General features: G+C 36.9%; 2 protein-coding genes and 1 long non-coding RNA gene across 8 annotated transcripts; 2 read left to right on the forward strand and 1 right to left on the reverse strand.

The window, feature by feature from the left end:
• The first annotated feature begins 14,415 nt into the window (after positions 1–14,415).
• On the forward strand, positions 14,416–17,373 carry STRIT1 (small transmembrane regulator of ion transport 1). The gene is made up of 3 exons (XM_076009819.1): positions 14,416–14,506; positions 17,049–17,147; positions 17,242–17,373. The coding sequence occupies exons 1-2, from the start codon at positions 14,494–14,496 to the stop codon at positions 17,141–17,143; spliced, it is 108 nt and encodes a 35-aa protein (XP_075865934.1). The 5' UTR covers positions 14,416–14,493; the 3' UTR covers positions 17,144–17,147; positions 17,242–17,373.
• Positions 17,374–83,871: 66,498 nt separating this feature from the next.
• Positions 83,872–213,407, reverse strand: MME (membrane metalloendopeptidase). 6 transcript variants are annotated; one of them, XM_076004497.1, is made up of 24 exons: positions 213,088–213,407; positions 180,335–180,423; positions 174,082–174,251; positions 173,312–173,347; positions 148,431–148,592; positions 147,398–147,478; positions 147,204–147,299; positions 146,971–147,089; positions 144,726–144,791; positions 133,895–134,029; positions 131,575–131,676; positions 129,961–130,097; positions 129,758–129,851; positions 128,485–128,613; positions 127,622–127,720; positions 124,900–124,980; positions 123,035–123,138; positions 111,436–111,494; positions 102,403–102,522; positions 100,699–100,832; positions 100,529–100,594; positions 97,558–97,653; positions 97,154–97,230; positions 83,872–89,556 (listed from the first exon to the last, which is right to left on the reverse strand). In XM_076004497.1, the coding sequence occupies exons 3-24, from the start codon at positions 174,239–174,241 to the stop codon at positions 89,457–89,459; spliced, it is 2,253 nt and encodes a 750-aa protein (XP_075860612.1). In that variant the 5' UTR covers positions 174,242–174,251; positions 180,335–180,423; positions 213,088–213,407; the 3' UTR covers positions 83,872–89,456. The 6 variants fall into 6 exon arrangements, with proteins under 6 accessions (XP_075860612.1, XP_012629832.1, XP_012629826.1 ...); XM_012774378.3 differs by lacking the exon at positions 180,335–180,423; XM_012774372.3 differs by lacking the exons at positions 180,335–180,423; positions 213,088–213,407 and adding an exon at positions 178,769–178,924.
• Positions 213,408–227,803: 14,396 nt separating this feature from the next.
• Positions 227,804–251,421, forward strand: LOC142875484 (uncharacterized). The gene is made up of 4 exons (XR_012922850.1): positions 227,804–227,909; positions 230,921–231,078; positions 235,370–235,492; positions 250,765–251,421. It is a non-coding gene; the product is annotated as an uncharacterized LOC142875484 (long non-coding RNA).
• The last annotated feature ends 36,937 nt before the right edge of the window (positions 251,422–288,358 follow it).

Here is a 288,358-nt window from a genome sequence, read left to right on the forward strand (position 1 = left end):
AAAAAAAAAAGAAACATGGCAATTTTCCCTAAATTTTAATTATCTACAAACTACCCTCACGATTTTGCCATATCTTCATACTTCCTGTATTGTTGTTTGCTTAATACATGTTTTTGAACAGAGTCACTTTAAAAAACCTTATGTGTATTTAGGTAGGGAACCTAATTTATTACAGTAAATAGAAAACCAGAATAATTTGTCATAAATACGAAGTACCTGTAAAAATACATTCAATAAAAAAGCAAAAATTAATGACATGTAAACAGAAAAAGCATAAACTAAAAAATAAATTCAAGAGCTGTTCTTTGTAAAACTAGTTTACACAAAATAAGAAATGAGAATAAGGAAACGACCAAAGATACAGAGGAAACGGAAATAATTGACTCTCATTCAACTCAACTGAGGTGAAATGGAATAATTTTTAGAAAAAGGTAAATTGGCAAAACCATCTCAGAGGAGGAAGGCCATTTAGTACACTCAGAGACCACCAATTATAAAAAAGATAGACATAAGTTGTTAAAAGCACTAATGCCTCCCTAATGAAATCACTTTTTTATCAGTACAAGCTGACACCACCGTAAATACAGAGGGAAAATGAAGTATGGAAATTGGAAAGGAGGAGGTAAAATTATTGTTTGTAGATAATGAGTGCATATGTCAAAACCCAAGAAAATCAGTTGAAAAATTCCTACTGACCAAAAGCAAATTTTGTAGTTGTCTGTATACAAAACTTATATTGAAAAGTATAATGAGAAAAACATATTTATAATAACCACAAAAAATATGCTTAAAAGGGAATAATCTTGACAAGAAATGTACAAGAGTTTTGTGAAGAAAGTTCTAGCACATGACTGAGGGACATGCAGTAAGGCTTGACTAAATGGAAAGGCATCTCTTGTTCTTGGAAGGGTAAACTGAATATTACAACATTTCACTTATCCCTAAATTAATCTCTATACTTAATGTAAGTCAATTAAAAATAACAACAGGCGCCTTCTTCTTTTTTTATTTTGGAATTAAATAAATGATGTGAAAATTCAAGAGGAAAATTAAACATGCCAGAATAGCCAAAATAATTCTGAAAATAAGAGTAATGAAGGGAACAAAGAATGCAGATTTTAAAACATATTATAAAGCTGGGATATTTAAAACACATTGTTACTAGGGTGTGAAAAGACAGATCATTGGTTAAAAGCCAGCAAATCAAAGAAATAGATTCAGTTTTATATCTTCATAGGAGTTTGGGTTAGAAAGGTATATGCATTTGTAAAAACTCAGTGAATGTACAATTAAGATTTGTATATTTCATTGTATGTGAAGTTTCTCCCAAAAGAAAACTCCATGAAAAATTATTGGACTCTAATGATATGTATACTAAAGTATTTGGAAGGAAGTGTGCTGATATCTGTAATCTATTTCGAGCCAAATCAGAAAATCAAAAAATTAAAAAAAAATAAGATTACTAGAGGGTTGCATATATGAAAAATTATGTAATTACATAAAATTATCTTAATATTGCTGTGTGTTTGAAAATTTCATAATAAAATGTTAGAAAAATAGATTCAAATACATCACAGAGAAATTTAGTATACAATAAAGATAAAAGTGCAAATCTTTAAGTTCTAACTCTAGTTATAGAGTGAAAGATTTTGTCACGTATTATAACAGTTGCAGAAGGGTTGGGTATAGAGGACAGAGTTGCCCCTGGAGTGGCTCTTAGATTTTGTGGTGTCTCCTGGTCTTCTGATCTGTGAGGCTGTGTGGTAAGACTTGTGCCCCTTCTCTGGTGAGCCCTATCCTGGGCTACTGCTCTCCTACCAGCTACAAGGAGAGGACAGGTCCTGGGGACTGCACACATGTTCAAAGGGTGGAGAACAATGCAGTCCTTGTACTTAAGCACAGGTTGTGCAAGTGGTTCTGTTCTTCAGGCATGGTGATTATTCACACCTTTGAGGTTTTTGTTAAGTTGGTCTTTTATAGCTAACAACTTTAGGATTTAAACAGTTTATTCAGGAGTTCTGAGTAGTTCATAAAGTACTATTATTTAGCTATTTGTCTTGTGTGTTTTTCTGTTACTCAATCCTATATTTACATTTCTTAAAGATTGCACAGAATGGGCGTTGGATAGGAGTGGCATTCTCCTGTTCTGTATACAGAGTTTCAAAACATTGGGGATCACGGCGGGGGGTGGGGGGGGGCTCAACCTAAGCTCCCAGCAGTAATAGCTTTGTCACCACATGGAGAGAATTAGCCAGGCTTCCTCAGCCTTTCAGATGTACTTAGACTCTAACAGGTAAATTTGGGGCTTCTTTTATTTGGGGTGTGGGGTGGGAAAGGGCATATATATTTTGGTGGCAAAAGAGACATACTAGGAATTCAAATATACAAGGATTCTCTAGTTTTGAGAGCTCTCAAGGAGGGGCACATATTAAAGGAGACAGTTTACAGAATATGTTTACAACTGAATTTATTTCTGCAGCACATTTTTCACTGAACATGTCATCTCTGATGTCATCCTTTTACATCTTGAAAAATTTGCCATTTTAAACATGGAAATGCTAATGAATAGTTTCTGAGAAGAATCTTCCTTGTCTTTTGCTTTAAATTTACTTAATTGACAGTATTGTGAGCTTTTTAAACCTTATGCCTGCCCAAGTCCTGCTGGAAACAAGCAATGGAAAGTTTCCAGTGACGAAGGTCACCTAGCCCTGCCACTTACATGTAGCTGCCACTGAACATTATTTCCATGAGGTATGAGGTATATAATTAGCAGAGGGTCAGCAAATAAGAGTTTAGAGAATGTGATTATAGAAGCAAAGAAGTCATTTCAGTCAAGTTTGTAAAATCCAGTGCATGTGGGCGTTTAGGAAAGGGGCCAAAGATGACCAATGATAAACTGGACCACATCCCTGATTGCAGCTGCCTTCGTATCCTCTTTAGAAACTCACAGCCAAAGCTTACGGCCTCAGGTACACTTATTTAACCACGGGTTCTGTACTAGGTGCCTTACATACCTTGTCTCTTAATTCTCACAACAACCCTATAAAGTAGGTCTTTCTGTTGCCATTTCATGGATAAAGAAACTGAGGCAAAGAGAGTTAAGTCATGTTAAAGTATAATTTTCAAAAGTATGAAATCATAACTCTCAGGCAAATGTAAAATGGACATGTGTCAAATATTTCACTGAACTCATTAATTAATGAGAGAACCAATGAGATGTTATGAACAGCTCAAAGAGTACTTGAGAAGCTGTGATAGTTATCAGCAATTAAGATAAGATTGCTGAACTAGATATAAAACTGGCTAAGTGCAGCAAGCCATCAATATTTAGGATTGTCTATTTCCTTGGATGGAAATTATTTTCATTTCTACTGGACAGAAATCTACAAATTAACAAGTAAATTCTCTAAGTATGGGGCCTTTAATCAATAGTAAAAATGAGGTGAATTAAGTACAGATCTATATAAGCCTTGAGAGCCTTTGTACCCATATGATATTGAAAGAATTTGTCTTATTTTTTGGCCTTGTTTTCAAGTTTGGAGAATTTTTCTGACAGCAATCTAGCCCCAAGTTCCACCAATATTAGCTAGTGGAGCAGAGATTTGAATCCCAGTCACTGCAACTCCACAGTCCTGTATGCAGTCCTTCATTAGAACTCAGCAGTGACTTAGTTTGTCTTTTATTTTTAAAGAATGTTGTAATCTATTAGGTTTATGCAGATAATTCTCTTTCACAGTCAAGACATCTCTGAGGCACAAGGATTCTCTGGATGGAAAAATTATCCAACTCAGTCAATAAATATCTATCTGAAGTAGTAACACTTTTTGTTTCTGCTTTAGAGGAGATTGCTGACACCACAGACTCCAAGAACATGAATTCTGCATTAAAAGTGACACTGAAACAGCACTTCATTTTTACCTCTGTCTTTATCTATATTGAAACCTTAGAGAAATAGAAAGATTTAGGCTGAAAGCATATTCTATTAACTGCTTTGCAAGATAGGAATATTGGCAGCAATGGCTTATGATAATCAAGATATCATGTTAAGTATTATTATATGTTGTACTATATAAAATTATGACATCAAAATATTATTTTTTGCAAGTTGTAATAAGTTTAGGGAATATCTCTTGGAATAAGAAATAGATGCTTGCATTTGGACATCCATCTGTTGAATGTTTTCAACTTTTATGCCTTAAAGTAGGCTAATAAAAGGGGTCTTCAAACTGGGCTCCAGAAAGAGATCTCATACATAACCCCTGAACACATCATGTCACGTATCACATGTAATCATTGAACATGTCATGTCACCATGATGTTATGAATACCAAGGAAGCAGCATGGTGGTGGGAGGTTGGGAATTGGGAGACAGTCTCTGAAGATAGGAAAGTCACCTCACTTTTGTTTGTTTTAGTTTGCTCTTTCCCGTATGTGTGGTTGGATTAAAGGGGAAATTTCCAAACTTTTTGGCACCACGATTACAAAATATGATGAACATAAAAGGAAATGCTATGGTTAAAGAAAATGAGGGAAAAGGGATACGGAAGGCCCAGCTTTCTTTCTATCCCACCTCCTCCTTCCATTGTGAAAGGAATCAAGGCTGACTACAAAATTTGCAGGGCCTAGAGAAAAACAATTTGCAGGGCCCTTTGTTAAAAAAAGAACAGCAAAAAGACATTAAATATACCAAGACACAAAGCTTTTTAATTTTATGTAGTACAATATATAATGATACTTAGTAATATGATATCATCATAAGACTTTTTTCCTGGCTCACTTTTTTGCAAATTCATTCACAGGTATTAGGTCATGAACATTTATATTTTTAGCAACTTCATTTTCAATCTACACAGTTGAAAACAGCATTAATTGCTCTTCACAAATGCAAGATCACAAATAATTTTTATAATTTTAGTTTTAAGAAGATCCTTCTGCTAATGCAACTGTTACTGGAGCTATTAAGAGCACTTTATAAGCTGTGACAATGTTGGAATGCATTGTTGATAAATTATATCAAAATATAAATTTTAGTACATCTAGAGTTGACTGCTCTTGTTTTCTCTAGGAAAAGATTTAGCTGTCCATACAAATCAGTTTTGAGTAAGTCTGAATTTAACTTTAAAAGTAAATTTATACAATGGCATTTCAATATTTCCTCTGACATTTTCCATAACTTGTGAAGGTTGTACAAGAAACTTCCTAATTTGAATATATTTCAAAACAACTGTTATGCATTCTATGCTGATCTTCAATTACAAGGAAAAATTAATTTTAAAATTGTTTGCCTCATTAATATTTAGTTTATCCAATGCTTCATATGATAGCAGTGTTATTTTCCATCAAACATGACAATCTTGAAATTTAATTTCTATTTCTAAGCCTGTGGATATATTTGTCTTGCAAGGTTGAGCAGTTTTTAAAACTGAAGATTCCATAATTTATTGCTGAAATTTGTCACCTATGCATGAGCAGTTCCTGTTCTGGCTTCCCTGCTGCCACTGCTGCTGCTACTGCTGCCATCACTGCCACCATTCTGTGCCCAGGTCCCAGCCCGGCTTTACTCGCCTGCATCCCTTTAGCTCTGGGCTATCTCAGGCACTGGCATTTACGTGGGGCCAAGTGCTTTGTGTATGCTGTTTTCTGAGCCTGAGGCCTGAGCCTACACATGTGTAGGTTGCTGCTGGACCACTATAGCACAAACTCACTGCCTCCCGAGAATATCGCCTCTGTTCATGTGTGTGCTCCATTGTCCTAATAAACTTAACTTACAAAACACAAGTTCAAAGATAAAATTATGATTATTATTATCATTTTTCAGACAGAGTTTCGCCGTGTCACTCCAGGTAGAGTGCAGTGGCATCATTGTAGCTCACTGCAACCTCCAGCTCCTGAGCTCAAGTGATCCTCTTGCCTCAGCCTCCCAAGTAGCTGGGACTATAGGCATGAACCACCAAACGGGGCTAATTAATTTATTTTTTATAGAGACAGAGTCTCGCTCTTGCTCAGGCTGGTATGAACTCCTGAGCTCACCTTGGCCTCCTAGAATGCTAGGATTACAGGGGTGAGCCGCGGCACCCAACCCTCAAAGCTAAAATTAGTAAGAATTTCAAGACACCAACAGCAGAGCTTTAAAACAAGCATGGGACTCTTCCCAGCATGGGTACCTAAATGACTGTACAAATTTCATGCCCATGAAGCTGGCCCTGGAAGGACCTCCCAGGGGTATGTGTTTGCACATGACTTAGTACTTTAACTCATCAGGTCGCTCTCCTCTTCATCTTCCATTGTCAAGAAAGCTTTGTTCTGATGCATTTATTGAGAAACTAATATTTAATGATGGATAGATGAGGATAAACCTGCAAGACCAAGAATGAACAATCAAAAATAGAAAGAAAGAATCAGAAGACTTGGATGCCACGGAAGCCAAGAAAAGAGAGAATTTCAAGGAGAAAGTAACCAAGGAATCAAGCAATGCCAAGAGGTCAAGTAAATTTAGGACTGAAAAATTTCCATCGACTTTAGCAACACAGAAGTCACAGGATCTAAGATCTTAATGATCTTGGAAAAAGGTAGTTTCAATGGAGAAATGCAGGCTGAAATCATCAGAAGCAGGTTAAGAAATGAGTGAGAGTTGAAAAATGGACTCCCAGAGTCCCCCTACACCCTGGCCTGAGGATTAGTAGATATTAATATGGCCCCCTAAGACGACCCTTGGAGTGACCATGGGTACATACACAGGGACGTCTGCCTCTGTATAGATGTTGCTTCTCCTTCCTCGTTATCCCTGCTGATCATGGATGAACAGTTTTAGCTCTTACATTTAGGCATTGCATTTTGAATTAAGTTCTGTATATGATACGAGGTAAAAGTCCACCTTCATTCTTTTGCACATGGATGTCCAATTATCCCAACATCGTTTATTGAAAGAACTATTCTTTTCTAATTATATTGTCTTGACATCCCTGGTGAAAATCAATTGACCATAAGTGTATGAGTTTATTTCTGGAGTCTCAATTTTACCTCATTGGTCTTTGTGTCTGTGCTTTTACCACACATTCTTGATTCCTGTAGCCTTTGTAGTATACGTTTTGAAACCAGGAAATATGAGTTCTCCAACTTTGTTTTTCTTCCTCAAGATTGTTTTGAGTATTCTGGGTCCTTTGCAAGTTTATATAAATTTTTAAATTTGATTTTCCATTTATGATATTCCATTTATTGATATTTTGATAGAAATACATTGAGTCTATAGATTGCTTTTAGTAGTATTTCCACCTTAATAATATTAAGTGTTCCAATCCATGAACATGGAATATCTTTCCATTTATTTAGGTCTTCTTTAATTTCCTTCAGCAATGTTTTATCTTCAGAGTACAAGTCTTAACATTTTTGGTTAAATTTATTTCTAAATATTTTATTCCTTTTGATGTTATTGTAAATGTCATTGTTTTCATAATTTAATTTTCATTTCTAGTGTGTAGAAATAAAACTAAATTTGTGTCTTGATCTTATATCTTGCAACTTTGCTAAATTGATTATTATCTTCAACAGTTTTTTAGTGGATTCTTTAGGATTTTCTACATGTGAGATCATGTTAACTAAAAACAGAGATAATTTTATTTCTTATTTTCCAATTTGGATGGCCTTTACTTGATTTTCTTGCCTAATTCTCCGGCTAGAACCTTCACTTCAATATCAAATAGAATTGCTGGTAGTGAATGTCCTGGTCTTATTCATGATATTAGGAGGGAAGCATCCAGTCTTTCACCATTTGGTGTGACGTTACCTGTGGGTTTTTCAGAGATGCCCCTTATAAGGTTGAGGAAGTTCCCCTCTCTTCCTAATTTGTTTTTATCTTGAAAGTGTGTTGGATTTTGTCAAATATTTTTTCTGCAACTGCTAAGAATGATCATGTTCTTTATTATTCTGTCAATATGGTATATTATATTAATTGGTCTTTGAATATTGTGCCAACTTTACATTCTTGGGATAAACTCCAAAAATTTGGTCATAGTATATAATTTTTTTGTATGTTGCTGGATTTGGATTGTTAATATATTGTTGAAGATTTTTATATATATATTTACAAGAGATTAATCTATTTTCTTTTCTTATATTAGGTTTTGGTATCAGGATTAATAGTGGCATTATAGAATAAGTTGGGAAGTGCTCACACCTTTTCTAGTTTTGGAAAGAGTTTATGAAGTCTTGGGTTAATTCTTTTTAAAATGTATGATAGGATTCACTAGCAAAGCCTTCTGTTCCAGGGCTTTTCTTTGTGGGAACTTTTTTTTATTATGACTTCAATCTCTTTACTTGTTGTAGGTCTATTCAGATTTTCTATTTCTCTTTGAGGCAGTTGTGGTAATTTATGTTCATAAGAATTTTTCCAGTTCAACTAGGGTATTTAATTTGTTAGCATAGAATTTGTTGTAGTATTCTCTTATATTACTTTTTATTTCTGTAAGTCAGTCCCTTCTTTCATTCTAATGAATCATACTAATGATTTTAGTAATTTGATTCTTCTTTTTTTTTTTTCTTGGTCAGTCAAGCTGAAGGTTTGTCAATTTTGCTTATCTTTTCAAAGAACCAACTTTTATTTCCTTGATCTTATCAAATTGTTTTTCTCTTTTCTATTTTATTAATTTACTCTCTATCTTTATTGTTTTCTTTCTTCTGCTTACTTTATGTCTAGTTAGCTCTTCTTTTTCCAGTGTTTTCTGGTGGAAATTTAGGTTATTGATTTGAGATCTTTCTTCTTCTTTAACATAGGCCTTTCCTGCTATAAATTTCCCTCCAAGCATTGCTTTTGATATATCACAGAAGTTTTTGTATGTTGTGTTTTCATTTTCATTTATTTCAAGTAGTTTCTAGTTTCTTGTTAGTTCTTCTTTGATTCATGATTATTTATGCATGTTGCTGTTTAATTTTTACACATTTGTAAACTTTCCAAATTTTCTTCTGGACAATGTATAGTCTGTTATTGTTATGTATAACATACAATAGATGCCTGGTAGGTCTAATTTGTTATAGTGTTGTTGAAGTTCCCTATTGCTGATATTCTATCTAATTGTTCTATCCATTATTGAAAGTGGGATATTATTTCAACTATTGTTGTTGAATTATCTATTTTTGGCTTCAATTCTGTCAGTTTTGCTTTGTGTATTCTGGGCCTAAGTTGTTAAGTGCATATATATTTGTAATTGTTACTTTTATCATTATAAAATGTACTTCTTTGTCTCTAGTAAAAATTTTTGTTTTAAAATCTATTTCATCTGATTATTAGTACAGCTACTCCAGGTCTATTTGGGTTATGATTTACATGATATACCATTTCCCATTCTTTTGCTTTCAACCTATTTGTGTTTTTGAAGCTAAACTGTCTCTTATAGACAGTATATAGTTAGATCACATTTTTATTCATTCTGCCATCTTTGTCTTATATTTGAAATGGTTAGATCATTTAAATTTATTGTAATTACTTATAAGGTAGAATTTACATCTGCTATTTGTTTTATGTTTGCTGTCTTTTTCCCCTCTATTTCTCCATTACTTTCTATTTTTGATGTGAATTGGTATTTTTAGTGTATTATTTTAATTCTCTTGTAATTTCTTTTGCTATATATTTTTCATATTATTTTCTTAGCAGTTTCCCTGGAGATTAGAATGACCATCTTAATTTATAAGCATCTAGTTTAGATTAATACCAACCTAATTTCAGTATTATATGACAGCTTCATTTCCACAGAGCTTCATTCCCTGCCCCCTTTTTTGTTTTGTTATTTTCATATAAATTACATCATTATATATTGTGTGCCACCAACATACATTTATAATAATTTCAGTTGTCTTTTAAATCAGTTAGGAGGAAAAAAAAGAGTTACAAATAAAATATACATTTACACTGTCTTTTTTATCTATGTAGTCACCTGTAGAGGTGCTTTTTATTTTTTCATGTAGATTTGAGTTACTGTCTAGTGTCTCTTTATTTCATTCTGAAGGGACTTTTTAAATATTTCTTATAGGGCAGACTTGGCTATCAACAAATTATCTGAGTTTTTGTTTATCTGGGAATGTTATAATTTTTTCTTGAGTTTTTAAAAATAGTTTTTCTTGTTATAGAATTCTTAGTTGACAATCTTTTCCCTTGAATATTATTCCATTGCCATTTGGGCTTTGTGGTTTCTACTGAGAAATTAGCTGTTAATCTTATTGGAGATCTCTTCCATGCAATGAATCATTTCTCTCTTGCCACTTTCAATGTTCTCTATTTGTCTTGGGTTTTTTGGACAGTTTGACTATGATGTGTCTAGTTGGGAGTTTCTTTGAATGTGTCCTACTTAGAATTACTTGAGTTTCTTGAATATGTACATTAATGTTTTTCACGAATTTGGAACACTTTAGCTGTTACTTCCTTTATATTTTCTTCAAATATCTGTTCTATACCTAGTCTCTCTTCTTCTTATCCTTTTGGGACTCCTATTATGCATGTGTTTATATGCTTAATGATGTTCCACAGGTCTTTAAGGCTCTATTGATTTTTCTTTGTTATTTCTTCTTTCTGTTCCTTGTACTGGATAATTTCAATCAAACTGTCTGCAAATTCACTGGTTCTTTCTTCTGCCTGTGCATATCTGCTATCAAGCTCTTATAGTAAATTTTTTCATTTCTCTCATTGTACCTTTCAACTACAGAATTTGTCTATTTAAAATAATTTTTATCTTTCTACTGATATTTGCTGAGACATCATCTTCATACTTTTTTTTAGTTATTTGAGAATAGTTAAAATAGATTATTTAAAATTTTTGCCAGTCAAATTTATGGACATTTTTAGAAATATTTACTTTTGATAACTTTTTTTAGCTGTGTGTATGGACCATACTTTTTTGTTTCTTTGCATGTCTCATAACTTTTTTTGAAAATTGGGCATTTTAAATAATATAATTGGCAACTGTTAAAGTCATATTTTTCCTTCTTTTAAGACTTTGTTGTTTTACTGTTTGTTGTTGTTATTATTGGTCATTTGTTTACTGACATTCTTAACTGATTGTATACAATCTGCATTTTTTGTTGTATGTGGCCACTAATGTTTCTGCTCAGTTAGCTTAGTTATCAGCTAATAATTGGACAAAGACTTCCTTAAATGCCTGGAACCAATATGTCTTGTAGACTTTGACAATGGGCTCCGTGTGTATGTTGGGGCATACCTTTAACACTCAGCCAGGCAGTTGACAAGCCTACCTTACTCTTTACTTCCTGTTTTGAGCCTCTAGGTTATCCAGAGGTGAAAATTCAGGGCCCTTTTAGGACTTTCCTAAGCATGCCCGTGGTTGTGGGCATGCACACAGCTGAACATATGCACATAGCCTTCTAGATTCTCAGGGATATGTGAAGCTTTTCAAAGTCCCTGCAGACATTCCCTAACTTCTTCTTTTAAAACTTTTTAGTTACCCTATTGTTCACACCAACTGTTATCCAGGCAGACTCTGGATGTTATATAATTGGCTTTGATTGTTTTCAACAAATGCTCTCCAAGCAGGTACTTTTCACGCTGAATAAGCTCTGAGTGTAGTCAAATAAAGACAGTGTTACACGTGGGATATTTGAGAGAACCACCTGAAAAATCAAACAATGATAATTCTCTGAAGATGAGACTTAGAAAGAGAGCTTTACCCTACTTTGACACATCTGGTGGCTGCTCAGCTGTTGGTTTTCACTGGGATTGTGGGATATTGGTTGTCAAGGCTACTGTGGAGAATTTGGAAATGGGGGAGATAGGAAAAATTAAAACATCATAAATCTTGCTATTATTACTGAGATTCAGGTTCTGCCAATTTTTGTAAGCCTTGGATTAGTTTCCAGAATTCTGAAAAATTGATTCAGAAATTTTAGCCAGTTTTCTTGGTGCTCTTATTGAGAAGAAAAATTTTGGAGGTCCTTAATCCTCCAATTTTGCCGATGTCATTCTCTTTTGTTTGATCATTTCCTGATCTACAGTTTATTCCAGTGTTATCAGTAATTGAGTACATTGTAGTGCTGTCCATATAAAGACATGAGGCTAACATATAGTTAAGATCATTTTATTGCTTAATACTTCTTTAAGTATTGCCATAAGTAAACCTTTGTTTAGAATGCAAACTAAGCTATGTTGTATTGCCTTTATTGTTCCACCAGCCCACCCCACCATCCAGGCAGTCATCCAGCTGTCAAAATCTACTGAGCATCTACCATGTTCAGATCTGTAATTCCAGACACTGGTGGTTCAAAAGTATTTGAAAAGTGAGGAATTTTGATTTATCTTGAATTAGGAATCAAATATTTGAATTTTTATCTCCAGTACCCTAGAAAAATTTCATGTCACCTTGAGAGTAAGAAATTTGACAGCTAAACCTTGAAAAGAGTATGCAAAGCAGAGGTAGAAAATGTTTCTAATTAGTATGTCTTATGAGGAAGATTAGAAATTGGTCAAATATAGGCCCTTGCATTTATGAGTTTGAAGTAAAATCCATCTATTAATGAATAAAACATTTTTAAATAAATATTATATATATATATATATATATATATTTAATTTACTGATGGGATACCCAGGATATGGGATTCTAGATTGAACCCTTTACCAAAGTCTGGGCAATTCATGTTCATTAAATTAGTTTTTTCTTTCCTTCCTTTTCTATAGAAAAAGAAAAATAAATGATGGATTATAAAGCAATCCCTCCCATACTCCAAATTGATAGTAATAATGTTAATAATAGTCAATTTTATACCAAGTAAGAAAGCTTAAGATAATTGAAATGGGAATGGGTGTTTAAAATGTAGAAACCTTTTCATATGTTCTATTTTCATACACTTTAGGCAAATTATTTTACTCTAGTATATATGTTAGTTTGTGCTCTTTGTAAGTTCCTCATTGTTTATTTTAAATGTGCTTTTTCTTAAGATAATTATTGTTCATTTGAACCTATTTAATTAAAATTTTTTGTATTTATGTGAGATAAGTGACTGCTTTCTTCTGTCTCTGTCTCTTGCTTGCCCTCAATAACCTTTTAAAATATATTATTATTAATATTAAAGAATATCCAACTTTACCAGACAAGCAAGGGATTTTTGTTACATAGACAATACATAGTTTCTCTGTTTATCTGGTACATTCAGGCATTTTTTCCCCAATATTAAACAGTATATTGAAGTATATTGAGAGAGAGAGAGAAAGACAACAACTTGGCATAAATGACATAAACAAGCCAAATCGTTGGCCACACACCCTAATCTATAAGTGTATTATTTGAGGTAGAAAATCAAATGTTCTCTTTGCTTGTGAGTGTGGAACTGAATTCATATAACAGCAAGAAGTCCAAAATGGCTGAAGCATCACTGCAGATGGGAGAGTAGAGAGATGAGACTTTTTAGGCATCTAAACAAGAAGTTCAGACTTTTACTCTCTAGGAGATGCAGAACCATTGATGGATTCTGAGCAGTAATGAAACATGGTCATTTGCAGGAAAACTTCACTCTTGGACCTCTGTAGAGATGGATTTAATCAGCCAAGACCTATCTTTAGAGGTAGACTCCCTTAATCTTATGTTGGATTTTTTTTTTTTTTTTTTTTGACGCTGGTCACAGGGTCACTTTGCAAAACGTTTCCATCCAGACTCTGAAATTAAAGTTATTCCAATGAGAATCTATTCTAGACAATAGTCTAGGTCATGTTACATAAACCAGGTTGGACTTTGAAAAATGAAATGTCCTATTTTTATACATTGCTAATAACAACAACAAGCTTATGAATCCTCTCTGAAAATTCTAGGCCATGCCACAGAATCTTTATTGTTTTAGTCTCTGGTACATTTATAATAACATTTTCTGTTTTTAGAATAGTTCAAAGGAAGGAGCACCATTTCATTTATTTTATCTTTTGCATCTGTAGTGTAATAAAGAACTGTATTTCATATAACTTTTTCATTTCATCTTTATGCAACTCCCATGGCTAAGAATTATTATCTTCATTTTAAAATTAAAGAGGCTGATATCCAGGTTAAGCAACTTGGCTTTCATTGTGGAATAGTAGAGTTGGAATTTGAACCCAAGTCTCTCCAACACCAAAGTCCTGTCTTTCCAATATATCCCCCTCCCCCCGATAGAATTTGTCTAGTTCCAATATCATTTTTAGTCTATACTAAACTTTACTGAACATTTTCATGTCACCTGAAAGCATTAAATGTATTAAAAATCTGCATATCTCTGCATCAGGGTAACTCAGATTACTTACTTGTTTAGGTCACGTAGCCCCTTGTTTCCTTCATAATAACAGGATAAAGAAGAGCCAGAGGAGTTCTGCTTTCCAATGACTTACATCACTCTGCAGACAATTGGCAGCCAGGGGAGGGGCAGCTGCCACGCTCTTCAGATAGCTCTCTATTTAAAGTTCAAAGAGACTGGGTAACAATAAGGAAGAGGTGAGCGTGGCTGTGACCAAGCCACCCAAGAATAGGAATAATGGCTGAAAAAGGTAAGATTTAAGGCATCAATTCTGTTGGCAAAAATGGCTTCCAGACTTTGGCTTATTTATGTTTCTTGGTGTTTCCAGTCATTCTGAAGATTGTGGTATCTCTGCTAAAGGATCATTAGCCATATATGTTAGTGTGGCTGCAAAAAATATATTATATACGTCATTTATGGACCATGCTTATAGGTTATGAATAATTTTGAAAGGATTAATCAAACAAAAGAGCTTAATTTTGTTCATGCTTAATTTGAAAGGTCAGTTAGAAATCAGTTATTCTCCAGTGTTGTATTAGATTAGAGGTAGGGGGGCGTGCTGGACAAGAAGTAAGGACAGTTGAGTTCTGTGTCAGATCTGCTACTAAATGGCCATATGAGTTTGGAGAAGTCCCTCTACCTCTGTGAGCCTATTGAACAACTGTAAAATGAGAGAATATTGGGATTAGTCATCTTTAGTATGGGTTTTTAGATACTTTTATATTTATATAAAGTAATTGACTTATATGACAGAGCTGGTTGGATATATACTAAGAAACAGTTTTTAAATATCTGCAGGAATTTTTGCTTTTAATCCTGACAACAACCTCATGAGATATGCATATTATCATCATCCTCATTTTTCAGATAAGAAAATTGAGACATACAAGTTTAGCAGCTTGTCCACGATCACTAGGGGATGGTGGCACCAGGTCTTGAACCCAGACAGTCTTGTTACAGAGTGCAGTTTCCTTAAGAACACTTCCAGCTGTAGTTACTTTGGTATGCTCAGAACTAAACGAGAGAGAAGCATTTTGAAATTAGTCTTCATGGTTAAAGAAAGGTTTTGTTCTTACTTGTGCTAGTAATATAAGTGACATATGCAAAGTATGCTATGTGCTTATGTATTCCTATTTCCAAACAATGCCACAGGTTGTGGTAAAATTGAAAATATTAGTGTTAAACAACATTAATGCATGTATACTTCGAGTGGTAAAATGCACAGTAAGTTGTACTGTTTACAAGGAATAATAAATAATGGCATATTACCTTTTAGGGCTTTTTTACATGTACATTTTATTAAAACATGCTTATGTTTTATTAAAATATTCATATATAAAATATTTATAAATGCTCACTTAAAATATCAATATTAATTTTCAAATTCTTTGACATTAGGAAAAATACTAAGTCACATACATGAACAGTTCAAAAAAATTACCATTTTATACTTCCACTGTAATGGCACCTCAATTCATAAAAAGGCTTTTGTCCAAATGAAAGTAAAAGGCATCTCATAATTTTTTAATCCTTAAAGCAATATCACATGACAGGTAAAGAAGAAGCTTTTTCATTTAGTTGTTAATGCCTATTCAAGATCACAAAGAGAGGGAGAAGTAAGGAAAGCCTGTTGAATCTGTCAGTTAAGAGAGACTCCAACACTTTTGGCAAATAGACTTAAAGTATTAAGATTCATTTCAACTTCTGAAAGTTTGATTTATAAGAGTTTCTTCTAATTTTAGAAGTGTCTCGTCTCCTGATGATTTTATTTTAATAGCATTTAAAAAAGTTCACGTGTAAATGTGATGGAAATTGTAATAGGAGTGCAATTGTTAGGAATATGCTTTCTTTTTCTTTGTTAGCTAATAGCATAAGATCTAACTATGCTTTCAATTAAGACTATATCTGAGCCTTTAACACAGGGACATTAATTCTATACAATGTCTCTGTGTTGTTTCTAAATCTTTCTGTGTGATGTGTGTATGTGTGTGCTTGCTTGAAAGAATAAGATTCAGGTGTGGTGAATATTTTAAAAAGGCACTTTTATAAATTGCTTTTTATAAGTAAAGTACAAATAGGAGGCACAGGTGGAATCATGTATGCAACTGTCATTTATATGTGTGTTGAATAATTACTGCTCATAGATTCAGGCCCCAATGCTGGTTGTTATATTGAATAATATTAAAAAATAGAATCTCAAGTCAAGAATCATTATATAAGGTATGATGCTTTCCTTTTCCTGTGATATTTAAGATTAAAGTCAGCTATTGAGGCCAAGAAAAATTCTCAACACCTTTCCCTAAGTTATGATTATTTAGTTTAGTAGGAATTACTCCAGAGTTTTATTAGATTGTTTTCATGTAAACAGCTGTTGTACGTGCTATTGCACAAGTGCATGAATGTTCTGTATACGCTACAGACACATGGTGGTTAGCGATTACAAAGCTTTGCATATATGTTATATCATTTGACCCTCAGAACAACTCCAGGAGGTGGATATCACAAGTTTCGTTATCTATACTTTACAAATGGGGAAGTCCAAGATCAGAATTGCTCAAAGTCACATAACTGTAAAAGGAAGACCTGTGGTTTGAACCCAGGTCTTCTATTCCATCACCTGGGGATCATGACTTAGCCACAAGTATCCTTTGTAAAAAAGAAAAAAAAATGTATGGGTATGACTAGAGAAAAAAAATATATTCAATATTATCAGATTCCTTTTATTCTCTTGACTCAGAAAATCTAATACCAAAATGATCTACCTAGTCTGTTTTCTTTTGTTTATTTTTAAGCAGAGTCTACATTTTCACACCTTCTGGTTCCCATTCTTCTCCTGATTGGCTGGATCGTGGGCTGCATCATAATGGTTTATGTTGTCTTCTCATAGAAAGGTAAGGATTTAATAATTGAATATGCCTGTTCAAAGTATAAATTACTCCAGAAATAATCTTTTCCATTTTACTAATGGAACATTTTGTCATTCAGGAAAGAAGACATCAGATTGACATCATTTAGAAGAATTAAGAAAAACATGAACATGACTGATTATTAAATGTGTCTCATGTTAAATAACTGCAATGTTTAACATCACTTTATAAAATTGGATTATAAACTAGCAACTTGGTGTGCAAAATAATTTCTCCAGGAACTCGTTTGAATTTCTGAGGCACAAAAAAGAAATATAGAAAATATAAGTAAATTTTTCTATAAACTAAGAGTAAGAAAAATGTTCCTAACTATAACAAAAAATACATAAGCCATAAGAAAAATTTTTGTAAATTTAATTACATTAGAAAAAAATTTGCCCCTTCCTAATAAACACTATAGAGAAAATGGGTTAGAGATGAGAATAGACAATTCACAAGAAACAAAATGACAATGTTAACTTGCCCTTAATCTCTCGTTCATAACAGAGAAATATAATTAAAACCACACTGAGGTAACATTGCTCACTTATCAGATGGGAAATAAAGATGTTTGACAACATATGTGTTTGAAAGACTAGGGGGAAACAAACACTCTCATACATTGCCTTTGAGAATTCAAAATGATACATTTTTGCAGGGTTGTTTGGCAGTTACTATCTATCAAAATGACATATATACTTAACTTTTGACTGAGCTATTCCTCTTCTAAGAATATGGCAATCTCCACAGGCACACTGGCAAAAATGCAAAATGGCATATACATATGACTATTCATTCCAGCATAACTTGTTACAGCAAAAACCTGAAAACAAGCCAAATGTCCATTATTAGGGGACTGATTGAAGAGACTGTGGTATGTCTACATAATGTGATACTTATGCAGCTTTTTGACATATTTCTTTTGTCAAAAAGAATAAAGGGTGTTTTTCTATACTGTATAAGGTGATCTCCAGGACAGAGTGTTAAGTGAAAAAGCCAAGTATAGAACAATGTGTGCTAGAGCTACCTTTTTTGTAAGAAAAGGAGGGGCTATTCCATTCTGTACACATATTTACTTATTAAAATATTGAAACTGAAGAGACACAAATGGAGGCTAGAATGTATATATTTCATAAATTAATAAGAAAAAAAGTAAAGCTTCCTAATATAAAACAAACCAAAACAAAGCTAATAGTATATCAGGTTGGTGGCATAACCATAGAAAGAAAAGTTACTTTCAAGTAACTTTCAAACACAGTAGATTTAACTGTCAATCTCCTATGTGATAAAAATTTGAAACACATTCAGTAGTCTTTTTGTTAGCAGAAAAGGTATTGATACTGTTGGTTTGAAATTCATATCATCACATAAAAGTCAAATAAATACCTTGTGATCTTAAATTAGAATTGCAAATATCAGTATAAACTAATTATTTGTTTCCCTTCTTGTAAAAGATGTCCATCCTAGCTCTGCCCACTGAGAAAGCCTAGCGGGGATGCGAATCCTCATGCTGTCACGGTCGTCTCTAAGTACCAGTCTCCATTCAAAGGAGGCAGAGATCCCTGGCCTCGCCCAGCACAGGAAATGTACAGTGTAATTCATAATTTTATACTGAATTAATTAGTTTAAGGACGCCTGCACTCATTGATCCATTTAACATGACAAAGCGTTACAACTGGACATTGAGGGCCTCCTGATAAGGTGCAGTAGAAAGTACACAGTGTCATCCCTACAGTATTCTTGTCAAAACAAGTCAACTTGAAGTGGAACAAGTTTCTGGATCAATCTACCAGGGTACTCTAAACAAAATCATGAGGATACATTCAGCCAAGTCTAGAATGTGGAAAATTATAAAAGACACATGACCTGATTTTTCCAACAAGTAACTAGCAACAAAAAGTGAGGTGGGGAAGGAGAAACTATTATGGAATAAAAAAAGACTTAAAAGAATAGTAAAAAAATACGATGTGTGGCTCTGTGATAAAGATATTAAGGAATTGTTATTAATTTGTTTACATATGTTATGGTTTGATTATGGTTTGTTTGTCTCCACCAAGTCTCATGTTGAAATTTAATCTTCAGTGTGGTGGTGTTGGGAGGTGGGGCCTAGTGGGAGGTGTTTGGGTTATGGGGCGGATCCCTCATGAATGGCATGGTGAGTTCTCACTCTCTCAAAACTGAATTGGTTCTGGGGTAATGGATTAGTTTGCTGTAGAGTAGGTTGTTATACAGCCAGGATTCCCCTTGGGGTTGGTCCCTCTTCACATATGCCCACTTTCCCCTTTGACCTTTTCCTCCCTGTTTTGACTCAGCACAACAGCTCTCACCAGAAGCTGAGCAGATGCTGGCGCCATGGTTCTCGTATATCCAGGAGAACCATGAGCTAAAACAAAAACCTCTTTTCTTTATAAATTACCCAACCTCAGATGTGTCTTTGTAGCAACATAAAATGGACTTAGACATTATAACAATGACAATTGGCAGTGAAAAAGAAAAGGTTCTTATGTATTAGAGATACATATCAAAATATTTGCTTGTCACATGACAGAATGTCCTTGTCTTAAAATATTGCCTTCAAATACTGCCATAGAAAACAAAATAAAAAATGAAGTAGGCAATATTAAATAAGATAGGCAAAATGTTGATATTTATTTAAGCTAAGTGATGATTTCATTAGGATTTATACTCTTTGTTCTACTTTTGTGGATATTTAAACATTTTTATAAGCAATTTGTTTTTTTTTTTCTGCTAATGACTCCATGTTGGGAACTACAACTAATGTAAATAAATAAATTAAATAAATAAAATAACATAAGATAAAACAGTGCTGGTCTTGAACCTCATTCCTAGAGATTCTGATGCAGCAGGTATGTACAGGGGCCAGGACTGCATTTTAACAAATGCCTCCAGGGATTCTTGTGCACACAGAAATTTAAGAACCATTCATTGCTTTACAGAAATCATCCATAGACTTTAGTGCATATCGGGGTCCCCTGGAAGACATGTTAAAACACCGATTTCTGGGCCTCATTCTCAGAGTTTCTGATTCAGAGGATCTGGGGTGGGAGCCTGTGAACTTAATTTTTAATACATTTTAAGGTGATACTGATGCTGTTGCCTGAGGATCCGTATTTTGAGAACCATTGCTCTAGAGGATCTGACTTTTTCCTCACAACTTTAGCACCCTCTTCCATTCAATTAATTTTTCAACAGAAATCAATGCTCTTATCAAAAATTAGAGAAAGCTTTTGCTGTGCTCATTGACTCTTTTTTTTTTATCTTTTAAACTTGGTTAAATGTTTCAAAAAGCCTTCTTAAAAATATTCTATTTAAAGCCATATTTGTAAAATTTAAACAAAAATGTATACAAAATGAGGCTCAACTATTTTCATTGATGACTTGACCTAATTTTAGTTTTCTCCAGACTTGAAACAAAAAACTGAAGTCACCTTGAATCAGAGGTCTGCTGGAGTTGACTCCTACAGCCTTGTGATAACTGATTGTTAACATTTTCAGGAATTTTGTGAGTTAGTCATTGTCTCATTGGTGCTTAAAATTGGCCACGGTGGAGTATGTACAGCACAGAAATCAATAAGTACCTCCTCCCACTGAATAGCCGGGTTCTAAGCATTTACCAGCACATTAGTACCTCGAATCCTTTTGACTTATCTGTTGCTTATATAGCTTTGTCAGGGATTTAAGATCAACTATTTTTTAAAAAAAATCTGCTTGAGGTAAGTAAAAAGATGGTCTCTCCATTCACTTGAACTCTTTTTGTGCTATAGACTTTAATGAGAAATGTGTGAAAGCTATAAACTCTCCCAGAAACCATATATTCACACAGAGTTGTAGGTAGCATTTCAGGGTGTTCATTGACCTGTAATTCATGGAAAAGACACCCTAGGTCAAGCAGCTCCACAAGTGTCTCCTACTTTCTGAAGCCTTCAGGCTTCTTCACAACTTGTCTCTAGTTTCACTTTGAGTTAAAGACATGACCTCATATTTAAGCTTTAAATTTCTAGCTACAGACTATTTTTCTTTTTTACAAGTAACTATTCATTTATTTTAATTGACAAAAATTATATATATATATATGGTATGCAACATCATGTTTTTATATATATATATATATATATATATATATATAAATTGTTAGATGACTAATCATGCTAATTAAGGTATCCATGTTCTCACATACTTACTTACTTTCTTTTTTTTTGTGGTAAGAACACTGAAAGTCTACTCTTTTGCCAGATATGGTGTTGAATGTCTGTAGTCCCAGCTACCCAGGAAGCTGAGGCAGGAGGGTTGCTTCAGCTCAGGAGTCAGGGGCTGTACTGCACTATGATCACACCTGTGAATAACCATGGCACTCTAGCCTGGGCAACATAGCAAGACCCTGTCTCAAAAAAATTCTACTCTCAGCAATTGTCAAGTATGTAATACATTGTTATTAAATATAATCTCTAGGTTGTACAACAGATCTTCTGAACTTATTTCTCCTGTCTAACTGAAATTTTGTATCCTTTGATCAACATCTCCAATTCCCATCTACTCCTCCCAAGGCCCTTGTAACCACCATTCTATCCTCTGCTTCTGTGAGTTCAACTTTTTTAGATTCCACATGTAAGTCAGATGATTTGGTATTTGTCTTCTGTGCCTGGCTTATTTTGCTTAGCATAATGTCTTCCAGGTTCATCCACATTGCCACAAATGACAGGATTTCCTCCTTTTTTAAGGCCGAATAGTATTCCATTGCACATTTATACCACATTTTCTCTCTCTCTTATTTTTTTATGAAGAGCTGATGAAAGCTTTTAATACATGGAAAACCTCAGAATGTAAACCTCTGCAGTGTTATTAATAGGCATATATCATCAGCAACAGTTTTACAGACTTTGTGCCTCAATCTGGAGAAAAACAGGAGTATGACATGTTGAATTTCTTCACTGGTAATTTAAAACCCAGTTACAATTATACCACATTTTCTTTATCCATTCATCCTTTGATGGACACTTAGATTGATTCCATGTTTTGGCTATTGTGAATAATGCTACAATTAACATGAGAGTCCAGATATCTCTTCAACATACTGTTCTTATTTCCTTTGGAAATGTATCCAGTAGTGGGATGGCTGAATCATATGGTAGTTCTATTTTTACTTTTTTGAAGAACCTCTGTACTATTTTCCATAATGGCAGAGTGAATGTTTCTATTCTTTCTGCTGACACCACTTGGCACCATCGGTCAGCTTTCTTACACCTCAGGGTCCCAGTAGTTTGTTTATTATATGGGCAAGGCTAGAAAGCAAAAGATTGTGGCTACCTATATCCTATGTTTGTCAGAATACTTTCCTTTATTTATTCTGAAGTATTATTCTCCACATGCACTGGTCCTTTTCTTTAGCTCTTTGAAACTATAGCATATCTCATTTCTTGTTCAAATGTGTGCTCAACTTTTCTCTGAAACACAAAAAGCTTCAGCTTTCCCATAAATCTTTACATTCTAAATCTGACAAAGACTTTATTTCAAGAGCTCAATATTCTTTTCTCCAGAAACTTTAAAACAGATTGTAACATTGTTTTTAAGCAGCAATAGAAATGAATTTTTCTATAATAAGTATTTTAATTCCGTTTTTCCATAGCCAACCTGATCATTTTCTCAGAGAACAAAGGAAGCTTAGTACAGTGAAAAGAACAAAAGTTTTGGAAGTCAGATAATTTTATCCTAATTTGGGAGTCCCTGGAGTAGCTAATTAATCTCTCTAACCTTAACTTTCTCAACCATGAAACAAGAATAATAATATTTTCATGGGATTGTTGTGAAGACTGCAGTGTTTTCTAAACCTGCCTGATTTGAATCAACTGAGTCATTTGTTAAAAATGCAAATTCTTGAGCTCCTTCTCTGGAGATTTCATTTCAGTAGGTCTGAAGAGGGCCTATTAAACAAAATCAGTTCCCCAGGTGATTTTTTATCATCACAGAAGTTTGGAAAACACATTTATAATGTGTGTGAATGTGTAGGCATTACTCTCATATAAACACTGATCCATGACAGCTTCTATTGGTAAGCTTTTCTGTTTATTGCTGCAAGAAGAAATTAACACATTATGTTGTGTAAGGTTATATTATGTTTTGTAATTATATGACATATGATAATACATAATATTGTTTTGTCACTAATATTTCCATATATGTGACTCATATTTTCCCCATTATAGTTTTTTTTTTTTTTTTTTTTTTTTTTGAGACAGGGTCTTGCTCTGTTCCCCAGGCTGGAGTGCAGTGGCATCATCATAGCTGACTGCAACCTCACACTCCTGATCTCCAGTGATCCTCCTGCCTCAGCGTCCCAAGTAGCTGGAATTACAGGCATGAGCTACCACAACAGCAATAGTTTCCCTATTAAATATTAAGCTCTTCATAGGTGAATTCATTTCTCATCTTCCTGGCTCATACACAGAATATAATTCAAAATCGGCAGCTAATAAATATCTGTCAAATGGGTGATTAAGTCATTTTCTTCTTACAATATTCTTGAATATACAATTGTAATGTTTTAACTCTAAACTTTAAAGATTTTGTTGGGGGCAATTTAATCTGGATTGGAATTTTCAAAGAAATGATTAGTATTCTTTGAGCAATAGGTTTAGGTACGTGATTGCGTAGAGACCTCACAAGGCATAATAGATTATATGTTTTCCAAAATATTTAGCTGACATTCTATCAAAGTGCAGATATGATTATTTGAGAAGATGATTATAATGAGTTAACTTTTCCTTAAAATTTTTGCATTGTATTGATGCCCCTGGTTAAAAACTTCCCACGTTATGCTTCCCCCATTCCAAAACATATACCAGATGTCAGAGCAGAGAAATATTACTTTCTTTATACCCTGTATTAGAACATAAAATATAAAAACCTCTGGAAGAAAGTTTTCTCTTCCTCTCTGTGCCTGGGGAAAGAGATAAATTCCAATGAGTTTTGAAATGTCTAATGAAACTCCTCATGAGCTACCAAGCCTGGTAGAGCTGAGAAAACTCCCTAGAGGACAGACTCCTAGAGCAGAGATCCCTGTGCACAAACAGAAGTAATATTTTCAAGGAAAATCTATTTGTAATTCTTGTAATAAAATAAATCTTAATTTCTCTTTTATTTTGTGAGGATGCACCCAAACCTGTATTTTTGCTTACTACAGTTTTCAAACACCCCCACCCCCTTTTTCTTTCTTTTCTATTTTGGACAGGCAGAGGAGTTAGGCTTAATACATAAATATACATTAGCCTAAGATTCCTTCAGAGGAAAGAAAACACGAAAAACAGAAGAATAATATTTAGATTTGATAATTTCCCAGAGAAAGGGAAGAATGAACATTTTATTTTTATTTCACTCTCTTTTGAAAATGATTCTTGTTTTGCAAAAGTGAGATGGGTATGCAATTTCATATAAAGTTATCTGAATGAATGATCCAAAGAAGATCTGTGGTTTTCTCGGAAGGACAGGACTATTCCAGGGTTTAGGACTTTGCTTATTATCCTAGATTTAAGTCCATTTTAAGTCATTTTCTTGGGCTGGATAGACAGGCCCTTATACATTTAAAATTCCAAATGACACAGATATGTATTCAACAAAGTTATTTTTTGGAACTTATGAATATTAAAGGAAATAGCATATTGGTTGGAATCCTGATGCTGAATGAAACAAGGTCAAGGAGAAACCGCTTTTCATTGTTGTAGGTTACCTGCTTTGTAAAATTGGTCCAGAATTGGAGAGTCAATGGAAATAGCTTTTTTGGTGATTTGCATATTGATATGCTCAAAATCCCTGCACTGTCACCTTATCCATCATATCTCATCCCTAGATTGCGAGGTGTCCTCAAAGGAGGATGCATTTTTACTTAGAAAACACATTTCCTTAGTATAATAAACATAGATATCTCATCAGGATGTTATAGACATTCGGCACACTTTCCATTTATCTTGCTAAATGTACCAACTTGCTTTTGAGCCGGTTGACAATAATGGTGTCAACCTGATGGATAGATTGCTTTGGAGTCAGAATGCTATGACCTCTTCAAGCATGTGGCCAGATTCATTCAATTTTGTTTTTCTCTTGCTCTTTGTTCTTGTCTTTTTAGTTACTATTCGCTCCCCTTTCTCTTTCTGCAAACACTTCACTGGTCTCAGTGGCCTCTGGGGAGTAATGGCATCACCTTAAGAATGATAATTTGAAGTTTCCTGGCTCTGCCTCCTCTCCTGAAGAACCCAGGAGGGTTTTAAGTAGGTTGATCTGTGTGTGTGTGTTGTGTGTATGTGCAAATATATGAGGTCTGTTCGAAAAGTACCAGCCATTGTTAATGTAATGAGAATGGTTTGCTCGACATCTATGTAACCTGGCAGCCAAGGAGAGTGGACTGGAATGAGCACGTGTGAACAATGATTTCACTGCACTAGTCAGTGGGGGGCACTAAGCACAGTTGATGGAGAATGTGTACTGTGTGGCCCTCACATTCAAAATGACTGAGCGAGTAGAGCAATAGAACTACATTAAATTTTGTGTTAAGCCTCAACAATCCTCCAGAGAAACTATTCAGATATTTTAGAAGGCTTTTGGGGATGATGCAATGAGTGCAGCGCAAATAAAATTGTGGCACAAATGCTTCAAAGATGGTCGAGAATCTGTTGAAAGGGATCCACATTCCGGAAGGCCTGTAACAAGCAGAACACCTGAAATGTTGAACATGTACGAGTTGGGTTAAGAGATGCTGTGGGAGGTCCCAAGGTGCCTACTTTGAAGGGGACTGAGGAGTCATTGTCCTATGTACAATGTTTCTTGTATCTTGTATCTTCTTTAGTAAATCATTCTGTTTTTCATATTACATGGCTGGATACTTTCTGGACAGACTTCTTATATACCTATATTCCTTCTAGTCACCACCACTCCTCCTGCAGGATCCAGTAGGTTGTCCCAGGCACCATGGATGGTTCACCATCTCTCCCATTGCAGCCCTCATTGGACCTGTGTGGTAGTCTGTGCTCAAGTTGCTGTTTGTGGGGTTCTAAACCAGTGTTGCCTATGCCACCATGTGCTCAGAGCTCAACTAATAGTTCTTTCAAGTTTTATTCTTGTGCTACTCTCTGCCTAGAATCCAGACATACCTCCAGGGCAGGGCCAGACAGACTCAAGTGGCACCTGCCACACCAAACTCAGAATCACTGCACCAAGCTCGTCAGGCCTGGCTCCTTTTGTGACAGAGATAAGCCTCCCAGGAGGCTCCTCAGGCTTATGCAAGTGTGCTTGAGTTCATTTCCCCATCAGGATCCCAGAAATGCTGAGAACTATTTGGATCACACTTCTACTCAAACAACATGTCTGTATTCTCAGTGTCCTCTGATACAAATAAGTGTGGTCAGTGATCATTTTTTAAAAAGTGCTGGTTTTAACCCACCCAACTAATGAATCTGCTCATGAACTGATGGGCTCTTGGGTTGTTCCCCCATCTTTGCAATTGTTGTGCTGTAATGAACATTCAAGTGCAAGTGTCTTTTTGATAAAATTAGTTCTTTTCCTATGGGTAGATACTCAGTAGTGGGATTGCTGGATTTGAATGGTAGGTCTACTTTTAGTTCTATGAGGAATCTCCATACCATTTTCCATAGAGGTTATACTAATTTGCAGTCCCACAAACAGTGTATAAGTATTCCTTTTTCTCTGCATCCACACCAGCATCTACTGTTTTGGGACTTTTTATAATAATAAATGCAATCCTAACTGGGGTATGGTGATATCTCATTGTGGTTTTAATTCACGTGTCCCAACCTAATGGGTACTAAGAACATTGTTTGGATGATGGGCACCCTATAGCCAGGACTCGAGCATTACAAAAACAAGCCATATAACCTAAAACATTTGTACCCCCTTAATATTTTGAAATAAATAAAAACACCTAAACATTACCTTTAACAAAACAGCCTCATGAGATATATCAAGTGTGTGAAGCTCTTAGCACAGTATCTAGAACTTATTAAATGCTCAATTAATATGAGAGATTATTTTAGTCATTATCATACTTTTCCTTATTATGCCTTATGTACATTCTACCAGTCCATTGATTCAAAGAATCTCTGTATCATCAAACTTAAGGTCTTAGACAGATATGTTTGGGCTGCTTGCTTTCATTTCTGGCTTTAAGCCAGCTTTGCACATTCTGTTCCAGATAAGAGCCCCTTCTTGGCCCTGCCACACCCCACATTCTTTCCCAACACCCAAAGTCATACAACTACCTCCTTCTAACTTTTAAATTTTGGCCCGATGTGAGCTTCCTCCAAAACGCAAAAGGACACAGAACTTTAAATCTTTCCCTCCATCTGCAGATATGGACAGTGAATTGAAGGGTTTTATGTTGTAAGTACTATACAGACATATTCACCCAGGTGCTTGGAAAGAAAACTACAATATCCTTAGATGTCCAGCTTTTAAGACTCTTGCATATTTCTCACCAATAACAACATATGAATACAACTCTACCTTTTTAAGATACATATGTAATAAATAAAACTCGTCTCCCTGAAAATTTCAAACAATACAGAAAGAAGTAAAAAGCCCAAATTCCTTTCACCTATCTTCAACTCTCTCTTTCTCAGAGGTAAGCACTACTAGCAGTTTAACAGTATCAAACCAAAAAGATTTCAGTGTATTCATAAAATAGTTGCCTGTGACAATTACAAAAGTATTTTCTTGCATTATCTCACTTGATTCTCATGAAAGGTAATGAGGAATCTCCATACCATTTTCCATAGAGGTTATACTAATTTGCAGTCCCACAAACAGTGTATAAGTATTCCTTTTTCTCTGCATCCACACCAGCATCTACCGTTTTGGGACTTTTTATAATAATAAATGCAATCCTAACTGGGGTATGGTGATATATCATTGTGGTTTTAATTCACGTGTCCCAACCTAATGGGTACTAAGAACATTGTTTGGATCCGGCTGTGTGAAATGAGACACATGGAGGCTGACTTGCCCAAAGTTGCTCAGCTGGTCCCTGTTCAGCGGAACTTGAATTCTTGATCCAGGGCTCTGAAGCATGTGCCGGTACTGCCTTAAGCATTTTGCATGTGCTATCTCATTTAACCTTTTTGAGGGCCCTTTTAACTAGGTGTGATTATGATGTCCACTGAAAGATGAGGAATCTGAGGTTCAGAGAGGTTAAGTAACAGGCTGTAGTCACACAGGTTTTCAGTGTCAGGACCTGAACCCAGGCAGTCCCTTTTGAGCCTAGAGATCACTAGGCTCTATTAGTCACTATGTTATGTGTATTGCATAGTCTTTTGCTGTCACAAATGCCATCTCATGGTGGTATGCATTCAAGCCTGACAGAAAGGGAGAGAGCATGGCACGCTTACAGGAAGTGATTTAGATCTTATTTATGCTGTTGTACATGTCTATATTGCTTATATTTTTAATCCAATTAGACTATATCTTCACATACTTAAAGCACTGTGAACAGCTCTGTTTGGTGTGAAGTGCTCAGTAGCTTTGTTCTCTTTAAACTAAGACTGATGATGATTTATTTATTTTCCTACCAATCTTGATTAAATATCCACTGAGGGCAGGTGTACAGTGAGGATGATGTGAGAGCTCTGAACATCTGGGGGTTGTCTGGTGCATGTATCTAGGAAGTAATGGTTTTAAAATACTTAGACGTTGCCTTGCAGCTCTAGGTTTGGATACGATACAAAAATACCCTCAAAAGTAATCCTATAGAATACTGTTCTTTTTTACAATTCCCATGTAAATATACTCATATTAGAGAAAAGAGATAAAACAAATCAGTGGGCATTTCAGTGTTGAGTCTCATCCAGGAATCCAGAGAAGTTTAAAAACAACAGCAACAGCAGTAGCAGCAGCTACAGCTCATTAATCTTTGTAACTTTATTGCCACAGATACTGATAAGGAGAACTTCTGAGAAAGGAAAGTGGAGGGGCTTGTGAGTATGTCAGGTGATAGGAGCAAAGGAGAGTCAAGGCAGAACGCAAGGCCCTGGGGCGCATTATCTGGAGAAAAGCAGACCCGGGATCAAGTGTTGCAAAGCTCCATGTTACATTTTCAAACCATATCCATGTTTTCTTTGATGTCACATTAAGAACTTTTAGCTACTCAGAAGCATTTGAAACTCATTGTCTGAAACAATAATTCTTAATTGTTATCAACTGGAATTTCTTTTTTTTTAGGAAGAGATCATATCCCAGCTAGTGAAAGCATTTATGCCCTTCTGATTAATCATCTCAGTGTAAGAAAACACTAAGGGAAAGTCCGACTCAATATTCAGCCCTAGAAAATCTGGCAGAATTCCTTTGCCTTTGGGATAGATGGTATATTGAGTTAGTGACTGCCTGCAGAGGAAGGAGTTGAAGAACAATGAAAACATAAAGGCTCAATCATCATCAATCATGCTGCAGTTAATTGGACTAATTTTTGACAAAGCTATTCTATGCCTTTTTTTTCATGTTTGGCCCATCATTTGATAAAAGATCATAACAGAGGTGGTTTTTTTTTTTTTTTACTAACAAATTTATAAAAATGTTTTTTTCCCCCAACCAGACCAGAGATCTGTGTAGTATAAATCATCTTTGGAATTAAGTGTTCAAAACCACATCATCGTCTGGAGTTGTCTAGGTAGAGGTTGGTTTCTCTAAAGTCAGTGTACTCTGTATTTATAAACCCCTCAGACCACCTTACTAACCCATCTCCTTACATCACTCCAAATCTAGTTTATTACTTCCAATTCACTACTGGTATTTTTGCTTCTACTAAGTTCTCTCTAAAGGACTTTTAGTCATTTAGTAAAAAATAAAGAAAATAAAGTCTGCGTTGGTATGCATGTGTCCTGAAAAATAAATTTGACATAGCTTCTTTTCTAAAAGTAACTTTTTAAAGTCCCTGGGTATTTTTTTACTTCATTAGTTCTCAGAATTTGGTCCCTGGGCAAGTAACAGCAGCCTCACCTGGTAACTTGCTAGAAATCCAGATACTTGGGTTCCAGGTCTATTGAATCAGAAGCTCTGAGGGTGGGGTCCAGCACTATTTCTGGGTATGTCTGTGAGGGTTTTTACAGAGGAGATTGGTACGTGAGCCATGGCACTGAGTGGGGGAAGATCCGCCCTCAATGTGGGCAAACACCATCCACTCGGCTGGGGACAGAGAAAAAAAGGCAGAGAAAAGAATTTTTTTTCCTCTCTCTCTGTCCCGGAGCTGGGACACTCTTCTCTTGCCCAGGGACATCACAACTCCAGGGGCTCTCTGGCCTTTGGACTCCAGAATGTTCAACAGCACTGCCCTCCCCAGTGCCCCCGGGTTCTCAGGTCATCAGCCTTGGACTGAGAATTACACCATCAGCTCCCCTTGCTTCTAAAGCTTTCAGACTTGGACTGAGCTGGGCTACCAGAATCCCAGGGTTTTCAGTTTGCAGATGGCCTGTTGTGGGACTTTTCAGCATCCATAATCATGTGAGCCAATTCCCTAATAAATCCCTCTCATCTGCCTACCTGTATATCCTATTAGTTCTTTCTCTTTGGAGAACCCTGACTAATACATACCATCTGCAAGTCATCTCCCTAACTTTTCCTAAAATATCATCTCAGCTTGGTCATGTATCAATAAAAATCTTGCCATAGGCTATTTCTTGAAATCTATGATTTTCTTTTTAAAATTAAACATTACAGAATAGTTTTTGTTCTTTGTGTATCTCATTCTAATTTAGTTGTAGTGAACCCCAGGTTAGTATGTTCATTGGTAATTCAGGAGTCATAAACTCACATTATGCCTTTGGGGCCAGTGAGGTGGCAGAGGTGAGAGATATAAAATCAACGTAAGAAAATAGAGAACAGTGACAACTGAATGAGCAAATAAAGGGTTCCTTCCTGCTTAAATCCATTGACATATTTAAAAGAATATTGTCTGATAAAACAGAACATCTGTCTATGACCTTCAGCTTATATTATAGTCGATAAGGTTAAAGAAATCTATTTAAAATCTATTCTCAAGAAAATTTGTATTGATATTATTTAATTCTGATGGTTGTTGGAATTACATATTTCTAGGTAAATATGAACCTCAGAGTAGATAAAATAAAATAAAAAATGTATAGTATGGTAAAATTATTGGCTTTGAGTCAGACTTTAAAAAACCAAAGTAAGGTCTTTAAGGTTTAAAGACCTATTCAGCCTTAAGAGATCTTTTTACAATGACGTGATTTTATTTCCTCATCTGATTTCACTTAGCATTAAGTTAAATATATGCAAGAGCAAATCCAAGACAGCTGCCACTTGAAAAGAAATCAAAACATAAAGAGGCAGAGAAACTAACATAAGATATACTTTGATATACTTATATCTAAGATCACCACTATGTAGGACTTGTAGGTTTTTGGATAAAAAGTTAAGGTAAATAAAGCAAGTCTCACTGATTTTCTTTCATCTAATGAAGGTTTAGAAAAGGAAATGACATTTCTAGCTTTTTTGTTTGTTTGTTTTTTACCTTCCAAGAGAAGATAATGACTTTCTGTTTAGTAATTGTTTTAATGTAATGTAATGGTTTTAATATATATATAATATAATATAATGGTTTTAAAGTACATATTTCCTCAAAAATAGATGTCTTGAAAAATAGATATCTATTTTTTCTTTTTAGTTTAATGAACATTATTTTCTTTTGCCTTCTAAAAACTATAACTATAAAATTAAAGTCATCTATATGTTTTAAAATGCATATCTTTATATTTTAATATCAGTGAAATTCTCTATAACCTGGAATTTTTAAATATTAAGTAGATAAAGTTCTAAAAGTTTACATAAGAAATTGAATAATTATAGAGCTGAAACTTGAATCATTCATTTATAAAGCACTTTTTCCTTCCTCTATTCCATCTTTAAGCTAACCTAACACATGGGTTACAAACTCAAATGCCTTTTTTTCAGGTGGAGGAAAGAGTAAAATTAGCCAGGTGACAACTATGATGATTTGGAAACAATGCCCTATCTGGAGCAGGAAACTGCTTTTCAGCTGTAGAATATTTTTGGCAAGCAAGAACTTGAGACCACTGTTACTAGATCTTCCAATTTTTCAAAAGATGCTGAAAATATCTACTCTTCAAATGTGAAATATCTGTATATAAAATAGGGTTTGGGTTAGACACAGTGCTCAATGGTTATATCTTAGCATTTAATTACCCCTTTCCTGATGAATGTTATTCCTATATGTTCACTTAGGTGTTGATTAGTTAATACCAATTTGCTGGTGAGTACATGTGGTGCTTATTTTTCCATTCTTGGGATACTTCACTTAGTAGAATGGGTTCCAGCTCTATCCAGGAAAACACAAGAGGTACTATATAACCATTGTTTTTTATAGCTGAATAGCACTCCATGGTATACATATACCACATTTTACTAATCCACTCATGTATTGATGGGCACTTGGGTTGTTTCCACAACTTTGCAATTGTGAATTGTGCTGCTATAAACATTAGAGTGCAGGTGTCTTTTTTATAGAGTGTCTTTTATTCTTTGGGTAGATGCCCAGTAGTGGGATTGTCAGATCAAATGGCAGATCTACTTGTATCGCTTTAAGGTATCTCCATATTGCTTTCCACAGAGGTTTACCTGGTTTGCAGTCCCACCAGCAGTGTAGGAGTGTTCCTATCTGAGGTGCACCATCTGGGGGATGGTCACACTTAAAGCTCTGACTTGAGGGTGGAGGGGGAGCAACGGCAATATATGTAACCTTAACATTTGCACCCCCATAATATGCTGAAATAAAAAAGAAAAGAAAAGAAAATAATTACCCCTTTCCCTAGTGACTACAGAGATAATGGGTATAGGACCTGGCTGGTGAGGCATCCTTTGTAGAGACTGAACTTCTACAGTCTGACCAACCTGAAAACAACTCATTTTTGGGTAAACCAGGATGATTGGTCACCCTATCTAAATCTGAGGTATTGGGTATATTTATGTTGTCAACAAAAGACCATAAGATCTTCAGATATTATAGAGATAAAGGAAAAAGGAGAGCTTTACTTCCTATAGAGGGTTACAAACTGAGGGTTGGGAAATGGAGCCTCTGGCCAAAACAGTTTCATTGGAAAAGAACCAGAACTCTGCAAAATAATGTAAAGAGCTGAACATGTGTGACCATGACCTGGAGGGCCATGCCCAAGAAGCATGAGCAAGTGGTCTCGCCATGCTTGGGTCACAGTTTGGCTTTACACATACTGGGGAGATAGGAATTGGATGTAAAGTCATAAATCAATACATGGAATTTGTACATGGGTCTGGTCTGAAAAGCAGAACATCTTGAAGCAGGGGATTACAGGTTATAGGTGGGTTTAGATTTGCAATTGGTTAAAGAAATGAAGCTTTGTCTAAAGGGTTGGAAAGTTTTAAGTTAAGGAAGTATGTTAATCAGACACAAGCCACTGGACATATAGCTGACACATACTAAGACTCAAGTGATCTGTTAAGGAAACCGATGACCTGCAGATGTTGCTTAATCTTTGTCATACATGGCCTTAGGCTTGCTAATAATTTTGTATCTTATTGTTACAAAAAATAGCTCCAAAAGGGACAGGGCCTAACTAGGCATGTCTGATCTCCCTTTTCCTCATTGCCTGCAACTCAGCTTTAAGAGTTTTTGTTTATTAGGGAGGGCCCCCTTGGCCAAAGAGGGTCCAGTCAGCTGGGGAATTTAAGATTTTATTTTAGTTCACAACAAAAAGCATATACTTTGAAGATGAAAGGGAGAGGCTGAGATTATGCCTGATGGGGTAGGCTATACATTAATATATAGCAGGTTATAGGAGAACCTATGAATATTTATGAGGGAACCCTAGTACATGCACAGTGAGTAAACATATATGTTACATAGGTCCCATGTTCAGTTTGGGGTAGATTTAACATTAAAATGAGGTGAAACTTGGCTCTCTACACCAGAAAGTGAAACACAGAGCACAGAGACAACTTATGTTCAGGCTCCGTGAACTGGCCAGAACTAGTTAGTAGACAGTGGTCACTTGCCAGGCTGGTCAGCTGTCATGGCGAAGCCACAATAAGGGAGAAGGAGTTTGGCCATGATGTAAGGCAGTCTGTGGAGAAAACTTCCTGACATATTTTTTTTTTTGAGACAAGGTCTCTGTTGCCCAGGCTGGAGTGCAGTGATGTCATCATAGCTCACTGCAGCCTCAAACTTCTGGACTCAAGCAATCCTCCTGCTTCAGCCTCCTGAGTAGCTGGGACCAGAGACTTGCCCAACGCCTGACTAATTTTTCTGTTTTTTTGTAAAGACAGGGGTCTTGATATGTTGCTCAGGCTGGTCTCAAAGTCCTGGCCTCAAGCATTCCTTCTCCCCCGAGGCCTCCCAAAGTGATAGGATTATAGGTGTGAGCCACCTCACCTGGCCCTCTGACATTGTTTCTTAGGAGTTTGTTTCTATTTAACTATATGAAAAAGTCTTGTGGTGGTTCGCAAGGTAGGGGAATGTTGAGATGTGACTGCCTCTTGCCTTGCCAAAGCCACAGAGTCTAGTTTTTAAAGTTTTCTGGGGTTTCTTTTTTTTGCCACAAGGAGTCTGTCTCACTGTACCTAAAGGTTTAGGGGTTTTATTTATTTCGCAAAATATATATAGACTTGAATACAAAGAATTTATGTGAAAGCTTCTAGGGATTCTATCACCATTTGTAGGTCATTCTATACCCTAATGACCTTAATGTGTCACATTAAATTTAACAACAATGTATTATACATTTCTTATGTGCCAGATACTGTTCTAGGTGCTTGGAATGGTACCAGTGGATTAAAAAGACAAAGATTCCTGCTCTCATGGAGGACAATTTAATGGGGAAGAACAGCAAATAACAATTATGAAAGAAAAAATTAAATTACCTAAAACATTAAATGTGCTATGGGAAAAAGAAAAGTTAGCAAAGAGTTGGGGGATTCATATAACAGAGGTTTGGGTCTCACTGCAGCATGAAACCCAGTGGCTGGGAAGGCCTGAGATATAAAGGAGGTTAGGGAGCAGGCCAGGGAGATATCTGGGAGTGTGTTTCAGGTATGGGAGCAAATCCACAACCTGTGTGTCTGTATTCTCCAGGAATGGATTGGTGAATGGAGAGTAGATGGAAGGTGTATGGGTGGGGGCTGGGGTGAAGAGCAGAGAGACCTGCAAGGAAGCTCTTGAAATAACCCAGGAGAAAGATCATTGCACCATAGTGGCAATTGTATTGATGAAAAGTGGTCAAATTCTGAATTTTTAAAAAGCTGTTTCAAAATAATTTTAGAAGAGTTACAAAGATAGTACAGAGAGTTCTCAAAGACCTTTCTTTACCCAGCTTCCTCTGCATTAACATCTTACATAATAATTGTGGATTTTTCAAAACTTAAGAGATTGAAACTGGTACAATACCATTAACTAAATTATAGACCTTATTTGTATTTATTCAGTTTTTCCATTAGTGACCTTTTTCTACTCTAGGATCCAATCCAGGATTTCCCCTTGAATCAACTCAGTTGTCATGTCTGTCTCCTTGGTTTCCTCTAATTTGAGTTTTTCAGTCTTGTCTTGTCTTTCATGACCTTGACACTTTTGAAGAATACTGGTCAGGTATTTTGTAGACCATCTTTTTCAATTTGAGTTTGTCTGATATTTTCTTACAATTGTTCTAAAAGTATATATTTTGGCTAGGTGTGGTGGCTCACACCTGTAATCCCTAAACTTTGGGAGGCTGAGGCAGGAGGATTGCCTGAGGCTAGGAGTTCGAGGCTGCAATGAGCTATGATCATGCCACTACACTTCAGCCCGGGTAACAGAGTAAGATCCTATCTCTTAAAAATTTTTCTTATAGATTTTGAAGATGAATACCATAGAAATGATGAGCCTTTTCATCACATTGTATCTGGGGTCCATGATATCAACATGTGTTATCACTGGTGATGCTGTGATCACTTGGTTAGGGTGGTTTCTTTCAGGTTTCTGCACTATAAAGTTATGATTTTCATCTTTACATACTCTAATTTTTAGAAGCAAGTCACAAAGTCCAGTCCACACTCAAAGGTTTAGGAATTAAGCTTGAACTCCTAGAGGGAAGAATATCAAAGAATTTGTGGACGTATTTTAAAGTTACTATAGAAATTAACAAATAGTTTGGGGGAGGTACTTTGAAGCTATGCAAATATCCCATTTCTCTTTAAGTTTTTCACTAATCGGTGGATCTTGCCTGCAGAAATTATTACTGTGGTATTCTAATGGTTATTTTCTATTTCCCTTAATCCTTCAACATTATGTAATTGGATTTGTCCCTTCTTCTCAATGTATTTATTTTATCATTTATTAATATTAGTCTGGACTCATGGACTTTTTTTCCCTTTGGGTTGTAGTCCAACACTATTGTTATTTTGTTGCTACAGTTGCTCTTTGGCCATCGGAGACATTGGCTCTTGTGTCCTTTTGATGGATCCTCATTTTATGAGCACTTCTTACTTTCTAGTGTTGCAAAATGTGCCAGGCTCCTCTTGCATTTTCCCTGCACAGGCTCTAAAATTAGCTATTTACCAAGGAACCTGGGTACCTTTTGTTGGAGAATGATATTTAGAAGCCAGAATCTGGGCACTAGATTGCTAGTGGGATGCCACTGCTTCTTTACCCTCTTAGCAGATAAAGCTAAAAAATAAATGCATGTTACTAACTCAAGTATTGTAGTTTTCTGGGCTCTAACAAGTTATTACAAACTTAGAGGCTTCAAACCATACCAATTTATGATCTTACAGTTTTGGAGGTCAGAGTCTGCAATGGATTTTAGTGGGCTAAAATCAAGATGTTGGCAGTGTTGTGTTACTTCCAGACATTCTAGGAAAAAAATCTGTTTCCTTGCCTGTTCCATCTTCTAGGAGCTACATTCCTTGACTCATGACACTTTCTTCCATCTTCAAAGCCAGCATCACAGCATCTTTATTTTTTTTTTTTCACCAATATACCTGGAAAGCATACATCTTTAAATGAACATTGCCTCATGCTGACACTCTGTTTTTGTTGTCACATCTCCTTCTTTGACTCTTTTAAGGACCAGTGTGATTATGTTGGAACCACCTAGGTAATCCAGGTTAATCTCTCTATCTCAGAGCTCTTATTTTATCACATCTGCAAAGTTCCTTTTGCCATGCAAGGTAACATATTCATAGGTGCCAAAGTTAGGATGTGGTTATATTTGGGGAGGAGACAATCTTCCACCTACCACTCTATGTATACACACAACTACATTTATTTATGTATACACCTGCATGTATACATAGTAAAACAAACATGAGTTCATACTGATATCTGGATCTATTTTGATGATAGAACCAACTCAATTTGCAATTAAGTTCGATGTAAGGTGTTAGAAAGGGAGGAGTCCAGGATGACTTAACGTTTTGACTTCAGCAATTGGAAGAACAAAGCTTCTTATAAGAAGGTGGTTATGGGCAGAGTAGCTTTTGTAGGAATTTAATTTTAGACATGGTAAGTTTTAGATGTTTATTAGAAATACAAGTGGAGCTGTTAAGTAGGAATTTGGATATGAGAGTTTGGAATTTCAGAGACATCTGGACTGGAGATATAAACTTGGGAGCTATCACGAAATAGATAGCATTTGATGCCTACATGAGATCACCAAGGGGGTGCATATAGACAGAGAAGAGGCCCAAGGACTGAGTTCTGGCATTATCCAATATTAAGAAATTGTAGAGAAGACAGATATGAAGCAAAGAGTAAGTTAAAAAGAGTAGGGAGGGGGGGAAATGGGCATTTATTGAAACCTTAAAATCTGTACCCCCAAAATATGCCAAAAAAAAAAAAAGAGTAGATTTTAGCTGCCTTGTAATAGGGGGAAACAGAATAGCTCTGACTTGAAAATATTATGTTTTAAAATAGATATGTATTTTAAAATGGATAATGAATACTAGTAGCAAGAAGACTGGGTATTTTAAAATGTAGGAACATCACCTTAGAACTATTACATCAAATGAAATATCCCCCCCCAGTCTCAATAGGAATTAGTACTTTTATAGTCACCTTTTATGGAAGAAAATATGAATGAAATATGAAAATATGAATGAAAATATCACCAAACTTGTATTCATCATTTTAAACAGATGGTTAAACTCAATGGTTCTACTGAGATTTATTCTAATCCATTGGTCCCAAAGAATAAGTTATTGTAGAAGAATTTCACTTTCTCCTGGTCTTAGTAGCATTCATCATCATGCTATTTGTTCAGAATTTTTGGATTACAAACAATCTTAGGAAAACTAAGATACAGGGCAACCAGTCCTCCAATTTACCAGACCTAAAAGGCAATGAAGGTTTATTTCGGCTATTATATGAGGCAGATAGTTAGAGGGAAACTATTCCTCAAAGGCAATTGCTTTAAGTTCTATAAATCCTTTGAGACTCAGAACATTGCCTGTGGAACTATAGAGAAATTAGTTCTTATTAGCAAACTTATTATCCTATAATTCTCACAGCATCAATTATGCTTAATACACAAAAGCAGTATTAACGGCAAGATTACAGCAAATAATCCTTTCCACCTCAGTCTAAAAATATCCATCCAAGGGTGGAGATAAGCCAAAGCAAAAGAATTGCTGATTATAAAATAAGTCATAACAGTGATCCATTGATTGGAGATGTAAATGTAATTTCCTCTTAAATTATCCCATGGGTTGTGATTTGGCAGTTTTAGACTGATAATCACATGAGTTTATCCAGGTACTTTTCTATTTAATTTAGCAGCTATCTCAAGTGGACTATGGGGAATCAAAATGAATACGGATTGCTAACAGATGAAGCTTAGACAAAATCTTGCCTAAGCTGGCATTTAAGGCTCCTAAAATTACTAAATGTATTACTTTACTTTCCATAGAACATTTTAATGTACTAATGTACATTTTTAAGCCCAAGAGGCTGTGTATTAGTCAGGGTTCCCCCAGAGAAACAGAATTAATATGATATATAGAGATATATGTAAGGAGATTTATTGTGAGATTTGGCAAGTTGTGGAGGCAAAGTAAGTCCCATGATATGCCATCTGCAGGCTAGAGAACAAGGAAAACAGGTGGTGTAATTCAGTTTGAATCCAAAGGCCTGACACTAGGGTAGCTGTTGATATAACTCCCAGTCTGAGGCCAAAGGCCTGAGAACAGAGGGTGAGGGGTGGAGGGGGGGAGAAGTTCTAAGAGCCAGAAGCTCTGATGACTGAGAAAAGAAGATGAATGTCCTAGACCTTGAAAAGAAACAGAGAAAAGTCACCCTTTTCCCACCTTTTAATTTTATCTAGGCCCTCAATGATTGGATAGTGCCCACACACATTGATGAGGGTGGATCTTCTTTACTCAGTCCACTGACTTAAATGTTAATCTCTTCTGGAGATTCTCTCACAGAAATACCCAGAAATCATATTTTACCAACTGTATGGACATCAAATAGCCCCGTCAAGTTGACACATAAAATTAAGTGTCAATTAACTTGTCAACTTGGCATCCTTAAGCATCTCTTTAAACTGTATTTAATTTTCATATAAAAACAATAACCCGGTTGTAATTCTACCGGATATGATATAACTCTCCTATGTACAACTAAAAATGCACTGATTCCTTCCCCAGATGAGGTGGTAAGGTCTTTGAGTGATGTTTTCTCTTCTCCTGATAGGCTATAACTTAAATACCATGATGTAAAGAGTATTTAAATACTGATGTAAAGTCAATATATCTTATGTTATAGGGTGTAAGAGAGGAAAGAAAACAAATATATTTGCTTAATATATGTATATATACACACAAATGTATGTGAAGCAAAATAAGGAGAAAACACTCATGACAATTACAGTTCTATTTCTGTAATCAGTCATGTGGTCACAGCTGAAACCAAACTGCTTCTGGTGAGTCTTATGGACAGGTATGAAGAAAAAGGCACCAAGGTACTGAGGGATGTGTCGATTTGCTCTAGCAATGAAATCACTTGTGGTACAGCAGGTGCAATTAGAGTCACCACTTGGTTAGGCTGACAATAACTGTCATTCTCATGATCCATCTCATAGCAAAGTTGAAGGGGAACATGGTGGGAGGCACCACCTCCTCTTTCACATTCTTGATGGTGGCACTAATCTTTGCAATATCTCCAGGAATGCAGTACTGCTTTTAATTTGCTATTTTTGTAGGTGGTGACAGTTCTAATGGCTTCCATGTGGCTTTTCCCACCATAATATCCCTCATTCCACAGGTCAGGAAACCATTGTGGAGACTCTACTAGTTGCTAAGTATGTCCATTCTAATTATGCATCTGGAACTGGGGAGATGAACACAGGCTGTGTTCTGATTCCACCGTGACACAGATACGAACTAAAACTAAGTTGATCACCAGCTCCATAAGCCCCTACCTATTGTGACTGGAGCGACATTATGGACTCTTGGAATCAACATATAGTTAACCCTTGAATAATATGAATTTTAACTGCATGTGTCCACTTATATGTGGATTTTTTTCAATAAATATATTGAAAAATGTTTTGGAGATTTGTGACAATTTGAAAAAATTTGCAGATGAACCACTAGCCTGGAAAAAGCAAAAAAAAAAAAAAAAAATCAAGAAAAAGTGAGGTATGTCATGAAGCCATAAAATATATGTAGATACTAGTCTATTTTATCATTTACTACCATAAAATATATACAAATCTATTATAAAATTTAAAATTTATCAAAACATATGTACACAGAGATCATATATGACGCCATTAGCAGCTGAGAGAAATGTAAACAAATGTAAAGATGCAGTATTAAGTCAAGACTGCATAAAATTAACTATAAAACATACTGTATTATCGTAATAATGTTGTAGCCACCTTTTGTTGCTATTGCAACGAGCTTAAGTGTTGCGAATATCCGCTTAACATGCTGTGTGATGCTAATCATCTCCACCTGAGCAGTTCATGTCTCCAGTAAATTGCGTGTGGCAGTAAAAAGTGATCTCTCCCAATTTTCTGGTATTTTCCATCTTGTTTAGACTGTAAATCTTGAATAACATCATAGAACCCATATGAAATTCCACTGGTGATGATAGAAGTACTCCTGGGAAGCATGGGAGTCATGGTATAAAGTCATGACATTATCCAAAAAAAAGTTGAATTGCTTGATGTGTACTGTAGATTTAAGTCAGCAGCTATGGTTGCCCACTATTTCAAGATAAATGAATCCTTGGCTGGGCACAGTGGTTCACACCTGTTATTTCAGTACTTTGGGAGGCCCAGGCAGGAGGTTCACTTGAGGCCAGAAGTTTGAAAGCAGCCTGGGCAACATAGTGAGACCCTGTCCCTACAAAACATAAAAAAGTGACCAAGTGTGATGGCACGTGCCTGCAGTCCCAGTTACTTGGGAGGGTGGGGCAGGAGGATCACTTGAGGCCAGGAATTTGAGGTTATGGTGAGCTATGATCAGGCCACTGCACTCCAGCCTGGGTGACAGAGACCTTTTCTCTAAAAAAAAAAAAAAAAAAGAAAAAAAGAATCTAGTATAAGGACCATCGTAAAAAAAAGAAAACTTATGAAGCCGTTACTCTAGCTATTGCAGCAAGCATGAGGACCTTGCACTTTTTTGTGAAATACTTTTGTTTTTTATTTCATACTGCAAATGTAGGATTTATGTGCGTGCAGGATTGCTATGAGAAAGGTACACCTATAAACTCTAATAAAAGCAAAGTCATTATATGACAACTTAAAGAAAAAGGAAGGTGAATAATCTAAAGCTGAAGAATTTAATGTCAGAAAGGGATGGTTTGAAAATTTTAGAAAGAGGGTTGGCTTAAAAAATGTCAAGATAATCAGAGAAGCAGCTTCTGCTGACCAAGAGACAGCAGATGAGTTTCCAGACACCATTAAGAAAATCACTGAGGAGATAGGATATCTGCCTGAACAGGTTTCTAATGCATACATAAGTGCCCTATTCTGGAAAAAAAAAGGCCACAAAGGACATTTGTTAGTAAGGAAGTGGCATAAGCACCAGGATTTAAGGAAGGAAGGGATAGGCTAACTCTACCGTTTTGTGCAATGAAGTCAGGTTTATGACCAGGACTGCCTTCATCTATAAAGCTGCTAACTCCAGAGCCTTGAAGGGAAAAGATCAACACCAGCTTCCAGTCTTTTGGTTGTATAAAAAGAAAGCCTGGATGATGAGAACCCTTTTTCTGAATTGGTTCCATTGATAACTTTTCCCTGAAGTCAGTAAATACCTTAACCCAGTCAAGTTGACACATAAAATTAACCATCAGAGTCTGTCAGGTACTTTCTAGGCATTTGTGAATTTGGGGTGTGTGTGAAGTAATATGCTCATCTCAAAGGAATTCAGATGACTCTTTATTGTTGGCTGACATCTGCATGATTCTACTAGAAATCATTTTATAATGAGGGATGAGATGAATAGTGTCTGTGGCCTCAAGAGAGGGTTCTGCCATGTTTGGCAAAAACATATGATGCCTTTTCAGGTCTGGTTTTTTTTTTTTAGCCAACAATTTATACAAATACTTAAGAATATAAGAGTTTTCATGCCCGTTTGACAGCCTAATATTCCCATTTTACAGAGGTGAAATGACAATGCTACAGGAACTGATCAATAGGTTTTAAAATAGAATGAAGCTTTTATAAATCTCTATAAGCTGTTGACTTGAATCTCTTCTGTTTAATTTAGTGATAAAAGTTCATGGCTAATGCAAAATATACTCTTAAAGATACACTAACAATCTGCAAACATAACTCTGTTGTATGAGATAATCACTTACTGTTTTATATATTAAAAAAGTCTGTGTCAAAGAAAATTTCCTTCAAATGAGTTGGTATACATCTAATGTGACCATCTGCCTTTGAAAAAAGTGGGCCAATGCTGTATTAGCTTGCAAATATATAAAAATACAGAGATCAGCTGTGTGCAGTGGTATACACCTCTAGTTACAGCTACTCAGGAGGCTTAGGCAGGAGTATCCCTTGAGCCTAGAAGTTGAAGGTGGCAGTGAGCTGTGATCATGCTACTGTACTCCAGCCTGGGTGACAGAGTGAGACTGTCTCTAAAAAAAAGTTAAAAATTAATTATAAAAATAAAAATACAGATATAACCATTGGCTCTGTGCTATGCAGCAGGTCTACATAGATGTTCCCGTGGGATTTGACTGTTACTTTGATGAAGTGGTTGACTGAATGTAACTGTGTGGAATTTTGTTTAAGAATCTACTTTTGTTTGTTGCCATATTTCTAGTCTGAATTAACTAGGTTGAAAAATGAGCCAGTGTACCAAATAGAATAATTATGAATACAAATGAAGTTTTGATGCAGAAGTTTCATGATTTAGTTTCAGGGAATGCTAATAATTATTGTGTGGAAAAAAGGGATTCATGGTCAAATAAATTTGGGAAAAGTTGAGCTTAGTAAAATTAAACATATTTCTTTACTGAAATATTACTCATATTTCAAAATATGATATGCTTTGTGAATTGCTAAGAAAAGGATATATATAAATATATAGATAGATAAGGATGTATGTGTGTTTGCGTGTGTGTATATATATTTTTAATATTACATAGAGAAAATTGTATATCCCAGGACACAATTTTGGAAATACTGGTCTGGAAATAAGTACTAGTATTGAGAAATGAGTGCTTTGGTCTGGCACCTACCTGAGCTATTTACTGGCTGTATGATCTCATGCAAGTTACTTAGCCTCTCTGAACCTTATTTGATTTCTCTGTAAAATTAGGGGACTGAACTAGATGACCTTTCAATACTTTTGCAGCTCTAAGAAACAAGTCTCTGTTTTATGAAAGGATATAATTAACCTTGTTGACATCAACCACAAAATGTATACTAAATATTACCAGGCTTTCTTAATGATACATCATGGACCCACAAACCATGAATTTATCTAAACCCTTCTTTAACCTGTGACTCAGCATTTTTAAATAACAAATGCTTACTGAGTTTACTTCTTCTGTTACTTGGCTCAAAACAATTCATAAACTTTAACTGGTATTTCCTAGTTCTTATTTTTTAAATTTAGGGTAAGTTTGTGTCAAGAAGTCTACTTTGTTTTTGGCTACAACCATAAAGTAGCTCTTTTATGAATTCAAATGCCTGAGGTCCCTTGGACCTTCCCTTAGTCATCTTGAAATCAGTTTTGTTCAGCCCCCTAGACTACTCAATGTCAAACCTAGTGGCTCTGACCAAAGTGGATTAGAATCCTTGGTAGTTCTCTCCAAACAATTTGCCATTTCAGGGATATGGTTCTAGGGCAAAGTCTGAACAATGTCATTCCATCTGAGGTTAAAGGAAAAGATGGCATCTGAATTATGGAGCCAAATGCCGTGGTCCTCTCACTATGGATGAACATCTTAGCGGCCCCTGTGTAGACAAGGTAGCATTACTTTCTAGAGTGATACATGTTTATTTTATTGTCATTTTAGCAGCCTAGCCACAATATAGCATTCTTTTTTTTTATAATTTCCCCCCCCCTTGCTTAAACAGCTCATGAGACATAACTATCTTTTTGATAGACTTCATTCTTTACAGTTTATGAAAATAACCAATCAAGATGAAATAGGTGGATATTTTCATACCAAATACCAACTGAAATGGATGAGACATTTTAATTGAGAGAAAAATTATCCTTAGAACATGATACATTTATTTTATTATAGAAATTACCTCAAAAGTAAAGTTCAGAAGAATTTCACACCATGAATCTAAACTTTTTAAAGAAGAAAGAATAGGCAACAGTTAAAAAGTATTCTCTATGATATTGTATGTTTGGTAAAAACTGAACATTTTTAAGAAAAATAGCACAAAGAAAACAATGGTATTGGTCCTCTTTTTTTGGAAAAACATATTCATATGTATGATTTGGAGAGAACCAGTCTGTGGTAGACCAACAAGCATGGGTGTTTAGCAGATGTCTGTGATATGGCTCCAGACATTCTATTATAATTCCTTCTAAGTGGGAGCCAAGAATATGGCCTGGTTTATGTCTTTTGGTTCCTTCTTTTCAATATTCATCCTCACTCATACCCTTTCTGAAAAAACCAACAATCCATATAATCAAATCAAGTATTTCTTCTTCTGCTTTTTGTTGGGTTAACTCATGATAATTAAAAAAGAATGATCAGTTGTGTTAAAGAATAAGAAAAATTATATTAACAAAATGCTCTTCCTCTACACTGTGCACACATGGATTAAGTTGTCTGGGCCAATCTGTGGGGCAGTCATGACTTTCTAGCCTTCTCAGAATAGCCCATGTATGTTCCCCTTTGTCCCAGAACAGTATCCTAATCTGCCGGCATGCCAGCATGCCATTTCATCAGGAAGGCATACTTGGCTTCTCATAGGATTGAAAACAATAATTCCCTTTCTGGGAGGAATGACTCCCCAGAGCATCCTGGAGTAGGCTACCTGTGGCCTGATCTGAATGGTGTGGCACTTTTTGGAATCAAACCATTATCTTTGTCCCTACATAATGTTCAGCAACTTATAGTTCCCTGTTTACTCTTTTCGATAGCCTTTCCTTGGTTGATGCACAGAGCAGCTAGCTTGAGTGTTCTTCTTAGTTTGTAAGTTGAATAGGATGAAATAAGAAGGGGTAGATAGGTTAGTTGCAAGAGATCTTAGAGGTAGGGCTAACTTTTGGCAAAACTGTAAAGTAGCTGAATGGGGGAAGGAGAGGCAATTCCTTTTTAGAATTGCTTCCTGCCACTTCCTCAAACTTTGAACACACACAAACACACACATACACGATCCATTCCTTGCTCTCTCTGCCTCTCCATGGCTTCTCCGGAATCCCCCTTTAATTCTCTGCTGACTATCAATCAATCCTAAGATTTTATTTTTCTCTGAAATATCCACTGATAATAACAAAAGGTATGATACCTCTCAGAATTATTTTCATCTTAGACAGGACTCAAGACCAAAAGCCTTAAGCACTATATAGAACCAAAGAAAAAAAAATTATAGTAAAAAAAGTATTAGTGTTGGAGTCAGTACTTTGTGATAATAGGTTGACATTTGATGAGTCCAAGAAGCACTATTAAAAGTAGATCATTGTGTGTCAAAATGACCACACAAGTTCCCTGCAATAAACTTTATCTAGAATTTTCTGTCAACACTATTTGAATCTGGAAACAGAAGATAGATAATGACCTAAATAAAATTTTTCACTCCTCTCTCCTCCCATATTACATATCTATAAATGCTTTTTGCCTTGAAACTTCCCTTTGTTACCATCAGAATGCCTTCAAAATAAGCGAGCTATTTTGAGGGCATTTAGACGAAAGCTTTGAAAAGTTCCCATTTAGTGATACTGATAGACTTGTTATGACTTTTCACTTAATTGTCTTCCAGAACTTGATTATGGCTCAGATCTTTGACATGCTAAACCAGTATGTTTGATAAGTTTTTATGTTACAGCTGTTGACAACATTAGCTAGTTTTATTATCCCACACATGTTAATACAGGTTCCCACAGCAAGTGAGCAGTCCCCTGTGGCATCCCTCCGTCATTGCTGTGTGCTGTTTGCAGGGAACAGGCAGTGCCTGTGGTCATCACATAATTAGTCTTTCTCCCATGGCCACAGTCCAAAGGACACTGTGCCTCTCTCCACGGAGAAGCTGGAAAGGGCCCACGGAAAAGCAAATGTAAGATCAAGGGGTTAGGGAGACTTTCATACAAGATGGGCTAAAAATGAGATATGGAAAGACCAGGGCTAAAAGGTGACATGAAGAATCCTGGAACAGTTGCCTGAAAGAGAAAAATTTGAGCATTAAGGAGAGTATTAAAGCCCTGCATAGAGAGCAGGGTGGCTGCTCTCTCAAGCCGTAAGACAGTAATTTTAAAAGAGTCATTTTAAGTTGAAGACAGAGAATGAGCCTTCATCTCCCTATTTGCTGATGATCCTCTCAAGTTATGGTAGCATCTGAAAAGATGTTATAGCTGTGCCCTTTAGGAATCAGTATGCCTTAAATTGGAATTAGAGACTATGAGAGCAATTTAAGACTATGTAGCATAAAATAAGAACTTAGACCCTGGCATTTAAGGCATTTAAGACTCCACACTGGTTCCAGATAGAAATATTATTTTTCTAGCTGAGAAACATGGCCTTTTGGCAGGCAAATCCTGTGCTCATGAGCTGATAAAAATTATCCCATTGCATGCTCAGTGGCCTTCCCAGGTGACATGAACAGCTGTTGCAAAATCCCAGACCTCAATTCCTGCCAGACCACAGGCTACTGAGCCCAGAAAACAAAACCATGACTCATGGTGAACATTCATTGTCCCCAAGGTGGATATGGTGACAGCCATGCACGCAGGGTGCTGTGGAAACTTGGGCTCCATTACCCACCTTGTCCTGGCGAGGAGGCCACCCTTACTCATTCTTGCCAGAATCCAAAGATGTCTGTGTACCCCTCTGTCCCTTTCCCAACTGTGGGAAGGAATCTGTGTCCTGTAAGGAGAGTGCATGCTCTAAAATAACCTGGTTTAACCTCCTTTTATTTTGTGTTTGCCTGATTTTTCTGGGACTCTATATTTGGGGAAGATGTATGCGTCTAGTCTGATTCTTTCCTTGCATATAAGTCAGACAATTGGGGCTTTTTTTCTTATCCCTACAATTATGTGACCACCTTCAGAGTCCTATAACCATGATCAGAAAAGTGGGTCCACTCCAGTTGTATGATTGTCTGACTGGTGACTTGGGCAGATAAGGCCCAACTTCTGGATTTTACTGTTAAAATTAGTATCCTGAAAGTTTTAGAGACATTGAAGTTTAAAAAGATAGTGTTAAATATTGGAAATGACCAAGTGATTGTGTGTCAATCTGGAACAGGGGTACAGATTCCAGTATTTCCTGGGGCCAGGCAGGTAGTGTGGGCAGGAGAAGCAGGACTGGAGTCTGCTTGGTGGTGTGGGCAGGGAGCAGTGAGGACAGTGGAGAGCTACAGGGACCAGGTCTAATCTAATCTGACAGTGGAAGCTGAAGCTCGGCTCCAGCTGGTATTGCCACATGAGCATGTGGACTCAAGGTTGCTAGCCTTTCCAACTTTTTTTTTTCTTTTTACAAGGGAAGCCAGAAATCCAATTTAGTAAATGAAAACCCCAGGTCTTAAATATTAGCCACTGATTCAAGTTGTAAAAAACCAAATCACTGTGGCTCATATCTGCAAATGTGCAGATTAGGCAGATTAGGCTACGGGCTACCAATTTTTGACCTATGGTACAGGAAGACATTATAATCTAAGCATTTTTGTTAATACTTTAAATGAGGTTTTCTTAAACTGTACTCCTAACAGCTGAGAAGAGTGAACACCTGCCTCAGATTCTGAGGTATGATGTCACTGTGAGGATGAATATTCTTTGATGTCTCTTTGTTCCTTAAAAATTCATACTAATTTTGCCTTGTTCTCTGTAATACATTTGTGTTTACTTTACTATAAAATTGTATTTTGGATTGCTTATCTTTGTACCTAACATATAATAGATCATCAGTAAAAATTTGCGAAATGAATAATTAAAGTGCAATTGGTACATCTAGAAGATACATCCTGTTGATTTTGTTGTCTCCTGTGCCCCAGTGTGAGAAATGTGCCCTAGGAATATGAAGTAACGTGGGCATTCCGTTGATAGGTGACGGAGCCGATGACATCGCCAGCACCTCTAGGCGCCATTGCCCTACATGGAGCCATTAGCCAAACTCAACCTATAACAGATTTCAGTGGATTCCTAGGATTGCTGCTCTCATCATTTGGGGTCAGTTCCCAGCCTCTGTCATAAATTCACTGCATACATTTATGCAGAAAGTTTCTCGACCCCATCTTCCAGACAGGGGTGGAGAAATAAGTGGACACATTGTAATCCAACATGGAAAATGAAATCAGAGGTGCTGGGTGGAATCTGGGCCCCAGACACGTGAAGATTATGTTCTCTGAACTACATATTCCATCCTTTTCCCTATCCAGTGGTTAAGTCCTACATATGTTACCCTTGTTTTGAATGTCTGTTACTGCATAAACTTAGTGGTATAAAACAACAACAACAATTTATAATTACCTATCTTGTTTCTGTGAGCTGATTGAACTAAGTTAGGCTTCTCTTGCTCAGGGTTGGCCATCTTGATCCCCTCCTGTTTTATTTTTATAATTAGCACGTAATTGTACATATTTATGGGGTACATAGTTATGTTTCAATACACACAATGTACAGTGATTAGATCAGGGTGGTCAGCATCCATCATCTCAATCATTTATCATTTCTTTGTATTGGCAGCGTTCAACATCCTCCTCCTAGCTATTTGAAACTATAAGATATTATTGTTAACTATAGTTATCCCACAGTGCTATAGAACACTACAACTTATTAATAGGAGGAGTGTCAAAGAATTTGCAGACATATTTTAAAACCACTGAAACTTTAACCCTACTTTTGTGCTGCCCTGAAGTGTCTTCTAAAGAGCATTTAGCAGCAGCCTGTTCATCACCACAGTTAAGTTCTCACTATTGCTGACAGTGCTTCCTCTTAGCCCATGTGTCAGGTGGGTGACAATGGGGACAGCAGAGCTTTGGGAATTGTCTTAGAATTGGAGGTCTAGAAGAGACCTGATCCTGGTCCCACACCTGGGGTCTACATGCCACATAAATCATAGAAATCTTAGAGTATTTGAAGCTAGAGTAAAAATGGTGAACCTTTCCGGAGCATCAATCAACACAAATAATTGAGAAGAGGAAATAAATTGCAGGAATTTTAAAATATTATTTTTCTATTAAAGCAAAAATCTGAATTTTAAATAACAAAAATAATACTCAAGGAAATTTTCACTTGCCAAAGGTCTCCTGTGAGGCTTCCAGAATCTCAGCGTATGCATTCATCCATTTTTCCCTTTTATAACATTAGGGATTCTTTGTGGAAGAGTTTATGAAGTACCAGCCCTCTCACTTTACTGTCAAAAACCAAGATCGAAGTGTCAGCTGTTAGTAGTAGATTTGAGGTTAGATCTTACAGATTCTAAGATGTGCTAATTTTTCATAATTCTCTTTCATGATGTTGGAGCAGGAAAACCTTTGCTGTTGCTACTATGGATTCTTGATTATTTAGGCCTAGCTGTAAACCCTAATGTCCTTGCTTTGCTTACTTCTATTCTTCTGCTTGATTCTTAGCATTTTTTACTTTTGAGTAGTTTTAGACCACAGTAGTTATTGTTTGTGGAGTTAATAAATAATTTTACTTATTAAACCTTCTTTCCTATCCATTTCCTCTTATAACAAAGGAACTTCACTTTGGGGGAATTTTTTTTTTATAGAAAAATTCTTTAATTGAAACAAGTTTACATGTTGACACTTAGGGCTTAACTAGAATAAATCTGTTCAAGTTAAAACTGTTGTAAGGACCAAACAGATAATGACTGGTATATGTCATTATCAGGGGTTAATGGGGGTTCTCTCAGAACAGTGGGTCCTAGTCCCACTGTAGGACCTCTTGAAAGCGAAAATCCAATTATTGAAATAATTCCAATTTTTACTGTATAGATGAAAACAATTATCCTAGAGGTCAAACCATGCAGTGTTACACACAAAGTGTTATTTTCCCATACTCATACAGTTTCAAAACATGAGAAGTATCCTTTTCTATCAAAAAACCACCAAATGACCTACTATTTAAAATATCTTAGAAATATTATACTTTAGCAAATACACCCTTAAATTTTTTGTTAACATTGGTTTCACCCTGATTTAGTCTATATACATCAATCTCTATACAGACTATCTCAAAGTACTAAGCTGGAGCAACTAATGTTGTATGATATAGAAATGAAAATAAAAATTCCCCTCAATATAGCCATGTTTCCAAATAGGTTAGTTTCCTTATATAGCATTTACTTATATTTACTGCATAAGCATCATGGATTGACTTTTTTCCAATTAAAAAAATACTTTGGGGGAATTTTATGTGGCCTGACTTTATGTGGTCTTAGCTATGCTATCCCACTCATTCCCACTTCCACCGTCCCCGGCCAACTCCTACCCCCCTTCCTTAACAACAGATAAAAACTTCTAAACTAAACTGAGCCAAATCAGGGAAACCTCTTGATTAGTTTCTATCCTGCTATAGAAAATCCCCACAAACACAGTGGCTTAACAAGACAAAAACTTATCTTTTACAGTTCTAGATGCCAGAGTCTAAAACCAACTTCACTGGAGTAAAGTCTGTCAGCCGGTTTGGTCCCTTCTGGAGAGTGTGCAGAATCTATTTCCTTGGCTTTTCCATCTTCTTTAAGCCATCTGTATTCCTTGGCTTGGGGCTCCTTCTTTCATCTTCAAAGTGCAGCAACACAATCTCTATCTTCGCTTCCGTCATCACATCACCTCCTCTTCTCTGACTTTTGCGTTCCTCTTATAAGGACCCTTGTGATTGTATTGGGCCCCCTCGAATAATCCAGGATAACCTCCCCACCTCATAGTCCTTAATTTAATCACACCTACAAAGTCCGTTTTGTCATGTAAACTAACAAATTCACAGGTTACAGAGATTAGAATGTGAACATCTTTGGTGGGGTCATTATTCTACCTACTATACCCCCTTTCTGGGAATGTAATTTGTCCAAAGGTGAATTTGGCCAAAGGAAAGTCAAAGACTTCTCTGGGATTGTTATTAGGATGGGAGGAGAAATTAAATGGCTAAGCTTGAAGGAAATGATGTTGGGGCTGCTGGCAACTATCTTTACAGTTACAGAGGAAGCTCTGGAGTCTCAAGCAGGAGGGATTGAAGCCAACTCATTAAGAATTGCAGCTCAGAGAATAGAAAAAGGCTGTGATGACAATATTTGAACACCTATATCCAGCTACATTTGAAATCAAACCTAACCCTGATTTCCCAGGCTTAGGAACCAGTAAGCTTTTCTTTTGCTTGAGCTACTTTGTGCTAAATTTCTGTACTAATGGCTGCTCATATATTTTTCTTAAACAGTAAGAAGAGGAAGGAGGCGAAAGCCAAATCAATGATTTTTCTGCTACTTTTAAGGTGTATGATAGACTGTTTTGAATATCAATGAGGCTGAAACTGTCAAAATAAGACTTTATAAACATCATTAAGTTTTGTTTTCCGATGTCTATACTCTACAAATTATAACAGAGAATTAGAAGCTAACTATATGTAAAAAAGTGAATGTGACCATAACTGGTGAAGTTATTGAAAATAATGGATTTCTTGACTTTTTGCTGCTATATTCTCATTTCCAAAAGAAAAGAAAAGGACATTTCTCTCTCATAAGAGGCCTATATCTAGAATTGCAGGCACCCTTGCCTGGAGGGAGGCAGGTGGATTGTATTAGGCTTTTTTGGCTTTCAGTCCTGGAAACCTTTGTTTCGCAAGCTTGCCCAGCAGGAAATTATCATGGGCTTGTCCTGAGAGGAAGCAGAGTATGGAGGATGGTGTTTAATGGAGGGGAGAGTGGTCCAATCTCAAAGGAAGAGTGGATTATGATTACCACAGAGTCTCTCTAGAGGTGGAAGTTCTTTCTCCTCTGCTTGAATCTGGCTGGCCTCATGGCTTGTTTTAACCAATGAAAAGTGGTAGAAGTGCTGCCTTGCCAGTTCCACTTCCAGCTCTGTAGAGGGCTGTCTTTACCCCTTCTTGGAATACACCCTCTTAGTATCTGGCTACCACAGGCTGGACTCCTGGAGGTAGCCACATGGAGAAAGGCTGTCTTATAGGAGAAAGGCTGTCTTGGGCTTTCTAGCCCTAGTAGCACTCCCAGCAGAAAGCAGTTGCATGAATGTTCCCAGTCAATACCATGTGGAACAAACATAAGCCTTTCCCACTCAGGTCTGCCCAAATTGAAGAATCCTGAGCAAATAACTAGGTGTATTTTAAGCTATTAAGTTTGAGGTTCATTGTTATGCTACAAAAGATAACTGAACGATGTAGACTCTGTGAGATTGGAAATAAGGGATTGGTGATGGGTGACATGATGACTAAAACTTGCGTCATGTTTTATCTCAGTGATACAATTTCCCCCAGTGCCTTCTGGAAGCATCAGAACCTCTTACTGGAGAACGCCACATGGTTGTTAGGAGACTGGGCACCAAGTGTCAGTCAGTGGAAACCATGGAGGTTTCCATGACTACACTTGGCATGGAGTGTGGAGGAATTGGATGGGTTGGGCCTTTGGGAAAGTTTCATAAAAGGACATGTCCCTTCATTCTTCCTCCTTCTTGCCTGTCTGTTATTCAGATGTCATAAATGGAGCTTCAGAAGTCATCTAGGACCATGAGACAAATTTGTGGATGAAAGTCATGCACTAAAAATGGCAAAGCGGAGAGTTGGAAGGATCCTGGAAGTAGATGATTTTCTGGAGCTGCCATATCTGGTCTCCTAATTTCCAGACTTCTTTCACTTATTGGAATCACCCTTATTTCTTCAAGCCACTTTAAGTCTCAGTTACATGGAACTATAGTCTTAGTTAAATGTAACTAGAGTTACATTTCCTAACTCATATATCCCACAGAATGACTGAGGTTATGGTTCTTACAGACCTTTTGGTGAGTTATGGAATGAACCATATTTTACATGATTTAGGATAGTAAAGAAATCTAGTTTCCTCTACTTTTGTACCCTGAAACAGATCATTTAGCAACAGATCTTTGAAAGATAGCAGCATAAGTGCCCATAGAGCCATTATATAATAGCCAAGCAGGTTTATCTTATACACTGAAGATATAGTAGGGAAAGCTTGAGTGTTAAGTGTATATAAATCCACTTTGGAATCTCAGCTCCTTCTTCTTTGACAAATGACAATCTCTCTAAACTTCAGAATTCCTATGTGGAAAAAACAGGAATAATGTCACCTCACTGAGTTTGGGGGATGCTTTAATGGGGTAGCTTATGAAGCACAATTCACACTCTCTGGTACAAAGAGATTTCTCTGAAAATGATAGTGTTCCAGACTGAGTATACACTGATACTGTATACTCTGTATACAGTATAACACTGATAGTGTTCTAGACTGAGTGGGGGGAAAGAAGAATTATACAGAAAAGAAAAAGTAGAAGGAGAGGGACACCAGTTAGGATAGAGAAAAGAAGGCTTAGAAGTTATGATAGTGCTTTTCAAAGTTCTGCTTTCTGCAAACCTTCATCTTCCCAAGGAGCAGAGCAAGGGGATGTTACAGTTGGTGGGTTATTCCAGCACAGGTATTAAGCCAAACACTCAGCTATATGCCTAGGATCTGAAACCAAAACAGGACTTCAAATCCAGATAGTTGTAAAGGAAACAAGCCAGTAAGAATGAAGAATACACTCAGCCAGTGATTCATTCAGCAAATATTGACTAAGTACTTCCAGCATTCCAAGCCCTGGGGATATAGTGGAGCACAAGAAAAACCAAGATCCTGCCCCAGAGAAGCTCTTATTCTAGAGGCAATGTCAGGCCCTGAGGAGTGCTTTGAAGAAATGCCAACCAAGTGAAGAGAGAGACAGAGGTGAGGTAGAGGGGGTGCTTTTTTAGATAGGCTTCTCAGGTATGTCCAAAATAATATTTAACAGAATGCAAATTAAATGTATAAAGGCTAAATGTTGCTTCATTACTTTATCTTCAAAGAATCATAGATTTTGTCTGAGGGGTCATAGAGAGAGATTCTGACCAGTCATATTCTTCTCTATAGAAAGGTTTGACAAAATGGATCCTGAAAACTTGTTCTAGCACTGAGTGCCCTTGGATTAGTTGTAGAATCTCTCCAAGCTTCAATGTGAGAATTCAATATGAGATAATATTCATTTTATGAGGTGTATGGGAAAAGCAAGTTACAAGAGTAAGGTATATAAAATGCCTGGAACACTTTTTGACACATAAGGAATATTTGTTCCTTTTTCTTTTCTTGAGGTAGGATTTATCAAACAGAAAGTGATTCAAACTACAGCCAGACAGATCGGTTGTGGAAAGACAGGAATCTTGATTGTTGGGGTGATGGCTTTGAAATTGAGCTTCTGATGGCATTTGTGGATGGATTACTGAGACTTTGGGAGAGACAGGGCACATCTGTGTCCTTTAATTAGAATGAAGACTATGGGTTCCCCTCATCACGCCTCCACATTCCTTCTAGCTCTGTGGTTCAAAACTTGGCTTCTGACCTTCCATTTTTCAGGCGAGAAGTCAGAGGTTTCTGGATATGAGTTCACTTACTTTTGTGGGCCGCCTATATTACAATCATCTGGGAACTTGTTATAAAAATAGATTTCCTGCTCCCAGCTCCAGATATTTTGATTCATTAGATTGGGGGGGGGGGTTAGAAATGTCATTGAGCTAGAATTTTATCAAATTCCATTTTAGGTTGTTCATTCACTTGTAATGAAAAAGGTTATTTTCCTTCGAGTCTCCTTTGCTGATCACTTGCCTTAAATCTGTAAAAGGAAGATAATAAAAAGTCATGACAATATTTCTCCAACATAATCTAACATTTTACTTAACTGACTTTCTACACTCATCCAATCTATTTACTATTTACTCAAAGACAGACTCTCAAGAGCAAATTAAATTTTTTCATTGTCATCAGTAAGTGGATTGTGCACAAACCAGTAGGTAATTTTCTATCTCCTTTCCTAACTCCTCTTAGTTAAATTATTAAATTTAACTAAGAAAATAATGAACTCCACTGCATTTAGCCAGACATTTAAAGTTCATATTTAAAGACTCTAATAATGTGGATTTCTCACTAATAGGTAGTGGTACAATTGGGTAACTAACTAGAAAAAGATAAGTTCGTTCTCTCACATTGCCCACTGTTATAAATTCTAAATGAATCCAATATTTAAATGTGAAAAAATGAAATGATATAATTACTAAAAGAACATATAAATAAATTATAATATTTGAACAGGAAAGGTGTTTCCATGGCTCAAATTTCAAATACCAGAAAAGATTAACTACTGAAAACCCCAGAATATCTGCATGACAAAAAGTTCCCACCAGAAATATGTTAAAAGACAAAGAATAAATAGAGAAAAAGATCTTCAGTTCATATTAGAAATACCCCTAATATGTATAGAGCTCCTTTAAATTAAAATGTATTTTATATATAATTTTTTAAAAATTGACAGAAGACAGGAACAGATACAGAAAAGATAAATAAAAATGGTCCCTATAACTTATGAAAAGATGTTTATTCCTCACAGTAAAATAATAAAATAAATTCAGCTTAAAACTATATTAAGATACCATTTTTTTCACCTAGCAGATTGATAAAATCTTAAGTTTCCCTTCAGGCATGTTCATATATTGCTAGTGGGAAAATAAATTGATTCAACTCCTATAGAGAGCAGTTTGACACTAACAATCAAAATTACATCTGCATTTACCCTTCGCCTCAGCAAGGCTATTTCTGGGTATTTATCCCACAGACATCCCTTCCCTTGTGTAAGATGATGAGTGTGTGAGGTTATATATTACAGTGTTGTTGGAAGTGGTTCAAGTGCCCAACAAGGGAGGACTGTTGAAACTCATAGCTCATGTTCATTCAAACAAAGGAATGCTCTGCCACTGTAGACATGTGGACACCATACATGGATGTGGAAAGACCCCAGGATATATGATTACACAAAGAAAGCGAGGTTTAAAACAGCATGTGTAGGCTCATTTTTGTGTATAAAAGAGAGAAAAAAGAGTGCACATTCATATTACCTTGTATTTGAAGTAAACATTTCTGAGATAAATAAGAAACAAATGCAATGATTGGGCATAGGGAAGCAAGTTGGATTCAGGGATGAGTGGACCTGAGACTCTTATCGTTTGTTTTGCAATCGACATGTGGCTAATAGTTTTATAGGAAAAAATATCTGATAACAGTTTTTAACACTTGAACATAATGGGGTAGAAGACTTTTTACTGTATTACTTTCTATGAACTAGACAACTATTTTCCTTTTTTTGTTTCTTAAATTTTTTTTTATTTCAGCATATTACAGGGGTACAAATGTTTAGGTTACATATATTGCCTTTGCCCCACCCGAGTCAGAGCTTCAAGGGTGTCCATCCCCCAGACAGTGCGCACTGCACTTATTAGGTGTGTATATACCCATCTCCTCCTCCCCACTCCCATCTGCCCGACACAACAATTTTCTATTTAAGACATAAAAAATATTATAAAGCCTCTGTGAGAAAGCAAGAATGAACAGATCTCAGATGGATAGTGTCTTAAATCAAAATAACATTTTGGTCAGCTGAAAGTGGCAAGAAATATAGACCATCCCACACCAAACACAAGAGGAAAATTCTCGGAGAAGACTGTGTAATATATGGGCTGCAGGGACCTCCAGACACATTTGTCCAGAGTGAGAGTGGACCCGCCATGCTACTTCAAGCAGTGTACTTAAAGATGTGTCTTTTTCCTGGAGAGAGAGAAACCCATCTAGTGAAATGTTATTTCAAATAGGCTAAAAAACACAAAGAAAAGGTGTTACTAGTTCTCGACTATGCATTTTGGCTGCAAGTAACAAAAAAAGCTTTTTCACATAACCAGGAGAAGTGCGGCCTCTCGCATTGCTTTGGAGATTCAAAAACATCACAAAATTGCTTCCAAAGTCCCAGACATCAGCATACATGTTCAAAGAGGATGAAAAGGAAGAGATGAGTTCAGCTGTTGTTTTTATAAGAATAAAAGAAAAAAAAAACAGTGATTTTGCCCAAATCCTCCATAACACTTTGTTGTCTCTTGGTCTAAACTGTGTTAATGGCCATTCCTAAATGCAAGGTGGGTGGGCTGGGAAAGTGAGTTTAGCTTTGCTAGCCTCCATGGTAGAAGTGGAAGGAGAATAGCTTTGGAAAAGTTAGTGGGCTTAACTGATGTCAGCCCCGACTGTAAATGCTAGGCCACCTGGTGATAGATGCACTCTACCCATGCCCTCTTTGAGTGCCAGTGCTCAGTATGGTCCCAGCATGGGCTAATTAGATCCCCAGCTGGATGCTTATTTGAGGCTGATTTCCCCTGTATGAAAGGAGGATGGAATAAGAGATCTCTGAATGTCCAGAGCCTTTACCATTTAAAAATTGCCCAGCTGCTTTCTGCAGTTCTCAAAGTGTAGTGCATTTTAAAACAACACTATTCAAACCTCATGTTCATGCTAATTATTATTATGACATTTTTTCAACCTTAAAATGGCTATCAGTAAGTTCTTTAATATCATTTTGAGAAAGTGTATTCACTGAATATTCTAATGGCCTGAGTGGCACATTCTTTAAGAACTCCCCAGATGATAAATCTGTCTGGTTTTAGTTATTTAGATTATTTTAGCACCTTTGGCAGTTTGGGAGGCATTTCTGATCATGTGACTTTAAAGATTTGCATATGACCTTTTAGCCCAATTAAATAATTAATGTAAGCCAATTCTCACAAAATGGAAGCGAATATTCTTTATCAGGAAGTACAATTTCAAAAAGGTGTTATTTGGTTATAACTCCCAGAGCATGCCTCTCTTCAACAGGTTTATGTTACATTAAAGAATAATTTAAATATTTCTCTTATTAAAATCCAATGTTAACTTTTCAATGACCAACGTTTTCAAGAAACACACTACATTTAACATTGTACATCCATCCAGTAAATTTATATTTATAATAATGTGGTCTAGGTGGCATTTCAACATCATGATCTCCCTGACATGATTGTGTTTGGTGATTTTATGCTGAAATCCTTTCCACCTCCAACCAATGTTCTGTGATTCTGTGGTTGTTCATATTTAAATGTAAGTCATGGTTTATCAAAATTATGAATTCATTTTTTTCTTTGCTTTTAAATTCAGGTCCATAAAACATGATATCAGAATGTCCTGAAAGATTTCAGGCAGGCTGCCCTCCAAATATCGATTATGCCTGCTTTCTGATACTTGGTATCCCTACCAGAGGGGACAGATTTTTCATGTCACCATGAATGTAGATTTTCCTGGAAGAGGAAATACTTAACCTTGATGGAAAATGGCCTTGCTCATCCTAGTGATGGGGTGGGGTTGAGAATGAGGAACAGAGCCTCAGAAACCTCAGTGGGGTATTCAGCACACATTCAATCATACATATCTTAAAGGAAGGACAATCCTCTGCTCCTAGAATTTACATAGTCTAGCTATTCATTTGAAAAATTTTTACTGAGCAACTGCTACCTAAAACACACTGATATAGAAAGAAAAGTCACTCTTGGGGATGGGAATATAGAAAGCTCAGGGGCAAAAAAAAAAAAAAAAAAAAAAGAAAAAGAAAGAAAGAAAAAAAAAAGAAAAAGAAAGCTCGGGGGCAATAGTTTTACAGTGTTCTTAGCACCAAGGAAGCCCATAGTTGAACATTTACACAGATGTTGCACACTCAGAGCAGATGCAGACTGAGTTAAGCATGTGCTGGACACAGGCCCCTGCCAGTCCAGCTGCTCTCCTCACTCCCTGCAGTCTCCAGGGTGCAACTTGAACACTTTTGCTTGAGGGATTGAAATGAGTACCCACACTGAATGGTATCGCTTCTGAAGGGCTACTGCTCACAGCTCAGCGGTTTCACATCAAGACACCTACTGTTCAGTCAGTGGCCTGATCCCAGATGTCGACATCCAGTGTCCCACACCCTTGCAATAGCCATGACGTTCCACAGGAGTGAATGGGCAGGAGTGGGAGGCCACCTACCTGACACCAGGGTTGCAAATTTAAATGTTTACAGAGGCATATGGAGGTAAAGTAGTTAAATAAAGTGACACAGTGGGGCCCGAAGTGACTGTGCTGCCCATGCCCGATCGGAAACAGATGACAGCTCTTCAGCTTCAGTTCATTGCTGCTCAGATCTTCACATTTTTTGAGAGAAACCAAAAATGAATATTTTATGTTCCTAACTAATACAAAGCCTTAATAATTTTGCATCCAAGCAAAACATATCTGTGGGCTAGCTGTCAGTTGAAATTTCTGATGTGGACCTCACCAGAATATCTTACTCATTGACCAAGGTTATGTTTTTTATGTTCATCATTCCATAAAACTGTGGTTGGTCGTACAGATCAATACATGCAATATAGGAGGAATTGAGAGGTAAGTAGTAGACATGTCCAAACACAAACACCATCCTGTGATGCACGCTAGTTATAGTAATAGTACAATTAAATGATTTGCATTCATTAATGACAATACAGTCATTGCATCGCCTCTGGTAAGTTACTTAAACTTTCTTCCTTTCAATTTTTTTCATTGTAAAATGGAGATGTGTTAGTATCTACCTTTAAAGATGGTTGTGAAGATTAAATGAAATAATGCATGTAAAACATCACACAGAATTAATGATACCTGCTATTGAGGGTTTGAGAGAGACCCAAAATAACACCTCTTTTTGCTGTCCAAGTTCCAAACCAGTTGAAATATAATAGAACCATTCCAAGGAGAACTAGAATATCACAGTTGTCAATGATAAGGGCTAGGTTGCAAGACATAATTTAATTTGGCCAACAAAATGGGCTTGCTAAAACTGCCTATTTCCATTCTCAGCCTTGGAACAATTTACCTGAGTAAAATTTTTCTTTGGAGGAGCAGACCCTTAACTCAGGTTACTAACTGTCTCTGGTCCAGATGCAGAAGAAAGAGAAGAAGCGTAGAGTCTTTGGTTGCTTTCCCTTTGGATATATTACTTCCATTTTACTGAGAAACACTAACTAAAGGCTGTCAGTCAATAAAAGCACTCCCCTCAAGGGAGAAATTCTCCCAAGGAAAAGAAGGTAAGGAGTGAGGAAGAAGCATATTTCCTAATATTTACTTAGTGTTCAATAAGTGGCACTTATTATTATTATCATCATTAATATGTAGAATCCTGATGATTTCCAGTCTGATAGCTTTTCAATTAATTGCAAGATGGGCCCTGCTCAAATGTAAACAAGATATCCCCAAATTGGAATTCTACAAATTGTGTTTCCTAAGATGCTAAAAGGCATGCTGGAAAACATAGATTCCAGGTTTAAATAATTTTGGGAAAACTTGGATTAAAGAAAACAAAAGAGATTTCTTCACTACAGGACATCTTAGAAACTTTTTATATGCTAATATGCATTTGGCATACTGATAAATATATAAATATATGTAATGAACACCTCTATCTTAAAATTATTTGTTTCTCCTAACATATTTACTAACATTCCAGGAACAATGTTCTGTGGGTGATATAGGGAAAGACTAATTTAGATTAATTTTAAAACAACCAATTTATCAGAATACTTAGGAAAACAACATTAACTATTGTGTGTTGTACATGTCAACTTACTACTGATTTGACCAAACAAAATCAATACATGGAAAGGAAAGTACATTTTATAAAGTACTCTCACCTTAAAAAGTATTGCTTTTATTTTATTTTATTTTATTTTTTTACCCAGATGAAGGTTTATTGTTTTGTTCAGTTTGGGTTACCAGTGGTCTTTGTCATTTTCAGCTTAGGCCCTCTTTTCTGTAAGTGGGCTGGTTTCTGCATGTGAGCCATCAAATTTAGGTTTCCAATTAAAGAAAAGACTCTTCAAAAATAGGTTTTGAACTGGCAGTTTATTACTTCTGAAGTTGTCTTTATAATAATAAAAAAATTGGAAGCCATATGCTTCTAATTCCTTTATAATTCTTATTCTTAAATGTTGTATTAAAAGTCATTTATACACAAAATTCTGATTATTTCTGTTTAATCAACCAGTTTACTTCAACTTTGTACTTGGCGAGTATAGAGGTCTAACCAGTTTCTAAAACTATGGACAATTGTCCTTTCAGTTAATTTGTATGATACCATGTTTCAGCCTTGTTGCTATTGTTAATAAAAAAGTACAGCAACTAACATTTACAGAGTGTATGCCAAGCACATTATCTCATCTATCTTTTCGAAGATTTTTGAAGTAATTGTGAATTGTGCTGCTATAAACATTCGAGTCCAGATTTTTTTTAATAGAATGTCTTTTGTTCTTTTGGGTAGATGCCCAGTAATGGATTGCTGGATTGAAGTAGATGCAGTTATTTTGCCCATTTCACAGATAGGGACTGGGGCTTATAGAGAGGCTAACTATTAAAATAATTCCCGAGGCCTCCCAATTTGTGCGTAGCAGTGGCTAGATGGGAGCCCCAGGCCATCTGCACCACAGTTTACCCTTAACCACCATATCCAGTTAAGAGTAGTACTTGGAGATACAATCCTTAAAATCCATCTGGTTCTTCAAGGTCTTTCCAGAGTCATAAATTTGTGTGAATCCAAACATGCTTTGTTTACTGTTCACATGAATGAGTCTATATTTGGTAACTCCCAGGACTCTGTCAATAATTTAAAAAACCACAATGTTCAAACCATCCTGGGAAGGAAAGATTAATAGGAACAAAGAGTTAGCTAATCTTGTTTAATTGGGCCAGCATGAGCAACTGAATAAAAAGAAAAAGGTTATTTCAGTCGTGGATAGGATACTGCAGGGGTGAGAATGCAGATTGTGCTCCAGGAGCTTTAAGTGGAAATGGATGCAATGTGTGGCAAAAATCCACGCTTCTCAGGAACACCAAGGGAACTTCACAACCGAGGCCATGGTGAAACAAAAGCAGCAGAGATGCTAAGGTCTCAGGTACTTGAAAACGGCTTTCAAAATATTTACCACAAACTATGATTTATCGTTCTCAGGGAACCTTGGCAGATGTGCCGAGATTTATGCTTTACTTGAGTTCTGAAAGAGCACATGATCACAAATGAGGATAAATTACCTCTTTAAATACAGAACTATCTTCTCTTTCACTTAGATACACTGAGGTTTTTGTTTTTTCCTCTTTCTGTTGTTCCGGCTTGAAGAAATATGCTATCATGTGAAACAGATTATGTTCAGCGTAATCATCTGAGAGTATATTAAAGTCACATTGTGATCTGGCGTGGCATGCTGCTTATATTGAGGGGGAAAGCTATCGTTCACGATTTTAATAATAGAATACTCAAGTATTTGGGTTCTAGGAAGAAGATCAAATTTGCTCTCCTGTTGTCCTTTGTTTTAACTCTTGCCCCATGAAGCAAAAAGGTTTTCAAGAAAGTTTTTCTTGGGCTACTATACGAGATAATACCAAGGCTACTATACGAGATAATAACATGCCTGCATCAGAGCCCTGTCTTCCCAGGAGACAGAGTGTACAGTCTCATGGAGTATCCCACGCACACATCCACTATCTACCACAGTAAGGAAGACTGTGGTGAGGGCTCTAATGGAGATGTGAAACTTGGTGGGACCCAGAGGAGGCACAGTTGAATTCTGCCTGAGAGCATTACAGATAGGGACAGAGAGGAGGAAACAGCTGAGCTTGAGTTAAAGGATAAGGAAGACTTTGGCAGAAAAAAATGTTAGGTAGAAATTTCAAACTTAAAAGTAACTTAAATCAAGAAGGATTTGTGGGGTTCATGGGTAGTTAAAGGGAACATACCCAGTTAAAGGCATGCAACTCCAATTGAAAAACAAAACAAAACACAGACACATTTGTTTCAGACTCAGCCTGTGGGTTTCCAGTTTTCAACCCTGGGGTTAAACATCAAAGGGTGTGAGACCACATTCAACAATCCCCATCTTGCCCTCAGACCTTCAAATCAGTTTTTTTTTTTGGTGTTCTTTCTCTGAAATGTGAGCAATCAGATACCTGAGGAAAACTTTTAACATGAAGATAAAAAATAAAAAAAAGCCACACATACACAAAATAGGCAACAAAGCTATGCAGAAACATGACATCATGGAGATGAAAACTGTCATTAATATCCTCAGTGAGATAAGAGAAGATATCATATCCTTGAAGCATGAGTAAGATGCTATTCTAAATGCAATATTCAGAGAACAAAAAAGAAAACTTAAAAATAAAAACTGAGATAGCAAATATAAGAAAAAAATTAATATTAATACTGAAAATAAAATTAAGAAAAGCTCCTATAAAGCACTGTGTTAGTTTGCTAGAGCTGCCATGACAAAGTACCACAGAATGGGTGGCTTAAGTAACAGACATTTATTTTCTCACATATATGGGGACTAGGAGTCTGAGATCAAGGTGTCAATAGGGTTGGTTCCTTGTGAGGCCTCCCCGCTTGGCTTGCAGATGGCCAAGCCCCTGTGTTCTTATGGCCTTCCCCCTGCATGTGCGTCTGTGTTCAAATTTCCTCTTCTTATAAACTGCTAGTCATATTGGGCTAGGGTCCTAATGACCTCATTTCAACTTTATTACCTCTTTAATGCCCCTATCTCTAAATACAATCACCTTCTGAGGCATTTAGTATTAGGACTTCAACATATGAATTTGGAGGGGAGGGCACAATTCAGCCCATATCACAGATCAATAATACTTAGAAATGGAAAGTAGGGAAAATAAAAGAATGTTATAAAACTGATCAAGAAGATTCACTATCTGAAAAAAATATAAGCTCAAGAATAAAAGAATGAAAAAAGGGGGGAGGGGAAGTCATTAATGAAAAAATTAAAAAAAATTTTTCCCACATTGAAAGATTCAAGCTACACAATTAGAAGGGGTTATGAATATGCAAGAAAGCAGGTGACAGTAGACCCGTTCCAAGGCAATCGTTAAAAAATTTTACAGTACTGGGGAAAAAGGAAGATCCTATAAAGATCTAGAGAGAAAAACACAGATTATACAGGAACGATCAGGAAACAAAATGCTTTCAGACCTCTCAAAAGCAACATTGAAAGCTAGAAGACAGTGTAGCAATGCCATCACAAATTTGGAGGAAAAAATTACTTTTCAGTATGAATTCTCCATGAAGCAAATTATAAGTCAAATGGAAAGTAGAATAAAATCATGTTCAGAAAAGCAAAGTCTCAAAATTTTCTCTTATATACTCTTTCTCAGAGTTTCTGAAGGATGTGCTCCACCAAAATTAGAAAGTAAATAAAGTATAGCTAGACTAGTAGTTCTCATCCTTAGCTACTTATTGGAATCAGCAAGTGCTTTGATGTGCCTCACCTCCAAATGTTCTGAGTTAATTGTTCTGGGATCAAACCAGAACATCAGAGTTTTTAAAGTTTTCCAGGTGATTTTAAGTGTGTTCAAGGTAAATGTGGAGGAAAAAAGAGACAGGAAGAGAATCCCAATGGTGATAGAAGAAGGAATTACAGGACAAAAGTTCTGCACTAAGAATAGGGTGCAACTCACCCAGAATAAAGCAAGTAGAAAAACTCCATAATAAATTTCTTCAAATAGATGAAATTCATATAATATCTACCACTAGGTTTTAGACAGTTGGTAGAGAGTTTGGGGTTTAACTAGTGACAAGTATATACAAAACCAAAAAAAATTTAAAGAAAGAATTCTTAACTCCAGGGAAACAAAAAACATGCAGGAAAGGAAATGCAGGGAAGTCATGGGCCTACTGCATGACTTGATTGTGGAAAGAGTTTATGTAAACTCTAACTACTGGGGAGCAGGGGAAAGAAAGTGTATATGTGCACAATGGTAGGTGTGTATGCGTGAAAGAGTTAATTCTCCTCTTCCATGGTGGGAAAGTCAAGAGATAATGGTCAAAAATAAAATGTTAAAAGTAGCATCTCAAGGGTATTGTTTAGAAAGCTAAAAATTTTTGAAGTGGCTGCTCTGGGGAGTGGGAAATAGGTTGGGAGGCTGGGGAATTGCCGTTTTTTATGACAAGTTTTGTAAAACTATTTGACTTCCTGAGCTGTGCATAAATTCAATTTTTGTGAAAGTAAAATTTAAAAATACAGAAGACAGAAGCACTACAAAAGAAAAAAAGAGATGGGACAAACTGCTGATGGATGACAGGGACAAAAATGAAGACAGAATCTAGATCTTGTGATTTAAACATTGATACCTGGGAGATCAACCGTATCTTTTTACAGAAAATGTTTTGAATTGAGATATGAGTAGGGAAGACATGTTAAAATGAAAAAGCTGTAGGTTCTTTTGGGGGATTATATTTGTCCTAGATTTTCTTAAGGTCAGAGAATTGTTTCAGAGAGTAGAGCTATCTAAAGAGACATAAGAATACAAGTTTTTATTATTGAACCATTTATTCAACAAGTTTTTATTGATCATCTGCAATGTCCCAGATGTTTGATGTAATGGGAAAGGTGATTAATTTCCTTTTGAACATCAATTTAGTGGGGAATAAAGTGATTATAAAGCAGGGTGGTAGGTGCTATGACAGAGGAGGAGGACAGGGTGCTATGGCAAGGCACATGTAAGAAGAACACATAAAGATGTCACTGAAAAAAATTATTCAGAGAGGGTAGATCAAAAATTGCCTAATAAACCCTGCTAAGAATTGTGCACTTTATCCAAAGAGAAACAGAGACACATTAAGAGTTATATACAGGACTGCTATGCATAGAATAGATTAAAAGGAATAAGGATAGATAATGAAAGGCTACTGCAAGCAACCCATGTAATTTTGGCTTTAACTAGGGAAGAGGCAGTGAAATGGTGAAATGCAGACAGATGCAGGACATATTGGAAGGTAAAATCCATAGAATTTAGGGTTTAGTGATCGATTGAATATGAGGATGGAGGGCAAAGGAGGACTCAAAAAGAGACCCAGGTACTGTATGTACCAGCATCAATGATAGCACTGTTATCAAAGATATGAAAAGAGGCAGGTTCCAAGGGAAAAATCTTTAGTTTCATTTTGGACATGTTGAGTTTCATATGAAAGTAGAATGGCCACCTGGACATATATGCCCAGACAGATAAGTAGAGCTCTAGAGAGAGAATTGTACAAGTGACATGAAGTTGAGAGTCCTAGGTGACAGTCAAAGGCAAGAATATAGAAAAGATTATGAAAGAAGAGCATACGGAATAAGAAGATAAGACGTTCTTGTTTAGAAATGTGAGGAACACAGTATTTAAGAAATAGTCCGAGGATTAGGTGGCTGAAGAAGAAATAGAAAGAAGTAGGTGAATTGGGAAGAGGTAAACCAGAAGACAGAAATCCAATTAGGAAGTAAAAACAAAGATATATTAATAGAAGTGTGGGGATAATTAATAGAACACCACACTTGAGGAGATTAGAAATGAGCTTCAGATAAAGGAGGAGGGATGCTACCTTTTCCAATTCAATAGAAGAGAAGGAAAGGATAGATGCAGATACATGTGAGTTTCAACTTAAATGGCAGTCAGTAGACTTGAGTCTAAATCTGTTTGATTCTTTTTTATCTTTGAAGTAGGAACCAAGGTCATCTGCTAAGAGTGGAAGAGGTATTGTGTTTGGAGATCTTAGAAAAGTGAAGAATGCTTGAAATTCCCTTCATGGAAAATGAGAAAGAAAGCTTATTGAGAAAATATAGAAGGATTGCATGTAGCTTTGAGAACCCAGGGGATGCTGGAAACTATGCATTCTGTGTTATATGATTTTCTCTAACAGCTTTGCAGGCTGTTAAACCTACCAGGCCTCACAAGCTGCTGACTTTAATTTCCTCGGTGTCCTCAATCCACACTGTCACTTATAAAGCACTTCTCATTCCTATTTGTTACCTTGCTGCTAAATCCATGTCCCCCTCCACAGCCAGAGGTGGGTAGAGGTGGATGGTTACTCAGGATTTACTTGAGGGATTTCTTGTCTTAGATGTACGTAGAGGCTCTGATAACTCTGGAAATAGTAGCCAAGTTTCATTCTAGTTGGTATGTATACATAACTCTTAACATTTTCCAGAAAGTTGAGAATCATAACTGAGACAATCTATTATGAGACTGTAGACAGCCTAAGTCAACATGATTTTGTTGTTTGTTTCAGAAAAACTTTGTCTTGGGAAAAAATACTGTAAGCCAATAAATTACTATTTGCTTCAGGGAATTCCTACAGATCAATTAATTGGAGACAACAGTCTGCTCACCCAGGGGAAACTTTTGCTTATCAAGCTGTTTACATATCAAGATTTTTTTCAAGACCTTTGCCAAACTGGGCACCAATCCTAAACTATACATCACAAACCTTGCTGAACCCCCAATCTGTCCCTTACCTTAAAAGACTGCCCCCCTGAACTACTTAAGCCCAGACCCAAGAGCCCTATAAATATCTCACTTCTCACTTTACCTTTCAGGACTTTGCTAAGACTTTGTTAAGTTTATATTCTGAGGAGGTTCAACAATGGAAAAGTTTAGAGATACAGCAGAAAACAAATCATTGCAATTCAGAACTTTTTGGCAATTCTTGGCTGTAAAACCTTGGAGAACAAGGTTTAACCATTTTAAATTATTTAAATTTTGCTCCACTCCTCCCTGTAGAAGTTCTTCCGTTCCAAAAGCCTCATGGTGAATACATCGTCCTCTCCTCTATCCTCATTCCCACAAGAACCCACTCAATTACCAACATCTGTTGATTCTACCTCATAAATAGCTCCCAAGTCCATGAGCTCTCTACAATCTCCACAGCTGCACCTGGACCTGTGCAATGGTGTCACGGCCCCCTGCCAGCAGCATCCACGGTACGGCAGCCACGGCATACAATATTTATATCGAACACTGGTGTCAATGACAAAGTGTGCTTGTGGCTGGAGGAAAACAGGCTGAGATTCTTGCCACCCCAGGTTCTTCCTAGTTGTCTCAAAGACTGAAGAGATCAATATCTTGATGCACCTGAAGGTACAGATGGTGTGCCTGTCTTAGCACCCTGGGTAGGAAGGTGTGCACTAGATTTTTCCCAGTATATTGAACATATATTTATCTTGTATCACCAATTTTTAATAGTTGTTTGTCTATTTACATACTGAGTTCTTAATATGTATTATGGAATTGATACAAATTTCTAGAGCTGGTATCTTGAAACAGATTATTCATGTAATGAAGAACAAATACTTTTGGGGATCCATAATCATCCTTATTTCTATGCACTGTGTTCCAAGACTCTGTCTCTCCACAAGGCACCTTTGCAGCCTGACCTAGAAGTCCACTTGGCAGATGCCTGGATTATCATTTAAGGCTCCTGGTCTTTGTGCTGTATTCTTACATTCTTCTGCCCTGTCTCCTCCACTCAGAACACACTTTGTCTCATTTTTGGAATGAGCCTGAGGAAACTTGCTGATCCTTTAAAACCACCTAAATGTTGCCTCCTCACATAAGTCTTCTCAACACAACTGTCTCCTTTTTATATTTTTCCAAAGTACTTGACTAACATTCTGTAGTGGAGGCAAAAAAAATCTCATTAACAGATAACAGAATTCTTCTTAGGGAATAAATTGCCTTTGTTTAGGAAAAGGTCTTGATAATCCCCAAAAGACGTAATAGGTTAGCAATAGATCTGGCAATAAAATAAATAGCTCAATTGCTGTGTATGAGAAATGAATAGGAATTTGTGAGTGCAGTGAATAGAGAGGGTTGTGGGAAAACAGCTGAGCAACACGGCAGAGTGGCCTCAAGACTTACAACAGGGATATTGATATTTAATTTTAGGGTGTTTACATCATTAGAATGTACATTACACTCTAGCTGTATTTCTGAAGCTTTCAGTGAAGTATGCCACACATTTAAGAGCCTCATAAAGTTGTGATTATTTCAATTTATTTATTTTGAAGAGGCATATTTGGTTTAAAAATGATGGAAATAAAAGTACACTAAAAAGGTACAGAGTAAAAAATAAGAAGTTGGCAGAGCAGAAAGTCAAGGCTGAAGGTTCTCATGAGTCACAGGAAAAAAATGGGGATTTATGTCAATCCTCTCTAGATTTCGAGGGACAGCAAAACCTTAGCTGTTACTTCGGTTTCACTTTAATTATAGCAATAATCACAATCCACGTTAGATTATAAATGATTATAGGTGATGTGTGTAGTCTTGGGGGCAGGGTCTCATGGAGACACTGCTGTCCCTGCTGTCATCATGGATATGGAATGAGGACCAGGGCAATTCCTAGGAGAAGGGGGTTCTAAGCAGAAAAGCAACGAGTATCTGTGACAAATGGCAGTCTCCTTTAATTAATTCAGATATATTTGTTAATATCACCATTGGACCCTTAATCCTGTATTGTGTACTAGATTGCCAACTGAGAGATCTGCATAAGTCTGGCCCTTACCTTACACGCTAAAGTTCTTGTGGGGATATTACATTTCTAAGCATTCCCTTCACACTAAACACAACTTTGCACATGAGCTAAAAGACAGAAATTACACCAGTTTTATTTATCACTGAGTCCTAGGCCCACACTAGAAGCAGAATAAGTATTTTTTTAACAAATAAAAATTAACAGTTGCTCAGTAAATTTTTAAATACTTTCTTGAATAACACATTCCAATGAGCTGGAGCCAGGAAAAATGTGGTGGCTGGTGACTGATAAGAAATACACAGAAAAATACAGAATGTGCTGATCTATATAACCTATTATCATGATCTCTTTTTCTTTTCTTGGTGCCAACTAACCTCATTTGATACACAGTGGAAACATGGTTATCTCAGCTCTCTGGTGATTCTGCAACTAATTCACAAACGAATTTCAATATTTGCCAACAAATTGAATTGGGTTGACTGAAACACAATCTTATTTTCCATATTATTTGAATTCCATTCCCTCTGTGCTTTTAAGCAAACTAGAAATGCATAGGAAAATGTGACCTGGGCTGCATTGTTGGAAGCTTCTCCTAAAGGTTTTGGGAAAATACGTCTATGAAGCTGGCCCTTGCCTGTCATTCCCTGGATCTTCAGAATCACAACCTGCCTACACCGAGCTGATTTATGACTGAGTTTTATTAGCTAAATATCTTCCAGTTTCTGGGCAATATCAATTTCCTCTGTGAACTGAAAATACTTTTGTCAATATCACATGCATGGATCTTGAAGAATAGAGTTCTAGGAGGCATTAAAATTACTAACTGGGCTAAAAGATTTTACATTGTGAACAATTAATGTAATTAAAATATTTGGTTACATCTGATGGCCTCATTTTCTGAATACAGTAATGATCAGAGTAGAATAAACACATATTGATCAAATATTGGATTACTTTTGCCTTCTGAATTTTTATCTGAGTTTTCTGAATAATTTCGTGTTATGTAATTTGCAGCTGTCCTCTTTCTGTCCTCTGTCGTATTAATGTTTATTGAATGGTGGTTGTCTTAGTTTCCTGGGGATACTGTAACAAAGTACCACAAACTGGGTGGCTTAAACAATAGAAAAGTATTGTTTCGTGATTTTGGAGGCTAGATCAAGGTGTTAGCAAAGTTGTGAAGGCAGTGAGGGAGAATCTGTTCCATGCCTCTCACCTAACTGACTATTTCTGGTGGTTTGCTGACAGTCTTTGGCATTCTGTGGCTTGTAGAAGCATCATCCCAATCTCCACCTTCATCTTCACAGGGTTTTCTTCACATGTGCATGTCTGTCTTGGTGTCCAAATTTCCCTTTCTTATAAGAATGCCAGTTGTATTGGATTGGGGGCCCCCCTAACGGCCTCATCGTAGCTTGATCAGCTGCAAAGAGCCTTTTTCCAACCAAGACCACATTCACAAGTACTGTGGGTTAGGACTTCAACATGTTTTGGGGGGGACACCATTCAAACTGTAACAGTGATGTATTATTGTCAAGGAATGGTGTAAGGTAAGGTGAATAAGAAATAGAGATTTCTTGGGAATGTTGAGCTGGGCCCTGGAGGAACAGAGTACTTACTACAAGGTCTGGTAGAGAGAAACTGAATGTTTCATGAACTGTGGAAATATAGATGTACCATGAGTCTTTTGATGGCTATGGAAAATCTGAGCCAAAGACAAATGGAAAGGATTTTTTGAAGGAGACAAATAGAAAAAAAAAGAGGTGGATTTCAGTCCTAGCTCTGCTATTTTTCCAGCTAAGTAACCTTGTATAAGCAAACCAACTTCTGCAAGCCTCATTGTCTGTAAAGGGAAGATCTAACAGCTTGAGGCTGTTAGATACACTCTGTGTAAAATACCCAGAACCGTACCTATAATTTAGTAGAGCTTAAAAATAGGACTTCCCTTCTCTTCTGCTCCCTTTTCCATTCTCCTTCCCTCTGTCCCTTAAGCCTTAAAATTGCCCATACTAGTGACTTTAAATAAGTGAAAATTTTATGGCTTCATACTGTAGTTTTTGAAGAAAAGTCTGAAGGATGAGGCTGCATATATATTATAAAAAATGAAGGATTTTGAACTGCTCTTCTTTCTCCCATTCTGAGTCCTGAAATTTAGGGTTAAGGCATTTGGTCACAGTAGTTCCTTTTTAAATGCTTTCTCTGACCTGGGAGATTGTCACATGAATATATCTGCATCCAGTGACTCTTGGAAAATGGGGCTATTTATTGGATGAGTCAGCAGGGTCTTGAGGGAATGTAATGAGGTCAGGTTTGTTGGGTCTAAAATGCTTTGAGTCATTTACCTAGTGTTTATGTGCTAGGCATTTTGATGGGTGTGGGTGTTTGCCTATGAAAAGTTTGCCTTTTCCTCCCATGGGAAGCCTGTGCTTCTGCATGTGGGCAGTTGTTGATAGGCACGTTCCTGGATGTGAGGGCTAGATGATGCCAGAGGGGGGGGTACTGAGGAAAGGATGCTTTTAAAACTATGGGTGAGGAGGGTACGGCTCCAAGAACCCACTTTTTACCTAGTGCCTTAGAACTGCTCCTGGTGGAGAGAAAAAAAGAGACTCTGCTCCTTAAACATTGATTATTGTGGTACAGTAAGCACACATATTTTTGATGAGGCTGTACCATTAAGAATATACCCCACTGGATCAGAACCTGGGCTAAAGGAAAAAAAGAGGAAAAGAAAGAATACATTTCAAAGCAGGGCACAATGAAAAGTGACTGGGGAAGTTTGCACAATATCATGAAGGCAGCCATAATGTCCACTAGCACGAGAAACAATGTCCTATTAAGGAAATTAGGAGAGAACTTTGAATTTATTAAGCATGATGGGCCTAATTCAATGATAAGAAATAAAGCAAGCATGAGCTTCCCTCAGGCTCTAGTTCTTATCGTTCTCAGTAACATACCATTCCCCTTGTTTAGTCATGCTGAGACTTCAAAAGTGTTTCAGTGAAATACATTGTTGGAGCTGGAAAAGATTTTAAACATCGTCTAGCCAAAGTCCTTCAATTGAGAGGAGAAATTGAAGCACATGGGGATGAAGTCACTTGCTCAAGGTCAAAGCCTCTTTCAGGACAGGTCTCCTAAATTCCAGTCCTATTCTTTCCTTTTGGAGTTGTTAATAAGAAACAGCAATAAGATTATTTAAACTTTTTAATTGTCTATTTCTCTCTATATTTATAAACGGGGCATGGATTTTCTGCTATCTTTCCCCAACTTCTACCAAATTTGAGTCAAATGTTGGTGCCAAGAGATCCTCTGTGATTTAAACTTGAATCATTTAAAATATAATTCATTAGCTTGGGAAACTTGAATTCTTTCCTTTTCCTTGGAGGTTCCTTTTTGTTCTGTAAATAGTCATCTTGACATGGTTTATTACTATATTCCTCAACCATTCCTCTAGCTATTCTTACCATTTGATTTTAGTTTTTAATAACTACCAGGTGTTAGGCAGCTGGTCTCCTCATTTTGGGTTTATCCTAATTTTGGGGCCCCTCCTTTATTAGCCTGGACTGTTTTGTATAGACTGTCTTAATGGCTTGGCCTAATTCCAAATTACAAAATAAGTTTGTAATTAGTGAGATGCTTGCCAAATCCAGTTGGTTTCAGAATGAGCCATGGTTTTTAGATATTTTTCAATAATTTTTAATACTGGCCTTACACGACAACTTTATTTGTAATCTTGGATTTAAAAAAAGTTATCTCATAATGTTCAAGGCTGGGAAAGCCAAATACTTCTAGGTTTGTTCTTCATGGTTCATAAAGCACAGGCATTCAAACAAAGGGATTATTATGTTAGTTTTGTATTTCTTAATAAATCTGTTATCTTGAAGTCATTTGTAGCATAAATACTCAGTTTTATTAGTGTCAAGAGACAAGCGGCCTGTATCTTCCTTCTGAAGACACAAGTGATGAAGGAGTTTATTAACCACCAGATCAACCAGTATTGATAGACATTTTGGAAGTCTACATTGCCACAAATGTTGTTTTATTTTGATGATTACATAGCATGTCAGTAAGCTTAGAACGAGGATTTCTTGAGTTGTCAAAGCCTTCATCAGTTTGGATTATCTGCACTGACCCCAAGATGACTTACCAAGGAAGAACTGGAGTCCTAAAAGTGAGGGTGAAGTGGGTACTTGCCTGGCTGGGCTGAGGGCAGGTTTTCAGGCCATGATTTTCCTGCTCTCTGCTCAGGGTCGGAAGATCCCTGGGGTGAAGGTTCTTTTGAAGACACCTTGTTCTTTCCACAAGTCCCTCAGTAGTGGCTCCAGCTGGATTGCCCCTCTGGGTGACACAGGACACCTACACTTCAGCAAAGGTTCCCTTGGAGGAGCTCACAGTGGGCAGTGTCGAATATTGATTGAGCAAGCTGCCTAACCTTTTGTACAAAGGGTTCAACCTGCTGAATTTCAGAGACCATTTATTCTAACAACCCATGTAATTTTTAAGGTGTTTACTTCCCATTTTCTTGCAGCTCAACTACTGTAAATAATGTTTCCACATAAAATCAAATTCCCCTTCAACTTTTTACATCCTTTTCAATATACCCAACTTGCTCCACAACCATGTTCTGAGAGTGCGTAAGAGCTGTCAAGGCTACTGATCCACATTGCTTGGATAGCTCTGGGCCTCCTGGTCACTTTAAGTTGGCCTTTATGTCAATCCTTATCCTAGCTCCTTTGGTTTCCCAAGTGAGTGTAGTGACTTGCATGGTCATTATTTTTTTAAGGATAGAGTGTTTTAATATCTGTCCTATTCCATAGGACTTCTGCATTGTGGAACCCACTGAGCCCTAATGAAATCCATTTTGTAAGAATCTGCAGAATGGCTCTGTGGAGAATCAATGTATTGCTGAGCCCTAGAGGCATAGTGTTAAGATCAATATTTTAGACTTGAAAAAAGTTAGTGGCTCCAAAACATGAAAAATTTTATAGAGTTACACATAAATTATGTGGAATCTGAGTACATTTTAATATGCTTAATATGAAATAGGGTGGAGGTTGTAAAAGTAAAAATACACAAGGTTTAGGAAGGTCTTAAAAAGCCCTGGTTTCTAAGACATAAAATTTAAAATTAGAGATCCATAGAATATTAGATGTGATGGATACCCTAGAACTCATGTAGTTCAACTCTCCTCTCTCCAGATTTTAGTGTTTTGCTTGCTTATTAACTCTGGATGAGAAAATGGAGCCCAAAGAGGGTGATTCTCCCAAATCCACTCAGCCCATTAGGATGCAGCCTGACTGATCATACAAGTCTTCTGTCTCCTGGGCCAGCACACAACAGTTTATGTATCTCTTGAAAAGGCCAACTAAATTCTGGGTTGGAACTAGGTTAGGATATATATTTCAGCATTTTACCAAGGATTTCAAATGAAATGAGAAAATAAACTTTTTTTGGCCATCATGCCCAGCTGTCATTTTTTAACATTTTTTTTATTTTAGCATATTCCAGGGGTACAAATGTTTAGGTTATGTACATTGCCTTTGCCTCACCCAAGTCAGAGCTTCAAGCCTGTCCATCCCCTAGACAGTGGTGCGCACTGCACCCATTAGGTGTGTATATACCCATCCCCTCCTCCTCAACCATCTGCTCAACACCTGATGAATGTTATTACTGTATGTGTGACTCCCACAAAATTAGAGCCAACTTCACAGAATGAAGGATATGCTAAATCCTTCCTAACTCTGATGTGTGTTATAGACCACATTTCAGGGCATACTTCACAGAACTGCAGACGATTAGGAGTTCAAAGGACAATAAACTACAACCTACATGTTTAGGGTGTTTCTTTTTAGAGCAGTCAAAATGGCTGCTGTGGAAGAGACTGTGAATACTCACAAATATGTGACTAGTTCTGATCAATGAAATGTCTGTGGAAATTTTGGCTCTCACTTTTATGCCTAAGTGATGATGTGCTCTGCGCATTTTCAGTGGGCCCTTTCTCTACTGCCCCCAGAATCCAGTGGTGGAAAGCAAAGAATTCCAAGGTGGTGGGTAAAAAGAAAGAGACTAGGTAACAGAGATACTGGTTAGACAACAGCCACCCAAGGAAACATGCCCAGCCTGCATACCATTTTGTGTGAGAGAGAACAAAACTTTTTTTGTGCTTTCAAATTTTGGTAGTGTTTATTCTAGTAGCTAGTATTAATTACCCTGACAAATCCCACTACCTTTAATATCTTACTTGTTTATTCATTTTACTACTATGGGCTGGGAACTCATATGAAAGAAGTGGCTATAGAGGCCATCATGAGGAAATTTCTCTATTTTAATATAATACTCTGTTATCATATTAAATCCTGACTGGGGTTGATTTCCAGACTGTCATGAAGTTTGTAATGAATAAGATCTAAAGGTTAAGCCAACCCTTTTTCTTCCCAATAGATATTATTCCCATGTTGACTACACAGTCCCTGAAGTTTGATCATACATTTCTCTGGTCATTCATATACAAATATTTAAACTTTTGTTTCTTCCTTCCAGAGACTGATAGCTTTATAATGGCTCCTTGTACTTGTTAGCACACAGACTAAGTGGTTGTAACAAAGAGACACCCGACCCCCCCAACACACACACACACAAAACCAATACAAAACTAACAACTCAGACTCAAGATAGGAGTTGATTTCTCTTTCATTTAATGGTTCAAAATAGGTCAAGACTGAGGTTGACCAGAGACCAGGTTTTTTTCTATATTGTTTCTTTACCATTCCAGCTTGAAGCTAGTTCACCAGCACCACATTTGTAAGTTCCAGTCTGCACCATGGAGTGTAAGCAATCTCATTCCTAAATGATGTGACCCAGAGTTGTATATATAGTTTATTTTCACATTCCATTCTAATCACATATCCACTCCTGGCTGGAAAATGTAGTCTCCAGCCAGTTGGCCATGTATTCAGATAAAACTAAGGAATTCTGTTGCAATAAAGAAGAAGCGGAGAATGGACAATTGAGACACAATTAGCAGTTTTTACCTGATGAGCCATATTGGAATCTTTGGGCCATGCTTCGTTATCAGAAGGGATCAGTTTGGTCATATTCTGTGCTATACTATAGTGTATTTACTTGCAAATGAGAAGCACAGATATCTCCTCAAACAATAGATAATACCTTTATTATTATGTAGCAATGTTATATTTTTCCCATTATTAAGGAACTAAGGCATGGAATACATATTTTCTATGATATTTTTAAAAGTGCCATTCTGTCAGCCTCCACTGTGTCTACCCTAGGGTTTAGAGAGGGCTGGAGGCAGGGGACTAGCCAAAATATTTGACATCAATCAATGAGAATGAGTGTCAGCTGTCAACAGATGGCACGCCCACATAGGTGCCTACTTGCTGGTATCAGCCTATGTAGGGGGTGGGAAATGCTTAATAGGAGTTCTAGAATGAACGGAGGAACTTTATAGGAAATAATTTATCCTAAGGGAAGTGAGAGTTGGGATTCAAAAGTTTGGTTTGGGAAAAGAGAGAGTCTGAGCTCACTGCATTGTCTGTCATTCAGAATGTCAGTATGAGTTTAAATTTGAGTCCTGGGTCAAGGGGTCTGCAACAACAAGGCAAATAAATGTGATAGATAGAGATATATTCCCCTCCCCCCATAAAAATCTCTGTGGAATGTGAGACCATAAGATGTTGATAATGTAGTAGTTGATGCAATGGAAAGATTCTATGCTGGAATCTTTGGCAGTAACAAGAGACAGAGTCCTTGGGTCAGATGACAGTGCCCACAATGTCTGGCACCAGCACGTTCAGAACTATATCACTAGGGACAGGTAGCAGTGGCTGTCCCTTTGGTGGGGATTAGCAGCTGTAGCCTCCTTTGTGGGCCTTGGAGCACAGCTGCTGCATTAGGAATTAGCATTAATAGGAGACATCTTTGAAAAAAACTGGGGCTGGAGAGGAGGGAATTCTTCAGTAGGCAAGTGTCGTAGACTTGGTTTGATATGAAACCTCTGTGTGGGCCCTGTAGGACTCTCAGAGATGCTTTGGAGGAGGTTGAGAGGGAATTTATTCCCACAGGAGGATGGGAGTTAAGACAGAGACTGTTTGATGATATTTACTGTGACACCTTCCCTACCATCGCTCCCTACCTCTTCTGTCTTCTGTTGCTTGTTTTATAAGCAGGAACCTCGCAGCTATTGCTCTTGATCTAGTTCATCTGGTGCTTGAGGCTTACCCAGTAGGGATCCAAGCCCGCTGCCCACCTTTGGCCTGTCATGGATTTGCCAGGATTCCCAGCAGAGGGAAAGGCTCCAGGGTAACACCCTTTCTTTTCAGGAACAGGTAATCCTGAGGCTAAAATAAGATGGGCCTCTCCACTAAAATATCTCCCATTTCATTCAACTCTATTTTTTTCTTTTGTTCTGCCTTGGCCTCTCTTTGAGAGCTATCTGCTGCTTCTGATTCCCGGCTCCATGACAGAATGCGAACCATACTATTAAGCAAGTCTATTGTTCCAGCCTTTTGTCAGCAATTTTCAATTCTAATTATGTTCTACTTATCATTAATCTCCTTAAAATTTTAATCTGGCAAAATATTTTTACCAGAGTAAAGGATATAAAAGTTATTTTATAAAGTGACTCAAAAAATGGTTTTGGGGTTGGCCTAGTTGGGATGTGTTGAAAATATTGTAACAGGTGTATTTCCTGGTAAAGGGATTAAGGACAATGGCATGAACTCAGCTCCCAGGCCCAGACCAAAAAAAAAAAAAAAAAAAGAAAAGAAAAAAAAAGATTTGAGTATGAAAATGTAACAACCCCTTAAATTACAACAGAAACAATAGACATGAACTCTGCTCTCATGGTCTCATTTACTAGGTCTCTAGTTTAACTTTACCACAGCCCTCTTTTGTGCAGAAAATCTGGCTTTAAAATTTCAAATGCACTTCCAAAATTAAAACTTCTTCAATTAGGATTTAGACCCCTATAGTTTGGCTCCAAGCTACCTTGAGAAGTAAGTTTTCCTCTGGTTAATTTGAGACAAGCCAATTGGCTCTGTGAAGAACTGTCCCAGCTTCCGATGTTGATTCAGGTTATACTCTTTTCTTAGAATTCTTGTCTTATTGTTTGCCCTTAGAAAAATATGTCCCCATCTTTAAGACCTACCTCAATGACACATCTTCCTAAAGGCGTTGCAAATATTCACAAGTAGATATAATTTCCTCATTTGAATTCCTTCATCACTTCCATTATGATTAATTTCTATATCATATTGTGATTGTCTTAAGTCAGTTCTGGCTACCACTACAGAATACAGTAGACCTAGGAACAACAGAAGTTTCTTATAGTTCTAGAGGCTGGAGAGTCCAAGATTGGCAGAATTGGTGTCTGGTGTGGGCTTCCTTCCTGACTCGTAGATTGCCTTTTCCTCACTGTGTCCTCACATGGCAGAGGGGTGAGGGATCTCTCTGGGGCCTCTTTTATAAGGACACATATCCCAAGCATGGGGGTTCTACCCTCTTGACCTAATCCCCTTACCAAGGCCCTACCTTCTAATACTATCTCATTTGGGATTAGGTTTCAACATATAAATTTGTGGGGCACACGACCATTCAGTCTGTAGCACTGACTTAGGTTAACCCCCTCAAGTTAGCATTAGTTCACATATTGCCATTGTGTGAAGTAGAAAAAGGCACCCTTCCTCAAGATACTTTACTTTCATTTGTTGGAAAATTGTTATACTGATTCTATTAAAATGAGAAAATTATAACTATCTGTGGGAAAAGTTACAAACATGCAAATCTACTGTATCTCAGACACACAAGAAGTCTAGATTGTGCATGACTTTAGGTGATGACCCTGCTTTCACTTCCTAGATTGTAAATTGCCTTTGGTCAGGACTATAGTGTGTTGGGAAATGTTGAACCCCTGGTTCTCTGGGAAAAATAAACCAACCAATTCTGATTTGTAGTGTTGGCTGATTTCAAGCTACCAATATGATATCACTAAGCTCACAAAGTTCCTGAAAATTTAACAATTGGCTCTCATGATCTGTTGAGAGCTGGCTCCAGCACACCATGGGCTGGGCTTTGTTCATTCATTTGCTGCCTACAGAACTCAGTAAATGTTGAAGCAGCCCTGAGCAATGTAAATAGGGAACTTACAGATGTTGTATATTAAAAAACCAGCAATATTCTTTGTGTTGCTACCAAGGACAGCACATACTTGCCAGTGTGACCATCCCTTCTGCATTGTTTAAGCATTTTGGCAATATATCTTTTTTTATGACATACTCCTTAAAGCTGAAGTGCCGAAGTTCCTGAGAACATAGCAATTCATTATTAGCTTGCCTAAGGTAAAAATAATACCTATAAATAACTTTCAGGAAAATGCATTGTGCCAAGTGCAATAAAATCTCAAGGCTGACTTACGATCAGTATTTCCATAGACCTGGGTTTCTATTTTCTCAAAGCTTTGCCTAAACAATTTATATTTTAGGTACTTTAGTGGATAAAGCCATAAATATTTGCCTGACATATTAGTGCTTATACAAGGAAGGTCCTCTGAGTGGTTAATTAGTTTGCATGCTGAGATGAAAGGTGGTGATAGGCAAGGCTTGTTAATTGCCAAATACCTAACCTCAGTATGAGGAATTGTGTTTATTTTATAAAGGCCAATGTTTTAGTTTTGCATGAGTGAATCAATTATAACTGCTAATTTTAGTTTAGAATAATACCAATTCTCATCTAGTTATCTCAAATTGAAGTTGTATCCTTATACTCACCATTTAATAACAGAGAAGAATAATAAATATGTTCGGATGGAGTTTTTATAGTTGCATATATTTCATCATTAGAGGATAATACATAAGCTTAGAATCATTTTCAAAAGGTTTAAATAATTCCGAAGTGTTATCTACTAAATATTTACTTATACTGTGTATTTCCTATAGCTGCTGCAACAAATGACAATTAACTTAGTGACTTTAAACAACACAAATTTATTATCTTATAGTTCTATAGGTCAGAAATCGGACATGGGTCTCTCTGAGCCAAAACAAAGGTGTCAGCAGGACTGTGTTGCTTTCTGGAGGCTCAAGGAGAGCATCTGTTTCCTTCCTTTTCCAGCTTATGGAGGCTGCCCACATTCCCTGGCTTGTGGCCCACTTCCTCCATCTTCAAACTCGGCAAGAGCAGGTCGAGTCCTTCTCACATCGGACCACTCTGCCCTTCTCTCCTGCCTCCCTCTTCCACCTCTAAGAACCCCTGTGATTACTTTGGGTCCACCTGCATAACCCAGGATACTCTTATGTTCTTAAAGTCAGCTTATTAGCAGGCTAATTCCATCCGAAACTTTTGATTCCCCTTTGCCACGCACCCTAACATATTCATAGGTTTTAGGCATTGGCACATGGGCAGCTTTGGTGACCATTGTTCTGCCTATTACATACCTGAATGGTAAAAATGTGTTTACATTTACAAAAGAGTTACATAGCTTTCCCACAATCTGTGGGCCAATGACATTTTCTGAGCAAAGTGAAGATACTTCCATAATGCTCTAAACTATTTTTTCCCAAATTGTCATTTTGCCGAAAATTTCAATTTTGTTTGGAATATATTCTGGCTTTTGCTTTTTTAACATTTGAAGAAATCCCTTACTATTAAAAGGATTGAACTTTTTGTGCCTTTTCTGTTTCAAGGGTATCTGGTGAGAAAAATAATTCAAAAGGGATCAAGCTAGTGACTTGCCTAAGTAAGCAACATGAAAGACAATATGGTAAAAAGAAAAAACAAAATTCTGGTCTTTTAGCCAAAAGCCCTTATATTTTTAAAGACCCACACAGTTTAATTAGAGCCAGGGAAAAGTCAGTCGTAACAATTGAGTTATTAAATTTCAATGCACTTGAAAATATAACTTGTTGGCAACTGGTACAGTATCCTTCCTAGAGAAGGGCATGTGATTATGATTTTGTAAGAGGAGGAAATTGAGGCTTAGAGAAGCCAAATGCTTACCGTATAGCCATTTGGTTGGTCTTTACTTTGATCTTGAAAGTCCCTGAGTCTATCTGGCTCTTTCTGGATTCAGATTTTTCCATGACACTGTGCTTTTAGTTCCTGTGCACTCTAATATCTTTTGCCATTTTCAATGAGTGTGGTTTGCAAAATTCTATCTGCCTGCCTTCTGGTTTTGAGATGGCATCGATCCTAACTGTGATTTTAATTCTGAGATAATGGAAATGCAGATAAATTAGTTATTTGCTCAATGCAATGAATTAGCAACAGGATTGGAATAAGAGTAGAGTTCTAAATTCCCAGGAATAGAATGAAACATTATCCTTATCACACAAATTCTAGGAAATGCCAAGAAACGCACAAGGCATCTTTCGAAGTGGAATGACGATGAATGAACTTTGAGATGCTCAAATAAAGAAGGAAGGCTTTTCTTGGTATGACACAAGATGTATCAAAAGCCAACTGTGAATAACAAATAGCTGTGTCAACAGACTCGAGTGCCTACTCCCCTTTGCTGTGTTCTTCCAGAGTTAGCCCAGCTATGGAGCAATTGTGGAGTTCTTACTCATTTGTTTTTGTATGCAAGGTATCCTTAAGCCAAAATATTTCCTTACCTCCTTAGTTACTTGTCAAAATCCCATCCATATTGGCAAATGCAACTTAAGATGTAGAAGTGAATGGATACAGTGGGCAAGTGCAGTGTCAAGCAAAAAATATTGCTTTATCTTGTTTTTCTTTTCTAACGTTTATTTTTGTTTTTAACATAGTATCTTTTTTAAAAAATTGTTTTAATTTTTTAATTTTCTTTTTTAATTTCAGCATATTATGGGGGTACAAATATTTAGGTTACATATATTGCCTTTGTCCCACTCGAGTCAGAGCTTCAAGCATGTTCATCCCCCAGATGCTGCCCCTTCCTCCTCCCATCTACCCAACACCTGATGAATGTTATTGCTATATGTGTACTAAAGTATCTTGAACACAGTTTATTTTCATAATTGTTTAAAATACTGTTCTTCAAAAAATAACAAAGGCCTATATAAGTAATAAAGAAATTAGAAAACATATGGTTTTTCATTAATTTTTCTTAAAAGATATATGTTTTGGGAATTATTAGCTAAAACTAATAATTTGATTTTGATAGGCTAAAATGCATTTTATAGTGATATAGAGAGATTTAATAGTAAATTTACATAGATATAGTAAATTTACTCTTCGGACTTCAACATAATTTGGTTTGGTCCCTGGTCTTGTCACTTACTAACTCCATGAATTTGGGCAAATCAGTTAACCTCTCAAACTGAAATTCACCATCTGTAAAATGGGGTTACTAACATTAACTTCACAGGTTATTATGTAGTATTGCTGGTGTTTAGGATGTCTCTTTCTTTTCTTTACTCTTCTAGGAATGTTGCTTTTCTGCTTTTGGGAAACTGCCCTCCTTTGGCTCCACAGGAGATCAAAGATCATGATTTCTACAACCTCCCCCTTTCCCCATGCACTATCCACAGGGGTGGGCATATTTCCAAAATGAGCCAATAGGTTTTTTCCTGGGATTTGCCAAATGTGTACTTCAATTAGGAGTCTGCCTTTCCCCTGGGGAGGAAGTGGAGAATCTTTGAGCATGATTGAGGTTGACCATCATGGCTTTATTTTCAGAAAGCCAGTCTGTGATAATACAGTAGATACACGAAAAGAAGGGCTAGTTACTCATACCCGCCCCAAATTTGGTTGCGTGGATCAACAAAATCTCCAGTTTTGGCTGAACTAACATGAGTTTGATTTTCACATTTGCAATTAAAGTCTCAACAAATATAAGCATATATAAACAATGAGTCACTTGGGATTAGCTGTATCCTTCTGTTTCTTCCTTATTCAACCTCTAAATTTTAGCATCTAACCACCAGGTAAATTGTGGTGCCTACCAGGGAAGCATTTAAGTCTGATCACTACATAATCTATTGGCTTCTGTATCCTCAATCTTGGTTAGGGTTTGGCAAATGCTAGGGTTTTGTCTGGAGGGAATACCAGGTTGGAGAGTGTAGCTGGATCATTCAACCCTTTAGCATTTTTAGAAAAAGAAAAAACCCCAAACTCTCTAGACCATATGCTTTGTTCTCACAAGCCACTTTAAACACAGACAGAGGGAGGTCCACCAACTTTTCTGTGTTAAGCAGTATGAGTCAAAGTCACCTCATAAACTGAGATCTGACCAGTCCTCGGGGCTGGAGGCTCCTGACCAAAATCTGCACCAGGATCTTTGGCTCTAAATTGCCTGAGACAACAAATTGAATAGCTCCTTTAGTTAATTAGCAAGCCTTAAATTCAATTTAATTTCTATTATATTTCTCTTTTTGGGTCAGTATTTTTCCCCCCTCATTCTGCTCCCTTCCATATTCTCTTCCTTTTTTATTACAAATAACATTTTGAAAATGAGTTTTTAAGAGTAAAATTTGCCATTACAGAAAAACTTAAAATGTAGAAAACCACCAAAAAAAAAAAAAAAAAAAAAAAAAAAGGAATCACAATACTAACCACCCAGAGATATTCCTGGTTAATTTTTCACATATATTCTCCCACTTCTTTTTCCATGCAACAATATTTTAACATAGTTGAAATTATAATGCATATTCAACATTGTGTCTTTTTTTGTATTTTCATTTAATAAATCTAAACATTTTCTGCCATTTAGCATTTTTATGCCCATTTCTTTGGTATTATAAAGCTGCAATGAAGATCTTAGCATTATATCTTTAACAGCCATATTTCAGAGAACATAGAGCATTCATAGTATATGTTAAGGATTTACACCTAGGTAAACAATAATCCAGGTACTTGACTTCATTTGTGTCTTCCCAGATACAGACTAAATTTATAGAATGTATTATAACTTGAGCTGATCAGATTGAAGATGATATCAAGTATATTTATAAGAACACAATAAGATGTTAATATGCCTGATAATTGCAGAAATTGTTAGTTTCTGGGTAGAAAGGAAATCCAGGAGTATAAAAATTTATCACAAACACTAGACTTTCCAATCTTTCTACACCTGCCAAGCTGGCCCATTATTATTTCTGGCAAGAGCCAATGCTTACTTTTCTGCCAGGAGGCCCTCCTTTGCACAACTGAGAAGATCTGTTTTGTCAAACAAAATGTAAGCACATTTTGGTAATGAGGTTAAAAATGAAAGTAGTATTTTTCACTGTTTTAGAGAAAATGCAAAATAAAAGGAGTTGACATTAAGAAAACATTGTTAGAGAAAATATTAGAATGCAATAAACATGTGCCATTTTGACACCAGTCAGCTATGACTCCTCCTTCACCTGATCAACCCAGTGGCGATGCTCTTCAGCCTAGACACCTAGGGACAGTGCCTGAAGACACTTCTGACTTCACCTAAGTCATCTGATTATGCTAGTGACTCCCTACAACATTTGGCAACCATTTCACTTAACTTTTGAAAACAAATCCAATCAGAAAATGATGGTGCTCTCTGGTAGGAGGGATGCTGAAACAAGAAAATATTGGTTAAATAGTTTATGTCATTGATTTTTAAAAGATTCAATTTGAAGACAGCAAGAAGTGTAAGATTACAGAGATAAAAGCTCCATTTAGTCTTAACATTTTTCATGATATAAATGAAGGCTGGGCATAGTGGCTCACTCCTGTAATCCCAGCACTTTGGGAGGCAGAGGCAGGAGGATTGCTTGAGGCCATGAGTTTGAGACCATCTGGGTAACATAGTGAGACCCTATCTCTACAAAAAATAAAAACAAATTAGCTGGGTGTGGTGGTGCATGCCCATAGTCCTAGCTACTCAGGAGGCTGAGGTGGGAGAATTGCTTGAGCTCTAGAGTTTGAGGTTTTATGAACTGTGATAGCACCACTGCACTCTGGCCTGAGCAACTAAATGGAGTGGAGGTTTACATGGGGGCTGGGGGTTTGGGACAGAGTCAGTTAGTATAAAAAGTGTTTTTCTTTTGTATTTTTGCCACTGGAAACTAAGAAAAATTTCTGATTATCTTTCTCTGACAGAGTGGTATTTTATTTTCTTTCCAAAGATATCTTCTACTTTGAGAATTCCATCTGTGGCAACAGAAGTGATAAATGCTTTTGAGAAAATTAGCAAGCTTTTGCCCCATCTAAATGCTTAACATTAACAGCAGCACAGATTCAAACTCAATGAAACTTTGGTCCTTGTTCTTTGGACTAAAATGTGTTCTAATTGAATTCAGGCATTTAAATGGGAGTTTGGGGATTATTTTGCTCATTGGTTCTTAACTGGGGGATGGATTAAGAGTAAAGAAGCATTGGACACATACTCCTACTCTTGCTGAGAGCTACTGATAGAATCTAATTCCCTTTTGTTTAGGGGCAGAGGCAGAGGCTCAAAAGAATATAGGCAAATGCCCAAGGTTACCTTGTCAGTCATGGCAGAATAGGACTAGAACAAGGACTCTTCTCTCAGGATAGCATCCTTTCCACCTTGCACCTGGAATTCATGTGGGCATTGTGGTATGGAGGTGGACTCCTTACCAACAGGTATCACCAAGAGCTTCTTCCTACCCTCATTCCTGAGTTACATCAGCTCCCAATCCTCCTAAACTTTCTTTAACCAGAATTCGGCCATGGTGAACTTGGATGTACATGTGGGATCAGAGATATGTCTTATCTGATGTGACAACTCTCAAATGAGAGAGATCAGAAGGCTCCCATATAGCTCAACAAAAGTACCATGTACACTTGACGATGTCTGCATGTGTGAGGGATAGGGATGTACTGCTATTCTAACTTTGATCTATCCCTTTGCCCCAGAAAATCTTGTATTTATATAGAGAAGGCATCTAGGCACTGGACAGTTATTCCTCCATCGGGATGGAAGCCTGATGTTTTAAAGAGCTAACAGCTGGAGTCTGGTGGCTTTTTATAATTTGTACTAGTCACTCTTCACTTCTGGCTCTTCACCTGCTCTGACAGGATTGAAATAAAATAGCTTAGAGATAGTTATTTTATTAGAGCTGGAATCTCCTATCACTCCAACTAGAAATATCACTTAGGTATGCTTTAAGGTTATTTTAAGAAAATATAGATATAAAGGTACCTTGAATTATCCATGGTAACGGTGGTAGTGATAAAGGGGGAAAAGGTAAGGATATCCATAGTTAGTCTGAAAATATATTTTCAATATTTATAAAACTTTCCGTAAGGACTGGAGGAAATAAGTTCATGAAAGGCTCAGGTAAGGATGGCAGTATGTAAGCATATCCATAGCTGCACTATTTGCAATAGCGTCAAACTGGAAACTTCTCAAGTGCCCATCAGCAATAGGATGGATGAATTGTAATATAGTCACACAATAGAATATTATTCTGGAATGAGAATGAAACATCCACAATCAATGCAACAATGTAGATGAATCTCACAAATGTAAGTCTGAGAGAAATAAGCCAGGCACAAAAGAATACAGACTGATTGTTTCTATTTATATAAAAGACAAACACAGGCAAAGCTAGTGTATGATATTAGGAGTCAGGATAGTAGTTGTCCTTGGAAGAATGAAGTGAAAAGGGGGGGGGGCTTCTAGGGCACTAGTAATGTTCTATTTCTTATAGGTGCTGGCTACAGGGCTATGTTCAGTTGGATTAAGTTCATTGAGCTGTACACTTATGCTTTATATAATTTTTTGTATATATGTTATAATACTTCTATAACTTTTAAAAAAGGCAAATGGGCATTTTTAAAGAGGGAGGAAAACTAATGTCCATAATTTGGATAGAAGTTCCCTCACTTTCATCTTTTGTTAGGAAAAATAAGGATTTTGGAAGTATCCCTCTTTTGTAACATATTAATTAGGTAATGAAATGAACTAAACAAGCCAACAGAACAGGAAAAGAGAGGAACATAGAAACCTCAAGAGATAAACTCCTATCAGGGACTAGACAGTGCCCTTCCAGAATTCTACATCACTTAGAATTCTAGAAGCAGGTCCATTGGAGGCCTCCCATTTCTATTCAGAAATGCACTTTCTAAAGCTAGATAGCTGGCACAAAGGTTTACTGAGTAATGGGCTCACAATTTTAATTTATTATGAAAATATTTCCAGCAGATGACAAACCTGAAAAGATAGGAGACACAGAGCTACACAGGTGTGGTTTTTCCCTTTATAAGACACCCTCAAGGACAGACTGAATTTTGAAAGTCTTGCTTATAAACCACAAGTATTACAAATCTCTAGACAACTGTCCTATGGCAATTTTTACCCCAAAATTTGTGCTTAAAGCTTTTCATCAATATGATTTGTAAGTTTAAAAAGTCTCAAATTTTCATCTGTATACCACTTAACAGATCTTGGTTCCTAACTGTTTATCTTGGTCTGAAACTTCAATATTTAATGACTACCTCTAATAGTTACTTAGTCATAAATGTAGTTAATAATTAAATATAAAAATTATTATTTGTACATTACTATAAATCTTTTAAAAAGACCAAGTTTTGATAGAGAACAAGAAATTGCTTAGAAAATTATAGTGGGCCTCAAGAATCTCAATATTAGTGAAGGTGGGGACAACAAAAAACAATTTTAGATCTTCATTTTTGCCCTAAGAGTACTTAAAATAAAATAATCACAGAATGAATAACTGATGCATGGTAAACTGAGTTTAAAACTATATAATCCCCAAGGCCCCAATGTGTATAAGAATCCTTTGGAAGGGTTTTGAAGGAGTATAAATGGTTACAAACAAAAGTAAAAACAAGTACTCAGGCAATATGTTTTAAACTAACTTCACCACTGTGCTTCAGGTGCTCAACCGTATTCTTCAACATCTTCTTTCTAATTTGGATTAGAAATCCCAGTGGATTTCACTAATTTTCACTAATCCCATTGTTAACCTCAAGTGGTTAACATTATTTTCTAGGGACAACATCAAACTGGCAGACCATAAAGGAAACAGAAATGAACAGTAATATTATCTTTAGAATTAAGCATTATTTACACAGTGACAAGTGATTAATAGACCTTAGACCCTCTTTCTCCCTCCACAGCCTTTCTAGAATAATCTAACTTCATTTGTATTATAATGCTCACATCTCTATTAATTACCCCAAGTCAATTCCTGACTCCCAGGGCCCATTTTCTCCCTGCTAGAGAGTTCCCCATTTCTGTGGTGTTGGCAAGTCTAGCCAAGGGCTGCAGTGCTTCTTCCAAAGATCACCAGATCCGGCATTTCTTTTCTGGATTCATGTATGAATTCTTGCGACAGTGAAAGGCTTCTGAAAACTCAGCGGAGTTTTGCAAAGTCCCAATAATCCTTTGAAACAAACAAACAAAAAGTCACCATTAGCATTTGATACTCATATCCAAACCACATTGGAGCTGTGTAGAATTTCTCTATGAAGGCCAAGTGAGTGAATTTGGAAATTAAAGTTTAAAAGAAGAAAGAAAGACTGGTTAGTGAGTCAGTGCCTTCTCGTCAACAGAATTTTTCAGTGGAGAGGTAACAAAATACAGGAGTTAAGAGCACAGATTTTGGAGACAGGTCACATGGTCTGAATTCTGCTTATGAGCCTTTGGTGTGTCTCAGTTTCTGCACAATAGAACCTTCATCTTAAGGTTGTCATGGAGTTAATAATTCATAAATATTCCATGTGTGTTTGTAAAATAAATGACTAATTCATATTTGGAGTGGCAGCTATTTGGAGTTGTAAGAAGAGTTTGGTCCAAGAATAAAATCATGATTTCTCACTACATCTTGGAAAAGCTCACACAATAACCTAAAATGTAACGAACTTTTAACAGATATTTGTTGATGTGATTTAGTAGGGAAGATAGGGAATTCTTTTCTTTTTTTGCCAAAAGGAGTCCTTAAATATCAGAAACTGGATTCAGCCTGAATAACTGGAAAGAGCTGGTAAAATGCCAATTTCTTCTTATCTCTGACCCCAATGGGCAAAAACAACATAGTCCAACTCACTATCGGCACCGAACAGCATTTGAGGGGAGAAACAGGTCAGCACAATGATGCAGAGGTGATGTTTTCACACCAACCCTGAACCCTGAACCAGCTCCTTCCTTTCCCTTCCTGCTGAGATTGGCGGTCACCTTCACCTTGGGGTAGGTGGAAGGGCCTGGAGGTACGTGGACTGCAGCAGTGGGAAGACTAGGAGCAAGTGACAGGAGAGTCCACTCTGATTTACAGGACTCTCCCCATGTGGTACATATCCTACCATGTATACTTCCCACCACTTCTCTCCACCCCATTCTCCACATGGCAGATAGAGTGACCTTTAAAAATGTAAATCTGGATCCACAATTTTCTTACTTAAAATCTTGCAGGGACTTGAAGAAAATTCATACTCTTCTTTATAATCTCCAGTGTCCTGATGGCTCCAGCCTTCCTTCCCAGCCTCCTCATGGTATATTTCTCTTCCAATTCCTCACTAGGCTCAAGCTATGCTGACCTGTTCTCTGTCCCTCAATCCAGCCAAATCCTTTCCCTCTTTGGGGCCTGCTGTTACCTGCTACCACTCCCTGGAAAGTTATCTGCCAGTTGCTATGTGGCTAACTTCCCAGCCTTCGAGCTATTGCTTAAAAACCACTTCCTGGTAGCCTTCTTTGAATACTGTCTAAACTTGTTCCTCCCACTTGTACTATGGCACCAAGGCACTTATCACAATTTACAATGATTTGTTTTCCTTCTTTACTTCCTGACACACCCACTGGACTATAATCTTGATGAAGGCGAAATATAGTCTGCACTTAGTACCCACGGGTTCCACATTTCAAGCAACCATGGATGAAAATGTGTGTGCATGTGTGTGTGTGTGAAATTGTGTCTGTACTGAACACATATACACTTTTTTCCTGTCATTATCTCCTAAACAATATGGTATAACAACTATTTACATAACATTTACATTGTACGAGGTATTATATTAGAGGTGATTTAAAGTATAGGAGGCAGGATGTGCGTGGGTTATATTCAAATACTATACCAATTTATATCATGGACTTGAGAATCCATGTATTTTGGTATCTGTGGGGGGTCCTGGAACCAATCCCCCATGGATACCCGGGAAAGACTGTGCTGTGTGTATATGTCTCGCTCTCTGCTGTACCCTCAAAGCCCAGAACAGTGCCGTGCATCTCAGAACTCAGTACATGCTGAATGAATGGACCCATGGGCTGGTCATGGGGATTACCTGTAGAGGAGTAATAGGGCATGATGAATAAAAACACTGTTTAGTGCTTTTTTTTTTTTTTTTTTTTTTTTTTTGCTACTATTGACCAACTAGAAGAGAAAGAAAGCGCATTATTTACCTCTCCTCGTTCTTGGAAAGAGAGATCCATATGGACCTTCTGTTAGTTTGACTTTCTCATGTCACCCATCAACATATCACCTAACCCTGCTAATTCCCCACCATAAGCAACCCCCATCCTTCAGGGAGGATGTAACATTTTTTTGGTTGGTTGTTTTTTAGAACTCTTCAAGGAGTCTTAAAGGTAAAAATAATCTTCCTAGTGTGGAAGTGTTGACGTCAGGCGGAGACAGAGCTAGGGAATTCGTTAGAGATCTGTCAGTCCACTTGAGTGGGAGATGGCTGGCTTCCCCACGAATGGAGTGGGGTCTGAGCCTGGTATTTAGCTGTTGGTGAACCTGCACGTGAAGAGTGGAGGCTCTGGCAGTCCTTGCCCAAGACCCTTAGGAAATGGAGCCACCTGACTTCAGTTGGGACACTCGGACTGTAAGGATCTCAGCAGTGACCATAGCAGGCTGGACATGAAGCTATTTCCTCCTTTCTAGGCTTCTGTGATGCCTTTGGATTTCTGTACAACTGTAGATAGTAGTACACTGAAAAACTACTCCAATTAAATTGCTTATGTTTTAGCTTAGGCTAGGATCTTAGAGCTTGGCTTAATTTGATTGAAAAAGAAGATGTTTATGTCTTACTTCTAAAATGTTCAAGAACAAATTCTTGGCCATGTGAAAGCATAAAAAGTCTATAGTCTACAACCCAGAAGAGGGCTCTCACTAGAGCCAAACCTGACCATGCTGGCACCCTGATCTTGCACTTGCAGCCTCCAGACTGTGAAAAATAGATTTCTATTGTTTATAAGCCAAAAAAAAAAAAAAAAGAGGAGAACAATTTCATTTCTATAATGTAGTCAAAAGTGACTGTATAGGTAGGAATCAAAAGATCTTAGAAACTAAGAATTTGCATTGGTTTTTAGGTTTTAAGTCTTTTCAGATTTTAGGCTCCTTGACTCTATGTTAGCCAGGAGCTTTGATTCATTTAATCCAATCCTCTTCCCAATTCAGGAATAGGTACTGGCTAAGGGGCAGACATCACAGTGGCCTGGACACTCCCCATACTGGGAGTGAGTTCCCTGGTTGGCAAGGTAAGCATTTGCGAGTCACTGACCAGAGAGCTGCATTTTTTTTGTTTTTATTTTATTACAAATTTCCCAAAGGATTGTGTCTTACATTTTGTCATATGAGAACAAGTACTTCAGTAAAAATGTCCAAACCCATGACTTAATTCTACATTTCTCTTAAAAACTTTAAAAAAATTAAAACCAAAACAAACAAACAAAAAACACCCCGAGGGAAGAAAAGTCTTTGAAAAACACTACTGGGAGTCAGCAGTGTGGAAACATTCAACCTAGTGTGCACTCAGCCCTTCATGTCCATTCCATCTTCTCTCTTTCCTTCCAAAGACTTCACTTAGATCATGATCCTGAGCAATTAAGTCAACAACACAGGAGGGCTTCCCTTACTTTCCTAGGACTCTAAGTAATGTTTAGTGCTTATAACATCAAATCTCTGACTGGATGATATGAGTAATCTATTTTTGAAAAGTGGATACATTATTAATAAAATGAATCCCTTCTCTAAGCGTGAGATCATATTTCCTTAGTATTACATAGAATATATAAATGATTTTATGCTATATGAAAACTATGTATTAATAACTTCTTGTTTTATATTTCTAATAAGATAATAAAGACTTATTGATTATTTTGTAAGATGATTTGGTTGAAATTTTTACTTCATTATATAAAATAATTTATTATACTGCTGCTATATATTCCCTTGGAAAATAATCACTTGTATTAAAACATCTAAGAGTTAAACATTGTGTGATCAAGAATGGACTTTATATCCTATAACATATCTGACTACTCCTACCTGTAATCAATGGAATTTTTGAGTTACCGAATAACCTTTTTATAATTAATGGTTTCTATGACAATCTTTTGTTATTTCTTTTAAATCAATAACTTGATTACAAGGTTAACTGGCTTCATTCATGAATATGCTATCTGATCTTTATCATTAAATAATTTTTATGATTTTTTCAAAGCAAAGTCACATTGATGAGTATATCTTCCACTATACATTCATAAAGAAATAAATGCCTGAATAGATTCCTAGGTATGGGCTAAAAGTTAATAGGTGCTAACAAAAGTTTTACAAAGTTCACCCAAATCCATACTGATACTAATAAAATATCATGAACAAATGCTAATATTTAAGGTAAATGGGGGAGACATCAGTATATCAAAGCGAGTTTAACCTAAGCATGCTAAATTATAGAATGAGAAGGAACAAAATAGCCATATTTGTTGAAAAGGTCTACTAAATACACTAGAAATAATATTCTTTCAAAAATATTAGAAATTAAGCTGTGAAAAACATTTCTTGCCTTGCTAGTGATATTAGGTCTATAAAATGCCCTTTTTATCCTTGACTGGACAATAATATTGAATAATTTAAGCATCTAAGTCATTTTTTATTTGGACTTGCTTTGTAAATTATCAGACCCTCATATATTGTTATTATGTAGAAATATTATATCTAAATAATTTTAAAAACACATTTATAAATTATATAGTATTATTATAACAACCATTTTCTGAAGTGTCTATAGATAGCTAACTAAAATCTAGATTTCCAAAAAATACTCAATATTTAAATTATAGATTTAATTTCTAGATGAATAAAGGGAAATGTATTTTTGAAAGGTTTAAAAAGTTTATTTAAGAGTATACAGGCTTTCACTATGAAGAAGAAAATTATAGTTAGAGCTCACAAATATAGTATTATAGATTCAGCTTTATATCAGGTATATTTTACCTTTTGTTTTTAACAATGTGGCTTTTTAAGCACAAGGTTACAAATATCCCTATATCTTAAAAAGATTTTTACATAAACCACCAAGCATAAATTTTCAGTAGCAACTCAATGTCTATTAGTTTTGAAAGTTCTTTAAAAAATTTGTTTTACTTTATACAGCCAGGAAACAGCCTGTTTCCAAAACTAAATGTAACCTCAACCTTTTGCCAAGGAAATCTCTTTACCTCCAGAGAAAATAATTATTTCCTTGACAAAAGGTTGGCACTCCATTTACCCTTGAAAAAAAATAAGAAAAATAAAAACAACACATACAACTTCTCTTATTATGAATGAAAAATAGTCATTTAAGGGGGGCATCTTTGGAGCCAGAACAACAAAAAAAATTAAAGATACAAGTAATTTTACACATTTGTAATAAAATATTGTTTTCAGTTTGAAATTAGGTGTATAAAACAGTTACCTACCTATCACTTATCAGTTACTGACATTCTAAACTATGCAGAACATAAGAAATAAGCAACAAAAGCCCTTGACTGTCAGCTGATAGGGCAATTTTGCAATGTCCATAAACCTTTTTCATAGGCATTCTTATTCTATTCATATAGTTTTAGTATTAATTTTCAAACATATGTAGGAAGCGTCTCATGTACATTAACATGAATCCTTCAGCAACTCTCATGATAATTTAAGCCTCATTTTACATATCAAGAAACAGGTACAGAGTTTAAGTAACAGCTAGTAAATGGTGGAACCATGGTTGGAACTCAAGTGTTTCTTCTTTCAAAGCCTATGTTTGCTTTTACCATGTAAGCTTAACACTGTGTTTTCTGAGCTAATTAGAATGGAGGAATGGGTGGCTACAGGCAGGCAATACGGTAAAAAGAAAGAGAACGAGGGAATAAACAGACATACAGAGAAATTCCAGTAAAAAGCCAAAATGAAAAGTCAAAAAGTATCAGCATTGGTGTAGGAGTAAATAGTTCCAGATACTATAGCTTTTGAGGATTTCACTAAATAAATAAAGAGCAAAACCACAGCTAGTGATCATAACAATAGTCTGTTTCATCAGAAAAAAGAGGTTAGATCTTGTCCAAGATACTTTGTTAAGGCAAGAAGGTAGAAAATGTATTTTGAATAGACAGATTTTAATCCAGTGTTTAGGAGAAAATGTTACTATTCAAAAGAGACAAACTTTTCCCTGTCAAAAAATTAATTTGCAACCTTTCATTCTCCGAGGATGACCGATACACAAGGTATTATAAAGATACTACTTAAATTTACTGAGGATTTTATGGATATATGTTTTAGTTCATGGGGAAATACAGGACAAAGCTTTGACAAATTAGATTATATGGTGGTTTGTGTAAGCTTTGGCTATTTTCAGAATTAGATTCTTTATACCTTAACTTCTGAAAACTTTAGTAAGGAAAAAGACAACTTTTAAAAATTAAAACTAAAAGTTTCTTGGATAAGCCATAATAGGAATTGCTCCAGTGACTTTGTTGCTCATTACCTAAAAAGCTGCTAATTTAAATATCTTAGCACGACTAAATTTAGCTTGGATTACACAGAATAAACAGTTAAGCAAATGAATTTTGAAAGAACTGTTTAGGCAAATACTAGATAGTTACGATGATAATGACAATGATGATACTAGAACAAGCTGAATAAATTCTTTAATTTTTAAATGTGTTACTTTATTGCTTCATAATTGAAAGTGTTTTTCCCCATAAACAAATGTGTTTTTTTCCCAGGAATGAATGATCTTGGCAGTATGTTCATATCCATTTTAGGTAGGGCTTTTGAAATTTATTTCATTAGTTCTCGTTTGTTCTCAAATTCCATTTTTCAACCACCCTGCTAAATTTTTACTTTTTTCCCCTCCAGACTTTCTTGCCTGAGAAGTGTAGTCGTTGATTTGCAACTGAGTGATTAAGTGTTATAGTCCATGGGAAAGGGGTAGCATTAGAAATTCTGTCCTAAAACACATAGGGATCTAGCATTTAACATTTCAAATGTTGGTTAGAATAATTCTCTTTCAGTCCATTGTTCTCTTAGATATTCTGATTTGGGAAGGACTTTGGGTATCTTCTAACTTAGTCTTCCACTCTGTAGGGCATTTTCTCCAGCACCCTGGATGGGTTGTTCTCTGACCTCTGTATCAGTATATTCTCTCCTCAAGTTTTGGGGACAGTGCTATTCCATGGTGGAGAACCTCTAATTAGTAGAAGTTTTTCTTTATGTTGAATGTAAATTTTTCTTTAAAATTGAGAACTCATTGGCCTAGGCCTAAACCATTCACAGCCTCTTAGGAACATCTTTATGCTAGCCATAAATAGAGGCATTATTCTGAGGCCATATGTTTGTTGAAATCTACCAGGTGCTGAGCCTTGGACACATAGTTCTAAGAAAAAGAGCAACCAAGGCTATGTTTGTGTGAACATATACTGTATCCTGTTGATCTTATGACTCTCAAATAAAAGGGGATGGTTATATACACACCCAGTGAGTGTGGTGTGCACCGTCTGGGGGATGGACACACTTGAAGCTCTGACTCAGGTGGGGCAAAGACAATATATGTAACCTAAACATTTGTACCCCCATAATATGCTGAAATAAAAACAATTAAAATAAAATAAAAATGATGAAACATTTAAAAAAAAGCACTGGATTTCCAAATATAATAAAATCACAGACAAGGCCATATTCCAAATATGGAAGCCAAAGAGCCAATATGGGATCACCTTGGCTGCTCTTTATACCCACATACCTGAAACTGCCTGGGCTGTGCACATCTGTTTTAATGGAGTTGATTGCATACTCTGGCCTGTAGGTCCCACACCACACCTAGGATAGATAGGAATAGAAAAAGCAAAGCAGTGTGCTTAGATTCGATCAAGGATTATTTGTTTGAGCAGGTTGGGGGGAAGAAACAAAATTAAATTGAAATTTGCATTTTTCAGCCATTAAGTTGTCAAATAATGAATAATCAAGAACACAATTATTTATCATTAATATGATCTGACAGTCTATCATAAACAGTGAAAGGTGGTCAAGTCAAATGCTCCACCACAATTGATAAAAGCAAGAAAACTCAGTATGCACTATCTAACTTACTGTGAAATTATAACTCAAAATGATTTCCACATCTATCATTCAAGAAAGATACAATACCTGGGCAAAGTTCAAGAAGAACAGTTGTTTGTGATTTAGGTCAAGTCCAGGAAGTAATTTTTCTTCACCATGCTTTTTAACATAATTCTGGTATGCCTAGGCAGTTGATAAAATAGAAAAAAGATGATTATAATTTTTAAGTTTGTATATAAACCTACGTAAATGACCATGTAACCAAGTAATTAACCTTTATATTAAAATCACTGTAATGATACATAATAATAATTTAGATATGACAAACTACAACTATTTCATGGATTAGAAAGAAAACGAGAATTTATTTTCAAATGCTCTGAAAAGAACAGGATACTGATTAGCAGATGACAAGAGCCTAGTACATGTCATATGATCAATAAATGTCAATTGAATGAATGGATGATTAAAATAAGTGATGAAAAACTTATTATCTAAATGTTCTATGGATGAGGCCAGCCACTTGGATGAATGGATTGCCAAGGATGTCTGTAATTGCTAGGTTAGGCTTAGTTACTACTCTTAGCAAAATAGACTCACACCAGACTTAGTTTGAGTGATTCTTACCAAAAGTCAAGGGATTCTCTTGAGACTCCTTAGAGGCCTAGTATCGTATGAGCGTGAGAATAAGGCTATGCAACTATTCTGGTCCCTTGAAGACAAGACAAAATAGACTGAACTTCAGTCACATTAGGAGGAAGAAATTTAGGTAACCTGAATGTCAGAAAATGTTCTTAATTCTTAAGGATTTATGAACATTATTGAAAAAAGGTAGTTTTTCTCTAATAAATATACTTAAAAAGGATTGAAAACAAACTTTTTGAGATGTGTCATTTCCAATTTCCAGTTTGCTTCATTATATTCTAATTCTGTACTTTCTCTAGGTGAGGGTCTCTACAGAAGTACCATCAATCCAAACTTGGCTAGATTTTCTACAGCAGTGATTCCCCATCTGGCTGTATGTTAGAATCACCATGGGAATATTAAGAGCACCAGTGCCTTCCACTTCTAGCCAAGATGGAGTGACAGGTATTGGATTTAATTTCCTGCTGAAGCAACCAAACAATGGACAAAATATAGGAAGCAATGGTTTACATAACACTGAACATCAAGGAAAAAAAAAAGAAAGATTTCTGAGAGATGGTAAACAAAGTGAGTCCTATGATGGCCAAGCTTATTGCCCTGAGAGTTTTCAGCCCACAACATAGGAAGGAGAACCTCAGTCAGAGCCTGGGGAACTCCTTGAGTTGAGAAGAAGCTGAGAGTTCAGAGATACCAAGAACAGAGTACTACAGCTGAGAAAGTTACACAAAAAGAAAACTTCGGAGATCGCGGATGATCACCTTCAAACATTCAGCTTAGTATTGATCTGGAGATGTGTATGAACAAACCACTCAATGCTAGGAGAAGAATCACTCAAAAGGATTAGTGATAACAGTGCCTGGTACCCAGGACAAGAATGGAAAACCACAGGTTTTACACAGTAGAATCCTGTCTCAGCAGTTGGAAATAATTGTCCCTAGACTGAGAACTGTCTCAGTCCCACCTAACAAGTTCTAAAGCAAGATCCAAAAGGACAAAACCATTTCCAAGGAATTTAACTGTATCCTAGAATAAAACTCAAGAATATTTATAGAAAAACAAAACAAAACAAATAATCCACCCAAAGAAGTAAAATGCACAATGTTTGGCATCCAGCAAAAAAAAAAAAAAAAAAAAAAGAAAGAAAAATTACCAAGCATTCAAAGCATTAGCAATCTACCATCCATCAGGAAGTGGCTGGAAATCATGTTTTCTGGAAACAACACAGAAGGCTTAATCTCCTAAACTTCATACTCTGATTGTCCTTGATCAATGCCAAGTCACAGGGCCCACCATTCATGTTTCCCTATACTTCTCTGATGCTTTCTCTTCCCAGAACCAACCACTCATGTTATTTTCTTCCTCTCTAACCAAAAGATTTCTATGGTGAACAAATAATTCTACATTCTCATCCACTCCACCAATCATTGCACTCATCCTTGTTTTAGAGAAGCCCAATTCTAGTCTAGGGATATCTTGCCCCTTGTACCATCCCAAGTAAACTCTGCTCATTCGCCCACATGTGGGCTACCTCAGGGTTGAGAGAAGCATTCAAAATCATCCATACTCCTCCCTGTTGCTCCTAAGACCACCAATCCTCCACCCTTTCGTGAAAATCCCTACTTTTCTTATGCACATGGCATCCACTAGAACATCATTTGTTCAGATAATCAAATAATGCCATTTTTTAGGGAGGTTCGTTGTTATGTCTCCAGCGCCTAGAATAGTGCCAAGATCATAGTAAAGTCCCAATTAATACTTGTTGAATGGAAGAATAAATGGAAAGCTAAATAGAATCCTAAGTGATGCTCCACTGATAATACTCCTTTGCACATAGCAGTTTGGTTGACTGTAAGGCCACGTGATGGAACCATATCACTTCAGTCCTTCAGTCCCCTATCATAATCATGGCAAATGAACAGTGGTTTAATATAATGCCTCTGATTTATGCTGAGATTTATGCCTCTGATTTATGCTAATTATTGTTCTCAAATGCTACTCCACCTGCTGCAAAACTGAGGGCCCTGTTCATTATATTGATCAATGAGCCTGAAATAATCATCCTTATGGGACATCTTTCCTACAAAATTTATTTCAGAGATTACTTCTTGGAAAACTGTTGCCTCCTTTGTAGAACTTTCATATCTCCTCATTTCTGTTGATATAACATTCTGTGTTTTCTTGGCTTTTTGCAAACTTAAAAGATGTGTTTAGTTCTAATCACATCAACTGTACTGACCCTTATGATTAGTATATTTACAATAACCTTTCTCTTCACATTTTTCCCATTTCTATTCATCATTTATTGTTTATATTATATGTGGGTTTTTTTTTTTTTTGCAAAAGGCTTTAAATGAATGATTAAATATGCTAAACACTCCAATCACTAAAATGGCAAGGAAATATTATTACTTACTCTGTATGCTTGGCCAAGGCCTCCATTATCAGCAATGTTTTCTCCCAGTGTATTAATTCCATTGAGCTGTTTTTAAAAAGACCTTTTATTAGGATCATTAAGAAAAACATCAATAGCTCACTTAAGATTGAATATATTTAAAACTTTTCAAGAGAATACTAATGACATACGTGCTGTCCACCTGCCAGGTCCCAGGAAAAGTTTCCGTACTGGTATATCATGCATTGGGATTGGTCTTTAAAATTATTTGCAGACTGTTGAGTCCACCAGTCAATGAGGTCTCCATCCTTGTTAAAATTTCTGCCTATAATATATTTATTTAAGTAAAATGGGAACTCATTATAACAAGAACTACAATAAGATACCTTTAATTCAAAGCACGAGAACCAAATACTTTTGTGTAAAATTGGACAGATGATGTGAGACACCACTGTCCCTCCCCATCCACAGGGTTGGGAAAGCCTGGACCACTGGAGCTTATTTGCTGATGTGTCTCAGTATTGACACAGGTATCTCACACACTAGGGTCTGGATATGTCAGGTGAGGCCATCAGACAAAACACTCCTGAAATCATGCCTTGTTCTGTTGGATGGTTTTTGCTTCAACCAAGTCTGTCTAATGAGATATTTTGAGGTTTTTAAAAAGGCTGGCATTTTCATTCTGACATTCATTTCATATTCTCAGATCCTTCATAAGACATCAAACTGTGGGCTCAGTTTCCCTCTACTATAAGCACAAAGAAAAAGTCTTCCTTTTCTCCTGAAGCTTTTCTGCCAGTCCTAAACTACATTGATCTTTCTTCTTTTAAAGCCCCAATTGCGTTTATATATGTCATATGTTTTGACATTTAATTTTATCACCTTTTAAATATGTATTAAATATTAAAATGAATAAGAATAGGGCTATGCTATATGTATAATAAATATTAAAATGAATAAGAACAGGGCTATGAAGCCAGACTACTTGAACTCACCTCCTGATTCCACCAATTCCTAGCTTTGTAACACTGAGAAAGTCTTTCATGTGCCCCTAGTTTTTTAACTTGAAAAATGAAAATAGTATTAGTATTTACCAGTTAAGACTATTGGATAGTTTAATTGAGTTAATAGACACTTATAGTCTTTTAAAAAATTATATCCTTCTTGTCTCCTGTTCTTCCTCTGGCTCTCTAAAGTTGGGTCTAGTTAAGGTTTAATTATTTTCTTGCTACTGTTCTCTTTTTACTTTCTTCCCACTTCTGAACTAATCGTTTTCATAGCTTTAACTATCATTTCTGTACATGTTTCACATATTTTCTTCTATTCCTCTTAGGAATTCAGCTTTCATTGAAACTCTACATCAATTTTTCCCTTTAGGGAAGCATACAAACATTTAAGTACCTACTCTTGAAAGAGTGTGAACTAGGTAGTAGATATAAGATGAAAAAAGCCAAAAAAGTCCCTAATCAAAAGCACTTAAACTTGAGAGTCTTATGGGAACTTGGATAGGCAATACTTTCTGATTTTATGAATATATCTGATTCTCAGACATGGACATAGACTCTGACCCCTAAGGGTCTAGCAAGATAAGTAACATACGATTAGAAAATAAGACCAAGCATTATCACCGGTGTTGACAAATATCAAAGTGTTTTCTCAAGATAAGTATTTGCTTTATTCTGCCAGGGGCGTAGCACCCACTGTTTACCTCAATATTAGAACTTTTTGATCTTCTTAAGCAGCAGTTTAAAGAGAAAACTGAAAGTATGGTGAAGATTAAGCTAATGATACACAGATGAATACATGTGGTTTTGTATTGATAAAAATTATAATGACTCGTAATCAAATTTATGAGGATATATTTCAGCCAAAGGAAAATGACAGTTGCACTTTACCATTGTCATCGAAGCCATGGGTGATCTCGTGTCCTATGACCATGCCGATGCCCCCATAGTTCAATGAGTTGGACTGCTGGGCGCTAAAGAAGGGGGGCTGCAGAATGCCAGCTGGGAAGACTACAAGGAGAGAAGATGGTTAAGGATGATTTGTGGTATTACTCTATGACAGCAGGCCTGGGGTCAGCGCCGTGCTTGTTAAGATGCTGTCCAGTACGTCGGTTTCACTTAGGTATACACAAAAATCTTCTGTGATAGAAACAAATGCAGGCTGTTTGTTACTGATGACAACAAAGAGTTCATCCTGGAGTGGCACCCTAATCTATGATTTATAATCACAATTCACCGTACACTCTTTTTCAAAGATTATTTTCTGCTGTAAGGAGTTAGGAGTAAGGGAAAATGAAAAGCTTCATTCAGATGGTCCTTTCTCCCTTACAAATATTTGGAAGAAATAGTTTCTCAATAACACAAATATTACTTTTAATGTTATTTCTAAAACAGATGCCATTGTCTATCTACAATGGCATCTTAAATAAACAGCGTCACTCATCTGAAGGTATCCCTCAATCACATAACCTTATTTTACTTTCATCAAGGCACCTATGATTACCTTATATTTGGTTTATTTGTTTATGGCTGGAGTTGTTGCTTTTTCTGTCTGCCCCACTTCCACCCTAGCTCCTCAAATATTAGCCCTTTAAGAGTCGAGGTTTGTGAGTCTGTGTATTCATTTGTTTGGTTTTTGTTCCATCTGTTTTTACAGTTCATTAGCTCTATTACCTCAAACTAGAACAGTGCCTGGAACATAATCAGTGTGCAGGAAATGTGCCGAATAAATGAAGTTTTCATATGTCTACTCTGACATCTGCAGTAACTTGCTAACTTTCTCCATTTAGGGATCTCATAAACACTTTAAATTTAATGGGTCAAACATCAAACTCTAAGCCATAACCATAACTCTCTTGACCTTATTATTTCTGTTAATGACACTTGAAGGATCTCGATCACCCATGAATGTTTCTATGTATCTTAACTACCTCCCTTTTCTTTTACAAAGCCTTTTACGTTCTCCTTAGGTGAAGACCAGGTGATGTGTCTTCCTATCAGTTGCATCTCTCTGGTTTATCTCCTCCTGTCAGTATTACTGCCACCATCGTGCTTCACACACTCATTCCTTGTTGTAGGAATTACCTACTCTGTCTTCCCACCTCTTGTCTCAACTAACTATCTATAATCTATCCTAAATCTAATCTAGAATCTGAATCTATCCTGTAGCCAGCAGCAACTCTGGTCATTATTATTCTCCTGCTAAAAATCTTCAGAAGGCTTCTCACTGTTCTCTACATAAACACAATATCATCTCCAGGTGCCCTAGGCCCTGCTCCGTTATTCTCTTGTAATACATATTCTGGTCAAACCATATTTTTACTATTTCTGAAATATACTAATAATGTGATTTTCTTCTCTTCTCTTGGAATACATTTCATCTGTTTAATAAATTTTGGGGTCATGTTGTTTGACCATAGAAAGAAATTAAAATTAACGCCCACAGTTTAGTAATTTTATCTTTCATGTTTTAAAATTCTAGTATCTACTGAGTAACTGAAACATTATGTTCTGAAACAAACAAACAAAATCTTTTGTACCAACACCTGTTACCTGCAAAGCCATGGGTCATTGCTATGTGGGATATCAAGAATATAACAGAAGGGCCCTGACATTAAGAAACATAAGATCTAGTTAACACAGAATAGCTAGTGTTGTTTCTTTGTCTTTCAGGTGGGTTGAATATGACATAACCTTTCATGGGTTTCAGGGATAAATATTAGATATTTACAAAAGAGACTTTAAAAATACTCTGAGCAATTTAATTGCTCTCTCCAGACTTCTAAAAAATTTGGAAAGTTGCCATAACATTCAAATGACAAAGTAATAAAAAAATACTTTCGTCCTTGAAGAATTTTGATGAAAGTTATACCTCACGTGTAGCTGCCTGAGCTAAACAGTGCCAAGAAATTATTTTTAGCTTAAAGTATAAAAATTATGCACAGTACTTTATTAACTTAAAGTGAATACTATCTCCCACACTATGTACTTTGATTAAAATTTACCCATTATATAAAATGCTCTTATGAAACATGCTATCAAGACTAAACATTAACTATAAAGATCTTGCTGCTTTAATTATACCCTGATATGCCATTCTTCAGGCAAGTGATAAGATTTTTATGGCTCATATTAAATACTAGTTTTCAAGTTCAGCTTTGCTAATTATGATCTCCCCTTTAATTTCCTCAGCTAATCTTGCTAAGAGGGATTTTCCTCGTTAACCTTATTGCTGCCACTGGTAGACTTCACAACTGTTGCTTATAACCAACCGCTTGGGTGTACGTTTTTTACATTCATGATTGTCAAGGAGTGAGTTAATTAGGTTAGACATTGGTCTATGATACAAAAGACTGTTTCTCCCCTTCCTCCTCCTCTGCTCTCCCATCCCCCCAACACTTCACCAGAGCAACTTTCCTAAGTTACTTTTTAAGGCTGCAAGCAATTCAATTTTAACATATTTCAGATAAAGCTCATGTTTGCAATCAGGTAAAATGTTTTTGGTGGAAAATAATTAGACATTCTTTTATACTAAATGGAGTAGCAACATGTTTGGAAACATTTTCTCAATTTTCAAGTCTGAAAATAATGCTCCTAGGAATAAAAAAAGACACTTTAGAAAATTTAATTATCTTAAGGTATTCACAGACCACACAGGCTGAATATAGTAAATAGCTTATACATTTCTGAAATTTAAAAATATTCATTTAAAAGTTTCCTACTGAAATTTTAATGAAAAAGGAGAATACAGCAGCAGTAAGATTTTCCATCTGACTCGATCATTTCCTTGGATGAGAGTTTAAGGTTTAATAAGATGATTCAACTCTGCCTGGAACTTGCAGAGAAACATTTGACAAACATTCAGGGGCAACTTTCTTAATGGCATGACATGGAAGGCTTCTGGAGCACCATGAAGCAACTGGGCAAGGAAGAGGAAGAATAAATTAAACACTTTCCAGTATGCCTTCTTTCCTAGAAATTGACTTCTTTGTTTATGTGAAGTGGTGAGTGGTGTAACAAATTTGAATGTGAGTTCTAGCAAAATATGGCAGAAGCTGAATTAAAAAGTAGAGATTGGGGCATGGGCAATATACATAACCTTAACACTTGTACCCCCATAATATGCTAAAATAAAAATAAATAAATTAAAAAAATAAAAATAAAAAAGATGTAATGAGCAAAAATAAAAAGTAGAAATTATTGATATAACTCCCTAATGATAATAAAATATTTTTAGCATAAAATGACCAATCCTGGCAAAAAGTGTATGCAATCTAACTTGAGGTGTTTGTTTGTCTGTGTGTGTGGGGGGTCATGTATGTGGAAGATACTATTCTATACTAACTCCAATGGTGTAATGAACTTCATACCAAATCTATTAAGACAGTGCTGCAGAAGATATGTATGTATGTGTGTATTTATATACACACACACACATTTTTATCAAGGAGAAAGGTGAAGATCTGAATCTTCAATTATTTTTAGTTAAGACAATTCCCACTTTGAATATCTAAATGAATTGTCAAAGAGGAAAAAGTGCATATTTCAAAGATTTTCCCTCTTGCATGACACTTTCCTCTCTTTGAACTGCTATTATTAGCAGACAAGCATATGGACAGAGGTTAACAGTTTTCTGAATTCATATTTCCATCAGATGCATTTATCTTGAGAATTATTAAAAAGATCTTTCTTATATATTAAGAATGGGAGGCTTGGAGTGGTGGTTCACTCCTGTAATCCCAGCACTTTGGGAGGCTAAAGCAGGAGGATTACTTGAGAGTAGGAGTTTGAAACGAGCCTGGGCAACATAGAGAGTCCCCCATCTCTACAAAAAATTTAAAAATTAGCTGGGCATGGTGGTGCACACCTTTAGTCCCAGCTACTCAGGAAGCTGAGCCAGAAGAATCACTTGAGCCTGGGAGTTCAAGGCTACAGTGAGGTGTGATCTTGCCACTGCACTACAGCCTGGGAGACACAGATAAACTCTTTCTCTAAAATAAAAATGCTTATTATGGCCAATTATTCATCATTCAGAGGATGATTTTCTATTTTGTGAAATGTTGGGCCACTTTTACCTTCTTTTTCCTTTTGCTATGTGCTTGTTTGATTTGAGGATGACAAACTCAAAATGAGAGCATTTCCAACTCTTCTCTGATCAGAGAATCTCTGAAGTAGACTAATTTTGAGCCATCTCCAGAGACTTGGGGGTAATTCAGAGTCAAACAAGGTCATGTCTTGGGACCTTAAGCTGCCTGGGCCTACTCTAGCTGAACATGCCAAAGTGTTCCTACAGAGGATGTAGCAGCACCAGGTCTGATAGGATCAGGTCTGATTCCTCCCTTAGCTGGACTGAAATGAAACTATATCCCTCAGTCTGCCCTAATGCACAGCTAAGGGTCTAGGTTGTCTCACTGAGCCTTGGCATTGTACTGAAAATTAATTCAGTGCAATGCCATGAATTAATTATCTACCTCTTCTTAACTTAAAAGCAATGGAGAATAGTGTAATCAATCTCGGTGTAGAATGAAAGAGATCTTACACTGACAGAACTACTAAATATTAAAAATAAATTTCAAAGTGAAAACCCTCCAGAGAGAAAGGCATTTCTAAGAAAAGGTGTGAAAGGTTTTAGGAATATATTACAAAGGGTTGACTACATGGTTCCAAAGAGTTGATCATTAATCAGGTTCTGGTCTGAGTTTAGGCAATCATTTCCACAGCCAGAAGACATTAGCTTAGACTTTGAGCTAACTGATTTGAACCTGGGCGCACATGTCTGTTTTACTTATTATTTATAGGTTATATAAAGACTATCTTTCCTGGTTACATCATATAATTCATTTTCATGTCATGTACCAAAGTAAATTCCAGATGGATTAAAGTTTTATTCCAAAATCAGAAACCATAAAAATACTAAAAGAAGATGTAGATAACTTAACTTAGCTCTTCTTAACTTAAAAGCAAGGGAGAAAGGTGTAATCAAACTTTAACATAAAAGGATATAATTTTGTTTAAGATTTGTTTATTAATCAATGATAGATATCTTATAGGATTTTTCATAATTTCTAATTGGTACCGTGTTTCGCCAAAAATAAGACAGGGTCTTATATTTATTTTTCCTCAAGAAGACACCCTAGGGCTTATTTTCAGGGGATGTGTTATTTTTTTTAAGTACGGTACAACAATCTACATTTATTCAGATATAGTTAAGTCGTCTTCTTCTGGAACATCATCATAACTCTCCAAACCCTGAATTCCATCCTGAATTTCTTGCGACTCTATTTCCTTTAGAACCACTGGCCCCAATCTCTCATGTTGAGCAATAGAGATCTCATGGGGCAGATGAGAAGGGCTGCTCATCTTTACTGCTCCGCGATGAAATGCATGGGTTGTACAGATAGGCTGTGTAGCCATGCCCACCACTAGGTCTTATTTTCAGGGTAAGGCTTATATTGTGCAAATGCTTAGAAATCCTGCTAGGGTTTATTTTGTGGGTAGGGCTTATTTTCGGGAAAACACAGTAACAGAATTCAAGAAAAATGAGGCTTACAACAGACTCTGAGATAGCAATAGAGTAGTTTAGAATAATGCTGAGGTTATCTTCTTTTTTTTTTTCTTTTTCTTATTTTTTAAGAGAACAAGGTCTCACTCTGTCAACTAGGCACCCAGGAATGTAGTAGCATGATCATAGTTCACTGCAGCCTCAAACTCTTAGGCTCAAGTGGTCCTTTTGCTTTAGTCTCCCAAGTAGTTAGGGCTACAGGCATACATTACTATGTCTGGCTATCTTTTAAAAACTTTTTGGTAGAAATGGAGATGCTTGGTATATCGTTCAGGCTGGTTTCTAATTCTTGGCCTCAAATGATCCTCCCGCCTCAGCCTTCAAAATTGCTGGGACTACAAGCGTGAGCCACTGAGCCCAGCTATCTTCTCTATTGATTCTGGATCACACTTAGAATTGAAGGGCAGGACTCAGCCAACCTAGAGAACTAAGTACATCTGGAGGCTCTACTGTTCATTTAGAATACCTCTGGCAGCACTGAATCAGTTGGGTACCTTTCTAATGCTAATAACCCTCCCAAAAAACTGGGTCCATTTATGTGATATGACAGAGAGAGTTCAAAGATGACCAGGCCTTCCCAGGAAAAGAAAAAAATATATATCTTGTTCATATTAAGTCATTTAATTATTCATTATATATGACCATTCGTGTATTATTTTTATTTATATGCCTGTGATGTTACTATTAGTGATCATAAATGGTTAGGTAAATACAATTTCATATGGTTCAACTTAATATAATTGAGTTTTTAACTTTTTAAACTCCTTGGTGGCTTCCAGAATGAAGATGACGTAGATAGAGCTATCTCTACTAGAACCAGCATACAGAATTGTCAGGAGAATTGTATCTGTGGAAAGTAGGCTCTTGGAACTTTAAGCCACTTTAAGATGCTGATGCTTAGGAAGTCTTAAAGTCAATATAGCTTCATATGGCTATATAAGAGACTTTTACAAAGTACTTACGATAAGATACAAGTACTTAGAAATAAGAAAAACCATTTTAGCTATAAATGGGAATAATATAAAAGAAACAAAACTACTTAATGTGGTTTGTAATAATTTAAATTTTGAAAGCATTCCCACTAAGAACTGGAACAAGAGAAGGGTATCCACCGTCACCACTTCTATTTAACATAGTGCTAGAATTCCCAGCCAGAGCAATCAAGAGAAAGAAATAAAAGGTATCTAAATCAGGAAAAAGGTTAAATTATCACTTTTTGCTTGATGATATGATCTTATATCTAGAAAATCCCAAATACTCCTCCAAGAGACTCCTGGAATTGATAAATAAATTCAGCAAAGTCTCAGGTTACAAAATCAATGTACACAAATAAGTAGCATTTCTATACATTAATTACAGTCAAGCCGAGAGTCATATCAAAGACTCAATACCATTCACAATAGCTACAAAAAAAATAAAATACCTAGGAATATACTTAACCAAGGAGGCAAAAGATCTCTACAAAGAGAACTACTAAACTCTGAGGAAAGAAATTGCAGACAACACAAACAAATGGAAAAACATATCATACTCATGGATTGACAGAATCAACATTGTTAAAATGTCCATATTTTACCCAAAGTGATTTACAGATTCAATGCAATCCTCATCAAAATACCAATGTCATATTTCATAGACCTAGAAAAATTAATCCTACCCTTCGTTTGCAAATAGAAAAGAACCTGAATAGCCAAAGCAATCTTAAGCAAAAAGAATGAATCTGGAGACATCAAATTACCAGACTTCAAACTATACTACAAGGCTAACATAACCAAAACACTATGGTATTGGCACAAAAATAGAGACACAGACCAATGGAATAGAAGAGAGCACCCAGATACAAAACCATCCACATATAGGCAACTGATCTTTGACAAAGCAGACAATAATATACACTGGGGAAAAGAATCCCTTTTCAATAAGTGATGCTGGGAAAATTGGATAGCCACATGTAAAAGAATGAAACAGGATCTATATCTCTCGCCACTCACAAAAATTAATTCAAGATGGATAAAAGACTTAAACATAAGGCATGAAACCATAAGAATTCTAGAAGAAAATATAGGAAAAACTACATATCTGTGTAGGCAAAGAATTTATGAACAAGACTCCAAGGGCAATCACAGCAACAATAAAAATAAATAAATGGGCCTTGATTAAATTAAAAAGCTTCTGCACAGCTAAGGAAATAATAGATAGAGCAAACAGACAACCTAGAGAATGGGAGAAAATATTCACAAGCTATATATCTGATAAAGGGCTAGTAACCAGAATCTACAAAGAGCTCAAACAAATCAGCAAGAAAAAAACAAACAACCCCATTTAAAAGTGGGCAAAAGACAATAGCAGAAGCTTTTCAAAAGAAGATAGACAAATGGCCAATAAACATATGAAAAAGTGCTCAACATCATAATCATCATGGAAATGCAAATTTAAACCACAATTAGATATAACCTTACCCCAGTTAGAATGGCTTTTATTAAAAAGTCCAAAAACAATAGATGCTGGCTTGGATGCTGAGAAAAAGGAACACTTGTACACTACTGGTGGGACTGCAAATTAACACAACCTCTGTGGAAAACAGTGTAGAGATTCCTCAAAGAACTTAAAGGAGACCTACCATTCGATCCAACAATCCCACTACTGGGTATCTACCCAAAGGAAAAGACGTCATTTTATCAGGAAGACATCTGCACTCAAATGTTTATTGCAGCACATCATAATTGCAAAGATGTGAAATCAAGCCAAGTGCCCATTAGTTCATGACTAAATTAACAAAATGTGCTATATGTAAACCATGGAGCACTACTCAGCCACAAAAAGGATGAATTAATACCTTTTGCAGCAATTTGGATAGAACTGGAGACTATTATCTTAAGTGAAGTATCTCAAGAATGGATAAACAAGCACCACATGTACTCACTATTAAATTGTAACTAACTGACGAGCATACATGTGCACACAGGGAAGAAAAACTCAATGGAAATCAAGCATTGGTGCAGGGGAGGAGGGAATAAGCAAAACATTCCTTACAGGTACAATGAACACTATCTGGGTGATGGGCACACTTATAGCTCTGACTTAAACATTACAAAAGAGAGCCAGATAACCAAAACATTTGTGTCCCCATTATATTTTGAAGTAATAAAAAAAAGTAACCAACCAATGACAATAAAATTAAAACTTCCTATTATAGTGAAAAGAGGTACATAGATGCACTTATTTTCAAGAAGTATATTCAATAAATTAATGACTCAGCCTCAGCTGTGCCTATTTGAGAGTATTTCAAATTGGTCATATAATGCACTACTGATCGGAAATAGTAGAGAAATATTAAAGAATTATTTAGGAATACATCTTACCTATCTGATTTCTGCCTGAAGAATAAAATGCATTGACTACAGCTGCTCCGCTTATCCACCTATAAAAAACATAAGAACTCATTACAAATGATACCACATTATCTGATTCAATCTGCTCACCATAATAAAAGCATTATTACTATTCCTAGATGACTTTTAACTTTCTATTTGAAATATGATCAACAAATTAAAATTAGCTTACTAGATGAGAGCTCATGTGACAGTTATTTTTATTTCTTGAAAACATCAGCATATATCATATCCAGGTCTGCAATCTGTTATTTTATTTGCATGCATTTTGTGGAGGTATCTGACAGTGCAAAATCTATTAACACGTATTTTTTCAGAAATTGAAATGAGCTAAGATTAGATTGAAATGTATTTAGCTTTATGTTCCTGAGACTAGGTAACTATGCCAACAATTCTGGATCAGTTGAAGGAATATTGAAGTACAGGTCCTTAAAACTTCAGATTCAAGCAAATTTAAATCAATTTCATTCTTGGTTTATAAAGAGCCTTTTAGGGAATTAAGCTATCTCAGGTAGTTAGATTGGAGTAATGAGCCTCTGATTATTGCCATTTAAATCTATTTTTTTAAAAATACAACATTCCTATTTGAACAAAGGTATATTTTTATATGATTCTAAAATGAAAACCAGGTAGTTCTTAAGTAGAGTTGTTTGTCTGTCTATACCATGTTTTAGGCTTTGTATAGAACCTAGACATTTTATAAAATAGAGTCCCTGACTTCAGGAGACTCTAGTTTAGTTGAGGAGATGAGAAAGACACATAATTAATTATAACACAAGACTGAATGATAAAATGGTAAAAATAGCTCCTGGATGATAATTTGAGGGCCGAAGGACAGGAGCCAATGTTTCCATGTCTTTCTGATCAGAAGTTATGAAGATTTTCTATCAATAATCATATGTTTGGAACTTTTGTGCAACAGGAATAGTATTCTCATCATAGTAGACTTACATATATTGTCATATACTCACTGAAAAATGAACACTTTGACTTCAGATAATCTCTTAAATGTTGGTACACATGCAAACACTTAAGACTATTATCTATTATTATCTAATGGCTTCATTGTGGTTATTCTACTTTTAGGGCAAAGTGTGACAATTATTTTCCTACTCACAGAAGGAGTTTACAGTAATTAGTACAGTAAGGTTAAATCAGAATTGTGTCTAGACCCTGCTTCATCCGGTAAGCAGTACAAAGTCATCTGTCCAAATAAGCATTTTAGTTACAATATCAGTAACTATCGTGGAATATCAGAGGTGAGTCCTATTTTGATCTCTTAAAAACAAGTGGCAAAGGGCCATATATAACAACTTTCTGATACATTCTGAGTAAGTACAGGTGTTGTCTTCTCCAATACTATGATTAAGACTTTGCATAAAAAGGATTTGAGACATTTCAAAAAACTCAGTTAACATTTCTGTGAATTTTTCTTTAGAAAGAAAATAAGGTTGAAGATGAGGAAGAATGGTTGATAAATGAATAGTTAATGAATGTGTTTCTTCCTTAGTTTTTTACTATTGTTGCTTTAAATGGAGAAAAACATTTTAAACAGGATGGGGGGACTGATACACCAGTCCTCCGTAATTTCATCACAGCCAAGTCATCAATATTTTAATACTTCTTGTAGATTTATGATTATAAAAAATATAATTTTATTTATTTTAATTAAACTCCACTTGCTTCCTGCATAATTTGTGGTGACTAACAAGAAAAACATGTATTTGTAAACCCAGGGATATTAGACTACAATTGAAAGATCAGAAACTACATGGAATGAGTAGATTTCATTTGTGTGATTAGGAAATATTATAAGAGAAAATATATAAACAAAAATTATGATCAGGAAGAATAATAGAACTATGTTTATATCTATTTACACAGTTACTATGAGGTAGGTTCAAATATGGTTCCAATTTGCCAGGCAAAAGGGTCCAAATGGAAAATGTGCTCACACTTCTCCTGGGGGAAAATATCGTTCCTTGAATGATTTGTAACATGTATTTCTGATGTAGTTCTGATCTAAAAACTCTGATAGCAAAAACGGCAGCAAATTTGATATGTAAACAGCTTATAATTATTAAAATTTTAATTACTATGAAAGTTAATTTAATATGTTTCCAGATCTTACTGATTTTAGGGTTCAGTTTCTCAGATATGAACTTCTGTTTTAGTGACAGTAAATTCTGTATGGACTTTTATGAGTAATCACAAATAATACTCGCAAATTGTTTGGCTCCAGACTAGTCAAAACTTCTAAATGAAATAGAAAAGATGCCAATACAAATTGTTTGTAAATTAAGTGTTATTACAGAGGAGAGGAACTATATATACAAAACTGATGTTTCAGACAATAGATCTCAAAAGCAGGACAGGGATGAATGAAGTTTATACGATATTACCTATTTTGTGTTTATTGCTTTTGTAAAAATAAACGTCATATCTTTTGTTTTAGTGCTTTTCTGCTCTTCTGTTACATTGTTTTTAAGGGCTTTAAGATTACATTTTGATTAATGTTTGTAACTTTCCAGTAGGGAGAGTTTTGCTTATTAAAATGTACACTGTGAATTATACCTTCAAGAAAATAGGTAGCTATTTATGACCATAGAACACTCAAACAAAATTAGAATTATGGTGGTTGGGTTTACAGAACACTAGTGTGTAGTATTTGCCTTTTCTTTCTAGAGATCTTTCATGATGCATTCTCAGACCACTCTGGGGAATTATCCTGATTCAAAAGCACAGAACATTTTGTTCCTGGTAAATGATCAGAACTTGAAGTATTGTGATTAGATCATTACACCTTAAATAAGGTAATGATAACAACTATAGACTGAATGTCTAATATCTGTGGTCAAATGAAATATCTCACTATGTTAATGTAGAAGCTAACAGGGCAAAGAAAATGGTTTTCAAATTAAAACAATGATGTAACAAAAACTGTAAGTTCTTCTGATTTGGTGGCAGTCTTCATAAATGGAAAAGCATCCATATATGGAACACAGATGAATTTGACTTTGAACAGCAGCACAGAGAAGAGAAAATGTACATATAGAAAAGAAAATCAAATAGTGGTGATTCTTGCTCTAAAATAATGGTTAATACAGGTTACTTGGAGATAGCCTTAAAGTGTGGAGGCCAGACGCTAACAGCCTCCAGAGAGCAGCGTCAGACCTGAGAGATGAAGCCAAAGTACTATGTTCTTCCCTTTCTGTTCGTTTCTCCGGGGTCTATATGTGTGGGTGTGCATGGTATAAAGTGAAGAGTAGGAAAGCAGGAAGAAACTTTATTCTTAATTACCAAAATGTAATTTTGTCAGGTAAGCTTATTCTTTTTTTTTGGGGGGGGGGCATTCAATAGTAAAACAAAAAGGGGCTGCTATAAGCAGCAAGGCCCTCAAAGCTGAACTAACAGCATGAGTAGGAAATATACACTTGAGAGAGGGACCAGGTGTTTCTCCTCTGTCTCTTATTACCCTGAAGAAGCTTAGCGGTGATGAAATGAAAGTTCATGGACATCATTTTCATAGCAGGGAAGAAGAGTAGAGGCCAACAGACTGATCCTACATTTCAGATATAATAAAACCACAGGATTGCAAAGGCACCTGGAATAAAATTTCTCTTTCACCCACTCTTGTGTAGCTTTAAAATTTAAGACGACAAAATTGTTAATATGTGTTTCCTGCAAGTGTTCAATCTCTCAACATCTAGTAGTCTCAAGACAATTCCCTTGAAATTAGCAGTGCAATATGATAGTTTTTTCTGTGCCTTCCTCAAGTACTCCTGGGTGGAAAGAATTTTTATCTTATGATCACGATAATCACTATAATACTTTACATTTATCAATATTCTCTTATCAAGACTTCAAAGCTTTCTATACATTTTCATTCACATTTCAAACCATCCATATAATATAGATGGCACCTACAATTTGCAGGTGTAGAAAGTGAGGCACAGTATGATTATTAAAGTCTTTTTCGTAGTACATATATAAGCTAAGTGATATAACTGGGAAAAGAATATTTAAACTAAGGAGAATGAGAGTCTGCCCAGTTTCCAATTAAATCTCCTACTTCTAAGCTGTTGATCTGCATCATACTCAAAATTTCATTACATTGACTGAGGCCATTTTCCTGCCATTCTCTTTAAAAATGAAGCTGATCATTTCTTATTACTGTTTCACACTTAGGATCCTCCTTCCCTTAAAGTCTTTAGGATGGTGGTCTCTATACCACCCTGAACCAATTCTAGAAGATCCATCATGACTAGACCCTAACAACTACAGTAGGTACAATTTAATCAGCACCTAAGTTACACACCAGGCACGTTATACCACAACATGGCCGTGCAAGGCAAAAGTAGATGTTATTATTTACAGTTTATAAAGAAGAAATTAGGGTTCTGAGGTTATCTAAGTTCACACAGCTAATAAAAGGCAGGAATCCTGACTCAGATCAGCTCCCTTACCCTGACTCCATAGCACATGCTCGTCCCCCTGTTCCATAAGGTACAATGTTTTTCCCAAAGGCAGATGCGCAGTACGACCAAGGAACTTCATTAAACTGTTCACTGTTGTTGCATGAGAGTTAACACAACTGAAGTATTCTCAGTGACTCACCTAAATCTGAGGCCAGGACTTTCATTCTGACTTCAAACGGAGAGAATCCACTTTTCTTTCAACAAAAGGTAACCACTACTCTGATTTTCAACAGAAAACCACTACTCTGATTTTATCCCTAAATGTCATCAGTTGTTTGTGTGTGATGCCAATTTGGCAACAAGGCACAATCTTTCTAGTCTTAAATAATTTATATATGTGTACATGCATGTATGTGAGCACACACACATGTGGTATGCTAAGTTCAGAGAAATTCCCTATTTTGGAGACATGTGGATCATTTAGGTCAGAATTTTCTTTCAGTGACTTTTTCTACTGATTTAAAGTAATCCTGGGAACTTACAGGAAAAATCTGAAACCTCTTCCATCCTGTATAAGCCTTAGCACTGAATAATTTGACATAAGGCTATTGTCTGCCTAGGTAACTCCATGAAGGCAGGGATGTTCCATGTTTTGTTCTTTTTTTTTTTTTTTTTTTTTTTTTGAGACAGAGTCTCGCTTTGTTGCCCAGGCTAGAGTGAGTGCCATGGTGTCAGCCTAGCTCACAGCAACCTCAAACTCCTGGCTCAAGCAATCCTTCTGCCTCAGCCTCCCAAGTAGCTGGGACTACAGGCATTCGCCACCATGCCCGGCTAATTTTTTGTATATATATTAGTTGGCCAATTAATTTCTTTCTATTTATAGTAGAGACGGGGTCTTGCTCTTGCTCAGGCTGGTTTCGAACTCCTGACCTCGAGCAATCCGCCCGCCTTGGCCTCCCGGAGAGCTAGGATTACAGGCGTGAGCCACCGCGCCCGGCCATGTTTTGTTCTTAATTGAATCCCTAGGTCTTAGACCAGCACTGGGAACATGGAAGGCACTTAATAAATATCTGGGCCGTGGCATAGCAATGGGTCCTCCAGTCCCCCAGAGTGCTAACTCATCTCACCCTGTGACTTTTGGAGGCTGGAGGGTACCACTGCTACGCACACTGCACAGAGCAGCGACAATTAGAGGCCATGCACCATCTGGACAACATCCTCTCTGGAGATTACACTGGAATAAAAGTACCAGTATTATTTTGCAAAGTTCTCCCAGTTTAAATGGAAGTATAGAAACTTTCGATTGTCCTGTTTGAAGATGATATATGTATTTTAAAAGAACTACCTACATTTAAATCTTTAAATTATTCAGCTTTCCTCCCTACTTCCCCTTCCACCTCTGAAAACCAAACCAAACAGGATCCTTCCTCTGATGCTAATTTAAAAGCAGAAATGTTTTTGCTGCTAAAATGTATTTTGTTTACAATCCTAAAATACATTGAAAAACCTCAAAGTCTTTGTTGGCTAACGGGAGTACAAAACATGGAAATCTAAAGTTTTTATTTATTACAACATGTGCAGAACATGGCATATACTGTCATGGAAATTTAGAATGATTTGTTCAGCTTTAGTCTAACTATCTTGTATTCAGGGTCTTTCTGGCTGAGTAATACTTGTTGAGTCAAATAATCTTTTTTACAAATCATCTCCATCTACACCTACAGAGATCCATTTGTTTCTTGAGTGTCCAGCGCTTCCATGCCCACTCTGGACAGATTCTGTCCACTTTCCACCTCTGTGCCATCACATTTACCCCTACAAGTCCTATATAACTATTTTTATTTTTATGTTTTTTGCTATACAAGTTGAATAATACAAGACTTAATTAGAAAGAAGGTTGGTTATAGAAACATGAGTGAAGGGGAAAAATCAGAAGGGATATTATTGAAAGAAATGAGGTACTTCCCTACCTCCCAATAATATGTATGTTCTTTTTCTCTTGTGTTACTTGATGTGGAAAAGCCTGGGAGGAAAATGTTATGGCTCTTATCAAAACTTCACAGTAAGGGCAACAGAATTTTAGTGCTAGAAAGAACCTTAGACACATTATACAGGCTAAGACAGCCTGCTCATTTTGTAAGTACAGAACCTGCACGGCTTTTAAAAGGCCACAGATGGTAACTGGCCGAAATGGGACACTAAAAGAGTATTAGAGATTCATTGCAGTGGCAAAACTATGGTGTCACTTCACAGGGTGCCAACTTCCCTGCCATTTTTGGTGGTACTGGCCTTTCAGGAAGAACCACAGAGTCACAGCTATTGAGCTGCCAGCTTCAGTGGGGAGTCCACTTATTTCAGGGACTTGCCACCACTCAGTTAGCCCAGATTAGAAAAAAACGGCAGGCTTGAAGCAACCAAGGGAATACAGAAATGAGCCACCCATTTTTGTTTTGTTTTGTGTTCAGTGAATCCTGTGTTCACCCCAGTATTAATTTAAATGCTAACATATTGTTCTCAGAAATGTTTTACTAATAAGTAAAGGTTTAATTGTGATTTAAAGAAAGTGCTGTTGTAGAATTTTGTTTCTCTGTAATAGCACAGCAAATACTGCCTTTCTTCAGATTTAATTTTTCCTCACCTGCCTCTTGGGATTGTAGGCTCCCCAGTGAAGGGCAACATCCTATTCGTCTCTTTAACCTCTACCATATTTAGCACAGTGCTTTGCACATAGTAGCTGCTCAATAAATCTTTATTGAATTGGCTCTTGTCAATGCCAGTGTGTTTTTATTTTGCTGCATAATAGCAAGAGAGATCCAGCAATGAAATAAGTCTTTGTAGTTTATGAAGAATAACTCCAGGGCTCCAACAGTCATGATTCACAAACACTAGCACTCCCTATTACAATTATATCACAGAAAGTTCTGTCCTGAGAATCTAGCAAAATAACATTGTGTCTAAACCCAACAAAAGAGATTTATCTTGTTTTGTTCTTGTATACCTTTTTTCTTTAGAGGTTTATGTTTGTTCTATGAACTCTAAGTGAATAATCTCATAATTTAGCACTATTTCCATTTTATAATATGATATGTTTGAAATTCTTTACAAACTGGCACCAAATACTTAGAAGACATAATGTTTAAGATAATTTTTGGAACACATACTAGGCACTCAGGGACCACAACCAAGAGCTTTTTAAATTTAAATCCCTATCCTTTGTAGGTGCTGGCTGCCCATATGGGCAGAAAGAAGCCCTTGCAGCCAAATGATTAACTTGGCTGTATCACCTGCAGACTTTTGACTTCTGCAATTTTTTTAATTTGGTGAGCTCGATGTTGCACGTCTTTACCAGCCATGATGATGAAATGCTTGGATGTGACAATTTTCATTTTAGCAGCTGAGTTAGCCTTATCAGCATTACAAACTGGCTATTTTATCATTTATTCACCTCATAAACATTTATGAAGTGTCTACATCATGTTCATCAGTTTTCAAGCTGATTTCAAGTGTTGACACAAAGATATCTTTCTGCTTTCCATATGGGCTAGTTGTAATTAAATGTAGTAAAATGTACTGGTACTTTGACTAGAATGTATAAGGCATAGTACAGGCACAAGGTGAAGACAAACATGTAATGGGGTGCTATGAGTAAGGGGGACACTCAAGCTGAGTCAAACCATATGTAGGTTTCTGTTAGAAGAACAAGGGCAGACAGAGTGGTCCAAGTCATGAAACCAAGAGGGAGAAAATGGAATGATTTGGAAGTAATTCGTATGGCTGAAGCTTCAGGCACTGGTGGGGGATAAGGTGAATTTAAAGGAATTCTGGAGAACTAGTGGGAGTTACAAAGAGCCTTGAACCTCTTTTTAAAGAGGTCATACTTCCCGAGACAGACAACAGGGATACTTTGCAATGTTTTCGTCTGGAAAGGATATGACTCAATTTATGTCTCACAAAAATCTCTAGGGCGGTAGCATGGAGGATAAACTAAAGATTTATAAGATGACTGGTGATAAAAACTAGGAAACGAAATAACTCTGTGAACAATGAGCAGTGTCTGAATTAAGGAAGCGACAATGGGGATGGTAAGGTGGAGATTCCCCCCCATTCCCATATATTTGAATAGCACTGGTGGATATAGAATTTTTTTTGTGTGTGTAGGGAGATTTAAATTAGATATCTCTATAGATGTCAAGGATGACAGAAAGGGATTAGTTTAGGATGATTTGAGTCCCTGGTTTCTGTCTGGGGAGTAATAAGATGGATGTTGTTGGAAATGGGTAGATACAGGGAGACAAGATCATTGATTTTCCTTAAATGACGAATGCTGTGCTTGTAGAGTCAATGAGACATCTCCATAGAGATGTTTCATAAGCAGCTAGACATTTGGGTCTGGAGCTCAGCGAATTGAGTTGAGTCAGATACAAATATTCAGCTGTCATAACAATGGTAGAAGGTGTCAAGAAGTGTATGTGTTTGCTCAAATGAGAGCATATGGAGTGGGAATAGAAAATGTCTAGAAGTTTACTAGTTGGCTAATTGAATTTGTTTAAATGAATTGCTGCCTTGAAAATTTAATGCATCATCATTTCTCTAAAGTACCCTAGAATATAAACCTCAGTTATAGTGTCTCATTTCCATTCCCTCAGTTTTGGGTTTGCACATGTATTTCTCCAGCAAGACCTTGGGAGTGAGGAGCTTGAGCATCTGAAAATATGATTCTCCAAGATGTAACCACAGGCCATGTGAACAAAGTAAAGATTATCTGTTTGAACATATGCAGTGAGGACTTAAACTTGGCACTACATAAATAAGGAAAGAATATAGGGTAGTGGCTTTATTGCTATTAAATGGATACAAAGTAAGTCAGAAGCATTCACTATAATAAATTTCAATAAAATAAGAGAACTTTCAACATGTTTCATTATCCTATAGGGTTCAGTCCTAATGATTTGATGCAATTACTGTCAAGAGTGTTTCTGATTATTTTGGAAGACAAAAATAAATTTCAAGCTTAAATTGTCTCATTAAAGGCATCAACTTATGAAAAATTCCTCGAAATTAAATATGAACAAAAATGATACAATAGGAAAAGGAACTAACACTAACTCAGGGTTCTCACATGCGAGGTGGTACTTTAGAACACCAGCATCTGGGTCCTGGACACAAAGCAATGACATCACAATCTAGGGTGGTTGACCTAGGGAATCAGTATTTTTTTAATGGTCCCCAGGTGATTCTAACATGTAGCAAGAGTTTTGAACCTTTGTTTTCTGTATATAAGCAGAAGACAGAGAAGGAAGAAAAGCTGGCATTGTATGGTAGAGAAGGTCTTAGAAGTTATTTTGCACTTATGACTATCAGAAGCTCATAGAAAGAACCCACATAGTACTTCTGAAGTGTACACATAATTGATCAAATATTCATTAAAATCTTGTATACAATTTTGACTTTTGATTATCTATCTTTAAAAAGAGAAGGACTCAGAAAATAAGCCCATATGATGAAAGGGAATAAACAGTGTAAGTTATGTTACAAAGTGATTATGAAACTGACACTAAATTAACTTCAAAAGAAAACATCAAGCAATAAACAACTATTTTTAAATTTCTGAAGAAAATCTTCTGGTGTCCTATCAACACAGGTTGTTTCACCATTTCAGAAAGAATATTTGACAGTATTTGTCTGGAGATATTTTATAGTGCAAATGATTATTAAATCTAACTATCTGTATTTTTAAAGATATAAAAATATTCAGACTTCTAAGAAACTTCTCAGATTATAAATCTACCTAGAGTATTCCTTTTGACAACTTTTTATGGGTTTCTAGAGACAGGATTTGATAACTTTATTATAATATAACACCAAACGTGTTCTTTCCCAGATGGGACACTAAATCTTCTATGATATTTGCAGCTCCATTTTTAGAGCCAGACAACACAATGCTTGCTCCAGTATTAACCTGCAAGTCAGCAAAAGGGTCACTCTTTTGTAGGGCACTTCAGTGTTGCAACAGTTCAAAATGTTGACTAAGGGTTAAAATTTATCTGCATTTCCATTAGTAATTTTGTCCAACCTGTACTTGTTTTACTGAGAACAGAACGGTCTTGTCATCAAACAATCTCACTGCACTTTGTACTTTTCTTGGCACAACATTTTGCTCCCTGTGGCATGGTTTATTACATCATGTCTTGTCTACTTTCTGCTGTTGTAATTTAATATAATCAAAGTTCACCTTTGATTCTCCCAGTGCCCAAAGACACTTGGACTTAGTCAGTGTTCCAAATTATTAGTTAAATAAGTGAATGATTAAAGAATAAATGAATGTATGGAAGCACTTCTTTAGCATGTTATTTTGTTATTAATAGTTACACAAATCAAGTTAGCACATTTATTTTTCACATGCTCATTCACTCATTAATTAAGTTTTAACTGAGAACCTTCTGTGTGCTGGTTGCTACGATTTTAGAGCGAAAGAGAATAGCCTCTGTTCTACAGGGGCTAAGAGCCTAGGGGGAAAAAGTCAGCAAAAGCAGTTGGAGGAATTTAAGCGCATAAATACAAATGCTGATAAATATGTTAAATACATCTATTTAGTTAAATAAACACTAAACGAATAGTTATTATGAAGCACAGATGTCACTAGTAAGCAGAGATTAAGAACATTTCAAGGCTGCAAATGAGAATGGTTCCTGGTATTTCTTATTTGCAGAGCTAAGAAAAGCATTACATGAACCAATCCAGGAAGGGGATGGAGTTGTAGGATTCCTGACTAACAGAAAAAAGGGAGGGCTGTCAACAGAAGAAAATACTTAATACAGAATGAGGTCTAAGAGAAGGTGTAAAGGAGCTATGGGTTAGGTTACTTAAGTTAAGGTATTTTTGAGAACCCTGTTCACAAATAAATTAGAGAGGACTGGCAATGATATAAGAAGACATTAAAGAAATAAGGTAAAAAAATTTAAATTTGGTTAAATTACTGACCTATATCTTGAATATAATATAATTAGATGCTTTTAGAGGTTTTCAATAGAAAGAGGACATTGTAGTTTTTAACAGTTTTCTAAGCCACAGGCTCTTTTTCTTAATCTAACAAAGAAGGGAGGGAAAAGCCTTATTCTGAATGAACACTTTAGAAACTGGAATATACATACTCATCCTTGTCCACCTTTTCTCGGAGCTTCTTTAGTTGTTTACTTTGGCCGAATTTCAAATTTTGAATTATGTTCTCAAAGTATTCATCTTCTTTGTAGTTCAACTATATTATATAAGAGATTTTGGGAAAAATATTAAAACCAGTATCTTCAAAATTTTTTCTAAATAACATAAAGAATATTTTCTTAAATTCTATGATTTAATAAAGTTAACAGAGAGCATTAAGAAACTACTAAAGAAGGATTTCATTCCAATTAACCTAGTTCTATATTACAGGTCAGTATTGCTCTAGCCAAATCACAATGTCAGTCCATTCTTTTATAATTAATGAAATGAAACCAAGTGTCAGACAAACCTCACTATATTGACATTAATCTTCACATAACAAGCAAGTAAGGGTAATAGCACATTATTGTTTAGTACATACTGTGTTTCCCTGAAAATAAGACAGGGTCTTATATTTTTCCTCAAGAAGATACCCTAGGGCTTATTTTCAGGGGATGTGTTATTTTTTTTAAGTACGGTACAACAATCTGCATTTATTCAAATATAGTTAAGTCGTCTTTTTCTGGAACATCATCATAACTCTCCAAACCCCCAATTCCATCCTGAATTTCTTGTGACTCTATTTCCTTTAGAACCACTGGCCCCAATCTCTCATGTCGAGCAATAGAGCTCTCACGGGGCAGATGAGAAGGGCTGCTCATCTTCCTTACCGCTCCCTGACGAAATGCATGGGTTGTGCAGATACATTGCGCAGCCACACCCATCACTAGGTCTTAATTTCAGGGTAGGGCTTATATTTTTGCACAAATGCTTGGAAATCCTGCCAGGGCTTATTTTATGGGTAGGTCTTATTTTCGAGGAAACACCATACTATGTGCCAAGTACTACTCCAAGCACTTTAAATATGTATTATATTCATTTAGTCCTTGCAATAATCCTATGAGCAAAGGGCTACTATCCCCATTTTAAAGTTAAGGAAATTGAGATACAATTTAATCACTTGCCCAAGTTTAAATGAGTGGTAGAACTGCAATTTGAACCCAAAACACTTGGCTTTGATTCTATTCTTTTAGCCATTATACCCCTGTCATAAGGACCCCTGGGGCTTGCAAGCTGCAGCCTGCTCATTTAAAAGAGAAAGACAAGTTTTCCAGCAAATGGAGAAGGAGGAGAGAGCACTATGGTGTGCAAACCATGTTAGGCTAGTAATCGATGGGTGAGGAATGACTGCCATCCTTGAACCTGGGCAAGGATCACCTTGTTGTCACCAGGGTATCAAATAGTTGTGGTGACCACACGGTTAGCAACAGGACTCTCAGTTGAGTCTGAAATCAGTACTATAGTGACGTTAATCAACTTTCTTTGCATTTAATTATTATATTACTGGGAGAATAAAATAGTTTCTAGTTCACAAGTATTAGCTGTGTTTTTTTTTTTTTTTTTTTTTAATAGAGGAAGCATTAACTGGTTTATCCAGTGGGGGGAATAATTAGAAAGTGGAAGGAAAACCGAAGCTTTGACTTTTCAGGTGTGCATGAGATGTGATAAGGAGCCTGATGGCTGCCTTGTAGCCCATCACCTTGATGCCTACCCCTTGATACTCTTTAAAGGAAACCAGATTTTCCTTACTATGCTTAAAATGGTATATATGGAAACTAAAATAACAGAAACCAAATAGAATACAAGCTAATGAAACAAAAGGCTAAAACAAACATAGTTCTGGCATCAATGTTAAAGGTCTTATATAATAAGACCCAGGGTTTTAGGTGACTTCTCATAATTTCTGGCACCCATAGCTAAAAATGATATTGCCACCAGCCACAACTGTCATTAGCCCAGAGTCTTTATAGAGACTTACCTCGAGGTACTCATTATTCAGTTTGTTATCATTCGAAACAATGTCATCAGGATAGCCGATCCTTTCTTTAATTGCTAAGGCCTATGAAAATTGAATGTGAAGATGACTATGTCACTTTCAGGTTCAAACATTATAATTTGCCCCTGACTAGAAATTGAATAACTTGATCCATACTGTTTACAAAAAGAGTATCTAACAACACTTAAGCAGAGATCTTTGCCACGGCTCCTTTCTTCCTGGGGTTAAAAAATAAACAAAAAAGAGGTCTGAAATTTAGCTTCTAATGCCCTATTCTTATAGGTTGCAGCTGTTCCCCCCCCCCAAAAAAAAAAACCAGAATGAAAACTGGCAGAAGTTATTGTTCCACATGTTTTGAACTTCTATGAACTTTCTCTGTGAAAGACGATTTTCTTCAGTTTTACAGAAGGGGTAATATTTAGAGCTTCCAGTCTAGCAGGTTATAATTATCTTTCCACTTCATTGATTTGGCTGAGAAAACAGATATGGTCTTACAGGTTTAGTGCTAATATTCTTCCTAAATATTGGTTCCTGGAGTTTTTATGTTCTCCTTTGTTCTCCAAAGTCAGTGTACCTATCTTCTCCAGTTAAATGAATGACATTAAATAAACAAATGAAAAACAGTGTGTTCCTTGTTACCCCAGCTCATATTTACCATTTATTACTACTATTTCTAATAATCTTCTATTGTTATTATTTTAAAAAGGTTTGTTTTATTTATTTTTACAATTTCATTATCACTTGTTTACTACTTGCTATTCCTATTTTTATTTTTTTATTCTCTCTTGATTTTCCCAAAGATACTTGAGTTTTGATTCTATCATATGTTGTTCTTAAATAATTCAGCAAATTTAAATGTTTCATGGGGGATTCAGCCTGTATCTATGAGTTGCTTGGTTTGCCATCAGATAGATGAGGTTTTGTTACAAATCTATCACATGAGCCCAGGATTTCCCCAGGGGATCTGGCGGCATATGTGTCACTGAAGTCATTTAGGCCAAGCCCATTTTCTTGTAGGTTTCCAACCATTAAATCATCATAGATCCACCCCTTCTCAATTATACTTTATTTCCTAGATGGCATTTCTCTAAATAGCGTTCTAAGGGACAGAAGTTCTACAGAACACAAATAGTACTACATAAAAAAGATGTATTGTCAAACACTTTGGGTAAATACTGTAGCAAAAACATTAAGCAGGTTTCTTTATTGCAGGACTTCTTATAATTGAAAACAGATCAGACTCAAAGTTTAGAATCTTAGATTATTGTAAGTGTCCAAGAGGAGGAATTCATTTGTTGATTTATTCATTCAACATATGTTCAAGTGTCTGCTAGGCCAGGCACTTTGTAGAGGGCTGAGGATATAATGCTAGGTAGAATTTTCTTTCCCCACAGAGTTTATTTACCATGAAAAGCAATGATAGGCAGTGAAATAAATATTAACTTCCAAGTGTGATGTATGGTGCTGTAAAAATCACAACCTAGCTTAGGGTGGGATGAGAGAAGCCTTCCTACAAGAATGTTTACTAAACTCTTTTGACCATGGGACTCTTGTGGAACAACCCGCAGGTCCAGTATTTTATGATGCCACTTTAGAAATGCTGATCTAGAACAATTTAGTTGGCTACACCAGGCAGAACCATGGCATGGATAGCTATGACATGAAAGGAGCAAATCCAGCCTGAACATCTGGGGGACTGGCCAGAGCGATGGAAAGATAGCTGTGCTGGGGGTCTACGTGCTAGTCCTCACACACTCAGGGCACTTGGAGACCTGAAAAATGATAGTCTTTCCATTTAATTTAATTTGATTCAATTCTGAAAGAAAACTTTCAGAGTAGAGGTTGATTATATTACTAAAATAAAATTTATTATGGACTCCTATATCAATCCAAAGAATGGTCTGTTTTTTCTGCCACTCTAACTATAGAGGAATAGCTAGGTTGCATGTGGATTGTTGCTCACAAAGCATGCTCACAGTTTTCACAGCACATGTTCCCCCTAGTTTTCATATAATTAGAAAGACAAATTAACACAGTAAATCTAAAATAATGATTTCCTTAGAAATCCCATATTTATTCTTATGTAAGGTATTAAAAGTTTCAATAAAAGCTGCACATTAGGAGTAGATAGAAGTAGCCATAAAAAGGCTTCTTCAACATCCCTTTAATTATAGATTTTATGATACACAAATAATGCACTACTTTACATTTGCTTAAACAGAAATTTAATATTTTTTTCTTCCTAGGTCATATAAAAAGCTAAATAGGAAATGTTTTAAAAGTTTAACCAAAATCCTGCCTTATACATTGAAGAAACATTTCTGGCCATTTGTAGAGAACTTTTAGATATGTTTTATAAAGGGAGAAAAAGTATAAACCATTGACATAGTATCTTTTAATTCTTTATTTGTTCATACAGTATTTTCCTCTTATTTTCCAAGGTCTTCCTTGAACAAAAGGAAAATGGTAGTGCTTTGAAAGTTTTAAACTGAACATGGAACGTGGGTATTGGCTACAGAGATTAATAAATGGAAATCATAGAAAAATTCTTTATTCATGAAAACTGTTCTTGGAAACATTACATCTTGGAGGAGATTATAATGTTTTATGCAATCCTTGATTATATTTTTCCTAAATATTTTAAAAGTTAATCTTTTCCTACAAAAATTTTTTTCTTTACCCATTAGCCCTGCTTACTCTTTACCTTTTCTTCAGCTTTCTTCTTCGTTTCTGCATCCATCCAAGTGAGGTCATCCAAAGTCTGAATAAAAACTTCCCGGATCTGGGCAATCAAATCTTCAACCTCGAATCAAAAGAACAGAAGACAACTATAGGTTATTAATCTATTCTTTGTAACAGAAATTTTAAAAATCAGAGCTACATGCTATCTTTATGTGACTCAATACTATGGTACTTTATAGACAAACTGTGACCTAAACAAATGTATACATGGGATCATTATTTTTTTAAGCAATATTACTACTATCTACACTTCTGGTTAACTAGGTCTCAATAATACAAATCAATTTCAAAAGTCATCTTCAGAATGTAATGTTTTTCACTATCAAATGAAAAGAACTAACACAAAATATTAGCTGTTATTACCATTAGTGGTTTAGCTAAACATGAAGTAATATTTCAATAGATTCTTTCACCATATCAAGTTCTATTGTCTTGATTTCAGTTATGGAATGCATTTTTACACTTCAAATAAACCCTGGTTGTTACTTTTTAGGTTTTTAAAAAAGTAGTAATTCTTAGTCAATTTTTATAATAGAAGAGTTTACAAATGACTGTATCAGTAGCCCAGGTGGCTGGGTTCTTTGAATATACTGCTTCTGGAAAATGGAGAGTTGGCTTTGAACTGAACAATATTAGGAGTAAAAACACAACTAGGCCACTGGGGAAGGTAGGGTGAGATTTATTGGAAAACAGTGGCACATTATGATACAGAGTTTCTCTGCCTAATTAATACAATTTTAGCCAAAGGTTGGACAACTGTAACTGTCCATCAATGCAAACTGATGGCGCTGTGTAACTGAAGGTGTACTGTTGTGAAAACATTACCACATGTTTACTCTCTCCAGCAAACGCTGCTTCCACATACAGCCTTCCCACAGCATTTTCCATATTCCCATTGACATAGTTTGCACAGCGTCTCCAAGCTGCTGTTTCTGATGTTGTGCCATAAAGGGCCTGTGGAAGAGAAGGAGGAAATGGCGTTTGATCAGGAGTAGAGGGCTGGGGTAGGGTAAGAGCACAAATTTCACATGACTCTATTCCTTATAAGTTCTCGCAATATTCATTGCTTCTCCTCACAAGGCACGTGTCCCTAGCCTCTGATAAAATGTAATCTGACTGGATTGTTTACTTATATATAATCTGAAAACAAAGTATATTTCAGTAGCAAGTCCCACTAGAACTTTTGGCTATTACAAGGTAATATCATCCTAGAAAGCTATAAAAAAAAAATACAACATTGTAACCACTGCATAAACATAAATGTGAGGTAATGTTCAATAAGTGTAACAGGGGGGAAATCTGGTATACAAGAAAACACATTCCTGCTTTTTAATGTTTTAGCTGAACTTTGGGTACATTGAAGAACTGTATGTGTCTAAATCTATATATTATAAGGGGATTAATTTAGGCAAGGAAAATTTAGCACGATACCATTTTTGCATTAATTTAAAAAAATGTGTCTACATTTTCTTTTTAAGGGTAAAAACTAGAAATTTCAATCAGTCAGAGTTATTTTCTTTCCAGGACACCAACCAACATGTTTGCTAAAATCTCTCCTTCCTCAATTCCTGCTGCCTACTCCCCTCACAATAGGACTAAAATGATGATTGTTTAAATAATGTAGGTACAGCCTAAGAAAAGGACTCCAAGTTATGTCCAGGTAGGTGTACTCTCAGTAGATTGTCCACGTCACTGTAGTCAATCTGTGTGCAATGGGCACCTGAAAATCAGTCCAGTGTGCAATGAGCACCTGAAAATTAAGTTGATTGACATAGATATCCCTGTAATTATTTTTAACATAACAACAACAACAACAAAATCAAGGCAGTATTCTTTTATGAACTGCTCAAATAACCAAATGAAACTTTTCACAGGGCAATGCATTCATGGTGCCACATAGACTATCATAGGATGGTAACGCCCAGGGAGACTGATCTTTCCTAGGCAACATATCCTAAACATGTACAAAATAATCAAAATGTGGCATTTTGTCCCTTGGCAAAGTTCACCACACTCTAGCAGTCGTACATGGCAAGCCTTTATAACCATGTATCACCTTATGCTTTAAGTCTTAAGAAAAGAGAGATTTTTTCTTCACCTTGCGGAAAGCATTTCTGGACTCCTTGTAGGTTCGGCTGAGGCTGCTTACAAGATCCATTATGAACCGCCAGGACATTAAATTTTGAAGATCTCTGTATAAAAAAACCCACCACCCAGCAACAGAAAAGATGAGGCTGCAAAGCTTCTAAAGAGTGATATGAAATGTAAACTTTGACGACATGGGCACTGTGGCATACCTACCTGGCAGAATATTTGGTAAGAATAGGCTTAAGTTTGGTTAAATATTCTGGAGCATAAACAACCACAGCTTCCTCATTTGGAATATTAATATTCACAGTTGACATGATTTCATTTGTGAAATTTGACCAGCTGAATGGCTGGAAATAAAAGCAGGCATAAAACATTCAGTAATTATGGATTTGTCTTCTCGGTTTCAACATTCAATTATTGTTAGAAGGATAGACATTAAAGGGGGTCAGTGACATCACGAAAAGGTATCACAATGGTCAGTTTGATATCTGTTTGGAGTTTTCTCTCAATTGTTTCAAACAGTTTTTGAATAAAAATAAGTTCTGCAACATGATTATTTAGATAGCAGTATTAAATGAACCATTTAAGAGCAAAAACAAAGCCTCTAAGCTTAGAGAACATAACAATTAGAATTAGGCTCAATGTCATATTCTTGATCTAACCAATATAAAAAATCTAAGAAAAAGAAAACTTTAAAAATAAGGTTTTTTGGTTTATGTACAAATGAAAATGTGTATAAAGTGTTTATCCTTTAAAAGTGGTTATTAATAAACAATTTATTTAAATACAGTAACAAATCCCACTGGAGATCTTGCTGTAAACAAAGACACATTGTTATAACAAAGGTACAATGATGTTATGAAGTCAAACAAAAACAACAAAAGACAACAACAAAAAACACACTACATTTTAAATTACTGAGTCTATGGGCATGCAGTTTTTATACTTTAGAAGCTAAGTTTGGAGATGTTAAAAGATGGAATCTTGTCTTTCTAGTATGAGGTACTATTCTATATACTTTTATTGATTTCCTTGGGTGGTTTGGACCATTCTTTCAAAATATTTTTTATTAAACATTTATTATATTAAAAATTATATGTAAGAAATGTCTAACTCAATAAGTTAATGCCTTTTAAAGAGTCCTTGTTTACTAGAATTACTGCCAAAGAGAATTCCATCACTGACTGTGGTAGTTTGTAGATTTTCCCATAGATGTTGCTTCATTTCTTGACTTCATTTCTTCAGTACATTAACTAATACAAGAGAATAAATGCATAGCCCCCCAAAAAATTACTGGATACTAGCTAAGCAAAAAGAGTCAATGGATGTTTACAAATGGAATCTATGAGAGAGATTTTCTACTCATTTCTGTGTTCTCGTTCTTTATTATTGTTCTGCATATCTCTGTAGATGGCCTTGATGAGAATATTGAAAATTCTATGAGCAAATGATCCTTTTTAGGAGTTAAAAAGAAATCTAGTACTTTTATTGTTTGTCCAAGTTTGATGACTATATAATGGGCTCTCAGAAAGATTTTCAGTTTTAATGTTTTCCTAACCCTTTTCTGTGATATTTTCTAATATTATCGTATAGCTAGCAGCTTTAAAAGGACTTTTACCTTTGAAATTCACTCCAACTTAATATATATATAATGATTTCAGGTAGTTTTTTGTCGTAAAGTTATGCGGCTGGTGTCAACGAAATTCATTTTGAAGTTCAATTTATTTTAATAAATAAGAAATCAGTGAATTTTTAAAATGGTATTTCAATGTTATAATTTTAGAAAATGGCACAGTAAGAGGGTACATAAAATTTGCCACTTACCTTCCCATTGATCTCTAGTGAAAAGTTATTTTGGATCTGGGCCAATGTCATTTTGTTATAAAGAAGCATTGGATCATTTCGATCTTCGGGTTTAGTTGTAGCCTATGGATTTAATTTTTGGTCATTATTTTAGAACTAAAAGTTCTTTAGAAAAATATAACTATGTATGAGAAAAAATATGTCAAATAGGTACAGCATAATCTGATTTACTTGTTTTATAATTTATTTTGTCATATTAAAAAATGAAATTTAAAACAGTAACAATTTTGAGATTTGGCTGCAATACTAACTTTAAAATTCAGAAATCTTTCTATATTTTGACAACTGCCAAGGCACATAACAATATTTGCAGGCTATGGCTCATGGCCAGTTGTGTCTGTAGCTATTTCATTATAACTTTCTTGGATATAGTCATTTCCAATTTATCTCTCAAATAGTCTATCTCCCATTCCCACCACTATCATTTAGTGTCCTACTTAAAATTCACCCAGGGAGAAAAAAAGTGCAACAGTTTTTACAAGAATTTATAGCAAGTAACACAGAAAATTCCTAGTACATACCACAGTTAGGTTGCAAGTTATCTTAGGAGAATGGCAACATCATCTACTTTTGTGACTGTCTTCCCACCCTGTCTGAACTGTTTAGTCCTTTACATACAACAACAACCAATTTTTCTTCCTCACTGAATTAAAAAAACAAAATTGCCATTGTGACTTCCCAATTACTGGTTCAAATAAGTAAAGGCAATTTTAAATGAGAAGAGACAAAAGATAAAAGTTTAAAATGAGAATTATTTCTCAGTGACAATAGCTCCATTTTCCCCCCTTTTAGGCTCATTTATTCTTTGATTGACAACAATTATTAATTAAACATCTCCTGCATGGAATACTATGCTGGATATGGTTAGAGATATATAACATGGTTCAAAGATGACTAAGACCCCTTGCTAATCTCAGAGTCTAAGACAAGAGTGAAAATACAGACACATAATTCTGAGTAAGACTGAACTGCTACTGAGCTGAGGCTGGTCAGAGAAAAACACGGGGCTGGCCACAGTGGCTGACCCCTGTAATCCCAGCATTCTGGGAGGCTGAGGCAGGAGGATTGCTTGAGCTCAGGAGTTCAAGACCAGCCTGAACAAGAGGGAGAGCCCATCTCTACTGAAAATAGAAAATTAGCTGGGTGTCGTGGTGTGTGCCTGCAGTCCCAGCTACTCAGGAGGCTGAGGCAGGAGGATCTCTTGAGCCCAGGAGTTTGAAGCTGCTGTGAGGTAGGCTGATGCCACGACACTCTAGCCTGAGCAACAGAGGGAGACTCTGTCTCAAAAAAGAAAAAGAAAAAGAAAACAGAAGAAAAGAAAAGAAAACATGGTTTAGAAAGGTATAAGTGGTAAAAACCCAGGACAGTATTGTTCTTCCCTAACAACTCTGTTTCCAACATAGAACCACATGTAACCCATTACTGCCATTCATCCAGCAGCAGCTCCAAGCACATTCTAGTTCTGATTGAAGATTTCTGGTTTCATGTAGCCCCAGGAAAGCTAAAATTGCCCTCTAAAACCTTTACTCTTCAATATTCTTATGAAGCCAGATGACAGGGGCAAGAATACAGGGAGCTAGGGGTGCAGATTGTTGTTTGCAATGACACAGAGGGCAAATCTGACCATGGGTTCAATCAATAACCTAGATGCCACTCAGAACTCAGAGTTCACTCATTTGAGACTGCAGAGCTGTCAAAGGAGTGTCAGAGAAGAAAGTGCCAACTCAGACTCCAAGGGTTTATTTAGAACCATAGGAAATTCAGGAGTGCACCTGTTGGACTTTGCTGCTAATTTCTTCTTGTCTTACATTCCTTTAGCTCAGCCGCCTGACAGTCTGAACTCAGTCGTCACATGTGACCATGTTCAGGGGTTTAATACTTCTTAACAAAGGGATAGAGACAATCTCTGTGATCACCTTAAACTTTAGAATAAAGTAAAATTGCATATAACAAAACTAAAACAGCTTTGCGTGTGTCCTGAGTCCCAAGGACATCTAATAACAGTTTGACTGTAGATGGCAAAATTCTGATGTAATCCACTTAAAATAGGCAAGTCAGTGTTTCCAGTTCAAAATTTGTCAAATTTAGGGTGTCTCTTGGATTTCAATTTGATACAAAATTCTATAGTTTCAAAGATCCTCTTAAAGTCAATGAACTATTACTGAGCTATGCATTTTTATCAGTTGGTTAAAGAGTTTCACCTTTTACCCTTAAAACATGAGAGAGGAAAGAAAAAAAAGTGGTTGACATTATTCAGTGTATTGAAAAAAATGTGTTTTACATTGGCAATTTCTTTTTCCAATTCCATAACTTTATTCATTTCCAATGTTATCTGGCTTTCATTGATTGGCAAGCTTTGCTCCTGACGAATCAATTTGGCCACAGCAACCATAAAATCCACATATGCTGTACAAGCCTGCAAGAAATAAATAGTAGTAAATTGTTGGAGAACTTTCTAAACATTCATCATGATACTTTAACTTAAAATTTATTTTCAATTCAGCATTAATTTTTGGTAACAGATAAAGCATAGTGAAGTAGAAATCCTTTCCTAAATCCTTAAAGAAATGACCCACACAGACTCTTAGATCGTGAATATTTCTTTGAATTAGTGCTTAAAGCAGAGCAATAAAGTATCACTTTAAAAGTACTAAGTAATATGCAACCATTTGGTTATGGAGATTTTGCAATTCTCAATTTTTAATCAAGTTATTTTGCTTTAATAAGAATGCAAAAATTACACTTGGTAAGTAATAACACATACTATTTTTCTTAAATAATAATAAATTTCCTTACCACATCTTTTTCTAGATTTTCTGTGCTCACATATATCATAATTGTTTTTTCTACTATTGATAAAGAGATGGCCACAAACTCATACACTATAATCAGGACAGCTTTATAGCTGTCTCCTCAGGCCAAGCAGTATTTTATTTTATGAGGCTGCTGTGTTCTTAGGAGCTCCTCCAACACACACTGGTGGGTTTTAGTTAATTCTATAACCAGCTCCTGCTACTGTGAAATTTCACTATAAGATACCATAGATTTAGATATCAGCTTTCTTCTAAAAACTCAAATTCATTATATTTTATCTTCACATATATTTTAATTTGAAAAAGTAAGCTAAAGCTAGTTAAATTAATGATCTTTCACAAAGTATAGAAATGCCTTATTTAAGTTTAGAGAAAACACCAGGAAATTGAATCCCACTAATTCCAACAAAAGTTAGATCTCAAGATCTTGCTATTTATTAGCCATTATTATCTTCCAGCAATTAAAATAAATTATGATGCCACATCATTTAGAATTTACCCCAGATTCAAGTTTCCGACACCAGCTTTACTGCTGCTAAAGCAGGCAACTTGGATGAGGGAATAGGGGGTCTTCTATGCTTCTAAGCTTGTTTAGGGGGTAAATACAAAGAAAAGCTATAAATTTCTTAACATTTTCACAGTTTCACAAACGTTTCATATTCCTACTAATCAATTATAAGTGAAAGGGACAGCCTTATATTCACTGTGAGTGCAAAGGAACATTTGAATTTATACTGACTCCTCAATCAAAGCTAAAACTATTAATAATAGAGAAATGAAAACATTCTATTGAACATGAACCTAAGCAAAATGTACCAAGTTATTATCAATTAGAAAGTCCAGAGGTTTATATACTGACATTCCATGCCCTTTACTAAATGCTAAGTAAACATTTCCCTGGAGAGAGGGGCGCTCTCTTTTCGTGGCTCCTCTGCAGTGCTGGCCTATCTAGCTAGCTTCTCTATTTGGTCTCAAGAGAACAAATAAGTTTGGGGCTGTAAATCTGCATTAAAAACCTAATCACTAAGATAACAGGAATGAAAAGACGATTTTACATACATTATTGTGAAATTCATTCTTTTCCTCTTAAAAGGTAATCATCATTTTTGTTTCACTTTGAAGCAAACAAATATGTCCGAGTTCATACTTCATGGGACCAACTATTCCAAAAAGTATGCAGTATTTTGAATTAACTGTATTTCAAAGAATATAAATCCATCTGCCTTCCAGCAGGGAATTATTAACACTACTGACTATGAAGAAGATGGTAATTTGAGTTTTTTAATATCAATCTACTGAGATTTTTCTTTATATATGGGAGGTTTTTTTTTTTTTTTTTTTTTTTTGAGACAGAGTCTCGCTTTGTTGTCCAGGCTAGAGTGAGTGCCATGGCGTCAGCCTAGCTCACAGCAACCTCAAACTCCTGGGCTTGAGTGATCCTCCTGCCTCAGCCTCCCGAGTAGCTGGGACTACAGGCATGCGCCACCATGCCCGGCTAATTTTTTCTATATATATCAGTTGGCCAATTAATTTCATTCTATTTATAGTAGAGACGGGGTCTCGCTCTTGCTCAGGCTGGTTTTGAACTCCTGACCTCGAGCAATCCGCCCGCCTCGGCCTCCCAAGAGCTAGGATTACAGGCGTGAGCCACAGCGCCCGGCCTTATATATGGGATTTTCTTTGTTAATGAGGTGAGAAAACAATAACAGGAATCCTCTTGTGCATTTTATTGACTCTGCAAACTGGATCTACTCCAGTATCTTTATCATTACAGATGCATTTAAAGACTATGAAACTTTAACACAAGGCAAACACAAGAACTTCGAAGGATGCTTCTAGCCTGCTGAACTGAAGAAGTTTCTCAGGAAACAGGAAACATATGGTATTACTAGCTTCTGGGATGCTTGAATATTTAATATAGCTACATGGAATACAATACTTCTTTTAATGAGGTCTATTATGGTAACTACTCCAATGTGACCGATTAAAACATGAATCTTAGTGTCTTGATTATTTTTCCTGGCTTCCAAATTTATCTAATAGTTGGCAGAACCTAAGCTAATTGCTGCTGTTAAATCTCTTTTACAAGATATGATTATACCTTAAGGTTTCAATTTTCTTTCTTAACATACTTCTAGGTGTGTAAAATGTCCAATGATTATAATTATCATGATTTTGGGAGAAAGTAACCAAATATATATTTTAATATTTAAATTATAGATTGGCCAGGATATTTTTCACATGAAAATTTGATTTTGTGTGTGTGACTGAGAGCAAATATTTTTAGGACAGAGGCCAGAGTCAGGTATCATTTTTGATAGTCATTAAGTAGCTTCAATGTACCCTTGAGATAGCATATCAGAATGATCCTTTGAGGAAGAACCCACCAAAACATCTCTGTAGCCCTTTTTAAAAAAAAATGTATAAATCCCAGCACTTACAATAGTTTCATGGGTGATACTCAGTTTTAAATGGTTGAGTAAAATCCATGTAATAGAAGTTTTGTGGGTTTTAAAATCACACATGAATCAGCGGTCCCCAACCTTTTTGGCACTAGGGATCATTTCATAGAAGACAGTTTGTTCACGGACAGGTGAGGGGAAGGGAGGTGGATCTCACGCAGTGATGTGAGTGATGGGGAGCAGCTATAAATACAGATGAAACTTTGTTTGCTCGCCTCTAGCTGTGTGTCCCCTGCATCCCCCTTTCCTAAGTTTCATGGAAGATAGTTTTTCCAGGGGCCAGGAAGCTTTGTGTGTTGGGGGGATGTGGTAGAGCCCTGCAGCCAGGTCCCTAACAGGTAAGGACAGCAGAATGAGATAGTATTTACTAATGCCCAACACCATGGATTGTTACTCTAATTAGAACTATCTTCATTTTGTAGGACCAGGCAATGATATTTATAAATTGGCCCCTTGGAAGTGGGGTTTCTCCTGCCTGGAAAAAAGCAGATGTGTTTGTCAGATTTGCCAAAGGCAATGCCATTTGACTACTATCCTTTAAACTTTAATATCATTCCTAATGAATGACAGACCCAGAGAAGAACAGAAAGCTCTCCAGTCAGATTGGTTGATATCTGGGTACCTTAGTGGACCAACTACCCAAAAGATTATGTTTGAGACACCCAGCTCTTACCAATTTTCTCTCTTCCCCTTCTTAGGAAGAAAACTCCCATCATGTGGAATATGAAGTGACTGAGAAGTCACAGAACTGTGCTATTCTTGGCCACTGATGCTGGGGGATATTTAACAGTGTTGCACACGAAGTTTGCTGGGAAAGGCACAGAGACACTAAGTAGGAAAGTATGTTTCCTACTGAAAAGGCTTGGAAACTTTTCCCAGTTTCAGCAGCATGTCAGGGAGTGTGCAGCTGCCAGCACAGGGAGACTCACTCCCCTCCAAGTCACTGCAAACATATGGTCACAGCCATTCCTGGGCTCTGCAAGTAAGAAACAGCCCCCTCCCAAGCAGGGCAGAAGGAACACAGGATCCAAACAAGATCCACCTTGGAGCAACACGGGGACTGGTTGAGGCTTTCCTCAGGTTATTAAAGAGAACCTAGAGATGTGTACAACAACTTGTTGTATAACTTCTAAGGTTTACTGTATATGTTTGGGAAGCTAGATATAGCTTTTTTACAAACTAGGTTCAGCTGATCTCAAATAACTCTCTTGTCATATTCTCTAAGCCCCAAGTTTAAAAGCTCCTTTATGTTTTGTTAAATACAGATACCCACACTGGGTGAAACCTTCTGACTATTAGTCACCTGATACCCAGAAAGGACAAAATGAGGTCAGCAGGATCTTTCCCTTGCAGGATCTGTCTTATCAAGTCAAAGCTGTGTTATACAGTGAGATTAGCCCTACCATGTATCACCCTAGCATATATTGGCTGAGCAGTTTTTCCTTTGGAAAACAGAACATTAAATAGAATCACTAAAAGTCAAAGGGCAAGATTTGTTCTTGGCTTTATTACCCACTCAGTATAGCTCCCTTAGCAAGGACTCTACAGCCCGTCTGTAGCCTGAGGTTAAAATACTCAGCCTACTGTTTTCATTATAGGAATATGGTGGTCTCCATATGATGACACTATGCAAAATGCTTTATGATATCTTTAAAAAAGAGGAAGGTGTAATATATTTAAAAGATCGCAGTGAAAGGATATTTTGACATTGCACTCCTGAAACAAGCAATATTCTTTTTCCTTTCCTTCTGTCAAAGAGTCAAGATCATATCAAAGGCATATGCATCCTTCCAGATGTCAGCATGGTTTGTTTCTTATTTTGAGAACCAAAATTAGGATTCAAAGACACTCAAGCAATTTTCAATAAATCTCATTGTAACTGAAGTTTGTATGTCACTGGGGCCAGAAAAAGTGGTAGCCTTCTGCCATGACATTTGGGAAGTTCTATTTAAATCTCCCGAGAAAGTAAGTTTATACAACAGATGTCATACAGATAAATCCAAACTAGTATAACATTCCAATTTTTAAACATATGTATTTTTTCAGTATTAACACAATTTCTATATGGCCTTCAGACTCGTATTTGGCCTGCATAACACTGAATTATCAGTTTTAGAGTATAACGCCCCCCAAAAGATAGTGTTTATCTATTTTTGTTTGGCAGCTCGTGTCATGCACAGGAGCTGGCTTAATTAATACTTTTAAATGAGATTTGCTCTCCAGGTTTTTTGTGGAAATAGTACCATCGAGAAGCAAAGATATATAGGGAACTAGGACACTGAATCATGGTAGGGTGGGTAGCTGTTTCTCTTCCTCTTCTCATAATAAAACCCTTTCTTCTGTTTCTTCTTCATGGAACTAGATGGGTAGGCACTACTAATTAGCTAATCAGAGAACCTAGTTCCCTGAACACAGTGATTGGTCAAGAGAAAAGCAGGTGGCTCAAGCAGGGCCAATCAGAGCCCTTCTCAAGACATTGGAAGAGATGGAATTTCTTTTTTCTGGGTTGTGAAGTTGCCAGGGGTCATGTTGGATACCACAGTGGAGACAGCTTGCTGGAGAAGGAAGCCAGCACAGAAGAAAGCAGAACCTTGAGAGTGGGGAAAGAAGAGATAAAATGACTTGGTAAAACTCCTGGCACCAATCATGCCTGATTCATTCCTAGAAATTTTCAGTTAGGTGAGCCAAATAAGCAAACAAAAAATATTTTTAAAAATGTAACTTAATCACAGTAGGTCTTTATTGTTTATAATTAATGTTTCTAACTGACACATAAATCTTCTGTGACTCTAAGCAAGTCATTTTACTTCTTTGGGTCTTCATCTCCTCATTTGTAAAGTGAGATGGTGAACTAACTTATCTCTTAAAGAGCCAGTTAGGTCTTAAAGTTCATGCAGGAGTAACGTTAATTATTGAAGAAAATATATAGTTCTGTCATGTAAAAAAATAAAAGAATATATATCTTTTGGTATGAGTTGCCTTAGGGCATATTCCCGCTTTAATTGAGGAAAAGTACATTAGTTGAAAAGGAAGTTTAGAATGATAACGAGAGAAATACAGTATGCATTTCTCAAAATGTAACACTTAAAACTGTGAGAATAAAAGCACATAATAAATTTTAAAGGCAGAAAGGCCTTTTAACAAGAGAAAAAAAATGGGTTTGTCTTTAACCAAGGGAGTGAGATATAGTTCTTTAAAAATGCATTATCTATTTTCATTATTTAGTGGCTTAATGACACAGGCATTTTACTATTTTAAATGCCATACAAATACTACAACATGAAAATTCCACTGCAAGAGTATGAAAAGCAAAAAAGGGCTTCTGCAAAGTGAATGGCCTCTCTTAATAATTGTTGGGACTATTTTTACAGTTCATAAGTAGGGTGGTTGTAGGATTGCAGAAGATGATTCCCTTGGATGAGTTCACTACCCCTGAAGGATGGACCAAAGAGCACTAGGGGATATGGGCTTAGTTAATAATTTGATCGAGGAGATCTATGATGAGAGTTCTTTTGACTGAAGGAGGGGGTATGACCCTCCCTGATCCCTAATCCTTGGTAAATACCTGCAGAATTGAGACTCCACACTAAAGTCTAAAAATCATTGGCTAAACAACAGGCAGAGAATCCAGGCATCTCTGGTCAAAGACAGAACATCTTTCTGGGCAAAAATGTTGATGACCCTATGCCAATCCTCAGAACTTCTCTTGAGTATTTTCTATAACTGTGGAATACAAAAGTATGGGATGCACTGAATGTATGAATATACCTTCAGATAAATCAAATGTGGAAAATAAATAATTGGGGATTAAAAAGAGGAAGAGGAATACATGGTTTGTAAGATGCTTGTAAAGTGCTCAGGCAATGTATGCTATTAGCTGTTGATGCCCTATAGCTCATACCTTCCTGAGAATCAAGGTGAGGAAACAGGAAGGACCTCCAAGAGATTGGGTTCTCCCATCTTCCTTTTTTTCTCTCTTCCTCACCACCTTCCCTTTCAACTATTCATCCACTGATTTAGCAATATTTATTTGGTTATTACTAAGGGCCAGAAACTGAGCTAGGCACCAGGAAAAGAGCAAAGGACAATGAGACACAGCATTGCTTCCATTTGGTTTACAGGTTTTTTTTTTGGAAAAAATGACATTAAATTGAAAAGTATATACAAACTTGGGTGCTAGAAAAACTATAATGTTAGTTAGTATCTTTGGTTAGTCTAAAATTCCAGAAAAAGCTTTCATGAGAAAATGATATATAAGCTTAGATTTAAAGGGTAAGGAGAAAAAAGAAAGAGGGTGTGTATAGTAAGGGGCAAATTTCAGGCAAAGGGAACAACATATATAAAAACCTATAAAGTGAGAAAAATCAGTGAAGGCTCATGATACACTGATACAATGATATTAAGATTTCTCCCAGGTTTATGACTTCTCTACTGGATGTTATTTTGTTATTTTTTTCATGAAACAATAAAACACTAAGAAAAACATACATAAGGGGGTTGACTTCTTTTAGAGATGGCAAGGTAGTGGAAAAACTGGAATTAACTTTTATTTAATAGCTGGCTGGGGATGCAAAGGACAGTAAGAGAAGGATTGCAGGTGGTAGTGGGAGAGAGCAGCAAGGATCATTGGGGAAACGAGGAGAAAACTGGAATTTTTTTCTGTAACTACACACACTGCCCCCACTAATGGATTTAAAAAGAGAGGAATATTCAGATAATTACCTATTTCTGGGGTGACAACTAGATTTTATCTTACATGCCAACTCCCTTCCTCCGGAAGGAGGTTGCTTAGAGCTTGCAGCACTGACTTGAGGATACTCAAGTTCTCTCCTGAGGTTAGCAGGAGTGCTGTGACCAAATGGCCATAGTTCTGGGAGGGGGACAAGGTAGCAACCCTGCTGTGTGTTTGCTAGTCTGATCCAGATCATAGGTGGCCTCTGAATTGAGCTGAGAATAATTTCTAGGCTGTAAGTGCCAATGTGTTTTCTCTATTATTTACTCACTTAAAGAACTCTACTCGTAAGAAGCTGGAATGATATAATGGAAGGAGCAAGAGACAGGGACAAAAGTTCTACTGCTGGGTCTACTACTGTTGTGCTGAGTATCCCAGGGCAAAGTTCTAAGCCTCAGACTTCTCACCCCTAAAAACTCTATAAACATATTTCTGTTTCTAGATTTGATTGCCACTGTGTTATTTGACCGCAAATACAGTATTTTCTAGACGAGTGATGTAAACTGTGGTAGAGACTGCTCAATGTCATAGGTATACATGCTCCTCTTCTTTTTTAGTGATAGAAACTTCCTCTCTGCTAATGGGGCTTTGATAGGCACATTCATAGCCACTCTGCTCGAGACTACATCTCCCAGCCTCCTTTATTCAGTTGTGGCCACATGACAATGTTCTAGACAGTGGAATGTATGCAACTTCTGTATCCCTACATAAAAAGAAACTACTTCCCTTCTTTTCTTTTTCCTGTGGCCTGACATGTGAACAGGGCACTGGTGAACCAACTTTGATTAAACAGACTAACATAAACAACAGAGGAGGCTGATGTTAGAGCAACAAAATGACAGAAAGCTGGGTTGCCAGACATTCCCATGAGCAAAGCTTCCTACCTGCTGGAACTGCCTACCTACTTCTGGACTGGAATGGCAGATGGAAATAAACCGTTTTCTTATTCAAGCAACTATATTTTTTGGTGTCTTTAGTGCTGCAGCTTAGCCAAGACTCGACTAATATCAAGTGCCTGCTAGGAAGTTAATATAAATCAATGAATCATCCAGATGAGGATTGGTTCAAACTTGGAGAGCAAGTGTGCTATAGAAAACTAGCAACCACAACACAACTCTGGACAATTGCTACTATGTAAGAATAGAAGCCTAGGTTTTCAAATCCTACTAATTTATTAAGAAATCTGGATTCTCAATGGAAATCTTTCACTTTTATAAATTATGGGCAACTAATTTGAAGTTAAAAAAAAACACTGCAGGTTACACAAAAATGCTTCCATATCAGATTCAAGTCAAAGACTGCCAGTTTGTGACCTGTCCTAGATCTGGGGATTGCACTAAATGTAAAACGCATAAACATATCATCAGCTTAATAATGATTTTTTTAAAAAACAAAGAAAACTTTACCACTTTAAATGTATACATTAACTACCAGAAATGTGCAAAAATATGTATCTTAGGATTGGAAATATTTGATATAAGAATGCAATCCTAAATACAAAAAGCAACCCAGTTGGTGATGATAAAAATGTAATATAATGAGCCAAAATTCCTCAATCACTTTCAAATCTGCAACAGGAAGCAGCTGGACAGCTCTTAAAGCCAATAGCTATACAGTAACCTATACCAATACCCTACACAGTAACTAGATTGTACTGAACTCAAATATACCACATGCATTTGATTATCTGTGCTATTAAGTATAGTCTTTGATAATATATCTTTTTCTTTATTTCAGTGCTGTGTATCCACTCAGAAAGATACTGCTACAGTTTGGATATCTAACTGTCCAAACCTCAAGTTGAAACTGGATCACCAGTGTTGAAGGTGGGGCCTAATGGGAGGTGCTTGGGCCATGGGGGTGGTTCCTCATAAATGGCTTAATGCCCTCCCCGTGGTAATGAGTGAGTTCTCTGTTAGTTCTCTTGAGAGCTGGTTATTAAAAAAATAACCTGGCACCTCCCCCCTACTTCCTTCCCCTTTAGTCATGTGATCACTGTGTTGCTGGCTCCCCTTCACTGTCCACCATGAGTAGAAGCAGCCTGAGGCATTCATCAGAAGCAGATGCTGGCACCATGCTTCTTATACAGCCTGCAGAGCCATGAGCCACAGAAACATCTTTTCTTTATCAATTTCCCAGCCTCTGGTATTCCTTTATAGCAACAAAAACGGACCAAGACAGACACACTGAATTTATTCCATGTTATTTGAACTTAATGATAAGGCAAAAGGAATGTTAATCATAAATATATTTAGCTAATAATTATAACCAGGGTGTAATTGCCGTCACACCAGCACACTGTGACCCAAATCAAAGGGAAACCTGACTCACTTTGGAAGTGCAAAATAATTGCAGGGGAAACCTTTGTAGGACAAGCACCTTCCCCCAGCATCTAATCATATATAACATTACTAGTTTTATATCTGGTTATTCCTTACTTCAGTCAGAAGAGCACATGAATATCAGCCCAAGGGAGGCAAATTTGTGAGACAACAGGAAAGCATTCCAGAATATCCAAATGTCCAGCAGCTCTGCCCAATGAGATGCCCACTGACTAACTGACCATCATTAGAGTCAGAAGGTAGCTGCAAAGGTTTGTCTGAGCCCAGTGCCCCTACCTGCATAGTTACCTGACAGTCAAATCAGAACATTCTGGAAGGATGCTACACAGAATGATATGTCACTGGCCCACTCCCTGGTCCCAATTGGCACCCCCTGGACCATGATAAATCTGTTTATTTTTAAAATGATCCAATTTACAGGTTGATAGAAGCATTTAAAACTGACTTTTCAAAATGAGTCATATGATTTAAATATTAAGAATTAAGATACAAATAAGAAATTTCAAGTTTTCTTATTTTTTAAAATACTTCATTCTATTGAGAATGTTCTTTCTATTAAAGGTAGCTCACTATTATGTGTGATTTTAAGTGTCTGTCCTGAATGAATAACATAAGAGGGTTAAGTTTAAATTTGCCTATAGTCTTAAGGTTTACACAAGATGGTTCTGTGGTTGGGTTTTAGCTATTTCTTTCCTTTTTCCTTTTTTTTTCTTTTCTTTTTTTCTTTTTTCTTTCTTTCTTTTTTTTTTTTTTTCTTTTTTACCTCTGTATATATTCCAGTGCATTCATAGTAGTCTCTGGAAGGGAGGCCAAGTCGAGGTTGGTCAAACTATAAAAAACATACATGAAAGAAAATAAATCATTCAACTGATATAGACCAGTTAGAAAAAATAAAAACATGCCTATCTGTGTATGCACAAGATTCTAGTCTTGCTGTTTATTAGGGTAACAATCAGATACCAAGTAAATATGTAATTAGGAAATGGTTTCCACACTGTAAGTGTTAAACTGATCAGCAGTAGATAATCTGAAGTATTGTGCTGCAGATATTTGAGGAAAACTGAAAAAAAAAAACAAAAAATACACTAGGAAGGATTTTTAATGTAGAGCAGAAGGTGCAGGTAAACAAAAACATGATAGACTCTAGGGCTTGGGAGTTTCCAAATTACGCATTTGCAAGGCTTCCCAGCTTCCTATGATTCTCTTATGCCACTGTGGGGGCATTCTTGTCCCCAAAGAACTCCTACCCTTAGTTGGGATCCACTTTATTGGTGGGAGTGAGTCATATCCTTTAAGTTTATTTGGAAGGATGGATGGGGGGAGTAGAAAACATCTGTGGTAACTCTAGAACTTTTTAGCTAGTGTAAGTCTTGCCAGAACATTTTTAATATCCTTTACCACAGGGGTATGGTAAAGACTCCTCCTTGGTTCTCCCCAAAGCTGCTCTGCTCAGAACTTCAGCACAGCCAGACAGCAGCTTGATGTGTGGAAGAGGAAACTCAGTTCTGCTCTAGTGTGTCTGGAACCCTTCGATACCCAAGTGAGAGCTACCTGGACATACTCATAGCTTTGTGAGATAGGTTCTTATTCACTGCCTGGTAGCATAAACGTGGGGAAAAACCAAGTATTTATAGGTAATTATGAGTTAAAGTGAGAATCCTACCAGCAGTGAAGAGCCTATGCCAATACAAAAGAAACATAACCAAAAGCACTGGTATAGAAAGAGACAGAAGGTATCTTCAAATGAAGGGCCCTAATCCTTCCCCAAGGATCCTGATTTTCAAAGTGATTATGCTAGCATTTGGCCCCAGGGGAGAATTTTGGAAGGGAGAACAGGAGTTCACTGTAGGAGAGAATTAATTTTTCTAGACCTGAAAAATATGACATTGGTATTTTGATGGGGATTGTACTGAATCTGTAAATCACTTTGGATACTATGGACATTTTAACAATGTTGATTCTCCCGATCCATGAGCAAGACGTTTTTCCATTTGTTTGTGTCCTCTGTGATTTCTTTCCTCAGTATTTCATAATTCTCCTTGTAGAGATCTTTCACCTTTTTGGGTAAATATATTCCTAGGTATTTTATTTTCTTTGTGGCTATTGTGAATGGTATTGAGACTTTCATTTGACTCTCAGCTTGACTGTTATTGATATATAGAAATGCTACTGATTTGTGTACACTGATTTTGTAACCTAAGACTTTGCTGAATTTATTTATTAATTCCAAGAGTCTCTTAGTGGAGTCTTTGGGGTTTTCTAGATACAGGATCTTGTCATCAGTGAAAAGCGATAGTTTGGAGAGAGTTGTGTTCAATCCCTTTTGTGATTTTAATAAAAATGACCATAAAGATTTATTTAATAGTGACATGAATATGATTCTGTCACCTGCAACTTTTGTTATGATTTCTTTTATAGGAGACTAAATTAAAACTCTATAAAATTTTTAGCCCATTCCAAACATGCTCATTAATCTAGTCTTGGGTGACACTTAAATAAATGGTTTACATTTTTAAAAAATCTAATAAAGTTATGTAAAAAGAATGGCATTTTATTTATCTTGATTGAGAAAAAAGTACAAATATTCTTTAATGAGGACCAAAATTATTTCCAAATCCCTTTTTTATGTCCTTTTTATAAACAATTGGGAATTTTTGGTTTCCAGACCTGCATTACTTATATAAATCAAAGGAGGTTCCTTTCATTAAATATACAAAGAAATTAGGCACTTTTTCTGAATTGCCTCTGCTATTATTTATTTTATGAAGCAAAGAATATCTAAAACAGAGGTAAGCGAACTGAGAGGTGAATGTCTAAAACACAACATTAAGAAAATACTTTCAAAATTGTGACTCCAGGTATCAGGGACAGAGCATGCATTTATTACTACCTTATTTATGCAATTCAAATGAAAATATACATTATTTTTAAATATCAATAACAACAATGTATGTGGAAGTTTTATTACAATTTAAAGAGAACTTTGGCCATTTGCCACACAAACTTACGTGAATTATATGGTTCGTAGAGTTCTTATCATCAGTACCAACAAAAAAATTAATAAGGACTTTTTTCCCATATTTAGAATTTAGATGTGCAATGGATTTCTCTGCTGTCCAAGAAAGACCTAAAGCAATGAAAGGTGCAATATATCTTTAAAAAGTTTAGTTCATTAACCATACTATAAAGTAACAGATTTTATGTGGAAATTAATTTTTTAAAAAAGAAAAAATTGCCTCACCATATCTTTGTTCCCAGTTTTCTGTCGCTACTGGCCACCCATATATATCTGGTAACAGTTTGAGTAGAGGTGTTCCGCCTCTACTATCAATAGCAGCTTTTGAAAACAATGAAAATAAATTCAATATGAAGTCTATGCATATTTTGGCACCAATATATAAACATTCCTAGTGAAATCAAATGAAGTGCACTTACATTCATTTACACAAGACCTGTACAATGTTTTTGCTTTCTGCACTGCTACTATATCTTCAGTTTTGGGTTCTTGAAGGACATCTGAAATAGGACATTTAATAAAACACATCAACATAATTGCTCATTTGATGCTGTAATTAACATTTGCAAATGAGGTTCAGTAAAAAACTTCTCTTTTCTGGAAGTATGTTCACTGTTTTTCCATTCCAAAATCTTATAGGAAAAAACAAACCCCTACCAGATCAACATTCCTAGCACAGAACTAGGAGTTAGTTTCATTAGCCAACTTTGATGAAAGTCTTTTTGACTAGATTATCTTATTTTGTGAACAGCAATATGTACTGCTCTGCCACAGAAAATAGTTACTTTTCTTGAACCTGAGATTAAAAAGGAAACAAAAAATAATACGGAGGAATTTAGAATGTAATATGGATAGTCCTTTGATGGCTGGAAAATAATTATCTTTGCATGATTGTACTGTTCATGCTCCAAATGAATTAAATGAATTGTTCTACTTGTTTGGACGTTAAAAAATGGCAAAAATTGCTTCTCTACAAAGTAACTTCTAGAGGAGCACAGAACAGAGGATAGGATTGGAGAACAGTAGGGACTCATCATTTAGACTTTTTCAACTTCCCAGGGTGGGTCTTAGAATAATATACCTATGCTGGAAAAGGAAATTTCAGTAACATGGCTACTTTAACAAAGGGCTAGGGTGCAGAGGCAGCAGAAATAATTTTTAGTGGCAAGCCAATTTTTTTTCTCCTGTAAATTGCATACAACTGACATCTCTAAGAATGATAGAGTTTTCATTTGCATCCCTACAATTGAAAGCAGGAATGCTAAGCGATGCCCACATATCCATTTCAGCATCTACCACCCTTGCTTGGGGTGATTAAGTGGTGGTCCACAAACCTGGAGGAATTACCAATTTTAATCTTTTGCAATATTCCTTATAATGGCTAACAGTTGTGCCTTTAAACTATGGATATATTAAGAGAGAAATCCTTGATTAGATACAATCTCTACTAACCTTTCAAAACGACTTCTAGTTCATCTCTTAAAATGTCAAAGTTACTGTAACGGGAGCTGGTCTCAGGAATGATGTTGCGTTTCAACCAGCCTCCGCAGGCATATTTGAAAAAGTCTGTACAAGGCTCAGCGGTGGCATCCATGTTCTGGATCAGTCGAGCAGCTGAAAGAGCAGGGAAAGGACTAGATAAAATGAAGGGTGTATTTCTTAAGTAGTTTGGAAGGAGAAAAAGAGACATGTTGCTTCCTCTTTCCATCACATCAACTGGATGGATATTTCTTTTTCTTTCTTATATACTGTCAAATCAGGTGGAATGATGAACATTGTCTCTACATGAACCTCTTTTATTTTACTATAGTTGGTTCTTTTTGGCACTGTCTGGGTCCTCCTACCCTACATCTCATACCTTTCCCCCTTCCTGGCCCTCCAATATCTGAGTTTCTTGCTAGTTCTTATCTCAGAAGAGAAAAGAATATTGGTCTACTGTGCCTTGGCCATCCTGAGCCTGGGGTTAACATGTCATTCTTTATAACTTTAGTTGCCAACTCTGCTCTTCAAAGTGCTGTGACTTTTGGATGTCTCTGAGACTCCAAGGGATGGATGATCGTTAATGGGTTTTTATCATTTTAGTAAGGATCTGAAGCCTAGTTATTACTTCTTGGACCTTGCTTATAAAATTTTTGCAATTCAAATTTGACATCCACTTTGCATTTGCTTATACAGAGTCTGTCATTATAAAATTGGCTGTAAGCTTGTTAGTTTTTTCTCAGGTCCAGTCTTTTATCTTTGAGGACTATGATGAAAATGCAAATCAACCAATACTGAATATTTACAATGTGCAAGACACTGACTCTTCTAGGTGCTTCAATTGATAGAACAATGTCTGAAATATGATTTATTACCACCAAACAGGAGAATATGGCCCAATGCCCATAATGTCTGCACCTGGAAGAGAGAAAACACTGCTACTACCCTCCCCACTTTCTGTCTCAAACAAATTGAACTGTTTTGCAATGAAAACAAAAGAGCAATTGAGAATTCATCTGTATCAAGAGAATATAAGCTTTCAAACGAGCGTTTGAAAATACTTCACTGTATGAATTAATTAACGTATTAAAAACTTCAAACACTTGCTGTGCTGTGTGGATTTTTTCAACTTGGTATGGTAAACTGCTTACCAGCTGCGCCGCATGTCCCACTTTTAGCCACTTTTGGGGCACATACACTTGAATCCATTTCTTTAATACTACACTCTTGGAGCTGCCTCCAGACCATTTCTCTCAATTTTTATGCTTCGGTATATAGCGCAATTGTTATACAGCCTCCCAGGTTTGAAACCTTGGGAAAAACTCTGTATTTCTCCATTTCCCTGGGGTTTATTGGCAATTCCTTTGCCTCTTTTCTATACCCCTCATCTTATGAATACTGTCAACCTAGTTTACAGTTTCATTCCCTTTTGACTAGAAGCCACCTTGATATATTTTGTGCATCTTTCACAGATTAAACTTCCCAAAACCCTTTTGTAGTGATCATGACCTTGCTCAAAAATGTCTCTGGCTGGACATTTCCCAGGTTGAACTACAAACTCTTTAACTTGGCCTGTAAACCTTTACCGGAACTCCTCATGTCTCTACCCTCACCTTTTCCCCTCTCGGTGTTTTTATGCAAACTCTCTTTCAACCAGACGGGCCTGCTCAACGTGCTGCAAACACTCCTTGTGTTTTCCTAGTCCTGTGCCTTTGCTTCTGCCCTCCTCACCCCATAGCTTTAACTCCCACACTCCTACCCCTGACTTTTTCCCAATTCTACCCATCATTCAAGGTTCACCTCCCGTACCATCTCCTTCCTGATGCTTCCACGACTCCAGACTTCAAGGAATATTTCTTTCTCTGAACTCTCGAGAGCTCACTGCCTCACTCAATTTTTTTTTTTTTTTTTTGAGACAGAGTCTCACTTTTGTTGCCCTGGCTAGAGTGAGTGCCGTGGCGTCAGCCTAGCTCACAGCAACCTCAAACTCCTGGGCTCAAGCGATCCTCCTGCCTCAGCCTCCCAAGTAGCTGGGACTACAGGCATGCGACACCATGCTCGGCTAATTTTTTGTATATATATATTTTTTAGTTGGTCAATTAATTTCTTTCTATTTTTAGTAGAGACGGGGTCTCGCTCAGGCTGGTTTCGAACTCCCAACCTCGAGCAATCCGCCTGCCTCGGCCTCCCAGAGTGCTAGGATTACAGGCGTGAGCCACCGCGCCCGGCCCTCACTCAATTTTTAATGCTTAGATGAGGCCACTTTAAGTATTGTGGATACTTACTCTGTCTACCTAACCATTTGTTGATGTCATTCATCTCTTTGTATTCCCATCACCTAGCACCTGGGTAACAGGGGTGCAACTATGTTTACCTGTGCCTGAATCATCTATGAGTCCTCCTACCCACTCCTCCTGCACATCTTTCTCTCCAATTCCCAAAGGTCAGATCAGTTCTCAGTTCACCACCTTGAGAGTCTATTCCAGCCTTTCCAATCCCACTGTTTCTACTCCACCTCAGGCCCTCTTTCTCTTAGGCTGTATTTGTGCCTTTTACCCTGAGCTGTGGCTCTAGGCCTCTCCCCATCCTGGTGCATCCTGCACTCCATAGGCAGATTAGCATTCTCAAAACATTTCAGTATGTCATTTTTCACTCCAATGTTTTCAAAACAGTCCTTTTGCATTCATAATGAAATCCCAATTCCACAGTGTATTCGAACACTAATATAGCTAACAGAGTTTCTCTCTTGCTACTTTCTCACGTGAGCCACATGCCCAGTTAAATGCGTGTATTCAGTTTCTGCTGTGAGACATCTTACATCTTTAAAAAAACCTTTTTGCTCTGTAACTTTAACCATGTTATCCAGCAGCAACCCTTACTAATAGATATTCTTTTGTATTATTTCACACTTTGAAATTTTAGGCATTTTCAAAGCCTAGTTCAAATCTTCCTCCTTCATGAAAGAATGTCCTTACAAAGCCTGTATCAGCTTGCCTCATGTTCATTTTTTTTTCACACAAATTCATCACCTCGTCACCTGGACTGTGCTCTGAGAAAGTGGGGAATGCATTTCCCAGTCTCGCATGGAGCTTAATACTCTGCTTCGTCAAGACTGGCAGTGAATGCTCTAACTTTAAAACCTCAGGCAAAGATTAGGAAACCCATCCAAAAGTGGTAGTGAGAAAAAGTAATTCCCTTGAATTTCGAAGGACATAAATATAAGATGATGGGTGAAGATAAAGACCCTAAATACTACGATTATCATGTAAAGTGAAAAACCAGAAAATTGGAGCCCAAAAGAAGTGCTAACTACAGATGTTCTAAGAACACACTTTAAGAAATTGTATGCAACTCTTCTCTTTTAAAATACCTTAAAAAATTTAAACTGAATGCTGTAAAGGCTACTGCCACTTGGGGAACACTTCTATTTTCTCCCTTTCTCTGGGGAAATGTATGAATTCTGTCATAACACCACAGAAAAATAAACTCTACTCAGGAGAGTGGTGAACAATGAACAAGTAGAATGAACATGGAGAGCCATGAACAAGTCTTATTGCCTATTTGGAAATACCACATGCCCTCATAAGCACACTGAATAAAAGGATGGGCAGTGGCTGCAGTTCTCTGATGATGAGGGCACATTCTCCTGTGAATGCAACTGTACTTCCCACATCTCCCAAGAGGAAGAAAGATCAGCCTTCCCCTCCTCCAGTTCAAATTTTCTCACCTGGTATCCAGTATAGTAAACTACTTACATCTGCACAACAAACCAAAGAGACAATTTGTGAGGGATGTGCAGAGGAACTTTGCTAACCCTTCTGGGGCCACTTTTTAAATTTCCCTTTGACCAGAGAGCTATTCTGAGCATGGGTGCTTCCAATCACTTCAAAGAAAGCTCTCTGCTCTGATGAATATTTGGGGGCCACGGGCCAAGGCAAGTCATGGGCTAACACTTTTATGCTGGGTCTTTGATCAACCTTCCTTTAATCTCTTATCGTGGGTTTGATTCTCGTTTTGCACCTCACCCTCCGGACCTCCTCTGTGCTGACTTTTCTTTGAAGTCAGCAGTAGACTTGTGGGTAGAGGCCGTAGGAAACAGACGTACAACTGTCAAATGGGTTGTAATTGTTTTTATGTTTTGTACTTTGTTTTGAATTACTCAACCTCTCCACATAACCACACCTGGGCTCTTCAGATGTTTCCTTATCTGTGGGCCTCTGACATCTGAGTAAACAAATGTGGCTTAAAATCAAACAAAATTATTCACCTTAATAAGTAGACATAAAAAATGATATAGTAAAGGTATTGACATGGAATGTTGTTGACCAGACCTCAAATAGTGAGAAAGAGTATACTGTGGTTTTTAAAAACCTCTGGAAAAGCACAGGAAGTCTAGAAGGATATATACTAGGGCATTTACAGCAGTTAAATTCGAGTAGAGGGATTATGGGTATGTTTAATTTTGTGTTATTTGCTTATCTTTATTTTCCAATTTGTATTAGATGAACATGCATTGCTTTTGTAATGAGGAAAAAAAGTTTATTTTTAATTTAAGAAAATACTCACATAAAGACAAGAAAAGTAATCTTCTATTAATAATGAGCTTATTTCTTACAAATGACATTTCTGAATGTTTCGAGCTGATAATAAATGACACCATTTTTTTCCCTAACTAATCTCCTTGTAACATTCTCCCAACTTATTTGACTGCAGAAATTTAAAAACAAGCTCAACTATCATCTGGGAAATTATTAATTACTGTATTCATCACCGAAGATCTATTGTGTGGGTCTGGATTGGGAGATGCTGTATTAGCTGGGAAAATTTGGGTGTTAAAGGCAGACAGACCTGTTTTGGATCCCAGAGCTCCACCACTTTTCAGTTGTATGAGATTAAGTAATTTCCCCAAGATCGAGTAGCTAGTAAATGATGGTGCCCCAGGACTGCACTTAGGCAAATGTGGCTCTGAGCTCACTCTCTTCCCTCCCTGCTTTGGACACAGAGAAGAGGGCAGGTGAGACGCAGCCTTGCATGGCCTTCCTCCCCACTCTTTCCCAAGTACCCTTTACTTTCCCCAGTCCTGCCCTGTTCTGCACTTCCTCTCCTTCCTGCCACTCTGAAGCCACAGCTTCCCTCCTTCTCCAGTGTTAGCCTTATCACCAGTGACCAACAGAGCAAAGGCAGGAGAAAGTACGGTATCAGGACTTGGAGGATCCACAGATGAATTCTTTACAGTGTAGTAAGCACACAGGCTTGGAGGCCACTCAGGTGGACCTGCTCAAAGGCACATCCAGGAGTGCATTTTCTCAAGGTGAACATGTAGCAGAGTTTCTGTCTAACCTATCTATAGGGCACACTGGGTTTATGGAGTGTGAAAAATTTCAGTAATATGTTCTAGGGCTTTATTTTTCAACTCTGACCAAACACATGTATCACCTGAGAAGCTTTTTATATACACAGATGACCAGGATTCCTACTTAGTAGTTCATTGAGGCTTTCCCATGTGAATGAATTCATGAGAATTATAAAACAATAGGTCTTATTCTTGCTATTTGCAGGAGTTTTATTCTATTAAGTCACCACTAATACTGAATTAGTGAATATTGAACCATTGACCCTAGGGGAAACACAAACTTAGGCTCCTGTGACCTTCTGGTCACACAATGATCAACACATAACCTTGTTTTATGTGTGTTTCTGTTTAAGGACAACTTACCTAATAAATATTGTTGATTCATTAACATTGAATTCACGGCAACAAGACGATAGCTCATGCCTGAACAATGCTTACCTACCATGGGTATTTTCTCTGTAAGACACATCAAACCTTCCTGCACTTAGGAACATGGGGTAGCACCTCCACACTATGCTCGCAGACCATTTTAAATAATAAAATCAAACAGCACAAAAATGCAAAATCATGGCTCAAAATGGACTGCAAAAAGTCCTCATGTTTGACCCCAGCTGAATACATGCATGTAGGGAGACGCAAACATTGTTACCAATCTACATGTGTCTACAAATGACTATGAAAAAGCAGTGAGTAGTGATTTGGTGGTAACTAATAAATTTTGCTGAGTAGGTGAATTAGCAATATGGAATCCACAAATAACAAGAAGTGACTGTACTTATGTCCTTTTATACTTATGTTTCTTTGGGGCTTTTTGAAACATCTAGGAAAATGTACAAAATAGGCAACAAAATTAAATTCTTTCTCAATTACTACTCTATTTAAAAAACTCTTGGTCACTATAAATTCATAATTCATCACATTTTAAATAGGTTAGCATCTATTTATAACATATGCACCACATAGGCACCCTGGCACCATGGCAAAATTTCTTCATTGACTATCCTTGCCCTGCACTGAGGTAAGGTTTAGGGAACGGGACACAAGCAAGACTGTTTTCAGCTTGTTCTCTCCAAACTGGCCTAAGCCCTCAGCTTCCAGACCTTAAACACACAATATTTTGATGTCAGTATCTTAAAGTCACTATAATTAGTCTGACTTATGACTGTTCTAGAAGTGTCCAGAGGAGGTCAGAGAAATGTTGGAGTACCCACTAGCAAATGTTCTTTCGTGGAGACCTCAGGACACCCATTTGTGCCCCAATCTTCTGTCAAAAATGTTCACTTTATTAGCAGACACTGAGCTTGATATTACTTACTAGGTAATTTTTGACAATTTAAAAATCTCCTTTGACAACATTCTGAGAGTACTGCTGACCTCATCTGCCCTGCTGCCATCCTCCTCCCACCATCCCCCCAACCAAAATTAAGGCAAAGTCAGAACGTTTCAAAAGAACACAGGGAAAATACAATGTAATCACAACAGGTCACAAAGGACTCCATTCAAACAGCAGCAGTGTGAAAACTGGAATGTGGGGGGCCATTCCTGAAGAGAAAAATGACTAAAAATTAGCAAGCACAGAGACTCTAATGCCAATAAAAACAAAATGGCTTTCATTACAAACACTCTGGATGCCTCCACAATTTACTCTTCATTTTAAAATGAAAATCCCTGTCCCCTATGGCTTTTGTGACGCCGTGGTTGAAGAAAGGTGAGGAGTGGTGCTACCAGGTACTGAGTATAACCTGGGCTACTAGTTTATCATTTAATTTAAACATTCCCTGTCAATCACTGGTTAAGTTCCAGATAAGCCAAGGTCAAGTCTTATACTTGTCTAATTGGTTGGTACCAAGAAAAGCCATCACTATACGAGTATTCGGAAATTGTGGATTTATGCAAGTAGATCTGGGAGGAGTTTCCAAGCATAGAGAATTTGCTCTGTACAGCTGCACTCTCAAGTAAGGAGATCTACTTTTGCTGTTATAGTTCGAGGAGTAATTCATTTTTAACTATATTTCATATATATGTGACTAATTCACTTTAAATGCATAGGCCTTATATGTACAACACAAGTATGTACACACACACATATGGGTACATGTCATTTATAATAAATAGTCAGCCTAGAATTCATCTGCTATCAAATTTATAGACATACTCACCATCAGATTGACACATGCACTATAAACTGTAGGATTTTCATTTGGGTTCAGCCAAAGATGCTTATATATAATAATGACAACAACAACAACAACAACAACTAGAAGCCAATGTTTGACATGTGTCAAACACCAAACACTACTTCATGCTGGCATTTTTCTAAATGCTTTCTTTTTTTTAATTTTTAAGAATTTTTTAAAATTTAAATTTTTTTATTTCAGCATATTACAGGGCTACAAATGTTTAGGTTACATATATTGCTTTTGTCCCACCCGAGTCAGAGCTTCAAGGGTGTCCAACCCCCAGAGAGTGTGCACCGCACCCATTAGCTGTGTATATGCCCATCCCCTCTTCCTGCCTCCCATCTGCCCAACACCCCATGAACGTTACTACTATATGTGCACAAAAGTGTTAAATGCTTTCTTTAATGTTTGTTTTCATTTAACTCTACAAGGTAATTATATTTTTGTCTCTATTTTAGAGATATAGAAACTGAGGGTAAATAATTTGTGCCCAAGGTCACATAGTTCGTAAAGGGCAAAGCTGAACTCAAGTAGCCTGATGGCCAGAGTCTCTTAACTACTCAGGCTCTTAACTACTAGTCTCAGGCTCTTAACTACTATACTAAACTGTCTCTTTGGTTTTAATCATTTTACTTCCTTAAAAATGCCTTATCAAGTAGGACATATTATCTCTACTTTAAGGAAATCTAAGCAGAGGGTGGTTTCATAGCCCAGGTCACCAATATGAATTTAGATGAACCTATGTCTAATTTTAAGCTGATGCTTTTTCCACAGTATAATTCTGCAATACCTCCAAATAACACTAAGGAAATTTTAGAAGCTCTACAGAGAGAGGAAGAGAATCCAAATTAAGTTATACAGCAACCACTGTTTTTCTTGACACTCAATTAAGATTTTAATTGCTCCATAACGTGTGTATAGTTATATGATTTTTTTTCCTCTCATTTGGCCCTGGATTTTAGAATTTATTGAGATAATCACAAAAATCTCAAGTCTAATGGACCCACAGTAATAATCTTTAGTTGGCACACCTCAAATTAGTGAAATTCTTCAGGCTTATCTCATAGTTCATTTCAATAAATGGCTCACTGCCAAGACTGGACTGGTAATAACTTTCCAGTAGGGCTTCCTCCAAAATTCAAAACCAAAACATATCTTGTTGATACAAAAAAAAAAAAGAAGAAGAAGAAGCAGCAGCAGCCACGTAACTCTGTAACTCTGTTACAGTTAAGTTAAAGTGCACTAAGTCTAAAAATAATTTTTCTTTTTCAGGTGCAATTTGCATTTTGAATCCTAAAAGACTCTCTGCTGGCAAAAAGCTATTAGGGATTATACTTGTAATTTAAATACAATATATCACTTAAAATCAGTTATCAGATCTGCTGTTGATTATAATGTCAATGAACTATAGTGTTCCTTTTTTAACTAAAGCCATAGAAGGCCATGAAAAGGCTACATTGTGCCCTTACAAGAAGTCTTTAGGTAGGTCTCAAGCTTCCTGGACCCTGGCACATGTCTTTGAAGAGGAGGCAATGGGATTATACACCCTTGTTCCTTCTGTTTAAACATTTTGGTATTTTAGATCATGTTGTTGGTCAAGAATGACCACCAGACTTCAATAATATATAATTACTGACAGTAACTCAAAGTATCCTGCCTTTGCATCAATTTTGGTTAGGAAGTGGACGACGAGCTAGGTCAACAGTGCTTCTAGAATGTTGCCTAAAATGAAGTCAAATTGTCAAAAGGCTCTTGTAAAAAGACAAGCAAGAGGACAAGCTAGGTCAACGGTGCTTCTAGAATGTTACCCAAAATGAAGTCAAATTGTGAAAAGGCTCTTCTCTGGAGAGCACTGTTGCATTTAGTACCTATTAATAAACCAAGCATTTGGTTGACACAAGACAGTGTTTGGCTCCACATGTTTAATTTTTTTACTGAGTAAATAGCTATTTTCTATTACAGAAGACTCAAAGGATTATATTAAATCTCCAAAAGATTTTCTACTTGTGAAGCATGAAGACTTCGAAATTTTTCATTTTATTTCTACAAATATTGAGTACCTCTTTGTGTCTGACACTATTAGGAACCAGATATGCCACGATGAATAAACAGATATAATCCCTGCCCTCACAGAGCTTGCAGGTTTTCACCTTAAACACGACTGTATCTTTGATAATGCACAGGATCTCCTACACTATAACTGTATCTAGACAGGAAGGGCTGTTTTGCTATGCTCAGGTCTCTTTCAATTCCCCAACTTACCCAGTGTTCAGTTGACAAGTAAAGCTCCTACTTTATTGGCAACCCAGAGGTAAGGAGTCACTTGCAATGTGCCTCCATAAATGAATTTATGCTTGTATGTATGAGCTGACTAGGAATTTCAATTGACATGTTATGAATGAAGCAACCAGGAGCCTTAGAGAACAATGGTTGTTGAAGAACAGCGATGCTTAGCTAAATAATGGCGTCCAAGAGAAGAAGAGCACAGGGGTTTAATTAAAGGAGAGCAGAAACGAGTTATGAGAAGGGAGGAATTCAGAAAGAACTCCTTTGGAAAAGAAAAACCGGTCTGGTAGACACTTTCATCCTAGACAGCTGTAAATGCTTACCTGAATAGGAAATTAGTTGAAAATTCTCCCTAAAATAAGAAAATAAATGGGAAAAGAGAAACACATACAGAAACCGTTTCTTCATTGACCTAGTTCTAGCTTAGGAGGCTGGAATTAGCAAGGTAAATTAGGCAACTGAGAAGAGAGTAATTGACTTTACTGTTAGCAAAAGAGATAGATCAGACTGAAAGGGGCTAAACCTAGGAGGCTTGACAGAGAAATACAGAACTGAGAAATCTGAGTTGCATAAGCAGGCCAACGCCAGACTGAAATTTCTTTGCTGCTATATTTGTGTATCAGGTGCTCTGACAAATCACCACGCATAGACAACAGTGGTTTTGTAACTTCAAGATAAGGAACTTGAGAATATATTCATTTATTCAACCAATATGTATTAATAACTTACTAGGTGCCATGTGCCTTGCTAGTGGCTGAAAATAGAATAAGGAGTAAGATAGAAACAGTCAAAACTTACATTTTAGTGGGCAAAAACAAGACACTGGACGAGTAATAACAAGTGAGGTATGAGTTACGGGTGAAGTGTATGGGGTGCTCTGAAAATGAAGAAGGAGCTGCTAGTCAAAGGCAGAGGAGAGAAGAGCATTTCATTCATGGATTCATTCACTCCTTTGATCATTCAACAAATGTTTGAGTCAGGTACACAGAACTGTGTTCCAGGCAGAGAAAGTGGGGAACGACCTTGACAAAAGAGACAAGCAAAAGAAGATTGGCATACAGAGTGGCTCTCTGTGAGTGTGTGTGTGTGTGTGGGGTGGGGGGGACAGGACACCCTCTGAGAAAGGAATAGAGGAGGAAGAGCTAGGTTTCAAGGCTTCAGCACTCCAGAAGCCCTCCCTGTCTCTCACTGGTGGAAGCAGAAGCCTGGCCTTTGTCACTCTGTCTGGTGAATGGGAGGTGTCTGATCATCTGATCAGTCACTCTTGCTGAGCTTGCAGGAAACAGCAGCCTTGCCCTAGAATTCCTCTTTATCTCAGGGGAACAGCTTTTCTTTTATTCCAAGCTGTCATTATGGCTGGTCACAAAGTTTTAAATCATCTCTTTAACACATGCCCTGCCAAGATGACCTATGCTTTCACAAGCCCAAGCTTGGGCAAGGACTTTCCATGAATTCAGAAAGGGTCCTTGCGGTCTGCAGATGTTAAGCTGCCAGCTGACCCCTTTGGTAAGGTTCACACATCATGGCAAATATGAATGGCCACATGGTTAGGTGAGGGGATGGAGCCTCAGACCAATGCAGTGAGTTATCAGATCAGTATGACATGCACAGTTTCTGAAATAACTCAAAGTATATATCAAGCTAATTATAAGCAATGGCACTTTTAAGTACACTTCCACCCAGGGCAAAGATTCCAATTCCCACATCTAGCACAATGACCAGCCTAGAATGGGCACCCCAAAAAGATCCTTTATTCTCAATTAAGTCTTCTTGTAGTAAATTATCACCATGTGCTATTTATAAACTAAAATGTACACATGTACTTTACCAAAATCTTAAAGTATTTTGATACTGGTTCCCCTTCCCCCCCATTACTACCCTTGAATTTTAAAAAATGACTTCTATTGTTAACTTAAAAATCATATAAGCAGGATCTGAACATTATTGAACTTTTCACCCATAATTAGATTTTCTTTTATTAAATAAAACAAAACAAACTGATCCCCCCCCCTCCAGTTGTTAAAAGTAATAGGTGCGGTGGCTGATAGGTGAGAGAAAAGCAGGCTCCTTGGCTTTCTGTGTCCGCATACAAAACTAGTGAAGCTGTTCCTTCCTTGGTAAATGAAGAAACATTTTTCTTCCATATAAAATGTTTGTCATTTACATAAACTGGGCTCAGGCAGAAGTAGTTTGACCAGTCCAGTGAGAATAGATCCTGGTTTAGACAGGCTATAAGGGAGCAGCAACAGAAGACATTCCCAGCTACAAGCAATGGGAAGAAGGCACCCAGGGATGGGACCCACCAGCAGCTATGAGGAGGGAACTATAACCAGCGGATGGTTGGATGGTATGTGCTGACCTAGGGAAGCTTTAGTTCCTCAGGGCCTGGCAAAAGATTATGAGGTTAGGAGCTAAGCTAGATTTCAGTCCCAGAAGACAGGAAAGAAAAGCAGAATGTCACTTTCCAGAAGTGGGGAATAAGTCAGCAGTGAGATCCCCAAGGGACAAGGCAGAAACCAGATTACTAGAGCTGGGGTCAGAGGCAGATCACCAGGAGCAGGACTGACCAGACATGGAGCCACTGAGCCACTGACCTTGGCTCCAGTGAGTGCCTGGGTCTGCCAACAGAGCTGAGCTTGCAACTGGGGCCCTACATAGAAGTCAACCACAGTTTGTCAACATTCCAAATCTTCCCACTTCTTGTCTTTGTTTTCATTTTATTACCATAGTTAATATGTACCATGCAAAGTTTCATAGCACCTATTGATACTATCTTAATTTTTTACCTTTTTTTTTTCTTAAAAGATAGGGTTTCCCTATGTTGCCTAGGCTGGTCTTAAACTCCTGGGCTCAAGTGGTACCCCAGCCTCCCAAGTAGTTGGGACTATGAGACTACAGGCATACACCTGGCTCTACTATCTTATATTCTTTTTTACAAGATTCACATTTGCATGCATATGAGTTTGATTAAGGCAACTTTCAAGGTTTCAACTTTCACTTGCATCATTTCTTCTCAACATATTGTTAGATCTTGTTACAGAATACTATATGCAGTGCATTGAGAAATTCACAGTTGAATTAATGAGGATGTGTATATTACATCACAATAATATATGTATATTTGATTCACCCAAATATAATTAAAATTCTTTCTCTGTCAAAAATACAATTATTACTATTTTGCTTCTTGGCTTCTAAGTAAAATCATTATTTGCTATATCTGTATGTTTTGGAGATAATGAATTCATTTTAGCTTCAGCCTGGCAGAATTATCAGAAACATCCAAATTTCATTCAGCTAATTTCATTACAATATAAAATAAGGCCAAAGAATTTAACAAAAGCTTTTTTTTTCCTGCAAGTATTCTTAAGTAACTACTGGATCTTCAAGCACATCTTATTAGAAGTCTTTAACAATTTGGGAATTCTTTAAGAATTTTTTTGAAGTTCAGAAAAGCCTTGATTGAAAACAACAGCAAAAAAACTAGTTAAAAGATATGGCCTAGGCCATGTCCACCAGTTTATACTTGGTTTGCTGGCTTTTGCTTAGGCATCAAGCACAAAGAAGCAAACTCACTGCTGGCTATCTGGTTACCTGCTAAGTGACTCCAATTTGATTTCCCAATATGCAGACAACCAACTCCCTTTTCACAGCTAAGGTACTATAGTCTGACATCTCTCCTTTGAAGACTTTAAAAAATTAAGACATTTTGACTTCTAAGATGTGATAATTCTGGGTGTTTTCTTTCTTTTCAATTTTGAAGGAAGTTCATACCTCTGAGAAATAACCAAAGACAACTTACCAGTGCCTCAAATTTAAACTGTCTCAAGGTGAATTCTTTACTGCACCAGTTCCAGCCTACTGCCCAGCAAGCTCTTCCTCTGTATTCCTTGGCTTGGTGAATAGCCACACTTATCACTCAGTTTCTGGGGAGGTGTTATCTTTTCTCACTTCTTTTTCATCATCTCATCTATTTACATAAACATTATGCATTATGAATTCTAACTCCTATTAAATAATTCTCAAATCTTTCCATTTCTCCCCACCCCTACTATTACCTTTCAAATCCAAGCAACCATAACTCTCATCCAGATAAATGCGGTAGCCTAATTTCCTGCCCACAGCCATTCTTTAGTTATAGTCAGTGATCCTTCTCAATAATTGAGATCAAGTCATGCCTCATTTAAAACTCTTCTGTCTGTGACTTCCCATTGCTATTAGTAGGTAGTGGAGACACTTTAACACAGATGACAAGATACAACTCTTGCTTATCTCTTTTGCTGAACACTCTCTTTCTGAACACTTTCCGAACACAGTCTCTTTCTGAACACTTCCCCTTCTCACCCTCACTCTCATGTTATACGCACCCTCTATGACTTAGCCCTATAGACATTCTTTCAGTTCCTCAATTGTGCTAAGCTCTCTCTCTCTCTCACGCTAGGGACACTGAAGTGCTACCCCCTTGTTTGGGTAAATCTTTGCCTCTATTTCACCGGATCTGGGCTAGGTGGCAGCCAGACGTGAGCATGTCACACCCCTGTTTAAAACCCTTTAGATGCTGCCTATAACATATTTATTTTACTCATTTTCTATGGACTTTAGGAGGAATTACAACCCACTTAGCACGCCATAGAAGTCCCTTTGTGACCCAGGCCCAGTTTACGTCTCCAGTATCATATCTTGCTAGCCTGGTGCGTCCCACACTATACTTCGGCCATCACAAACCACTTGCAGATCCTAAGCTCTCACTTCCATCTCACACCCAGCCTATGCACATGCTGTTCTCTGCTCCACTCGGTCAGGCAATCTCTATCTTTCAGAATTTAGTGGATGATGTTTCCTACGCAGGAAGTGGCCAAAACTTACATCCTAGCTCTTCCATGCTAAAAGTTGGCTTAACTGAAAAAGAAGCAGTAAGTAGCTGGGCACAGTGGCTCATGTCTACAATCCCACCACTTTGAGAGGAGGAGGCGGAAGGATGGCTTGAGGCTGATTCTGATGCTGCTGGTCCACGGACCACACTTTGGGTAGCAAGGATCTATTCATTCTCCTGCTTCAGGCTACTGACTTGTTTACGTTTAGGAGTTAATCAGTGGTGAGAAAAGGGCTAATAGCAAGGGTCGGTGTGCGTGAGCAGAGTAGCTAGGTTTTCAAATTAAGGTGTGCCTCTTGGTGGGTTTTGCTTTATAAGAAACACAGATTCAAGTGCTCATTTCTGATTGTGCTCATTTTAATTTATTCAAAGTCTGAAATATCATCCCCATGCTAGATAGAGCACAGCAGTCAAAGAAAATGTTAATAAGAACGAAATATTTTTATCTCAGAAGACTTAAAATGTTCTAATTCTCTCCTCTCTCTTCCTCTCTCTCTCAACACACCTTTCCCTTTTTAAAATATATTGTTTGCTTTTTGATTCTCAATAAAAATCATTAAATAATACATTTGTAATTTTCAGGAAATAAGATTTTAAATTAAATATATTTGTACATAATACCTATGGTATATCTCCCTGGAAGATACATTACATGAAATGGGTTGTCATCCGTCTTTGCTGTTTTTCTGTAAAATGAGACACTTTTAATTCCAATTTTGTAGATAAGGAAAATGCAATGCAGAAAGCTTACTGACTTAATTAAGATCACATACCAACAACAGAGGATGTGGCCAAAACTGCTCTCCCATGCTAAAAGTTGGCTTAACTGAAAAAGCAGCAGTAAGCAGCTAGGCACAGTGGCTCACACATGTAATCCCAGCATTTTGAGGGGCCAAGGTGGGAAGATCACTTGAGGTTAGGAGTTCAAGACAAGCTTAGTAACATAGCAAGACCCTGCCTCTATAGAAAATGAAAAAAATTAGCTACGGTGGCATGAGCCTATAGTTCCAGCCACTGTGGAGGCTGAGGCAGGAGGATCCCTTGAGCCCAGAAGTTGGGGGTTACAGTGAGCTATGATCATGCCACTGCACTCCAGCCTAAGCAACAGAGTGAGACCCCATCTCAAAACTAGAACAACAACAACAAAAAAAAACAGTAAGCTTTCAAAAGATTGTAGCTTTATTATTCATAACACAGGTATCTCTTTGAAACAAAATTTATAATTTAAAAGCCATTCTTCTGCTCGTATCTCTTGCTGGAATTTATGTGCTATTCATCTTATTATTAGCATTGTTCCTAAAAGAATTCTGAGTGGCCTTACAAGGATCCATAAAATGAACTCATATATTTTAGGCGAGAAAGCAAAAGAGGGCAGGAATATTGCTAATGAGTCAAGTTTATAAAAAGAGGCCCTCTAATTTCAGTTCACAAATGTAGCTCTTGACTTTCTACCAGTCAAGGTGAAAAGGGAACCTCCTCACAGCCCCTGTATGAAAAACCAGCACATTTTTCCAGAAGCAGCAACTGCTAACGGCTCTGTGGTGGACCCAGTGGTCTGGCTTTGATTCAGATGGCTAGTACACCTGGCCTCATCTATCTCTGACTTCCTCTGTGAATTATATCCCAAGGGATGCAAACAAAGCTTCCAATAGCTTACCCTTAAATAATTTTAACATTCCAGTTGATATACTATTCCATAGACTTTTCATCAATATAATCCTAATATAATCAAATACTAGAAGCTCACTCAAACTGAGAAGCTTGAGTTAATTTATTTAGGGAAGATTTGGTAGACTTTGAAAACTACACATAATCGTTTCAATTGTGAAAACAGGACTCAATGGACTCAACATTTAATACCAAGCATAAGATCAAAACATTGATAATTACTTAAAAATGGAGATTGGAGAGAAGGAAAAAAAGAATGAGAGTAATTTTTCTTTGGGGTTATTAATTTGCATATGATAAAATTCACCTAACAATTTTTGATAAATTTATACAGCTATGTGAACATAATCATATCCAATTTATTCTTGATCCTGGCTAAAAAGCTTAGAATTGGTCACAATCCAATTTTACAACACTTCCATTACTCCAAAAAGTTACCTTGCGCCCATTCGGTGCCAATCCCCACTCCACTTCCAGCCCAGTTGGCCACCATTCTACTTTCTGCCTCTATAGTTTTGCCTTTTCCAAAAATTTCATATAAATGGAATTATATAATATGCAGTCTTTTGTGTAGTCTTTTCACTTAGCATAATGTTTTTGAGGTTCCTCCATATTTTTGCATGTACCGGTAGTTTGATCCTTTTTATTGTTGTGTAGTATCCCAGGTTATAGCTATATGAAATTCTATTTATTCACCTGTTGATAGACATTTGGGTTGTTTCCATATTTTGGCTACAATAAATGATGTTAGAATGAACAATCACATAAAAGTCCTTGAGAGCACATGTGTTTTTGTTTACCTTAAGTAATAACTAGGAGTAGAATTGCTGGGGTGTATGGAAAGTACATGTTTAACTTTTTATAAAAATTGCCAAACTGTTTTCCCAAATGGTTCTTACATTTTGAGCCAAGATGTATTGAAATTTACATTCCCACCAGCAATGTATGATGGTTCAGTTTCTCCACATCTTCACTAATACTTGAGATTGTCTATCTTTTTTTCATATAGCCTGTAATGCTTAATTTTAGGTGTCAACTTGACCAGATTAAGGGATACCCAGATAACTAATAAGGCATTACTTCTCAGTGTGTCTTATATCAATAATTGAATACTCATCAAAAATTTGCTTAGTAAGTACAGAATTAAAGCACAATGAGTAGGTACTTTTGAGAGGTGTTTCATCCAGGTCTTAATGTTCTACAAGCCTATCTCCAGGGCTGCCATAGACAATTGTGCAGTGTACATCCTGCATGACTGTACAAGTGGTGATACTTTTCTCTCTAGTGAGGGCGTTTGTGGAAGAGATCAGCATTTAAAACAGTAGACTGAGTAAAGAAAGTCCACCCTCACCAACTGAGTGGGCACTGTCCAATCCACTGAGGGCCTGAATAGAACAAAAAGGTGGAGGAAGGGTGAATTCTCTCCCTCTAATAGAGCTGAGACATCTATCTTCTCTCACTCTCAAACATCAAAACTCCAGGTTCTTGGCCTTTGGACTCTGGAACTTACACCACTCACTTCCCTGGTTCTCCAGCTTGCAGATGGTATATCGTGGGACTTACTGACCTCCATCATCAATGACCCAATTCAAATAGTAAATCCCCTCATATGAATACACACACACACACACACACACACACACACATGAGTGTGTGTATTCTGTTTCTCTGGAGAACCCTGACTAATATGTAGCCCTTCTAGTGGATATTTTCAATAGAAAGAATGTATTTCAATTTTCAGTTAGTCCAGAAATAGTATCAAAACAAGCCACCACTAACCCAATCTCATTTTTTGAATGGTCTTAAATAATTAAAATTTTTAGAATTCAAGGGCTTATGCAATTTTTATGGTCCTTTTAATTCAGTATTTTTTAATTTCCTTCAAATAATCAATTAATTTTATCAACTTGAGCTTCATGTCATATCAAAGGTTTGGTAGAAAGCACCTTGCTACCCCATGGATTTGCTGATGAGCAGGAGGGGTACAAGAGCAGGAGCAAGATACAGAGGGATCTTTCTGTATCTCTTATTCTGAAATGTTAAGTGTAAGACCAGGATCCTCACCTCAGCCTAAGCTACTCTTTATATTCACCCCCTTTACATATAGATAATTTTTGTAGCTGTAAAACAAACCTTTGGATTACCACTCAGCTTACCCAGCATTGCAAATTTTCTTTCCCTTTAACTGCTTGATTCAACTTATCTATGCTTTCCATCCCTTGATCATGTGTTAAAAAATGATGGCACAATTACTGCTTAAAACATCCCTAGAAGGTAAAAACACATGTCATGTATTTGTGTATTTATCACCCAACTGATTCCTTTTCTTGGAAAGGATTTGATTGACAGATGCTAATTTTGGCTGGAGAAATTTTAAGGCAGTATCCCTACACAACTGTCATGAGAATTGTGTAGGGGAAATCACCCAAAGCAACTTGCCACATGCCACATTTAAATTAACAAAGGTGTGCTTCAGTGTTCTTTCCACCAAGATACCTGCTGTGTTCTGATTGCCTGATTTTTTTTCAAACTGCATTATATAATAAACTAGCCTCATCTCCTACTCTGAAATGTTGCTACAGGGGTAGCACCCCACAAGAGTCAGCCAGCAACCCTTCTTACACTTAGTCCTTCCTAGTTGTGTCATTTTTTTTCATGGTGGCTTTAGGTGTTAACAGGCAAGAAGGCAGAGTCCATGACTCACCATGAGACAAAGATGCCCTGTTGCTGCCAGGAAATGGCCAGCTGTTATCAAGATACTTTATGTAAGGACTTAACATGATCTGGCCCTGGCAGATATGCCCAGAGATTTACAAGGTTCACTTTATTTCAAGGTTCACAGATCAAGCCACATAAAAGTGATAATTAAATCAGAATATGAACACAGTAGTCACCCCCTTATCTTCAGTTTCATTTTCCATGGTTTCAGTTACCCATGGTCAACCATGGTCTGAAAACATTAAATAGAAAATTCCAGAAATAGACAATTCATCTAAGGTTTAAATTGTGCACTGTCCTGAGTAATGTGATGAAATCTTATGCCATTCCACTCTGTCCTGCATGTGATGAGAGCCATCCTTTTGTCTAGCATACCCACAGTGTTCATACAACTTGCCCATGAGTTACTTAGTAGCCATCTGGGTTATCAGATTGACTGTTCCAATATCACAGTGCTTGTGTTCAAGTAACCTTTTTTTTTACTTAATAATAGTCCCAAAGCACAAGAGTAGTGATGCTGGCATATTGTTATAATCATTCTATTTTATTAAAAGTTATTGTTAATCTCTTACTGTGCTTAAGTTATAAATTAAACTTCACCACAGGCATGTATTTATAGGAAAGGAAAAACACAATATATATAGGTTTGGTACTATCTACAGTTTCAGACAAACTACTGGGGGTCTTTCAGGTATCCCCTGAGGATAAGGGGGGACTACTGTACATTATCTCACCATGCTGAATATATCTTTCAAGTGAACAGAATGCCTTCTTTGCTTGTATTAATAATTGAATACTCATCAAAAGTTTGCTTAATAAGTACAAAATTAAAGTACAAAAAATAGGGAGTTCTGAGAAGTGTTTCATCTGGGTCTTAATGTTCCACAACCCGTCGCTAGGGGCTGCCACAGACAACTGGACAGTGTACAACCTACATGACTCTACAAGTGGTTCTGCTCTCGTGAACTCTATTGCTTATGTTTCTTAACTTGGTGTCTCTGGTCTCTGGATAGTTTAGGACCATACTACTAACATTTGCTTCTTTATACCCCTCAATTCCCTATTGTATTTTGTTGTACTAAAATCACTGATAATGTTGTTCATTGTTCTTAGGAAAGTAGCTGGTTTCTGGAGCCTAAGAGATATTTATTCTCCTAATTCTCGATCTGGATTTAACTATGTTAACCTTCTGAGAGTCATCATATGTCTTTTAGCTTCATGTTCTAGCAGGTGAGAGGCAATCCACTCTTATACACTGTATATATACATGTAGGCTACTAACAGTTTGCCAGACTCCTAGTCTCCTTTGAAGCAACAAAGAGAAGTGGCCAGGAATATAGGCTCTGGAGCCATGCTGCCGGGGTGGGAATCCTAGCTCCAGTCTGTTCATCTGATAAAAGAAGGTATAACAGTACCTACATCATTGGGTCATTATGAGAATCAAATATGTTCATACATGTCAATGGCTTACAGTAGTGCCAGAAACATAAACATTAAGCACTAGCAATTATTATTCTAATTTTACTATATTCTATGAGTCTATTATCCTCCTATAATCTCTGATTGTATTTATTCCCTGTCTTAGTCCATTTTGTGCTGCTATAATGAGTTACTTAAGACTGGGTAATTTAAAAAGAACACAAATTTATTTCCCCAGGTCTGGAAGCTGGGAAGTCTAAGATGAAGGTGCAGCATCTGGTAAGGGTTTTCTGGCTGTGTCCTCCTCCCAGGGCAAAAGGTGGAAAGTCAAAATGCCCCAAGGACCCTTGTGATTACATAAGACCAGCCAAATAATTCTGGATAATCTCCTCACTTCAGACGAGCTCATCCTTAACTTAATCTTGTCTTTAAAGTCCCTTTTCCCATATAAGGTGACATAATCATAGGTTCTGGGAATTGGACATGAACATTTTCAGAGGGCCATTATTTTGCCTACCACAAAGGGAAAAGCAGTGATAACCTCTCGAGATCATTTAAACCAGTAGTACACAACCAAAGGCAATTCTGTTGCCCCCAGGGGATATCTGGTAACGTCTGGACACATTTTAGTTGTCAAAATGGGTATCTAGTGGGTAGAGGCCAGGGATGCTGCTACACACCCTGTATTGTACAGGCCAGCACCCAAAACAAAGAATTATCCAGCCCCAAATGTCAACAGTGATGAGGCTGAGAAACTGACTTAAAGCATAAAATTCCCTGAAATCTTCTAAGTTAGGAAGATTACAGTGCAATGCAAGCCAGTTTCAGGATTTAGATTTACATAGAGAAGTCTGAAAAATCACATACAGGCTCTAACTCCAAGTTTTTGACAATATTATATGGTAAATAAGTGATGAATAATATACTTTAATAGTAGGTTTTGAATTCTGACTGAAGTTGCTATTTGTTAAGTAGTATTTGCTTTATTTTATGTCTGGTATAATCTTTCATAATGATGCATTTCGCAAATAGGCAAGTTAATTTCAAGTATGTATTATAAACATCATTTTATGTATATCATAAATATTTAAATCATAGATGCTCAAATTTAAAATCTATAACACCAAACAGATTTCAATATGACCCACAGCCTTTTGCAATTTTTTTTTCAGCTTTGTCTCCCAGGCTAGAGTGCAGTGACATCATCATAGCTCACTGCAAACTCAAACCCCTAGGCTCAAGTGATCCTCCTGCCTCAGCCTCTTGAGTAGCTGGGACTACAGACACATATCATGATGCCTAGTTAATTTTTCTATTTTCAGTAGAGACAGGGTCATGCTCTTGCTCAGGCTGGTCTCGAACTCTTGAACTCAAGCAATCCTCCTGCCTTGGCCTCCCAATGTATTAAGATTACAGGTGTGAGCCACCACGCTCAACCCTTTTGCAATATTTTATTTCTGTTTTGGTATGGCTTGTCTTCCATCCCTTGACTTTAATGGATCAAAGAGAAAAGTACACTTGCCATGACATTCCCTCCACTGTAAGAAAGATTCAAATTGGAACAAACTGTCACTTAAAGTAGGAACCTTGGGTATCACTACCTACTTTTCCAATTCTCAGAAATTTCTGAGCTCAGATTGGAACTCTCTCAGTCTCTTAAAGTGATCTAGAGAATTGCTGGTAGGATATTTTATAATATTTTTTAACATATTTATTTCCATCTTTTTTCCTTTCTGTCCACTCTACTCTCCTTACTCTTCTTTATGACTTGCTCCTATGAAAGACTTCCTCTAGAGTTTTCCTAATTTGCAAAAACTGATAAAAGAAATAGCTATATTTTTTGTGGTATAATAGAAAAGATTTCCTAACCAGCAGAAGATTGTGTGTGTGCATGTGTGTGTTTGCATGGTGTGAAGAGTTTATCTATGAGGGCACATAAAACATTTGTTTTGTGTCATCATTTATTCCTCCAGGAAGAATAGTAACTATAAATATGAAAGAATATGAAAGTATTCTAATTGCTTGTGAAGCAACAGAGCAGAATGAAGAAAAACACATGGCTATATAGCAACCATGTTTATCACAGAAGCCATCTCCACTGCATACATTTCTCTGCCAAGCTACAGTTCTGCCAGGTATTTTACATTTGGTATGATTTCTAAGCTACAATTAAAAGGATACAGGTTAAATACATTTTAATGAGTTGAGACTTGCCAAACACTATTTAAAAACCATATCCCTAAATATTACATCATATTTAAGATTCCAGATTACAAATGTCACATTGTTCCTTGGGATGGGTACTATTAGGAGAAACCTGCCTAGATCTCTGAGGAAAAATCACCTGGAGGAGTTCATAAAAATATGTCAACCTGGTCAAAGAATTCAGTTTCTTCAAGAATAAAATGCAAGAAAAAAGAGAGAAAGAGAAAAAAAGAGTGAGAGAAAGAGAAGATAGAACTTACAGATTAAGATACTTCAGAGACATGTCATGTTTATTAAGGACAGAGGAACTAACCCTTAGAAGTCAATACATAAGTGGAAGTTTCTCATGTTATATGCATGAGCATATAACAGGATAGTTGATGAGAGAGAAAGGAGCTGGAAGATTTGGGAAGGAAGTAAATGGTAACTGGGCACCTACCAACTTTCACACAGTGAACCTGGACATCTCCCAGCCAAGGTACCTATACAGCCATTTCCCTGGGAAATAACGAAACTGCTTTGTTTCTGGGAAAGCCCTTGGATGTGAAAATGCATGTTAGCATATTGAGCAGCAAATAGCTAATATTTAAGCCAGGTCTCCCTCAAACTCCCCACATCACATCTCAGGGTGTATGTCCATTGGATTTGAGATTCAGAACGAAAACCCATGAAAGAGCAATACGAAAAAGCAAAGGGCACAGATTCGAGACATTGGTCTATAACCTAGAATTACATTTCCCCACTATTATTCTTCAAAGCTCTGTGAGTAACAAAAACTCAGATAAGAATACATGACAGAAAATGGTTAAAATCATCTGAGACAATTTATTTCTTAGAAAACATGTAGACATTAGAAAGGAGGTTCAGAAATCTCTTGTTAAGGGACATAGACATTGTGTTCATATCCAAGGGTCCTGTATCCAGCTACCATCTTTCTTCTCCTTGAAGAAAGGACAAATTCCCTCCTCCTTTGTTCACCACACCCTAACAGACATGACTCATATACCTCCATACAGTTCTCTGTTTCCCTCTCTGGCTTTTATTTTTTTCCTACCCTAATTATCGATGTCATCTTAAGGTCAGCCCTGGTACCTCCTCTCTTCTCCTTCTGGTAATCCAAATACTCCTAGGGTTTCCATTAGCATCCCTAAGCCGACAGATCCCAAATCCAAATTCCAGCTTCTTATACCCCATCTCTACCTTCTTCCTGTCTATCCTTACTTAGCTGCTACCCATGCTCGGACCAAACACATCCAGATCCACCTCCTAACCTATTTCTGTGTAGGCTGCCACCATTCTCCTTAGTCCCTTGGGTTTTAAAACTTAATATCATTTTCAACTCATTTGCATCCTTCATTTCATTTAGTAAGTCAGTTCTCTTGAGTCTTCCAATTCCCCCTTCCTGTCATCTCAGTTGAGCTCTCATGGCACCACAGGCTGTCCTCCTCGGCTCACACCTGGATCACAGCAGCAGCCCCCTCCTGCCTGCCATCCCAGGCTTATCACGTCTCACTCAATCCATCCAGCCTAGCATTCCCAGAGTCAGCCTTCAATTTCTGCCTGGTCACTCCCTCATTCAAAAAAAAAAACGTTTCTCTTCTATTACAATATCAAGGTTAAACATGGATTTCAATGCTCTCTAAAATGTGCCTCTATCCATCAAGCCTACGTTTTTATTGCTTCTTAATATCATGATTTATTCATGTTGTTTTATTTCCTTGTTTGGAATTTCTCTTCTGCACTCCATTTCCAAATCCTTGTCCCACCTCAAGGTCCTTTCAAATCTCAACTTCTCCACCTAGCTTTATATGACTGCATGTCACTCCCTTCTTAATTCTCATCCCTCTAATGATGTGCATTGAGAAACTTAACACTTAATAATATGAAGCTCACCGTTTCATACATGTTCATTTTCTTTCTCCAACTACATGGCATGCTCCATAAAAACAAAGATACGGTTTTCTATTGCACTATCATGCAGCTTAGGGCTGAAAACTTAATCTACTACTTAAATACATTTTTGTTTTCCTTGACTATAAAGCATGACACATAAATAAGTTATCTATAGTGAATAAAGGTATAAACAAAGCAAATAATTTTTAAAGTTACACAATAATTATAAAATAACTAAATGTAAAAAAACACTTCTTACCTGATTTTATGCAGTCTGATGACTTGCAAATACCATCTAGAAAAAGGAGGATATATACATAAATATCTGTAATAGAGGTTTTCTAATTTCTCCCTATCTTTTGTTCCTTTAAAAAGTCCCAATTAAATAAGCAATTCCTTAAAGCAAGAAATAAAAACTGAGTATTATATATCATTATCAGTGGTTAGAAAAAAATACAGGGGAATAAAATAGGCAAATCCTAAATTTAAAATGTTGATTATTAAGGAAAATGTGTTATTGTATATCATTTCTGCCAACTAAGTCCTAGGCCTATTTAATTGAAATAATCAGTTGTTTTAGTCTAGTAATCATTTTTTTCCCATTAAGAAACCAATCTTTTCTAATCCTTATTGTGAAAAACTTCCAAGACTCGAAACTAGATTTCTTAAATTCCTGTGAAGTCCTTTATAATTTCAATGACACAGCAAAAGTTGACTAATGCCTGTTACTAAAGTTGGCCATAAAATTGTGTATACTTGAATCAAATAAAATTTCACATTAGAAGCCCCATAAAGTAAGCATGAGTGCACTAAATACACTTTATTAATAACAATTAATAACTTAGCTCAAACACAAATGATATCATACTGTAGTCAAAGTTAATTGTTCTGACAGACTGATGTTACATTTTATGAATGAATCTTTCTATCACCTTCTTCAAGTGTCTCTATCCTTAATACACCTGTTAGGTAGATGAAGACTGCCTTCTCTTCTGCGTTTATGTGTGCATGAATATGGCCATAACTCACCATCATAGGTTGCATAGAGTGCTATCATGGTCACAGCTATGACAGTGAGGAGCAGAACAATGACTGAGAGACTGATCTCCAGTGGGGTCCATCGCTGTTTCTTCTTTGGCTTTGGAGTGTTGATATCAGTTATATCCATCTGACTTTCTGATCTGCCCATCACCTAAAATCTGCAAAACATTAAAATAGCAATAATAACAAATAAATAGATAAAAAGAGAAAATACACATAGAATTTTCCAAATGCTTAATGTGGCTAAATAAAGTAAAAAGTTAATTTAAGTTAGACACAAAAGTTTTTTTTTTTGGTTGAAAAGTGAAAATTTTGATGCTGAAAAGTAAGAATAGAGAGCCAGATGAATTTGACAGGTCCCGGTTATTACCTTTTGGGTTTTTTTAATATATGTCCTTGAAGATCCCAGTAAATTTAGACAAATAGACTTGGTTAAATACTCATGTAGGATTACTTCAGCAGTTCACAAGAAAATAATTGCTGTACATTATTAAGAAAGTTTTAAACTCACCCTTCTGAACTTTGGACTAACATCAAAGGTTAATTTTATATCTTGCTCCAGTGGCTTCCTTTATAAGCTCAAAAATCAATGACTAATACCTAGAGGTTTTGACTAAGCAATCATTTGAAATATAAATACAGATTAAAACTCAAAAGGAACAAACACTTGAGGTAGTTTATTTCAGTCATAAAAACAACTTTTATTTTTACAGTTCAAAATTACGACTACTGCTGATATGGGTATCTATCAACTGGTTGGATAACATTCTGAAAATGGTCACTCATTGAACCAAAAGTCAGTGTTTTACACCCTGGGATGGAAAATATTAATCACATCAATGTTTTTTGGGGGCAACTGAAGGAGAAAAAATATATATGATTAAAAATATTTCTACTTTGCAGGTCAGAGTATCAATTGTTAAGATATAAGTTTAATTTGTATTTAGAGTAATAAAAGTCATACTTCTAACAAGAGCTGACATTTACTGTGTACTTCCCATGTGCCAGTCACAGTTCTTAGAGTCTTACATATACTAATTCATTTAACCATCATAACATGGGTATTAATATTCCAATTCTATACTTTGGGAAACTGAAGCACAGAGAATTCAGGTAACTTGCTCAAAGCTACACAACTAGTCAATATTCTTTGTAAGGAGCACATTTGGTCATTGTTCAAAGTAAAACTGTATCATCATGCAAGAAACACTATTTAACATCTTATTGCAGGAATTTAGGGGAAAAATTAAGGGAGTACAAGCTGAAATATTATGTTTCATTGTTTCTTTTAGAGGCCTAGTGATTCTTTACAAGTCAGTCACCAAAGCTTAGAACGTACAATTTCCATTTTTCTGCATGACTGTATAAAAGAACATCTTAAACTAAAAAATTAGCTGTTTAGAGCTCAGCACAAATTAATCTTAGCATTTAGTTCCTAGATGAAGTGATTGCTCAGAAATGCTCTTATAGTTAAAGATCTTTATTGAATACACACAATTCCCTGAAGTTGTCTTTTGTGGAAACTGAGGCATAGGAGAAAGTAGAAACATATTCTACATTTAAAATGTGGTCTGAGAGATCTAGCAGATAACTAGGAATTTAACCTCCCCAGTGAGTTATTAATAAGTGAACCACAACTAGACTTTAAAGTTTTGGATACAAAGTCTTAAATATGCTCTCCCTTTGATTACAAGAGGCTATAAGCAAGGACAGACTATCAAATAAAAATACTTTATTAGACAATGAAAACTGTGTCTGCTCAATAAAAGTGGAATGTAATGTACCTGAATGTTAAAATGTCTTACTTAATGGTTATGTAACTCATGTTGGCTTAGTCTCACCACCCCTGGGGTTATGATATGGAATTACATTCATTGATTTTAGGCCTATTTTCATAGGGATAGTGGTTGGGCAAAGAAAAGATGGGAACAAATTTAATACTTGGATACCTTACAGAGAGGTAAACAACAAAAAGAGTAATTTTCCCAGTCCCTCCAGATTTCAGGACTGACCTGAAGAACATCTAAATATTAATCACATTTGCTCTAGTATTTCCCTTTCCTATGTGTCCCCGGCTCCAATAATATTTCAGAAGACAATCTAGAGAAACGTTTTACTGGTATAAAATGACCCACTTCTTTTTTCTAGTTCTTCCTTAAAAATAGCAATCAGTATCTCTGAAAAGTGAAGCTTGGGGTAGGGGAAGCAGGGTAGGCATAGGGTTAATGTGGTGCAGCAAAGCAAGTAGGCAGGGGTTTCTTTCTCCCTTTTAAGTTACTTTTCTCTGGCTTCTTCTCCTTACCCTTGAGACTGGGATACGAGGCAGCTGTGCTCTTAATGGTTGGGCACCTAAGGCTGCAAACAGTTACAGGAAAATTAAGGCAGTGAGTGAAGCTGCAGCAAATGATTATCACCTTTGAATAACCTGCAAACTCTTTCTCCATCTGTCCCTCTTGTAAATGCTCTGCAAATTCTTCAAAGAAGTCTTTTGCTTCTAAGTAGTACTTTTTGACAGCATTGAACAGCAGAAGAATTGATGCAAGTTTAACCTCCAGATTAACTTTGTTATTCATTTCTAGTTAATTCTGGAAGATTCGTTATTTCCTTCAAGAAGAAAGGGGACAGAATCTTGAACCACAGGATGGAACATATCATTAACATCCCGATATCCGAATATTCAACTCAACCACACCCAACCAAATTTAAGAGAGGGAGAGAAAGGGGCACAAGTAAACAAAAGAATGCAAAGAAATGACGAAGGTGATACTTGTAATCCCATATAAAGTAGGATATACAAAAAACATACCTATATTCTTAAAATATTTCTCCTCAACTGGAGATGTGTTAAAATGTTTAAACCAGAAAGCAGGCAGCACCACAGATGAAGAGAATAGAGAATTAGGAGGTCTAACTCAACAAGAACCTGGCAAACTTCAGCTTGACAATCACCAAAAGAATGAATTATTATTTTGCTTAAAATAAGATGAATTTCAAAACAATGTAAAGCATCAATTCTTATACCAATTGAGCATAAGCACCACCTTATCAGTCAAATCAAGAAACCTGGATAATTGATTTGTTAAAGGGAAGTCTCCTTATAGATTTATAGACATAGACTTATGTAAGCAATTTTCATCTTCACAGCACATTACAACATTAACTTATTTCTGCAAGTCCTTGAGGTTGTGCTATGCAATTACAGTTTGCATTATGGAAACTGAGGCACAGGAAGGAGAGAAAAGTTCCATGTTTCAACTGTATATGCAGAAGCTGGGGAGGGAGGTACTCCGGAGAAATCATCTTCTTGTTTCCCAGACATTAATTAGTAGGTGTTTCCTGGGGCCTGAACTACGCAGTTCGGGACACGAAGTCCCAACCACACTCCCCCCACGTGTAGTGTAGCAGCTATACAACAAACGACACAGCAGAGAGCTCAAGAAATTACTAGACAATTTTTTTAAGTGCTGGAACCCAGCAGTAACTCAAGGGAGTGAAGCTGCACGCCTTCATAGCCGAATTGCCGATTAGCAGCTCCTAAATGCTGACGCTGCAAGTCAGGTACTAGTTTTCAGTTTAACAAAATTGCCATTTGAATCATATATAGAGGAGTAATAGACTTGATCAAGAGGCTAAAGAGGACGTTCGCTTGCAATTACCCCTTATTTTCAAACAATAAAAATAGATTGAGACCGGTTAAGCAAGGAGATGGTCTTAAAACTTTCATCTGCAAAAGAACACCCTCACCCCGCACCGACCAAGCCTTGTGTGATTTAAGCATAAATTATATAATAGGAAATCAAGGTTCAAAACAAGATGAAGAGGTGGGAAAATGAAAAGATCTTCAGGTCAAGAAAAGCAAAAGCAGAAAAGTGAGTTAGAATTGAGGAGAAAATCCGACAGAAACCAAAATGAAAACAAACCTTGCTTCAAAAAAAAAAAAAAAAAATCTGTGTCTGCACAGCAGAATGGCAAATTCCCAGCCCCAAAATCAGCCCCGCTGCAATTTGGTAGCGCTGATCTCCGTCACCAAACCTAACTCCCCAGGCAGAGGCTGCAGGGAGCTGTGGAAATGAACCTGAAGAGTCGACCTGACATCACTCGCAGAGTCCTCCTCCAGGTCACCCTCTGCCCCGTTCCCTCCCTCACTCTTCAGGTCCCAGTTGGAGCTCCTTCGCAGGGCACGCCTCCTTCGCCCACGGCCGCGGAGTCCCGGGCGCTCCGCTCGCGCCAGACCTCAGCCGCCGACCCCTGGCGCGCCTCCCGCCGCCGCTCCCCGCGGCCGGCTCTGCCCTCCCCTCGCCCGTCCCACGGCCCCCAGCGCCCCGGGCGCGCGCGCCCTTTGGACCCTTCTCCCTCAGCGCCCAGGTGCCAGCTCGCTCTCCCGGGACTCACCAGTGGGATTCGGGAGAAGTTGGAGGCTGCTGAGCAGGCACATCCCGACCAATGAGCGCGCGGGGCCGGGCGGCGGCGGGCTGCGGGCGGGCGGGCTGCGGGCTGCGGGCGCGCGGGGAGCCCCGCCGAGCGCCGGTCAGTCGGTGCACCCGCCCAGGAGCAGCGCCCCGAGCGGCGCCGAGCTGAGGCCGGACTTCGGGGAGGTTCCGGGCCAGCCTCGACCCGGGGCGGGGGGCGACGGGAAAGCCGAGCATCCCTTGGACCCGCACCCGGAGAGACTCACCGTGGTCTCTCAGCAGATCCCGCGCCGGGAGTTGGGCGGCTGCTCCCGCCTGCGCTCGGCCAAGCTTCGCCACTTGCACATCTCCGCGCCCCGCGCGTCTCGGCGCTCTCACCCCCCCCGCCTCGCCGCTGCGGGACCAGCGAGAGGAGCAGTTCCCCGGGTGACCTGAAGGTTTCCGCTAGGTCTCCCGAACCCAGTCATTTCAAGTGAGGGGCCCGGGGCGGGGGACTGTGGTGGTGGGGAGACGGTAAGACAGTGCCCCCACCACCACCTTCCCCCACCGCGTCATTCCCATAAGGGCTTTGCCAAACATTCTTGGAATCGCTTAGCTCCGGGGCTTTCAAGAAAACAATACCCTGACTCTTCGCGATTCTGTAGTGCTGATGAAGGTTCTCTCTCCAGTGGACCTGAGACTATAATAATTAGCTTGTCTCTTTCTCACACTCTTCGCTCTCTTTCTCCTTTTTCTCCCTGCTTCCAAGCTTCCTTCCTTCCTTTCTCGTTTTCAAAATCTTCACCCCTTCTTTCTCTTTTCTTTTCTTCTCTTCCCTCCCTTCTCCTCCTTTCTGTCTTTCCCCTCACCTTCTCCTTCTTTCCCTCTTTCTCTCCCATCTTTTTCTTAGACCAATATGATTTTAAGATCTGCACTGAAACTCTCCACTTCCACCTGCTGACTCTAGGGAATCTTCTAACATGTGCACCTGGAGGGTTGAGGGTGGGAGCCAGAAAGACAGATAAAAATAAGCTAAACTGTGTCTGTTCTACCTACTAAAATTAGCTGTAACATGTCTGGACCTTTGTCAATTTAATGCAGCCATGCAGTACACTATTTCCACCTCTCACATTGAGAATCCTTCTGCAAAGGATAGAAAAACAAGGAAATACTTTTTGCACAAAGACAATTGTTTCATAAACGCTGTCTTTAGCAGCTATAACTGTCAAGGAGTTCAAACTGAAACCCCCCCTACTTTTTTTTTTTTGCTTCCATGATTTATAATTCAATTATTCAATGTCAAGTATGTGAATTGCTTTAACACTGATTGCTTTCTTTCTTTGAATCACATATAATTACACACACACACCCTAAAGAATTCATACTGAAATACCACTGAGTTTTCCTGAACCTATTATCTGTTTTTTAACATCAAAATGACTTACTGCTCGAGAGGACCTAGAGCTTCAATTTTACCAGGACATACAAGTCCCAGGGACGTCATACAAAGCCTAGCAAGATGAAAAGTCAGATCAAAAATTCCTACATAAAGCTGGGACCACTGAAAAGAAACATCAGTAGTGTAAAGGTGAACTAAGAAAAAATAAAACTTTAAACCCACTCCCACTGCCCTCCACTGTCCCTCTAGAAACATAAATATATTTGCTTTTTTCAGCCTTGACTCATCTGATAAATTTACAAGGCCTGTGAAGTGGCTCATGCCTATAATCCCAGCACTTTGGAAGGCCAAGGCTATAGGATCACTTGAGAGTTTTAGACCAGCCTAAGCAACACAGGGAGATCCTGTCTCTACAAAAAAAATAGAACAATTAACCATGTATGGTGGAACGTACCTGTAGTCCCAACTACTGGGGAGGAAGATCACTTGAGCCCAGGAGTTTGAGGTTGTGATGAGCTCTGATGACGCTACTGTACTCTAGTCCTGGCAACAGATGAAATGTCTCAAAAAAAAAAAAAAAAAAAAAAAACCCACATGCACACAAACAAACAAAAAAAAAAACACATGCACACAAAAAACAAACTTCTTGTAAGAATTCGTGATCAGGTTAAACTTCAGATGGATGTAGGGCTAGAATTTCTAATAATTGCATGGTCTGAATATTCCCAAGTTAAAAATTTATAGCAAAGTAGTTCCTGCTAGACCCTGCTAAATAAAAATTGAGAGAAATACGTCCATCTGACTCTCACTTAAGTGAAACCGCCCTTTATAAAATTAATAAAGAGCCACAAGGTGGGAACTGTGGTAGGGGAAATATATATATGTATACATATAACCAGCAATTGTTCCCTAGCTTGCTGTCCTATAATTGCTTAGTACTCCCGAGTCACACAGGTGATAGTCATAAAGATTCTTAGGTTTCCTCATTGTTCCCCTAGATAACATCACTGTTGAGAAAACTAAGGCTAGGTTTTGAGATATCTTCCAGGCCCTGAATTCTGGTGGAACAGCTGACCCACCCAGACCAGTGGCCCACACCATGGAACTGACTTAACTGGTTTTGCACCCCCCACCCAAGAACTGACTTAGCAAAGAAGAGGATTTCTACACCTCTATGGTTCAAACCCAGCCAATTAGCAGACCCAATTATCTAGCCCTTTGCAAGCCAAATTATCTTTAGAAACCCTTCCTCCCAAATTCTCAGAGAGATGGATTTGAGAAATTTTTCCTGTCTTCTCATGGTTTCTTAAGGAACTTCCTGTGAATGAATTTATGAAACAAAATGACACTTGGATGGAAGGTCTGATATGCAAGGGAATGGTAAGCAAAGAATATAGTAACAACGTAGATAAATCTAAGCAAACATTGACCAAAAAAAGCATGGTTATTGAAAAGATAAACTAAAATGTTGAACATTGGTGGTGTGTAAGTTGAAAGAATTTAATTAGAGTGGTGTAGGCCTGTAGTGCCAGCTACTCAGGTGACTTAGATGGGAGGATCACTTGAGCCTAAGAGTGCAAGAACAGCCTGGGCAACATAGGAGATGAAAGAAAGAAAGAAAAGAAAGAAAAAAGAGAGAAAGAAAGAAAAGAAAGAGAGTGAGAGGAGAAAGAAAGAGAGAAAGAAAGCAAGATAGAAAGAAAAGAATGAAGGGAGGGAAAGGAAACATTCTTTATGTTGTTGGAAAGGAAGATAATGATATTAATGAATGTATGCTTTAGATTTAATAAAATCTATGTTAATTATGCATGTAAAAATTACTATTGTAACCCCAAAAGGATTAAAATAAGTGCATGAGGCCAAATCCTGCAGATGGAAAAAAATGTAATTAAATAAAAGCCAATCTAAAGAAAGACAAGGAAGAGAAAAAATGAAATATTAGATAAGGAATTATAAGAAGTACAAAATAAGATGGTAGAAATTAAAATACATTAATCACAATAAATATAATAGAACCAAATTCTCTAGTTAGAAGACAAAGATTGGAATAAAACAAATAAAATCCAGCTATCTTATGTTTAAAAGAGACATACCTAAAATATAAGGCTATAGAATGAGTGAGAGTAAATGATAGAAAACATATATCAAATATAACCAAAAGATTGCTGGAGTAGCAATATCATAAAAAGACAAAAGACACTAAAATTTTATCAAAAAGAGTAATCAATTCAGCAGGATGACCCAATTCTAAACTTGATTACATCTAATAGCATAAATTTTAAGTGTGTGCTGCAAAAAATGACAGAAGAACTAAAATGGGAAATTGATAATTCACCATGTTAATGAGTGATCTTAATATACCTTTCTCTTTATTTGATAAATCAAGTCCACACATCAGTGAGGATATAGAAAATCTTAATGACAATATTAAAAGATTGTCCAGTAGAAACATACTTAAAAAGGGCTGAGACCTACAGAAGGGAAATATATTATATTCCTACATCATACAAAAAAAATTTAGTTTTATACAAATTAGGGATGTAAACGTGACAAGCAAATCTTTGAAAAAGTGCTATAAGTGTTAGAAGTATACATAAGAAAATATCTTTATGACTTTGAGTCAAGGAATGATTTTAAAGCCCCAAATTCAAACAACAAAGAGATTAATAAATATAATTAAAAATTGAATTCTATTTCTGTTTTTTCAAAACACACTTTTTAAAAAGTAAAAAACAAACACACAAACAAACAAAAAAAGCCACACATTATGGAAAAACACGTTCAACATAAATTTCAAAAAATATTAACATCTGGAATATGTAAATAACCACAAATAAATAAAAGCCAAACAATCTCAAAAATTGGATAAAAGGTATGAACTGGGATTACAATGAAGAATAAATAGAAATAACCACAGCACAGAAGATGAGCAATCCCATTAATTAATACGTAAGAGCCAATTAAAACTCAAGCTTAAACCAAGTTTTACTCATCTGACTTCTTATTAATGTATTATCACTGATAAGGGGGTCAAATTGTATAATCTGAAGCTGCCCTGTGGTTTCAGTGTACTAGGAAGAAAAAAGTCCTTGACAAAACAGATTATTTATTTTTTCAGTGGAATTCGGGGGATTGACTAGCACAAAGGTAGAAAAACTTGCTCTGTAAAGGATTAGATAGTAAATGTTTTAGGCTTTGAAGTCCATCTATGTCAATGTTGCATATTCCTCTTCTCTCTTGTTTTCTGCTCCTTAAAAATGTAAAAATCATTCTTAGCTTGGGGGTTCTAATCCAGTAGTTCTGGCACTACTGGATTTGGCTGGCTGGCTGTAGTTTGTAAGATCCCTGGCTAGGAAATGCTCCAGGGATTATGCGATTCTATTGCAATGTGCACCTTTAGTTAACTTTCCATTGACTAGACTATTTCACAACTTTGAAAAGATTGTTCTTGCTGGAAAGTGATAGTGATGCAAATAGATTAGTTTAAGAATTTGATAGCAATGCAAATGATTCTCATTTAAAACCATGCAAATGAACTTTTTTTGGCAGAAATCTTTATTGATGTTCGTGGAAAAGGTCACTCCAAACCTTGTATTTTATAGGCTATAATAGTTTTGATAGGCCAATACAGTTGTTTAAAAAAACCACATTTAACAAACCATTTTGGAATACATTTACATTATCTAAAAATATTAAAGAAATATGTGACTTACAACCCAACAATTCTACCTTTAGGTACACAATCTAGAAAAACCCTGCACACATGCACCTGGAGATAAGTGAAAGATTTCATAACAGCATTGTCTATAAAATCTTCAAAAAACTAGAGTCCAAACCAAAGTCCATTGAAGGGAGAATAGATAAATAATTGTAATACATTCATTAAATAGAATACTGCGCAGAATGCAAAATAACCAACTGCAGCTAAACAAATCAATATGAATGACTCTCAGAAAAATAATATTGAATGAAAAAAAGAAGCAAATCCTGTGCAGGATGTTACATATACAAAGAAAACAGGAGGAATAATGATTATATAATCAAGAAATCCATAGTTTAGTGGGTAAGAGAAATGCAAACAAGCACTTACAATAGAATGCAGTAATTTTTATTATTGAGTTATACACAAAGTTCACTTGAAATATCATGAAAGGGCGACTTTTATCATTGGATATTTTAGAGCACCTCATCACATCATACATTTTTTATTTGACTTGAGGAATGAGTAGGAATTTGCCAGGTAAAGGAGATGATAAGGGCATTTCTCTTGAGACAGAGAGAACATTCTCTGTATCTTGAATATTGTTTGAGATCCAGTGGAATATTTTGATGACTTCAACAAAACTACTAAAGTGAAGGTATTGCTGAAGTATAAAAGGCATGGGACATGAGGAGAGATGGGCAGCAGGTTTTTGAGAGAAGGCTGAAATACAATACAGATAATGAAAAGATGTGCATGTGATGCAAAAGTGTTTACATTTTGTTGCGCACAATATAAAGGCACGTTGGAATTATGTGCAATGGAGCAATATGGTTGGGGTTGTCTGTTAGAACGCCTACAATGCATTTATGGGAATGGAAAGGATGGATGGAGGTGACAAGGATGTAGGCAGGGAGAGCTGTTAGAGGGCTAGTACAATAATTCTTAGGAGAGATATTTTAAAAAGACATGAATATAAAGGCAGCTAACTACAGGACAGATTTTTGAGGTGATTCCACGGGACATAATGATTTTTATTGATATTGAAGGTAAAGAAGAAAGAATCTAGAATGACTCCTACAGTTTTGGGCAACTGGGTAGGTCTAACACTTCCCTCAGATAGGAATCTTTGGTAGTCATGGGAGTTATGGGCAGGATGTTGGATGTCTTGCTGAAGTTGTAGCATTTCTGTCATATGATAGAATGTAACGCTGAGATGTTTGTTGCTTTTGATAATCCAGCAAACATCTAAATATTTGTTACATGCCAAATGCAGTAAGTATCTGTCACGATGGAATAAGAATCAAAAACATTATACCTTCACGTTTTACTCAAGAAAATATAACCAGTAATTACCAAACAATTCTTTTGAAAACAGTCATGCACCAAGCAAGTTTTTCAATTGACTATACTGAGTGACTGTGAATTAAATTTCAGAACGTGAAATTGAGCCTATTCTCCAGCTAAACTGTTCCAGGTGCTCTGATACTGCGAAGCAGGGAAATCCTTATGGGGACAAGCTGCACTTTCTCCTCACAGGAGGATGTGACCAAGCTCAAATGCGAAGATATGCCCATCCTCCCCATGTTCCCAGAATGATTATGTATTTCATCCCAGCAACACGCAAAAATGCCTTTTCTAGTGATATATAAAGAAAGGAGAAAGGAGATAGGTTTCACAGCACAACTTGTGTGTGGACACTTGGCATTCACAAGCCTGGAACCAATTCTGGCCTGGAGGGAGGCCGATTTTTAGCCCTTGGTATGCCCATTGCCACATACCAAGGAACATGTGCATCTGATTCACTCACATTAGACCTCTCTGATGCATTTCCTGTCGAAATCTGTGGCCCTGACTCTAGGGGCAAGAGCAGGGAATTGAATACTACAACAGCCACTGGAAGAACCCAAACACTTCGGGGGAACAGCTGTTCAGTCTTGGCATAGTTAACCTTTAAATCTCTGATTTTTTCCAACTCTCACCTTGGGTGGAGGTGCTGATTCCAAATAGTCAAAACTAGGGCAAGCAAGATGAAGAAATGTGGCTTCTAAGTAACCCTGAGTAGGAAAGTTTGTATCTCAATTTGAAATAATCATATTCCAAGTATAATGATTCCCAACTGCTCTTGGATCTGTAATGTTTCCAGGAAAAGTGCTAAGTGAAATAGAAATATCTGAATTTTAGACTTTTATGTTCAATGCTTTGTTTATGCTTTATACCATACTAATCCTTTTGCAAAAGTAAAGTTTGTGTTTAACCCCATCATTCTTAATCTTTTCCATCAGGCATTCTTGAAACAAACATTCTTACTACTTAAGATTCATGAATAATATTTAGAGTTAAACACCAACTGATGGCACTTTGTGCATCCTGGGGCCACAGTTGAGAAGTATCAAAAGTAATTTGGTATAAACACAGTGGAATTTCAACTGAAGGTGGGGGTCATGATGGTGGGAGGGGGAGGGGAGAGGGGGGGAGGATGTTGCCTAAAGCAAAAAATGATTATAGCCAAAAATATCCTTGGAAATTCCTTAAATTACCCACAAAGTAAAGTATATACACAGTATAGATATGCAGTTTTATATATGGAATCTGTACACAATAAGGTTTCTAAGAGGACATATTACCATGTAATTTTACAGTTTCACTATACCAATATATTTTGAATTTGTATGAGTTAAAGACATATGATGTGAGCACCATTGTAACATTACAAACAGTAGGACTGGCAAATAGATGTACTTTTAAAGTTAAAAAAAGATTACTTTCTTAGGGAAATGACAGGGCAAAGCAATTTTTCTGTTGGCTTTGGGCTGTATTTGTGCACTAAATCTTTATTCTAAAAAAAATAAATGGAAACTTTCTTTAAAAAATAAAAAGATTACTGCATTTATCTACATTCTTTAAATTCATATATAAAGAACTCTTCAAAATCCAACCTGATCTGTACATGCAGATGTATGTACATAGTAGCTTTCACTATATACTTTTATTACAATGTTTAAAAATATCCGAATGCAAAATCTTAAAGAAAATTGATCATTGTTGTGAGATGCTTTTTAATGTAAAAACTCTTTCCCAGTATAGTGATTTGGGGATGCTATGTCACAAAAGTTTGTGCAATGTACATTAATACACTGTAACTTTTAAAACTAGGCCAGAAAAATTAAAGAAATGAAAGTGCTAAGAGAGCCCATTTGATTAGTGCAAAATTGTATGTAATTGAAAAACAGCTCCAAAAACAGCAATGTGGTCTGTTTTGTTGTCGCCTCTATCAAATGAACTATATTATTATAGAAGCGTTGTTATCTGTTTGTCTTGTCCACCTGTCTTAACTAATGGTTATTGGTAGAGGAGGCAGTTATATTCCTATAGGAAAACACTCTCTTCCTGTTCCCTCTAGTTATGCCTGTTTCCTACTGCTTCTGAGCTGGGTAGGGAGGCAGTTCTCAATAAGGTCTTTCTGCTGAGGTTGACTGACATCACAAAGATAAGGGATAGGTTCAGCCACATTCTTGTTGTGTACCGGGGTATTAAAATAACAGAAGGTAATGGAGCCTATTCCCAGTCCACTAATCCGATGGTATTGCTTTTTACTTATTTGAAACACAGTAACTTTCTTTCTGCTAAGGAATTCAGGGTCATATTAATTTCTCCAGTAACTATTTGAAGTAGGTGTTAATAAAAATAAAAGGCATCTACCAAAAGGAAAGAGACATTCTATAAAAAAGACATCTACACTAGAATGTTTATAACAGCACAATTCACATTTGCAAAGATGTGGAAACAACCCAAGTGCCCATCAATACATGAGTGGATTAATAAAATGTAGTATATGTATACCATGGAGCTCTACTCAGCCATAAAAAACAATGGTGATCTGGCACCTCTTGTATTATCCTAGATGGAACTGGAGCCCATTCTACTAAGTGAAGTATTACAAGAATGGAAAAACAAGCACCACATGTATTCACCATCCAATTGTTTAATTGACCAACACTTAAATGCACATATGATAGTAACATTCATCAGGTGTCAGGCAGGTGGGTGGGGCGAGGTGGGGATGGGTATATACACACCAAATGGGTGCGGTGCACACTGTCTGAGGGATGGACAAGCTTGTAGCTCTGACTCGGGTGGGGCAAAAGCAATATATGCAACCAAAACATTTGTAGCCCTGAATTATTATGAAATAAAAAATCAAAATAAAAAGGTTTCTCCACAAAATACAATCTCTCTCCTCCTATTATATCACCAATAAATTGCTAAGGCACAATTTCACATCATAGCAGGAATGATAATATTCTGAAATGCCGAAAAAAGGGGGTCAGGTTAGTACTGTTCAATTACAGGGATACTCTTCTTCCCTCTAAGTCAATCACTTGTGGGCTCAGTCTAATACTAGGTCTCAACAAACTTCTCTTACCTGTGAGTTATCCAACTCTGACCAATCCTCTCATCATTCTTACTCAAAGCATTATTTGATTTTCTCGTTTATTACTAGCCCGATGACCTTTCTTAATCTTTAATCCATATATTTCTTGAATTTTCAGTTCTCTTAGCTTTCACAACATTGTGTTGGTCTTTCGTTTTCTCTTTTTCCTCCATTTGCCTACTAAATAAAGCATGTTTTCTTCTCCTTTCATCTATCTACCATTCGTTCTTTCCTCAACTGTTTTTCATCCATTCTCATTATTTCAGATTTGATATCATGGCAGACAACTCCCAAACCTATATCAATTAGTCTAACATATTTTCCACTTTTCCTTCCATTTGCTGGACACTTCACATACCCATTCTCCTGTGAACCTATACACTATAGAATCCCATTATCCCACTTCATCTAGGCTTGACACATCCAGTGGCCTTTGACAACTTCTTTATTACTCCTCAACAAACAATAAGTTTCCAAGTCCTAATTTTTTTTTTTTTATCTTCACAGGGTTGCTTGAATCTTTCCCCTACATTTCATTTCCAAAGCCAACCTTAGCCAGAATGAACTCTATTCTGATATATTTTTTTGGATTATTTTACTGACATTTTAAACTTTATTCTTATGAAGATATTATTTCATCTTTTATTTATCTCAATTCATTACTTACATTATTTCCTGGTTCATTGTCTTAAACAGAAGCTCAGATTATTTCACTCACTTAAATGTTCAAAAACTTTCAATAAGTCTCCAGTGCTACAAAATTCTGTATTTTCAAATTTTACTCCTGCTAAGCCAAATTTAACAAAATTTGCTGGTTAAATGTGTGCTAGGCCTATAAATATGGGAAGTGTGGTTATGAATACAGAAACTTTTTAGAAAATGTAGCTGATACAATGATACCAATAACACTGTATCAGAACAGCCTACAATATTTAAGTTTTAGGGGGAATTAGTTTGGCTTCAATGACTTTATTGATGCATAATTGGCAATAAACTGACCATATTCAAGTCTCCATTTTGATAAATTTTGATATATGTATATACCCAGGAAAAGGATCATCACAATCAAGATACCAAATTTATCCATTACCCTCCAAAAATACCTTCTGCCCTTGGTAATCTCTCCCTCCTGCCATTCCTACCCCTCTCTCATCCTCTGGCAACCATTGATTGGTTCTCTTATCATTATACTGTATATTAGTTTGCATTTTCTAGAACTTTATCTAGATGTAATTATAAAATTAAAAATATTCTTTTTTTCTGGTCTTTTTTTTTTACTCAGTAATTATTTTAATATTCATCCACATAGTACCAATAGTTCATTCTTCTTTATTATTGAGTAGTATTCCTTTGAATGGATATACCTTAGTTTGTTTTTTTAATCTATTGATGGATATTTATATAGTTTCCAGTCTGGCATTAAAATAAGACTGCTATAAAAATTCATTTGTGTGAACATGTACTTTCATTTCTCTTGAGTAAGCATCTAAGAGTACAATAGCTGGATCACATGGCAGTGATGTTTAATTGTTTAACAAGCTGCTAAACTATTTTCCAAAGTGGTTGTAACATTTTTCTTACCAGTATTATATGAGAGTTCCATTTGTCACAAATTCTTGTTAACACTTTGTCTGGTCAATCTTTTTCATTTTAGCCATTGTAATAAGTATGTGATAGTGTCTTATTGTGGTTTTAATTTGCATTTCCCTAATGACTAATGATTTGAGCAACTTTTCATGTGTCTATTTGTTATCCATATATCTGCTTTGGTGAAATGTCTACTAAAAAAGGGAGGCTGAGACAGGAGGTCTCTCAAGGTCAGGAGTTCAAGACCAGCCTGAGCAAAAGTGTGACCCCATCTCTACTGAAAAATAGAAAGAAATTAGCTGGACAACTAAAAGTATATATAGAAAAAATTAGCCAGGCATGGTGATGCATGCCTATAGTCCTAGCAACTCAGGAGGCTGAGGCAGTAGGATTGCTTAAGCCCAGGAATTTGAGGTTGCTGTGAACTAGGCTGATGCCACGGCACTCTAGCCCAGGCAACAGAGTGAGACTCTGTCCCCCCCCCCAAAAAAAGAAGTATTTTAAAAGGAAAAAATATGCACTTGTTATGTAATTTTTAAAAATATATTAAAACCTCTCTATTTTGTCTTCGAGTGAGAGGTCTTTTTAGTTGTCTGTATTTTTCCCCCAATAATTGTTGGAATAATAGTTAAAAATAAAATCTCTAGGAGAATCTTTTGCAAGCTCAAGGAAAGCCTAGCTTTTTTCAATGTTACCTACATCCAGAAAATATATCATGAGCCCAAACTAAATATTCTGCCTATTCCTCATGGTTCCTCTATAATCTCTAAGTCAATGAATTCCAAAACATGCTATGTGTTCTGCCAGTGGTAGGTGAGATAGTTGTAGTGGTATACAGAGGTATTAAATATGGATAAATCTCACTGTGAAAATGGTATTTTGTTTGATTTCTCTTTAGATTCATCTAGTTATGTCAAGGAAAAAGTCTCAGTTTGGAAATCATGTTTGTGTACTACCTCTGTAACAGTTGCTAATCACATTTCTCAATAAAGAGAAATCTGTCCTCAGGCTCAGAACCTTTAGTAGATGAGGGCACCCTGCTGGGACTTTTTGTTTATATTTTTTCATTGTATTTACTTTTATAGTAAGCAATATAGATTTTCAATCAATCAATCAATGGTAATGTTATACAATTTTATTACAGTATGTTTTTAGTTAAAGAAAGTGAGTTTATCTATAGAAAAAATTATATAAGGAATATTCAAGTATATTCAAATTCTTCAAATATCCTTAGCGTATAATACACAAAAGACTAAATTTTGAGAAAAATTATTTAATGTGTACCCCAGGTACTTTAAAACTACTCACTGCATGGAAAACAGGGTTTATAGGGAGTTGCATCCACTATTGTGTTGGGGAGGAGACAGTGGGTAGGCAAGGAGGGGGTGAGCAAACAAGTTTAGGGAACCTGGCCCTGTTATTAGCCAGTGAAACTCATTTATTTATAGGATATGAGAAACTAGAAAAAATGTAATGAAGACAATAATCATCAATATTCATATCTACTATTATTTCTTTTTACTGTATAACCTTCTAATATTTTTCTAAGCTCATATACATTATTTTTTTAATTGGATTGTCATAATTTTATATACTTAAAGAAAAACTAGAATTATAAAATTTTTATAATTTTCTTATTTTCTGTCATTAAATACTTTCTAAAAATTGAGTTTGGGACTGCACAATATTTATTTAAACTGTGAGCCTTAGATTTACTTCTATAAAATGGAAGTTGGACTAGATGACATCTAGAATAACTTCCTGGTCTAACAGTTCATTCTATTAAGTTGACCAGGTAAACACTCCTGAATTACTTAAATAATTAAATTCCTGCCCTGTTCATTGTGAAAGACACTATATGAAACTGCCCATGTAAGAAGGAGCTCCATTGCACAGCAACTACGACAATTTAAAACATCAGTCTATTTCTCTGCTATTTGAGTCCTTATCTGAAAGCACTGTTTTCTATGACCACAGGGTCTTATTTTGTATAAATGCTTCTTATTAGTCACTTTGCCTCAGCTTTGCCTGCTCTGGAATATAACTGACTGCCTAGCTCAGACACCACCCAGGGCTCCACAAAATGGATTTTATTATGTCATCTAGCTCATGTATTAAGTTAGACAGCCCAAAATTTAACCTCTGAATTTGGTGAGACTCTATCATGCCACTTTTTAAATATGTACTAACAGACAAAGAGACAAAATTTCTCTTTATTTATATAGATTTCAAGAAAAGTTAAGGATAATTATAGCCTATTCTTTGTTGAAAGCTGTGTGTGACTATATCCTATTCCAGTTTTCTTTAGTTGAGGTTTGAAGGAGGGTATCTGTATTTGTCTTTATATCTGTAGGGTTGTTAGGACCCAGGTGAAGGGTAATGCATTCATTTTACTTCATAAAATGCTTAGGGCATAAAGGTAAATAGAATATGTTCCCTCTCCTTAAGAATCTCAGTCTAGTAAGGAAAATAGAGCAAGAGAGAAAAGCAATAGCTACAGTGTTCTGATGAAAGAATGTCCAAAGCGGTGATTTAAAAACACACACATACGCTTCAAGAATAAGATTATCTTTGAAGAAATTGACAAAAGATGTTCTACTAGGCTGAATAGTGTTCCCTAAAAGTTCACGTCTTTCCTGGAACCTCAGAATGTGATCTTATTTGAAAATAAAGTTGTTGCAGATGTAATTAGCTAGAAGGTCATAATGGAGTAGGTTGGCCCTTATCCAATACGACTGGTGTCCTTATAAGATGAAGAGAAGAGACATAGAAACAGAGACACCCAGGAGAGTATGGCCATATGACGACAGAGACAAAGACTAAGGGATGCACCTACAAGCTAAGGGATGCCAAGGATCAATGATAAACACGAGAAGCTAAATAAGTCAAGGAAGGATTCTCTCCTACAGGTTTTAGAGGGAGCCTGGCTCTGTCAACACCTCGATTTCAGACTTCTAGCCTCCAGAATGGTGAGACAATATATTCTGTTGCTGTAAGCACCAGTTTGATATCAATTTATAGCAGCCCTGGGAAACTCATATGACACTTAAGAGCTCATTAAGTGGATTGAGGGGGAAGATTTTCCAAGTGCAGGTAACAGTATGTTCAAAGGCATGGAAGAGTAGAAGAGCACTCAGAAGAGCCCCATCAACACAACTGAGTTACTTAAGTTCTACATGATATGTGTGGTTCAATAAATGTATATATGCACAAGCAAACAGTGTATGATATTTCTCATTATTCCACACAATGAGTATATACCTTGGAATGAAAAAGAGAAATGAGACACAAATCTTTTTTACTTGGCCTCACTCAGTGCATCACTCAATTTTTTGCCACAGTCACCACACATCTTCTCTTGTGCCTTTCATCATTGAGTATTTTGCCAACTAGAGGGTTAGTACAGCTGTTAAACACACTCCAAAACAAAAACACGTTCCCTAAGCATGAGCCAAACACTTCAGATGGTGCTCCACGAAAGAAAGCCATCTATTCTAACATGGGACAGAATGCTGGATGTGTTTTAATTACTGAGAGATCTTTTACAACTTTACAACTTAGCACCTTCCTAATGGGGTTTCAAGGGTTATTTTGGCTCTACATGATTTTTGTCTATCTACTGACTTGAAGACTAACTACTTAGTAAAATTTGATTTCAGTGTAAAAGTTTACATGACGGCCAACTGAACTGCCACAAATATTAAATAGCTATATATTCATGTGCCCACGTTTATATAGCATATGTACGTATATATGCAAATAGGCATACTTTGGCGATATTGCAGATTTGGTTCCAGAACTATATAGTGAATATAGCAATTAAGTGAGTCACACAGGTTTTTTTTTTTTTTTTTGGTTTTTCAGTGATTAATATACAGTAGTCTATTAAATGTACAGTAGCACTATGTCTAAAAAAAAAACAATATATGTACCTTAAGTAAAAAGTGCTTTATTGCTAAAAAATGCTGACATAGAGACATGCAGTGAGCCCATGCTGTTTGGAAATGATGCCCATAGACTTGCTCAATACAAAGTTGCCACAAACCTTCAATTTGTTAAAAATTGCAATATCTGTGAAGTTCAGTAAAGCAAGTTGCAATAAAATGAGGTGTGTCTGTACATAGGCATAAACATATAGTGGGGAAACTGAGATGAAGAGTTATCAAAGAAGTCTCAGAAGTTCATAGAACTAATAATGGGAAAATCCGGGAAATTAATTCAGATATTCTAACTCCAAATTTAACATTCTTTTTTTTTTTTTTGAGATAGAGTCTCACTTTGTTGCCTAGGCTAGAGTGAGTGCCGTGGCGTCAGCCTAGCTCACAGCAACCTCAAACTCCTGGCTCAAGCAATCCTTCTGCCTCAGCCTCCCAAGTAGCTGGGACTACAGGCATGCACCACCATGCCCAGCTAATTTTTTCTATATATATTAGTTGGCCAATTAATTTCTTTCTATTTTTTATAGTAGAGACAGGGTCTCACTCTTGCTCAGGCTGGTTTTGAACTCCTGACCTCGAGCAATCCGCCCACCTCGGCCTCCCAGAGAGCTAGGATTACAGGCGTGAGCCACCGCGCCCAGCCCAAATTTAACATTCTTTACACTTGAATATGATGACTATTTTATATATATACACAATAGTCCAGCACAGAGTTTCTAAACTGGGCAATTTTGCAATGTCTAGAGACATTTTTGGATTTCACATTGAAAGGGTACTACTGGCATCTAGTAGATAGAGGCCAAGATGTTTCTGAACATCTTACACAGGACAGCTCATTAGAAAAGAGTTGTACAGTCCAACTATCAATAGAGCCAAGGTTGAGAAATTGTGGTCTAGTATAATGACTAATAATGAATACTTTTTATTAAATATTTACCGTATACAAAGCACTGTGCTATATAAATAATTCCTAAGCAATGTTTTTCTTTACTGTTTATATACTCCTGATTAAGTATGTACTATTGTTATTTCCATTTTAAAAATGAGAAAACTAAGGATTGGACAGATTAACTTGCCCCAGCAAGTGATAGAGCTAGAATTCAAACCCAGTCATTTTTGTTGCTAATGACTTTACTATTAACCACCACATCCTAACTATCTGACAAGAAGCAGGTTATCATATGACAACATGTGATGCTAAAGAGCTTTCTGTTAAACATTATTTTATGCTTTGGTTGTCTTTGCCTATCAATGATTGTATTCTTTTTAAGACAATGACATGGTGAAAAATTTGCTAAGATTATTTGGCATAACAAAACTGGCCATATAATGAACAAAGGATCACTTTATCTTGCCTAAAAAATACATATTTCTGCCTGACTTATACTTGGGCACTGTGGTTTGAATGTGTTGCCCAGAGTTCATGTAGGCTTGGTCTCCAATGTGATAGTGTTGAGAGGTGGGACTTTTGAAGAGGTGATTAGGCCACGTGGGCTCTGCCTTCATGAATGATTTAATGCTGTTATTGTGAGAGTCAGTCTCTTATAAAAGGACAAGTTCAGCCTTTTTCTCTTCTCTCTCTCTGCCCTTCTACCATGTTATGAGGCAGCAAAAAAGGCCCTCACCAGATAATGGCAGCTTGATTTTTGACTTCCCAGCCTCCAGGTCTGTGAGGAAATACATCTCTGTTCTTCATAAATTACCCAGTCTATGGTATTTTGTTATAGCAACACAAAATGTACTAAGACACTTGGGAGAACTAGACATGTACTTTTAAAATTCTTTGACCTCTTTTAAGCTAAAATTTACAAGGTACTTCTGTGATCACTTTGTCAGAAACTTTTGTCCAGCCATATCGTAGTTGAGAAAGTTAAAAAAATATATATGAACAAGAGACTTTAGGAGAGAGATTTTGAATTAAAGAGGAGAAATGGTTATCAGTAACAGCAGACTATATGAAATACAGAACAAAACTCCCACTGTGAATAGAAAAACAAAAGAGGTTAATATGATAAAACAGTGAAAAACTCTGGGGTCAAAATCCAGGAGAAACAGGAAACCTAGGAAGTCAGACCTCCATTTGGGGTACTTGACCTTAGGGCCATTTGTCAATCCTTTTTTTTCTTTTTTAATTTTAATTTTTTTATTTCAGCATATTATGGGGGTACAAATGTTTAGGTTACATATATTGCCTTAGCCCCACCCAAATCAGAGCTTCGAGTGTGTCCATCCCCCAGACGGTATACTCCGTACACATTATGTGTGTATATACCCATCCCCCCCTCCCGTGTGTCCAACACCCATTGAATGTTATTACTATATATGCACTTAAGTATTGATCAGCTAATACCAATTTGATGGTGAGTACATGTGGTGCTTGTTTTTCCATTCTTGGGATACTTCCCTTAGTAGAATGAGTTCCAGCTCTACCCATGATAATATAAGAGGTGCTGTATCACCATTGTTTTTTGTGACTGAGTAGAGCTCCATGGTATACATATACAACATTATATGAATCCACTCATGTATTGATGGGCACTTGGGGCTGTTTCCACATGTTTGCAATTGTGAATTGTGCTGCTGTAAATATTCTAGCATAGATGTCTTTTTTATAGAATGTCTTTTGTTCTTTTGGGTAGATGCCCAGTAATGGGATCACTGGTAGATCTACTTGTAAATCTTTGAGGTATTTCCATATTGCTTTTCACAGAGGTTGTACTAGTTTGCAGTCCCACCAGCAATGTATGAGTATTCCTATCTCTCTGCATCCATGCCAACATTTGTTGTTTTGGGAATTTTTAATTTAATATTTTTAGACCATGGTTGACTCCTGGTAACTGAAACTGTGGAAAGTGAAACTGTGGATAAGGGGGGATTGCTCTATTGGTAATTGGAGTCCCAGAAAGAGAATATAGAGAATAGGACAGAAGCAACACTTGGAAATAATGTCTGAGAATTTTCTAAAACTGGTAAAAGATAAAAAACACAGATTCAAAAAGCCAAAGCTTAGTTAAAAAAAGAAAACAGATAAAGAAGAAAATCATATCCAGGTACATAATAGTAATCACACTGAAAGCCAACGTCAAGGAGAAAAATCATAAAAAGCAGGTGGCAGAGGAGTGGAAGTGGAGAGGGGAGGGTGGGTGATTGCCTGTTTTGTCTGTATTTTCTATTGTTTCTCTAAAGTTTTATTTCTGTTCTCCTCATGTGTCTGGAATTGGTATATAAAAATTTGAATGGTTACTAGAAATTGTATGTAAAATATTGTGAAATAATTCTAAATTTAGTGTATTATGTTCCTTCCCAGAAGGTTTACATTTATTTCTTGCTGGTGGTGAGAAGTTAACAATCTTGAACTTGAAGAACTAACAATAAGACTGATAGTTGAATTTTCAACAGGAAGAATAGATGCCTAAAGACAAAAGTCTTCAAAGTTTTTAAAAAACATATCTTCAAGAATGAGGATAAACTTAAGAGAATTTGTTACCAACAAATTCACCACACCAAGAGAGATATTAAAGGGTGTTCATCTTGCAAATGGAAAAGGATGCAGGTGAAAACTTAGAAAGGCAAGAACAATGTAAAGGTAAATAGGTAAATCTAAATTAATAAAGAATTACAATATATAGCAAGGATGTTATCTGGCACCATTCCTACTCAACATTGAACAAGAAATCCTAGCTAGGGCAGTAAGACAGTACAAAGAAAAAAATGTTAAATGTTTGGAAAGAAGAAAATAAAACTGCTATTATTTGAAAATGACATGATGTGTACTAGAAAATCTAAAAGAACCTACTGATAAATTGTTGGAATCGATATGTGAGTCTAGTAAGTTTGAGCTGTATAAGGTTGAAATAAAAGTCAATCTTATTTTTATACACCAGTGACAAATACGAGCTTGCAATAAATGGTTGTTATAGTACTAGAGTCTTCCTCCATGACTTCGTGTTCCAGAATAAAACGGAATGAAGAACTCTTGGTACTTTTTATTTATATGGGTACTTTTAACTTGACACATCTTTTTTATATGTGTTACATGCAAATGATTGTTTGATAAGGCATACTTTAGACAAACTTCTGAAAGATTTGGAGTTTGTCTGTAGCTCTCTGTTGTGGACTGAATATTTGTGCCCACCCAAAATTCCTATATTGAAACTCTAACCCCAATGGGATGGTATCAGGAAGTGAGGCCTTTGGGAAGTAATTAGGTTTAGATAAGGTTATGAGGGTGGAGCCTTCATGATGGGATTAGTGTCATTGTAATATGAGAAAGAAACTAGAGTGTGTGCTGGTATGTTCACACACCAAGGAAGGCCATGCGAGAACATAGCCATGAAGAGGGCTGTCATCCAGAACCTGACCATGCTGGCACTATAATTGCAGACTTCCAAACTCCAGAACTATGTGAAATAAATGTTTGTTGTTTCAGCCATCCAGTCTATAGTCTTGTGTTACAGCAGCCTAAACTGAGATACCTTCTCTGAATCATGTCCCTACTTCCCACCCCTGCCAATCCTTCACCATCTTGCTCCTTCTTAGTGCCATCAGGGCCTCAGGACTTTAGCTCCATCACAACCTTCTCTGTGGGAATACTCTGAGGTCTCTAGGATCATGAAGTTTTGGAGCTGGAAGAGATTTTAGATTTTCTTGTTCAACCCCCCTCATTGCACAAATGAGTAAACTAAAGACTAGAGAGACCAATATACTTAGCGTGAATTACCTGTACTAAGGTAGAAATGTCTCTTGAAAGTTAGTAAACCATCTTAACCATAAATATTCATTTAACACATTAGAAAAGCTTCTAGTTAATGAGAAAAATCTTCAATAATGGGATTTCAGCTTTCAGCAAGCCCAAAGGGAGGACATTTGCAGATCAAAGAGGCTGTCTTTCAGCTGTGAAATCAGAATTTTGCTGCAGCTTCTCAGAATGTCACTCTTGTCCCCAGCCTCCCAAAGGGCGTGTATGAAGATTCATTCCTAGAGTCAGTAATCTATGATCTGGTAGGTCAAAGTAATTTTAAGTGGCAAGTAAAATGTAGTTACTTTCTACCTTTACCATTATTGCCCGAGAGTTGATCAACTGGCTGGGCGTGGTGGCTCACGCCTGTAATCCTAGCACTCTGTGAGGCCGAGGCGGGTGGATTGCTCGAGGTCAGGAGTTTGAAACCATCCTGAGCAAGAGCAAGACCCCGTCTCTACTATAAATAGAAATAAATTAATTGGCCAACTAGTATATATAGAAAAAAATTAGCCGGGCATGGTGGCGCATGCCTGTAGTCCCAGCTACTTGGGAGGCTGAGGCAGGAGGATTGCTTGAGCCCAGGAGTTTGAGGTTGCTGTGAGCTAGGCTGACACCATGGCACTCACTTTAGCCTGGGCAACAAAGCGAGACTCTGTCTCAAAAAAAAAAAAAAAAAAGAGTTGATCAACTGATTAACAACTCCTGCTTGAAGACTCTAGGTGTAGTTGCCCACCAATATCTAGTCAACAACCCCTGCATTGAATTTTTATGTTGTTTTAAATTTTTTAAATTTTATTTATTTGTGTTCATTATACTATTTGCAAATAATGACAAAATTTATCCTACATATACATATATTTTCTGATTGACTAGACTACATAAAAATTTTAATTTATCTGGAATTTAAGAATTATATTCTATAAATAAATTTTTGTAAAATTACTCTAACTTTAATTTTCTTTAAAAAAGCCTTACTTTGGTCATGCTACATATGTTTTCTTCTTTTTCACTGAATATATTTTTGAATTAAACTTGCTAATAAATTATCTCAGATGATGGTATCATCATTCATAAATGAAGTAGGGCTGTAGTTTCTATTTTCCATGGGAGACACGCAGTGTAGTAGTTAACAGCTTGTCTTCTAGAAGCAAGTTACCTGGTTCCATCCCTGTCCAACATTTACTAACTGTGGGATCTTGAAGAAGTTGTTTAACTTATTTAAATTTTGTCATCTGTAAAAAGGGAATAATACTCTATCTCATATGCTTTTTGTGAGAATTAAATGAATTTATATTCCTTTAACACTTACAATAGTTCTTGGTATGCAGAATATTCTTTATAACTATCAGCTATTTTGATGTCATTCCAGCCAGGTTTTGGTATAAATATGCTAACCTCATAAAGTATACTTGGAAGTGATCCCTCTTTTTCTATGATCTGGAAACATTTAAGCAGAAGAATTATTTATTCCTTAAGGATTTGAAATAACTCAGTTATGGAATCATCTGGAACCTGTGCCTTTTGTGAGAAACAGCACTTTGACAAGTTCACATATTCTTCCTTTTCTTGAAGTAGTTTTAGAAATGGAGTTTTACTAGGAAATTAAAGTTACTATTGGCAAAATATTGAGATTTTTCAAATGTCTTAATATGGAGATTTTGTTTTCAGTCCTTTTCCTGGTGAGGCTTATGAGCTATTTCTTTGTTCATTTTGTGGCATTTTTTAAAAGTCAGTGTATGGTTTTGTTTATCAAATTTTCATTTGTTTATTTTTCATTCAATTCTGATGTTATCTTTAAAATATTTTTTCTTAGGTTTTTCTTTTTCTAACTTATTAAGTTAAATTCTTGTTTGCTCTTGGGCACAATGCTAGCAAAATGTTTTAAAAGTATAAAAGAATGGCAAATAGATGATTCTTCCATCTTTCTCTTTTTCTAGCATTAGCATGCTATGTTTATATTTTGTTATGATTACATTCACATTCATTCATTTATTTATTCAGTCATAAATATTTATTTAGAACTGGACATTATCCAAGGTCCTAGCAGTAGGGGTGGGGCAGTGAACAGTAAATAAGATACTGTCATTGCCTTCAAGGAGGAAAGATGCAATAAATAAATACATAAAAAAATATGCAATGTTTAAATGTCCTTTGAAGAGAGAAAGATGTTCTTATTTATTGGAGTCTGGACTCAGAATTCTACTACGTAATAACGGGTCAGTTATTATAAGGAGTCTTCAATAAAAATGTTTACTTGCTAAATGCATGTATCATTATTATTATTATTTATGGGGGTTCATATAAGTTTTTTTAATTGACTAACTACGGATGCATCTTAGAATGTACAGTAGCCTTTAGGGAAATTTGGCTGGGCTTTCTGGGATAAGATGGCAGAAAAAAGTTATATAATAGATTCTTTCTTCTCCAAAATAAATAAACAAATGAGTTTAAAACAGCAACAATTGACATGTACAAAAGTGTAATTTAATATGACATCAGGAATCAAACAAATGATATATAACCAAGTCAGGAAAACGAAGACAAAATATGACAGGCATTATGAAGATTCCCTCCTTCTTCCATCCTATAAGCAGTATGAGGAAAGGAGATGAATTAAATCCTAAAAAAATATCACTGATCTAGCCTCTCCTCACTCCTTCCTTCCCCTCCCACACATAGTCACCACAGTTTGAAGAAAAATGAATGCATAAGTGTTTGGTCAGCCAGGGGAAACCACATTAAAGCCTTTGAGAGTATAAAATATAAGCCACTTTTCACCAATGCACCAGAAGCAGGCAAGTCTACAAGGGCTCACTAAGGGGAAGTAAGCTGGGTAAAGAAGTGTGAAAACTTGTGAGAATCATGAAAATTAACTGATCTTCAAAACTGTTGAGAGGTCTAGAATAAAGGATGCCAGAAAGAAAATAAGACAACATCACCTGAAGGAAGAGACACTTAGAGAACTGCAGGTGAAATCCCTTTCTACAAACCAATGATGAGTAGTTAAAAACAAAAGAGAAATCTTAAGTGGGAGTGGATTGATAGAGGTAGCTGGTGAAACACATCCTAAGAGTAGCTCATGCAAAAACAAACAAAAAAACCAAACAAACAAATAAACAAACAAACCATGGCCTGACTAGGAGGAATGAACTAAGGCATTGAACTTAAAATGAAACAATAAAAAACCCCACAACTCTTTGTTTAGTTATAACATACATTTAGAAAAATGAGTAAATCATAAGTGTACATCTCAATTAATTTTTACAAAGTTAAGAATCCCATGTGACTAGCAATCACACCAAGAAAGAGAATATTGTTAGTACCTCAGAGATCTCCCTGGGCTCCCTTCCGGTCATTACCCACCTCTCCCAAAAGTAACCATTATCCTGACTTTTAACTCCACAGATTAGTTTGGCTTGTCTTTGAACTTTATATAAATGGAAGAATAATACAATAGATTCTTTCTCTCTTTTTTGTTCGATGTTATGTTTGTAAGATTCATCTATATTGTTGTATGTAGTTTTAGTTTGTTCATTCTTATTCCTGTATCATATTCCATTGTGTGAACACACTGCATTTTTTTGCTTCATTATATAGTTGAGGTATTTGAGCAGTTTCCAGTTTAGAAATGCTATGAACATATTTTGCATGTCTTTTGGTGAGCACATTATTACATTTCTGTTGGAAATTTATCTAGAAGTTGACTTGCTGAGTCATAGAGTGTACATATGATATATCTCCAAACATATGGGTAGATACTGACAAACAATTTTGCAAGATGGTTGAACTAATTTACACCAACAATCAATGAAATTTCTGGTTGTTCCAGATCCTTGCCAACTCAGTATTTTTAATTTTAGCCATATGTTTATTGGTCATTTGAATATCCTCTTTTGTGAGGTACTTAGTGATGTCTTCAGCCCATTTTAATATAGAGTGAATTTTTAACAAAATTATATGAGAGAGCATATAGGCGAGGTTACCTATCTGTGAATGTCCATAGTTAGACTTAACTCTTCCCCTTCATGCAAAATCATAAAAATGAAAATATTTATACAAAAGCTCTGAGGAATCAAAAATTGGTTCTCAGTAACATGAAAGGAACAATGCTCCAAAATTATTTGGGAGCAAATAGAAGATCTTGATAGAACAAATGAAAATAATTAAGATAAAAAGAAATGTCATGAAAGCTACCTAAAAAGCACTAAAACAAAAAAGACTAAAGAATTTCTTGTTAGTAGAATCCCAGAAGCCTGACTGCCTCCTTCATTTTATCTTATCTCTGTCTCTTTCAGTACAGGCTGGCAGTGGTTCTTCTGGTGTAACATGCTCAAAAATCTGTTGGGCTCCTAAGCACTTCATGGCATTCCAGGCCATCAGACAGAGGGGCTTCCATAAGTTTTTTTTCTTGAATAACCTCATCTCAATTTTGGCTTCTGCTGAGAGAGTTGGTCTGATTATTGAGTTACACATGTAATCTTTCACAGCAAAAGACTGCTCAGAACCTTTGGTCTTATTCTAGAGCATGTTATCTGATAGGTTGAGAATTTCTAACTCATGACATTCCAATTGCTTTTTCCTTAACAGTTTCTACTTCAATTTGCCTTTTTCCTGTCTCATTTTACTGTAAACAGCAAGGAGCAATCATGCTAAATCTCTCACATTTTGCTTAGAAATAGCCTCAGCTAAATATCCAACTTCATCACTTATGAGTTCTATTTTCCACCCAACTATAGAACAAAATTCAGTCAAGATTTCTGCCACTTTATAACAAGAATTGTCTTTCTTCCAGTTTGCAATAACATGTCCCCCGTTTCCTTCTGAGGTCACACCAGAAGCATCTTTAGTGTTTACATTTCTACCAAAATTCTGTTCATGATGATATATGTACACTGTAAGATGACAGAAGCTTTCCCTACCATGCTTCTCATCTGAGCCCTCACAAGAATTGGTTTTAACATTCATATTTCTAGCAACCAACTATTCAAGGAAATCTAGACTTTTTTTCTATGAAGTGCCTCAAAATTCTACTAGCCTTTATCCATTTCCCAATTCCAAAGCCACTTCCACATTTTTAGGTATTTGTTATAGGAACATCCCACTTTCCAGAATCAAATTCTGGATCAGTTTCCTAAGTCTGCCATAACGAAATACCACAACTAGGTAGCCTTAAAAAATGGGAATCATTCTCTCTTCACCCTTCCTTTCACCTGCCCTGCTGCAACAATGGGTCTGGTTGTCATCTGTGGTTTATGTACCATGCTTTGTAGACCTATATCTTGCTCTTGCCCTATAATTCTATCTTTCCTCAGTAAACCTCATTTTCATGCTTGCCTTAAAAAAAAAAATCTATTTTCTCACTATTCAGAAGACCAGAAGTCTAAAATCAATTGTCACCAGGGTTGGTTTTCTTTGGAGTCTCTGAGGTAGAAACTCTCCCTTGTGTCTTTCCTAGCTGCTGGTGGTTGCCAGTAATGCTTGGTATTCCTTGGCTTGCATCATCTTTACATGGCCTTGTTCTCTGTGTCTCTCTCTTTGTCCTTTTCTGTTTCTTATAAAGGTATTCTCATGGGATATGGGATTCATGCTAAACCAGCATGATCTTATCTCAATTCTTAGCTTAATTACATCTGCAAAGATTCTATTATATTTCCAAATAAACTCACATTTTGAGGTTCCAAAGATAAATTTGAGAGGAACACTATTCAACCCACTATACAAACCATGAGAGATCTGATCACAAAAGAAAGACCATATATTCAGTAAAAAAAAAATAAATAAAAAATAAATAATTAAGCAGCAGGAAGAGATAAAATGGGAGATTTTAGGGCTAAGAAAACAAACAGGGTGCTTAACACAGAGCTAATAAATAAATTAGAATCAGTAAGGATTGGAATAGGCATGTTAAAAACAGAGCTTCTGAAATGGAAGAAAGGTTGGGATAATATCAGTGATTTGATATCAAAGAGATTAAAACAATTATTATAGAAGGCATGTAAAATATGTAGACAGCGAATGATAATTCCATATGAAAATCTTTAGTATTGTGAATAAGATAAATCAAACACTGGAATAGGCAAAAGCATTGAAAGATAAAATAATGAATATTTTTATAAGAAGAAGGAAGAACTGAAACTACAGATTAAAAGGCCTACCATATTTTAGGGAAAATTGATACAGAACGTTCATCATCAAAGGATATTCTGAAGAATTTACTGAACTTCAAGGACAAAGAACTCTGTGAAGATCTAGGTGTAAAAAGGCCATATGCAGGTAATTTCAGACTCCTCTAATTTCACAGTGACAGAATGTCTATAGAGCTTTGATGAAATTGGTTAATGAGAGAATTTATTCAAGCCTTGTTGTCACATAAGCACAAAGGCAAAGGGTATCTTTAAACAAACGCAAAAATCACAGAAAAGAATTCCACTACAGCCCATCTCTCTTGCTGATTACAATGCAAAACTCTGAACAGAAACCAAAAATGTTCTGAATTACTCCAGTACTCTGAAAAGAAACAAAAGCAGACAGATGTAGAAGAGAGAAAAAATGGAATGAAGTGTTCCACATGAGGGGAGTTTCCCATTTATTTATTAAATTTATTAAAAACAAATTGCAGAAAACATAGAAGTGCTACTCAGAAAAAATCAGTCCAAATTGTTTCATAGATAACTCTAACCTGATATCACAGTAAATAGGGAAAGAAGAAAAACTTCCAACCTCACTTACTAATAGAGCAGAAAAATGATACCAAAATCTGCCTCTCCCTACAAAAAAATTATAGACCAAGTTCATTTATACTATTGATACAAGTATCTTTTAAAAATTTGTAAATGGCATTAAGTGGGTCAATTAAAAAATACTATTACATGAATACTTCCTGGTCAAGTGAGGTTCATCCCAAGGATGCGAAGATATTTACACATTAGAAAAGTAACTAATAGAGTACCTCAAAATATTGGGCTAAAAGGGGGAAAATACCGCATCCCGATGTCGGATGTACAGAGGTACGTGACAAACATCCAGCATGATGAAACCACTTAATGGGGAAATACTATAAATATTCCAATGAAAGATGAATTCAGGATAAAGGCAAGGATTCCCAATACTAACATTCATATTTACTATTGTTCTGGAAGTAAAGGCCAATATAAAGTAAACAAGAGAAAGAAATAAGAGGCATACGTACTAGAAAAAACAAACAAATGGAAAATAGGAAGAAAATTATCATTATTTGTAGGTGAGATGATTACCTAAAAATTGGAAGGAAAAACAAAAAATCCTCCTAAAATCAGTATGATAAATTTAGCAAGATGGCTAGTTGCAAAATTAATGTACAACTGTTTTTAACAGTAAAGAACCTGTCCTAACAAGAAATGTTAAAATGAAAAAGCAAAAGATTCCATTTACAATAGTTATAAAAAGAAATATTGAGAAATATATAGAATTTGAGTGTTATGATTACATTTTTAAAACTTCTTTGAGATTGATAAGAGAAAATAATAGCTTGCTTATGGATAGGTAGAGTCAACATTGCAAAGCCAGCAATTAATGCTAAATGAATTTATTAAAGTCAATCAATCTCATTCAAATACAAAAAGATTTTTTGGGGGAATTATACAGAATGTTACCAGAGTAAATTTGTAAAAGTAAGTAAGTAAAGCAAAGACAATTTTGAAAAAGAAAAGTAATTTAAAAAGACCAGTGTATAGATAATAAAATGCATAATTAAGGAAAAATACCTAAAAGAGTTTGGTAACATAAGAGATACAGATCTAGGAAATATAATAGAAGGTCCAGTAATAGATGCAATCATTTGTGGGAAATCAGTATATTATGAAGGCAGCATATCAAATCAGTGGAGAAAAAAATAGGTTCATAAATAATGCTAGAAAAATGTGTTAGAAGCTTGAAAAAATAGTTGATTCCTACCTTAATACTAATATTAAAATAATTTCCAGGCACATCAAAGATTTAAAAATAAAATCATAAAATTACTAGGAGAAAAGCTGGGTAAACTTTTGAATAATCTTGGTATAGGAGGGCCTTCTAGGCAGAACATAAAACATCAAAGCCACAAAGAAAAAGATTAAAAAATGTTAAAAAATAACCATGTACTGTAAAAAGACTCTAAACATAGTTTTATAAAATACAATAAAACAATGACTAACTTGGAAAAGTATTTGTAACCTATACATGATGAGTTTTCTAAATTTACAAGGACTTACATGACTGGCGATATAAAAGAAAATGTAGCAGGAAACAGGTAATGGTGATAAACACTTGGAAAAAATATATATAAATGGCCAAAAAAGCATGAAAAGATATTCACTTTCATTCATAATTAAATAAAGTCAACAAAAGCAAAACTGGTGATATTTTTCACCTTTCTGATTAACACAAAGAGATTTGATAACATCCAATGTTGGGGAGGGCATGAAGAAATAGATACATTCATACACTACTTGTAGGAAAGTAAAAATATACCTCCTGGAAAGGTAATTTGACAACAATTATTCAAATTGGAAAATGTAAAGATTCAAATATCCTTTGGAATAAAGTGCAATTTGTGTAAAACGTTATACACATATGTGTCTGTGTGTGTTTGTCTTTCCCTCACTCTCTGATGGATTCATAAGAAACTTCTCAATTGCTTACCTTTGGGCATGAAATAGTAAGAGAGACATTTTCTTTTCATTACATATGTTTCTGTCCTTCTGATTTTTTTTTTTAAACTGTGGGTTCATATCAGTCAAAAGGAATTAGCTAGACCCCTAAACAAATTGACCAGGCTGATGGAAGGAATTCCATTATAGAAATTGTCAGAAATTAGTTTGCATCAACCGTGCAGAACTTACCTGACAGAATTTGAAAGAGGAGTTGGGAAAAGCTCCCAGTTCGGGAATATTTGTGCATATTATCTCAGTGACAATAGAAGTCAGAATAGTCATTAAGATAGCCAACTCTATTAGACTAATTTCTCTAAAAACCTAAATTGAAATACTATTTTGTTAAAATGTCTCTAAGGTCTAAGTAGAGTACTTATAAAATGACAAAGTCCAATTTCAAGAAAATTTCTTTGTGATTCAGTAGAAGTTTAGAAACATTTAGAGTTTTCATCCCAGATTTGGGACACTACAATGTGGCTGACAATGTCTTTTCTCTATCTCTACATGACCCTATCTATCAGTAAGTTAAGCTGATATGCAGGCCTGGGGTCTTTGGTATTTAAGGCATGGTACTTAGGAATTTGAAGTTTTTCACAGTATTTTCTTTTGTCTTTGTGAGCTCTTTGTCTTCTGTTAAAATTGAACTCCCTCTTCATTCTTTTTGGTAATTTCTTTAAGATACTGCACTATGCACTTCTATTCAAATAGAGACCTAAGAATTTTAAGACAATTACCAAATGGGTTTTGGGCAAGTTGCTGTCTTTAAATACCCTGCAAGGTGATCTGAATGACAATCTCAATGATTAAAGTGACAATTGCTTATCTTGATTAATCTTTGTTATTAGCTTTATTAATCATATAGCAAAATCCTTTTTTCTCTAAAAATTTATTTTTATAGATTTTTACATATAAACCAGCTTTGCATTATAATAAATACAATACAGCTTTCTTTCTTTCTTTCTTTCTTTCTTTCTTTCTTTCTTTCTTTCTTTCTTTCTTTCTTTCTTTCTTTCTTTTTCTTTCTTTTCTTTCTTTCTTTCTTTCTTTTTTCTCTCTTTCTCTCTCTCTCTCTTTCTTTCTTTCTTTCTTTCCTTTTTTGCTAATTTTATTTTACTGTAGTAAGAACTCACCATGAACTCTACCGTCAACACATTTTTAAGTGTATAATACCTTATTGTAGATTATAGGCACAACGTTGTACAGCGATCTCTAGAGAGAGCTTATTCATCTTGCATAACTGAAACTTCCTTCTCGTTTCCTTCTCCATCCAGTCCCTGGTGACCACCATTCCACTCTTTGATTTTATGAATTTGAGTATTTTAGATACCTCATAAAATAGAATCATGCTGTATTTATCTTTCTGTGACTGGCTAATAATTGCATTATCAGCATAATGTCCTCAAAGTTCATCCATGTTGCCATATATTGAAGAATTTCTTTCTTTGCTAAGGTTGTATATGTATTGTATGTATATACAACATTTTCTTTATCCATTTGCCTGTCAGTGGACAAATGGATAAGATATTAGGTTGTTTCCAGATCTTGGCTATGGCGAATAGTGCTGCTATGAAGATGTAAATGTTAATATTGCTTTAAAATCCTGATTTCAATTCTTTTGAGTAAGCACAGACGTGATATTTTTGGATCATATGATAGTTCTATTTTTTTTTGAGGAACCTCCATACTGTTTTCCATAGCAGCTGTGCCATTTTACATTCCCACCAACAGTATTCCATATGTCAATACTTGTTGTCTTTTAAATATATATATATTTTATATATATTATATAATATATATATATATATATATATATATATATATATATAAATAAAATAGCTATCCTGACAGGTGTGAGGTGATATTTCATTGTGGTTTTGATTTGCATTTCTCTAATGACTAGTGATGATGAATATTTTAAAATAAACATTTTGGTCATTCATATGTCTTCTTGAAATGTCTATTCAAGTCCTTAGAACATCTTCTTACCAGGTTATTAGATTTTTTTGTTATTGAGTTGTAGGAATTCCTTATATATTTTAGAGGTTAACCCCTTATTAGATATTTACGGTTTGCAAATATTTTCTCCCATTCCATAGATTGCCTTTTTACTCCCTTTGCTGTGCAGAAGCTTTTTAGCTTGATGTTGTCCCACTTTTTTATTTTTGCTCTTGTTACCCATCTTTTTTTGTGTCATATCCATGAAATTATTGCTAGCAGCACAGCCTTCTGCTACCCTTCCCTGTTATCCCTTTAAAAAAATGTACCTCAATAAAAATTTAAAAAGCAAAGAACTTTTTATCTTTAAAGGCTTGTGGCTGTTGTACAGTCTTTACCCTGGATCAAGGTTAAGATCTTCACTTCCACAATATTTAATTCTTCCTGCCCATGTGCTCTGAACCATATTGCCTTCTTTTATATGTTTATACTACTTATCACTCTTTGAAAATATATTTTGGTATGACTGTATATTATCAGTCTTATCCACAGAATTAGAGATGAATTTTCCATAAAGCCAATGAAGTTTCACCTTCATAGTACCTCACTTGCCTGAAGTTCTGGTGAGTGCTAGGAGTCTATGGAATTTGACGAGTAGTCAGTGTGAAGAGAGTTTAGGGTTCAGGAAGGCTTTCTCTGCAGGCATTTCTAGAAAATCATCTAAGGACATCTCATCTCAGAACAAAGAGCCTGAATGTCCAAGGCCAAGAAACCTGTTGAAATTTCTTGTCTCATTCTAAATAATTAAAATCTAATTTTGCATTAATAATTGTGTAATTTTTTTTCTTGAGGACAGTACCCAAATTATGTTAATTTCAGGCTCTACAAATCCTGAAACATAAGCCCTTGGAAAAAGGTTATATCTGCTGTTTTCACTATTATAAACTCAGAGTTTGGAATGGTCCCTGGCACATAAGAGATACTTTGTAAATCCTTGCTGAATAAATGTTGAGATGTGGATGGTCAGGAAGAAGGGCATTCCAATGGAGACTGCTGATATGAGAACAGGCATGGCTTGTTCCAGCAGCCATAGAAAATTCAGTGTGGCTGGAGCATGTGGAATGACAGAGGAAAGAGAAAGAGAGGCAGTTGGGCATATAGATGGGGTCTAGAAAATGCTAGTGCATCTGAACATTTTAAGCATTTAAACAGGACTGATATCAAATAGATGACCTAGGTTGTTGTGTAGATGGACTGGGGGAAAGGGTAGTAGGGAAAGCAGGCCTCTGGGGGAGTGACATGGTGACATGGATCAGAGTGAGAATCACAGACATAAAGAAAAGTGAGGCATTCATGAGGGATACAGAGGATCAGGTCAACAGCATTTTCTGATGGACTAGTTGTGGAGTGTGAGAGAGAGGAATCAACAACAGTTACTGGAATTTTGCATTGAATAAGATGTTTTTTGTTGTGTGGAAGAGTCCTGGAGAAAAATGCAAATACAGAGAGAATCTATGTAACAGCCAATATAACCATGTTTTTCCTTTGTAAGACATTTATACCACAATGACAGATTTCCTCTAATGCTTTGAGCCACAAAGTAAAAACAAACTAGCATGAGTCTTGTCTTGACTTTTTTCTCAAATATACATTCTGAGTAAATAGTTCCTTAAAATTTCAGAATCATGGCATTATAGGAATATATGGAAGAAATCAAGATAAGATATAAGACTTTACTAATTTTTCAAATGCATTTCATTTCAAATATAGGCCTGAAAGCCTTTTTGTTTTTTGACATAATTTTGAACTTATAGAAAATTTGTAAGAATAGTATAAACAAATCTTAAATCCTTTTACATCAGATTCCCCCAAATATTAACATTTACTATATTTGCTGTATCCTTTTTACTCTTTCTCTGTCTTGCTCTTTTTCTGTCTCTATCTATATGCACATAAATATAGGTGCATACACATAAATGCATAATATACATAAATTAATACTGTATATGTATATATAAATACATATGTTTCTGTATTGTACATGTGTGGTGTATGTATACATGTGTGTATACATATTTATATACACACGTATGTATACATAATCCTAGCTTCTAAATCTAACTTCTGAAGCTTCTAAAACTCCACATATAGAAATTACAGGCAAGTGTTTATTAAGACAGTGTTTCTCATCAGGGGTGATATTATTCCAAGGAATGTTTGAGAATGGGCACATGTTTGACTGTCACAACTTGAGAGTGGTTGCTACTAGTATTTAGTAAGCAGAGGCCAGAGATGATACTAATTGCCCATTCTATAACGCACAGAGAGGAACATATTCCCCTAACAGTTTTTCATGTGCTGTTTTATTTATTTTTTATTTTTTTCTTTATTTTTTTTTAAATTATGTTAATTAGTTTATCTCACAACATATACATATATCAAAACATCATGTCATATACCATAAATATAGACAATTTTTATTTGTCAATTATACCTTAATAAAGCTGAGAAGGAAAATAATATGTATATTTCATTTTATACTTATATTTTATTTTTTCTAAAACATTTAAGAGTAAGTTGCACATATGATGTCCTTTCCCCCCAATACTTTATTGCGTAATTTCTAAAATATAGCAATTCTCTTATATAACTACGGTAAAATTATTAAAATCAAAAAGTTATCTTTGATATAATACTATAATTTAATTGGCAAATTTTCTGGGGATTTTGTTAGTTTTTAAAAATTCAAAGATCTGTCTTCTTATCCTTTTCCAAATATGTGATTAGAATGAAAGTGGCCATTTAGAAAATGAGAGGTATTTATTCAGCATCAACTGACTGAATCTCATTTTAAATTTATGATCATTAACTTCAAGCAGACCCCTAGTGCTACCACCATGCAATTCTACCATGTTTCCCTGATCTATTTAATTCCCACTCTCCTAATTCATATCCTTTCCATTTCAGTTAAACCTCCACAACATTTTTGCCCCTCTTCACTCTCAGCTGATAATCTAACTTCTTATTTCACTGAGAAAATAGAAGCCACTAGAAGAAGACTTCGACACATTCCCACCACATCTGTCAACCCCCCGTACCCACATCCTCTGCCTTCTTCTCCTGCCATTAGGAAGGGGCAACTTTTCCTGTTCTTACACTTGACTATTCCTCTTGGCAATGGATGTGGCCCCCGTTCTCACTTGCCTCTTTTTATTTTTTATTTATTTATTTATTTTTTTTGAGACAGAGTCTCGCTCTGTTGCCCAGGCTAGAGTGAGTGCCGTGGCGTCAGCCTAGCTCACAGCAACCTCAAACTCCTGGGCTCAAGCAATCCTCCTGCCTCAGCCTCCCGAGTAGCTGGGACTACAGGCATGCGTCACCATGCCCGGCTAATTTTTTCTATATATATATTAGTTGGCCAATTAATTTATTTCTATTTATAGTAGAGACGAGGTCCTGCTCTTGCTCAGGCTGGTTTCGAACTCCTGACCTTGAGCAATCCGCCCGTCTCGGCCTCCCAGAGAGCTAGGATTACAGGCGTGAGCCACCGCGCCCGGCCTCACTTGCCTCTTTAATATTAGGAATTTGGATCCTGTTCAAATTGGGGTGTTTTGTGTTGTTAAAATAAAAAGATCAAAGTCTGATTTCAGAAATCACATGATTAAATTACATACAAAAGAGATTCTTTTTGTTCCTGACAATGCTCAAAGAAGGTGACAATAACAAGAACCAATCTCACAGGGAATACACTCAAAAGATGAGGTACCTATATTTGACTGAATAATGGCCCCAAAGTGCAAAAGTAGTGATGCTGGCAATTCAGATATTTCAAAGAGAAGCCATAAAGTGCTATTTTTTGTGTGAAAAGGAGAAAGTTCTTGATTTAGTAAGGAAAGAAAAAATTGTATGCTGAGACTGCTAACATCTATGGTAAGAACGAATCCTCTATCAGTGAAATTGTGAAGAAGGAAAAATAAATCAGTGCACAGTGTATATAGGGTTCAGTACTATCTGCAGTTTCAGACATTCCCTGGACATCTTGGAACATATCCCCAGAGGATAAGGAGAGCCTACTGTACATTAAGCACATAGTGAATGAGTTCCCAAAGTCATTTAGAGTCCAATTGTTAAAGTCTGGTGTCTCAATCAGAATGGAAGCAGATCTTTGTGGATGTAAAATCTAATTGGAGTTTGAGGCTTACCTTTCCATGAAGGGTTCTTGGAAGAGATGGGGACCAACGCAGTGTAGATCCACAATGATAGGCAAGGTCCCTGGATGCCAGTGAGCGGTGCCAATGTGTGTGGGCAAGGCTTCAGACAATAGCCTGAGCTCTTGGTCTTTGGAGAAGCAGCTGGCAGAGAGTATCCCTGTTGCAGCCTAAGTTCTCAATGTATCTGTCCAAAATCTTGGGTTTATATCAGTTTTGGGATCCAGTAGTTGAGGCCAAACTTCACATATGTGATCTGGTAAAGTGTGATGCCACATTCTTACAGGGAGGGGAATTACACTGCATGTTCTTATCACAGAAATGCATATGTCACTCCTGTAGCAAATTATGCAAGTGTTTGGAAACATTTCAAAACTATATAACGTGGTTTTTTCCCCCCCACTTTTGCATCATCGATATTTTCGTTTTCATTATATCGTCTGCTTTATCACAGAAACCTGACTTAATTTTTCTCTCTCCATCCCCAGCTACCATCCATGCCCCAACACACACTCAGCTAAAGAGTTGTGTATGTTCACTAGCTCCATTTCCTCTCCTCCTATTCACTCTTTAACCCACTCTAATTGGGGTTCATTCTTCCCCCATAATTCTACCCAAAGCGTTCTTATCAAGATCATCAATGACCTGTGTTGCCAAACCTGGCAATCATTTACCAATGCTCACAACACTTGACCTTCCAGCAGCATCTGACAGCTGATCACACTCTTTCTTGAAATACTTTCTTCATCTGGTTTCTAGAAATTTCTTTCTTATGGTTTTCCTCCTTCACTCATTTCTTCTTTACAGGCTTTTTTGTTATCTCTTCCTCATCTTTCTGTGCTCTAAAGATTTGAGTTCCCCTGGGCTCAGTCCTCTGAGCTGTTCCTATCCCTACAGTGAATTATTAATAAAACTGATTTCACTCGTTTTTGAAGTCTGACTATCATCTGTATGCCGGTGCCTGGCAGCAGCAGAGCAGAAGTGAGAGGCACAAGCTCTAGAACCAGACTGCCTGACTTTGAATCATGCCTCTACCACTTTATGGCTCTTTAAATATGGGCAAATTATTGAACTTCGCTGTATCTTGATTTCCTCCTCTGTAAAGTGAGGATAATTATACTACATGCCTACCAATTTTGTGAGGATTGATATTGATCAGATTTAACCTGGAAAACACAAACTACTTCATGTATTTACAACAAGAACTTAATGTATTTAAATAATAGAAAAGCTGAGAAGCCAAATAAGGGAAGGTGAGGAAACTCAGATGTTAGTAACAACAAGAAGCCACTGCCACTTCCTAGAGGGAAGAAGCAAGACTTACTGTAAAGCTATAGTCTTCCAGGCAGTGTGGTACTGGCATGACAATGCACATATAAATCAATTCAGCAGAACAGAGTCCAAAAGGAGACGCTCACGTTCATGGTAAATTACATTTTGAAAAAGGTGCCAAGGTAATTTAATAGGGAAAATAAATTATTTTTAACAAATGGTGTTGGAGAAGATATCTATTTGGAAAAAAATAAACTTTACACCATATACAAAACTTAACTTGAATTATAGAGCTAAACTTAAAAGCTAAAACTATACTTCTAGAAGAAAGCATGGCAGAAAGGTTTTGCAATCTTAGGGTAGGCAGAAATATTTTTAGAAATAAAAAACACAGTTATCAGAGAAATACAAATCAAAACTACATAAGATGTCATCTCACCCCAGTAAAAGTGGCTTTTATCAAAAATACAGGCAATAACAAATGCTGGTGAGGATGTGGAGAAAGGGGAACCCTTGCACACTGCTGGTGCAAATGTAAATTACTGCAACCACTATGGAGAACCGTATGGAGATTCCTCAAAAAAATTATAAAATAGAACTACCATATGACCCAGCAGTCCCACTGCTAAGTATATATCCAAAAGAGGAGAAATCAATACATAGAAAAGATATCTGCATTCTCATGTTTATTGCAGCACTATTCACAATAGCCAAGGCTTGGAATCAACCTAGGTGTCCATCAATGGATGAATAGATAAAGAAACTGTGGTACATATACATGATGGAATATTATGTAGCCACAAAAAGCATGAAATCCTGCCATTTGAAAAAACATGGATGGAACTGGAGAACATTATTTTCAATAAAATAAGCCAAGCACAGAAAAACAAATCTCACATATTCTCACTCATGTGTGGGAGCCAAATAGTAAAACAATTGGCCTCATGGAGACAACAAGTAGAATGATGGTTAGCAGAGAATGGGAAGGGTAGCATGGTGGTGGGTAAAATGGAGATGGTTAATGGGTACAAAGATATAGTTGGATAGAATGAATAATATTTGATAGCACAACAAAGTGACTGTAATCCACAAGTTAGTGCATACTTATAAATAACTAAAAGAATGGAATTGGAATGTTCCTAACACAAAGAAATGATAAATGTCTGAGATGATGAATACCCTAATTACCCTGATATGGTCAATTCACATCATATGCCGGTATCAAAACATCACATGTAACCTATAAAGATATAAAACTATTATGTATCCATAATAATTAAAAATTAAAAAAGAAACACAAACTGTAGAAGAAATGTTCTGTGTTAGACTTCAACAAAATGAAAAGTTCTGCTCTTCACCATATACTGCTCTTCATAAAGAAAGGCAGGCCACAGGCTGGGAGAAAATGTTTGGTAAGCATGTGCTTGACAAGTGAGTAATATCCAAGATACAGAAAGAACAATTACAACTTAATATTACTACTTAACAATAAAAGAAATGAACTGATACACATAACATGGACGAAGTCATGAAAATGTTAACCTGAGTGAAGTCAGTCCAAAAGATTATGTACTATATGATCATATTGACATGATATACTAGAAAAGACAAAGCTGAGCTATAGGGAACTTGACTGGGACAGGGCACAACAGAAATTTTGGGGATGAAAGAAAAACTTTCTATAACTTGATAGCAGAAGTGGTTACACAAGGGTATACAATTGTTAAAACTTATATTGATGCATTTTATTGTCTATGAATTAAGCCTAATGAAGTTGCTTTAAAAAGAGTAAAAAGAATCTAACATATCCAAAGATGAAGTATAGATTTTCTAGAAAACCTGCTGCTCGAATAGTCCTATCCGTCTCAACATATGGCAAATCTAGTTTACTAGCTGCTCAGAGTATGAATATTGGAGTCTTTCTGGACTCTGCTCTTTCTCTCACATCTCACTTCCAATCCATCAGGAAATTCCATCCACTTTACCTTCAAAATATACCCTGAATATGATCACTTCTTGTCACCTCCACCGCAACTGAACTGGTTCAAACTACCATCTTTTTTGCCGAGATTATCAAAGTAGCTTCCTGAGTGGTCTATTTTCTTCTGTTTTACTCTTTCTTTTCTATGCCACAATTTTTCTCAATGGTAGTGAGGTCTTTCATGGCACCATTCTGCTCACAACTCTCCACTGATAACTTTCTCATTTAGAATAAGAGGCAATCTTCTTATATTGGCCAAGAGGCGAGGTCCCTCATCATCTATCCACTGCTACTTCTCTCGCCCCATCTCCTCCACTCTCCCCATTGCTCCTGATAAACCAGCCACACCAAACCCCTCAAATACACCAGAGACACCCCCATGGTCCTTGCACTTGCTCCTCCCTGAACTAAGTGCTGCCTCATATATCTGCATGGTATTTCAGGCTCTCCTCAAATGCCACCTTTCAGAGAAGCCTGCCCTGACCATTTCATATGAAATAGCTCCCTCAGTAATCAATGTACCTCTTTCTTGATATTTTTATTCTTAGCCCTATAACTCCCATACAGATATTTACTTGTTCAATTGCTTTTGTGTTTTCTCACATGGACCATAAGAGGGTGGAAAATTTGTTTTGTTTCCTATTATATCACTAGCAATCTAGAATGATGCATTCAATAAATATTTGTTATTCTTTTTATTTATATATAATATATAATTTATATTGTTTTATATTTAATGTACTTTATACATAAGTATATACATGGGTGGCTTTATTCTGGAGGCATTATATGTAACACACAGACAAACGTCTTACATTTTTTTCCTTTTTGGTCTGGAAGTTTTATTTTTTCTCCATTATGATTCTTTAATAGAATTAATCGATCTCCGTCATTTCTCTTTACCACAGTCATCAAATGCATGGTAGGAGTATTGTCATGTTCTATTCCTGAGTCTATGGTAAGCATAGATAAGCCATTGGGGCTTCTTTCTCACTGAGTCAATGTACTTTGCCATTGAGCTCAACGCAGAACTCCAGGTAGTCACCACTTATTGATTAAATTTAGCAGGAAATATGAAACCTGTTTGTTATACTGGATGCAAATTCAAACTTCCCTGCTTATTGTTTTAGGCTTGATTTCCAAACTGACCAACTGACATGGACTCATGGGGTGAAATAGAAATCACATCCTCTTTCAAGGTCTTCCAACTTTGTTAAGAAGGGGCAGAAGAGGCAAAGGGTATGTCAAGTAATGACTGCTGTATATTCTATTAAGACCCTATGGGGTTCATTTAAAAATAAAACTCCTAGTTCTTCTTCGTCTGTGCTTTATAAAGTCTCAATTTAATTGAGTAATATTCCTCCTTAACATCTTGAAGTCTAATCAATCAGAGATCTCAAAGACATGTACAAACCCCTGCAAATTTGCTTGCTTCCTTGTTAATAATGAGGCTATCTACTTCTTCTGAAGTGAGATAGACAAGGTCAGGGAAACATTACTCACAACCTCTTCTCCTAAAATCAAATTGATAACTATGACCTATATTTCTAATGAGATTTTTGGGCATAAAGTAAAAGAGTATTGCCAGGGGACCCCCACTTGGACAGGAAAAGCATACCTGGAAGGAAAAATAACTCTCAGAAAACAGCCAATGCACATTCTGCCTCGTGTATAGGACTCAAGGATGTACTTGTGAGGCTTTCTTTGGTGGTGGAGAACACTTCTACCTGAATGCTCTTTATGATCTCTGGTCACAGTGTTCTGGTACTTGCTAAACAGGTAAAAGGTTTCCATTTAACTCCTGTCCAAAGATCAGTTCTTTGAAACTTAAATCTTACTGTCAAGTTGAGAAGAAAGACTTGCATCTTAGAAAGGACTTTAGAGGTAGTCTTTTTCCTTCTGTACATTTAAAAAATTTATGGTATGATTCCTTAAGGCAATTGGTCAAGTTTGCTGCACATATTAATTGAGATAATACTTTAATTTTGAATCTGTTGGTATTTTAGTTTTTAAAAAAATGTCTCCCAGTGTAGGTGTAATTAAATTCCATATCACTTCAAGTTTATTCTGGCCCAAGGGAACAAAGTTACATGGGATTTTAATTAACACTTTAATTAGCCTTTTGGTGGTTACTGACCCCTGATGGATTAATTTTGTTAATAGAACAAAGGTGCATTTGTTCATTGTGTTCACTACAAACTGCATGCTCTTTTGAAGTGCCCTCAACTGTTTGTTGTCTGCATTGTCTTATTTGTTCAATGTGCCATTTCAGCCTTGAAGAATTGATAGAATGTTTTCATATCAAATAGAAAACAATGCTTTGCAGACAAAGGTTGCCTTTTTAACATTGAAGTGTCTCTTACCTTGAACTGTTAAAAAATGTTCAAATAGTTTATATTCTCATCTAACCATGAGTCTTAATTTTATAACAATAGGCATTTATAACAATAGGCATTTTAATTTGATCTATTAAAATTCCATTATAATGAGGTTTGTGGTTACATAGCCTCTCCCATAGTTTTGAAAATAATTTTTGAAGCATATAATTTGCAAATATGGAAAAGTTTAATATAATAGATTTAACCTTGAGGACGAGTAATATTGTTTATTCTAACATCAGCAAGATATTAAAGGATTTCATTGTATTTACTTTTTATCATGTTTCCAGTGATTTATTGTAAAAGAAAATAAAATTTCAGAACCCTATAAATTTACTTATGCCAAGGGGAAGTTAAGCTCTGGAGACTGAGTTAGATAGCATGGTTTCTATGTGGAACTTTCTTTGCCATTGTTCTTGTTCTGTAAATAACTGGGAGAGACCAGAGATTAGAGCTCTCCCCTTTCAATCACTGATCTTTGCTACAGATTAACTGACTTCTTTGTTGTCCTGTACTACCAGACCAGATAGTGCCCAAGACCCCATGACAGTTACATCTTTTATTTTCTTTCTTTCCCAAAGAAAAAGACCACCTTGTGCAATCAGATCATTGTAACTATAGCATTAAGACTTACATAGAAAGATATTGAAATTCCGTTAAATTTCCTTAAGCTTCGTCTATATAAGCGATTCCAAATTTCTATACTTTGGAATACACTGACTTCTATTCTTTGGAATCTGTACTTTATGCATGGCTCATCCTCAAACTTTGTGCTTGAATAAACTCTCTTTAAAATAGACTCTAATATTTTTGATTATTTTAGGTTGACAGTATCAATAGATGATTGTTACATAAAATCATTTTATTTTAGCCTGGTGTTTGATCCTGGACTTTTGGGACAGTCAGAATTTGTTTGGAATAGTTATTTCTTCAACTTCCAAGATACGAGACCTCATTTATAAGATGTAGATAGCCTTCTAAAGATTTAATCAGATGTAAATGAAGACACATGGGACTCAGGTAACACAGTATCTGGTTTAGCATATGGTCCCCTTGCTAATGATGCTGGCTATAAGCAGTAAAAATATACCTGAGGTAAAGATTTATTTTATTCATTCACTCAACAAATTTTTTTGAGTGCCTATTATGTGCTAAGGACCATGCTAGTTGCGGAAGTTAAATGGCATAAGAAGAGACAATACATATATTTTAAAAAGCACCTCAGCTAATTGTCAGAGTAAACCATTTTATGTGTCTAATCTGTTGCCTTTAAGCCAGCTATGCCCTTAATGCTTGTAAAATGCTATCTAAGCGCAGTGCTAAAGGATTCTGTGGCAGGAAGCCTAAGACAAAGAAATTTAACTGTGTGATATTTGAGCTGGGTCTTACAGATTGAGTAGAGGTTTTTGGGACAGAGAAAAGAGAAAAGGCATTCAGGGAAAGCAACCAGAATGAGCATAGGCCTAGAAGGGTCCTGTTGGCGGTGTGTACTGGGGGGCAGCAGAGATGGGAGGGAGAAGTCAACCAATAACCTTCAAGGCTGAACAGGCACAACATGAGTAGCAAGACTGAAAAAGTAATTTGGAACTATGAAGAACCTTAAGTATATTGCCTAGGACTTCAGCCTTTAAACTGTAGGCAATGGTGAATGCAAACTTGATCAGATTTGCATTTTAGAAAGGTTATCTTTATGGTTGTATAAAACAGGGGAATGTTGTGTAGAAGAGAGGAAAGAGACAGGAAACATTGAGAAATTAAAGCAGGAATCCAGGCAATGAATCAAGAAGCCTGTACCAAGGCAGTTCAGTAATAAGAGTCAAAAGATGGATTTGAGTGAAATTCACTTGCCAAACCAAAGATGATTCTGGAAATAGCTAAATATATTCACAAATATTAGAACTGCAAAGAGAAGACAGAGACTTCATTTTTGGGGGATGTTAAAGTTGAGGTGCTTGCACGATATCCAGGCTAATAGACCTACTGGATAATTTAATATTTGAGTGAATGTTTGTTAAAGTTATGATTACTATTTGAGTGGTCGGATGGACAGAATAAAGCAGTGAATCTGTTGTAAATTCTTCTTTTGTTTGGAGATAATAAAAGAAGAAAGAAGTAGAAAACATCATCAACATGCTCCTGGACATTTTTGTTTCTACAACTTTATTTACCAAGAAACACAACCAGATACCAAGATAACTAGATTATTACTTAAGAGGCTTATTTTTCTTACAGAGAAGCAGGGGTCTGACCCTGCTTTTGACCTCTATGATAACAATAATTTGATAATGATAATGATCATTTATTAACTGCTTACTATGGCTAGGCACTGGGATCAGCTCTTTCATGAATTCCAACATTTAATTCTCATTCTACAAGAAGGTGCTACTATTATTGTCTATATTTTATAGAAGAGGAAACAAAGGCACAAAAAGAATAAGGAATTTGCCCAAAACACACGGCCAATCAGTGGTGAAGTGGAATTTAAACCCTGAAACCTGGTTCCAGAGTTCATTCTTTTAACTATTTGAGTTTTCTGACCAATAGGCTGCAAGGGCCTCAGTGAATAAACACTGAGCTGAGGGTCATTCCTTAAAGCAACCCCTCCAAAACAAGCAAGCCAACTAACACCAGGCATTCAAATCCTGTTAGTTGCAGTTTCCCCAGAGAAAGGCATGGAGCCATGTATGCAGCAAAACCGATCAACGTAGATGCTGCTAAAATGTCCATGGCTACAGTGGCCAAAGAGGGGAAGAATCTGCACTTTCTTTCCGCATAAAGGCTTTTCTCTGAGATTGCCAATATCTCAATGGTTTGCCAAAACCTGATACCCTATGTCTGTTAGTCTCTACAAAGATCTGACACCATTGGTATCTACGTTGTCTCTACTGTTGCCTACAAATTTCCTCTAATTCTTCAGTATTCATTTACAGTACATCCTGGTGCCAAGTTTTGGAAAAACAAAGCACAAACTCATCACAGTTTATCTGTGGCCACCGTGCAAGCACAGTTGGCTGAGAAAACACTTTCTTTGTCTTCTCCATTGGCAAGCATATGGTGGGGGAGGCTGGATTGCACACTGGGTGGAGTTTCTCCTCTCAGAGCCAGGAGCAGAGATGTGAGTGTCACAGCTCCCATTATCTTCCCCTACGGCCCTACCTAACAAGTCTGATCTTTCTGCAAGGTGGCCTTCAAATATTTGGAGACAGCTATTCTCTTCAGTGAGTCTATTTTCTCCAAGTTGAAAATTCCCACTTTTTCAATTATTTCTCATGTGGCATGGTTCTGAGTTTTTTTGTTTTTTTTTTTTTTATCCATTCAGCCTGTCTGTCTTTTAAGTGGGGCATTAAGACCATTCACATTCAGTGTTAGTATTGATATGTGGGATAGGGTTCTGTTTATCATATTGTATACCTTATTGTTTTGTTTTCCCTTTTGTGCCATTATTTTATAAGATCTGTGAGCTTTTTAACTTTCAGGAGTTTTTACATTGGTGGGTATCTACTGTGCTGTTCTATGCATAATGTTTTCTGAGTATTTCCTGTGGGGCAGATCTAGTAGTAACAAATTCCCCTAGTGATTGTTTGTCTGGTAAACTATTTATTCCTCCATCATTTATGAAATTTGGTTTTGCAGGATGCAAAATTATTGGCCGGCAGTTGGTCTGTTTAAGGAGACTAAAAATGGACCTCTAATCCTTTCTGCCTTGTAAGGTTGCTTCTGAGGTGTCTGCTGTTAACCTGATGGGTTTTCCTTTGTAGGTCAGTTGTTGCTTTCATCTTACTGCTTGTGGAATTTTCTCCTTCATTTTGACTTTTGCCAAGTTGATGAGTATATATCTTGGAGATGCCTTATTTGCTCTGAGATTCTTTCTTCTTCTCGGTCTACTGTATTGCTGAAGCTTTCTGTTGTATTTTTAAATTCCCAGAAATGACTCTGTCATTTCTTTAAGTTCTATTACATCTTTTCTTAAGTTGTCTAGCTCTTTAGTCATTTTTTTCATTGATGAAGATTGATGAAATATTTTGGGGGGTTGTGTTGGTTTTCAACTTTCTTTTCAATATCATTCGTCTTATTTGCCATCCATATTCTGAATTACATTTCTTACATTGTAACAATTTCCATTTTGTTGGGGTCCATTGCTGTAGACTCATTGTGATCCCCTGGGGATGTTGAACTAGCTTGTTTTTTATGTTGCTAAGGTTCTTTTGCTGCTTTCTTTTCATCTGAAACCTCTTCTCTCAGTTCAGGGAAGACAGGTTTGCAGCACACCTATTTTTTTCTGGGAACTCTCCTACTTAGTGAGAAGAATGGTGGCCCATAGATGGTACTTTTGTGACCTACTCTAGAAGACTGACATGGCAGGAGAAAGGTGAATGGATTTGGGTTGTTTGATGGTCCTTCCTGTGCTTCCAAAGATATCTGCTACAATTTTCTCCTACTTCCTGTAGCAGTAATTCTACCATAGGTGGGACTATTCTTATTTATCATTATATAAAATTTTCTGCATTTACAGTTCTCTGTACATATCAATGTGTACCTTTATAGGAAATTTATGTTTTTGACAAATATAGCTTTTTCTATGTTATTCTCAAGTTTCTAAATTCTTTGATCCTGAACCACCACATCAGGGCAATATTAGTGTAAAATATATCAATAAAATAGCCACAATTTCATAATATCAGTTATAATATAATAGAAGAAAAGTAAAATAATATCAATATGTTAAATTAAGGCTGAGTGTCATTAATCTCCTTTTTTATTTACAACTTTACTTTCCTCTCATCAAACTGCCAGTCTTATTTATTATTCCTGTGAAAACAACATAAACTATTAGATACACTAAATAAAGCATCTAAAGGGGGCTTGGGAAGTAGATTAAGAGCAACATAAAGTAAAATGCTAACAGCACAGGTTATATCAGTGTAGATAAGATTCTCAAACTTCAAGCAAATTTAAGCAGTTAGGAATAATTTTAAAAAAGAAAACTGAGCTACTCACAGCTAGGAGCTTGTGTAGTATAATGTCACCCAAATTCGTACACTGTACATCCTTGGGCTGGATTTCAGAGAATCAAGTCACAAGTCTGCCACAATATATCTGCAACCATGGCAGACAAAAATTCCTATGGAAAAAGGAATTCTACTCTTCGATCTCCAGCAAAAACAATCAACAATAACCATTCATGCTTGGTGGGAATGTGGTAAAAACAACACTTAATGTGCATCTTTCCTCTGCTTTTTCACCACAACAACAATCAACACAGAAGACTTTTGTGACCAGATGTGTGTGAGGTTTTCCTCAAAAATAAGCAAGCGATTCTGCAGTGGACACTAGGTGGGTATCCCCCAATCCAATTCTGGCACTATCTACCTGGAGATAGCCTCATATCTCATAGGTTAAGTTCCCACGACTGCCTTCTCTTTCCACCAGTCGCAAGTTCTGGACCTTCTGACTGACCAGCTTCAAGTTGAGGTTCCCACAATCCCCTCTTTGGGTTGGATTCATTTGCTAGAGTGGCTCACAGAACTCAGGAAAACTTACTTAGGTTTATTGGTTTATTACCAAGGATATTTTAAAGTATAGTAATAAAGAGCCAGATGAAGAGATGCATACAGTGAGGTCTGGGAGGGTCCCAAGTGCAGGAGATTCTGACTCCCTGTGGAGTCAGGGCACACCACTCTCCTAGCACATGGATGAGTTCTTGTTCGCCTTACTGTCAGCTTCCATGTGTTTGGCTATCTGGAAGCTCTCCAAACCTTGTCCTCTTGGGCCTTTTATGGGGACTTTATTGGATAGCACAATTGACAATCCTGTAGAAATGTCACTGGACATAAAGGGTATAATCAAATACTAATAGAGTAAGTGGGAAACCCATCAAGGCCGATCTATTCAGATTTTTCTTGGCCTCTCTGTGAAACATTCCTTTCTCCAGTTTATAGGGTAGGGCCCTCTCTAGAATTAGGGTCTTATGACCTACAATTACCTACAATCAGATTAGAGTCTTCTCTGAGGCCTGCTTCTGGGGCCTAAAGCACCCCAACATTATAACAAGGCCTATGAGAGTTATGAGCTAAGAACCTTGGATGCAAGCAAATGTGTGTGTGTGTGTGTGTGTGTGTGTGTGTGTGTATGTGTGTATACCCCTAGTAAGGAGGTCATGCCATTGTTCCCAACATGAAAACGATAACACTTTTATATTACCACCACCCCCAACTCTTATTTTCTGAGTTGTTTCCCAGAAGGCCCTTGTGTTCTTATCTCAGTGTCCTTTGAAGTTGTAAACTCATTGTCCAGCACACTCACTTCCATAAATAAAATGTTAAACTGTCTTTGGAGGACAGGTTTGTTATGTTGGTTCTTCCAGGCCCCTACCAACTCCACTCAAAGTTCAGTTATGCATTTCCCTGAAGACCAACATGTTCTTTCTCTTTGCATTACTGCTGTTTTCTTCCCTGGGCTTCTTCAGAACTTGAAGCTGGCTGCTGAGGGAGGGCAGAGCATCGTCCACTTCTGTAAAGTGGAGTCTTCAGTAAATATCTCTCTCAAGTTGTGCAGTATAACATGCTTTATGGCAGTAGTTTCACTCTTTTATGGTCATTGTAAATCTGAAGCATTTTTTACAAAAACAAAATCTTACCCAGAAACTAAAAATATTAAAAATATAAAATTGAGGAGCAGATGTAGATGTTGGTGGCTGAAGTTTATATTTGAGTCCCAGTGGAAGATACCTTGTATCCTCCAAAATTCGTATGGTAAAATCCTAACCTCCAAGACTGTGGTATTAGGAAGTGGGCCTTTTGAAAGGTAATCAGGTCATGAGAGTGACACTCTCATGAATGGAAATAGTGTCTGCTATGGCCTAAATGTTTATATCCTCTCAAAATTCACATGCTTAAAGCCTGGTCGCCAAGATGACCATATTGGGAAGTGGGGCCTCTGGGATGGTATTGAGAGGTGGGATCTTTGGGAGACTCCACCCTCATGGTTGGCATTAGCACCCTTATAAAAGAGACCCTGGAGAACTGACTTGTGCCTTCCAACATGCAAGGACACAGTGGGAAAAGTTCACCTACAAACCAGGAGAAAAGCCCTCACCAGACATCAAATCTGCCAGTGCCTTGATCTTGGACTTCTCAGCCTCTAGAATAGTGAGAAAAAAATTTCTGTTGTTTATACCAGTTTCTGGTATTTTGTGATAGCAGCCCAATGGACTAAGACAGGGCTCTTATAAGAAGAGATATGAGAGAGCTTACTTTCCCTCTTTCTGCTCTCTACCACGTGAGCACGCAGTGAGAAGATGGCAGTCTGCAAACCAGGCGGAGTAACCTCACCACCTCATCAGACATTGGATTTGTAGGCACCTTGATCTTGGACTCTCCAGCCTCCAGAGCTATGAGAAATAAATACTAGTTGTTTAAGCCTGCAGTCCCGCCCACTGGGCCATGGACTGGCACCAGTTTGTGGCCTTTTAGGGACTTGGCTGCAGAACTCTGCCCCCTCCCCTCTGTAGAAAAATTGTCTTCCATGGAATTTGGGGGGGGGGCACAGCAGGAAGTGAGCGAACAAAGCTTCATCTGTATTTACAGCCACTCCCTATCACTCACATCACGGCCTGAGCTTCTCCTCCACCCACCCAGGTCTGTGGAAAAACTCTCTTCCATGAAACACATGCCTGGTGCCAAAAGGGTTGAGGGCTGCTGGTTTAATCCACCCAGTGTATGGTATTCAGTTACAGCAGCCTGAACTGGCTAAGGCACTTTGAAAAATACTTTTTGAAGAGTCTTGGCAAACACTCTGTTAAACTAACTTAAATCCACTTTCCTCCCTCCCTCCTTTTCTCCTTCTTTCCTTCTCTATTTTTCTCACAATCACTCTTTTTCTTTTTCCATATAGCTCCGATTTTACCTTAAAGTCCTAAAACTTCCTCTTTAGCTCATTCTGAAAACATTTTAAATTATGTTTCTCTTCTTTGTTAACAGATCCTTTAACTTTTCCCTTTACATTCTATAAAAACCCTGACTTTACTGAATTCAAAACATTTCCCTGTACTACTTTCAACAAATGCCTATTGAATACTCATGTCCCAGGTACTGAAAAATCAACCAAGCAAACACACAGAATTTTCTGCCCCCATGGGGCTTCCATTCACATGAGGGCAAAAGAGACAGTAAACAAAAATAAATAAATTATCTATTAGAAAGTCATAAATATTACAGGAAAAGTAAATTAGGAGGGGTGAACAGAAATTGTGTGAGACAGTGGTTTCAATTATAAATCGTGTGCCTTGGAGGAGGTGAGCAGTGGGAAACATTGAGGGAGAAGCACTTGGGACAAAGGCCTCACGTGAGTATGGCTCTGACCTCTGCGTGCTGGAGGAAGAGCAAGAAAGCAAGAGACCGAGGGGAGTAAAGAGAGCTGAGTGTAGGAGATGAGGTCCAAGAGACAGAGAGAGGACAATTTTTCAGGGCCTTGTAAACCATTACAAGGATCTTGGCATTTGGTCTGAGTGAGGATGGGAGTCCTGGAGAGTTCTGATGACTACATGCTCTGGTTTATACTGTTCAAGTATTCCTTGGCTGCTGGGTGTGAAGAGACTGTAGCGGGGCAAAGTGGGAACAGGGAAGACAGTTAAGAGGCTATTACTTTAGGAAAGTTTTGGCCTCTTACTGTTTCCTAGGCACTGGTTTAGTTACTGGGGAGATGTTGGTTAAAAGACTTAATCATTTTTTTAATTAGTCTCTGTCCACACCAAGGCTTTCTGCTATTTTAACTGACTATATTAAAACGTATGGTTTGCAGTATACATTCAGCAACTCTATAATTCACTTATCCTTTTTTTCCCCCACCTCTGGGGAAGAATGGACATATAAAATCTTCTATTCTTATTTTAATTAAGACATCTTTGAATATACTCAACTTCTCTATAAAAAAAAAATCCACTCACTTCTCTTAAGCAACCTAATTTTCTGAAATCTGACTGGTGGCTTAATGAGGTTGCACAAGGTTATCTCTTCTGACAGCTTAGATACTATCATCCCAGAAAAAAGAAAGACATCTAGTTGCCTAACACATCATTGCAAGTTGGTGGTTACAAGGAAGTTAGCAAAACTTAACAAGTTCCTACTTTGACACTTTGACACTCAACGAAGGAGCTGTGCCTTAGGATGTGAAGTCACCAGATTAAGGTTTGCAGCCTCACTAATTATTCATTGTGACTTTGAATTTATCATGCACAACCTGTAGCTTCTTCAGCCTTAGCTTCATCCTCTCTGTCAAATGGACACAAGAAGAGCTCTTGCTCTCCTTCCTCAGGAAGCTGTGCTGTGGAAAAGGAATGAGCTGAAACAGTATGACCCTGTGCTTTTACAAGTGCTCAGTGTAAGATCACTGTTGTTATTTGCCAACCACTCAAAATGCTGAGTACAATCTTTTTTGAAACCTCCCAACGTTTTGAGCATTCGGTATCCAGATGTAAATTTTCTGAAATGTCTTCTTATATGTAGGACTCTGGAGGGTCTCCCCACTTTGATTCTGACATCAGCAAGTATCAGGTTTTCTGTTTGTTAGTAATGAAGTTGAACGGATCCCTGCACAGATAGGGCAGACTATTCTGGGCAAGCTCCTTAAATCTCTGACAGGCCAGGAAAACCCTGGAAAGAGACACAAAGTCTGTTAACAGATCCCAAAGAGATCCTAAAAACTGCCTTCACAGTTCCATCCATAAAACCGTAATTCGCCTTGATGGAACATGGTGTATATGTGCAGGGTACAGAGCCACATCATGAGAGTGAGGTCTTTGACTGCACTTTGACCAACAAGAGGAACATGCGCCAGAGAGCATAATCTTCACCATTTGTTGCCATGGATTTTTAAGAATTTTAACTGAATGTTATGCAGCAAATAGCATTTGATTCCTAGACTCTGGTTTCTGTTTTGACTGACCTTTAGTTTTCTGTAAGTCAAAAGAATCTAGTTAATTGATCTAACAAGTGTTTACTAGGCACCCATTGGGAGCATATAATTACGTTGTACCAGAGGTGATGCCAGGAATTCTGAGGTGCTGGTTTATGAGTGACTAGCTATTAAAATTTTTCATTGTCAGGTATAATAAAGAATAAAGAAAAAATTATAAAAATATTATAGCATACCATTCATGAAAAAATGAATATATCTGGTGGAGTCTTCATAAAGTCTTGTAAGTGTTGATTCATGTGATTAAAATTATGGTGCCTGTTTAAAGTCTGCTTAGAGGAAGTATATGTTGATTATTAAATTAAAAGTATGTTATAAAATAATACTAAAATTATATTATAGATAATATAGATAAAGACTAATACAGGCAAAGTCTATATTAATATAAAGAAGGCTTTTCATATATATGGGTGGGCTGATTGTGTCTCACTAAAATTCTTATGTTGAAACCCTAACCCCCAATATCTCAGAGTGTGACTAAATTTGGAGATAGGGACTTTAAAGAGATAAAATGAGGTCATATGGGTGGTCCCTTATACAATATGATTGCTGTCCTTATAAGACAAAATTTGTACACACAGAGAGACACTAGGGCCATGTTTGTCCAAAAAGGTGGCCACATAAAGGGGCAGCAAGAAGTGGGCCATCTGTAAGTCAAGGAGCCAGGCCTCAGGAAAACCAACCCTGCTTTACCTTTGACTTCCACCCTCAAGAATTATGAGAAAATTTCTATTGTTTAAGCCACCCAGTCTGGTTTCTGTTATGGCAGTCTTGGCAAACTAATATATTAAGTCAGAGTAACCACTTGAATGACAGAAAACTAAGGCTATTTTAGGAACATTAAGGAAAACAAATGGAATAAGATTAAAGAAAAACAAAAAGCCTAGATATATGTGCTTATTCTGCTCACTAAAAAGCATTTACTTCTTGAAACCCAGAATCCAAGAACATATCAATATGTACAGAGAGAATGTAATTAGCTACATGGAACAATAAAGATTGTTAAGTATAACCCTCTAATTTCACAAAGAAGACTCAGAAGTTAAGCAACTTGTCCAGCGTCACTCCACAACAAAGGGCAGAACTTGAGCCAGATCCTCTCATCTCCTGACTTTAGGTCCAGTGCTGCTTCATTGAACAGCTTCTAGCTGATCTAAATTGCACTGCAGGCTTATTTCAATTAGCATGATGGCATTTACTAGGAAGTTGTATTAGTTTGTGCCCATCATTTGGAATCATTTTCACTGAAACAACAATAAAAGAAGCAGTGAACCCTATCAAAGCAGTTTTACTCTGTGTGGGTGGCTTTCTGAAGGGCTTTGTCTATTTGTGTTGTAAGGGTATCTAATACATAGCCCAGATGATAGGAATAACTTTCACCTACAGGAATTTGCTTAAGTGTTCATTTTAAGGGAATTTTTTTTACTTGTTGCAGAAACAAACACAGCTACACCCACTTTACTTATACCTTCTACCTTCCTTACAAAGCAGATAGTGTGAACCTTTGTTTGAAACAATTACTTAAATATGTGTGTGTGAGGGTGGAGGATTTGCAAATCAAATCACATAGTTCAAATAAATATAGCCTTTGTCACGAGAAATAACTGGTAAGCAAATACAAACTAAGGATTGGAATCCACTGTGGACCACAACATGGAAATAATGTCTACTGTTCTCGGAGATTTTCAGACTTTAACCACTGTGTGTCTATCTAGACTAACCCAATGACACATAACCCTTGAAAAAAATCACCACTACAGAGAAAAAAAGGAAGTGCCCTTCTATTTTTATAGCGTGTTTTTTAAAAATGAAAAAACAGTATAAACTAATCTAGTCTCCATGACTTTGAGGTATAACCGCAAAGAGTTTAGTGTTTTGTAAAGGACCAAACTACACTTACCTACAAATAAAAAGCAATTAACATTGTTTTTCTGGCCAAGGATAGTGTTACTTATATTATTATCTGTGTAGATGAGTATATATAAAATATCCAATATACATTCCGCTTACTTTTATACTTAGCATCTCTAGGTAGTGGTAAATTCCCATTTTGAAAATCATATTACTCTTTGCAATCATGCTTTTTACTTCAGAATCCCAGCATCTTCTCTGAAGTATAACATTTTGTCAGGGAAACATATAATACTGTGATAATCAATGTTTTCACAAAACTCTGCCAATCAATATTTTCCTGTTTGAAAATAAATTCTTTTTGTTTACACAGAAGTGTCATGGATCTGTCAACTGAAGAATCATGAGGTTCATAAATTTGGAAAGGAGAACTTCATTTCTCTTAAGGGTTGCAGCCTTCAGGCTGGCCATCTTGCAGGCGGGGAAGCATAGTCTTGGGCAGAAACTGAGAGCAAGCACTTCAAGGGAAAGGTAAATAGAACAGCAATTTATGCTGAAATGGGTAGTGACTAAATATACATATTTAATAATCTATAAGAGGAGTCACAAATATTTATGAAAGTAGAAACATGTTCAATTGAGCTTCATGGAGCTTCATGGGTTACATGTTCAAAAAATGGTGGTGTTAGCATGATTTGAGGGTGGATTTTGTTCCTCTGACTCAAAAGGTGAAGCAGGGAACACAGTGGCCCACTGTGTGCAGCCTCCGTAGCCTCGTCAAAACCACTCCACGGTCAGTGGTCTCTTATAAGTAAGGAATGCTGGTCAGTTGTTGCCCTGAAACCACAAAAGGGAGGGGTAGTCACAAGGCTGGTTGAAATCAGTGGTGGAGCAAGTCTTTCCAAAGGACTGGTTTCTGTTTGACCCTTAGGGAAGAAAGCGATTGGGTGGTTAGCCAGGGAAAGGATATAATGAGGCATGTCTGACTTCCTATCCTGTCGTGGCTAGGAACTAAGTTTTAAGATTTTTCTGGGATCCACTTGACCAAGATGGAAATCATTCAGTCAGTTGAGGGGCTTAGGATTTTATTTTTACTTGTAAGGTCACATGTCAAACTGGCTACCCTTGCTGGGTTAGTTCACATACATCTGTGTGTATTCTCATTAAACTACTTTAACCATATAGCCAATAATTACAGTAGACCAACAAATACAGTATGAACTTTTAAATTCAAATGTGTGGGGGCGTGCTTTCTACTTACCTATAGTATTCTAAAGTTTTGTATTATTCCTTCAGGAAATATTTGTTGAGCCCTCACTAGGAATAGGGGACAATGAAAAGTTATGGATACTCGATAGTGAATAAAGGTTCTTTCTTTATCTCATGGATTTATATTTTAGTGGGGTACTAAGCAAACAAATAAGAAAATAAAAATATGTAAAACAATGACAAGTTTTAATAACCTCTGTGAAGCAAAGACAAAGGGCATAGGGTTGGATTTTATGCTCTATGAAGGCTTTTGCACTGAAAAGTAATAAGATACAATTTAGATCTTAATAAAGCCTCTCGCTTGCTCTCCACTGTGATATGAATAATTTAGAGTAAAAAGAATGGAGGCAGGCCTTAGTCACAAAGTTGTGTAATGATTTGGGCACATACTTGCATTCAGCACAGGTACTGAGGGGATGGAAGAAATGTGCAAATTTCTTTAGGACACAGAATCATCACAGCTTGATAGTTAGCTGTGTTGGTCAGGGGACAAGAGACAGAAAGACATCAGGATAACTCCTGGGGGTCTGGCTTGAATATCCAAGTGGATGGGTGAGCCATTTATTGAGGCAAGAGAGATTAAGGGGCATTCTTTGATTGCATTGGACATGCCAGGATTGAGATCGCTGTGATAGGTAATGTCGAGCAGGCAACTGGGTATGTAAACATGAAATTCCTAGGAAAAGTCACAGTGAGAAGTACAGAGTAGGATTCATCAATACATTCCTGGGAACTGATAAATTCACCAAGGAAGAAGAATAGAGAAACAGATAGGCCAAAGAGTAAGGCAGAAACTAGCTTGGAAGGATGTTGTTTTGAGAAAAGAGGTGGTGGATATCATGCAGTGCTGCTGAGAGATGAGTGAGGTGAAGATGGAGGGATCCTTGAACCTGAGAGGCATTATAAAGTGGTAAAGAGCTCCAATCCTAGAGCTCAGCTCCCTGGGATTGAATGTTGGCTTCAACCTTAGGAACAAAACAAATAGGCCTCCATGTGCCTCCGATTCTCCATTTGAAATGTGCTTAACAGTAGTCCTTACCTCAGTGGGTGTTTTGGAAGGATTTAATGATGTAGTACACATAAAACCCTTAGAAGTGTGCCTGACACATTTCATTCAACAAATATTCACTGAGCATCCCCTATGTGGCAGGCACACTGGTAGGTGATGGGATATAGACATGAAAAAAATCTCTGTCCACGTGGACAGAAAGAGAAACAGACAAAAAAACAATGAGAAAGTAAAAAGCATCATGGAGGAAAATAAAACACAGGAAACGGGATGAGGAGAACACAGTGGGTGAATCATTTTAAGTAGTGTACTCAGGGTGGTGAGGAGTGAAACCTGTAGACATCTGGGGTGAAGAGCAGCCCCGCTGCTGAGAGAAGAGGCAGGAATTCCAGTATATTCAGAGCTTCCCATTGGGAGCTGGAGTCTAACCTCCCCTTCTCTGAACCTCAGTGACCTGCTTGGCCAATAGGATGCCATAGAGTAGCGTTCTTAGATTTTGCAGACTTGCTCATCAAAAGCTTTGCAGCTTCCATTCAGGCAACTTGGAATGTTTTCTTGGGAGAAGTCAACTGCCATGTAAAAAGTCTAACTATCCTGAGATTGCTGGGACTATGAGGAAGCCCAATCTAGCCATATAAAGAAGCCACATTGCATTGGGGGAGGGGTAAGGAGAAGGCTATAGAAGGAAAGGGCCAGGGGCAGGAAGAGAAATGCCCCACTGACTCCTGGCTGTCCCAGCCATCCCAGCCCAGGCACCAGATGTGAAGGAAACCTTCAGGTGACTCCAGCCATAATCATGGTTTGCCTACAACTTTATGAAGCATGTTAGCCAAGAACTGCCTGGCTGAGCCCATTATCCCCCAAGCTATAAAAGAAAACAATAAATTGTTGTTTTAAGCTACAAACAAAGATAGAGAGGCCTTTGTACTGGAGTGACCTAGGTCGGCGTGAGAAACTAGGATCAAAGTCATATGTTTTGCTATGGCCATCATTTGTTTCAGCAACAGAAAGAACTATAATTGACCAGATTCAGTGAGGTACTGAGTATGTAAGCAGATAGAAGCAGATGAGAACGAGGAGAAAACTCAGCTCTGAAGGACATCAGTGAAATGGGGTGGGGCTCATCACCCTATTATTACCTTTTGATATCAGCAACTAAGCAGAGAGGAGGGCAGAGATGAGGAGGATTTGAAGACAGAGATCAGAGATAAGGGAGGTTTTTGTTTTTGTTTCCTACTGGGAGACACTAGGACATGTTCCTATGCTGATGAAATAAACTGGTAGAAGGGGAGAGGCTTATGGCTTGTGATGAGAGGGAAAAGGATAGATAAGGAAGGAACAGTGTCCTTGCAAAGGTGACAGGGAATGGAATCCAGGCACACAAAGAGGGGGTGGGGTTTCACAAGGGACAGGATCAGAAGGAAGAGAGATGGGAGTCCTGCAGGGAGTCTGAAGGTGAAGTGATGGAACGAGTGGGAAGCTCATCCCAGAGGGTGTCTCTGGGTGATGTGTGAGGTGTTCTCAGCAGTTGACAGTGAGGGGAGGATGAGAAGGATTTGAAGAGAGAGAAAGAGAAGCTTTGAAAGTTTTGGGGGGAAGGTGTGAGACAACATGCTAGAGAAACATGGAAGAAATTTCAGCATCTTATTGATTACCCATTTGAGGTTTCAGATCATGAATTTAAAATAAAATAAGTCAATATAGTTTTCTCTACCTTCTTTGACCCTCCCGTCCCCAAGCTAGTTTCTACTCATAGTTATTCATGCTTAACTCTGATAGAAATCATGGAGGGGAAGAATTTATCCAATGGAAAAAATGAAGCAAAACTAAAACAAAACAGAAACTCCAAATAGATAAAAAGCAAAAACTCTTAAATTGTTTATTTTGTTTTCATAGAACATGCTATGCATGTCACTTATCTATACCTTCCGTGAGCATTAATTACAAAGAACTTTAGTATTAATATTTAATCAGCATCATCTTTTGCTATCTTTGGGTAACCTGAGGAACATTACTATATGCCTTGTAAAGATGATGACATTCTCCTTTAAAAAAAAAAAAAAAGAGCACGAGAAAAAACACCATATAGCTGTGTCCTGGCATTCTGGCAAGAACTCTTGATCAACTGATACACGCTCCTTCCTGTTGGTAGCACAGTGATAATGGAGACATTTTATATCAACTGTGGAGCTTTGAGAGCTTTAGCAGAGCAGTTAGAACCAGAGAAACTGCAAGGTACTTGAAGGTGGTTTAGTCCTCACTTTGTCAAATACATGTAGAGGAAATGCTTATTAATTCTTAAATTAATCAGTACATCCAGTTTCTACATAATTCCATGCAGCATAGAGTTTGCAGCATTTTACTGACATGTTCAAAGGAGATACAGGCAGATCACATCAGGATGAGAAAAGCTTAGAATACAGAGAGACTTTTTCTCTTGGCTGAAAAGAGAAAGGACATCAAACTCATAAATTAGTAACAATTATGCTTTTGTACTATGCCACTAAACTCCATTAGATGTATATCTTTGTTGCTTTCTTACAGACTCATTCCTCACTGCTAGCAAATTTATCGGACATATAACCGAGACTTACAAAGGAAGACATTTGTTTTATTTCACTGCTATTTTCAGGGAGATTTTTTTTATGCCACATGGAACAAATCCAAGTAAGTACCACAAATTGACCCACAGGGAGGTCTGGGCATAGTTCAGAACTGAGAAGCAAGAATGAAGACCGGAAACAGGTCTACACTTCACTTAATGATTCAAAAATAAGCTTTTTTAGTTGACTTCCTTCAATATCCCAAACATAATCCTATTATTGCTGCCATAATCCTATTATCACTTTCTTTGCAAAGTCCATGAAATTTCTGTATTCTCACTCCAACCCTACAAGATTCAGTAAACTTAAAGTTTAGAATTATAAGAAAAACAGAAGTAAATATAGTATGTACTCACAAGCTTCATTTTTTTTATTATTTCAGAATATTATAGGGGTACACTTGTTTTGGTTACCTAATTTGCTTTTGTATAGTTTGAGTCAAAGTTATAAGTGTGCCCTTCACAAAGATAGTGTGCATTGTAGCCCTTAGCTGTGAATTTACCCATTGCCTTCCTGCCCCCGATTTCTTCATTTTTAAGGCTATTTGTGATGATGTTGGATGAAGAGGGAGGGTATATAGGAGCTAGGATGGAGCCTGGAACAACAGAACTGGACCAGAAGTAGGGATGACATAAAGCCCAGCATCCTAAGGATTTGGCTAGTTTATCTGTGATTGGAGCCACACTCTGCTCTCCCACCAGAAGTTTGCAGTCTGGTGGAGATTCCAGGCTGTCTTCAGTACAGTAGTCCCTCAGAACTCACTAGGGATACATTCCAAGATCCTCAGCAGATGCCTGAAACCTCAGATAGTACGAAATCTGACTGCTGTCAATAAGAACATGTTTCTGTTCATGTCTTTTACTCACCAATTTAATGCATTTTCCCTCTTAGCTATGCATTTATCATGCACTGTGGCCATAACTTTTGCAGTACGAGAAGTGACAGCAAAACTAGCACTAATTACTTTTTCTTTTGTTGGGGGTGAGTTAAACCAGATTTATTTATTTATTATGAGTATAAATATGTTTTATGTTTTAGTATAAATATGTTTTATGTTTGAGCGTAACATAAAAGAATTAAAAGTCAGGAAAGGGAATTTGACTACTGGGTATCAGACACACTTGCTTTCTGTACCCTGTATCTTTTAGCTCTCCCCCCTTGTGCTGCCCTGTTACCATGCCTGTTCCCCATATTCTTTCACACCAGCTGAGAGCTCTGTCTCCTATTTCCTTAGCTGAATCCCTCAAAAGACCAAAATACTCAAAAGACATCATAATTACTCTGGAGGAGATATTCTTGCTTTATAAAATGAAATATTTAACACCAAAGCCGGAATAGCTGCATGTGAATTACACTACTGGGTCATAATTTCTCCAAGGATAGGTAGGTGCTTGACTCACATGCAGGATTCACCTTGAGCCACTCCCAAGGATGGATTTGTGGCTTTACTCTAGGTTGCAGTCTTCATCTTCATTACAGGTATACAGTAATATCACCTGCCAAATAATAATAGTTTTGCTCCCACTTTCTGGCAGTTGTATTCCTTCTTTTATAACACCACTGATTAGAACTTTTTTAAAAATGAATGCTTTTAATTAACGAATAATAATTACATAGATTCATGGGAGACGTGGTGGTGTTTCAAACATATAATGTATAGTGATCAGATCAGAATAATTAGCATATCCATCATCTCAAACAATTATCATTTCTTTGCATTGGGGATGCTCTACCTATTTGAAACTATGTAATACATCATCATTAACTATAGTCATCCTATAGTGGTATAGAGCACTGAAGTTTAATTTTCCTATCTAGATGTAATTTTGTACCCTTCAACAAATCTCTCCCTATCCTTCCCTTCACCCTACCCTTCTCAGCCTCTAGTAGCCTCTATTCTACTTTTTACTTCTATGGGATCAGATTTTTTGGCTTCTGCATATGAGTGAGAACATGCAGTGTTTAACTTTCTGTTCCTGGCTTATTTCACTTAATATAATGTCTTCCAGTTCCATCTATGCTGCTGTGAATGATGGCATTTCATTAATTTTTATGGTTGAGTAGTATTCCATGTATGTATATATACACCACATTTTCTTTATCTATTCCTCTGTTGTTAGACACCTAGATTGATTCAATATCTTGGCTACTATGAACAGTGTGTCAATAAACATGGGTGTGTAGATGTCTCTTTGATATAATGATTTCCAAATAGTGGGATTGCTAGGCAATTGACAGTTCTATTTGCAGTTTTTTTCCATACTGTTCTCCATAGTGGCTGTACTAGTTTACATTCTCTCCAACAATGTATAAGAGTTCCCTTTTCTCTGCATCCTCACCAACATTTATTATTTTTTGTTTTTGTTTTTTTTTGACAATTGGCAGCCTAACTGGAGTGGGATGATACCTCACTGTGGTTTTGATTTGCATTTCCCTGATGATGAGTGATGTTGAGCATTTTAAAATATATTTGGTTGCCATTTGTATGTGTTCTTTTGAGAAATATCTGTTCAAATCCTTTGCCTGTTTTTAAATCAGATTATTTATTTCTTTGTTGTTGAGATGTTTGAGTGTCTTATATATTCTGGATATTAATTCCCTGTTAGATGAGTAGTTTGCAAATATTTTTTCTTACTTTGTAGGTTGCATTTTCACTGTATTGATTGCTTCCTTTGCTGTGTAGAAGATTTGTAGTTTAATATAGCCACATTTATTTATTTTTGCTTTTGTTGCCTGTACTTTTGAGGTCTTATTCACTAAAATTGTTTTCGAGATCAATGTCCTGAAACATTTACCCTATGTTTTCTTCTAGTAGTTTTATGATTTCATGCCTTACATTTAGGTTTTTGATCCATTTTAAATTGATTTTTTTGTAGGGTGAGAGGGGGGATTTAGCTTCGTTCTTCTGTATATAGATATCCAGTTTTCCCAGCGCCATTCATTGAAGAGACTATCTTTTCCCCAATGAGTGTTCTTGGCACCTTTGTGAAAAATTAGTAAATCATTGGCTGTAGATATGTGCATTAATTTCTGGCTTCTCTGTTCTGTTCCATTGATCTATGTGTCTGTTTTTACACCAGTACCATACTATTTTGGTTACTACAGATTTATAGCATATTTTGATGTCTGGTGGAGCAATATCTCCAGCTTTGTTCTTTTTGCTTAGGATTGCCTTGGCTATTTAGAGTTTTTTGTGGTTCCATACAAATTTTAGGATTTCTTTTCTGTTAGGACTGTCATTGGTATTTTGATATAAATTACTGAATCTGTAGATAGCTTTGGGTAGTATAGGCATTTTAACAATATTAATTCTTCTGACCCGCAGGAGTATGAGCTGTTTTTCAATTTATTTGTGTCCTCTTTAATTTCTTTCTTCAGTGCTTTGAAGTTTTCCATATAGAGATCATTTATCTTCTTTTTAAAATTTATTCCTATTTTATATTTTGTAGTTATTGTAAATAGGATTGCCTTTTAAAGTTATTTTTCAGTGAATTAATTGTTCATGTATAGAAACACTACTGATTTTGAATATTAATTGCATATCTTATAACTTTACTGAATTTGTTTATCAGTTCTAAGAGTCTTTTGATAGAGTCTTCAGGTTTTGCTCTATATAAAATCATGTCATCTGCAAACAGGGGCATTTGACTTCCAATTTGAATGCCTTTTATTTCTTTCCAGTCTATTCTCACTGGCTAGAACTTCTAGTAGTATATTAAATAAGAGTGCTGAGAGTGGGCAGCCTTGTCTTATTCCCATTCTTAGAGGGAAAGTTTTCAGCTTTTTCCCATTCAGTAAGATGTTAACTGTGGGTTTGTCATATATGGCCTTTATTACATTGGGGTACTTACTTTTATACCTACTTTATTAAGAGTTTTTACCATGAAAGGATGTTGAATTTATTTATTTATTTATTTTTTGAGACAGAGTCTCACTTTGTTGCCTAGGCTAGAGTGAGTGCCATGGCATCAGCCTAGCTCACAGCAACCTCAAACTCCTGGGCTCAAGCGATCCTGCTGCCTCAGCCTCCCGAGTAACTGGGACTACAGGCATGCGCCACCATGCCCAGCTAATTTTTTCTATATATATTAGTTGGCCAATTAATTTGTTTCTATTTATAGTAGAGAGGAGGTTTCACTCTTGCTCAGGCTGATTTCGAACTCCTGACCTCGAGCAATCCACCCGCCTCAGTCTCCCAGAATGCTAGGATTATAGGCGTGCACCACCGCGCCCGGCTAGGGATGTTGAATTTTATCAAAAGATTTTTCTGCATCTTTTGAGATGATCATATAGTTTTTGTCAATTCTATTGATGTAATATATGATGTTTATTGATTTGCATATGTTGAACCATACTTGCATTTCTGGGATAAATTCCACTGGATTGTGGTATATTATCTTTTTAATGTGTTGTTGGATTTGGTTTACTAGTATTTTGTTGAAATTTTTTGCTTCTATGTTCATCAGGGATATTGGCCTATAGTTTTCTTTTTATATGTGTGTCTCTGTCTAGCTTTAGAATCAGGATTATGTTGACCTCATAGAATGAAATAGGAAGAATTCCCTCTGCTTCAATTTTTGGGAATAGTTTGAGAAGAATTAGTATTATTTCTTCTTTAAAGGTTCAGGAGAATTCAACAGTGAAGCCATGCAGTCCTGAACTTCTCTTCATTGGGAGACTTTTTATTACTGATTCAGTCTTCTTGCTTGTTATTGGTTTGTTCAGTTTTTCTATTTATTCTTGGTTCAGTCTTGGTAGGTTGTATGTGTCCAGTAATTTATTCATTCCTTCTAAATTTTCAAATATATTGACATACAGTTCTTCATAGTAGTCTCTAATGATCCTTTGTATTTCTTTGGTATTCACTGTGACATTTCCTTTTTATTTCTTATCTTATTAATTTGGGTCTTCTCTTTTTTTTTTTTTTTTTTTTTTTGTAGTTTAGCTAATGATTTGTTAATTTTGTTTGTTTTTCCAAAAAATAATCTTTTTCTTTCATTGAGATTTTGTGTGTATTTAGTCTCTATTTCATTTATTTATGCTATGATCATTATTTGTTTTCTTCTATTAATTCTGAGTTTGATTTGCTCTTGCAATTCTAGTTCCTTGAAGTGCAACATTAGATTGTTTATTTGAAATATTTCTAGTTTCTGATGTAGATATTTGTTCCTATAAACTTGCCTCATAATATTGTTTTTGCTGTGTCCCATAGGTTTTGGTATGTTGGTATGTTTGGTATGTTTGGTATGTTTCCTATTTTCATTTGTTTCAAGGAATTTTAAAGGAATTTTAAGGAATTTGCTTCAAGGAATTTTAAAATTTAATTCTTAATTTCTTCCTTCACCCATTGGTGATTCAAGAGTTTATTATTTTTTTTATTTCAGCATAATATGGGGGTACAAATGTTAAGGTTACGTACATTGCCCTTGCCTTCCCTTCCCCCTTGATTCAGAGCTTTAAGCATGTCCCTCTGACAATGCACATCACACTTATTGTGTATATATATATATATATATATATATATATATATATATATCTATCCATCCCCTCCTCCCACCTGCCCGACACTCAATAATTTTTTTTTAACATTTTTGGTTAGATTTTATAACAAATGTGCCTCTTGTTATTGATGTCTACTTTTATTTCATTGTGGTCAGATGAAAATATTTGATATTATTTTGATTTTCTTAAATTTTCTGAGACTTGTTTTGTGTCCTAACTTATGGTTAAGCCTAGAGATTGTTCCTTGAGCTGATGAAAAGTATATGTATTCTGCAGCTGTCAGGTGAAATATTCTGTAAATGTCTGTTAAGTCCATTTGGTTTATGGCACAGTTCAATCCAATGTTTCTTTGTTGATGTTTTGTCTACATGGTCTATCCAATGCTAAGAGTAGGGTTTTGAAGTCCTTAATTATTTTTGTATTGGGATCTATTCTTACCTTTAGATTCAATAATATTTGCTTTATATATCTAGGTTCTCTGGTATTGGGTGAATATATATTTACAATTGTTATGTTCTGTATATGTCCATCTATCTCCCAAGACTCAAGAAGCTTTCTGTTGTTATTTCACTAAATATGTTTTCTTCACCATTTCCCTCCTCTCATATTTCTGGGATTCTCATAATATGAAAAATTTTCCCCTTATGGGGGTTCCATAAATCCTGTAGGTGTTCTTTCTTCTTTCCCCTTTCTTCTTTTCCTCCTCCTCTTCTCCTTTTCCTTCTTCTTCTTCCTCATCATCTTCTTCCTCCTCCTCCTCCTGCTCTTCTTCTTCTTCTCTCACTCCATTACCCTGGATAGAGTGCAGTGAGGTCATCATAGCTCATTGTAGCCTTAAACTCCTGGGCCCAAGTGATCCACCTGCCTCAGCCTCCCAGAGTGCTAGGATTACAGGCATGAGTCACCCTCCTCCTCCTCTTCCTCTTCTTTTTCTTCTTCTTCTTCTTCCTGCCTATGTTATTTCAAAAGACCTGTCTCAATTATAGAAATTGCTTCATCTGCTTTGTCTAGTCTATTGTTAAAGCTCTTGATGGTATATTTTATTTCAATTATTGAATAATTCAGTTCTAGGATTTCTATTTGGTTCTTTTTTATAATATTTATCTTTTTGTTGAATTTTTCATTCAAATTATGAATTGTTTTCCTGAATTGCCTAAGTTTACTTAAGATTATTATTTTGAATTCTTTTTTTGGTATTGCATGTATTTGTTATTATTGGGGCCTGTTACTGGAAAATTATTGTTTTCCATTGAAGGTGACATATTTCTTTGCTTTTTTGTGTGTCCCTACATTGATTTCTATGAAACTGGTGCAAAAGTTCTTCCAGTTTTATCAAGCATATTTTGAAGGGAAAGACTTCTGAATGGGTCTTGGGGTGTTGGTTTGGTGGGGTACATTGACCTTACTTCTAGGTAGATTTGGTAGTGTAGTCTCTGTAGTTTCTTCAACTGTAATACATACTAGTGGCATTTATGAGTTTCTCAGGGATCTAGGCTGAGAGAATTTTTGCCAATTGTTGTTCAAGTTTGGAAGGGGTAGGCTTGCTGGGCTGTTTCTCAGGTTGGGGCATGTGCATATACACAGTGGGTCAGCCAACTTGGGGTCTGGCTCACTGAGATTGGAGTTATAGAGCTTTTACTTTTGCCAAGAGCATGGGCACATGGTTGTTTGGCTGGCCTGAGATCCTTTCTACAGGGGACAACCAATGATGCTGTTTCTCCAGCCTGGGACATGGGTGCAAAGCTGTGTGAATGCCCTAGATGTGTGCCCACCAGGGGCTTCCCACAGGGCTATTTCTCAACCTAGTATGCAGTTGCAGGGCTGCACGGTTGGCCCAGGGGTGTTTTCCAGGGGCACCTAGAGAGCTGCTTCTCAGGCCTGAACAAAGTTGCAGTTTATTGCATGGCCTGGGGCGTGTTTACCATGGGCAGCCCACAAGGCTATTTCTTAGGTCTAGAATATGGGAGCAGGGGTGCTTTACAGGCCTGGAGGCATTTCTGTGTGCTGTCCCATAGGCCTGGAACATGGGCACAGGGCTGCTTGATTGGCCTGAAGGCATAGCCACCAAGGGTGACCCACTGGGCTGTTTCCCAGGCCTGGGTCATGGGCATACATCTGCTTTGCCCATCTAGGGTGTCTGTTGGAGGTGGCCCACAGGGCTGTTTCTTAAGTTTGGGACATGGTCTCTTGGCTGCTTGGACAATCTGGGGGCATGCCTTACATGGGTGGCCTATGAAACTGTTTCTCATGCCCTTATTAGGGGCACAGGACTGTTGGACAGAAAGGCCAGGGGCATGTCTGCTGGAGGCAGGGGTGTTGCAGGGCTGTTTTTAACATTCTGAGCACAGGCACATAGCCACTCTGTTGGTCAAGGGATGAATCATGTGCTGGAAAGCTTAGAAGCCTCTCCTACTTGGTGATGGCTCACAGTGGGTTTGGCTGGCTCAAGGGTGGGTTCACCCTGGGCAGGACTGCCAGAATGTTCCTCTATCTAGAAGCGAGGTGGTGGAGGTTGGTTTCTCAGAGTGTGCAGTTAGGGTTGTGGCATTCAGCCACTGTGTGGGCCTAGCATAATGAAGATGAAGCCCCAGTGCAGGAGAGGTATGGTGGCTACTGGTCCCCCAGTGCAGGGTATGCTCCAGAGGTGGCTTGGTCTTAAGATGGCATCATGCTGCAACAGCTTGGCTCACAGAATGTGTGAGGGCTAGAAGGTACACACCCTGTGCTGCTAATTTGGGGCAGTGAAGCTGTATGAATTCCCAGAAGTTCTCCAAACTGGGCTCAGAGCTTGTGAGGACTGTGGGATTCTCCCGTTGTAAGAACTGTGGGTATTCGTAGTGGCAATGGGGGCTGGTGACAGTTCTCCTGCTCACATTTTCCCCACAACTGGAAGTCCCTCCTGACTCCAAGAATATCTGATCAAGGTTGGGGAGATGAGGCTTCAGAGGCCAGGTGCCTCCACACTGCCCTTTCCCACTGCTCTCCAGCACTTGCCCCTTGACAACACTCTAGTCAAGTCTTTTTTTTTTTTTTTTTTTTTTTGAGACAGAGTCTCGCTTTGTTGCCCAGGCTAGAGTGAGTGCCATGGCATCAGCCTAGGTCACAGCAACCTCAAACTCCTGGGCTCGAGCGATCCTTCTGCCTCAGCCTCCCGAGTAGCTGGGACTACAGGCATGCGCCACCATGCCCGGCTAATTTTTTTTTTATATATATATATCAGTTGGCCAATTAATTTCTTTCTATTTATAGTAGAGACGGGGTCTCGCTCTTGCTCAGGCTGGTTTTGAACTCCTGACCTTGAGCAATCCGCCCGCCTCGGCCTCCCAAGAGCTAGGATTACAGGCGTGAGCCACAGCGCCCGGCCTAGTCAAGTCTTATCTGTTTATTTATTGCCTTGGTCATTTCTTCTGGCAGAGATGAGTGTCAGGCATCTCTAGTCAGCCATTTTGCTGATGTCACCCTACAGATTTCTTTTTCATCCTTCACAATTTCATAGATAGGAGATTCATTCTTACCATAGATCTTAGCAACCTCAGCATATGATTTTTTCTTTCTTTTTTTTTTTTTTTTATTAAGTCAGGACTCAAAGGAAGCACTTTATGGCTTCTCTTTGGAATTATCTGAATTGCCAGTGAGAAAACAAAATTAGCTCAAGAGCAATCTGAGCTATGCAAAATGTGTCAGGCCCAGAGAGACAAGAATATGGGATTTTAGCCATACCCCTGGTAACCATGCTCAGGGGCAAGTGTTTAAAGGCATTTTCTTCCTGCCTAGTTGCCTTACCATAATCTTCCTGGAATTTGTGATATAAAGAAAAATATATAGCCAATTAATAGCTTATTTTTTTAATATAAATTCTTATTAAACAACTTAGGAGCTTCCTCTTCTTTTCCTTTAAAAATCCACTTGTAACTACTGCTAATGGGAGTGTGTATTTAGGACAACTTGAACTTATGCTCTTGGGTTGGCCCAAATTATCTCTTCAAGCTTGGCCCAAATTATCTCCCCACTAAAATTAATTTTGCCTCAGCTTCTGCTTAAGTCAATACCAGCATCACTACTCTTGCACTTTGGAACCATTATAAAGTACAGTAGGGTTACCTGAACATAAGCACTTCAATTCCTGAAGGACAATCTGATAACCAAGCCAGCTACTAAGTGACTAAAGGGTAGGTGGTGTCTACAGGGTGAATACTGGAAAAGGGATGATGATTCATGCTGTGGTTGGGACAGAGCAGGACAGTGCAAGATTTCATCATGCCACTCAGAACAGTGCTTAATTTAAATCTTACAAATTCTTTATTTCTGAAATTTTCCACTTAATACTTTTGGACTGTAGTTGGCTACAGGTAACTGAAACTTTGGAAAGCAAAACTGTGAGTAAGGAGGAACTACTGCATGTGGCTGTCAGGTTATTTGAACAATCCTTTCATGGACACACAGAATAATCAAACCATCAGAGAAAGGAGGACTGGCAAGGAAAAGTGAGATAGTAGCTTTTGTCACTGTGGGTGAGAGCAGGTGTTGAAACAAGGACTCTAGGTTAGAAAAATTGAAGAGTAGGAACCACAGTGGAAGACAAGTCTATGAACTGGTCAAGATGGGTAGTGAGGAAGATTGAAACTCAGGAACCACATGGACCCTCCAGGTTAGCTTTATCAGCCCCAGGTCCTTATCAGACTGGCATTGAAGGAAACATGAAGAGCAAAGCAGGGGCCCGGAAAGTTTCTAGATTATTATATCACTCCCACATCAAATCACAAGGATTATAAGAGTGAACAGAAAACAATCCCCTTTGTAAGTTTTATCAATGTATTTATTGCTATGGTTTACTTTGGTAGAGAGATACTAATATATATTAAGAACCTATTATGATCCAGAAATCTTAAGTAGCACAATTTCTCTAAATTCTAGGTCCCTTGGTAACCACCTTTGGATATGATAATCTGCAAATGCTCAAGTCCCTTAGATAAAATGATGTAGTATTTTCATAATATCTACATATATCCTCCCATACTTTAAATAATCTCTAGATTACTTAAAATACCTAATATAATACCTACACATCACTTCATTCTCATGGATTCAATGTAGTACTTCGTGTGGGGCAAATTTAAATTTTGCTTTTTGGAGCTTTGTGGAACTCCCCCCCTCACTGAATATTTTCAATCTGAGGTCGGTTGAATCCACAGATGGGGAACCCATGAATACAGAGGTATGACTGTATGTTACTTATATTTTATTAGAAGAAAAAACTGAAGTTTATAGAGGTTAAATGAATTGCCTTAGGTGACCAAGTTAAATTGTACAGCCAGGTTTCAGAACCCTAGCAAATGGCTGTGATTTTCCCACCACACCATGTAGATACTTTTGTTTGATAGTTTTTGCTGATCTAATTTTTCATGCATAATAGGGTGCTTATTAGTGTAGTTCATTTAATTTGTAAGAATTGCTTTTCTACTGTTTTGATATTCTGTGGATTGCAATAACAGCTAGGATGTCCTTCAGGCTGAAGTATCCTCTTGTGCTTTCAGCCTCATGGAAACCAGTACCCAAGCCTCCTGGCTTGAGACCCAGGGGTTGACTCCGAGCCACACTTCAGAGCAGTTGATAAATTGCTCACAGCTGTCTGAGGTTAAAGCACTCATCCCTGAGAACTGACACGTTCTCATTCCTTTTTAAAGAGGCAAGTGCACTTCCTTTTCTTCTGCACTTCTGATGATTGCTCTGTTTTGAAATGGTCCCTGCACTGGCTGCTTTATCTCACTAGTATCCTCACTCTTGTGCTCCTCTCATACTAAACTTCCATTTTTAACCATGACAGAGTTATCTTCTCATTCCTCATAAACCTTTTCTGATGACACAAAAGAAGAGATATCATTATGTCTTTGTTCAATAGTGATATGCTACTTAGAAATGCTTCTCGATTATTGTATTTAATTGGAACGGGTGGCTTATTTGCACCGATGGTAGAAGAAAATGACTTCTGCATTCAACACGAAAATGTATTGTAAACTGCTTAATGTAGATGACTTATCTAATGATTGAGGTTAATTGATGTCAGTGTTTTTCAGAGTTTTGATATCAGGAATTAAAAAGAAAGCCACTATATATGGAAATATATTTAGTAAATAGAAGAGAGTTTCAAAGGTCACCATCTTTAATAAACAAATATATAGGATTCTAATTTTATCCTCATTCAAGTGCTTACAACAACCTTGAAATGCCATTGATGTGGATATCAATTTACTAAAATAATAGTAAAAGCTTATTAAATAAAAATCCCTTGTCTGTGACATTATATCTTTACTTCCCCAAAAACATTGCTGCTATAGGAGCCCAAATTTCACTTTTCTTAAAGGTAGTTATTATAAAATATCTAGTTTCTAATTTATGCATGCTGTATAAAGACCACTAAAACACAACAATTTATAATTTTTCTGATCCACAACTGGGTATTGCTTAAGGAAGTAATTGTCAAGAAGTCACATGACAATAATTGAGCTATTCCATGTAACACTGTGAATTTTCAAAATATTCAACAACTTATCTTAAATAAGTGCTAAAAAATAAATACATTGTTTGAACTACACCATGCATTTACTTCCCTTTTTTGTGTGTGTGAACATGCTTTTAAGAGGCCACAGATCCTATAGAAATAAAATTGAAGAAATTTTAGCAGGTTATGATACTTGTGACTGTGCTAGTATAGTATAATTCTAGGCAAAAAGCCTGCACCTATGAAGAGATCGCACTAACACTATATAATGAAAATATAAGGCCAGCCACTTATGAGATTTAAAATTTTCTAGTCGTCACATTAAAAAATGAAAAAGAGGCCGGGCGCTGTGGCTCACGCCTGTAATCCTAGCTCTTGGGAGGCCGAGGCGGGCGGATTGCTCAAGGTCAGGAGTTCAAAACCAGCCTGAGCAAGAGCGAGACCCCGTCTCTACTAGAAATAGAAAGAAATTAATTGGCCAACTGATATATATATAAAAAATTAGCCGGGCATGGTGGCGCATGCCTGTAGTCCCAGCTACTCGGGAGGCTGAGGCAGGAGGATTGCTTGAGCCCAGGAGTTTGAGGTTGCTGTGAGCTAGGCTGACGCCACGGCACTCACTCTAGCCTGGACAACAAAGCGAGACTCTGTCTCAAAAAAAAAAAAAAAAATGAAAAAGAAACATGAAATTAATTTTAATATTATTTTTATCTAACCTAGTATATATAAAATATTATCATCTCAACATGTAATCAATATTAAAAATTATTATTTTTTTAGAACTAAATCTTTGAAATTTGATATGTATTTCATATTTATGGTGCCTCTCAATGTAGGCTGACCATATTTCAAAGGCTAAACAGCCACATGTGGCCACCATATTGGGCAGACCAAGGTTATGCTAATAGTGGAGGAAATCTGTTAAAAGGAACAATTACACAGAGCTCCCCGTATGTTAAAAAATATTACCAACACATTCAGTTTTGTTTTATCCTATTCTGTAGATATTTCTCAAATAACTGCTATTAAATAAATTCAAGACATTTTTATGGGGCTATGAGGACTGTATTAGTCAGAGTTCTCCAGAGAAACAGAACTAATAGGGAATATATAAATATATAGAAAGAGATTTTTTATAAGGGATTGGCTCATGGGATATGGAAGCTAAGTCCCATGCTCTGTTGTCTGCAAATTGGAGAACAGGAAAGCTGGTGATATAGTTCTGGTCCAAGCCCAAAGACCTGAGAACCAGGGGAGCCATTAGTGTAAATCCAAGTTGGACTTCAATAGCCTGAGAATTGGGAGCACCAATGTCTGAGGGAGGGAGAAGATGAATGTCTCAGCTCCAGAAGAGATGGCAAATTTGACCTTCCTCTGCCTTTTTTTTTTCTATTCCCACCTCAGGGGATTGGATGATGCCCACCCACACGGGTGAAAGTGGATCTTCTTTACTCAGTCTACTGATTCAAATGCCAATCTCTTCCAGAAATACCATCACATACTTACCCAGAAATAATGTTTTACAGCTGTCTGCACATTCCTTAGCTCTGAAATATTAACACATAAAATTAACCATTACAGGGAAAAATTATATTAAGTAAAAGAAAACCAGTTTCTGCTGTCAAGTAATCTGCTATACAGTGGTATGTAGAATGACTATAAACTGTACTAACTTTTACCATGCAATGACCAAATATGCTAGGCATAGTGCTGCGCAATTTGAATTTAATTCTTCCTTCATTGTGAAAAATAGTATGGAGGATTTTTATTTGCAAATACTTCTGTGTAACATGAACGAAAAGGTAAATATTTTTGAGCCACATGTTTGCTCATATATATGGCAGAAGTGATGATAAATTTTAAACATACTTTATAAATATCTAAAAGGTGGATCAGAATATTATTATACCCAGTTTATAATTATTCTTTATTATTTCATCATTTATTTATAATTTTATTCATGTATTTGTTAGGAAATTCAAATCAAGCTATACTGTTAGGTGGACACTGAACCAAAATATATGGAAACACTGTTAATTACTATAAGGAATAAAATCACTGGACATACATCTCACTCTGAAGACTCTTGTGTTTTTAGGAGGAAAAATGAAACAAGTAGACAATTACATATTGCAAAGTAGAAGGTGATAGGTGTTATGGCAGAGACAGGAAGGTGCTGTAAGAGTTCATTAGTGGGTACAGTGGACTGAATGGTTGTGTCCCCTCAAAATTCATATGTTGCAGCCCTAATCCAAAGGTGTTTGGAGATGGGGCCTTTGGGAGGCAATCAGGCCATGAGGGTGAAGCCCACAGGAATGGGATTAATGCCCTTATAAGAAGTGGCCAGACAGCTTGCTTTCTTTCTTTCTTTCTTTCTTTCTTTCTTTCTTTCTTTCTTTCTTTCTTTCTTTCTTTCTTTCTTTCTTTCGTAAATATATAAGGAGAAATCAGTAGTTGCAACTCAGAAGAAAGCACTGGGCCAGGCGAGGTGGCTCATGCCTGTAATCCCAGCACTCTGGGAGGCTGAGGCTGGAGGATCGCTCAAGATCAGGAGTTTGAGACCAGCCTGAACAAGAGCAAGGCCCCATCTCTACTAAAAATAGAAAGAAATTAATTGGCCAACTAATATATATAGAAAAAATTAGCTGGGCGTGGCGGCGCATGCCTGTAGTCCCAGTTATTCAGGAGGCTGAAGCAGGAGGATTGCTAGAGCCCAGGAGTTTGAGGTTGGTGTGAGCTAGGCTGATGCCACAGTACTCACTCTAGCCTGGGCAACAAAGCGAGACTCTGTCTCAAAAAAAAAAAAAAAAAGAAAAGAAAAGAAAAAGAAAGCACTCACCAGAACTCACCATGGTGATACCCTGATCTTGAACTTCCAGCCTCCAGAACTATGAGAAATAAATGTTTATTGTTTAAGCCACCCATTCTATGGCATATTTGTTAGAGCAGCCAGAACTGATTAAGAAAGAGGGAAAGAAATCAGTGCTATACTTTAAATTTCCAAAATCTATTCTAATCTTTCACTTGAAAAGGTGGACAAAATAAATCCATTATTTGAACCACTTCAGATAGCTAATATCCCTTTCTTCCCCTGAATGAGCCTTTTTCTCCTGTCCTCCCCCTACCCTGAAAAGATATCTGAATATTGGGGGAGAAAGGGACTTATGTGTTCTCTTGGTGATAGGAAAAAGCAGGGCTATTATGGACTGAATTTTGTCCCCCCAAACTTACATGTTGAAGCCCTAATTCTCAATGTGACTATATTTGGAGATGGGGCCTTTAAGGAAGTAATAAAGATTAAGTGAGGTCGTAACCTTTAATCCTTAATCTGACAGGACTGATGTCTTCAAAAGAAGGAAAGGAGACACTACGGTTCTCTCTCTCTCATGACAGACTCACAGAGAAAGGCCTTGGGAAGACACAGTGAGAAGGCAGCTGTCTACAAGCTAGGAAGAGAACAATCACCAGCAACCAACCCTGATGGCACCTTTATCTTGAACTTCTATCCTCCAAAATTATGAGAAAATAATTTTTTATTGTTTAATTCACTCAGTCTTTGTTTTTTTGTTATGGTAGTCCCAGAAGACTAATACGGGGCCCATGGATTCAGATGTTAATATTGACTGGAAATAACAGTTTGCATAGGTTTATTTTTCTGGAGGGATATAGGGTATGGTGATGGGGTAGGCAACAATCTTTGATTCCTGGAAACAATGATGGGCAGAGTCTAATACCCACTTTGTTTAGACTTTTTCTATCTATAGATTTTCCTTCAAAAGCAACAGGTATTGAATTTTCAGAACTGCTATCCCAAAAAGAAGGAAAATAAGAAAAATGAAAGTTAGTGAAAGAAAGAGGAGAAGAGAAAGATAAGGAAAACTAGTAAAAAAACTTGATTCTTAATATAGAGTGACTTAGACAAAAGATGTATAGCAAGCAGTAAAGATACATCTACTAAATATAGTAGACGTCTGTTTGTCCGTTTTGCCTTGCAATAAAGGAAATACCTGAGGCTGGTGAACTTATAAAGAAAAGAGGTTTACTTGGTTCACGGTTCTAAAGATTGTACTAGTGTGGCACTAGCATCTGCTTCTGGTAAGGGGTTCGGGGAGTTTCCAATCAAGGAAGAAGGCAAAGGAGGAGCAGGTGGGTCACATCGCGAGAGAAGGAGTCAGAGAAGGAGGAGGTGATGCCAGGATCCTTTAAGTAACCAGCTCTCACGTGAACTAGCACAGTGACAGAACTCACTCCTTACCACAGGGAGCCATTTTCCCCAGCCCCCCACCCCACACCCCACACCCAAACACTTCCCACCAGGCCCCACTTCCAACAGTAAGGATTAAATTTTAACATGAGTTTTAGAGGGGCAAAACATCCAAACCATATAAATATGCTAAATATTTGTTAAATAACTAGAAACCTAGAGTCTTGGGACATACCCAGCCAACTCAAACTACCCTTGATGGAAAGCATTTATGTGTACTGATTCTCTTTAGTAGTGACAGTTATTGAATATTTACTATATGCCAGACCTTAGGCCAAAGACTTCATATATTTGTGTTCTTTAAATATTTACAAGAAGCTCATAAGTGAGTTACAGTTAGCATTCCATGTGCAGATGAGGGTTAGAGATGTGTAGAAATTCATTCAATGCTGTACCATTCAGTGATAGGGCTAAGATTTAAACCCAAGACTGTCTGACTTGAAGTCTGAGGTCTTCTCCACTACAATATATGCTCTCCCAGAAACAAATGCAGAAATGAAGAATATATTAGTGATATAAGCCTTCTTGAAATTAGATGAAAACATTTGGCATCTTATCTGCTTATTCTCCATCCCATGACTTAAAACTGAATATTTTTGATATGTTATTTGGATGATTGTGATATTTAGTGGCCAATGTTTATTTTCTTTTTGGGGAGAGGTACATTCTAAAAGAATTATAATTAAAAATTAACTTTAGTAAAAGTGTTTGGTAAGTTTTGGGGCTACAAGCCAAAACAAAATAAATAAACCTGGCAATAAGAAACCCTTGTCCCAGGGTTCTCTTCTTGTTTAGCTGTTTCATCAGATGGTATGTGGAGCATTATTTAAAATTTTTAAGACTGAGTGAAATGACTTACCACTTATCAAAAGAGATTCATGTTTGAATTATGCTTTTGCAGGAATCATTCTCTGGAAGACAATGTTTCCAAATTTCCATTTTAAAAAATCGTCTTTAATGGCTGGTCCTAAAAATTTCACTGGATCCTTTTAAACATTTTTTTTTCTCAAAAGGATATGAAGTTACTAAGTTTACATGTGTCTTTATCTGAGTTTCGTTTGAGGATTTATCTTAATAGCTCTGCCAAGACTTGTTTCTTTCACACCCTGATAGTCTTATTAAACTAAGAGAGAGCACAGCCTGTCTCCTGCTTATCCAGAAAGGAAGCAGCCAGGTTGGTTTCAGTCCATTTACAATATGCTGTTAAAAAGAAAGAGGAAGCTGATAATTAAAGACAGTTTGAGTGGAATGTTATAAATTCTTTAGACTTTAAAAAGCTGCTTATGGAATTGGAGAAACTCCTACCCACAGACACACTATGTTGATAATTTTTGTATCCCCCAAGTCTCACTACTGCATTTATATATTCACTCAAACCCAATCATAGTAATATCAAGAAACAGAGTAAACTGAAAAAGGAAGTAATTACCCACAACTCAACATCAACTGCTACTTCAGGGTTATAAATAAATATTGAGGCAGTAACTATAGAAAAAACAATTAAGCACACACTGTGATCTCTTAAATGGAGGTAAAGTATGATTTTTTTTTAGACCAGCATTTCTGAAAAAGTGTTTGATGAAACAGAAGAAGTATTTATCTCCCAAAAAGAAGTTTCAGGCTCCCCTATATTATAGAAACACAGCATATCACCCTTCTCTTAGAGATTCACAGTCGGAGGTTCTAAGAAAGTCTGCAGTGAGGAAATCACTCTACATCATTTAACCTGAGTTTTTTTTATCTTCTGGGGCACAGAACTTTTTTGGAATTCTACTATCAATTTTCTCTGGAACATGCCTAGGGAGATGCTACTTTAACCTTATCTTTCACACTTTCTTTTAGTGCTATTGCATCAGAATACTAAGTTAATTTAACCAAATATTTCCTTTTCAACTAATGTGGCTTTTGGTCAAAAGGTAACCTATTGGGAATTGGTTGTCAGAATTTGGTTTCCTTAAGAAGTACTTTGCTCCATTCTAAAATTATCAAATCAGAGAAATAATCAGTCAATACAAACAGTGTTTTGTGTTTTTTTTTAAAAAAAACACAGGAACAGGAAGATGAAACGGGGGAACTAGTCAGAGGCCAGATCAGCCAGAGCCTTTTAAGCAACAGGACCATTCTTCTTGTGTTGGATTACACCAATCGTTTCTGTGTAATTGTTAGTAATGTTCCCTTACACTGTCAAAAATGTTCTGAAGTATATTATATGGTCCACCTACTTATGTGCATTCAAAAAATTTGATGAGTCTGTCATATGCACAGGATTCTGATACTTTCTGGAAAAGTTCAGTGAAGCTAGGGTAAGAGTTAGCCTAAAACACTGGGGCCTCAAAAGAAAATTTGGAGGCATATTACTGAGAATGTTGTTAGGCTAAGTCCACTGTCAAAACAATAAGTAATCAAATGATAATTAAGAGAATTATGCAGAAGTTTAGATAAATTAAGAAGTTTGTTGATTAAAGAGCTAACAAAATGGAGGTGGGGGTGGTGGGAAGGATTTGAAGCTAAGGCTGTATGTTTGTCAGTATACTTGGAAATGTGTCCATCTAAACACAATATATCCTTCCTGTTTGAATTTATGAACTTACATAAGAAAATAAATGACTTAATCTTTTTTTTTTTACTCAAGATGCAACATGTATTCATATATCCTGGAAACTGGCATGTTAGAGAGTCTTTGCTCTTGAGAGTTCTGGATTCCAGGGTCCTAGTTACCAAGTGTGTTAATGATATAATTTCTTTGCCAAAAATGATGACCACCATGTGATTAGATTCTATGAGCCTTTTAGGGAGCCATTCCATTCTTAGTCAATCTCTTTGCTTGCCTGAAAAATCAAACTCTTTTCTAAGAAGCCTCAGCCTTGCATTTTTGTTTTATCAAAGCCACACCAAAGGAAATATAAATGTTAAAAGAACTCTCACACTTTGGTCATTACTTTTTATTTTATGATGCTTAAATATGGTCATAAAAATGTCCAGGACTATGGCAGTTTTCCAAAATTAAGCTTGTGGAAGACATACTGTGGGCATGCCATACTTCTTTTTTGATCCATGTTATAGGTCAATCAGGAGGCTTATTTACTGTAAGAAAGTTATGGGTGTTGAAGACCATGACTTTAACTCCTCAAATAAATACTGAATGGCCCTGGAGATCATGCAAATGTTCCAGAGCTCTCTCTAGTATCTTTGTTCAGGGGTTATCTCCAGAAAATTTGAGCTGGAGGTTCAGCTGGTTGTCTAGATGAGTGGTTTTATGGGTCAGATTATTAGTGTTGCCACAAATTACCCTCAAAGTCACCAAGACTATATGGATAGACCAAAATGACATCGCTTATAAAGTGGAGGTTTAAAAGTCCTAAAGCTAGTGATGGATCTAACCTACGTTCCATAGCCCTTCTGTAATTTTAAGAACCCATTCATTTGAATTAAATACATTCTCACCTGGGGGGAAAAAAGGCCTGATCACAGAGCCAGAAGAAGAAGGACATTTCATTTCCCCTGTCCCCTCACCCTTTTTTTAAAGAGACTGGATCTTCCTTTTTTGCCTAGTCTAGGGTGCAGTGGCACAATCATAGCTCACTGCAGCCTGAAGCTCCTGAGCTCAAGCTATCTCCTGCTTCAACCTCCTGAGTAGTTGAAACCATTGGTGCATGCCACCACACCAGGCTATTTAAAAACAAATTTCGTAGAGTCTGGGGTCTCAGTATGTTGCCCAGGCTGGGTTCAAACTCCTAGGCTCAAGCCATCCTCCTGCCTTGGCCTCCCAAGGTACTGGGATTATAGACATGAGCCACTGCATCTGGCCATTGATTAGACCATTTTCTTTGGTCTAATTGGCAAGATTGTTTGGCTACACCAGAACTTTGATTTTGGTGAATAAAAATGCAGACAATAGTAAACAAACAAAGACAACAAAATAAAAATCTAAAAGAAGTTACCTCTAAGACTAAGTCTTTTTCCCTTATCAGACCACATCAGATGGACACTGATTCTCATCAAGTGTACTGTTAGAATGCATCTTGACTCTTTCTCTTGAATCCCTAGTGCACAGCCACATTTGTACCATCTTTTCTTGCCTAGTCTATTAGAATAGCCTCCACCTTGGTCACTGGACACCACTCCTCCCTTCCCCAATACATCCACTAGCATTTCACAGGAAATATTCTTTAAGAACAAGTTTGATGTCATTCCGTATCTGAGCATTTTACATTATGACCAGTATATATTTAAAGCAATCGACCATAGAGTTATTTTACGTATCACCAAACAAGGAAAAAAAAAATACTACCAATAAAGCTATGTAATAATTCCTTCTTATCACTTAGACTTATTATTTTCATACCTACAATCTCTTTTAGACATATTTTGTCAGATTTTTATTATGTACTACTCCTGTGCATGCATAAGAAGGAAAATACAAGTTGTAGGTACAGAAAACTACAATTGTATCACAGCTCCTACTATAGGACTCTCCATTAAAAGATGTGTTGTAATATTAGATTTGTCAAAAGTGAAAAATGTACATCTTAGAATAAATAAAATAGAGTCAATATGTTGTGTGTTTCTATCCTCCTTCCACGACCTTTGACTATAGGGAAGATAAAGTTTAACTGCTCAACATAACATTCAAGGATTTCCATAATCTGGCGCACAACTATATTTTTAACCTAATGTGTTTTCACTTTCTAATGTGTCAATACCCTGTACTTTCATGTTTATCTGCTTCTCTGCCCCCCTTCCCTCTCTCCCTAGTTAAAGTGTTAGGGTTAATGCCTCCTTTTTTGTTTTCTCCATCATCCTCTCCATCCTGACAAGATTAGTTCCTCCCTGTACTCCCTGTGTGGCACTGTTTTCATACTGACGGTGAAGGGTTTGCAGTCACTGCTCTGTACTCAGTTTAATACATATGTCAATGACCATGTCTTTTTTTAATGCCTGGAGCAAAGGAGATGCTTAATAAATATATTTTAAGTGAATTGAACTAAAACAAAATTATAAGAAATTCATTTAAAAGTGAAATGCATAGGATGCAAAAATTTTCTCCCATTCTGTAGGTTGTCTGTTTACTTTCATGACTATTTCTTTGGCTGTGCAGAAGCTTTGTAGTTTGATCATGTCCCATTTATTTATTTTTGTTGCTGCTGTGATTGCCTTTGGGGACTTCTTCATAAATTCTTTGCCCAGGCCAATGTCTAGGAGAGTGTTTCCAACTTTTTCCTCTAGAGTTCTAATAGTTTCATACCTTAGGTTTAAGTCTGTTATCCAGCGTGAGTTGGTTTTTGTGAGAGGTGAAAGGTGTGGGTCCTGTTTTAGCCTTCTACAGGTGGCTATCCAGTTTTCCCAACACCATTTATTAAAGAGGGATTCTTTTCCCCAGCGTATGTTTTTGTCTGGTTTGCCAAAGATTAGATGGCTATATGAGGATGGTTTTATATCAGGATTCTCTCTGATAAGGGACTGATAACTAGAATATACTTAGAACTCACGAAAATTAGGAAGAAAAAATCAAATAACCCCATTAAAAAGTGGGCAAAGGACTTGAACAGAAATTTTTCTAAAGAAGACAGAAGAATGGCCAACAAACATATGAAGAAATGCTCAACATCTCTAATCATCAGGGAAATGCAAATCAAAACCACAATGAGATATCACTTAACCCCAGTGAGAATGGCCTTTATCAAAAAATCTCCAAACAATAAATGCTGGTGTGGTTACGGAGAGAGAGGAACACTCCTACACTGCTGGTGGGACTGCAAACTAGTTCAACCTCTGTGGAAAGCAATATGGAGATACCTTAAAGCGATACAAATGAATCTACCATTTGATCCAGCAATCCCATTGCTGGGCATCTACCCAAATGATCCAATGACACTCTACAAAAAAGACACCTGCACTCGAATGTTTATAGCAGCACAATTCATAATTGCAAGGCTGTGGAAACAGCCCAAGTGCCCATCAATCCAAGAATGGATTAATAAAATGTGGTATATGTATACCATGGAGTACTATTCAGCTCTCAGAAACAACGGTGATATAGCACATCTTATATTTTCCTGGTTAGAGCTGGAACCCATACTACTAAGTGAAGTATCCCAAGAATGGAAAAACAAGCACCAGATATATTCTCCAGCAAACTGGTATTAACTGAGTAGCACCTAAGTGGACACATAGGTGCTACAGTAATAGGGTATTGGGCAGGTGGGAGGGGGGAGTGGGGCGGGTATATACATACATAATGAGTGAGATGCACACCATCTAGGGGATGGTCATGATGGAGACTCAGACTTTTGGGGGGAGGGAGGGAAATGGGCATTTATTGAAACCTTAAAATCTGTACCTCCATAATATGCCGAAATAAAAAAAAAAGTGAAATGGTAAAAAAAAACAAAAAAAAAACACATAAAGCATTCTTCTGTCATCATCATCCAAATAAGGTCATTTATCTGTTATTTAAAGTGATGAAAAATGATTTAAAAATGTGAACTTTCAGCTACAGGTGATAATGTTGATGTTTAATATTTTCTCTTTTTCCTCTGGAGAAAGATCGCTGGGAGACTAGGAGTGATACTCAGATTTCTAGAGGAGGATCCAGTAGTACACAGGTTCTTGATCTGCCTCGAGGTTGTGAGTGGAGATATGTTTTTGCATAAGTGAGAAACTGGGTTTTCCATGTGGCTAGACAGCCATATGTGAAAACCCAAGCAAGGGGACGTATAGTCCCTCCGTTCCTTATTCCTCCAATATTTGTTTACTGTAGATTATTTGATAGCAAGCATGTCACTTGCTATTAAAGTATCTATTCCAAAGATGGATTTCCTGCTTATTTAATACCACCTTTGATTGTTTTCATGAATATGCTCTTTAACAGACAGAAATAGTTTCCACAATGGTTCACCTCCCCTTTCTCTTGGTGCATAAAGAGAATCTTTGTAATCTGTGTGAAGTTGGCCTTGTTAACAGGTGATGGAATGCTCTCGGTGCATGGTGGATCTGGGCCAAACTTTCCTTTGTTTTAACACTTGAAATAACATTTTGTCCCCTCTGATATTTAGAGACACATAAACTGATATCATATTACTGAAGTTAGACACAAATAACATTTAACTAAAGTTACCATTTAGACTACATAAAGAATTTTTTTGAAAAATATCCTTTTTAATGAAGCAAGTTAAAATAAACATGTCATAAATTTAACCACATGCCCTTTTGATTTACAGAGAATATTTTGAGGTGTTTTCTGGCAATTTATACTCATTTGTTCATTATTTATAATGCAAGTTATTGTCTTTTCCACATAAAATTTCACTCCCAGTGGCACAGGAAACATGTTCTGAATAAATCTTGGCAGAAATAAAGGCAGAAACACTTGAAACTTTGTTCAGTCAAAACATAGCTACGTGCTTTATTTGGAAACTAGTGCATTAGAGCAGCTTCATTCCATTTCATACGACTTCTCTGGTTTTATAGTAGTGATTCTTTAAAACATTGGATCTACTTAAATTTTGAAGCTTACGTGGCAAATTTCTGAATATGGTCAAGAAGTTATAGGAGTAAGTTAATGAAGTTTTAGTAAGCTAGTTACTCTTTCATGTTCACAATGCAGTCATTCATTACATCATGACGTTTTGGTCAATGATGGACCATGTATATTAATACATACCAGTGCTCCAATAAGATATAATATGATATTTTTGCTTCATCTTTTCTATGTTTACGTATGCTTATACTCACCGTTATATTGTAGTTCCCAATGGTATTCAACATAGTAGAATGCTTTCCATGTTTGTAGCCTAGGAACAATAAACTATATCATATAGCCGAGGTGTGTAGCAGACTATACCATCTAGGTTTGTGTGAGTACATCCTATGGTATTTGCACAATAAAATCACCTAATGAGACATTTCTCAGAACTTACTCCTCTTGTAAAGTGACACATGACATATGTTGATTCTTAGCCCACCCAAGTATTAAGCGTTTTAATTGAAACACATTCATATTTGTTTATTCAAAGTGGAAAGCTCTAAGCATGGAATGTTCATAAAAAATTATTTGTGGAAATTTTTCAAAACAATATTTGAAAATATTATCTATTGAGCTAATGAGCTGCTTTTATTACCTCAGGGGTAATTAGTGACATAGCTGAGTTTAGAACTTCAGAAACTACAGCCCAGTTATCCCTGTGCTACATAATGCTAAAGTCAGAAAACCTCTGGACAGTTGCTATCCCCACTAATTTGTCTATGGGATGTTTGCCCTGTTACCAGGTGATGGAATGTTCTCTATGCATGGTAGATGGGGCCAATCTGATTAGCCACAGGTAACAGCCATCAGCCAGTTCTGTTTCAGGAACAGGCCTGTTTGCCAGGCCAGGGACAGCTGCTTTTCCTCTGCATATCCAGAGGTCCAGCAAATAGAATGTGGAAAACAATTTCCTCTTTAGCCAGTGGAGAGATTGGCGTAGGCATTATTCCGCGCCATGTAGCACTGACCAATGACAACTCCAGCTGTTGGATATGCTCTACTTTCTATTTCTAGATAGAATTTAGAGACAGATAACTTATGGAAATCTCACAAAAGGGAACCAGGGGTTTACATTCATTCAGAGTCATTGATTAAAATACAAAAGAATTCAATAAATAGTTGTGGATTGAGTGACTTGAACAGAAATTTAAAAGCCATGTTCACCAGATAGTTTAGAAGAAATATAGATGCTTTTGGACTTCATTCTCAATATTAATTGTTTGCAGAGGTTTTTTTCCTGGTCAAATTTGTCCTTGAGGACTCTGTAGAAAATAATAGTGCTTTATAATTTATACATTATATCTTCACTTTCTTCTTCAGTCATCACTAAAACTATATGAAGAAAAGTGGCATTCTCACATAAGAACATACAGATATGAGGTTGATGTGTTTTACTAAAAGTTTCCTAGGAATTTTGACTATTTAGTAATACAGGACCTTAAGAATTTTGGGGTCACTAATATGTATATAGTCGGTGTATGTGTGCATGTGAATATATTTACACACACATATTTAAGTGAAGACATTCTTACTCACATATCATCAAAAAGGTATATTTAAGTTTTGTTTTCTCCAATCAGGCAGAGTAATATAGTAGGAAAAGCATGGTATTAGAGATTTGAATCTTGATTCTGTCATAGTATTAACAGCATAATTTTGGGTTAGTTATTAATCTCTCTGTGTTTCATTTTATCATCTAATTATAATAATTATTATTCTATAGAGTTACTCTTAGGAGTACATGAAATAATGTAGACAAGGTTCCTGACATGCTATAACCATCAGTAGAGTTAATTTCCTACCAGGAGTACTTTGCACTAATACATCTAGGCAATCTTTCCTGATATCCTCAATAATGAATGACACCCTTTGAGAAATCATCAGTTAATGATGCTGTCTGTGGCCTTTGGGAAAGAGAAAGGTAATGGATTCATGCCAAAATCAAACCTGAAACTCTGACCTAATGAGCAAACTATGAAGAAGGCTGGTCAGCTGCAGACTTGTGGTGGTTCTTCATTTGGACCCTTGAGGTATATCCTGGGACTCATTTATCTTACTCATATCTCTCAGAAACCAGGGTGTTCTAGGACCCCTCTAAACATTTAGAATTACCCTTATTCTGGCATAGTTGTGCCTCAGTCCACTAACCTAGTGCAAATGGAACAAATTTAAGCCATTAAACAATTTGAACAACTATAGAACTCACTAGATTCTACCTTGAGTTTTGCTTATTAAAAACTCATACTGAGGGAGAGATTTGATTGTAGAAATAATTGACATAGATTCTTTGGAAGAAAGTTTAACAGAAAACCCCTCTCTAAAATTTGTTGATGACCATGAGGAGTGAGGTTTTAACTGCCAGTGGGAAGGTAACAGAGGTATTACTGAGTGATGGGATTGTGAGTGATTTTTCCTCTTTGTTTCTTTGTGCTTCTCTGCATTTCTTTTAATAAGACATACAATGAGATGGCAGTGGTCAATCAATCAATCAATCAATCAATACTTATGGGAAAGAAACACTGTTTTGTGAATACTTTGGGGATAGAATGAAAACACTCTCCCTGAACTTTAGGAATTGCTTTTGATAGAGAGTAAATACTTTTGCCACATCTATGTTCTAAGCCTTTTCTGCTCAGAAGTTAGATTTTCTTTTCCTGAAGCAGCTCTTTCTGCCCATCCATGGATCTCATCAGCACAATCTGCGGGGTTTGTATGCAGCTGGCTTTCCCTGTTTTTACTTTTGAATGGGTAGCTTATTTCTTTCCAGCAGTTCTTTTTTTTTTCTGATTGACCCAAAATGGGTGCAGATGTGGTAAGCACATGCTGAAAGTTGTTGAATATTATTTTCACCCTAAAGAAAGGCCTGACATAAGCAGTTTCAGATTGTGTGAATTCTTGATTTCACAGTGGCCTTCCAATACTGGTTCTATTGCCAGTGATAACAGAAACCAGGGAGAGACCTTGGGAGGTAAACCACAGACCTACTTAATTCCCAAGAATCGAGGACTTCATGTGTTTCTTGGTGTGTGATCTTGTAAAATGCAAAGATAAAAAATGAAATTTTGATTTTCAAAACTGGTACTAGGGGCTAAATCATAATGTGTGGTATTTTCCCTATATTTTTTAGTTCATACTTGTAGAAGCCAACTTCTATTATTTGCTTATTTATGACAAAGATAATCTTTTTGTGCCAATTCTAAGTTTTGAGTTTTCTTTTGGTTCTTTCTAATAGAAAGGCTTTTTGTTAGTTGCATGTTGTTTTGAAGAGCCATTAAGCTAGGAATAAAAAGTCTACATTTCCTCTCTTGTTTTAAAAAACAAGTATATGTTATAAATATATAGTTGCTGAAAACTAAGGATATTGTTATCTTCTACCTAACTCTTGAACACAATAGGTAATCTTATTGCTCATAAATTATTTTTTCAGTGCTTTTGGAACACTTGTTATTAAATAGAATTAGCTTAACTATATTTTTTGTTTGAGATCTAAAACTGTTCATTCCAGAGGTTCTAGGGAGAAAGATTTCATGCTTCAACAGATGATCTTTTTTTTTTTTACCTAGGGAAATTAATGACTTCTTTCTTAATAGAGGATAGTCAAGGAATTGATTGAATTAGTATGTTTCTTTTTATCTCTGTTAAATGAAAACCATAGGAGGCCATAATTTGGATGAAGCTACTATACTAGGCCCCAATTGATGAAACTAAAAATGAAAATGATGTCTCTCATGCTGAAGCTCCATGTCACTAAACCAACACTGAGCTGTTAGCTGACCTTTGAAGAAATCAGGAGAGAAAGAGAACAGCTTAACTTCCCAAACGGGCCAGTTTCAATGGACATGTCTTTAATCCTTACATGAAAGGTAACCTGAAGTAAACTCATGTTAACCAGTCAGTTATTTCTTTCCAAGTATTAGGGGGTACAAATAAATGTAGTTAGATGAATCGCTTTTATAATGCTTGAGTCATGGTTTTAAGAGTGCCCATCACCCAGATATTGTTCATTGTACCTGTTACATAGGTGTTTGCCCTTCTCCTCCTACCCTCTACCCATTGCTTGATTCCTGTTGAGTTTTACTTCCCTCTGTGTATGTGTGTGTTCATTAGTTAGTTGCAATTAAATAATGAGTACATTGGTGTTTGTTTTTCCATTCTTGAGATACTTCACTTAGGAGAATGGTCTCCAGTCCCATCCAAGTTGCTGCAAAAGGCATTAATTCAGCCTTTTATCCTTTTCATGCCTGGGTAGTACTCCATAATATACATATACCACAATTTGTTAGTCCACTCATGAATTGATGGGCACTTGGGTTTATTCCACATCTTTGCAATTGTGAATTATGTTCCAATAAACATTCAAATATAGGTGTCTTTTTTATAAAATAACTTCTTTTCCTTTGGGTAAATACAGATAGTGGGATTTCTGGATCAAATGGTAGGTCTACTTTTAGTTCTTTGATGAATCTCCTTACTGTTTTCCATATTGGTTGCACTAATTTTCAATCCCACCAGCAGTGTGTAAGTGTTCCTTTCTCTCTGTATCCAGGCCAGCATCTATTGCTTTTGAACTTTTTAATAAAGGCCATTTTGACTGAAGTAAGTTGATATCTCATTGTGGTATTGATTTCTGATGATTAGTGACACTGAACATTTTTTCATAGATTTATTGGCCATTTGTTCATCTTCTTTTGAAAAGATTCTGTTCATGTCTTCTGTTCACTTTTTAATGGGGTTGTTTGATTTTTTTTCTTGATGATTTGCTTGAATTATTTGTAAATTTTGGTTATTAGTCCTTTATTGGATGTATAGCTTACAAATACTTTCTCCCCTTCTGTAGGCTGTTTGTTTGCTCTTGTGACAGTTTCCTTGGCTGTGCAGAAGTTTTTAAATTTAATCCAGTTCCATTTATTTATTTTTGTTGTTGCCGTGATTGCCTTATGAGTATTTTTTGTAAATTCTTTGCCAAGGCTGATATCTAGAAGAGATTTTCCCATGTTTTCTTCTAGAATTCTTATGGTTCATGCCTTACATTTAAGTCCTTTATTCATTTTTAAATCAATGTTTGCAAGTGGTGAGAGATATGGATGCTGTTTTATTCTTCTTCATGTGGCTATCCAATTTCCCCAGCATCATTTATTGAATTCTTTCCCCAAGTGTATATTGTTGTCTGTTTTGTCAAATATCAGTCGGTTGTATGTAGATGGTTTTATATCTGGTTTTCTTTTTTTATATATATTTTATTTTATTTTTATTTATTTATTTTTTTTTTATTTCGGCATATTATGGGGGTACAGATTTTAAGGTTTCAATAAATGCCCATTTCCCCCCTCCCCCCAAAAGTCTGAGTCTCCATCATGACCATTCCCCAGATGGTGCACATCTCACTCATTATGTATGTATATACCTGCCCCCCTCCCACCTGCCCAATACCCTGTCCTGTTCCATTGGTCTAATGTTTCTATTTTTGTGCCAATGTCATCCTGATTTAGTTACTATAGCTTTATAGTATAGTTTGAAGTCTGGTAATGTGATGCCTCCTGATTTGTTTCTTTTGCTTAAGATTGCTTTGGTTATTTGGGCTCTTTTCTGGTTCCACTTGAAGAGTAGAATTGTTCTAGATATATGAAACATGATATTATTTTGATGGGAATTGCATTAAATATATAAATCATTTCAGGTATTACAGACATTTTAACAGTGTTGATTCCACAGATCCATGATCATGCTATGTTTTTCTACTTCTTTGTATCATCTGCAATTTCTTTTCTCAGTGTTTCATAGTTGTCTTTGTAGAGATCTTTCACTTCCTTCTTTAAGTATATTTCTAGGTTTTTTATTTTCTTTGTAGCAATTGTAAATGGTATTGCATTTTTTATTTGACTCTCAACTTGACTATCATTAGTGTGTAGGAATGCTACTGACTTGTGTACATTGATTTTGTAACCTCAGATTTTACTGAATTTATTTATCAATTCTAGGAGTCTCTTGGTGGAATCCTTGGGTTTTCTACATATAACAGCATATCATCTGCAAAAAGTGATAGTTTGACCTCCTCTTTCCCAATTTGGATATCCTTAATATCTTTCTCTTGCCTGATTGCTCTAGCTATGACTTCTAGTACTATGTTCAATAGAAGTGGTGACAGTGGGCATCCTTTTCCTGTTCCAGTTCTTAGTGGGAATGTTTTCAACCTTTTCGCATTCAGTATGATCCTGGCCATGGATTTGTCGATATGACTTTTATAATTTTGGGATATGTTCCCCCTATGCCTACTTTGTTGAGAGTTTTTATTGGGATAATGTGCTGAATTTTGTCAAATGGTTTTTCTTCATCTAGTGGGATGATTATATAATCTGTTGTTTTTGCTCCTGTGTATGTGGTGAATCACATTTAAATGATTTATATATGTTGAATCATCCTTGCATCCCTAGAATACGGCCTATCTGGTCATGGAGGAGTTTTATTTTTAATAATCTGTTGAATTTGGGTTGCTAGTATTTTATTAAAGCTTTTTGCATCTGTATTCATAAGGCATATTGGTCCATGGTTTTGTTTTTTTTGTTGTTGTTGTTGTTGCGTCCATTCCTGGCTTTGGTATGAAGGTGATGCTGGCTTTGTAAAACGTGTTGGGGAGGATTTCCTCTTTCTTTATGTTATGGAATAATTTCTGCAAAATGAGTCTCAATTCTTCCTTGTAGGTCTGGTAAAATTCGGCTGTGAATCCATCTGGTGCATGGCTATTTGTCTCTGGAAAGTTTTTTATGGCCGATTCAATCTCATTGCTCATTATTGGTCTGTTTCTTACTGATTGAATGTTGGGGGGTTGTGTGTTTCCCGAAATTTGTCCATTTCCTCTATGTTTTTGAGTGTTTGTGCATAGAGATTTTCATTTTATTCCGATGATATTTTGTATTTCTGTGGTATTAGTTGTAATATCTCCTTTTTCATTTCATATTTAGCTTATTTGAGTCCTTTCCCTTATATTCCTGGTTAATCTAGCAAGAGGTCTATCAATTTTGTTTATTTTTTCAAAGAATCGCCTTTTTGTTTCATTGATCTTCTGTAAAATTTTCTTGTTTTTGATTTCATTTTGTTCTGCTCTGACCTTAGTTATTTTTTTCTTCAGCTGACTTTGGGCTTGGTTTGCTCCTCCTTTTTTAGTTCCTTGAGATGTGTCATTAGATTGTTAATTTTCAATTTTTCTGGTTTTTTTATTGTAAGCATTAAGGCTATGAATTTTCCCTTAGAACGTCTTTTGCTGTATCTCATAGATTTTGATAGCTTGGGTCCTCTTTGTCATTCAGCTTGAGAAATCTTTTAATTTCCATCTTAATTTCATTTCTGATCCAATAGTCATTCAGCAGCAGGTTGTTTAATTTCTATGACTTTGTGTAGAGTTCAGTGTTTCTCTTGGAGTTGATTTCTAGTTTTCTTCCACCATAGTCTGAGAAGATACATGGTATGATTTTAATTTTTTTGAATTTGTTGAGTCATGTTTTGTGGCCTAAAATATAATCAAGCTTGAAGAATGTTTCATATGCTAATAAGTAGAATGTATATTCAGTAATTTCGTGACATAATGTTCTGTAAATGTCTTTTAGGCCCAATTATCCTATAGTCCTATTTAAGTCCAGTGTTTCTTTCTTTATTTTCTGCTTGGATTACCTGTACAGTTCTGTCAGTGTGGTGTTGAATTCCCTGGCAATTACAGTATTGCTGTTGAATGGAAGAAAGCCGTCTCTCCAGCCTCTCCTGACATTTGCCCTGGTGGGGAGCCCTGCACAGAGTGTCCAAGCTCCAGGATCATGCAAGTTCTTACCACTATACCATGTTTGTCTCTGTGTCGGGACTGGTCGGGGTAGAAAAGCCTCCAAGAAACTCAGCAGCCCATTGGCCACTGAATGCCTGTGGAATGGTGAGGGATATCTTACCTTTTCACTGGGCTCAGAGCTTCTCTGGGTTTGATTCTCACCAGTATCTTTTTTCCTTTATCTTCTATCTTCTCTGCTTCATAGTTTTTCTCCATGAGATGCCCAGCAGGCTCTGGCTCCTCTCTGTATGATCCACACTCACTTTGCAACTCTTCTCCTTTGTCAGAATTTCTATCTTCCCACCTGATGGTTTGACAAGCAATGTCTCTAGTCGGTCATCTTGTGACCCCTCACAAAGAATCCCAATCAGTTATTTCTATATTATTCTGTTTCCTTTTTCCTACCTTAAAAGGAAGGTACCTTTAAAATGACCAACCCAATTTTTGTTCTTTGTTTCTGCTTCCTTCAGTACTTTTCTGTCTATAAAACCAACTTCTGCTCAGCTCATTAGGATATTTATTCTATGTTATGGAATAAAGTGTTGCCCAATTCTAAAATCACAATAAAACCAATTAAGATATTTAAACTAAAGTTATTGTAATTTTGTCTTTGATGAATCTAAGCAAATAGGGCTAGATTAATGAACTCATTCATTTACTTAGCAAAAATGATTGAGTGCCTACCACATACCAGGTATTTTTAAAGTCATCTTTACAGGGTGAAGAGAAATTCTGCATTAATTTAGTTATAATTAAGCATTAATTGGGCTACACTTTGGCTTACTTCCTTGTAACCAAAAGTCATGCAGTTCTAGATACTAGTATCTAGTCATCCCCATTATATCTATAGATAGGATCTCTGATGTTAGAATCATAAGGCTTTTGGTTAAGAATTGCTTAAGATGTTTTTCAGATCCTAAATTCTGGCATAACAGCTGATGTCAACCAGTTTGAAGACCCTCACAGAGGAACTAAGTCAGCATGACAATGCAGTTTCTTCATTTCCTTATTACATGGCTTCATCTGTACTCATCTACCCATCAATGATCTCCATACTTCAGCCCACTCCAAAACCCTTAAAATCCCTAGCCCCAAACTCCTCAGGGAGGCAGTTTTGAAGTTTCCTCCTGTTTTTGGTGGCCCTATGATTAAAGCTCTTTCTCTGCTGCAAACCAGTGTCTTTGCATATTGACTTGCAACATGCATTGGGCAACAAACCTACTTCAGTTACACATTGCCAGGGACCAGGGGATACAGAGCCAATTACAGAAATAGTCCCAACTGTCTTCTTATTTGTAGATGAGTGTAGAGATGGGCAAGCTAATGGTTGCAGTAACATTGGAGGAACACCTGAACCTAGATTTTGGGGTCAGGAAAAAGATTCTGAGAGAAACAGAGATCTGAAAAATAAATAGAAATTATTCAAGTTTTTACATGTGTTGATAAAGAGAAAGTGGCAATATCTGCATGTGTTTGTATGTGAAGGAAAAGTAAGAGAGCTGAAAGCAAGAGTGAGAGCAAGATAGAGAGCACACGCTAATGGCTTAAGCCTACTTTTGGAATGCATTAAAATAACACTAAAAGCTGGTAGAAACTTACTCTGTTATCATCATTAGGCTTTTACAAGCTTACTGGCCAGTTCTAAAGTTTCTTTCTTGGAACATATAAAGAAAATTTAATAAATTTCCCCTTAGGGGTAGGAGAAAGTTAATAAACCACTAAAAGGGCCTAATTTATGTCTCATGATTAGATTACTCAGAGTTAATATAGGGTAATTAAAATGCAGATGCCATGTTTAAAAGTATACTCGATGCAATTCCAAAAGTCCATATTTTTCAAGAAAGAATTACAGTTTGTTCAATGTACGAAAGCTTTGATTTCTCAAGAACCTCACACCTTGGTTTCAGGTAAAAGGAAATAGAAAAAGTCATGCTGATTCTGTTTTTCATTCTCAGGCACATTCTTAAATGTATTAGATTGTTTGGTTTGGATGGTGTAAGAATCAAATCTATGTTGTAATAGGAAAATCAGATGACCTTTTCAAAATACATCTAAAATTTCTTTTTGCCAGCTCAAAATTAATGAGTCATTTTGACTTTGTACTATGGAGCCATGGCCTAACCTAAATTCCTAATCCTTACATGATCCTTTTCTGATCCTTTGACCTATTTCTCTAATTTTTCCGTTAGACTGCTGTGCAATGTCATTTTTCATCATCTTACAGTACAAGTAGACTTGTTGAGAGAGCTGGCTATAGATGGCATGATGTCCCCATTAGCATTTTATAGAAAGAAAGAAGACCCAATCCAATTTCAAAACATTCTGATTTGGTAGGATTCTGAAGTTCTCTGAGACCTTTTAGATGCTTAAATTTCTATTTGAGGACTGGAGCATGAATTAATTTAAATTATTTAAAACACAGAGGAGGACTTCAAGTGGGCCTTCAAACTTGGAATTTATTAATTTATTACAGAGATATTTATTGGGCACTTACTATGTTTGAAACACTCTTCTAGGCATTGCAGGGTGGTTGAAATCCTAGATGTATGTAGTCTTGAGTTAGAATTTTAATATCATGAGACAAATTCAACTCATTGACACACAATAATAAAAAATAAAATTAATACAATAAAAAATTAATAGATTTAATACATTTAATAAATAAAAATAAATAAATAATATTTATTTACTAAATAAAATTAATAAAATAATGAAAATAAAATTAATAAAACATTCCACTGATCTTACTCAATGTGTTAGTGATAATCAAAATCCTGGCTCTGCTACTCAGTAGCTATGTGATCCTCTACAAACTCCTTTTTTGTGAGCTGCAGTTTTCACATTTCTCAACTGTGCCTGACAGCATCTGATTTCACCAGAGGATTGAAAAAGATTGGATGTGACAAGCTAAGTGGAGGGGGAGCTGCTTTATGAGGTCTGAACTTACATTGCTCACTTGTCAGGTTTTATCTTCAGCCAAGCCAGTGGGCAGCCCAGGACATTCTCCTCAGAATCACTTAATGAATGCCTACTTTTAACTCAGGACTGACCTTGAACATGGCTTCCTCCAGTAGCCTTTCTTGACACCATGACTTGCTACACCTGATATGCATTTGTATGATCTCCTGCACTACCTCTGTTATAGCATTCATCATGATTTAGCATGGTGGATGTTCATTCTGTCTTCTATCTTTCTGCTAGAATCTTGTGTTTCAAGAGGGCAGGGAATGTATCTGTCCTGCTTTCTATTTTAGCTCCAATATTTAGAAGAGTTGTCATTGATGAGCAAATGAATGAATGCATGTCTGTATCCTAAAAGGCCCACTAAAGAGGAGTTTGTGAAAGAGATGAGAAGAGATCATATTTGGTCTGTAGCAGTTGCCTTGTACCGTATGCATGCGATTTCATTTAAGCCTCAAGAGCACTTTTAGTGGTGGAAGGACAGGTGTTTAAATTCCTATGTGCTGATGAAAATGAGGTTCATAAGGTAATGTCATTTGTCTGTGTTTGCACAACTAGAAAGTGGGAGGTCTAGAACTGGAACCCAGCTCAGGATGATGCCAAATCTTTTGTGGTTTCCATTACATCACAGAGTTTCTTAGTACTGAGAAATTATTCTGAAACTTACGGCAAAAGCAATAGGTAAAAGAGTCACCTGGCATTTGATCTTTGTAGATGCCGTTTCATTTAGTTTATTTTTATTTTTATCTGTTGCTTTGCTCTTATCAAATAAAGATAAACAACAGCTGTTACTGGTGCTGTTAATTGAAATTTCTGTTTGAAAATAAAATCTTGGGCATCTGTTCTTCCTTGTTATAATTTACCATAAAAAGGAAATCTACTTTTTCAAAAGGTAATGTGTGTACATGGTAAAAATATAAATAATACAAAAAGGCATTTCTTTTTTTAACATATGGTTGCATACTATAAGCATTTCTGTGCACTTTGCTTTTGTCACTGAATAATATGTCTTCAAGATTATTCCATATTGGTATATAAATATATATTTCAGTATTTTAATGATTACATATCACTTCATTTGATTTGTAACACATAAATGGCAGGTTTAGTAATATTATAAGTGTAGAAAAAGTAATGGAATGGAAGTTACAATGTTTTACCTGGTGAGCACAGGAGTGTTATTTTAACATACATAGGTTAAATCAAGGAATGTGATGATAAAAATGGAATTCTCATAGTGTAGGAAAGTATAGTTAATTTTTATATTGAAAATAATAAGTGTATTTAAAAGTTTCTTTCTTTTTACTGGTAACCATTTGTAGCCAAGTATTACTTAGAATCACAGAGTTTTAGAGGTAAGAGTGACTTTAAAGATCATTTAGCCTACTGGTTTAAAGGAACATTTTTGGTGTGTGTGTGTCTGTATGTCCATAAGATTTTCTTGAAAAGTAAGTTTATGTAAAGGTATAATATTGTCTTGTTTATTGAGTATCTACTTTGGGTCTGGAATATCATTAGCATTTTGTATCATTATCTAATTGCTTACAACAATCTCAGAGATAGGAACTATTACCATATTTATTTTACAGGAAACAAAAATGCAAACTCTGATTCAAAATCCTATGTTCACAATCATGGCCCACTATTTTGTATTCTAGATGTAAAATGACTAAGCTCCAGAAATGGTCTCAGAGGCTACCTATTTTGCCTTAATCTTCAACCTCAGAGATCTCTGAAGGTGCTTTTCCAAACGTTTGGGGTTTTTCACAACATGTTTTTAAAATCCTTACAGAGTCCATGCCAGGGTTAATAATTAGCCACTACTCACTGATTTAGCTGCACCAGTTTTGAAAATATTAAAATTCTTCTGAAAAATTTGGTAAATAACTCTATGGAACCGAGCTACTTTCTTAGACAGGCCGACTGTCATGGGCTGAATTGTGTCCCCAAAATTTGTATATTAAAGTCCCATCCCCCAAGTCCTCAGAATGTGATGATATTTGGGATTAAGTTCCTTAAAGAGGTTAAAATGAAGCTGTTAAGAACGTGGCCTAATCCAGTATGAATGATGTCATTGTAAGAATACCCATAGAGGAAAGGACATGTGTGGATACAGCCAGAAGGCAGTAGTCTAAAAGCCAAAAGAGAAGTCTCAGGAGAAATCAAACCCATTGACACCTTGATCTTGGACTTCCAGCCTCTAGAACTGTAGGGAAATAAATTTCTGTTGTATAAACCATCCAATCTGCAGTTTTCATTATGGCAGCCTTAGAAGACTAAAACTCTGGTCTCCCTCATAATTGAGGCTCCCTGAGGGAACTTGCTCTGGTTGGTTACTCCATGCAACTGTGGGCATTTTGCTTGTTTCCAACAATCTATGCTGCAATGAATTTTCTTTTACATATGTCTATATAATCATCAAGGATATATTTTAATATGTATTTCTAGAAATAAAATTACTGAGTAGGTTGATTTAGAAAGTAGCTACATGTATTTAAACATTATCCATAAAATATCTTTTAAAAAACGTTATTTGGGCAAAGCTACATTTGTGGAAGATAACTGTGTATTTGTTGTGCTCATTTTGGCTTCTTCTTGACATTAACAGCTACCTTGCCTTTAAAGGAAAAAAAGCTTCAAAGTAGAAAATATTTGAAATGCATTAGGTAGAAGAAGTTTTAAATGTTTCATCACCTGCTAAATGGAGCCCAAAGCCACAAATGGCAGAAATGTCTGGGCAGCACTGACAATGGCTTTGGGTGGGAGCAAGGCCACAGAGCACCATTGCTGAGAATAGAGGCTTAAAATGATGCTTTTGCTTTTGGGTATATTTTGCCCACAAAACTTATCCATGATGACAGTTTCCATTATGTTTGTTTCTTCAGGAATGATTACTGTGCCTCCATGTGAAAGTTTTCTCAATCCAAAGAAGCAGAATCATCCATCATATTAAAGTGATATAGTTTTGCCAGATGCCAGATAAATTAGCAAATGGTGTTCAACATGCACATTCATCAATTCTGACTGGTGCTTAAATAAAATAATAAAGATATACATTTGGAAAATGCTGGTGAGCATTGACAATATTTTAAAAATTGTCCAGACAGATATATGCTTCTCTGAGTCACTTAAACAAATTTAGAATTAAAATAGCTCCTTTCAAAAGCTAGATCTTCTTGAATATTAAATTGAAAAAGGCCAGAGGCAGAAATTCTCCAACTTGAGGATACATCAGAATTACCTGGAGGATATGTTAAAACACAGATTATTGGACCTCATTCCAAAATTTCAGAGTCAGTAGGTCTAGAGTGGGCCCATGGTTCTTCATTTCTAACAAATTTTCAAGTGATGCTGATTGATGTTCTGGTCTGGGGAGCAATCTTTAGAGGATTACTTTCTTGATAAGTCTTTTATGAAATTTAAGGCACATGTTAATCACCTGGAAATATTTTTTAAATACAGATTCAGATCCAATAGGTCCTGCTTGGGGTTTAAGATTGTACATTTTGACAAGCTCTGGAGATACTGATGTTGCCTGTCCACAGACCAGATTTTGAGTATCAAGTGTATATCACATTTTAGTTGGTGACTATTTATGGGTTGCTTGATTAAAAGATAAAGGTAATCAAAAAAATGTGCACGACTCTCCTCACTTCCTTACAGTTTCTCTGTCAAATGTTGAATGCTTTGAAACTGATAGTCAGGCCTTTTAATATAACTTAGCACATGGTCTTCTCACCCAGGAAACTTAATCAACTTGACCCATACCTTCCAACTCCCAATTTTGCTGAGGCCTAGTTTGATAGGCTTTTAGCTACATGCCAGGAAATAGAAACTGTGCATGAAACATTTTTTTGGTCATTTACAACATAGAAAGGCAGAAGCTAAGGGTTAGAGTAGATAAGTAATTTACATAGACATGAGCTCTGGCCTAGTATGCTACTTCCTCTCTCATAGCTTAGGGGAGGCAATATGGTGGAGGTGGATTCTAAACAATGAATAACAGAGGGAAGGCATTACCTTGACAATCTGGGGATGGTGACAATGTTCCTGACATAGGGTGTGGCCTACCTAGAGGCTGAGGGTTCAGAGGAGTGAGGCAATTGCCCATACACAGTAGCTAGTTCCTCTAGTTTGGACCTTTGAATGAAGACAGTAGAAGTCTCTTAGTGTCATGAGGCAAAGTCTTGAAAGAGGAATGCAGACTTCAATCATCAGACTCCAGCATCCATTCCTCTTTCCTCCCACTTCACAGTTTAAATCGGGGTCACTAGGTTCCAAGGAATTGAATCACAGTACCACAGAATCTCACAGTTGGAAAGAACATTAGGAGTTACCTGAGGCTTTTTCTCCTCTGAGATTGTGACTCAGCCCCAATCACACTCATAATAGATAGGTTCATAACTTATCTCTAAGAGAACATTTGCTAGATATCAGAACAATTACATTAAAAATATGAGGATCCTTTTATGAGTGTTAAGACACCTCCCAAAACTTAATTCGTTAGAGTTGGAGGAAATGAGATTTGTGTGACACTTTATCCAAATACAGAATATGCAAACTTAGTTATTTTGCTGTAAATACTGCAAGTGTTAGCCCTAGATTTCCTGAGCTGGCTTTAGATTCAAGAATTCTATCTATTGTACCTAGATCTCCTTCTTAGACTGCATGTTGCAATTTTTGGTTTGGAAAATATAAATGACATAACTAGAGAGTTCTTCTTCCCATTGACAACAACACTTTGTACCCAAGAATCTCTCTCTTCCCCCTGGCAACATGGTAGGAAAATGATCCTGTTGATCCATGTCTCCTGGCTCTAGTTTCTGTGTTGACAGACCTACTGTGTTTGAAGAACTAAAACTTTAGAGTCAAACATTTGGCAGCCTTTCTGAGCCTCACACCATATACAAGACACAACTTTGGGGCCTACATAAAAGGGCTAGCTTGTAGTGTTGCAAAGAATAAAATAGACTTTGCTTTTAAAGAAGAGTTGGTACCCATACTGCAAAAAAAAAATTCCATAATATTGAGAAGAAGGAAATCCTCCCCAACTGATTCTATTAAGTCAGTATTGTCTTAATTCCAAAGCCAGGAAAGGACACAACAAAATAAAACTATAGACCAAAATCTCTTATGAAGATAGATGCAAAAATTTTCAATAAAATATTAGCGAACTGAATCCAACAGCACATCAAAAAATATATATATCCACCATAACCAAGTGGGCTTCATCCCAGGGACAAGAGGATGGTTTAACATATGTAAATCAATAAATGTGATTCACCACATAAACAGAAGCAAAAACAAAGACCATATGATCATCTCAATAGATGCAGAAAAAGTATTCGACAGACTCCGGCACCCTTTCATGATAAAAACCCTCAACAAACTAGGGATAGAAGGAATATATCTCAAAATTATAAAAGCCATATATAAGAAACACACAACCAACATCATACTGAATGGAGAAAAGATAAAAGCATTCTAGTTAAAAACTGTAACAAGACAAGGGGGGCCACTGTCACCATTTCTATTCAACATAGTGCTAGAAGTTACAGCCAGAGCAATCAGGTAAGAGAAAGAAATTAAGGGTATTCAAATCAGGAAAGAGGTGGTCAAACTATCACTTTTTGCTGATGATATGATCTTGGTATCTAGAAAACCCCAAAGATTCCACCAAGAGACTCCTAGAATTCATAAATAAATTTAGTAAAGTCTCAGGTTACAAAATCAGTGTACACAAATCATTTTCATTTCTATACACCAATAACAGTCAAGCTGAGAGTCAAATCAAAGACTCAATGACATTCTCAATAGCTACGAAGAAAATAAAATACCTAGGAATATACTTAATCAAGGAGGTGAAATGTGTCTACAAGGAGAACTACAAAACACTGAGGAAAGAAACTGCAGAAGACACAAAGGGAAAAACATATCATGCTCATGGATTGGTAAAATCAACATCGTTAAAATGTCTATACTACCCAAAGTGATTTACAGATTCAATGCAAACCCTATCAAAATAATATATTTTTCATATGTAGAAAAAATAATTATACACTTCAATTGGAACCAGAAAAAGCCCAAATAGCTGAAGCAATCATAAGCAAAAAGAACAAATCTGGAAACATCACATTACCAGACTTCAAACTATCCTATTATACAAGGCAATAGTAACCAAAATAGCATAGTATTGACACAGAAATAGAGACATAGACCAATGGAACAGAACAGAGCACCCAGGTAATAAAACCATCTACATACAGCCAACTGATTTTTGACAAAGCAGACAACAACATACGCTGAGGAAAAGGAGCCTTATTCAATAAACCATTCTGAGAAAATTGGATAGCAACATGCAGAAGAATGAAACAAGACCCCTATCTCTCACCATTCACAAAAATTAATTCAAGATGGATAAAAGACTTAAATGTAAGACACAAAACCATAAGAATTCTAGAAGAAAATGTGGGAAAAACTCTTCTAAATATTGGCCTAGGCAAAGAATTTGTGACTAAGACCCCAGTGGCGATTATACCAACAACAAAAATAAATAAATAGGACTTGATTTAATTTAAAAGTTTCTGCACAGCTAAGGAAATAATCAACAGAGCAAATAGACAACCTACAGGATGGGAGAAAATATTCACAAATTGTAAATCTGATAAAGGGCTAATAACCAGAATCTACAAGGAACTCAGCAAATAAGCAAGAAAAATAAACAGCCCCATTTAAAAGTAGGCAAAAGACATTAACAGAAGCTTTTCAAAAGAAGATAGAAAAATGGTCAACAAACACAAGAAAAAATACTCAACCTCACTAATTATCAGGGAAATTTAAATTGAGACCAATGAGATGTAACCTTATCCCAGTTAGAATGGCTTTTATTAAAAAGTCTAAAAACAGTAGATGCTCCTGTGGATGCAGAGAGAAAGGAATGCTTATACATTGTTGGTGGAATTGCAAATTAGTACAACCTGTATGGAAAATAATATGAATATTTCTCAAAGAACTAAAATAAATTCTACCATTCATTCTAGCAATCCCACTACTGGATACATAGACAAAGGAAAAGAAGTCATTTTATCAAAAAGACACCTGCACATTAATGCTTATTGCAGCACAATTTACAACTGCAAAGATGTGGAATCAACCCAAGTGCCCATCAGCTCATGAGTGGACTAACAAAATGTGGTATATGTATACCATGGAATACTACCCAGCCATAACAAAGGATAAATTAATGCCTTTTGCAGCAATTTGGATGGAACTGGAAACTATTATCCATAATGAGCTATCTCAAGAATGGAAAAACCAACACCACATCTACTGACTATTAAATTGGAAATAACTTAGGGGCACACATGTGCATGGAGGGAAGTAAACATCAGTGGAAATCAAATGGGGGCGAGGGTGGGAGAGGAGAGAAAAAAACTTACCCAATGGGTGCAATGAACACTATTCAGGTGATGGGCACACTTATAGCCCTGATTCAAGCATTACAAAAGTTATCCATATAACAAAAACATTTGTACCACCTTAATATTTTTAAATAAAAAACTTTTTTAAAGTTTCAATTTTGTTACTTTTGAACACCATGGGTAAATCACTTAACCTCTTGCAATCTGAAACAGACTGAGGGTTTACAGTCTCCCACATCTCAGAGTCCCTGCAGCTCCCCTGCCTTTGTTATGCTTTCTAAAAGTCTCTAACCAAATCTAGGCAGATATTAATCTTTTCAAGCTCAACATTTTCTTATGTGTATAATAAAAATATAATTATTCTGTTAGAGGCAAGGACCCTCAAAGACCCTCAACTCCCCTATGACTCGTCCTACGCACGGGCTTCGCCCTGGAAAATTCCAGCTATAGCTCCGAGAAGAATGCATTCCATGACGTGCTGACCACGGGATGCTCCAGGGAGTGCTGACTGCAATTGTTCCCGATCACCTGCCAGGTTGGGGTTGAGTAATCAGTCACAAACAGGATACCGATAAGACGCTGATTGGGGCTGATTAACCCAAACCCAAGCCTCATCATTACCCCACTCTATCTTTCTGTTTCTACTTCCTTGTTTCTGTATGCTTATAAAACCTACTAAGAATCTAAGTAAAGTAGACCTTGACAACCCTTTGCTTGGTCTTGTTCCTTTCTCTTGCCCATCTCTTTCAGACACGGTCCCCCTTGACCCCACGAGTAACAGAAGGGCCCGTGGGCCGGGACAAGTGGCACCCAATGTGGGGCACGAGGTACGGACTTTTGTTGGATGACACGCGGTTTACAGACAGTTCTCTGGAGAATCCCTGAAGAGACCTCCTTTCTGCCGCTCACAGAATCGACGGTCTGGTGAGTAGATTTTTTACATTGTCATCCCATCGAGATGGGCCATTCTTTGTCTAAAGAGGCCGTTTTTATCAAGGATCTCAAGGCCTCGCTCAGAAAGAGAGGAATTAGAGTTAAGAAAAAGGACCTAGTAAAGTTTTTTGTGTTCATTGATTGTGCTTGTCCTTGGTTCATTGTTGGTGGACCTGAAATTCACCCACGCAAGTGGCAAAAGGTAGGCAGAGATTTAAACAATTTACTTCTGAATCAGGGCCCAGATGCCGTCCCTGTATCCGTTTTCTCGTACTGGGGACTAATCAGAGATATTGTTGAGGGAGCAGATTCAGACCCCAATAAAAGGCAGTTGCTCTCAGTAGCAGAATTCTGCCTCCGACTCGTGTCGCAGTCCGCTTCGAGAACGTCTTTAGAGGTGACCGGAGGGTCGGCTTCCCCTAATAATCCTGAGAGACCAACATGCCCTTCCCCTTGCCCCTCAGTTTGTATTAATATGCCCCCTCAGGACTCCTCGGCTGAGCTCCAGACATCTAGGGACGAGCCCCCAATTAGTAGGCCAGACACCAAGACCCTCTATCCTCCCTTACCCGAGGGTACAGCCCCTCATGCATTCAATTACCCGGTATTCAAGAAACAACCCCTCCAAGAGTCCCTCGACCCCGCAGAAGAGGCAACCCTCGGAGAGGAAGCAGCCCAATATCACGATCCCGAATGGCCGCCTCCTTACGCGCCCCAAATTTGCGCACCTTCGTTAATGCCTCCCCTTACAATGCCCTTACATTTGCGTGCCAAAAAAGACTTAAGTCAAAGGGTTACGCAATTAAAGGATGTCTTACAACTTCAAAAAGAGTTTGCCCAGCTTTCCAAAGGCTTGTCCTCCCTCCAAGATACGCTTAAAGATTCGGTCTTCATTAGCCACCCACGTCATGAGACCGCCCAGTCACATGCCACCTTAGATAAAAAATCCTTAAAGTCCTCCCATAAAGCCCTAGCATTCCCGGTAGTTACCAGGTCTAATAGGCGAGAAGACCTTGCCGCCCCTTCTTCGAGCCAGTCCCCGCCCCAAGATTCAGATAATGAAGATAAAGCTTAGCGGACAAGGAAAGTTTGCCACTGAACAGCGCCAAAGGAGACTCCCAATTGGACTTTTGTCCCAGACCGCCGCAGCCACCTTCGGCGCCTGGCGAACACTTCCCTCTATGGGGGGATCTGTTCTTACTCCCCTGACAAAAATCACCCAGGGAGCTCAAGAGGGTTTTAGTGAATTTGTGGGCAGGCTTTTAGAGTCTGCTGAACGAACCCTCGGACATGAAGATGAGAATAATAGGCTTATTAAACAATTGGCCTATGAAAATGCCAACAGTACTTGCAGGGCCATCCTCAGGGGCAAACTCAAAAATAAAGACCTTAATGACATGATTAGAATCTGTAAAGATGTTGACCCCTTCGCCCATAAAGTATCGCAGGCCGCACAGCTTGCGGTTGGGGCCGCCATCCAAGGGACCGTGGCACAGAGGGACTGCTTTAAATGCGGTCAACCAGGGCACTTTGCGAGGCAGTGCCCCCTAGCCATCTCCTCTGCTGCCCCTAACCTCAGTGAGCCGCCAGGCAGGCCAGCCCAGCCCTCCTCCTCTGTCCTCGCTGTAAGAGGGGAAAGCATTGGGCCAATCAATGCCGCTCCAAGACTGATGTCTTTGGAAACCCCTTGCCCCCCCTTTCGGGAAACGGCCTGAGGGGCCAGCCCCGGGCCCCCCATCCTATTCAATTTCAGTCGGCCTTGGGGAACAGCCGACAAGAGAGCCCTCAGACTCCTCCGAGCAACCACAGGGAGCGCAGGAGTGGACTTGTGTGCCTCCTCCGACACAATATTAAGACCTGAGGATGGTGTTCAAATTTTGCCCACTGCCTCCTTTGGACCTCCCCCGGCTAATATGTTGTTTTTTATTCTGGGCCGAGCCTCCTCCACTCTTGCAGGGCTGATAGTCCACCCCTCCATAGTAGATAGTGACTTTACCGGGGAAATTAACATCTTAGCCAGTGTGCTTACAGGCCCTGTGTATGTCTCTAAGGGACAGCGCTTAGCTCAGGCATTACCCTTGCCCCTTAATATATCCTTCCCAGCCATCGCCTCTAACCGAGGTGCTTCTTGCCCTGGCTCTTCTTATCTCTATTGGGTCCAAGCTATCACCAAAGTACGGCCCACCCTGTGGCTAAAATTAGATGGTAAACTTTTTGAAGGCCTTCTTGATTCAGGCGCTGATTCCACGGTTATTGCCCAAGACGCCTGGCCCAATTCATGGCCACTGCAGCCCTCCCTTACGCACTTACAAGGTATAGGACAGTCTAGAGATACTCTCCAGAGCTCAAAAATTTTGACATGGGAAGACTCTGAGGGAAATAGAGGTACTACTCAACCCTTTGTAGTCCCAAGCCTACCTGTTAACTTATGGGAGCATGATATCCTTGCACAAATGAATGTCATTATGTGCAGCCCCAATGAAGTTGTAACCAGCCAAATGCTTAAACAGGGATTCCTCCCAGGACAGGGTTTAGGCAAAGAGGGTCAGGAACTAAGAGCACCCTTAACCACCCTCCCTAAGTCAGACCGATCAGGACTAGGGTTCAAAGACCATTTTTCATAAGGGCCATTGATCCCCCTGCACTTCAGGCAGATAAAATCACTTTGAAAAGTGACTCACCTGTCTGGATCGATCAGTGACCCCTCCCATCTAACAAGCTAGCCACAGTTACAGCGTTAGTGCAGGAACAATTAGCTGCCGGACACATAGAGCCCTCTACTTCACCATGGAACACCCCCATTTTCGTCATTCAAAAAAAGACTGGCAAGTGGCGGCTGCTACAAGACTTACGGGCTGTTAACTAAACAATGGTTCCCATGGGGGCACTCCAGCCTGGTTTGCCTTCTCCTGTAGCTATCCCCAAAGGCTACTATAAGATAGTCATTGACCTAAAAGATTGCTTTTTCTCCATACCATTGCACCCAGATGACTGCAAACGCTTCGCTTTCAGTCTCCCGGTAGTAAACTGTATAGGACCCTCTCCGCGCTTCCAATGGCGAGTATTGCCTCAAGGCATGGCCAACAGCCCTACCCTTTGCCAAAAATATGTAGCTCAGACAATTAATTCTTTTAGAATTCAACATCCTCAGCTATATATAATTCATTATATGGATGACATTCTTCTTGCTGGGGCTGACAAGGCAACCTTACATCAAGTTACCATGCAGGTTGTCTCAACCTTACAAGCTCGAGGCCTCCGCCTGTCCCCTGAAAAAATTCAGGTCTGCCCCCTCACCTGTTCCTAGGTTTTGAATTGTTCCCCAATAAGGTCCTCTCCCAAAAGGTGCAAATCAGAAAAGACTTTCTTCAATGCCTTAATGATTTTCAGCGCCTTCTAGGCGACATTAATTGGCTTCGCCCATATTTAAAACTCACCACAGGACAGTTAAAACCCCTATTTGACATCCTGCAGGGAGATGCCAATCTAACCTCTCCACGCTCCCTAACTAAAGAAGGGCAGCAAGCGCTTAATTTAGTCGAGCAGGCCATAAATGCCCAGGCCATTGGCTATTTCTCCCCCTTGTACTTCATTGTCCTCCCTACCCCCTTTTCGCCCACGGGACTCTTCTGGCAGGGCAAGCCCCTTTTTTGGGTTCACCTATCGGCTTCCCCCCCTAAAGTCCTTCCCACCTACCCTTATTTAGTAGCTAAGATTATTCGCTTGGGGCGAGAAAACTCCCTTAAGCTCTTTGGAAAGGATCCAGATATCATAATACTCCCTTACAATGCTTCTCAAATTCAGTGGCTAATACAAAATGATGATGACTGGGCGGTTAACTGTACGTCTTTCCAGGGCAAACTAGATAATCATTACCCCCCTGATAAACTAATTCAGTTCCTCTATCGGACACCTGTAATATTTCCCAAGAAAACAAGAGTCTCCCCCATTCCAGGATTATTTACTAATGACACCAGCAAACTCAGATGGGGCCTGGAGACTCATGATGGCCTGACACTCAGCCAAATCACAGGCCTAGACCTTTGCCTTCTTAGCCCAAGAATGCTTCCCCCCGTGCCCTTAAAGAAAATATGTAATCAGTCAATTACTGTCAACTCCACCTTTCAGTATATTCAGGCATCTAACACCTCTTATTTTGCTTGTTCTTCTGGCCTTACCCTGTATGTAGTCACTGCAACATTTCTTGAGCATAGAGAATATTGTGTGTTAGTCATGCTTTTCCCCAGACTCACTATACGTCCTGCTGACGAATTGTTCAAATTCTGGGAGCGCGGCACCACAATGCCCCGAGAAAAGAGAGAGCCCATCACGGCCATAACACTTGCAGTTGTTCTAGGCCTTGGTGCCACAGGGGCTGGAACAGGCATAGCCTCTCTAGTCACCTCCAACCAGCAATACCTGCAGCTCTCTGCTGCCATCGATAATGATCTCCGAGAGCTACAGCAGGGCCTAAAATATCTCAAAGAATGCCTCGCTTCACTTTCTGAGGTAGTGTTGCAAAATAGAAGAGGCCTAGACTTAGTGTTCCTCCAAGAGGTAGGTTTGTGCGCAGCACTCAAAGAAGAATGTTGCTTCTACGCAGATAAAACAGATCTGGTAGAAGATAGCATTGAAAGGGTTAGACAAAGCCTAGAAGATAGAAAAAAACAAAGAGAACAGAGTAAAGCATGGTATCAAAATTGGTTTTCCACATCCCCCTGGCTATCCACATTGCTTCCCAGTGTCTTAGGGCCGCTTGTAGGTTTTCTGTTGCTCCTCACCTTTGGGCCTTGGGCATTTAAAAAACTAACTGATTTTGTCAAGTCACAGGTAGACGCAGCCACACAAAAATCGGTCTCCGTGTTTTACCAATGGCTAGAACAAAGAGGCTCCAGAGAAGACCTCCGTGAAGAGTCTTCCAATACACCCACTGAAGGTCTAAATTTCTCAAACCTTGCCTCAGACATGAAACGCAGTTGGTTCCAAAGGCTGTGGAGACGCCCATGACGGGATTATCGCGATGCCGTGTACCAGATGCACACCCAGCCGACGGTGAGGTGACTCCATGACGGGAATATTGTAGGTCCATGCCCGGGGACACACTTCATAATCAGAAGTGCCGGAGCTGGATGCCACCTACATAGACTAAGGCAGAGGCCTCACCTTCATGTTAATCGCCCAATCTTATATTTGGGGTGCTGGTCGCGGAAGCCCATCGCGTAGCCTAAGACAGGCTCTCCACCCACCTATATAAATCTCCCTCATATTAATAAAGAGAGGGGGAGATGTTAGAGGCAAGGACCCTCAAAGACCCTCAACTCCCCTATGACTCGTCCTACGCACGGGCTTCGCCCTGGAAAATTCCAGCTATAGCTCCGAGAAGAATGCATTCCATGACGTGCTGACCACGGGATGCTCCAGGGAGTGCTGACTGCAATTGTTCCCGATCACCTGCCAGGTTGGGGTTGAGTAATCAGTCACAAACAGGATACCGATAAGACGCTGACTGGGGCCAAGCCTCATCGTTACCCCACTCTATCTTTCTGTTTCTACTTCCTTGTTTCTGTATGCTTATAAAACCTACTAAGAATCTAAGTAAAGTAGACCTTGACAACCCTTTGCTTGGTCTTGTTCCTTTCTCTCGCCCATCTCTTTCAGACACGGTCCCCCTTGACCCCACGAGTAACAGAAGGGCCCGTGGGCCGGGACATTATTCATTATTTATTCATTGGTTAATAAATCATATATTCAGTGACCATTTATTGAACTCCTACTCTGTTTCTCTGTACCCACAATACTAGATACAAGGGATATGAAAATGAATGAGGCATGTCCCCTGCCCTACAAGAACTCACTCTCTATTGGGGGAGATAGACATTCATTTTCTATTCATTCATTCCAAGAATATGTACTGAATTCCTATCATGCTCCAGTCACTGTTCCAAGCACTGAGGAGTTTACATTTTAGTGGCAGTGGATGAGGGGAGGAAACAGGCAATAATCAAGTAAACAAATGAGATAGCATCAGTAACGGTACTAAAAAAATATGAAGGTAAAGGAACAGGGTGGTCAGAGAAGGCATTTCTTGTCAGGTGACAATAGCAAGGAGATTTGAATGATAAGAAGGATCAGATCATGTGATGATCTGGAGGAAGAGCATTCTAGGTGGTAAAAATGGCTAGAAGTGCAAGAGAAGCACTATGTATTCCAGGAAGAGAAAGAAGCTCAGGGTGTTGAAGAGTAATGACACACAATGACAGTGAGAAGAAATAAATGATAGGAGATAAGAAAGTGTAAGTCCATTTTGGAAATATGAGCATGTGTAGCTACTTGAAAAGGTAGGGAAGTATGGGACAATGTCATGGGGTGAGGTGGCTTTTGCAAAGAGCTTTTAAGAGTAGCAGCTGGTTATCTTTCATCCATGGTGATTCTAAAACTCTTACGTAAGGAGACTGGAAAAAATGAATAAAAAGAGAATTGGCCTTAGAGAGTGGAGTGGAGGGGGAAATGATATCTAAAGGCTCCTTATAAATTTATGCATTTCCTTAGATGAAAATATCCAAAAAGAAATTGCATGCCTAGAGAAACAACTTCATAATAATTTTACACAATTAGATATATTTTGGCTCATTCCTTTTCTGAGTGATCACAAATTCTAATTTAGGAAAGTATGCATTAATGATATTTTTATATTGTCATGCCCTTTTGTCTAGGAGATAGAGATCTATGCCAAAAAAGCCTTTTCCTTATCAAACCCACTTATTCTTTTACATGTGTTTTTAAAAAATATTGAAGTGTGTGTGTTGTGATTATTTTTTTCATTTTAATGGAGATGTTTAGGAAGAAGGCATCATAGTGCTTAGTCATCTTGACTAATCCTTCCTGATAAGGACTCTAGAAATGTTATTTACTTTGTGGTTGGAAAATAATTTAACAATATTAACACTTAAAAAGGATTTAAAACGCTATGGGCTCAGAAACCATAATTATTCTTATCGAATTGTGTGTGTATGTATGTGTGTGTGTGTGTGTGTGTGTGTGTGAGAGAGAGAGAGAGAGAGAGACAGAGAGAGAGACAGAGAGAGAGAAAACAAAGACACATAAAGAGATTGTGATATTTTAAGATAGCAAATACTCCAAGTATACCCATGGGTTGCCCCATGGATCTTGCTATTCCTATTTTTAGATCCTCAGCACATCTGGGGCTTTATGGTGAAAAACAAAGTGTAATGGTACTCATTTAGTATCTCCCTAAACAATCTGATATATTCAAATTTCCCTTTCACATTCTGAGAAATACATGATTCTAGATTTTAAAATCCTACTTGAGTCTGTTCTTACCTTTATAGGTGGAAACAACAGCAAAGCTAGCGCTGTCTGCTGCTAGCTCTGACAAACACAAGTGAAGGCGTTATGAAATAGGTTTTTATAACTACTTAAAATGCATATATCTCTGCTTCTTTGCCTCCCTACGCAGTCCCATACAAAACTTTATTTTTAACTAACAATATTTCAAAAGTTGGTGTTTTCAAGAATTGCAATAGATTTTGTGTTCTTTAAAAAATAAATTACATTCCTATGCACAAGCAAAGTTTAGAAAAGTATGTGATATTTTCTCTCATGTTTTATCTTTTAATAGAAAGATTAGAATAATAGCACTTTAAATTAAACACAGATAGAATTTTTAATCAATTTTTTTAGAAGCCATATTTTTTGATCTATCTTTCTGTACACATTCAATTTACTTTTAAAATTTCAAATTCACTGTGTTCCCCAGAGATTCCCCTCATAGAGAATGGAATATTTTCCACTTAAACTTGCTTAGTGGCTGAAATTATTCAAAGCAATTTATCCAAGGTTGCACCTAAATTAATATGGTGAATGAATTATATATTACATTACTTTTTAAAATTCAAGACACAATGTAACCTTTTCAGTTATTCCAGGCCAGCATTAAAGTATAAGCAAAGTAAATAATGTGACATATGATTTGAGGATAAATTCTGAGAGATAACTCTTTTCCATTTACCTTCTCTTTTCTCCCTCTTGAGGGCCTAAAATTTCTCTATTAAAAAGGGTTTGTGCCTACAGGTATGAGAAAAGAATGTAAATACTGTATAAAGGGTTAAATTCAAGGCAATGATTAATCTATAACTGTTCTGAGGAAATGTATGGGTGGGGGATAAAAAACAGTATTTATGTAGTATTTATGAGATCATGGAGGAGCAAAAAGTCCTCATTTTCTTGTCCCAATTTTCTTACCCAGAATGTGTGTGAGAGATTTGGGAGCTTTTATGTCCCTAGCAAGCTCAGTTGGTAGAGCATGACAGTCTTATTTTTACTTAAGTAACTGGTAAAGAGATGAAGCCTCCGGAGCTGCCTGTCTGACTTGATTCTTCCTAATACTCTCTCTGCACCTCTGCACATTTGTTCCATTTCTCAGAATGCTCTTTCTATGCCATGCCCCAGCCTCTTAATGAACTTTTTCCTATCTTCCAAGTCTCATCTCAAATGCTACTTGTTTCCAGAAATCTTCTCTGGCTTTGATTCCCTCCCTCCCCTCTCCATTAGTGAAGTACCTGCACATCTTCTAGATGCTACATGTATCTCTATGGTGGTTGACTTCTCTTACAATATTTGGTTCAGTTTTCTTCCTTCACAGATTATGAGCTCTTAGGCTGGGACTAGTGGTCCTTTATTCTTTTGTGAAGGACCTGGCATAGTTATTCAATAAATGTAGAATAAATGCATTGCAGTTCTGCTCTTGTATGTTTTGCGGCTTGTTTATCTCCCTTCTTTGAAACCATACACTGCTAGATCATCTTCCATTTAAATACCTGTAATTTTTAATTTATTTTTTAGTTATGATTTTTTTCACTATTAGTTCCTCACATTCTTTATAAAATGGAAATTATGCGTGTAGAGTCTAAAATTATATTCATTACTGTCCTCCAGCACTCTGAGGCACGCCACCCCATTTGTCTTCCCCAAGTCTCTCACAATGGGTAATTGACAGCTGTCCCCAGCTTGGTGGAGAAAAAAGCAGCTATCTGCTTGAAAACCCATAATCCCTAACTTCTTTCACTGACTAGGTTCTACTTCCCTCTGCCTTTATAAGAGACTTCTTCTTCAACATGCTCTTCTACACCTCATTTATTTGGTGTACTTTGAGCTATTATTCCATCATGTTTCTCCCCTTTTCTGTATCTTCAACCACACCAGTGAATTCTTCCCCTTTACATGTAAATATTATTATACTCAAATCTCTTTAAATAAAAACCTCTCTCTTAACCACGTGTTCCTACATGTCTCTTCTTCATATATCTCCATGCAATAAAAGAGTAATCATTTCTTGCATTCTCAATCTCACTTCCCCTTACTCCCAAAACTACCAGGTCACCCATGATCATTGCCAAAGCCAATATTCATTTGAGCCTTTAATCTTATGTTTATCCTCTGCTGTATGCGACTATCCTGGGCAGAGCCTTCTTTCTGGAGATTTCTTCCTCCTGGATGTTTTAAACCCATACCCCTTCCTGACTTTCCACTTACAAATCTTCAGCCAGTCTATGAAGCCTACTCTATGAGCTCCTCTTTTTCCACTTGATACTTGCTAATATTTTCCAAGATTCTGTTCTTGTCTTTCTTCTCTTCTTTCTTTACATACTCTCCACGGGTAATTTTCTTCATACACGTAATATCACCTACCAACTATGCTGAAGGACTCCCACATAAGTGCATCCAATCCAATGGACCTCTATATTCACAAGTGCCCCATCTGGAACTTGGGAGTCATTGTTGATTTTTTCCCTTTTTCATTTTCCATATCTAATAGTTCACGACTGATGAAGAGATGGAAGCTGAAGCCAAATGATTTCCTTCTCCCTGCTTTCTCCTCCCAAAGGAAGTGCTCAGGTTGAAGAGCAGTCCCTGTACACTCTCTGGTAGGGGAAACATTGCCAGAGATGTGTCAGGTTCAGGGCATTATATTCGGCATTGCCCTCGTGAGGAGGGA

Source organism: Microcebus murinus, chromosome 1 (genome assembly GCF_040939455.1).
Source record: "Microcebus murinus isolate Inina chromosome 1, M.murinus_Inina_mat1.0, whole genome shotgun sequence".
NCBI lineage: Eukaryota > Metazoa > Chordata > Mammalia > Primates > Cheirogaleidae > Microcebus > Microcebus murinus.

Bases quoted from the DNA above. Each gene is read 5' to 3' on its own strand.
- MME (XM_012774378.3), bottom strand. From the start codon at position 174,241: ATGGGCAGATCAGAAAGTCAGATGGATATAACTGATATCAACACTCCA. The intron at 173,348-174,081 runs GTGAGTTATGGC...TCCTTTTTCTAG, and splicing joins ACTCTATGCAACCTATGATG to ATGGTATTTGCAAGTCATCA. The intron at 147,479-148,430 runs GTTAGTAGAGAT...GTCCTATTTCAG, and splicing joins ACTAGAAGTCGTTTTGAAAG to ATGTCCTTCAAGAACCCAAA.